The sequence below is a fragment of the Pteronotus mesoamericanus genome, unplaced genomic scaffold, assembly GCF_021234165.1.
Source record: "Pteronotus mesoamericanus isolate MK-2021 breed Mesoamerican mustached bat unplaced genomic scaffold, CSHL_Meso_final contig_48, whole genome shotgun sequence".
Lineage (NCBI taxonomy): Eukaryota > Metazoa > Chordata > Mammalia > Chiroptera > Mormoopidae > Pteronotus > Pteronotus mesoamericanus.
Window position 1 is genome coordinate 2,097,369 of NW_026555180.1, and position 288,358 is coordinate 2,385,726.

The following is a 288,358-nucleotide window of genomic DNA, read 5'->3' on the forward strand; positions in this document are numbered from 1 at the left end:
GCCACTTTTCATATCTTTTATGTGTCAGTATACTCAGAATTCTCTCCTTCAGTTCAGAATTTTTTCCTTACAAAGACTTCCTTGACTATCCATCAATTATGGTTTTATCTGCCATTATGTCTTGTGTACTTTAGATATTTATCACAATTTATAAATTCAATTATCTTTTGTTTACTTATTTGTTGCCTATATCCCTTCCTTGAATCCTAGCTTGAAGAATGAAAACAGCGTATCTGTCTTGCTTAGTAAAATATACGCAATATATAGCATCATTTGTGGCACATTTACTACTGTTGAATAAGCTTGTGAATATTTTAGATGAAGAAACTGAGCCAAGGTGAAATTAAATAACTTGTCAAGTTATAAGTTTAAAATCCAGGATTAAAATGCAGGTCTTCAGACAGATTTCTCACTTTTCCCACCATACCAGGAGATCCTCCTTAAGGTGACACAAATAAGGAGTCCAGGGGAAATCCACTTGACTTAATCTTCTGCAGGGGAATTAAATGAATGTACTAATTAAGGTATGTTGCTTTAGAAAGGAAATCTTTTATAAAACAAAATTTCTAACTATAAAAAATATGTATCATTGGCTATCAATTACTAGGTATGCATTGCTAGAAAATTCCACAAAACAGGGCCATTGTCTATGGGCATGCATAGGGTAAGACATGATCAGTCCATTGCACATGTATCACCACATATGCCCTGGATAAAAAAAAAAAAGAAAGAGAGAGGTTGTGATAGTAGTCACTGTGTCTCCTCTGTACTCAGCTCACTACTCGAAGAAGCTGCAATATCCTAAAGATGAAATGTACCTTGCTTTTCAGCAAAAGTTAAAGCTCAGGTATGCCTGAGAGAGAGTGATATTTGAATATGTGTATAATTTAAACACAGGCATTTCTTATATACATACATATATACATTATAGATGTGAAAACTATGTGTGTATATTCAGATGTGAATCCATTGATAATTACATATATATACATAGATACAGCTTTATCCAAATCTTTATGTAGATATGTATACATACCACATAGTACATACATAGGTATTTGGGTATATGTGTATACACACACACACACACAGATTAATTCAACTTTCTGTTTGACATCTCTTCAAATATTTACATACACCCATAAAATTATTAAGAAAAAAGTTTTCTTGTATTTTGGGGGGAGTAAAGACAATATATCAATATTTTTTATAGTGTCTTTGTATACACGATACCGAAATATAAGGCAGTAAACATAATTCTTTACATATCACTCTTCTATTTCTTAAAGGTTTATTTTATTTTCAGTTGAGAGAAAGGGGAAGGGAGAAAGAGAGTCAGAATGAGAGAGAGAGAAAAGAGAGATACATTGATGTGAGAAAGAAGCATAAATTGGTTGCCTCCTGCATGTGCACCCTGACCAGGCATTGAACTCACAACCTAGACATGTGCCCTGACTGGGAATCAAACATTTTGGTGCACGGGATGGTGCTCCAACCAAATGAGCCACACTGACCAGGGCCATAGCACTCATTAAAAGCTATATTGTTTAAACACCTATTTATTTAGACAGTTTTCAATGTCAATGCTATCTGCAGGCATTGGTGATTTTTTTTAACAGCAACTATTTCTTTTTAGGAGGAATGGAGAAAGAAATGCTAAGAAAAAAAGAAATTGCCACATAAAGGAGGAACCATATACATTTTCAGTGAATATGTCAGAATAATTCCTGGACTCCCAGAAGAATGAGAATATTAAAATTTTTGCTGTGTGTACTTACCCCAGTGAGTCATCCCCCAATGCTAAATTATATACATAATATTCAGGATCAGTGCAAGTTATCAATTACTCCAACCATGTTTATTTCATAAAGCCAGTTTAGACTATCACTGCCATTTATGTGAACCAGAAAAATCATCATTACTTAAAGAACTCAAAATCATTCTAATATACTTATTGACATATTATATAGATAAACTATATATATATATATATACACATGTATATGCAAAATGGAATTATTAGACATACCATGTGATTCTTCACACATTATGAAAAAGTTCAACCACCCAATTACCTCTTCAATGTTTCATTATCAGCTACACACTGGTAAGAAAAATGGCCCTTCAAAAAGCAAAATGGAATTTAGTACTTCTCTACAGTCATTTTAGGCTTGTTCTCTCTAATAATGACTGGTCCAGGAGGACTCTAATGTTCCTGAAGACACAGCTCCTAGTACTTGCCTTGATTTGCTAGTTCAGAAATGCTAAATGCTAATTGGATACTTTTCCTTCTTTCCTCTTTTCCTGCTAACCAGGTTAAATAGTCCTTTGTTTAGTTTATGCTTATTATCATATGTGTGATATATAATATTTTTTCCATGCTCTTTGGTTTTTAACATATCTCATGTACTTTCTTCCTTAGTTTTTGTTGGAATTTTTCTGCCCACACTGATCACTACTGAGAAAATGCCTCAATATATTTAATTCCTTCAAACAATCAATAAAAATTTAGTTGCTATTATCATCTCTTTTGCGTGAGGCCCCAAATTCCTGATAGAGTCCAACCAAAATAAAATTGAGGACCCATATCCTTACCCTTTAAGGTCTGTCTAGAAAGTATCCAGCCATTCACTATGTAAAATAGAGACATTTACTGAAGATGATACAAGATACAAGAAACATTCCACATAGGACAGTGATGTCTCAGTCCCCTTCAAAGTAGGCTCCTTGGGACCTCACACAGTTTCCCCAATGTCTCTTCCACTGTTCAAAACACTCTGCAAAATCCTTTGTTGGAATCACTATCAGCTGCCCTGTTATGACATTTTTCCTGAATCTCATCAAAGGACTGAAATCTCCTCCTTTTCAAAAGTGGTTTTAGTTTTGGGAAAAGCCAGAAATCACAGGGCACCAAATACGGGCTTTACGAGGGCTGAGTCAGCTGGGTCACCAATCTTTGTTGACTGCAGCCTGTACACATTCAACATTCTCAGGTGTTCTGTTTGTTGCAGGCCTTCCAGAACTTGGATCACTTTCAACAGACTCTCGACCAACCATCTTTGAAGTGCTTATGTCACACTTTTATTTGCACTGCTCCCATTATGTCATCCCTGAAAACCTTCTGAATCATCCAAATAGTTTCTGCAGAGGAATGTTCAAGTTTAACCCAAAATTTGATGCAGATTTGTTGCTGTACTCAGTCATTTTGAATGGGATGGCCACACAGTATTTATGCTCACTCAATGGCATCTACCACCTCCAGTGCCTAGTACAGTGAAGTCTTCATTGTTCACACAGGCGCATTCCAGTCCATTCTCCTTGGCTGCCAGGTTACATAGATGTTGCGTAAACAATTCTCATTATATTAACGTGGCTGGACTTTTTCCAGACAGTCCTTGTATATCTTGCCACATAATGCCAACACTGTTGGTTTTTCCCCACAATGCTAGCCACATATATGCCCAGCTTACTTTTACTAGCATCCCACTTCTGCCTAACTCTTCTGATGTTCCAAGTCTCTTATAAGCCTAATTTGGCTACTTTCATGAACATATAGAGTTTTGTGTTGTATTGAGTAGACCATCATCAGTGGAGTTAAATAGTTAAAATAGCACTCAGGGAAATACAGCTATATTACTGTTCTCCAAGAGAAGTTGATTTTTTAGAATTTGCTTATCTCAAATATATTCACTTTGATCATTCACTTTATCTCTTTCTACCCAAACTTATAATTATAGTACATGCACACACCCATGTGTTGATGACAGATGATAATTACCAAGTATTGACACCTCCTCTAACATATACCATTATAAGTGTAATTAATTTTCATATTCAATAAATACATGTCATAGATTAGTCATAAAAATGACTAAATGACCAGCAAGAGCACACGATAGTATTTTTAAGTCCTACCCTCAGCCCCCAAATTAAACGCCATCATTCAGCTTCTCTGTGTGGTTTTCCCAGCCACTGTCAATGCATATGCTTGCTACTTTCTGCCCCCAAAAATGAAATCCACTGAACAAATGTCACATGGAGGGATCACAGTTCTCACCAAAATCCAGGGGCATGACTCACTCTTTCTTTTTGAGCTTCTAAAATGGTCACAAAAATATTGTATTTGTCAATTTAAAAGTTTATGATGCAAAATCAACATGCAAGATTTCAACACTTTGGAATCTTCTGAAAATTAATTAACATAGTCAGGGGATAAATAAAAGAAAACATACTATCCCAAATCAGACATAAGACCATTACAAAAAATATACCATATACTCTGCTATTTTTAAGTATATTTTACTCATGAAAGTAAACACAACTCAATTTTCTCCCTTCTGCAGTTGCTGGTGGTAGATCAGGAAATGCATTAGAATTAATATAATTGATGCATTGCAGCCACAGAATACTTCTAAAATGTGGATCTGTGTAAAAGTGTCATGCACATCAAATATTCAGACAATTGCCTTATGATAAGTATATGGTAGCCTCATGAGTACATTAGAAAGTGAGAGTAACTGTCTGAAATTTATAAATATTCAAACCTTTACTGAAAGCAACTTGTATGTGAAATTTAAGTGACATAAAATACACCAGAAAAAGGCTCCATTCCAAAGTTCTACAAAACGGAATTGTATTTACAGATGACATGAATTAATCAAATACAGCTAACATCATCTGGAGAATTTAATGGCATGCCACAATTTAATATCACAGTCAATATGTAGAGTGAAACCCACAATTATTTTTCTAATCATCAAGCCAAAAGCAAATAACTAAATGAAACAATATAAAAATGAAACAGAAAACGACAAATGAAAGTACCACAAATTTTTTATAATACAAATGAAGTGGCTTGAGAAACCAGTTAAAAGTCCAAAAGTTTTTTTGTATTTTTATTTTGTTTCTTTGTTTTTACTATATGCAAGTCCTATCTGACCCTAAACACTAAAATGTCACTCATGATTCTGGAGATACCTCAGGCCTTTTCTCTTCTTCCAGAAATCCCTCCAGTTGAAACAAGGCTAATGGGAAATACAAGCTTTGTGGAGAAGACCGTGGCAATCTATCACCATGGGCCAGCTGGAAGGAAGCACGGTACTTTTACTCCACAGAATCTCCTAGGTGCCACTCAGTCTGTCTCTGAGTCCTGCCTCTGTATCTACCCCAGCTGTGCAGTGAAATGCTGCTCCTGGTAAAAGCTTACACCATGCTGGACTTTGTTCCTTCATGAACACAAACTCCTCCATGGTGGAGGTTACCAAAATGAGAAAATGGCCAGACGGATTTGATCTCAACCAAAGTTAGTGCCAAGCAAACATCTTTGATATGTAGAGTGTCTATACAGAATTATTCTATCCCCACCCCTTGCAAAAGGACAAGCTTTTTTTTTCCAAAGAGGTTAAAGGAAATAGAAAATTTATAAATGTTTAATTCCTGTTGTAAAGATGAAGAAATTGAGGGACAATAATTAAGGGAATCAAATCATCGAAAGAACTACTACCCATAAAATCTTGAAAAAGTTATTATTTCATAGACTTCAATAAAATGAGGCTATCAACTCTCATATGGAAGTATTTTGTGCATATTAAAAACATTTAATCAATAAATTTTCATAAGCTGAACATAGTAGCAATATAATTTTAAATGGGAAATTTAAAATATCAAATAGAATTATGCAATAAGCTAAGGTTCTTGGCTTTACATATTTTCAACCATATTAAATATATAATTAACCCACCTTAAGTTCTAAAAATCCAATCTGCATTATATGTATTTTGATGTACAGACTTGCTACTTTTAAATGTAGTTCAGTGTTATGTAAGCATGCACAATTAAGTGAATAAATTAGGTGATCAAACTACTGTTGATAAGAAAGTGGAAAAGGTTTTGTTGTGGCCCATTTTAACTGATGAATTCATATGGCTCTCACTACAAGAACAACTGCTACCTCTTTTTAAATGAATAACTTGCTCACAGAAGTCATATGTGTGGAGTCATATGAATGTGTGTGGAGAGAAAATGGAGAAAATTCCTTGACATTTTACCCATTCTTAATTATTCTACAAATATTATTTTTAAAGTAGCAACAGAAGTGAGTGCCAAGAGGGAGGCTTCAAATCAAATCTTGATTTGCCCCAGCTGATAGTAATATGCTATTATTACACCTTTATATATTTGTAACCTGTGTAAACCCTAACAAGTGCAATGCAAGGAAGCCATGTTACCTGCTCCCTAAAAAAATAGGTTCTTGATAGCACTTGAATAGATGGAAACATGTTGATGTCTGAAGAGATTCTAAAATCTTCTTATTAGAGAAAAGTCACAGGTAAAATGATTAATTCAAATAGCAACTGAAAATTTGCATCAATTAATTCTATGCTAGGATCCCTGAACAAATAAAAATAAAATATGCTCTCTTAAAATATCCCAAGAAAACCTCAGTGGCAACAGTTTGATTAGTGATGTACCTGAATATGCCGTCCAACAACGAGAAAAAGTAATCCAGAGAGCAAAGAAAAAAATATCCCTGCTGGGGCCAGAAAAAATGACCAGCCATAGAAAACAGAAGGTGTGAAATCCAAGCAGTCTTTCATTTTCATGTTTCTGTAGTTTTCCATGTCAGCCACTGCCTGGACCCAGATAACATACAGTATCACCACCAAGGAAAACAGGATGCCTGAGAAAGATGAAACAAAAGACCTTTAGCCTTTATGAAGATGTTTTCCCAAGAACACTCACCCATTTTTTTTGGCCTAATAATATATCTCTAAAAATATAATTCTAGCTAGATCGCCTACTTTGTATCAGACCCTTTATTATGTACTTTACATGCACATCATTTGGTTTAATTGCCAAAGCACTGAGATGAGGGCTATAGCAGCATAAAAACTATGACAAGGCAACTGCTGACATGTATTTATTGAGTACTTACTATGTGCCAGGTACTGTATTAGGAGCCTGTGAATGTAAGAGTTAAAGATCCGTACCTCTTGAAATTTATTTTAACATTTATCCATCTTCGCTTATGACTGGTTTGGAATACATTATTTGTAATACATTATTTTGTTCATTATGTTAAATGAACTGGTAAAATAGGTACTGTTAGCGCCCAGTTTTAAGTATGTACAAACATAGTTAGTAGTTTTCTGAGCTCATTTTCAGTTCAGGTCTTTCTGATTATTGCAATATATTATAACACAGATAACTAGTGTTACAGTTAAATATGGTCATGAAAATAGAAATCAAGTTAAATACCAGACATGAAAGCACTAAACTAATGTGATAGAATATACATGATTTTTTTAAATTAAAATATATGTGCTGAAGATTGATTATAGCATAAAGGAACACTGCCTTGAAAGAATGAGGGAGGACACTGAAAATAAAGATTCTGTGGAACAAAATAATCACAGGTCTGGGATCAAGAGCCTATTAAACAAAGAAAAGGATGAATAAAGAAGAGAGGGAGGGAGGGAGGGAGGAAGGAAGCTTAACTAAGAACTAGAAAGCAATATCACAATTTATCAACAATTTCAATGTAACTGTAACCCACCTGTTCAAAAATATTGTTGGAATTACAAAAGTAGAGAAAATATAGCGTTGGACACTTGATCTTAGCAAGAAATATGACAGAAAGGCTTCAAGAATGCTAAAATTTGAGAATATCATTAAGCATATACTTTCCCTAACTGTGTTACTGCGACTGTAATAACAGAAAGGAGAGACAGGGTTGCACTGTGCTGCAAATTTAATAGCATCAGCTAAGTTGTTTCACTAGTGAGTGCCTGATAGGTCCCATGCATAGACTACACACCCTGAGGGATTTAAATTTGTCCCAAAGCAAAACAGTTGAGGTCACTTGCTATTTGTTCAAAAGTTCAATCCAAACATGTCAAAGATATATTAACTCTTTGATTTAATGAACTAACCCATCAGGTATAAAATCTCTATATTCTAAATGCTAGTCTATCTGAAAGAGAAAGAGAAATCTGTGACTGGGTGCAGAGACTGAGTCATATTGGTAGGAAAGGGTCACTTTTAAGAGCCTAGACATCAATCATCCTGCTTGAGTTAGTTGTGCTCCCACAGTATTTAGGATGTCCCATCTCTTTTGGGTCATCAATTTCATAAACAATCTTAACAAGTAAACACAAAAGAAGAACAACTCATAAATATGTTAAGGTGTGTCTATATCAGAGCTTAAACTTTTTATAATCATGATACAAGCAACAGAGCAAATAGAAGTCAACATAGATGCTTCACTAATAAGAAACATCCTTCACACTGTGGCCTGTAATGTAAATGTAAATACTAGAGCACAAAATAGAGCAATTTAACCACTGACCAACAACCATATTACAGGGAAATAGTAAACTCATAGCCTGCAAGCAAACTCCTACAAAGTCCTACCTCAGATTTTGACAACAATATGGCAAGGCTATGGGTTGTCTAGCAACCCTGTGCATTTCAATATATTTTTTCAGCAACTATATAGACAGTGTTCTCTACTGATGTAAAGGTTTCACTTAGTGATTTGCATACTATTTGTGATGCAAACACATTACAAACCTTTGTTATTTGTAGTCGATATGGATTTTATCTTCTTTATATCATGTGAATCTCTTACACTTTATAAAAATATCTATTTTTATAAAAAAAGAAAATTGTCTTTGTGAAAAACTAATAGCCTGATACACATTTTCTCAACAGTTTCAAAACTCACTTCTGAATTTAGAATATTTTAAAAAATATATTGCAGATAATTATGTAGAAGATGGTTACTAATAATGAAGAATTAACCAATCTTTAAATATTGCTGTTATTTGAAGAGCAATTCTATCCTAAAAGCAATGAATGATAGGTGTAAATATCACTACAATATTTAGCTTGTTCACTAATTGAAGATATAGTCTATTTAATTCATTTCTGATAAGTTTATGGTTATAGCTTACCTGTGGGGTAAACCAGTGTTTCCCTGCCATTAAATTGTCAGTTTTATATTGGGTAGGCAAAAAGTACATTATATTTTTTTCCATAACATAAAATACACATTTTTCATTTTCACCAATGACTTTATTGATTTGGATATTGTGGGTATGTCAACAATCTCCTGTTACTGGCTTCTATGGGTAGAGGTTAGGGTGCTATTAAACATCTTCCAATGCATAAGACAGTCCCATAGCAAAGAATTATTTGGCCAAAATGTCAATAGTACCAACAAACTTCACAAACCACTTTTGATACATTCGATCAGCCACAACACCTTCATACACTGCGCAAATCTTTTATGCATTTCAGTTGAGTTTTTACCTGTCTTGAAAAAATAAAGCATAATACACTAAAAATGTTGCATACTTTCTTCCATCTTAAATATTAAAATGGTTGCACAAAACTCACCAATTTTTATGTTTCTTTTTAAATGCACGCCAATATGACAGCTGTCACAATACAATCTAACAAAACTGTTTCTGATAAGTTAAAGTCAACTAAGCACCACTAGAGCCATCATATGGAAAAAATCTAAAGGACAGTTTGGTCAACCCAATACATATGTGTGTACGCTCACAGAGACATAACAGATATGGAGAAGTGTTTATATCAAAGGCCAATGGTTCGTCTTATGTAGCTGCAAGAATTTAAGACAGGCTCCTGCATAAGGAATGTGGCCAGAGAGCAATCAGAAGGCTGTTAAGTATAGGTAGACTGATTAAATAAATAAATATATTGAGGTGATATGGAGCCAGGTTCTTCACGGCCTAAAAAGGGAGTTACTAATTTAAAAGAGGGAGAGCTAGAATGAATTCTATGGTGTTTGTTTAGAGCTGAACGTATCAGTCTAAATTTATGGAGATAGATAGTAGATAGGTATGTAGATAGATAGATAGATGATAGATGATAGATAGATGATATAGATAGATGATATATAGATAGATGATAGATAGATGAATATAGAAGTAAAAGTGTGTGTGTGTGTGTGTGTGTGTGTGTGTGTGAAAATACTCCCATGTGCATAAACCTAGATATATTTCCTGACTCTGTTCCCTGAGAGGGTCCTGGATCAACAAAACCCTCATAGCATGGTGCACATTAAATACCCAGAATTTGGCTTGTAAATACCAGGTACCAGAGCATCTCAAAGAAATAGTTCAATTCAGGTTGGAATAGAAAGTACAAGATGAGTCTGGGGTGTCTTGTTAAACCAAAAACTAAGATGTACTCAAAGAATGATGGGGGTGTTTCAAAAGTTAGTTAATGGGGACCCCCTTAGCCAATTCTGAGACAATTTGATTATCAGACAAATAATGATAGTGGCACACTATATATCATTGAATAAAATAAGAATCACTGTGCCTTCAGTGATATAAATTAAAAAGTGAATAAATAAGTGGGGAGAAGGGAAAGCTTTTCCTAATACAATGAGAACACAGCATCACTACTGTGATACTACAGCCAAAATGAGCAGCCTAAATCCAATCACTAGAAAATATGAGACAAACCAAATCAAGAACATTCTAGAATAGAACACCATGGGCCTGCACACCTCAAAAGAGTCAAAGTCATGAAGATCAAAAAGGGGCTTATTCTGGTTTAGTGAAGAATCAAATGACACAGCAACTAAATGCAAAGCATGTTCCCAGACTAGATCTTTTTGTTACAGAAGACATTGTTGGGACAGCTAGTGAAATGAGTCTGGGTAACAGGACTTACTACCTCTATGTAAGTTGGAAAATATTTCCAAATAACAAAAAGAACAACACAAAAGAGGGTGGTGGAAATCTGTGGCATATGTTGGGGGATGTGAACAGAGTACGTGGAGTGGATTGGCCAAAAAGTCCATTTAGTTTTCTTTAAAATAAAAAATATTTTGTTCATTTTCACCATTAACTTTACTGATTTGGATACTTTGAGTGTGTTGGCTACCTCCTGCTATTGCCTTCTAGTGGCCAGAGGCCAGGGGTGCTGCTAAACATCTTCTAATACATAAGACAGCTCTACAGCAAAGAATTATTTGGCCAAAATGTCAATAGTACCAAAAAACTTTGCAAACCACTTTTGACACATTTAATCAGCCACAGCACGTTCCCCATACACAGCACAAATCATTTTTTATGTTTCAGTTCATTTTTTCCTTGAAGTAATAAAGCATAATACACTAAAAATGTTGCATATTTTCTTCCATCTTCAATTTTAAAATGGCTGCACAAAAATTCACCAATTTTGATGTTTCTTTTTAATGCACGCTGATATGACAGCTGTCACAATCTAACAAAATTGTTTTGAATGAAGTTAAACTAAGCACTAATAGAGCCATCATATGGAAAAAAATATAAAGGACTTTTTGGCCAACACAATACCTTGATTTTCATACAGAGTTGAAAACTTTTCCCTCTTAATAACATAAATTAAATTTTGAAATCATACAGAGTTTAAAACTTTTTCCTCTTAATATCGTCAATTCAATTTGGAAATCATTTATTTCTGAAACAAAAGTAACAAAATTCAGTCACAAATTGTGTTCATTAGGAACACAATTGCTAAGGATAAACAATATAGAAACAATCACAGTATGAAAACAAAAACAAAAGAATATCTCTAATGCCAAGTCAGACTGAGAAATAAAACTGTGTGATCTCACTATTTTTATAGAAACAAGAGTGGGAAAAGAAGGCATATTATAAAGGTATTTTATACTATATTTTAAAATGACAGATTTAAAAAAATGCATTCCTGAAAATGAAAACTTTCTTCTTCAAAAAAAATAGTCAAATGTCAAACCCCTATATTCTTGCCTAGAAGTACATATACCTGTATTAAAAAATCAAAAGCCTTTTGGAGTTACTAAAAAAAAAAAAAAAAAACAATAAACTTGATCTTTAGCTGCTTAGAAATAACTCATTTGCCTATAAAACGTGCTTTAACAACTTGAATCACAGCAGTTATTGGGGAAGAATCCTAAATTTAACAGGATTCATTGGCTTCTTTTAGTCATGCTTCCACACACAAAAAAAGCCATAGAATCCTACAGTCTAAATAGTGCATTCTGAAGGAAATTAGAGTGAATAGTAAATTAGAATCTCTGTCTTCTTGGAGAACACACACTCCAAGAGCGCTATTCAACAAAGGTGTCTACAAGAACTAGAAAGTGAGATTCATAAAATTTTAGGGATAATAGCATCAGCTTACTAATTGTGTCTATTTTCAGAAGATGAAGATGAAGTCTGCAGTAGTTGTCTATCAAGATAAAAAATTTTAGACATAATTCAAACTAAAACTCTGATAGTATGTATAACACATTAGGCTGAAGACATTCAAAAACATCCTACAACGTTAGAAATATTCCAAGGAGTTGGATGGAGGCTAGCTTTATTTTCCAGGTGGAGCTCCCTGGAAGGCAGGGAGAGAGTTCATGCTAACTACAGAAATGAAGACAATGTCTTGAGCTTGGATAAGAGTGCTAAGGATGACAGCATTATTGGAATGGTAAGCCGAGATCTGAGATGCCCAGAAGAAAGAACAAGAAAGGAAAGATGGTAAACTATGTATTTACGATAATTTTCTAAAAGAAAACAGCTGTTCCTCAAGAAGTACATAACTTCTTGTTATGTGCAGATATGCACAGAATCTTTGAACAGCAAGACTGACAATGGCCCCTCAAGGGGCTTTTGCAGAAAGTACACAAATAGTCTTCATGTAACTATTTCTTATATCAGACCAGAGTAGTAATATTCGAAGGTATTAAGTTCCAATGGTTTGAAAATTGTTCTAACGTGTAGAAAGCATTCAGGTTTATTACTTCTTTTTCTCATTCCTTTAAATTAGATATAATTTACATACAGCAAATATGAATTTTAAGTGAATAGTTTGATGAATTTTGATAAAAGTAAACATCAATGCAACCAACAACCCATAAAAAATAAAAAATACTCATCTCTGTCACTCCAGAGAGGTTCTGCAGGCCTCCACACTCCCCCACCCAAAACATTTATCACTACAGCATAGTTTTACCCTTAGAACTTCAAAATGAAATCTTAACAGCATGCAGTCTTTTCTCTCTGGCTATTTTTACTCAGCATAGCTGAGAAACCATCCACATTGTTGCATATGCTAGCAGTTCACATTTTTTTCGCTGCTGAACAGTATTTCATTGTGCGAATACACCACAATCTGTTTGTCTCTTTATTTATTGCTGAACATTTGGTCTCATAGTGCTGGGCTTACTGATGCTGTGGTATTGACCTGAAACACACCTGCTCAACATAACCCACCAACACCCTAGCAGTCCTGCTAAGCCCTACTAAGAATACAGTTAATTTTTTTTAATACTGCCTTAGAATTATCTTCCTCAAAGATCAAACTGTCAACAAAACTTTTGACAGTTATTCAATATTGCCCACTGAGCAATTTAAATCTCTAAGTGCTTAGAGCACAGGGATTTTTTTAACTGGTTATTTTCAGTTCCTTAATGCTCTTTCTAAAACTTTCATTACGTACTATTTGAATCATATAAATATGACATACAAATGAATATTATGAACTCTCATTATAAAATGAACCCCCAGCCTAGGAACCAGAATACCACCGTTGAGCCACTTTTTTTCTGGGATTCCTTTTGAAAGGGAGTTGCCCCTCAGATATTCAGGAAGCATATCTAGGCTTTAAATTAGAGGACAAAAATGAGAGGCCTAAAAGAGCTAGACTCTTTCTGAGAACTGGCAAGGAATTTGACCCCTTGATATGGAATCATAGTGTCCCTGAAGGTATGGATGACATTGGAGTCCATAAAAATTATTTGACTTAAGCCCTACATTCCTATATGACTTTGGATAGTATTCTGCAAATTAAGTTATCTATAGGGCCATTGCTTTTACGCAGTATTTTAAAAGAAGAGAACATTAATGTATTATATAAATACTTAAAAATTTATATCACAATATTTGCAAACCAGGTTTGACATGTATTAACTTATAATAATACTTAAAAATGGCAGTATTTGAGGGCTTCCTTGTCCTCTCAGGAGTCCTATGTGCCTCCTGAGGGAACATGGAGGGGGCATGGACATTAGTTAGTGTAGGCTGAATTCTCAGAGGTCCATTCTGGAGACTAAAATATATACTGTTTTTCCTAAATGTTATATGATGGAGAAAGAAAAAATTGCCAATTCTATATTTTGAAAGAGCAATACTTGTGCTTCTACTATAATATACTTCCAAAGTAATCTCATATACAAGGTCTGGCAGAAGCAAGGCCTACTAGAGTGTCGTTGGTAGGGTAATATGGGTATAATGATTTATAGTCTTAATTTGAACATTTTACCTAAAATGTCATATGGTATGTTTGAATGTGATATTGTTATGTTGCAGAATTACATGCTTATGATTTTGTAATAAAAAAATGGTGTTATTTGTGCTGGACCCTGTATATTATTTTTTTCATTAAAAACATAATTTCCTTGGGAAAATAAGACAGAACTTTTTAAAAACAATTTAAATTGTTTTTTATAATAGTTCTTTCTTCTTTAAGATAATATGCTATTATTTTTATTATAATTAAATTATGCTCAGTTTTAGATATCATATTTCAGAAACCATAAAACTAATGTATAATGGTCAATGAAGCAGTCTCAGCTTTTCTCCAGTCTTCATTTACTCAGAATCAATTCCTACTAATTTTTCTGCTGCATTCTAACTGCCCCAGCTCTAAGTTTAATGTCCAGAAAACTTGACACGTCTCTATCTAAATAACCTTAGGGAAGTTTTTTAGTTCTGTCTCAATTTTTTCTTTGGAAAAATAGAGATAATGGAAATGCCTACTACAGAAAGCAATCATGAGGAACTCATGGAAGTAATGGTTAGAAAATAGTATTCCATGAAATATTTTAAAACACCGGAACTTCTCATTTGACTAGCCAACTTCAAAACTGGCCAAAAAGTAAGAGAATAAACTCAACACTCTCTTCCAGTTCTGAGATTTCATGAGAGAAGTGAGGGGGAAAATTGCTTCAGTAGCTCCTGCAGTGTCTTACTAAAATTCTCCACCAGGGAGCACCAGTTACCTCACAGTCCCATTACTCACCATTTTGCAAAGTATAACATCAGGTGAATAAAGTATATTAAGGATATTTTCTTCTTCAAGTGTCCAGTCAAGCAAACCACCTGACCCTCCCCAGTAACTCCTTAGTTACAGGAAGTAAATATTCTTTCTAGGACCCAGCATTTGTCAATCTGATCTTTCAGATGAATCTGTACCTATGTTACTACACGAGAAAGTGTAAAGAAAAAAGTTCTAGGAAAATACATAACAAAATTTAGTAAAGAAACCAATATGCTCTAGCCACTCACTAATAGTTATATTTGAGCAAAGTGAGTATTTGGGAGAAGGATGTGGAATAAAACAGAATATTTACAAAGAAATGTAATCTCCTACAATATTGAGTAAATAGTAGATGTTAATAATACTCATATTTTGGAGAAAGAGAATGAAGTTAATAAACTTATTTTGCCTTTCCATCATGACAAACCTAATCCCAAAGCAGAGATCCTATTTCTAGGATGGAAAAAATCTTGTCACCTTACACATTTGAGAATAATCCCTTTCAGGGTGGAGATTAACTATACCCCATAATAATATAGCATGTAAGTAAAAGCATTCATTTGCCAGGCCTGTTGCTCTCATCCTCAGAAGAACAGAGCAAATACACTTTTTCAAAGGGGTAAGAAACATTTATTCAAGTTGGAAGTTCAAGTTTTTTTAAATTTTATTTTAATTTATTTTTTCAAATACATTTGTCTCTGTCTACCCCCTAAAGTTCAAGTTTTTCCATAGAAGTTCCACCAAACCTGTTACTGAGCTGGCTTCTCACTCCCTAGATTTGTCCTGGCAGGAGCTAGGCCATAACCCAGAATGTCTTCAACAAAGGCACAGACACCACACCAAGAAGCAGCAGCTCTCCTCAAAGAAATATCTTTGTGTCTCTTCTGTCCTCTTCGCAATCTCCCTGCCTCCCATGGCTTTCATCTGGCTGAGATGCTGAGACTCAAAGAACAGGGGACCTGTCTTTGCATTTCAGTGTCATATATCTGCTATGTTGGTGCCCCATTCAAAACCAGTCAGCACAAGTCTGAATCTAACAACCTGTTACACACATTTCAACTGATAAACATTGTGAGGAAAAGGAACAGAAGGGACATCCAAGGTGCCATTCTACAGTTCACAAAATCAGAAACACTATATCTGCTACAAGAAGTACATCTGCTAATAAATAACTACCCTCATTTCTATTAATCACTCTTTCATTCCTAGCTTTCACCTCCAACAAGCCAGAACTCTGAATAAAATGTTCAGTCCTGGATTTAGATGAAATACTTTGTTTCTTATTGGAAAGTTATGCTTCTGATTTTCTTGGTGAAACCTACTTAACTGAACATTAAGAAAGACACAGAAACTTTAGAAAAGCTATTCTGGCAAGAATTCACTGGCCTTCCAGACTTGTTGTCCAGGGTAAGTGGCTGTTTATAGCCAGATCTTTCACTCTACAGACATGGAGACAACAGGTGCAAGCAGGGGCATGTGTGTGTCTGTAAGGTTAGACCTTCTGCCTCTGGGCTGTCAGCAGTTCTTTCCTAATCCCTGCCTGCTGTTGGTCTGTGTTTCCTCCACACACTCTTCCCTGCTCCCACTGCTGCTATCTTCTGCTGCATTTGGAGGAAGAGATGAGGAGCCAAGCAGGACCCTGAGTACCTCGTGAGAGCCACGTGCTCAGTCTCAGCCAAAAAAAAAAAAAAAAAAAAAAAAAACCGCCTGAAGTGTGTCTCTTGGCTTCTGTGAGCCTTTTTTTATATTAAGGTGGGGAAAAGCCTCTTGTGGTATGCATCCATCATATCTATCTTATCTCAAATAAATGTGGTTTACTGATGAGCTGCCACAAATCCCAGGGATCTTATTAAAGGAAAAGGCAAAGAAACCACAAATTTTATTTATTTCTGAATTACTATTACCTGCTATATATGAATATTTTATATTACTTTCATAGCCACTCACCTTTGCTACACTACTTTCTTACAAGGGTTCACGTCACTACACTTTTACAAAGCACTGTCCTTGGACCAGAAAGGAGCAGTAGCAGCCATAGAAGGATGTGTTTCAGGCTGCTGGTCCCGCATGGCAAAGGACTTACCCAATTCACCTCAATTTACTCACATTGTGTCCTTGGTGACTAAACATTAGCTGTCTGGGTGAGGAGCACACGGTGCAGTCACAGACAGCCAGGAATCAAACCACAACTGTGCCTCCACCACATTCCAAAGAATTTACTACACAACAGAGGTCTTTCCTCCCTTTAGTGCATCCTGTATCCTCTAACTTACAGAATGCCTATGCAGCCTCACCAACTTGAAGGTCTAACAAGGGATTTGGCCAAGGTTCAGGCACTTTTTCCAGATGAGATTTTGTCAAGCTCTACATGCTGCATAAATAAATATAATCCTAGTTTGCCCTTCAGGAAAAGGTGATTTCAATTGTGATAGAAAAATCTTTATCACCTGATATTCTGGCAAAATAACAATTTCTAGTGTTTGTGGCTTATCACTTAATGCTATTATCCCAAGCATCCAGATCATACCATTACTTTTCTTGTACATTTAGAAGTCTTGTTAATGAATAGCAATTCCTATATTGATGTCTCTCTATACAGGCATTAGAACTATTCAGCTTTATAGTAATTTTCTCCACATAACTCTAAAGCTTTTTCAAGCCATATCTATCCATTCTAACTTTTGTCTGCATCTTTCCTATCACTTCCAATATCGTAGGGTTAGGAGAAGATAAGAGTCATTCCCTTTGCATCTAAGAGTTCTCCAGGAGGCCACATTAAAACAAATTTCAGGGTAAAGTGGGGATAAATGGAAGTGGAAGGAGACTTGAGTTGGGGTAGTTAACACACAACATACAGATGATGTATTATAGCATTAAAAAAATTAAAAAATAAAAATGTGAAACAAAAGTCACCCATTGCTTAGTCATTGTGGAGACAGACATGTGATGAGGTGACTGAAATACAGGCTTGTATCATAACACCCTGACAATAAGCACACACTTGGTCCAGAAGTGAACTTCTCTGAGGAACACATGGCCTGGCCTGCCTGAGGAGGGATCTGCTCAAGTGCAAGGAGTGACAAGAAATGCAGCCCCAAGCCTTGCTTTGAGCATGGTGCCAGAGCAAGAGGAATACCATTGACCCTAAGCCTTACTCACACTGACCGCTGCAACACGAGCATGCCCAGCCATGTGTGGAATGCCTGAAAACAGTCTTCTTGCTGATGCTAAAGAAGCATTCTATATGTGCACACCCAGCAACTGCCATTTGGAATTTGGTTCTGCTCTGTTCTAAGGCCATCTGCCAAATAGTGTCAAATATTGATTGTGGCATTGATAAAATAGCCACAGCAACCACAGCCCAAGCTGCACCTGCTCCTAACTGCCTATCAGAGCACATTGTGCTGACACAGGGCAACATGGGAGATTCGGTCAGGCAGGGAATGACAAGGTCTAAAACAAAAGAGATATTTGAATACGAGTTGCATGGAATGAAGCCTCTTCATTTTAAACTATAAAATCTGACCCTCCAAAAAACACTATAAATTCTATTTAATTCAGTAAATGATTATAATAAGCATGATTCCATATTAAATGTGCTAAGGAAAAAGACTTGGCTGGGTGACAAACCTAGTGTTTATTTCATATTTTCCGCATCTCCGTATAGCATAGCATTTAAGTTTCCATGCTCAACTTTGAAAAAATAAGTTGCTTATTCAACTTATTCAACTGGGAATGTGAACAATAGAGAACTGAAAGATTTTTGGAATTCTGTTAATAATTACTCATGTGTAATGATGATTTATAGTCCCCAAAACTGCTTTAAAAGATTGTGTTTCATGGTAGAAATTGCTACTAGACAGTAAAATTTAGTTATTCCTGAGAATATCATTCTTTCTGCCTGAACTGATAAGATGAACATTAATATTTTATCTCATCCAACAGAATACCTCTCTCTGTGCTTAGGGGAAAGAAAGTCCTACATAAACAATACAGAACTAAGCCATGAAGGAAATTATGTCAAAATTTAAAGGAAGTGTCCTCATAATTGTCTAGTTTGGGGCTTTCAGAATGGGTTCCCAGAACGCCTTGGACATTTCTCAACTCCCAGGGTATTTTACATGAAGAACTGAGCAAGGAGAATCTCAGCCCCATACTCACATGCAACAACAGATTCACTGAAAAAATGAAATACACCTGTCACAGGCATATGAGCATATACTAAATGCTTTATCTTTCTATAGGGTTCTTGGCCCAGTGTAGTTCTTCTAAAAAAATCTATTAAAATATAATTGACATACAATATTATATTAGTTTCAGGTATATAATAGAGTGATTTGACCTTTATATATCTTATGAAGTGATCACCCCAAAAAGTCTGATTTACTACCTTTTTCTCATACAAATTATAAAATGACTATTTTTTTTCAAAATCATTAAGCATAAACAAACACACACAAAATTCCCAAGACCAAACTCAAGATCAGAACATTTCTGAGTTTAAATCAGTTGTGCTGCCCATGATGTGTGACTAAACTATTTCTATTATACCTTCCATTTACTGACAAAGATAAAAAAAAAGTCAAGGAATGAGAGGAAACAAATATTTACATATTTTAGCAAGGAACTGTTATTTCTGGGAAGACCAGGGAAAAAGATTCACCTTAACTAGAACTTTTAATGAAATAAGGGTAGAATGTGGTCTGAGGGAAGAAAAACTGTGGTAAAAGATATGCTCAGTGTTAAGTCATAAGGATTTTGGTCTTATGAAATTATGAATTAAAGACAGATGATTGATTATGAGATCTAAGTGAAAGAAGCAAGGTACAGAAGGCCACATATTGTGATTCCATTTATACAAAATGTCCAGAGAAAGCATATCTATAGACAGGAAGTAGATTAGTGGCTACTCCGGGTTGGATGGGAGCAGAGGAGAGGATGAGGTTTCTTTGTGAAGTGATAAAAATATTCCAGAATTAAATATTGGTGATACTTAACGCACTCTGTAAATGTGCTAAAAACCACTGCATTATACACTTTAAAATAGTAGATTTTGTAGTATATGAATTATTAAAATTTGGTGTGGTATTTTAAACTAAATGCACAAAAAAAACACAAAAGCAATTCATATTTGTAAACATTGCTATAATGTTTATAATGTTTTTTAAATTATGAGCTCAAATGGGTAAATCTGGGGAAAAGAATTGAAATAAGAGGAAAAAGACAGAATAGATTAAACAGGTCTCTTGTTCTCAGGGTTTTTTGTTTGTTTGTTTTGTTTTGTTTTTTAGCTCCTTGAGCAGAGGATCTATATCTGATTATTCTTTTTATTCTCTTTTCAGAATTAAGCACAGTATTATGCAAATTGTGTGCTTAAAGAAACTCTTTGTTAGCTCTCCATTGATTAAATCGTGATGGCCAACATCATGAACTATTTTTGCAATGATCATAAAGATGATAAAGCTATTCATTCTGCTCCTTCTCTTTGCTCTCACTACCATGTCATGGAGAAATTCTTTGTCCTTCTGACATGATGTTACAACATAGCATTAACATGTAAAGTTTAGTCTGAGTCACACTGAAGATTGTCTAATTTTCTAGAATTGTTATCTTTACAAATTACCTTGCACTTTGTTTTCAAATTAGTGTTCTGGCTTTTACTTCATAATTAAATGAAAAAGGCTTAAAAGTCACAAGATTCACCTATTTAGTTTTTTTTTTTTATTTGTACCATGATCATTTTAGTAGGAAATAGACTAGTTGGAAAGCTGACTAAAATAATGGTACATTTTACAATAAAGAGAATGTGTTTAGGTAATGCACAAAAACCACAATTAAGAAAACCAAATGGTAATATTGTAGAAAAACATGTCTTTTACCTATGGGGAAATACATCATGAGAGTTTTGAGCATTATCATGGCACTATCTTTTTCAGAGGACATAGAAAAATTTACCTATATCCTGATATTACAGAGAGACATTATAACCCCATTTTACAGACAGAAAATTAATAGATATGTTAAAAGGCTCTCTGAGTAGATATTTCCCTTCTATTGTCCTATCTCATATACTGTGGACACAGTGAGCAAAGACTGTTGTGCTGATTAAGTGTTACCACATGAGAAATGCAGAGTCCCTGGAGAAATGTCTGATGCATATTTAGCATTCAAGAAATATTACACATGATATAATTGTATTCCTAATGTTGAAAGCCTGACACCTGAAACTATAAATTAAAAATACAATGATATGGAGAAAATACATGGCTAAGAAGCATACTCACAGCACTACACATACCTGCAGCAAGGTACGAGCCTCCCCCGGCTTTATAGAGAAGATGGCTGGCGAAGGGGGCTGCACAGATGATCAAAAAGCTTGCAATAACCACAGCAACTACCCCCAGGAGCATCAGGACTGCCCAGAAACCACGGTAAACTGGAGATCCCAGGATAAAAGTAGAAAAAAAACACACACACACGCTTAGATTTTGAACACAACAGATTGTCACACAATGAGTTTCTTGACTCTGCATTTCTCTAATTTCAGCCTTAGCACTGCCAGGTGATATTCCAAGATATAGGCTTTGACTTATCTTTAAATGGAAACCTTATCAGAGACTTCAGACTCAGTGAAATCAACCTTCAGTCAACTCATGCTAAGGATTTGCACCACACACATGTTTAATATACTTTGAGAGCTCAGTTTATTGACCAGATTTTTCATTTTAGAAGTGGGAGCACCTAGAGATCTAGAAAGAGTTCTGTTGAGTAAGTACCCACTGGATCACATATGGATATTTCATACAAAATGTACAAAAAACATGAAAGAAATTCCTATTTATAAATACTGCTAGTTACTTCCTAATAAGATATTTATAATAAAAATAGCAAGCAATTTTTTAAAAAAGGTGTAAACACATTGAGATTTTAAATTAGATATATCTAAAGTTTACTACTTTCTATTAATATTTGCTTTTTTAAAAGATTCAAAATGAGAAGTTATAGTGATATCTTCTTTAAGGACCAGCAAGTTTGAATTAATAGATATAACTAGTGAGAAGAAGATTGTGGGTTTGGTGACATGGTCACAGTAATGAAATAAATATGATTCTTAATGATTGATTTTGAACAGTATAATACCAACCTATTAAATAAATGTATTATTTCCTGAAGGCTAAAACACTAAAATAAATTCCTTTTGGTGTAAACAAGGGGAAGCTCAGTGAAATATAATAGAATTATACTTTTATGTAAATATAAAAATTTCATAATGAAACAAAGAATTTTTTTTTCTCAACAAGCCCACCTGCGAAAGAAAAAATAAGTGAAATCTTAGAGAAGAGTGGGTGAGAAAATGGGAATTTGAGGAGTTAATGGGAGTAAATTTGAAGAGTAAGTGGGAAAGGACTTTTGTGCCTATAACTGAATCTTGAAGACAGGACTAAAATATCAGCATTTACTTCATGTATCAATGCCATTGATTTTCATTCATTTCACTTACTTCATTGTTGATTACAGGGTAGTTTTTATGGCAAGTGCTAGGGATACAAACCTTAATAAGTGGATGTCCAGGAAACAAAGAGACCATTCTGTCACTCCCATGACCACACTAAAACTATACAAATGTGACAAACAACTAGCTGAGAACTCCAGAAAGTAAACAATAGCAAATGAATTAAAGAAGGAACTCAAATCTGTTGCTGAGATCAACTGAGCTAGAAAGACTCTTCCCAGCCTTTCCTTTTTTCCTCCTCCTGGATTTGTCCTGTAGACAAGTCAAGTTGGGAACTTTGTAAAAGATGAAAGCAAACAAACAAACAAACAAACATAAAGTTAACATTCTGGTTATAAAAGCAGGATAAATGGCCTCTACAAGCCAAAATATGGGGAAAATCCCCATGTTTATTTTTATTCTCTCAGTGTTGCCTCAAGGCAAGATTCAAAAATAAATCTTCTATCCTGGCTGAGTGGCTCACTTTATTGGAGTGTGTCCCATAAACTCAAATGTTGTGGGTTCGATTCCCAGTCAGAGCACATATATCTAAGTTACAGGTTCAGTGCTCAGTCAGGGTATGTTTGGGAGGAAACTGATCAACGTTTTTCTCTCACATTGATATTTCTCTTACTATCTTTCTCCCTTCCTTCCCCTCTCTAAAATCAATAAGCATGTCCTCAGGTGAGGATAAAAAATAAATAAAAGTAGGTGTGCATTGCTACCGCAGTGGAGGCATTGACATTTATAATTTCAAATGATGATTCAATTCTTTGGATAGAAGAATTTGATTCCTAATGTGCAAAAAGTAAGTGAATCACTGTTACATGTTTCTCTCTTTCCCCTGCTGCTTTGCACTATGGTACAATTACCTGGAACTGTGCCACAGCAAGGAGGCCAAACTCTAAAAGCACCCAAACTTTCTTGCTTGCCAGAAAAAATGAGCAAAGTGGTCCTAGAAGCCAGAGGATGTAGGGTAAATGCCACAGACAAGTGAGAGTTGGATAAGAGAATCTATTTCTGTGTTTGAATCTATGCAAGTAATGAACTCACTCCTCAAATTCCTCAAGTGTAAAAAATGCCCAGAGAAGTACAACAAAAGCTTTAAGAACTGAATTGCAGCTTCTGGGTAACAAAAATCCCCCAAGAACCAGAGTAAATTTTGAATGGAGCATGCCTCATCAGACCCAAATAACATAGAAACAACTGAAAATGATATTGACATTGAAACTAGTATCACAGAAGAAAAGGACAGACAATGCAACTTGAATACCCATTCAAACAATGCATCACTATTTGCCAGAGAATTTTAGCAGTATTCAGAGTCTGACAGTGTAATCTTCAAAATGTCCAGGATACAATCCAAAATTACTTGATATACTAACAACCATGAAAATCTGACTAATGCCCAAACAAAGAAGCAATCAGCAGATGCCAACCCTAAGTTTCAGATGTGTGAATTAGTAAACAGACTTTGAAGTAGCTATTAGAATCATTCTTCATAAACTAAGGTGAATACTCTTGAAATGAGCAGAAAGAGAAATAGAGTCTATAAAGAAATAACTAAATTGAATTTTAGAGTTGAAAATTACAAAACCTGAAATTAAAAATTCATTAGACAAGCTTAATGGCAGGATGGAGATGAGAGAGGAAAGAGCAAGTGAACTTCAAGAACTAGCAATAGAAATGATCCAATCTGAACAACAGAAAGAGATTGAAAAGAAAACTGACTAGATAGAGTCTCACACACTTGTGGGACCATAACAAAAAACCTCATGTTTCTGTCATGGGAGCCCTTAAAGCAGAGGTAAAAGATGTTGGTGCAGGAAGAACATTCATAAAAATAATTCCTAAAAATGTCCCAAATTTGGTGAAAGATAAATATACAGATACAAGAAACTCAACAAACTCCAAAAAGGATAAATTAAAAAAAAAATCAGCTCAGACACGTAATAAAATTACTAAAAACCACAAAGTCTTAAAAACAGTCAGAATGGGGATGGGGATGAAATATTAAATGTATGGACCAACAGTTCCAAGGACTGAAAGTTTCCCATGAGAAATGATGGCATCCAGAAGACAGTGGAGCCCTAGCCAGATGGCTCAGTTGGTCAGAGTGTCACCCCATACACCAAAAGTTTGCAGGTTTGATTTCTGGTCATGGCACATACCTGTTTGCAGGTTTGATCCCTGGCCAGGGTGCACATGGGAAGCAACCCATCAATGTTTCTCCCTCATATCTCTTCTCTCTCTCTCTCTCTGTCTTTCCCTCTCTTCCCCTCTCTCTAAAATCAATAAACATATCCTCGGGTGAGGATTAAAAAGAAGAAAAAGATGACAGTGGACCAACCTCTTTAAGGTACCAGAAGAGAAGACCTATCAACCAAAAATTCCGCTTCTAGTAAAAGTGTCTGAGTGATAAAGGTGAAAAAAAGTCATTTCCCAGATAGGGAAATAGGATTTGTCACAGCAGACCTGCTTTACAAACACATGTAAAAAGATTTCTTTAAGCTGAAAGGAAATGACACTAGAGTTCCCTTGAAACTTCAAAAATAAAGTAAAAGTTAACAGAAAATGTGAATATCTACATCAATATAGTAAGCTATTTTCCTCATCTTAATTTATTTAAAATCTATTTGATTATTGAAATTTTAAAAATAAATTGTCAGCATGATCCAGTAAAGAAATACAGATTTGGAAATCAGAGTAATCCAAGTATTTACCATTTATACATGCATAACCTTGAACCATCTGGGTCCAAAAGAAGCATGATAAGCCAAGGTCACATGCAAGCAAGAGGGAAGGAATTATAAATTAGGCTACAGAGAATGCAGGGTAAACAGGATGAGCCTCTGCATAGAGAGAAGTAGAGGGACTATAAGAAAGAGAGAAAACACTTGGTGAAGGACGGCGAGAAACAGAGCCAGACAGGAAAGGGAATAAATATTCCCCAGAGATGCTGTTATTCTTGACAACTGTTAGTTCCTTTCTTTTTAGTTGCTCTAGCAAAATAACTACATATTTTGATTCTGAATCCCCTGTAAAAGGCAGGAGCAATAGGTATGTGTTTAAGGGAATGGATGATCTGGCTCTCTGGAGAGTTGTGATCATATAGAAATTGCTTCTAAGTGAGATTCCCTATTGCAGTCCTCAACCACATGCTTTATTTTTCTGCCTGGGCTTAAACATTCAAAATTGCATAACTTTATTTTTTTAAGTATAGCTTTCTTTATTATTATTTTTGGTATCATTTTTTAAAAATTGAGATATAATTGACATATAACATTAAATTCAAGTGTACAACATAATGATTTGTTATTTGTTTTTTATTATTATTATTTTTCTTGTCCAAATACATTTGTCTTCATTTTCCCACCACCACTTTCCCCTGCCCCGCCCACCCTCACCTCCCACCATCAATCCTTCCCCACTTTGGCTTTGTCCATGGGTCCTTTATACATGTTCCTTGACTTGACTTTTCCATTCTCTTTCCCCACCCCCCCTTCCCTCTTGTCTTTGTTGGTTTCTTTTTTCTTTCAGTATTGCTAGTTATATTTACCTTGCTTGATTGTTTTGCCGATTAGGTTCCACCTATAGGTGAAATCATATGGTATTTGTCTTTCACTGTCTGGCTTATTTCACTTAGCATAATGCTCTCTAGTTCCATCCATGTTGTCGTGAAGGGTAGTAGCTCTTTCTTTCTTTCTGCTGCATAGTATTCCATTGTGTAAATGTACCATAGTTTTTTGATCCACTCATTTACTGGTGGGCATTTAGGTTGCTTCCAGCACTTGGCTATTGTCAATTGTGCTGCTATGAACATTGGGGTGCATAGGTGCTTTTGAATTGGTATTTTGAGGTTCTTAGGATATAATCCCAGCAGTGGAATCGCTGGGTCAAAAGGCAGTTCCATTTTTAGCTCTTTGAGGAAATTCCAAACTGTTTTCCACATTGGCTGCACCAGTCTGCATTCCCATCAACAGTGTACTAGGGTTCCCTTTTCTCCACAGCCTCGCCAGCACCTGTTGTTTGTTGATCTGTTTATGATGGCCATTCTGACTGATGTGAAGTGGTATCTCATTTTGGTTTGAATTTGCATTTCTCTGATGGCTAGTGATGTTGAGGGTCCAGAGACATATGAAAGGATGCTCAACATCATTACAATTTATATTAATCAAAAGAAGGCATTATCAAAATCTGTGCAAAGCCAGATTTAGTGGATATTTTCCAATAAATGACATTCTCTTGATTCTAGATAAATTGGTGAATTCATCTAAAAAAAGTGTTCCTTGGTGAAGTGTGTGAACCCTGACAAAAAAAAGACACTTACTGAGACGAGCTCCTTGTTGTCAACTGGGCTCAAATTTTAAAAAAGAGAGCTTAGCAGCCATTTCTGCACAGGGCCTCTCACTCAAACTATTCTTCACAGAAAAGCCTCTGTGCTGAATTGCCTGCCTGCACTGTATTCCTGCCATCTGCACCAGCTCTTATAAAGGAGGTCTTAGAATCCCATTTATACCAATAAGACCAAGCCTTTCCTCATCCAATCAGAGCTGCATGGATTTGGACAATCAGAGTGGCTCTATTCTGACCAGTCAGGGCAGTAACTTTTAGATCAAGAGAATAGAAAGGATTTGGAGTCCTTATTTACTTGAAAAGAGAGCAGTCAGGGACCAAGGATGGGAATTCTGTCCATACGAACCACATCCCCTGTGGCTATGAGAGTGTACTTTCTCTTTTCACTGACTGAAGACTGTGTCCTCCTGGCTGAGCTGAAACACTGAAGATGTCTCAGCAGAGCAGAGCTCTCTAGCTAGAGAGGAGACTGATCCCAGGGCTGTGTTATAGCCCTGCTGTTTTTACAGCTGTGCTGTATGACAGTTGAGCTGTTTGGCATTTAATAAAGTTTTCTTCTTCACCACACCCCAAATTGGGGATTCCTGTTGGCATTGAATTGGTGCCGATGACCATTGATTGACAAGTGTCATAATGAGGAGGATGACTAGTAACTAGTTTAACATCAGATGCTTTAGACATGGTTCTTCCAGAGTCTTCAATTTATTTTCCTGAATAAAGTTTTACCATTACAGTATTACTTTTACTAGCAATTTGCTTAGTGACTTTATTCTAGTAGATCTAGAATCATCAGCCCAGAGTGTGCTGACATTTCATATCAATATATTCTGTGTAAATATATCATTTCATATTTTTATAATACTTTTGCTTACATGAAGTATTTTCTAGTTTTCACTTGAGGGCTATCCTGTTGTTATTTTAGTAGAGAAAAGAGACCTCAAGTCATTAGAGAGTGTCTAGTTTATTAAAAAAGAGTGTATATTAAATGCAAAACTATGTTCTTGATGTCTCAGTTTAATTCATAAAAAGTACATAACTAATTATTAATAGCACTGCAAATTCAAATTTCAGATTCAAATATATATCAAAGGAGCTCATATCTGGGGTATGTCTAAAGGGTTAAATACCAAAGTGGCATAAATAGGAAGTATAAAGAGACATCTATTAAGAATCCTTCAGGAAGGAAACATAAAAAATCATCCAAAACTTCAGGACAGAGATAGCCATGAAATAAAGTGAACTAGTAACTAGATACATTAATATGTGTGCATGTGTGTTTGTGTGTTTGTATGTTTGTGTATATGTGCAGGCCACAGATGGAAAGATAATGGCAGAACTGGCATCTGTTCTTAACTCCATGTAAAGGGTTAGAAAACTAAAACCCCACCATACTTGTTTTTCTAGTGGGAATGTAATAAACAAGCAAGTTCTAAGGCCTCATTAATTTTGACAATGAGCAAAAGCAGCCTGAAAGTTTAACGGCATTATTTGAGAATAAGTTCCACTCCAAAGCATCCATACCCAGCCAATCGCTCAAATTAGTGTCTTATAAGGGACACTGGAGAGGGGCCCTTCCAGCTTGTTTGTGAATGGGCACATTGCTGATCACCAGAAGCCACTTAATTTAGCAAACATATCTTGATAGCTCTCTTGGTGCTAAACGCTAAAAATCACTACAAGACATAAGCCTTGCCCTCAGAAGTTCAGTTCAGCGAAGTAAAAGCAAATAAGATTAGCACTGTGAACTAGGTGTCTTAGCAGAGAAATGCACAGAAGAGCATGGAGCCAAATGGGCTGCTCCGTGGAGGCCACTACTTCAGGACTGAAGGAGAGTGAGAAAAGCTGGGTGTTACTGCCTGGTTAGCAGTTCATTGGGCAGAAGGTAGGAGAAAGTTCATTGCAATCAGAGGAAGGACTCCCATAGGTAGGGGAAGAAAAAGTGGCAACTATTACCCAGGTAGAAGAGGAGAAGAGAAAATGAGGCACTTAGAAAGGTAGTCAAGCTCTCTTATGCTACGCCTTTATCTTCCAGGTCCCCCCAGTATCCTGGAGGTCAGTAATCAGAAATTAGAGCCAGAAAAACTTTTAGCCACATTTATATCAGAATATTATTCTTACAACTGTATAGAGAATCAGCTGGCAGGAACAAGGACAGAACAAGGAGATCTAGTTAGGTAGTCATTAAATCAACCTCAGTGGGTCCTAAAACTAGGCTGTCAGGATAGAAATGAAATAAGCTTCCAGTGATACCATTGTTACAAGTCTTGAGAATCCAGCAAAGCTAAAGAATTTCTTCCTGGGTTTTCATGTGTATGCTAAACAGTTTTTTCTGTTAAGATATTAACAAATCTCTTGATTTCATAATACTATAATTTACACAACAAACCCTCTTTCATACAAAATAAAGTGGAAAACTTTAGCAAGCTATGTTTACTAAATTAAGTGGCTCAGTCACTGAAAGTCAACCCAAATGATCACAATTCCAAATTCAGCTTTTCAATAAGTTATTTTGTTATGCATATACAATATAAATACTGTATTTGCAGTTTAAAGATAAATGTTATTCATTTTTCAAAACTTGCTATCTTGCCTCAGACACCTCACAAAATCAGTTCATAAAGCTAATCCTATGTTTCAACACATCCTCAAGCACACAGAGCGTGAAGTGCTATAAAATGTTTTAAGTGAAGCCAAAACAAAACATGTCACCCTTTTCACCATCCTCAGCTCTAAATGGGAGAGCCTCCAGCATAGATGCCATAGCTTTAAGTGAGAAGGTCCTGCTACAAGGCCAGCAAGCCTGCGTGCATCTCCATACAGAGCTCATCTTGGCAGTGCTGGACAGGTCTAAAAATACAGTAATACCAACCCAAAGCAGAAAGAAAGGCTGTATTGTGTGTCCATGTCAGAGCTCTATGACTGTGGACATGCTAAGCCAAGTCACATGCTCGGCACAGTCCACTGATTTTTCAGGACAAAAAGAACACGGAGGAACAGTATGGAGTGCATTTACTCCCCTATTGTAAACACTGGAAGTGAAAGAATAACTGAAAGGAGGAGGTGTCTTGGGTAGATGGATCAATTTTGCACCTGCCCTGCTGGCTGTGACCTTGGGAAAGTCCCTGAAACAGGAGGAGGTGTCTTTTCACAAGGGCAGAGAGTTCTCAAGCTTTAAGAAGAAACCCATGGTCATTATCTCATTTCTTCCCCTAAAGATGTGGGGAGCTAGGAAGGGAGATTCACAGGTGTTGAGGGGGTACCCCTGCAATACCAGAGGTAGATTAGGGGTGGCTGCAGTGACAGAAGCAATGCTTCATAACAGCAGCCACCAGCACCCTCAAAGTCACAGCAGTGAGGTAACCAAGGCTCTTAGAGTACGGGGAAGGGTGTCAGAAGATGTCATCCAAACACATACCACTTTGGCATAAGAATTACTCTAATCTGCAATAAAAATAATGAATACAAAAGTGAATCAACAAAAGCAGAAAGAAACCTTCTAGAGTTCCTTAGTTAACCAAAAGCAGAAACTTCTGAGAAATGAAAAATGCCATAAATGCCCTCATTTGGGGGAGTTTATAGCCATGATGACAGCAAGTCAGCTCCAAATGGGTCTGCAAACAAGGCGTACTAAAATAACCCTTATCATGCATTAATTTTCCTACATATTCCCTAGTCACCCTCTCACAATTTACCACCTCTACACTAAACTCCTTTCCCCTTTGTCTTGTCACATTTCCACATTTATTGTTATTTTACTTAAAAGGTGTAAAAAATCTCAGGCTTATCTGCTTCTTTGAATCTACACTTTCCTATGAAGGCCTCCATATATATATAGATATATATATATACACACACACACATATATATCATATACACACACACATATATATATGATAAAACTTTTCTATGGTAATATGTATTTTTACTGTCTAATCGTAGGATCTCAATCACTGCATCTAAGAGTACAGGGGAAAAGTCCTGTACTTTCTTACAAAGGTATTATGTACAAAGCCACTCAGGCTCAGTAAGTGTTCTTGACACATACCTGTCATTGGACCTAGCTCTGTATTGTCTTCCCTTCTTTATATATCTACATCCACTTCTTGACTATGAATTCCTTATGTCAAAGACTCAATCTTGTTCATCTGCCTAAGCCCAGGGGAAGATTTATGCCTAGCACTTAATAGATTATTTAGAAAATGCAAATGAGTGAATAATCAGCAATTTATCATCCAGTTCCACTGAAATCTCAAAGTATACAGCCAAGATTGGTGGAGTATTTAATTGCCAGAAAACAGAGTGAAGCTAACTCATTCAAAGCAGAGATGAATCCATGGTTTTGGCCTCATTACCACAATAGTTGAAAAGTCTTTATCACTTAAATCCCTGCTAGGGAAAATCAGGCATTTAGGAGAGAAGACCTGAGGAATCAGGGATGAGATATAATCCCTTAGGTACTAAATTAGAGTACTGAGGATTGTTCACATTTATGAATACCAACACATGAAAATGAATCAAGAATATCAAGAAGTTCTGTAAGTGTTCCCACCCAACCCTAAAAATGCCAAAGAACAGACAAATTTCCTCATTTACCAATTCCCTCTTTTAAAAAAAGCTTAACTATATCAGAGACTTGTTATCATTTATATCAACCAATGAAAAGAGCATTCTGAGGACCACTTTATTCATATACTTCATTAACATGAGATTTGAGTCTGTTTACCCAAAGATTTTTATATAAAATTGAAAATAATTATAGCAAAGTCTTGCTTACTCAGTTGTAAGTATTCTTTTGTAAGTATTCAAGGCCCCTGAGTCTTCATTTCTATATCATTCAAATAATTTGTCTCTAGGATTCTGACTGTAGAAGTCACATTTCTCCAGGTAATTTTATGTTTGTTTGTTTGTTTTTTAATCACAACAATACATCCAGGAGTCTTTCTCTTAGGGACAGGACCTAAAGTAGTTTCTATTATTTCTGCATCAGAACAGTTAGTTTAGGAATTCCATAGTACTAAGTGCTTTGATATTTCCCCCCTCTATTTATTATAAAATACCTAAAAAGGTAATTAACAACTAAATTAAATTTTAACTCTTTCTTCCACTCACACTCAAATTGCTGGTTGATTGGAAAAAAACTACCTTGTATCAGACACTGTGCTATGTAAGCACTTACTGGTGAAATGATATGAAAAACAAACAAGTGCCATCAAGCACTTTAACAGGAGAGAAATAAATACACAATCAGGTGACTATCAGCTACGCCAAGTACAAGGAAAAAACTCTAAGGTATATTACACAAGAACAGAGAAAGGGTACTTGATCCAATCTTGGCATACTACAAAAGGCTTCTTGGAGGAGGTGACTTTTAAAGGGAAGTGCAGAAATGCAGGAAATGGAGGCAGAAAGTAGAAAGCACAGCAAAAACTGAGGAGGAAAGCCGGAGTATGCCTGCTAGGAGCTTAGTGTGAAGGCACAGAGAAAGAGAAAGATTTAGTGTAGAGGAAGTGGCCAGAGAGAAAGTAGAAGGCAGATCATGATGGTCCTCCCAGGTGGTTTCCCACTGGAACAGTTTGCCCATGTTATATAAAACTTGCCCTATAAATCACATAGAAAATCACTGAGTACATTAACATTGGCTTTTTATCCACTTGGTGCTTTAAATCTATCAATATTCAAGCCAATGGTAAAATGTCTGTGGTCTGGTTTCATGTGGGGATTAGGTTATTTTCAGTGAGAAAGAAATATGAATAAAAAGCAGAAACACCTACATTCCCTTTTTATCTTGTAGAAATTTATATTTTACTAATACATTTTTAAAGGGGTAAAATACTATGACATAAAGCCACCAAAAAAATCTGACAGTACTTCATAGTAACTAGTCTGCTTTGTGGGGAAAATGAGATGGGCAAGGAAATCTTATCAAATAACTGGAATAAAAAAGAAACCAAGAAACTTTCTATTAAGAAAATGAAGGTATTATGATGACAGTAAGCATTGGCTACTGGGATGAGAGGGTTGTACAGGCAAGTAATGGCCTGTTCCTGAGAGCAAATGCTGTGGAAGAATCCTGGTCAGCTCAGAATAAGGACCTGCACAATTTGGGATGTGAATCACGCATGCAAGGAGAGCGAGCATAGCCAATGTAAGGCGAATGTCTTTTGGGAACAGACAGGATAGCTGGGACATAGCTGGCATCTGTCAGGGCAAATATGCCTCATTTACTCTGGAACAACATTCTCACTTTGCTTATTCACAAAGAGATTGAGAGTCATATTTTCCTACTCAGCAGGAAACATAATCTTGATATTCAAAGTTAGTATTCACGTAAGTTAAGTACAGTACCTAAATCTTTCCTGGGCATATTCCATTAACTTGGTTTTTTCTAGAGATTAGTCTGAAAAAATGTGGTAGAATGCCTGCTGACAGCCTTGAGTTCTCACTGACTGGGCCAGCTGTGTGCTGTGTATTCTTTAGAAGCAAGTCTCTTAAGTAACCTCCTCAATTGTGTTAGTTTCTTGATTAAAAAATCAAGAAAGGCAGAACCAGAAGTCTCAAAAGTTACCGCCAACTCTTCTGATTAGAGTCCTAGCAAGTAGATGGTTAATATTTCCCTTTGACAATAAACTGAATTTCCAGTCTCTACTCAAAAGGACCAGCCTTCTAAAACTGCCCATTTAAAGCAGAAAATCATTGGAAACATCAAACATAGCATTCCCATAGCTACACTGTACATGGTTTAGTGGGCTATTTGGTTTTATTTATTTATTTGCACTTTGGAAGACTTCTTTCTCTTGCAACTCAGCAAAGCAAGGTTCTACAGCAAATACCTGCATTTTGAATAACAGCTGTTGGTCTGGAAACAGGTTAACACTTTACTACCCATAAAATGTTTCACTCCCTTAATAGTACTAAACCAATACTTTATTGATGTGAACAATAGCCTTGGCACTCAAAGACTTGAAGCAATGAATTTGAATACCAAGAGAAAGACTATAAAAATAAAATAACTACATTTAAAAGTTATTTTAATTTTGTTTCTATACCCCCAAATTAATGAAAGAAAAACTGCAATTGATTCATCATACCAAAACTAAATAGTAATAAAAATCTTACCAATTCTTCCCTAATTAACAAATGGATTTTGGTTTAAAATATGCATTGCTTGTTAGGTACTTAAAACAATTCTTCCTATAGTGTTATCAAGAAGGTGATTATGGAAATGCAGACAGCTCACAGCAAAGCGTGATCTTTGTGTTGAGAAACCTAAACAATCTCAGATTCATTGGCTTTAAAATGGCAGCAATAAATCCTACTTCACAGTTCTGTCACCAAGATCCAAGGGGGCAGAGTATGTAAAGTAAGTGGACTGTCACAATAACTGCACATAATAGGAGGCCCACATATGTTCCATGAATCCATTTAATTTGTAATAAGAAATGAAGTAAGTCACTTTGTTGTGACATTAGTGATTTTGTAAGGTAAAAACAAAATCTCTTTTTTTATACATTTGCTAATAGATTAGTAGATTTCAATAAGCAGAAATAAGAAAAAAGGATATAAATGAATGGCTTTGAAGAAATTGTGATGGTCACTCTGAGCAACTTATGGCTGCAATTATTGATAAATTCACTGGTTCTCATTCCTCATGTCATTTATCAAGCAGTATTTCTGTTTATCATTTAGATATTATCATTTACAGGTGGAAAAAAGAAAAATGAGATTACACAAAACAGTGGCAGTGTGCCTGAGAAGGAAGAAATCCAGTTTGCAAAACATAAGAACAAACTGCTGTGGACAGCCTCTTAAATCCAAGGATCATATCTCAAGTCTATGCCTTATTCTACTTTTTGGCAGCATTTGACCAAGCTTATCACTCCCTTGTTTGAGAAAAACTTTCTTTATCTGGTTCCCAAGACACCAGGCTCACCTAGTTTCCTTCCTGCTTCCCTAGCTGCCATTCCTCAATCGCCTTTGTCGGTTGTTCCTCTTCTCCCTGACCTCTTATTCATGGAACATACTGGAGTTCAGTCCATAAACTTTCTCTCTACACTCACTCCCCAGATGTTCTCATTTTGTCTCATGGCTCTAAATAGACCTCCATACAAATGACTCCTGAACATACAGCTCGTGCCCACACTTCCACCTTTAACTCTAGACTCTGCAATCCAAAAAATTACATACCATATCCCCTAGGCTTATTCAACTTAACATGTCCAAATCTACCAAAGCTTTCTCTTTAAAATCAGGTATCTTGAGCTCTCATTATAGCAACTTTATCCCTCCAGTTGGTAAGAACAAAAAATGGGCCTCTTCTTTCCCTCACACTCCACCCCTAATCCATTAGCAAATCTTGTCAACTGCTCCTTCACAATATAAGCAGACACAGTGAACTTCTGCTTACAGGAAGATGAAGCAGACATATTTTCCTTAGTGTTTCTTTTATTCATAACTAAAATATCTGGAGATTATCCATGGAATAAACAGAAGATTCAAAAAGATGAAGAGACGAGTCAGACCAACAAGGGATCTTGAAACCCAAGGACTGATGCAGTGGTGAGTTACCTGAGTTTTCCTTTGGCCTCATTCATCTCATACTTGAAGCTAGAGGAGTTGATAATCAGGAAATGGCTACAGACACCAACAATAGAAGCCTGGTCCATCTAGACAAAACATCAGGAAAGAGACAGCATATCAAGACAGAAAACATTTATATAACTGCTCAACTGCAGTCAAACACCACAGAAGAAAACTTCAACAAATTCTGAGTAGAGGGTCTATATTCCACCATCATCAGACCATAAGAAACACTCCAGGTCATTCAAACAGGGGTGGTATCAGAGAAGAGATTTTTCATTACCACCAGGTGGCAACATTCAGCCCCCGTCCCATGGTGTCAGAGGAGATGAAAAAGCCAGCAACCAAGAAATGCCAACAATCACAGCCAAAAAAAAAAAAAAAAGAAGCCCCAACGAAATTATTTATCCAAAGAACCAAGTAAGGAGCCACCTAGCAAGTAAGGAAACTTTTAGAAAATAACCACTCTACACCCATCAAACATCACAGAATAAAGTGTTGGCCCTCACTGCACTCTAATCAGAAAAGAACAAGAGGGGAGACTAGACTGCAACCCTTGACAGGCTATAGCAAGTTGCTCCTATCACTCTCCCCTACAACCACAACATACACACACAAGAATATGGCAGAAAAAGCTGAATAAGGAATCAAGACTTTCATCTCTCAAAGGGTAAAGTTATCATTCAAAAAAAGAAAAAAAAGTAGAGACCATGTGGGGAGCCTAGTTTTCCACCCCTACAAAGGGGAAATGAGACATCCCTCCCCCAGAGGAGGCCTAGTGGAAAGTCAAAACTTTCACCACCACCCAGTATTAATGAGGCCACCCCTGAATACCCAACATGTCAGCAGAAGCCATGGTAGAAGCTACAATGATCCAAACCTGACCCTCCTGGCCAGAGTGGTATCCTTACCTAAGTTTCTACCATAAGAACCTAGAAAAGATAAAGCATATTAAATGCAAAGTGAACATAACCCAAGAAATTATATTACTGGAGCAATAGTAGAAAGCCAGAACTCTAATTACTTCCCAGAAGTACTAAAATAGCTCCTCTACATGACAACACAGACCAAGTAAGAAACCTGGAATTCCACTCCCTCCTGAGTTTTAGTAGGGTCAGTGCCAAAAAAGCCAACCAAAACAGAATATCCAGAGTCTCAATATAATAACCCCAGATCTCAGGTATAAATTTAAAAAAACACAAAAAAACTGAGCATTCATATGAGGAAAGTCTCAACTTAAATGAAAAAGATCATTCAACAGATGCCAACAGATAGAGTAGAAGTGTTAATGTTATTTAACCAAAACTGTAAATAAGCCATAATGAAATGCCTCAAAGGGGGAGAAATGGACATGCTTGAACCAAATTGAAGGAGAAAAAAAGAAGTCTTCGTGCATAGATAGAAGATGTAAAGAAAAACCTAAAGGAAATTTTAGAAAAGAAAAAATATAGTAACCAAAAATAAAAACTCAGTTAATGTTCTGAACAGTGGAATGGAGTGGAGGAAGGAAATACACTTAAAAACACTAGATAAATAAAAATGAAATGGAATTTTAAAATTAATCAAATAACATTATAATGAAGGGAAAAAACACAGAGAATTAAAAGCAGAACAAAGAAGAAATGAAATTAAAATGGCAGGCTTAAGTCCAAACATATCAATAATGACATTGAATGAATTTAATTATGTAATGTCATAATTAAACAACAGCTTTTGCTTTAATGCCTAACAAAAAAGTATCAAACTACATGGGGATAAAACTGATAGAACTGAAGAGAGAAAAGAGTGGATTCACTCTCATAGTTGGAGACTTCAGGAGCCTCCATTGTTGGAGACCTTACTAGCAGAAATGGACAGATCCAACAGGCAGAAAATCAATTAAGAACATAGCTTGGCTCAGTAACACCAACAATCAACTATATATAACTGACTTAACCCAAGAAGAGCAGCATGAATATTTTTCCCACACTCACAAAGAATATTCACTAAAGTAAACCATATTCTGGGCCATAAAGCACACCTTAACAAATTAAAAAGATTAGAGATCAGACAATTTCTGTTCTAAGACCCCAAAAGAGTTAAATTAGAAATCCGTTACAAAAGATAACAGGAAATTCCAAAAAATATATGGGGTTAAAAAACACACTTCTATGTAACACTTGGGTCAAAGAAGAAATATCAAGATTCATTTAAAAATATTTTCAACTGCATGAAAATTAAAACACAACTTATCAAAATGTGTGGAATGCAAGGAAAGCAGTGCTCAGAGGAGAATTTATAGCACTGAGTGTATATATTGGGAGAGAAGAAAGATCTAACATCACTAACCTAAGTTTCCACCATAAGAACCTAGAAAAAGGTAGAGCTTATTAAATGCAAAGTGAACATAACCCAAGAAATTATGTTACTAGCGCAAAAACCATTGAATTTTAAAACAGAATATAGATGGAGAAAATAAAAAAAATGTAAACATCTTTTTAAATGATCAATAAAATTTACCAGCCTTAACCAGGCTAAAAACAAAAGAGAAAGGACACAAATTACTAATATTAGATTGAGAGAGGAGGAGAGTACTAGGGCACTAAATTTATAAAAAAAATATTGAAATATGGAACATTAAAAACAAATAAATACAAAAAAGAAATGAAAAGAAGTGATATTACTACATGTGATTAAAAGGGTATTACGGAATACTATGAAATTCTCTATGCCCACATATTTGATAATGTAGGTAAAATGGACTAAATCCTTGAGAGACATATCTACCAAAACTGAAACAAGAAGAAATAGACAGTGTACATGTAGGCCTATATCTACTAAATAAACTAAATCTATTGTTAATAACCTTCCCAAACAAAAAGTACCAAGTCTAGATCAGTTGACCAGTGAATTATACTAAACATTTAAAAAAGAAATTATACCAATTCTCCATAATATTTCAGAGGATAGAAGCAGAGGAAAGAATTATACACCACAATTAAATGGGATTTGTCCTGGGTATGCAAGTGTGGTTCAACATAAAAAAATAAAATCAATTAATGTAACCATGACATCAACAGGCTAAAAAAGAAAAAATCATATGATCATATCAATACATGTAAAAAAAATTCTGACTAAGTCCAACAATACTCATTCATAATAAAAAATGCAAGCAACTAGAAATACAGGGGAAATTCCTTAAAACTGGTAATGCATATATATATATATATATATATATATATACATATATATATATATATATATATGAAAATACTACAGCTGATATCATATTAAATAGTAAGAAACTCATAGCTTTACCAATAAGATCAGGAACAAGACAAGGATGTGCTCTATCATCATTTCTTTTCAACATCACACAGAAATCCTTGCTAATGCAATTAGACAATAAAAGGAAATAAAGGCTGTATAGATTGTGAAAAAAATAAAACTTTCTTTGTTCATTTGATAACATGATAAAATCTTTAAAAATCAATACAAAAAATTCAGGAAACTATACAAAAGTCTATTGATTTGCTATACGCCAGGAATGAAAAATAGAATTTAAAATAAAATCACAGTACCTGTTACATTAGCACCCTTCATAAAATAGAAAATTTAGGTCTAAATCTAACAAAATATGTAAAGATATACATGAGTAAAACCACAAAACTCTGATGAACAAAACTAAAAGGAAATAAATAAATGGAGAGATTTTCCAAGTTAATGAGTAGAAAGGTTCAGTATTTCCAAGATGTCACTTCTTCTTTATTTGATCTATAGATTCAATATAGTCTCAATCAAACCCAAGCAAGTTGTTTTGTGGATATCAACAAACTGATTCTAAAGTCTAGAAGAAGACCCAGAATAGCCAACATAATATGAAAGGAAAAGAACCAATTAGAAGACTGATAATACCTGACTTCAAGACTTACTATAACGATGCGGTAACTAAGACAGTATGGTATTGGCAAAATAATACACATACATGAGTCAATTGAACATAATAGAGAGCCAAGAAATAGATACATATAAATATAGTCAACTAATCTTTGACAAAGGAGCAATGACAACAAAATAGAGCACAGAAAATGGTGCTGGAACAAGTGGACATCTGCTCGCAATAACTGAATCTAGATACAAACCTTATATGCTTCACAAACACTAACTCAAAGTGGATCACAGATCAAAAAGTAAAACACAAAACTAAAAATTCCTAGAAAATAGTACAGCAGAAAACCTGGATGTCTGTGGGTATGGTGATGACTTTTTAGATACAACACTAAAATTGCAGTCCATGAAAGAAATAATTGACAAGTTGGGATTTATTAAAATCAAAAACTCTGCAAAAGACAATGCTAAAGAGAATAAGAATATAAGTATCAGACAGGGATAAAATATTTGCAAAAGATACATCTGATAAAAAACTATTATTCAAAATATGTAAAGAACAATTAAAGCTCAAAAATAAGAAGACAAACAGCATAATTAAAAAATGGGTCAAATACTGAACAACACCCTAGATCACATGGACTTAACTGATATGTACAGAACCTTGTACCCCAAAGAAACAAAAAATAATTTGAATTCTTTTCAAATGTACATGGAACATTCTCAAAGATAGACCACATAATAGGGCACAAAACAAGCCTTAACAAACTCAACAAAATTGAAATCATATCAAGCATTTTCTCAGATTATAATGACTTAAAACCAGAAATAAACCTAAACGAAAAAAACTCAAAAACAGGCAAATTCATGAGACTGAGTAACATGTTATTAAACAATGAACAGGTTAACAGCAAGATCATGGAAGAAATCAAAAAAATTCTGGAAACAAATGAAAATGAACACACAGCAGTCCAAAACCTATGGGACACAGTGAAGGCAGCCCTAAGAGGGAAGTTCATGGCAGCATAGGACTACCTGAAAAAACGATACAAAAATTTCAAATAAATGACCTAACCCTACATCTACAAGAATGAGAAGAACAACAGCAAACAAAGCCCAGAGTGAATAGAAGGAAAGAAGTATTCAAGATCAGAGAAGAATTCAATGACATAGAGACTAAAATAACAATTCAAAGTATCAATAAATCCAAGAGCTGTTTCTCTGAGAAGATAAACAAAATCAACAAGAGTTAATCAGACTCATCAAGAAAAAAAGAGAAGGGGAGAATCAAGATGGCGGAGGAGTGAGTGGAAGTCACACTGACCTCCTCCCAGGACCAACCTGGAATTACTACTAAACTGGGGAGAAAATATCTGAAACAAACAACTGAACAACAGTGAGAGAGGAGCCTTGTAACCTTGGATACAGAAGAATTGGCTTTAGCGCAATCTAACTGGTAAGGAGTTTAGTACAGACCAGAGAAGGTGGGCGGGGCACCCATGGGCGACAGCACCAGAAGGATATTGAAATGGCCAGTTGGATCCCCCTGAGAAGAGTGGGGTCTAAACCAAAAGTGGGGATCTCTAGCCCATAGCACCAGGGCCCAAAAGGTACACAGAAAACAGCCATTGCAAAAAAGCGGCAGGGTTGCTCTGTGCCCCAGACAGGCGGCTGGAGATGCAAAGAACTGTTTAAAGGGCCAACACATAAATTTTTATGTGCAGCCACTTACCCTGGTCTCCAGCAAAGGCGGGGGCAGAGTGGGCTAGAGATACCTGAGGAGAGACTGGGGAAGAAGTCTTTGGGGAGAGAACTGAGAGAGTAGCTGGTGGGATCTCGGCGCTGACTCATCCCCCATGTGGCAGCAGCCATCTTGCTCAGGCAGAGACCAATCCCCCTGAGTGGCACCAGGGTCAATGACTCAACAGCCCCGCCCCCAGGTGGGATTCCACCCTGCCCTGTGCTGTCTGATCTGCTCTTGAGTGCATAGTGGCAGCCACAGACAGTAGATCCCTGGCTAAAGGGGGCACAGAGAGGTCTGGCAACACTTGAGGAGAGACTGGGAATGGAGGCTTTGAGGATAGAATGGAGAGAGTAGCTGGCGGGATCCCAGTGCGGACTCCTCCCCCATAGGGGAGCAGCGTGAGTAGACCCAATAACCGCCCCCGCAGGAGGGATTCCACCCTTCCCTGAGCTGTCTAAGGCAGCAGGCTGAGTGCAGAGTGAATAGATTAACAGCTGAAGAAGAAAGCCACAAATAGTAGATACTGGAGGTCTCAGACAGACTGTCTAAGGTCAGACAGGGTCAACATCTAACATCATCAGAGGCTGATCCAGAAAGTAAAAACAACGGTCTCCAACCATAGAAGTTCACATCACAAAGTCAGGAGATCAAGACAGATCAACTTAAGAATCAGAAGCAAAAGACAAGGGTCTCACAAATAATGGGAAGACAAAGAAGTATGCTCCACTTGAAGGGAAAGGAACAATCCTGAAAAAGAGAACTAAATGAAATAGAGGCAAAGTAAACTATCAGATATTGAGTTCGAAACAACAGTCCTAAGGAAGCTCAGTGAGCTCCAAGAGAATTACCAAAAATTACAGGGAAACTATGAGGAACTTACAGCAAACTATATCAGCATGAAAAAGGACATAGAAACTATCAATTAAAGACAAGAGGAAATGAAGAATACAATTTCTGGATTGAAGAACACAGTAGAAAGCATCAAAACCAAGCTAGATGAAGCTGAGGACTGAATCAGCGAGCTGGAGGATAAGGTAGAAAAAAGCTCCCAGAAAGAGCAAGAAAATGAAAAAAGACTCAAAGAGAATGAAGAGGCATTGAGGAAAATGCAGGACAATCTGAAACGTAATAATATCCATATAATAGGGATACCAGAAAGAGAAGAGGAGGAGGAAGGGATAGAGAACCTGTTTGAAAAAGTAATGATGGAAAACTTCCCTAATTGGAGGAGAGAAAAAGTCACACAAGTCCAGGAAACACAGAGGGTCCCATTCAAGAGGAACTCAATGAGGCCCACTGCAAGACATATCATCATGAAAATGGCAAATATCAAAGACAAACAGAGAATCCTAAAGCAAGCAAGGGAGAAAGAGGTAGTAATATATAAGGGAGCCCCAATACGGCTAATAGCTAACTTCTCAACAGAAACTCTGCAAGCCAGAAGGGAATGGCGAGAAAAATTCCAAGTCATGAAAAGCAAAGGCCTGCAACCAAGACTGCTCTACCCAGCAAGTCTCTCAATTAAAATGAAAAGCAAAATAAGGAGTTTCCCAGGCAAAAGAAGGCTAAAAGAATACACCTCCACCAAACAAGCACTGCAAAATATGCTAAAGGGACTGCTTTAAGATGAAGAAAATGTTTCCATGAACATCCAGTTCCTTTCAGAGTTGCCAATACTTGATATTACCAATATATTTTCAATACTCATTAATCTGATTGTGACAATGATATTTTAATTGTTCCTTTACGATTTGTTGAAACTAAACCTGTTTTAGTATATTTCTCACCTATTTCTATTATTTTTTAAAGAAAGCTTTAAATGGCATTTTTGGTATTCTTTATCCATTTATTGAGTAAAAGCTTGTAGAACTCCCTTCCCCCAAAATACCCTGTTAGCTATGTTTTAAATGTGTTGCAAATACTTTTCCATTCTATTCCTTGTCCTTTAATTTTTTATATGTATATTACTATATAGTTAAATGTTTAATATAGTCATATTGTTAATATTTACTTTATAACTTCTGGGGTTGAATATTTTACCTCAGGACATGAAAAATATTAGCTCTATTTTCTTCTAAACCTCCTTAGATTCTACATATTGATTTTTAACTCACCTGAATCTTTCTTGTATAATGTGTGAAACAGGGCTCTATATTTGTTTTATTTCAATAGTGGCCCATGCATCTTATTTGCTGAATAAGTCTTATTTTACCCATTGACTTGAAATATCAACTTAATCATATATTATATTGTTAGATATATATGTTTGTCTCTAGAATGCTCATAATATTTCATTGATCTACTTGATTATTTCTGTGATGGTGTCATGTTGGGTTAATTGCTGAGACTTTAAATGGTTTTAAATTTTTTTAATATTTTATAATTAACTTTGACATCTAAAAAAATAAAATCAATATGCAATTAAGAAAGAACGAGAAAGAGAGAGATATGGAACTCCTACCTTTTTCAACAACATGGATGGAACTGGAGAATATTAAGGTAAGTGAAATAAGGCATTGATGAAAGACAAATACCATATAATCTCACCTATAAGTGGACTCTATTCAACAAAATAAACTAACGAACAAAATAAACCACAGGCACGGAAACATGGAACAGACTGAAAGTGACCAGAGGGGATGAGAAAAGAGAACAATGGTGGAAAGAAGGGGAAGGGACTAGACAAAGAACATGTATGAATGACCCATGGACATGGACAACAGAGTGGGAATTGACTGTGGGAGGCGGGAATGGGGGTAGGATGGGTAGAAGGAGGTCAAGGGGTAAAAATTGAGACAACCGTAATAGAATAAACATGATTTATAAATTAAAAAAATTAAAATAAATAAATAAAATGTAAAAACAAAAAGAAAATACAAGACAAGATCCAAATAAATAAAATCAGTACTGAAAGAGGAAAAATAACAACTGATACCACAGAAATACAAAGGATTTTAAGACATTACTATGAACAACTATATGCCAAGAGATTTGAAAACCTGAGGGAAATTGACAAATTTCTAGAAACACATAATCTTCCAAAACTGTTTTAAGAAGAAGCAGAAAGCCTGAATAGACCAATAACAGCTAAGGAAATTGAAGGACTAATCAAAAAACTCCTGGCACACCAAGTCCCTGGACCAGATAGCTTTACAGGGGAATTTTACCAAACTTTTAGAGAAGTCCTAATCCCTATCCTTCTCAAACTATTAAAAAAATCCAAGAAGAGAGATGGCTCCCAAACTTTTTTTTTTATGAGGTCAGCATCATCCTAATCCCCAAAACAGAAAAAAGACACAGCAAAGAAAGAAAACTACAGGTCAATCTCCCTGATGAATATAGATGCTAAAATCCTCAACAATATATTGGGAAGCCACATCCAGAAATATATTAAAAAGATCTTACACCATGATCAAGTGGAATTCATCCCAGGGATGCAAGGATGGTGCAACATTCACAAATCAATAAACATAATGCACCTCGTAAACAAAAGGAAAGACAAAAGTCACATGATCATATCAATAGATGCTGCAAAAGCATTTGATAAAGTACAACACCCATTTATGATAAAAATGCTCAACAAAATGGAAGTAGAGTGAGCACACCTCCACATAATAAAGGTCATACACGAGAAATGTATAGCCAACATCATACTCAATGGGAAAAAACTAAAAGCTTTCCCAGTAAGATCAGGAACAAGACAAAGCTGTCTGCTTTCACTACCTCTATTCAACATAGTATTGGAAGTCCTAGCTACAATGATTAGACAAGAAAAAGAAATAAAAGGCATCCAAACAGGAAAAATGGAAGCAAACCTGTCACTGTTTGCAGATGACATGATAGTGTATATAGAAAACCCTATGGAGTCCACCAAAAAACTACTTGACCTAACAAGTGAATTTGGCAAAACAACAGGATACAAAGTCAATATTCAGAAATCGAAGGCATTTTTGTACAACAATAATGAAATATTAGAAACAGAAACTAGGAAAAAATCCCATTTATTATAGCAAAAAGAAAAATAAAGTACCTAGGAATAAACTTAACCTAGGAGGTAAAAGACCTGTACTCAGAAGACTATACAACACTGAAGAAAGAAATTAAGGAAGATACAATAAATGGAAGCATATACCATGTTCATGGATTGGAATAATTAACATCATCAAAATGTCCATACAACCCAAAGCAATTTATAGGTTCAACGCAATCCTTATTGAAATGCCAATGAGCTATTTCACAGATATAAAACAAAGATTTCAAAAATCTATATAGAACCATAAATGACCCTGAATAGCCTCAGCAATTTTAAGAAACAAGAAGAAAGTAGGAGAGATCACACTACCCGATATCAAATTATATTACAAGGTCACTGTAATCTAAACAGTCTTGTACTGATATAAGAACAGACACATAGATCAATAGAACATAATAGAGAACCCAGAAATAAACACATGTCTCTGAGGTCAATTAATATTTGACAAAAGGAATAGGAGCATAAAATGGATTAAAAATAGCCTCCTCAACAAATGGTGTTGGAAGATCTGGCCAGCTACAAATAAAAAAATTAAACTAGGTTATCAACTTTCACCATCCACCAAAATAAACTCAAGATGGATAAAAGACAAATATAAGTTGTGACACTACAAAATTCCTAAAAGAGAACACAAGCAGAAGAATTTCAGATATCCCACATAGGAGATGTATCCCACTGATACATCACCTAGGGCAAGGGCTATAAAGGAAAAAATAAACAAGTGGAACTACATCAAACTAAAAAGCTTCTGCATGGCTAAAGAAAACACCAGCAAAATGAAAAAGAAACCAATTATATGGGAAAACATATTTGCTAATGATACTTCAGACAAGGATTTGACCTCCAAAATATATAAAGAACACACATGATTCCACACCAGGAAGACAAAAAATCCAATTAAAAAATGGGCAAATTGCCTGAAGAGACACATTTCCAAGGACGGCATACAGAGGGCCCAAAGACAAATGAAAGGATGATCAACATCACTAGCCATCAGAGAGATGCAAATTAAAACCACAATGAGATACCACTTCACACCAGTCAGAATAGCCACCATAAACAAATGTACAAACAACAAGTGCTGGCGAAGATTGAAGAAAAGAGAATCCTAGTACACTGTTGGTGGGAATGCAAACTGGTGCAGCCACTATGGAAAACAGTATGAAATTTCCTCAGAAAACTAAAAGTGGAACTGCCTTTTGATTCAGTGATTCCACTGCTGGTATTATACACTAAGAATCCTGAAGCACCAGTTCAAAAGAACCTGTGCACCCTAATGTTCACAGCAGCATTATTTACAATTGCCAAGTGGTGGAAACAGCCTAAGTGCCCATCAGTAAGTGAGTGGATAAAAAACTATGGAACATTTAGACAATGGAATACTACATAGCAGAAAGAAATAAGGGAACTTCTACCCTTCACAACAGCATGGATGGAACTGGTGAGTATTATCTCACCTGTAAGTGGAATATAATCAACAAAACAATAAATGAGCAAAGTAGAACTACAGACATGAAAATAAAGTACAAACTGACAGTGAGTAGAGGTGATGGGAAGTGGAGATAATGGGGGAAAGAAGGGGAATGGTCAAGTCAAGGAACATATGTAAAGGATCCATGATCATGGACAACGGGGTGGGGACTGAGAGTGGGAGCATGGGAGGGTCAGGGAAGGTGAGAGCTATGGGGAGGAATTGGGACAACTGTAATTGAACAACAATAAAAAAATAATGGGCCAAAGATCCTAACAGCCATCTCACCAAAGAAGATGTAAATAAAGATGGTAAATAAGCATATGAAAAGGTGCTCCACATCATTTTTCATCAAGGGTGATCCTGCAATCACTCACCTTGGTATTCACCCAAAAGAGTGGCAAATTTGTGAACTTGAGTCCACACAAAATGTGCACACATATGTTTATAGCAGCTTTATTCTTGCCACAACTTGAAAACAACGGAGTTTTACTTTATTAAGTGAATGCTAAATAACCTGTGGTACAAGCAGCCAATGGAATATTATTCAGTGCCAAAAAGAAATGAGCTAACAAGCCATGAGAATACATGGAGATAACTTAAATGCATGCCTGAAAAGGCAAAATACTGTGTGATTCCCTCAGTATGACATTTTGGAAAATGCAAAACTATAGAGACAGTAAAAAGTACAGTCATTGCCAGATGTTAAGGTGGAGGGAATGTCTAAATAAGCAGAGCACAGAGGATTTTTAGGGTGGTGAAACTACTCTCTATGATATTGTAATAATGGATACATGTTATATATTTGTCCAAACCCACAATACCAACAGTGAGCCTTAAGGTAAAATATAAACTTTGGGTGATTGTAATATGTCAATGTAAGTTCATCAGTTATAACAAATAACACAAAAACAATATGTCTGGTTTGGGATTCATAGTGGAGGAGACATGCATGCATGGTAGTAGGGGATAGATGAGAAATCTTTGTACCTTCCTCTCAACTTTTCTGTGAGCCTAAAACCACTTTAAAAATTATCTTAAAATTTAAAAAAGAGAGACCTTAGTAGATTTAATTTTTTAAATAATTCATCTAACTATATACTGTCTGTAAGACACTCCAGATATAGGAACATTGAAAGTTCCTATATAAATCTTAACCCAAGAATATATTTTTATTGATTTGAGAGAGAAAGGGAGAGAGAAAAACATCAATGTGAGAGAGAAACACCAATCAGCTGCCTCCCATATGCACCCCAACTGGGGATAAAATCCACAATCTAGGTATGTGCCTTGATCAGGAATCAAACCCAGAACATTTTGGTGTGCAGAATGATGCTCCAACTGAACTGTCTGGCCAGGGTCATATATATAATATTAATGTGATATATATTAACATCAGATAAGGTAGATTTTAGAATAAAAAAAATTACTGGCAACATCACACAATGATAAAAAGTCACTGTACCAAGAAGACATAGCAAATGTATATGCATCTAACAACAGAGCTACAAAATATCTAAAGCAACAACTGATAGAACAAAACACAGAAATAGATTCACAAATATTTTGGTGACTTCAACAGATGTACAAACTATACCACCTCCAAACAATTAATAGAACAACTAGGCAGAAAATCAGCTGGGAGAGAGAAGAACTCAACAATGCCATATCCAATAGGTTCTCACTGACATTCTTAGTATATTTCATCCAACAACAGCTATATGGAACATATAGCACAACAGGCCATATCCTGGGCCACAAAACAAATCTTATTAAATTTAAAATAATTTAATCATACAGAGTATGGTCTTTGATCACAATGGAATCAAACTAAAAATTAATAACAGAAAGATTAAAGAAAAGTCTCTAAACTCTTGCAAACTAAACAATACATTTCTAAATACTCTATGAGTTATAGATCTCTGGGGAAAATTTAAAAACACATTATATTAAGTGAAAATAAAAATAAAACATTAAATTGTGGTAAACTGTTAGAACAGCGCTGAGAGTGAAATCTATGTTAGTAAATGCTTACAATAGAAAAGAGGGGAAAAAAAGGTCAGTAATCTAATTTTTTACCTTAAGAAACTATAAAAAGAAGACACACCTAAAACAAGCAAAAAGGAGGAAATATTAAATATAAAAACATCAACTGATGAAATTCAAAAAATAAAACTAATAGAAAAGAAGTAAGATCTTTGAAATGTTCAGTAAAATGAACAAGCCTGTAACAACATTGACACAGGATATATAAAAAACATTACCAATATCAGGAATGAAATAGGGTCATATCATCACAGATACTACATACATAAAAAAAGATAATAAGGGAATATTATGAACAATTCTGCAGGTATACATTTGACAACTTAGATAAAATGGATCAATTCCTAGAAAACCTCTATCACATTTCACATAATATTAAATGCATAATTTAAATAGCCCTATAACCATTGGGGACATTGAATTTATAATTTTAAGTTCCCTGAAAGTTAAATCTCTTAGCCCAGATGGTTTCATTGGTGAACTTCACCAAACAATTACATTTAAAGAAGAATAACATTTTCATCTTCCTGAAAATACAAGAGAAGTCACTTCCTAATTCACTTTATGAAACTGGTATCACTTTGACCCTAAGCCCAGAAAAAAGACAGCATAAAAATAGAAAAATACAGACCACTATCCCTCATAAATACAGATGCAAAAATCCTTAACAAAAGTTAATAGAATTCATCATGACCATGTGAGATTTATTCTAGGGATAAAAAGCTGTTTATTTGAAAAATCTATAAATGTAATACACAATATTAATATACTAAAGAAAAATAATTTTGTGATCATATATTAATTGATGCAGAAAAACATTTAACAAAAGTAAACATTCATTCACAAAACCTCACAAGAAACTAGGAATAAAAGGAAACATCCTCAATTTAATAAAGAACATCTCCAAAAAACCTACAAGAAACATCATACTTAATGCAAAAAGATTGAGTGATTTTTCAAGAGTAGGAACAGGATAAGGATGTCTGCTCTCACTGCTGCTCTTCAGGCTGGTAATGGAAGTTATAGCCAGTGGAGTAAGTCAAGAAAACAAAATAAAAGATATATAAAAAAGTAAGGAAGAAATAAAACTCTCCCTATGTGACAATGGCATGTCTATCTTTGTAGAAAATTCCATGTAATCTACAAAAACAATTTCTAAAACTACTAAGTGAATTCAGCAAGTTCTCAGAATACAAGATAAAAATCAATCATGTTTCTACTATCAATAACACATGCAAAAAGCATAAATACAATTATAGTTATAATTACTTATAAAATGAAATAGATGTAAATCTAACCAAGCAGATTAGGTCTTGTATGCTAAAAACTACAAAATGCTGATGAAAGAAAATAAATAAGATTTAAATAAATTAAGAGATGTATTAACTCTACAGATTGGAAGACTCAATATAATAAAAATATTAATTGTCCCCAAGTTAATTGATATACAGAATATTCTATCATCCAGCAAAGATTTTTATAGATATAGACAAGATTACTCTAAACTTTATACGGAAAGGCAAATGATCTAGAATAGTTAAAATAATTTCAATAAAAAAGAAGCTCGTGGAAGAGATCACTCAACCCAATTTCAAGACCTATAACTAGAGGAATCAAGATGGTGTGGAACTGGCAGAGTGAAAGACACATAAGTCAATGGAATGGAATATATAGCCCAGAAATAGCCCCACACAAGTATGACCAACTATATTTTGACATAGGTGCACAAGCAACTGAATGGAGGAGAGATCGTTTCTTCAACAAATGATGGTAAAGCAACGGAACATACATTTGAAAAATAATAAATCTCATACCTCATATTAAAATTAACTCAAAATAGATAATATATTTAAATTTAAAACATAAAACTATCAAACTTTTGGGAGAAAAATCTGTGGAGCTTGAGGCTTGGTCCTGCACATGTGACCCCAAAGGTATGATTCATAAAGGAAAACCTCCGTAAATTGAACTTCAACAAAATTCACAGCTTTTACTATGTAAAAGATCTTAAGGTGATGAAAATACAAGCTACAGAGTGGGAAAAAATATTTGAAAACCATATATCCAGAAAATAGCTCAGAATTTATAAAGAACCCTCCAACTCATAGTAATAAAAGTTATTTAGAAATATGTGGATAATAATTGAAGCTGGGTGATGACAATATATGAATTTACTACTCCTTTCTGTTTCTATAAATGTTTGGAAATGTCTGTAATAGAATAGTTTCTAGCAATAAAAATAGGAAAATTTTTATCCAGGACTGATATTGTAAGGTATTTAGTAGCCTAAACATAAGAGATTCTTGTTTTGTTGTCTTGCTTTACAGGTGTTATCTATTTTATAATCTCCTTAATGGTTGTTAAATAATTATAAAGGACAAGTCCAGAATCAGACAGATATTCCCATACTAATATCTTTATCTTAGTCATCTAAAATATAGCAACGTTCCTGGGTGCCCTGATTCTACTATTGCCTTTCTACAATCTGTAAATATTCTTATACAACATAAATCAGGTCTCCCCTCAAAGCTCCTTCTCAATCCCACGCAGAGTAAAAGCCAAGGTGGTCACACTGGCCCATCCCCTCCTAGCACCCTCTGTCTCTCTGAGCATCTCTTCTACTCTCCCCTCACTCTTCTGCTTCTTATAAATTACTTATGCAGTCTTCTTATGCAGACTTCTTTTCGGTTCTTTGCACACACATCAGGTGTCCTAGTCCCTCTAGGCCTTTGCATCTGATGTTCTGTCTGGAACACTTTTCTGGGTATCATATGCCTCACTGCCTCACTCTCAAGTCTCATTCAAATGTTACTTTTTCAGAGGTATGTTTCCTTCTAACCATATTGTAGAGTTCTTATCACCACCACTTGTGCACCCCATGCTCCTAGTCTCCAGCTTCTTTCTGTTTCATGATTTACCAAAGCACTTGTCATCTTCCAACATACTATATAATTGACTTATTTTAGGTTGTGTCTTTTTCTTCTCATTAAAATGTCAGCCCCAAAGTACAGAGATGTCCATCTGTTTTGTTCACTGCTGTTTCCCAGAATCTATAAAAGTGGCATGTAGTATGTGCTCAATAAATACTTTTAAAATAAATTTTAATCAATATTATCAGAAAAATAGTGGTAAATCTTAGCCAGTATGGATGATAATATTAACTCTCTTGTATCATAATGACAATGATCATGATAATAATAAGAAACAGTATTTCTGAAGCCCTTACTTTTTGCCAGAAACTGTGCCAAAGACTTGGTGTGACTGCATGAGTACATGCGCACACACACACACTGCAGAGAGCAGGAAGCATGTTATTAAGGAGAAGCTATGATGGATTCATGTGCCCTGATGATTTCCAGTGCACTAAATTGATATGCTGACATAAAAATAGCTGACATTTTTGAATGCCAACTACATGGCAACCACTCTGCTAAGCTTTTGTATTATTATCTCTTTTCATTTTAACAATGGTGTGAGACTGATACTATACTTACCTTCCTTTTACAATGAGTGCAGTGAATTTTGTGGAGACAGAAAGCCAGAGCCAGAATGCAGTGGCTTCAGGTGGTGAACACAGATATGTTGACTGGAAGGGCAGCTTATAACCCCAGGGAACCCTTACACTGCCCAGTCCTTGTGCTAAATAATCTTTGTACAGTCCCCAAGAGAGAAATCAGGGAACTATGAGAGCTTAGCTTAGCATACATAAACTAATTACTAAAATTCTGCAGCACAGTAAAAAATATATTTTGCTGATCTGACAAAAACTGCATATGTATAATTTTGATTAATTCACACTGGGCAGCTACTGTTGTGTTGGCTATTGTAATTTTTTATTTGACGATCTAAGGGAAAAAAGGTCAGTTCCCCTGACTAAATAGTCAAATAGTGCATAATTTAAAAATTCTTGTAGCAGAAGGGTTAAAAATTCCTGGCTTAGCTGTATGGCAAGCCCCATTCAACCCAGGGCTGGCCAACTCAAACAGAAATTATGTTCTCTGTGAGGACTCCTTACTCACCCTATTTAATGTTTTCATTCTCTCCACACATACCCTACACCCATCTATTTCTCTCCAAATATTTGACTGACTTTTTTTATTTTCTACCTGCCCTATAATGAAAACTTGAAAAGGACAAGAATTTAGGGCTGACTCTGAAGCACCCAAAATAGTTCACAGCATACAGTAGATATTCAATATTTTAATTGAATTTAATTAATACCTTCTTCTAAAAAAATCCAAAGTTTGGAGCAAATACAATAATATTTAAAGATAAGAGAAGTTTAGACCAGCTCCTCTTGGGTTTGAATATTCTGCATGAAAAAAAAAGGCAGAAGAAAATCAACCATTATTTATGTGCTTTAGGACCAAGAACTGGAGCAGGACACAGAGAGTATGAAGTATAAATATAATTTTAAAAAAGAGCTTAGGCCCTGGGTCAGAAGTGTGGGGAATAAATGTCTAGAATGCTCCAGTGGTTCTCATCAGAGGTAATTTTATGCCCACTCACCCTTGTATATTTGGCAATATTTGGAGACATTTTTAATTGTCATGACTGAGGGGTGCTACTAGTGGGTAGAGGCCAGGGATGCTGCAAAATATCCTACAATGCTTAGGACAGCCCTAAAACACATAATTATATAGACCTAAATATTAACACTGCTCAAGTTGAAAAACCCTGGTCTAGGGCACCAAGAAATGTCCTATCATTAGAGGAGATTTTCATTCTAAGTGTGGCCGACATTTTCCCAGATATCACCAAGAAGTCTCAGTAAAGATTGGAGCCTGTCTTCCTTGAACGGAAGTCAAGCCACAATATGATAAATAACCATACAGTATGGTTTATAGAAGACAATTGCCTGCTTTATTAGAAAGATGTTACATGAACTGTCCAACACTTAGGTGTCCATGAATAAATTGTAGAAAATGCAAAATAACTCCCTCTGAATATGTGATTATTAAATACAATGTTGATGTTGGTCCCTGGAACTGAGAAGCCACTGTGTCATCATGAATTGCAGCACTGGGAAGCTGAGCGAGCTGCCCTATGAGCAGTAGCTGAACCTGAATGTGAGGGCTCCTATGCTGGGGACATAGATGAAAAGCCAGCTAGAAGTCAGGAACTGCAGCCACCTTGTAAGATCCTGCTGTATCTGTGGCCATGGCTATGTGATCCAAATATTTGAATGAATAGTAAGAAATTAAGTGTATGTTAAGGTATTTCTAAATATTTAGGTACTTGACATTTATGACATCCCCCAAAAGAGACCAAGTTGTATTTTCCATTATATTTTGCAATGTATGTTGTTTATTGTTTTTTTTCCTACACATCTGTAGCTGAGTGGAGTAAAGTATTTAAAACTATTTGGTATATGTGAGACAATGTTCAGATTCCCTACATCTGAACATAAAAAAGAAAAGATAAATAAGACCCAGCTACACCAGTGTAATTGACCTGGAAGTTAGAGGCCATCCCAACAAAATTAGACATATCTCCTCATTTACTTAAATACTTAAATTAACTTTAGACTCAAATCTTAACTCATTTATTTGCTGTTTAAACAGGTCAAATAGAATTCATTTCTATATTTCATCTTATTTTGCGTTGTATAGTAAAGCAAGATGTTGTGTATGTACGTATGTGACTATTTTACGTGGACTTGGCACTCTATCATGCTGTGTTCTTTTGGTAGCTATTTCAAATTCAAAGGTTTTCTAATTAATTGCAAAGGTCTCAACTTCCTCACTGCCCACTCCCTAAGCATCCCAGTGTGAGGTTTCACCTTCCCAGCATTCTGTTGCTCTGCCCCTTTAAGATCACTGCTTTCTGATCTCCTCTCTGGCACAAGAGAAGAGGAAGCCTGGGGTAGGGCTTGGCTCTCAGAAGGATCCATAGGTAACAGAATGTACAGGAAAATGAAATGATTTCCTGGGTAGAAAGGGCATTACCTAAAAAGAAGGCAAACTCTCCACTCCAGTCCAAGGAAATTGGCGGTGAGCAGGAATAGGATACAGAGCAAAGGTCAGGAAGTTTCAGGCAACCCAGCAGAGCATGTGGGTCTAAGTACGGAAGGTGGTTCCTGGAAAGAACTGCCACTATGGATTTCTACAGCTGATCCTTTGGTGGGAAGGAGCTATCAGGGACCACCAGAACTTTTACATTGTTGGCATATTATCCAGTTCCTTTCTGTTCCCTTCTCATTTTCATTCATTCTGCATTGGTCATTGAGGACCAACATCTCCTTCCCAAGACTCTCCCCTCCATCAGCCTCTTTGACACCACACCAGCCTGCTCATCAGGTTGCTTCATAATGTTTCATTCTCTTTCTATCATATGCTCTGTCCTAATTTCTTTCTTTCTCCTGCTTAGTACTATGGATACTTTATTGCTTTTTATCCTACTATTTTTTTCTTAAAAATTATATCTCATATCAAACACCACCTCTGAAATTCTTTATCAGTATCATCTGTGCTAATTAATGTCTTTCAGGAAATTCAGTTTGTACATCAAGCTACTTCCTAAATTATTTTAAACTGCTGTTCTACCATCAACCATAATTTAATATATATAAATTCAAAATAAATCCTCATCCTCCATTTCAAAACAAGCCTCTCCTCTTGATTCTCACGATCTGCTTTTCTTGACAAATTAGCTTAGTTGAAGTCATTCATGTACCATTTGGCAAACAAATTGGTACTATGGCACAGTAACAACAACAAAAATCCACTCTTATTTTTTCATTCACCATTCACACTTCTGGAAATATATAATTCAAAGAATTAATACAAATTATGAAAAGATATTACATGCATATAATTATTTTTAGTGTTGAGGTAGATCTAGCATATTTAAAATTTAAGAAATCACTAGGTAAATACATGGAGAAATGTGTGCTATCTTAAAAATATAAAAGTTAGATATATATTTGTATTCCCAATGATTAAAACTATGTACAATATGTATATAAAATGACTGGAAAGAAATACTCTAAAATATTTATTGTTTGGAAAATGACCCTATTACCTTTTATTTTATATTATTTAAACTGAATTACACCTTCTTCGAAAGGAAATTTCTTCACTATCCAAGATTCCTCCAGCTATTTATTGTTTGGCTATTAAGTTTTATACATTAACTTTCTAAGTATCACTTATATCCATTATTTTATTTTTACCTTTGCTGTTTCACCCTCATTCAAGTCCTGATAGGGTTCTCTGAGGAGGATTCTTTAGGTTAATAGACTCAACACTCACTCCCAGACTTTCTCCCTTCTCCAGCTCTATTCTAGTGGCTAGAAAGCCAACAACTCCATGCCCAAGCTTAACAAAAGAACATGTGACACAATTCTGATGAAGAAAGCATTGACAGAAATCTGCTGAAGGATTCCTGGGACAGTTCTGCTCTTTTGTTTTTTTCATTTTTTTCTTTCTCCACTCTGCATGACCCCTGCCCCCAGCATTCCCCCCGCCTAAGTTCATGTCCATGGGTCGTACATATAAGTTCTTTGACTTCTCCATTTCTTATACTATTCTGAATCTCTCCCTGCCTATTTTGTACCTACTATTTATGCTGCTTATTCTCTGTACCTTTTCCCCCATTCTTCTCCCTCTCCTTCCCCTCTTATCTCTATTTCTGTGATTCTGTTCCTGTTCTACTTGTTTGCTTAGTTTGCTTTTGTTTTTTATTTTGTTTTTTAGGTTCAGTTGTTGATAGTGGTGAGATTGTTGTCATTTTACTGTTCATAGTTTTTGATCTTCTTTTTCTTAGATAAGTCCCTTTAACATTTCATATAAAAAGGGCTTGGTGATGATGAACTCCTTTAACTTGACCTTATCTGGGAACACTTTATCTGCCCTTCCATTCTAAATGATAGTTTTGCTGGATAGAGTAATCTTGCATGTAGGTTCTTGTCTTTCATGACTTCTTGCCAGCCCCTTCTTGCCTGCAAGGTTTCTTTTGAGAAATCAGCTCCTTTGTAGGCAACTGTCTCCTTTTCTCTTGCTGCTTTTAAGATTCTCTCCGTATCGTTAATCTTGGGTAATGTAATCATGATGTGCCTTGGTGTGTGCTTCCTTGGGTTCAACTTCTTTGGGACTCTCTGAGCTTTCTGGATCTCCTGGCAGTCTATTTCCTTGGCCAGATTAGGGAAATTCTCCTTCATTATTTTTTCAATTAAGTTTTCAATTTCTTGCTCTTCCTCTTCTCCTTCTGGCACCCCCATGATTCGCATGTTGAAATGTTTAAAGTTTCTCAGAGATTCCTAAGTCTCTCCTCCTTTTTTTGAATTCTTGTTTCCTCATTCTTCTCTGGTTGAATGTTTATCTCTTCCTTCTGCTCCCCATCATTGATTTGGGTCCTGGCTTCCTTCCCCTTACTGTTGGTTCATTGTATATTTTTCTTTGTTTCACTTTGAGTAGCCTTCACTTTTTCCTCTATTTTGCAACCATACTCAATCAATTCAGTGAACATCCAGATAACCAGTGTTTTGAACTGTGCATCTGACAGGTTGGCTATCTGTTCATCATTTAGTTTTATTTTTGGAGCTTTGATCTGTTCTTTCATTTGGGCCATAGTTCTTTGTCTCAGTGTACCTGTAAGGTTGGGAGGGGCAGAGGCTTAGGTATTCATCTGGGCAAGGCAACCCAGGACACTGAGTTGTGATGCTGTGTGTGGGGAAGGAGTCCAAGAGGGAACAATGCATCTTGCTTGGCTCTCAGCAGGCTTTCAGTCATTTCCTCCACTACCCACAAGCAAATTTGGCCTTTCTAGTGCTGATTCCCAGGTGGGTGGGCATGTGTATATTCTTGTACCCTGTAGTTCTCTCCAGTAGACTCTCCTATGAGTCTGGGAGCTTCTCCTGCTGCTGCAACCCCCACAGGTTTTTACAGCCAGAGGTTTTGAGGCTTTCTTCTCCCTCACTGGAACCCTGAATTGCGTAGTCTGTCTTGCTTTCCAGATGTACCCCATGGTTTATCCACACGCAAATGTGGGAACACCCAGTCTGCCAGCTGCTGCCTCACCTGCCCGGTCCTCCAGCCATCACCTTGCCCTGCATCCTCTCCACCCTGGCTACCCATCTCTGCCTCTCCCACCAGTCTTGATGAATGTTTCTTCTTTAGCTCCTTGGTTGTCAGACTTCCATACAGTTTGATTTTCTGGCAGTTTTGGTGGTTGGTTTGTTTGTTTGTTTGTTTGTTTCTTAATTTGTTGTTGTCCTTCTTTTGGTTGTGTGAGGAAGCAAAATATATTTACCCACACCTCTATCTTGGTTGGAAGTCTCCCAGTTCTGCTCTTCTGAAGATGGAAAAACATAATGGTGAATGTCTACCTGCCAAGGATGATGGGAAAAAAGGTTGAAAGGGCCTGGGTCCCTGAGAGGATCATTATGGCAGCTGTCTCTGAACTTCTTATTGTGGGAGAAAAATAGTCCTTATATTATAGCTTCTGTCCGTTTTATGTTACTTATAGCTAAATGTGTTGCTGACAAATACCTTGCCTAACTGGCTTTCTGATTCTAGTCTTTTATCATTCACTTTACCCTACATTTATTGTATAAGGGTGAAGGAAAAAAATACCAGAAGAGAATAATAAACAAATAAACACTGACAATATAAGCAAAGGACAGCTGACATCTAAAAACAATTTTTGAAGACCTAAAAACTAGAACACGTATAAAGAAAAATTTGAAGAGGAATCTAGGTCTATTTAGTAAGGTTTAAAAATATTCCTGCATACATCAGTAATTTCTTAAGGCATTATTATTAGTACCACAGTGATGTATAGTAATGAAGACTTACAAGAAATTGTCATTCTACAAATAATATTCAACTTAGAGTAGATATGATGGTGAACCAAACATAAAATACATAACTGTAGGAGCTTATATTTGAACTGGGAAAAAATACATGAACAAAATAATTACACAATAAATAATTAAAATTGGTGCTATGATTTATCAAAGTAAAGCATGAGTTTTATAAAAGAGAACCTGGTCTAATACAAATATTAGTGGGATATGAAGCTGCTGGCAAGGAAAGTATCCTTAGAAAACTGAGGATAAACCTGCCTTGTTAAAGAAATGGAGGGAGGAGGGGTGTGGAAGAGAGAAATAGTATTAGGGGAGCAGAAATGGAGTATACAAAGGCTTTAGGACAAGGGGACAAATATTTCTGAGGAACTCAAAGAAGGTCATGGTGGCTAGCCTGTTGCCTATGTGTTTGTTTCAACTCATCAAGAAAAGATACAATTGTGTTCGATATATTCTGCTCAAGAGAAATGTCAAGTGTGAAATTAGTTTTAAAACTGTTCTACTTTAAAAAATAAAATTAAAATAGTTAACTGCTGAAATACTCTGTAATTTTTGCATTGTCATTTTTTCAAACACTTAGGCATCTACTAAGTACCAGGCATTATACTAAGTTCTGAGAATAAAAATGTGAGTAGGTTACATTCTGTGCCTTTATGGAGTTGCAATAAATAATAAAGAAACTGAGATAAACATAGAATTACAGTTAAGTATACGGAGCACTTGCATGCAAGTGTGGTCAACGGCTAGGGGGACATCAAAAAGAAACTATTAGTTTACTCAGAGGTTGGATTATCTTGAAAATTAATCTATGTCCAGCACATCATTATCAAATTCTACCAAATAAATGTGACTGAGTTTAAGTATAAGAAAACAAGAAACCCTAAACTGACAGATATCAAAATGTAATGTAATTTTTAATGGATTTCAGAGTAAACAATCCTAGCTCAAAAAATAATACTTAGAATTAGATTATCCCCTATAGACTTGGACAAACATTCAAATAACTAGATTTGAGTGTATTTGAAATTTAGAGAATGTATTTGAGATAAAAATAAAGGAAACACTAAATTAGACCTGATTATATACATAGGTCAAAATCAGATAAAAGGGTAGGAAAAAATATGCATTTAATTAATTCTTCCATGGAGATTCAACTGAAAGAGTTACACTTAATTTTTTTTAATTTTAAGCACTAAAATTTGCCTTTTTATTCACTGTAGTTTAGAAGGTTATCAATAAACAAAATTCAGAGACTTGAAACTTTGCATTAGTTCTGGCAATGATCAGCTGTGTAAAGACAAAGTCACTTGGTTTCTCCGAGTCTCATTCTTGGTTTTCAAATTATGAAATAGAATAATTTCATCAGTAGCACCAAGTGATTTGAAAATGGTCTTTCCAGAAAATAATATACCACTCTACTACTATTAGTACCACAGTGATGTATAGTAATGAAGACTTACAAGAAATTGTCATTCTACAAATAATATTCAACTTAGAGTAGATATGATGGTGAGCCAAACATAAAAGACATAACTGTAGGAGCTTATTTTTGAACTGGGAAAAAATACATGAACAAAATAATTACACAATAAATAATTAAAATTTGTGCTATAATTTATCAAAGTGCTATGATTTCAGTATTGGCTAACTGAAATTGTGAAAACTCAGGAGAATACAATGCCATTTTACCAATAACTTGCCAGGCCAGGATATATCAAATTGTGCAAACAATACTTTGAATTTACCCAGAATAAATTGACAACTATATATGCCTGATAGAGAAACTCTGGAGTATAGTGAAGACTGTATGATCTCATTGAGTAGGAAACACAAACTTTCAGTCAGGTAGAATCCTTCTGATAAAATCTGTTCCCTTGTCTGAGATAAAGGAAATAATTAAAAATCATCCAAATATAATGTCAGATATCACTGTATGATAATATGAAGATAAATGGAATGTGTATATACTATTTCTGCTGTAGGACATACCTCTTCCTTTCTCAATCATCTTCACTAAAAGCATTTGATAAAGTTGTTTTTAAGTGAATAAGCCACAGAGGAGTTTGATGATTTTTAAAAAATGGAGTATGGTTTTGTCTCCAGGTCCAAAAAATAACACAGTAATTATATGTTGTGCTTATAGAACATAATGATTCTAGAACATGAAAATTCTCATTGTAATTGCAGTATAATTATTTTGATATGCATATATTATCCGTCTCCATCATAATTATTATGCATAGGTCATGTTATCTTGTTTCTAATTTATCCACTATGTACTGGAGGTGCAGATTTTTCAAATATGTAGATTTACTTTTAAACATATGGTGCCTACAATACTTATCATAGGACATCAACATATGAATATAAAAAAATACTAATATTCATGTAAATAAGTAATGTTCTGGAAAGCCAAGCCTATACTATTTCTTAGTTTATTTTATAAAAATAAGACTGTCATGGAAGAAATATTTTTTATAACTCTTTGTAATATAAAATAGTTTATCATACTCTTTCCCTTGCCATCTTTTCTCTTAACAACGCAAAGGTTCACATATACACGATACAAGGAATTTTGACAAATGCTAATGAAGTTCCTCACACAGGTTTTAATGGGAAAGAGCATCACACCACACACATTTGCAAGACCAGTAGTCACAATCCTTTTGCCTGTGTTGGAATAAGCAACCCTGGGGGACAGTGGTGGATCACCTCACTTCTTTTCCTCTGCAGACCTCACTCCCCTCTATACAATGTCATGTTAATGATGTGATGTAAGCAAACTCTACAACCTTTGACAAACTTAAAACAAAATTATAATGTATAGAAATACATAATTTTAGAGAAAGATGAAAAAACACATAATGGAAGTCCTGTGATGGTTAATTTTATATGTCAACTTGGTCAGATTATGATGTTCAGTTATTTGGTCAAACACTTGGTTAGATGCTGCTGTTAAGGTACTGGGTAGATGTGATTACCATTTATAATCAGTATACTACAAGTGAAGAAGATTATCTTTCATAATTAAGATTGGCCTAATTTAATCAGTTGAAGCCTTTAAGAACAAAGGTTGAATAGGAAGGAATTCTGAATAGGAAGGAATTCTCTTCAAGACTGAAACATTGAAATGTAGTAGTTTCCAGCCTTTAATCTCAAGACTACAATATTGACTCATCTGCATTTCAAGCCTGTAGACTTGCCCTACAGATTTCATACTTGCCACCATCCATAATCACATAAGCCAATTCCTTAAAGTCTCCTCTTCCATATCTTTCTTACATATGTATCCCCTATTGAGTCTATGAAGAATCCTAATACAAGTTTATTCACAACACAAAATATATTATGTATTCTCTTTGAAAAACAAACATTTTTCATTCTGTTTATGAATTGGCAAATTTTATACCAACTCTTAGTTATTTGCTGGGTTTTTTTTCTAATTTGGGAGACATTTATTTACTTTCCAACATCACCAATCATGGATATGAGTGGTTAAATCTTTTATTTCTCCAGGAAAATACAGCACTATTGAGTGACAATTACATTCTATGGAGAACTTCAATCTTTGGTCACAGTGTTAAGAGGTCCTGGTTTGGGTTCCACAAACCCTCTTTAAAATGTTCTACCAAACCTTAGTTTTAAGATTAAGATAAACACACTTTATTTAAAACTTCATGAAACTAGTTGAGAATAAAGTTGACATATTTAGCTTATGTACTTTCTATAAAACTCGACTTATGTACTCCATATTATGTAATTTCCATAGAAACTATCTATATATACTTTCTATAAAACAAACAGTGTGAAAATGGCAAAAGAAAAAATGTTAGATAATCATGACTCCCAGTGAATGATATCAGACTATTCTTTTTCTCTGAGTTATCATGCATAACCAAGTTCAGTCATTTTGTAAGAGTATGATAACAAAATCAGATTCTTATATGTAACGATTGCAAAAAATGTTCTAAAAGTAGGGTGTATACTAAAATATTTGCTATTGTAAGACTAGTTGTAGGTCAGTTAAATCCTTAGAAAGCAGCTCTTCCTAATGAACATCATTATTTTCATATCAGAAAACATACTTTTAAAAATTTATCTTTAAAAAAAGAGCTATTACTCTTCACAACAGTATGGATGGAACTGGAGAGCATTATGCTAAGTGAAATAAGCCGGGGGCGGGCGAAAGACAAATACCATATGATCTCACCTATAAGTAGAACCTAACCAACAAAACAAACAAGCAAGGAAAATATAACCAGCAACATTGAAAGAAAAAAAGAAACCCAACAGAATCAAGAGGGAAGGAAGGAGGGGGTCAGGGAAAGGGAAGGGACGGGTCAAGTCAAGGAACATGCATAAAGGACCCATGGACAAAACCAAAGTGGGAAAGGATTGAGGGAAGGAGGTGGGGGAGAGGGTCAGAGGAAAGTCGTGGCAGGAAGGTGGAGACAAATATATTTGAACAATAAAAAAATAAAAAATAAAATAAAGAAATACTGGTTTGCTATAAAAAATTTATCTTTATAAGTGGCAAGTAAATTATAATAACTTTTAGACAAAAGTTATATTCTGTTACAAAAAAAATTATAGTGTGTTAAAAATTATATTTGGTTATTTGTATATAACAGATTGATATAAAAGAAAATGTTGAAACTATACATGTTAAATTATTTTTTTAGATGTTAAACTATTTTAAATAGCCCATAAAAATTTTGTGAGTGACATCCTTCAGGAAGACATGTTTTTCTCAGAGACATATTGTGGACAGAGGTACTTACTAACTGCAGAGTCATAGGAGGTAGAATTGTGCTCGCCTCTCATGAAAGGATATGGAGACAGGTAAGCATGTGTGCAGTTCTTGGATGGTGGTTGATTGGCTAGGAAGGACATGAAACAATGGTATTTATTATCGAGCACCTGAGTGAAGACTAGTTTCTAATAGAAGAAAAATAGGGAATCTGGGATGCACAGGCTAAGTAAAACTGTAGGATAGATCAACAAATTCAAAGAATTATTGAATGAAGGGGAAAGACTTTCTACAAATATCATATTGAGAAACACAGGAATCTGGAAAGAGAATGTATCCCACACATCTTATTCATGATATAATTCAATGCAGAGAATGCCTTTTTAATATCACCTAAAAATTGAATGCACCACATTTCATTTATTTTTACAACCATATTCTTTAGTTCCTAACACAATGCTTAGCACATAGTAATTTTTCAAAAATTGTTTTGAAAATGTAATAAACTTTGAGTTACCCTTGAGCAGGTCCAATTAAGATAAAATTTCTTCTATAATTAATTTCTAGGAAAAATATGTAAATTATAGATCATACAACTTAATAATTCAAACACACTTTTAGCATTTGAAGCAACCACAAGAAAAAACTTTTCTGTTGTGTAAAATTTGAAGATTTCATTGTGTATATTTTAAACAGGAGTGAAATAATCTTCCTTTCTCTAAGTTCTTCAAAAAGATCCCCCCTTGCATTGTCTTATTTACTCCATTTTACCTAAATCTAATTAATTTTTGACACATTGCATGTTTATTTTCCTCCCTGAAATGGCTATAAGATAATCTATCAAATATCCCTCTCAAAATGACATTTCATCATTATTTTGTTTCTTTCATATACACCACCTTGCCATCAGCTTACTTAAATCTTCTAAGATCTCATATTTTTATTTTATATTCCATAAGCTTACTGTTATATAAATATCATACTTTGATTTACCACAGGAGTATTTCATAAGGAGACTAATAGTTTTAACCCACAATAAGCTTTAGAGTAATTAACAGTTCTTTTCTTCATTGGGTGTAATAAGATAAAGCTAGCTGTTTTTAATAAATTTATTTTAAAAGATTAATATAATATAAGGAATACAGTTGAAAGAATGCATCACATTTTTAAGAAGCTGTTCAACTTCAAAAATAACTTAAAGTTTCTATTAGAGAATGCAAATATAAAAAGCAAGGCATTTCTTGCTATTGCCCATAAACTTGGTTGAAGCCCAAACAAAGCAAGCTTTCATCTGCCAAAGATGGTAATTAAATTTAATTATTTTAAAAATAGGAGTTTTAACTTTGAAGTTATGAATATGAAATAATACATCTTTATTTCTTGAGTTTTTAAAATAAAACATTTATTTGCAATATAACAATAGTAGACATCCAAAAATACTATAAATAACTTTATTTCTTAGGGTTAGAGAATAAGGAAACAGTGATAATTCAGTTTTACCATAAATATCCAAATTCCTATTTATATGTTTCAATAAAATAATTATTCCTATAGCCATTTCTACTTACTGAACTGCAATCACTTCATGAACTTTTTGAAGGTACCCTCTTGAGATTGTACAACTAAGAATTCAATCTTATTTTGTAAATGACATGTACTAAATAAGAAACTGCTCATTTTTATTTTAAAGACAAAAGAGAAAATAAAGCAAAAAGTCACTTACTGTACCAGAACTTCCAGATATTTGAATTATTTTCTTCCACCATACCATTAAACCAACATCTCCAGAAGAATCCTTCATGGTGAAAAGTGACATTCTCTATCTGCACAGAACACAAATGAAGTAACTTTTCAACACAAGGAATGTAGTCTAAATTATTACATCCAGAAAAATTTTAAAACAAGGTGTTTTTCCCAATAAAAATGATCAGCAACTTTTTACATATCTCTTTTATGAAGAAATAGATAGTCCACTGCTATTCTCTGATTTCAAGAGAATACATAAAGCTATTCTCACCACTGCCAAATACATCAATAGTTTGAAAAAAAACGCACATTCTGTTCTTCTGAACACTTCCCCACTTCAGTCACAAGAAGCCAATAGTCTGATCCAAAAGCCACCAAAAAGAGTAAAACCCCTAAAGCACCAAATAGAGCCCCAAAGAAGATGGCAATATTTAATCTCATTTTCAATTCACTAGTTTCTCTTTAAATAAAATATAAAAAGTTAAAAATGGCAGGAACCCAACTTCTCAACAAGAAAAGAATAAAGAATTTTGAGTAGACAGAACCGTCTTGAGAACCCTCTCCTAGCCCATGTGTTGGTAACTGCTCACTCACAACCAGCCGTTAGATTGTATTCCTTTTGCTTACCCCTGGAGGGATTCCAACCCAGCAGCTGAGAATGGCCAGCTATTTTAAGAAACTGATTGAGGAGCTTTCTCTCTCTCATGGGAATCCAAAAATAGCTGACCTTCTCCTGACTATAGAGAGGAATATCAAGAGCTGGCTGAAGTAATCATTATTGCTGTTGGGTAATCCACAGAAGTGGAAAGAAGATGGAATGGCATAAAGTCATCGACAGTATTGGCCCAGTCCTAAGTGTCTGAATAAGCTCCTCTTTGCCTAGAGTGACCATTAAACCCCTGAAGATACTTAAGACTCTCTTTAAAGGTATTTAATTTACAGCTATAAAGAATCACAAAGACTACTCTTGAATACAATTGGAACTGTAATTATTCCTTTTGGATGTTTTAGGGACAGAAATTGTGGGTCAAATGATCTAACATAGAACTGAGTACAGTTTAGGTTTATAAGCTAGATCTTCAGATATGTATTAAAAGATCCAAGAATATGGTAACATGAACTATTTAAACTATTGAAATGTACTTTTTTGCAACACACATTATTGACATAAAAACAGCACTGTCTACAGCAGCTCCCAGATCTTGTACAAGCTCTTTCAAATAATCATCTCAAAAGTGGGCTGATAAAAAAAAAAACTTCAAAAATATATTCTTTTCTAGATTAAGAGGAAAAGACCTTGTCTACTTTTTCTTTTGTTTTCTTCATTATAAGTTTCCAATTTCTTCAAAATATCAATCATACTTGATACCCATACAATCCACCTACTAACAATGAATCTATTCTTTCTCCATGCCTTGTCTCTATGGTTTGTTGGTTTTTATGTCTGAATATGCCAGAGAATATTTTAACTATTTGCATAATATGTTAAAACTTGTACTCTCCTTATGGGTATGGGTTTATAGTCTCAGTAGTAACAAGTCACTGCATCTTCTAAGAGGCAGCTAAACTATACCACTTCTTTCATCACTTTTTTATTTGGTATCTTTAGAGTATATTTGGTAAGGACAAAAAGATGACTCCTCAGTAAGGATGTGGGGACTTGGCTGCTCCAGCTACATGCAATTGGAGGTACTCAAAGGTCATGAATAGAATTCTGAGTCATAGAATCAGTGACTGTGAAGGTTAAATGGAATTTGAGAGTTCTCTCCCCCAATTCCTCATCTAAGGTTCCAATCTCTTTTAAAAGACTCTCCATGTCTGACTTTATTCCACTGTATGCTGTTAGGAAAACTGGACTGGTACATACAAAAAAAAAAACAAAACAAACTAGACCACTATCTTATACCATAAACCAGAATAAACTCAAAATAGATAAAAGACTTAAACATGTCAAATACCATAAGAGGAAAATATAGGCATAAAATTTCAGATATCTTGCATAGCAATATTTTTGCCTATATATTTCCTAGGCCAAGAGAAATAAGGACAAAATAAACAAATGGGGCTGCATCAAATTAAAAAGCTTCTGTACAGCTAAAGAAACCATCATCAGAATAAAAAGAGTACCAATTGTATGGGAGAACATATTTACAAAAGATACATTGGATAAGGGTTTAATCTCCAAAATATAATAAAGATTTAATACAACTTAACACCAGAAAGACAAACAATGCAATTAAAAAATGGGCAAAAGACCTGAATAGACACTTCTCCAAGGATATACGGATGGCCCATAGACATATAAAAAAATGTTCAACATCACTAGCCATTAGAGAGATGCAAATTAAAACCACAGTGAAAAATCACCTCACACTTTCCAAAATGGCTATCATTAATAAATCAACAAACAAGTGCTGGCAAGGATGTGGAGAAAAGGGAACCGTAGTGCACTGTTGGTGGGAATGCAAACTGGTGCAGCCACTGTGGAAAGCAGTACTGAATTTCCTCAGAAAACTAAAAATATAATTGCCTCTTGACTCAATGATTCCTCTCCTAGGAATATACCCGAAGAACCTTGAAACACCAATTCAAAAGAATTTATTTGCCCCTATGTTCATAACAGTGCCATTTACAATAGCCGAGATTTAGAAACAACCTAAGTGCCCATCAGTAGATGAGTGGGGGGAAAAAAAACTGTGGTACTACTATGCAATGGAATACTACACATCAGAAAAAAAGGAATTCCTACCATTTGAGACAACATGTATAGAACTGAAGACTATTATGCTAAGTGAAAGAAGCCAGCTGGTGAAAGACAAATACCATATGATCTCACTTACGGGAGGAATGTAATGAAAAAAGTAAACTAATGAGCAAAATAGAACCAGAGGCATGTAATCAGGGGACAGATTGACAGTGATAAGAGGGGAGGAGGGAGGTGGAGACTGATTGAAAGAAAGTGAAGAGATTAGTCAAAGAACATGTATGCAGGACCCATGGACACGGACAACAATGTGGCCATGGAAATGGGGGAGGTAGACTGGGTGGAGGAGGACAAAGGGGGGAAAATTGGGGCAACTCTAATGTTGGGAAAGCATAAACAAATTATTTTTAAAAATAAAAGATTCTCTATGTCATCATCCATTCCATTTCCTGCCTGTTGGATTTAAGAGCACCATTAATGTCCACAAATCTCTGCTTCAATTTCTGCCAAAACCTGCTTCCCTAAAGTTAATTAATCCTATTCTGTCCCCTGCTTGCACATATGAGAGGACTTTCTGCTATTTTGAAGATGTAATCATCTTGTGTCTCCTCAAAGCACAATACCCATTACACCCCTAAATATAGGTCTTCTTTTCTTTGAAAATAAACATCCTACTCTTTTAAACATTCCCTTGATTGACAGAACTCCAAATCTTCTTGCTGTTCTTGTCCTTTGCTACAAATTTCAGGATTGAAGTGACACATAGTAAAATATTCTGGGTACAGTCTAAGAACTTAATGACATCACTTTTCTTATTTGGATGCTATGTAATAGCCTCCCAAAGATGTCCAAACTCTAAATCTACACATAATCACATGATCTGTGAATATGTTACATTACATGGAAATATGCTGAACAATACAGGTAGGCCTGTCTAATCACATGAATCCTTAAAAGAAGATAATCTTTCCAGACAATGTGGGCAGAAAAAAAAATGTAACCAGAAGAGTCAGGCAGTTTCTGGATTGAAGATGGAGGAAGAAGTCCAGAGCCAAGGAATGTGGGTGCTTCTAGGAGCTGGAAGAGGAAAGAAAACAGATTATCCCTTGAGAGCCTTCAAGAAGGAATACAGCACTACTAATACCTGGATTGGGAGATTACATACAAAAGCTGCTATCTTTGTGTTAATTTGATATAACAACAATACAGAACTAATATGGGTGCTAGTCTATAATTAAGCAATATCAAATCAAATTAAGGTCTTTTGGGGAGAAGGAAAATATATTTTCAAAAAGTGCTAATTGAGAACTTGTGACGGTCCAAGGCATTTTATCAAATATTCAGTTTAATACACAGTTCTTGACCTTGAAATCTTCATGAGCTAGTAGAAAAAATGATTCCTTAGAATGAAGTACATAGAGGTTGTAATAATGAATTTCTGGTCACTCCAAATACATTCTCCTTCTCACCACACACCTGTCTCACAGATTTAGTGTTAATGTGTTTATGGTTGTACAGTAGTGGTTGTAGGTGACAACACTGTTGTTTGAATAGAAAGAAGAATCTTTTTTAAATAGGTTTTATTTATGTTATTTATATCTCAATGGTTTGTAGTAAAAAATCTATGCATTAACATTAAATCTTTAATACACACATTCACATATATACATACAAACAAGATTTTTAAAATAAGTAGAAAAGAGTGGAAAACTTTGGAATTGTTACAATTCATTTTAATTTTGTCATTGTCCCAAAAAATATAGCATTGGCCAAAAAGCTCATTTAGTTTTTTCTGTAAAGTATAAGACATTTTTCATTTTCACCAATAACTTTATTGATTTAGATATGTTGAATATCATGTGGTATAATATTGATTTTTCTCAGTTAATGTCTTGATTTGATCACTATCAACTTCAACTGTTCTACCCAACCTTGAAGCATCATCCAGCAAGAAATCTCCAGCATAAAACTTGGCAAACCATTTTGACATGTTCACTCAGTCACAGCACCTTCTCCATGCACAAATCTTTTTTTGAATTCAGTTCCATTTTTACTTTTCTTGAAACAATAAAGCATAATATATCAAAAATGTTGTGCATTTTCTTCTATCTTCGATATTAAAATAACTACAAAAATAAGTCATCAATTTTGATAAGTTTTTTTTTTAATGCACACTGACATGACAACTGTCACAATACAATTTAACAAATTTGTTTCAAATTAAGTTCAAGAAAACTAAGTGCTACTAGAGCCATCTTATGGAAAAAAACAAACAAACTTTATGGCCAATACTATATATTCTGGACTAGGCCCATCAACTACTAAGATTTTGTCACCTTATCCAAAAATATATAAACATCATTATAAAAATGTGTTTATTAAACCAATGATTAATCTGATCTAATTTTTTCCAATCATTCAATGTGTGCATCTATTTGAGAAAAATATCATACAATACTTTGACATCATAAAACTGAAATCCTTTAGCTCAATAATCTTTAGTGATTATAGTGTATGACACAAGACAGGCACTAAAATAAAATAAAAATCAATTGGCATTAGGACTCTTGGCTGAGATGCAAATACATTACCTCCTGAGGTAGCCAAATGGTAATCCATCCCAGAAGAAATGGCCCTGAACTGACCTGGTTGGTTCTTTATGAAACTTGGAGAGATGGAATTTATCAGGGTGTGTGCTTCCTTTGCAGCTGCTCACACACCATCTTATTTTTAAAAATCTGTATTAGACCCTTATGGAGAAATGAAATGGAACTTGCAGTCCAGGAGTCAAAAAATTGTCTTTTGTCTTGAGAAAGTTATATCCTTTGCCAGTCATTTAAAACTCCTCTAATTTTCTATGATTCTAAAATACTTCTAACAGCCATTCAGTATCTCCTTCCCAAGTTATTTCAGCAGCCTAAAAATTCTATGCACCAGGAAGATTGTTAAACAACTTTGTTCTTATGATCTCTTTACAAATTTGGGCATAGATACTTTTTTCATTTTCTTCTTCTTTTCTAGTGAAAGGACAGGTGGTGAGGAGAGATAGGCATACCAAGCTCAACTCACAATAACCCTAGGGTCAAGCAACTCCATTGCTACTGTGCATACTGGGCTTTTAAGTGAATATTGAATCTATTTTTATGTTGATATGACTATTACACTGAAACTATAAATCTACAGGCGTGAGCATGGTATCTCAGGTTCAAACCTGTGGGAGAGCTTCATAATAAAAAATGTAAACAAAGAGGAATAACAGTAAATCATACTAATAAGTATCCACAGAGCAGACACCAACCCAAACATACTATATACCTTAAATACAGCTAAGTATTCAGTAGGCAGAATATGAAATGACCAGTTTCTCTGTGGCTGTCCAATCTCTTGGTCAGAAATTTTGGCATCAAATAGTCATCTTGATGGTAGGAATTAAAGATTTTCTTGGTCACATGAAGATGGCTAGAGGTTTCATTCTTTTTTATGGCCAAGTAATATTCATTTGTACATTTGTATCATCATCTTTTTCTAATCGTTTATTGAAGGACACTTAGGTTGCTTTCATATCTTTGCTATTGTAAATAATTCTACAATGAACAAAGTGATGTATACATATTTTTTAATTAGTTTTTTAGATTTCTTCAGATAAATACTGAGAAGTGGGATTGCTGGGTCATATGGTAGGTCTATTTTTTATTTTTTTATGGATCTCCATAGTGTTTTTCATCATGACTCTACCAATTTGCAATTCTACTAATAATAGATGAGAGTTCCCTTCTCTCCACACCCTCAGCAACACTTGTTGTTTGTTGATTTATTAATGATAGTCATTATGAAATCTTACCAGTTGCAACAACATAAACAGACCTAAAAGGTATTATGCTAAATGAAACAAGTCAGACAGAGAAAGATAAACACCATATAATTTCGCTTACATGTGAAATCTAAGAAACAAACAATCAAACAAAACAGAAATAAACCCTTTCATGTACTGACTAACCTGATGGTAGCAGGTGGGTACTGAAGTTATCAAGGGAATTACACTGTAAGTTATATAAATTACACTGTAAATTATATAAACATAATACTGAACATCAACTGTAATTGGAAAAGGTTTTTAGAAAAGTATTTAAAGGCCAGAGGTAAGCAAAGAGAGATCTGTATGAAGTCTTGCTACCAAATGTAACTCACAATAATTTATGCATAATGTTCCTACTTTTTTATCCTGTTACCCACAGTTTTTTCACAATTTTCACCCTTGAATTCTCTGTATCCCCAAAGCTAAATGAAAGAGGCAAAGTACTGAGTGGGGACTTGGGAGTGATCCTCCAGGTGTACTTGGGCCAGTAATAGGAACTGCAGGTACCATCTCCCCTGCCCACATTCCCTCTCACTGTCTTTAAAATAAGGATTTCATTGACTTAATAAGAGAGTTTTATTTCTATATTCGTCTTCCTGGGCAAATAGCTTAACTCTGTGAGTTTGTTTTTTACAGGGAAAAAGAGAACAATACTTCAGAGGATGACTTGGGCTATTAAGTAAGATAAAGTGTGTCAAATAAGTTGGTGTATCATACATTAGTCTTCTTTCTATCCCGCCTTTACCTGAAGATCATTCTTGATGAAAAAAATTAAAGGAATAAAATAAATAGAACTCCCTATGCTATCATGCCAGATCTGACTCAAGTTTAGTTTATTTCATTAGATTAACTTCTCACCAAGTGCCCTCAGGCCTCTCCACATCCATGTACAACATCTTTAATCCTAGACCATATGTAGTTCCCCAAATCTTTGCCTAATTCTGTCCCCTTCTGATTAGAATCTTTCCCTCTTCCATTTAACCAATGAACTTTTCATTAATCCTTTCAAAAAATATTTACCAAGTCTCTACTGTGTGCTACATGTCCTTCTAGGTGCTGAGTTATGATGAGCATTCTCCAATGAGACTGTATTAAGCAACCTACAACACTTTTCCACATTTGTTTAATTACATGTTTGCTCTCCTAGGTCAAGAAGTGTTTTGTCAATTAACAAATTACCAATGAATGAACCAATGACTCAAAGCCCCATATAAAATTTTCTCCATTATTTTTCCAGATATTACTAGGGATGTTGCTCCTTTCATTTACAGTGCTCCCTAATTAAGACCAGTAGGAAATTTCTGAATGCTAAAAAGAAGTACCCCCACAGAGCACTGCTGTCACTTTTAATCTTAAAGACACTGTAAATTTATGAAATATTTACTTGTCCATTCTAAGACAGACTGCTGTGTTCCAGAACAGAGACAATTAATAAACTGTGTTCTCCAACCTCAATGAGCTTATAATCTCAAGGCACTGTGAGTACTCCTCTTCATTTTGGTTTAGAAAGCTCAGAGGCTGACAGATAAAAGGCAATGTCCCCTCCCCAACCCTGACTCCCTTAGTTTGCTCTCATGTGCCCCTTTCTCTCATACATATCTTTTTAACCTGTTATTTTGTATGCATTTATGTATGTGCCTTTGGATGACAACATAAAAACTAAACGTGTCTTTGGAGGACAACATAAAAACTAAACAATGAAGCAAACAAACATTTTATGAAATCAGAAGTTAGAAGGCATGTGTCCTGTTAATGATGGCTTTATTTTATTTTCCATCTTGAAAGCTCCTTATATTTGTTGGTCATCCTGCCTTTTCTCCCCCTTATCCTGATTATTTCTAACTGCCACAGTTTCATTTGGAGATCCTTCTGACTTCCTGAAAACTTCATTTTGGAGTCTCCTGTCATTTAGAGAAACAGTGGCAAAATTATTTTTAATTTAATTTTTAATTAAAACAAAGTTTAAAAAGCAATCTTTTAAAAACCAGAGTATATGGCCCTAGGTGGTGTGGTTCAGTGGATTGAGCTCTGGCCTGAGAACCAAAGGGCCAACAGTTTGATTCCCAGTCAGGGCACATGCCTGGGTTGTGGGCCAGGTCCTCAGTTGGGAGCACATGAGAGGCAACCACACATTGATGCTTCTCTCCCTCTATTTCTCCCTCCCTTCCCCCATCTCAAAAATAAATAAATAAATCTTTTTTAAAAAAGCTAGAGTATATGAAGATCATTAACATTCCAATATAGTGTGGTAAATGCCCCTTCTTGTTCTTTTTTTTTTTTGCAGGTTAAATAAAACTAGACAAACAAAGCCTGAATGACTGTAAATAATGAAAAGTTTTTTCAGTTTTGATCTAATGTCCTGTTACTTAGTTAATTGTGTGTATATGTGTTTTTTTTTCTTAAGGTCATTAATTCCTGATACTGATATTGCAATAGCCTTAATTATCTAAATATCTAATGAAACTATTTAAACATCCTCAAAACAAAATTAATTCTGATGCATTTTAGCTTAAAAAATATATACGAGAACATCCAACAATGTCAAATAAATTTGTAAAGAAATGGAGATCTAAAACTCTCAAGGCTTTTAAAGAATGAGAAACATTCTACAGAAAACCAGATGGTATTTTGGAGATTTTAGGGTAGATTCTTTTTTGTCATGAAATAATATATTATAGATTCACAATAATCTTATATTTGAACATCTAAAATTTCTGAAAACCAAAAGCTTTAGGCAAAGCAGACCTGACATAAATATGAATATAAACTATGATGTTAATTTTCGCTTATTTGATTGCTTAAATATGAGTGTATTTGATTACAGCGCTCCCAAAGTTCCACTGAAATTGTTAGGCAATGTACAATATATGTATAGTGTTACTTGTCTGAAATGCCCAAAATTCTGAGTTCTAAACACATCTGTCCCTAACAGCTACAGATAAGGGGTCCTGGTCCCATAATCCTAGATGCAAGACTAGGCTGAGTAATGACCTTAAACTCAGTTGTTTCCCTGTGATCATTATTGAAACAGATTTAAATGCCCAGTGACTCATCACCATGTGTCTCTAATAAGATTTTTAGTCTCTCTCTTTTGTACTACAGTTCTTGGTTTTTGTGCATCATCCTCCCTGTTACCTTCCTCATCGATATGACAATACAACCACAATGTAAAATTTTTAGAGATTATCCACAAACTTTCTCATCTTACTCATAGTACAGGAATAATTAATAAAATCTATAAGGACAATAAACTCTAAGTGATTCTGTTGTTTATAGCTACATAACACCTAGCACAATGCTTAAGTATATGCTCAGTAAAATCTTATCTGGCCAAATATTGAATAGTATTCTTATTGAGTTGAATTGAATTGGGTTGAACACTGCCATCTTCTGGCCATAGGTAAAATTTGCATTCCATGATATACTATGATCAGTTGGGCTTTTCATATTATGCAAATACTGTAGTCAAAGATTTATTATTTTTACAGCATTTGACGCTATGTAGCTTTAATTAAGATGGTGCCATCAGGTCATAAAAAAAGGAAATCTTACCTTTTGTTACAGCATAGACCTGGGGATTTTTATGCTAAGCAAAATAAGCCAGTCAGAGAAAGACAAATACTATATGATCTCATTTACATGTGTATTGTAATGAACAATATAGAACCAGATGCATGGATACATAGAACATGCTGATGGCTGTCAGAGGGGAGGGGGAGGCAGAAACTGGATGAAAGAAGGTGAAAGAATTAACCAAAGGACATATATGTATAACCCAAGGATGTGAACAACAGTGTGGTGAGGGCCAAAGAGAAAGAGGGGATGGGGACTGGGAGGAGGTGGGAAAAGGTTGAGGGGGTAAAGAATGGGAGGGAGATTGGGAGACATCTGTAATAGTGTCAACAACAACAAAAATAAATGGTACCATCAAAGTACCCAGACCCTGACAAATAATTTACATTGAACACAAATCAAACAATATCCATAAGCTCATTCACCTCATTAATTTAATCAGTTTACAATCCATTGAACTGAGAGCTACTGAGAGTTACCTGCACAAGTAACTCACACTGAGGCAGTTATGTTACAAAAATATCCTTCACTTTGAAAAAGGTTCGTTGCCCAACTCTGGGTTCAATTCCATAAGGAGCTCTTATTAGTATATTGGTGTACCCTTCTACAGGAATGCTGGTGCTCTTCTTTGCCCTGCATGTGTGTGATGAGATGAATGTGTATGGTTTCTGGGTGACAACTAGGGCAACTGGCACCACTACTGAGAGAATAACCAGTATGCGGGCTAATTCTGAAAAACAGGCTTGCACAATATAGACTTCGAGGCCCACATCATCCACATGGTGGCCATGGCCAACAAGATCAAGGTCTACTGAGGCAACTGAGAAAAGTGTAGCTGTGACTTTATGAACTCAGCCATGAAGCTCTGGGTATAGGGCATCTCCAGGCAATACGGAGCTATGCCGGGTCATAGTCTGAACCAATCATGCTGCGGCCCAGCAAGCACCAGCTGTTCCCTGCCAATCACAATACTTGGAGGCTTGACACCAACATTCTGGCAGAGCCTATGTTTCTCTCAACCAATCATGAGACTCAACTTCCTGAGTCAACTTCCAGCTCTGGGCACTGGCTCCTCCAATCAACGTCCCTCAGAGGTGAATGGGTGATCTCTCAATCTCCCCTCCCCTATGCCTTTGGGTAAGATTTTGTTGCCTGCTTTTGAAGGAGTAGATGTGGCTTTTGGCCTCAAAGAAGTAATTTTCTGAGACTCAATCAAAGCTATCCCAGCAGCTTTTGGGCCTGATACTGCCAGAGATAATGACAAGGAAAAAGAAGATAGGGTCTTGGCCTCAGGTAATCTTTAGACCCCACATTTCTTACATCCATTAGGCTGAGATGGGTGAATGTCAACCCACCAAAGAAATGTAGTAAGAATCCAAAGGACGTGTGGCTTCCCCTCATCTTTCCTTCTCCCTCTCCCCACCTTTGGCCACCCTATGAAATGGCCTTTCTGACCAGGGCATTTAGTTTTGCACCAGAAAATCAATTGTGTTCACCCCTTGCTTGGTGGCAGAATTCACCTGAGACCTAACCCTGGAACAGAAGGATAAGGAACTGGTGAGGAGACTGGGAAGCCTCTTCACATCAAATGTAAGGTGTTTTTGACTCACTTGAATCCTTGGTCCCCACTATTCGCTATAACCTTCAGTGTCTCTCCTTAGGTCCTAGGCCTCCTCACCAGCTTACTTGCTCTTGGGGAAAAAAAAGTCAAAACTTGCCCTGGTATTAATCTTCTTCTCTACCTTCTACTACTATTACTACTAGTGCTGCTGCTGCTGCTGCTGCTGCTGCTTCTTGTTCTCCTCCTCCTCCTCCTCCTCTTCCTCCTCCTGCTCCTTCTTTTTCTCGCTCTTTCTCTCCCTGTCCCCCTCCCACTCTTACCTCTCTCTCTCTCTTTTTTTCTCACACACATCTTTGGCTGGCTTAAGGGAGAGAAGGCTGGAGATGGGGAGCCTGGGTGCTTGGTGCACACACCTTCTTTCTTCACTCTTCACCCCAAAGAAGAATAGGGGAGCTTTTGCTTGGGGGTAGAATTTGTTTTGGGCTCATGATTTAGTTAAGCTCAAGTTACCAGGTATTGATGGCTAACAAAGATTCTTTAAAATTCTAATCTGGGCATGGAAATAAACTGGGGGCCTAGCTGAAGAGGAGTAGACTTGCCCATCTGCATAACTCTTCCCACACCTATGGGTCCCCTCCTGCATGCTCATATCCTGCCTGCTTGCTCTAACTTTTCATTTCCAGCTCTGGAATGGGCAGAGGAGCTAACAAACAAGAATTAGAATTGGACGCTACTTGAATGACTGAACCCGGCTTCAGTGCTTAGAGGGAGCTGCTGATGGTGTTCTCTCCCTTCAAGCTTAGGGAAGCTTAACAGGGAAAAGGCCTTCTGTGAAGATTTCTAACTACTAAAAGGACCCCATTCCCAAGAGTGACAATACTTAATAACACCCTTTTTCTCAGGGAGATGGCACCACCAAGCAGCCTCCTGGCCATTGGTATAATTCCTGCAGCTGGTGGGGGAACAGTAACGAGAAGGCTATTACAGGAGGGTTGGGATGGGGCAGTGGGCACTCCCAAAAGTTAATATATTGATAATTTACCTTGAGTCTGTTCTTTCCTAATTCCAAAAGTAGGCAGAATGGAGGTAGATTTTGTGTTTGGGGGGTCTTTGGTGGATTGCCTCTCATGGCCCCCCACCACCATTTTAGAGAGCCAAGGCACTAGCCATTTTATCAGGTCTCATCTCAATGCTTCCTGAGAGGCCATTTTTGAATGTTTAGAAGGTAAAGAAACAATGCAATTATGCCAAACAGTATTGAACAGAATAAATTATTTCTTTTTTTCTTTCCTTTTTGTTTTGTTTAAACATTAATAAATCCTCATTCTGGAAGACGTAGCATCCAGCACCCAGTCCAGATTTCCTTTTCTGAAATAGTTATTTATTTTAATTTTTTAATTTTTTATTCAATATATTGGGTGACATTAGTTAATAAAATTATAAGGTTTCAGGTATACAATTCTTTAACACATTATCTGAATATAGTATTGTTTTATCTGAATAAAAATTGTTTAGTTATTTGAACAAAATTTTTCCTTTAATTTCCTCTTTCCAAATTAAAAAAAAAAACTAAAAAAGAATCAGAGTTAAAATATTCAATAATTGAAATAAACAAATAGGAGCAATCAGTAGCAGATTAGATGTGCAGGAGAACAGATTAGCAACCTAGAAGACAGAATAGTGCAAGTCAACCCAAACAGAACAGCAAGAAGGTAAAAGAATAATAATAATTAAAATGAGGGAAGTTTAAGGGACTACTAGGACAACATTAAGCACACTAACATTCTCATTATAGGGATTTCAGAAAGAAAAGAGAAAAATGGGCATGGGCAGAAAGTTTAACTGAAGGAAAAATGGTTGAAAACTTTCTTAACCTGGAGAAAGAAAAAAGACACCCAAATCCAGGAAGTACAGAGAGATCCAAACAAGATGAATCAAAAGAAATCCAGAGTAAGACATACTGGAATTAAAATAGCAAAAGTTAAGGGTAAAGAAACAATGCTAAAGACAGCAAAAAGAAAACATCTAGTCACACACAAGGGAAACCTCATAAGGCTTCCAACTGATTTCTTTGCAGAAGTTTCTCAGGCCAGAAGGGAGTGGCTGGTTGTATTTAAAGTGCTGAAAGAAAGGAACCTACAATCTAACATACTCCACTTGAAAAGGTTATCATTCAAAATTCAAGGAAAGATAAAGAGTTCCTCAGGTAAGCAAAAGCTCTAAGAGTTCATCACCAGTGAACTGGCTTTACAAAAATTGTTAAATGGATTTTTAAGCATAAAAGATCATAATCAGAAATGAGACAATGTTGTTTGCTTTATATCCTCCTGATAAATATCACCAGGTGGCCACAGCAGCTATTCCAGTTATTCTCTTCATGACTCTATTGATGGTGTTCTTGTCATGTGCTATTGCCCTTTGGAAACAGTGAACCCACAATTTCTCTTGCAAGTAACCTCCCCCGAGTGCTCAACATGGTGAATCTTATTATTAGCAAGGCTGGGTTTTCTCTAGACACAGCTTTTTACCAGGACTCACAGTTTCCTTACAGACTGGTAAAATCATAGGAACTGCAAGGTGCTCGGATCACTCACATCCAAACATTAATTTTTAGCTATCCAATAAATGCATTAAACATCTGCTTCAGTACTAGTAGGTTTCCTTTCAAAGTGTACCATTTTCTGCTCCTACAAACTGGGAACATGCCCTGGCCACAATGGAAACTGGCAATCTTTTTCAGTTTTTTCCAGTCTGATATCAAAAGGGTTACTTTCTGCTTATTTATATTCCTCTATTAGTGAGGTTGGACATTTTTTTCTTTATAAAATATATCCACCTCTTGCATTTATTCTTTTATGAATTGGCTGTTTATTTCTTTGAGTCATTTTTCTGTTGGGAGACTTTTTGTTGATTCATTTTTATAACAGATTGACTAAGATTTTCACTTACTGTACAAGTCAATCTTTGAAAGTATACAATTCAATGGCTTTTAGTGTATTCACAATGCTGTGCAATCATAACCATATCTAATTTCAGAATATTTTTATTATCCCCCAAAGAAACCCACCACCCGTTAGGAGTCACTCTTCATTTAGCTTTTTCTCTGTCAACCTTAGAAAACCACTTTCTGTCTTCATGGAAATGTATACTCTGAGTTATTCATATAAATGGAAACATGCAAAAAAATAGAAAATATATGAAAAGGAAAATTTCACTGGTGAAAGCAAATATATAATAAATAATGTGAATCAGGCACTTAAATACTAGAATGGAAGTTAAAAGACAAAAGTAGCAAAATCAACTATAACTACAGTAAGTAGCTAAGGGATACACAAGACAAAATGATCTAAAATATAACATTAAAAACACAAATCGTGTTCTCAACTTCTAATCCAAAAGAACTTCTTCTATGTCACATGGTGGACACATTATCCCCTTGGGATCAAAGTCTTCAAAACAAGAGAGCTCAACAATGCCAAGATGGGAAGCATATGCTTCATAAGCAAGTTATTTGGTATAACAGTGAGAGAATCCAATACTACTTCTTCCTTTGATTCCCAAACTATATTCTTTGGATATGGAGGACACTGTACCATATAGTGATCTCTAATTTGAAGAATATACCATATGCTTTAAGACAGAGCTCTATTCTTTTAAGGTATTCTCTTTCATTTAGCACTGTAACTGAGCTTACAGTAAGTAGTCTCTCCATTTAATTTGGCCAGGCCCTTCTGGATGACATGTGATGTGATAAGATCAGTTCATTGAATATGAATGATTCTATTGCTTTATTTCCTTTGCAGTGAAATGAATATGTTGCTCAGGAGGAGTACTATGTTAAAATATCATAGTGGTAGATAAGTTATTTTGTGAGGCCATTGGTGGTGTTCACAAAACCTCAGAAGTATCAGGAATAGAGAAGGCAAATGCAGAATATTTGTTTATAATACTAAATCAAACATCTGTTCCCTCCATAATAGTAGAGGTCCAGTACAATTAACCTTCCATCAGGTTGTTTTCCCAGAAAATGGCAGCATAACAGAAACTAAATGTTGGTCTCTGCTGTTGGTAGATTGCAAATTAAGCAGTGCTATTGATAAAAGTAAGGTCAGGTTTTTGATTCCATATGTAGCCTCCATCTCTACCACTACAGCTATTTTGTTCTTGGGCCCATTAAAAAATCTCTCGTGTGGGTGAAGATATCCAAAGAGCACATCATTTTGATTATTAAGGGTGTCCTCTGCAGTAGATACTCATTGGGAGACATTCACATGGGACAAAAGTATCTTCTACATCCAGTGCCTCTTTGAGACATCCAACCACATGTCTCTTCTCCAGACTTCTATGTCATTGATCTTTCAAATCTGTTTCATATAGCCTCTTAGCTATTACCAAGGAATAAGATAGTTTATTTTTGGCCACCTCTTACTTCAGACAAAGTGAACAACCAAAATGCCACTTGAAGTCCCAACTAATGGTAAGATTTTCCTTCACTACTATCCTTCAGAGTCACCCCTATGTTGTGCTGTAGTGTTACAACTGTTCACTTTCAGGTGACACCAGAATATCATGCAGATCTATTTGTATACCAGTTTCAAGTTTTTCTTCTTCAGTCAACTGGTTGTAAGGAACTTCCCAAAACGTCAAGAGATCTCCAAGGTCTCTGCTGATTATATATTAGTAGTGTGTTTCAATTATTTTGGTGTAAGCAATTTCCTCCAAGGTCACTTAGTGTCTACCTGTGCCCTGGAGCATACGGAGATTTTACCCCAGCTATTTATCTAGTAACCACAGTAAGCAGTTTTGATGAGCCTTGAGGAACATGAGCATCCCCTTTTAAGGTACCTACTCCAGATGGGAAAATCACAAAATTTTCAAGCAGAAGGAGCCTAGTCTCCTCAGATATAGAAGGACAAACTACTTCTACTGGCAAAGGAAACTAAGAATGACTTGGTTCAAGAATATCAGTCTCATCTTGGACCCAACCACTTGTCTGCTTTCTGAAGTCACGATCTCATTCTTTCCCAAAACTATTCCATGGCCTTTTAGGTACTGAATGATCTGTAGCCATGTTTACCTCTCTGATCTCTGAGTTTGTTCAGAAATTTTCAATCTCCTTTTAACTTTTCTCAGCTTACATGGCATCTCCTCCAAGCTGCCTTTCTAAAATAGCTCACTCATCAGTCTCCACATTGAGACTGTGCTGTCCTACATCATTTGTTACGATATTTATTGTTTTTAGTCTTCTATTTATTGTGCTTTATTATTTTTCTGTATTATATTTATTTAGTGTGTATTTATTATTATTACTCAGGGAAACAATACCCTCATCTCAGGCAAAGACCATGCCTGTTTTGTTCACATTTGAACAGCACCAGGAAAGTGCTCAGTAAGCATTGGTAGAATTCTCACAACTTGGTCTATGTTATTTCCTCCTGTTTTTCTCATAAGTAAACTGAAGCTTGGTGGGGCTAAATTAACTTACTCCAGGTCACTCACAGCCAGCTAGTGCCCTAAGTCTTGGTGTCTTCCAGCTGAAGCTAGTCACCACCAAGGACGATCCACCAAAGATGGAGCTTGTGATAAATGTGACAAGCTTTCAGTTGCCCACGTGGCAGGCATGACAAGCTCAGTGACCAAAAAGTAACCATACAAGATGATCTGGTTATAAATCCCTAACTGGCCTGGTAGATCAAAGAGGGTAGTTATCCCAGGCCTATAGCTTTTTTAGCAAAGGTCAATCTTTACCTTAAGTGAGCCCTGCTCACTATTCTTGTGCATCTAGGATAACATACATTTGAAATGTCAATGTAATTTTCTTTTCCAGATCCGTCTGTGGCACCAGAGCAGGAGATCACAGAACCCCTGCCCCTAATGGTTATCTTGTTCCCCGATACCAACTCCATGCGCTGTTAACTATCCTGTACCCACCAATGTAACAGAAGTGTTGTATCTCTCCATTTTACTTTCTATCCAATCCTAGAGACACTTTCCCCTCCCTTGGCTTTCTCTGGTCCCCTTAATCTACCACCTTCCTTACAGTTTCTCCTTTGGTTTTAATGTATAAAATAAGCTGCAAAACTGCCAATCTGCACAGCCTTTTCTTAGTCCATTGAGATTTTGCTTCCAGCGAAATGGGGCTTTAAATGGGGCTCAAACTCATAAAACTTTTCTACAAGTTTGGACACTCTTTTATTGATAGCTCCATTCTCTGAGGTGAAGCTCGTTGCACTTCCCTCCCGCCCTCGAAGCGCAGGGACTATAGGGTCGTTATTTCAAGAAAACAGATCACCGCTGCCATCACAAAAACTGAGACATCTTTCACTGGCCGGTGGCACAGCAGGTGGGGGCAGGGGGTGTCCACTTCTGGCTGGGGTCCCACAGCGCCTTGGGGCTGAGCCCTGCCTCTAGCCGCCAGCCACTCAGCGGCTGCCAGCAGAACTCCGCTCTGCGCCAGCGCACGTCGTAGCTTCCGCTGTGGGCGGGGCTGGCGCGGGGCTGGCGCGGGGCTGGCGCGGGGCGCTGAGCTTCCATCTCGGGCAGGTTTTGGCGGCAGTGGGCGCCCTTGGTTGTTGTCCGCATGGAGCTGGGGGTAGCCGGGGTCGCTAGGGTGACCGGGGTCTCCAGAGAGGGCCTCGGCGACATCAAAGCCTGGCGGCAGGAGCTGGGGACGGGGGCCAAGGCGGGAGCTCCGAGGCCTGATGCTGTGCAAGCCCGTCTCTTCCTGCTCTGCGTCTACCTGGTGGGATTCTTGGTGAGTGCTGGGGCTGCTTTCCGGAAGCAAACGGCTAATGTTATTAGGGGGAGTGGGTTTTCTTGTATCTGGGGGTTGGGAGGTGTTAATCGCCAGCAGCGCCAGATGTTAGACCTGGGCCCTTGAATTCTGGCTGAGAAAACAATTCAGAGCTAAGACTCAAACACAGCAAAATTTTACTTAGAGAGTCAGAGGTAGAAGAAGTGAGCCATGTCAGACGCGAGCTAGCTGGACTGCGTGGGCTCGGAAAACAACTGGCTGAAGCCAAAAGAAAAGACTTTTGGAACTTGGGGAGAAAGAAAACAAAAGTAATGCTCCCTGAGGGAAGAAAGGAGGAAAGGCGCGGGCGAGCGGGTGTGTGCACGCGCGTGTGTAGTGAGGGGAGAGAATGAAAATGAGTCCAGAACTAAACTCATACATTTTAAATAGCACGCTCTTTAAAATCACATGCTGTCACACTTCTTTAGCCCTAGACATGAATCATACCCATCCCGTTGTCCTTCCTATGTTTCCATGCTGTAGACCTGTATAGTGTACACTACCTTTCCTGTAGTCACTTGGTAGCCTTCTTGCTTGGTTATCAGATTGGCACAATGCTTGCGTTCAAGTCACCATTACAGTAGCTTAAGGACACTGTCACAATGCCTACATTATCTCCTCACTTCATCTCATCACATAAGAACTGATTCATCTTACATCATCACAAGAAGGGTGAGTACAGTACAAGATGTTTATAGAAAGACCACGTTCACATAACTTTTATTACGGTATTGTTATAATTGTCCTATTTTAATAGTTATTAGTTATTGTTGTTAATCTTTTACTTAACCTAATTTGTAAATTAAACTTTATCGTAGGAATGTATATATAGGAAAAAAATACGTTTATGTGGTTTGGTACTCTGGTTTCAGGCATCCACTTGGTATTCTTGGAATGTTTCTGCAGTGGATAAGGGAGGGCTACTATTATAATCTTAAAATCAAAATAGTAAGCTATAGTTCTGGTAGTGTAAGTTTATAAGCTATTTAAGATCACTGGATATTAAAGACATGGCCATCTAAAGATGTAACCATGGAGAATAAAACACTGAAAAGTGTATTGGGAAGTTTATGCTTCTGTAATTAGGTGAATTACAGCTACCAAGAGAAGCAGGGAGCAAAAGGTTAATTGTTGGTTGAAAAAAAAAATTTTTTTTTTCAAGTATTCCGTTTAACCAGGATTACAAGAAAATGAATTCAGGTTGACTATTTAATAAAAGGAGTCTGTGTGCTATCTGTTTTTCTTTTCCTAAAACAGTTGTAGCAAGTAACCAAGTAAACTAGTAATGAGAACAACAACACTTAAAGGAAAAATGGACAATCTCTTAATTCAGAATACCTAGCAAAAAGGATCAGTACCTATTCTCAGAGCTGAAGAGAAAATATGTTTGAGCTTCTATTGTGTGTCAGACTTTTCTCAATTGCTGTGTCTCTTAATGGACATCATATATCTACCAGGCAGGTATTATTATCCTCATTTTATTTTTTTTTTTACAGATGACAGCGCTGATGCTTGGTAACATTCAATGAACTTTTCAAGGACATATATTTATTAGTGCCCTTGGAGCTGGAATTGGGAACTATCTTTCTGATCCCAGAGTGCCTGAACTTTCTGACTTAGTTGCAAAATATGGCCTTCCATTAATATATCAGCCTTTCAATAAACCCCAGATTAGTTATCTTCCCTAACTGCAGGAGAAAATTCACATTTAAATTCAAGTATGTGCTGCTTTATCAAGAAATACACATCATCCCCACCTCCTTTTCCACTTCATTACCACAAAACTTGTTTTGTTTTCTTATTTAAGGAACTTCTGGTAGCATATCCTCCTTGAATATTAAATATGGATTACAGAGAAGCTAAAGTGAAAATGAATTGTAGCTCAGAATGGTCCAGAATGGTCAGAATAGCTACTTAGCAGCTGCAATAATTTGTTGTATTTGGATCCTTGATATCTTTAACCTGATGAGTATAGCATAACATAGAGTACAATTATGATTTCTTATTTGCTCAAAGTTTTAGGTAGTGGTTTTACTTGTAAAATCAGTTTAAAATTAGGATCACTACTTTGAAAACACCTAGACTTCTGTTTCTAATTGGAGTTAATCAGTATTTCGTTGTTTAGGATTTGTTTGGTGTTAGCATGGTTGTCCCTTTATTGAGTGTTCATATCAAGTCTCTTGGAGCAAGTCCAACAGTTGCTGGAATTGTAGGTGAGTGATTACATTAAACATTCTTAGAGCACTGAATTTTAAATCCCCTAAACTAAGTACCTGAAAACAAAAAATAGTCTTGTAGTTAACACTATCCAAAGGTAAACTGAAAATGCTGTAAGATGAATTTTCAGAATATTAAAAATATTACTGTGGAGCAAATGTGATTTATCTTTTCCTAGATTACCTGTGTTCAGAGAAGTTTTGAGATTTAGTGTTATCCCCATGCCTTATACCAGCAGTGCTGTTACAGGGGCTTATTGAGCCTCTCCAAGGAGCTGACTGTGTAATTAAAGGATAGGTACAGACTCCTGCCTACAGGAACCTATAACCTAATGTGAGAGACCAAAAGACGTAACCTATACAGAAATCACACGATGCAGGAGATCAATTTAGGGTAAGCCTTCATCAATCATTTGCAAACTTCCAGCACTGCCACCACCACACCTTAGAGGGCTCTAAGATGTTTCTATCTGTGCAGCACAAAGTCTCCATCCAGGAGTCATTCATTTACCAAAGAGGCAAGAACAAGCAGTACTTAGGACTGTGTTAATTAATGAGAAATTAAGACTTATAGCCCTTTATCATTCAGAAGCTGGATAAGCACATATTTTGGGACTGTTTTGTACATATTATTCAGTAAGGCCTGGTCCGTGCCATGGTTTGTATTTTCCCCCAAAAGTGTACTTGGAACTATACTGGACCACTCACCAACATAAAGGTTTTTATGAAGAGCAGAAGAGACATGTTTTTTATATATATATGATATAATGGAGATCAAAGCACATATAATAGTATAAAAGATAAAAAACTTTGTAAGTTTTTTGTAAAATTAAAGCATTTTGAGAAAACTGTGAAATGTTAGAGACGTGATAATGTTAAGACTTAGTGAAACTTTCCTGGGATTCGCGTTTCTACTCCCCTGAGTACTCTCTCAGCAGTCATCTCCGTTGGAATACACACTCCTCACACAGTGGAAGAACTGTCTTTCAAGGTTCCTAAAGGGCAGCCCTTACCTTTAGCCTCTCTTCTGCTTACTTTTAATTATTTTTGAAGGCCTTTTATTAACAATTATAGTACTTGTACTTATGTTATTCCAGTTGAAAAAAAGTTGTGGGGTAATTTCATTTTTAAAAAATGAGTGTTTTTCCTAATGTTTTCCTGTTACTTTCTATGTAGTTGTTACCCCATTAATCCAGTTTGATGATGTGTCTAGTCAATTTTATTGATGATGTTGGTGTTTTTTGCAGGCTCCTCCTATGGCATTCTGCAGCTCTTTTCTAGCACATTGGTGGTAAGTTATCTTCCATCTGGCAACATTTCTAGACAGCACATTTATACTCTTTGAGTGCCGTCCAGCATGGCTGTGGTAAAATCAGAGGCAGAAGATTTACCAAAAGTAGATGTGCAGATGATTGGGATATACAGTGTCATTAGATCAAGGAGGTTCCTTCAGTCATCTCTCTTCTTCCATTGATATCTGAGAAGCTATTGGCTTAGAGGAGTCAGATGGCCTCTTCTGAAAAGGGCACTTTGAGTCAGAATGAGAGCCCACTTTTTAAGCTGTACCATGTTCTTCCCATTACTCCCTGCAGACTTTGACTAAAAAAAAGAATGATTATTACCAATTTTATCATATGTGTCATTTAATTGACAATAATCAAATTTATTTGTGCTTCTAGGACTCTGAAGTTAGACATTTTGAACTACATGGCTTATTAATTATAAAACCTAAGTGTATAGAAAGAAGGAGCCATTTGAAATGGTGATTGTATATCTACAGCATGGAGTAGAAAGACCCAGAGCTGAGCTTGACATTCTCACTTCTGCCCACTCAGTTGTTTGAAATTCACAGTTCGTAACTGATCTCCTCTTCTCTTTCTTTATGAAATCCACTATGCCACTCTGGTCTTAGCCTTGGTGTCTGGTAGTTCAGGCAGATCAAACACAACAGCCACTTCAGTCCCACAGATTGATCAGCCATGACTCTGGTCTAAATAGCTGGCTGGTAGTCTCACTGTTGATGAAAACAGTGTGCGGTACTGTGCTTCCCAAGAGTGGCTTGCATGTAAAATATATTTTTAAAAAAGAAAAGAAATTCAGTCAGATTGTTTTTTATTTAAATTCTATTTTATTGATTATGCTATTATAGTTGTCCCAATTTTTCCCCCTTTTCCCCCCTCCACCCTGCTAATCCCCACTCCCTCTAGGAATCCCCACATTGTTGTCAATGTCCGTGGGTCATGCATACATGTTCTTTGGCTCCTCTATTCCCTATGCTGTACTTTACATCCCCATGACTATTCTGTATCTATCAATTTGTACTTCTTAATCCCTTTACCTTTTTCACCCATCCTCCCAACCGCCCTCCCATCTGGCAACCATCAAAACTTCCTCTGCATCTTTATTCTGTTTCTGTTCTGCTTATTTATTTTTTAGATTCAATTGTTGATAAATATGTATTTTTGCCATTTTATTGTTCATATTTTTTTGATCTTCTTAAAGAAGACCCTTTAACATTTTATATATTACTGGTTTGGTGGTGATGAACTCCTTTAGCTTTTTCTTGTCTGGGAAACTTTATCTGTCCTTTGATTCTAAATGATAGCTTTGCTGGATAGACTAATCTTGGTTGTAGGTTATCATCACTTTGCTTTTCATCACTTTGAACATTTCTTACCAATCCCTTGTTGCCTGCAGAGTTTCATTTGAAAAGTCAACATAAATAGTTAGCTTCCTGATTTATCTATTTTCGAGTCTTTTATAGATTAAATTCGTGTAACAATAATAATTTTATTCTCATTTAACCTCTACAATGACCCAGCAAGATAATTATCTCTCTTTATTATACAGGAGGAAATCAAGACTCACAAACTTTAAATAATTTGACAAAGTCACCTTATCTCAATATCCAGACTCTAAGCCATAGTTATTTTCTTCCTAAAACTCACCTCTCATTGCCTTAAAGATCTAAAAAAGGTAAATAGAATATCAAATTGTAGGAGACAGATGCATTGCTTGTAGGGCAACATATCATATTTCATTGTTCTTTGTGAAAGAAGTTTCATATGCTTAGTAAACAACTTTTCTCTTTTACTTGGAAACTCACTACCAAAAATACTTGCTGTGTGTATATATATTAGATTAGTTTGGTTAGAGTGTACTTTAATCAGACAAGTGCCTTTCTTTTACTGGACTCAACATTCCTTAGAATAAAGACCAAGTTTGCTTTTATCACTAGCACTTACCAGAGCACCTGGCACTTAGTAGAATTTTGTGAATGTACATTTTCATTGCTTGCCATGGCCCAGCCCTCTTTTATAAATAATCCTTTTCTTTATCATATTTGTGCTTACAAAGCACATTTTATGTACCTTATAGCTGTAATTTAATGAGAACCTCCTTCGAAATCCTTCAGATGAAATACCAAATAAAATTTTTCTTTCAACCAATGCTTTTAGAATACTTTAATTATATTTTATAAAAGCATTTTAATTTTTAAAAATCTTTTTGAGGAAAGATGTGCTATGTCGCATTTGACTAATAATTTTAATATATCCATTTTAATGAAAATGACTAGAGTTTATTAAGTACCTTTTATGTATCAGACCCTGTTTGGCCACTATTGTATTCAGTCCTCATAATTAATATTCTCAACCACATCTCTAGTAGTCATGTATCTTTTAATGACTGATTTTATATACAGCACATAACAGGTGTTGAGGGGACAAAGAACCTCTGTGGCAGATACTATTATTATTCCTATTTTACAGTTAGAAAAACAGGCCTAGAGATAGGCCTCCGTATGTAATTAGGTTAATTAATATGTCTGTAGTATTTGGAATGATAAGAGTTAAGAGCTGAACCCAGACAGTCTAACCAGGGCCTGGGGTGTACCTACCAGATTCTATCACTGCCCTGTGAACACAGGGAGGCCAGGGATCTCTTATCCAGGTGGAAAGAGAGTGAAGAATTTCTAAAATCCACTTAAATGAAAACTAGGGGAAAGGGTTGATGCTATTTATATAAGTCTGACGGTATTTTGGAAGATTTACCCTCAAATTTTTTATACAGGAATTTTATAACCATCTATAGCCTATGTAAAGACATCTTTTTTTGTTTTTTGTTTATTTTTTAGATTTAATTTATTTATCTTTAGAGATAGAGTAAGAGAGGGAGAGAAACACCAATGTGAGAGAGAAATACTGATGATTGCTTCTCATATACACTGCAACCAGGGATCAATCTGCAACCCAGGCATATGCCCTGACTGGAAATCAAACAGCAACATTTTGCTTTGTGGGACAATGTTCAACCAACTTTGCTATACCAGCCAGAGCATCTTTGGGGTTCTTAAAAAAAATATAAACAGGAGTTGGGAAGTTGACAGCGAGGTAGGTGAGAGCTGAACCCACTTGTTCATGCACCCAACTAAGATACCTAGCCAATCTTCCAAAGAACAGAATGAACAACCAACAGAATCCCAGCTGATAGGAAGTTTGGAAGCCAAAGCTTGCAGAAGATGCTTAAAAAGGAACAATAAGAGTATTTTGAAGACTGACAGGAAGGTCCCTGGACCTTGTGCTAGAGACTGTGCCACCGCAGGAGCATTGGAGGAGAGCTGGGTCAGTGATTGCAACTTAGTGGGTCCCTCCCCTCCCAGAATGGGAAAGTCACAGACCCATGCTAGGAGAGATTTGGATACTTAAAAGTCGCTGGAGGGGATTAAGAGGCAGTAAGAAACACACAGCCCTGCGGTGTACTCTGCTGAGGCGATGGTCGCAGGTTGGGACGGCAGCATAGACTAGAGTGGTGGTCACTGCCTGGGATAGTACCAGAGAAATTAGGGAGCTAGGTGACGCCTGGAGCTGGGTGAAGAGATGGGCTGCAACTGGCTGTGACACAGCTAGACTCTGGACTGGTCAGAGAGTTGGTCTGTGTGGAAAGCCTCTGTGGAATGGGAGGCCACACCCAAGGGGTCTTCTCAAAAAATTGTTCTCAGATGCTGTATAAGGACCTCGCATACACAGAAACCTTACTTGCAAAGATCCTAACATGTTCAGTGGCCAGGACAGCAAAGAGGGAGGAATGGGAATGCAATTTGCTCTTATTCAGGGCACCTCATGGATTGATCAAACAGGGCAGTAGGGGCTTGGAGAGGTAGCAACACCCTAACAGACTCCATTCAATAGGGGAATTGAGCTGCCTTGTAGGCACTTTGCTCGTGTCCAGCATCCAGCCAACAAAGGGACAAGGGGCGCAATTTGCTCCCACTCAGTGCACCTCACAGACTGATCAAGGGGCTGCAAAATGAGGTGGATTATTGATGCAGGCCTAGTGCATAGATACAGAGTGGACAGTACAAGCTGCACAGTGCTGTGAGGGTGTGGGCTAGAAACTGGGCACCTGTGATTATTGTAGCCCAGACCAACGGGCATCCTCATGGAACCACAGGAAAAGAAAAAAAAAAAAAAATGAGCCCAGCCCTCCTCTGTCTGCCTGCAGGATCCAGGAAAACCTGCAAAACCTGCTTGGCAGGTTTAAAGTCAGCAGGAGGCTTTTTTTTTTTTCTTCTTCAAGGGTGAGACAATAAGACCTGGAGGTGTGAGAAAATCAGAGAGTTCCAGAAAGAAAGAAGGTGAACACCAATAGCTAAGACAAATGTCACTTTGCTCTCCTTCAGAACTTCATGTTTTTCTTTTTCCCTTCTTTCCATTTAGTTAGTTTTTTTGGTCTGATTTCATTATGTGATTGATTTTCTTCTCCCTTTCATATTGCATTTTAATTTTTATTTCACTTGTATTCCAATAACACTATTCTTGGCCTTTTACCTTTTTTCTTTTTATTCAGATTATATATTTCTTATTATACTATTCTTATTCCAAATCCCACACAGCACCCGTCCTTGGTCTTAATCCATTTTGTGACCTTCCCAAGCTTTATTACTGTTGTGGTTAACTTTATTTTCTCACATGCTACACCAGTTTTCTATCCTTGATCTCATTATTTCTCCTCCATATAACCTCGCGTAAGTGCTCAGCTTTCTAACTCGGTTCACATTCTTTTTCCCTTCCAATAAAAGTCTTAGCTTTTTTTAACCTTTTATAAAAAATGACTAGTTGGGTGAAATATCATGGTTATAAAACAGAAGTATCACAGTTCTTCTCCAAAGGATCTTCTATTTGTTCACTACTTGTTAATACTTTAAATCCCATAGAATACTCTGCCACTGTCTTATTCCATTTTGCTTTCACCCTGCCCCTGATCAGTTGAATAACGAACTTTATCTCATCATTTCCTCTCTCCCTTTTTTTCCTCTTCTTTCCTCCCACCCCTTTCTTTTTTCTTTTCTCTCAACCTGGGCTTTACTCCTTATTAGTTTGCTTCCCCCATTCCTCTCAAAAATCATTTTTCTTTATTGTAGACATCTCATACTCACCTTTTACTTTTCTACAGTATTCTTATTCTCATTCCACGTTCATTAAGTTTAATTCAACTGTCATTGCTATCTACAGTGCTGTGGGTTTTCTGCAATTTTGCTCCCATTGGTCCAGTACCTTTTCAATTTCACTTCAAACCTCATAGTATACTTCCCCATTCTTAACCCCACTGTCCCCATAGCCCTTTCGTGTAATACTTACATTGTAAATTTTGTACTCTCCCTTTCTTCACTTCAGTTCTATGCCAGCTCTTAACAATGCTCCTCCCTCTTATCACTCAACATTTTCCCCTTTATAGTCATTGTCTGTTTCCTTTGGCATATTATATATTATCCACAATCCCTCTTCAAATGTATTAATCTTAGTTCTGTTGCGGTTGAGACTGCTAATGTGGTAGGGGGGTTCTTTTGGCCAGTGTAGGTTTAGTGATCTGGTAATACTGCTTTGTTAACCCACACCTGTACAACAGCATACAAGACAAGGTGGGAGTTGTGAATGTCAGTAAACCTGCTGGAGGGGAAACCCACCAACAAAGGAGCCACCAACAGATAAAGCAGAAGTAAAACAGGGGAGCCACACAAACTAAAGAAATGGCAACCCTAGAGCATCCAGACAGGGTGATCAAAGAGACAGCACCACTGAGTCCCACAGAGATCCTACTACAGAAGTTCACCCTATGAAGACAGCTGGCAAAGCAGAGCATTGGGAATCGCAGAAATGAACAGAAAGTTAGCTAAAATGGGGAGACAAAGAAAGAACCCATAATTGAAAGCAATGGAAAACTCCCCAGTAAAAAAGCTAAATGAAATGAAGGCAAACAGACTGTCAGATGCAGAATTCAAAAGAATGGTTATAAGGATGCTCAAGGAACTCACAAATTCAGTGAACTGAGTGGGAACTACAACAGTATGAAAAAGAAAACAAACTATAAACAAGAACCAGGAAGGAATGAAGAATACAGTATCTGGGGGGAAAAAAACAAAAACAAAACCAACACTAGAAAGAATCAAAAGCAGTCTGGATGAAGCAGAGGACCGAATTAGTGATCTGGAAGACAAGGAAGAAACATCCAGGTAGAGCAGATGCATGAAAAAAGACTCAAAACATATGAAGGTAGCCTAAGGGAACTGCAAGACAACATGAAACACAACAATATTGGAATCATAATAACTTCAGAAGGAAAAGAAAAGGAGCAAGGGATAGAAACCCTGTTTGAAAAAATAATGACAGAAAATTTTCCTAACCCAGAGACGGGAAAAGCCACACAAGTTCAGGAAACACAAAGGATCCCAATCAAGGTGAACCCAAAGACTAGCTCCAAGACACATCATAATTAATATGCCAAATTTAAAAGACAGATTCTTAAAGGCAGTAAGGGAGAAACAGGTAGTAACATACCAAGGAGCTCCAAAAAAGCTAGCAGCTGATTTCTTAACAAAAGCACTACAAGCCAGGAGAGAATGGCAATAAATATTCCAGGTAATGAAAAGCAAAAGCCTGCAACCAAGACTGCTCTAACCAGCAATGCTCTCAATTAAAATGGAAGGTGAAATAAGGCGTTCTCCAGAAAAGAAGGCTGAAAGAATACACCTTCACCAAACCAGTACTGCTAGAAACACTAAAGGGACTGCTTGAAGAAGAGGAGAAAAAGAGCAAGAGAGGAACACAGATAAAAAGGGGGGGAAATGAGTGAGTATGTATCAATAATAACCTTATGTGTTAGTCGATTAAGTGCTCCAATCAAAAGAAAGAGGGTGGCTGAATGGGTAAGAAAACATGACCTGTACGTATGCTGCCTGTAAGAGACCCAGCTCAGAAAAAAGACCTTCACAGACTTAAAATGAAGGGTTAGAAAAATATATTCCAAGCAAATGGACAGGAATACCAGCTGAGGTAGCAATACTTATATCAGACAAAATAGACTTCAAAATAGTCCATAAAAAAAGACACAGAAGGACACTTAATAATACTCAAGGGAAGAATCATCAAGAAGACATAAACATTGTGAACATATATGCACCCAACACAGGATCACACAAATATATCAGAAAAATCTTGGGAGACTTCAAGAAAGGTACAGACAACAACACACTTAATACTAGGGGATTTTAAGACCCCATGTTCAAAAATGAATAGATCTTGCAAATAAAATATCAACAAGGATATTGCAGCATTGAACAATGCCCTAGATCAAATGGACTTCACTGATATACATAGAACTTTTCATCCCAAAGTAGCAAAATACACATTCTTTTCAAATGCACATGGAACATTTTCAAAGATTGATAGGACACAAAACAAACCTCAACAAATTGAAGAAAATTGAAATCATAACAAGCATTTTCTCAGACAACAAGGCCCATTACTAGAAACCAACTTTAAGGAAAAAACTCAAAAGCACTCAAATTGGTGGAGACTGAATAGCATGCTGTTAAGCAATGAATGGGTTAACAAGACCAAGGAAGAAACCAAAAAGTTTCTGGAAACAAATGAAAATGAACATACAGCAGCCCAAAACCTATGGGACACAGCGAAGGCAATCCTGAGAGGGAAGTTCATTGTGATGCAGGCCTACCAAAAAAAAAGAAAAAAGAAAGGAAACATTTCAAATAAACAACCTAACCCTACATATACAGGAACTGGAGGGACAAGAACAAACAAAGCCTAGAGAGAGTGGAAGGATGGAAATAAGATCCAAGCAGAATTAAATGGCATAGAGACTAAAAGAACAATTCCAAGGATCACTAAATCCAGGAGCTGGTTCTTTGAAAAGATAAGCAAAATCGACAAACTTTTAAGCAGACTCGTGAAGAAAAAAAGAGAGGAGATCCTAAAAAATCACAAATGAAAGAGGAGAAATTACAACTGATATAACAAATTAAAAGGATTTTAAGAAATTACTACAAATAACAATATGCCAAGAATTTTGAAAACCTGGGTGCAATTGACAAATTTCTAGGAACATAAAATCTTCCAAAACTGAAATAAGAAGAAGCAGGAAGTCTGAACAGACCAATAACAGCTAATGAAATCGAAGCAGTAATCAAAAAAGTCCTGGCACACAAAAGCCCTTGACTGGATCCTTTCACAGGAGAATTTTACAAAACATTTAAAGAACTAACCCCTATCCTTCTTAAACTATTCCCAAAAAAATCCAACAAGAGGAAAGACTCTCAAACTTTTTATGAGGCCAGCATTATCCTAATTCTGAAACCTGATAAAAGACACAAGAAAGAAAGAAAACTGCAGGCCAACATCGCTGATGAATATAGACACTAAAATTTGTCAACCAGATATTGGCAAACTACATCCAGCAATACATTAAAAAGGTCATTCACGATGATCAAGTGAGATTCATTGCAGGGATGCAAGGATGGATCAATATTCACAAGTCAATAAACATAATACATCGCATAAAAGGAGAGACAAAAATATGATGAAATCAATAGATGTGGAAAAAGCATTTGATAAAGTGCAGCACACATTTATGATAAAAACATCCAGCAAAGTGGGAGTAGAGGGGACATACCTCAAGATAATAAAGACCATACATGAGAACCTACAGTCAACATCATATTTAATGGGCAAAAACAAAGCTTTCCCATTAAGATCTGGAACAAGACAAGGGTGTCAGCTTTAATCACATCTATTCAACATAGAATTGGAAGTCCTAGCCACAGCGATTAGACAAGATAAATAAATAAAAGGCATCTAAACTGGAAAAAAGGAAGCAAACTTGTCACTGTTTGCAGATGAAATGATAGTGTATGTAGAAAATCCTATAGACTCCACCAAAAAACTACTCAACCTAATCAGCAAATTTCGCACAACAGCAAGATACAAAGTCAACATTCAGAAATTGAAGGCATGTTTGTTCACTAACAATGGGCTATCACAAACAGAAACTAGGGAAAAAATCCTACGTGGCTGTAGGAACAAGAAAAATAAAGTACCTAGGAATAAACCTATCCAAGTAGGTAAAAGAACTGTACTCAGAAAACTACACAACACTGAAGAAAGAAATTAAGGAACACACAAATAAGTGGAAGCATATACCATGTTCATGGTTTGGAAGAATTATTAACGTCATTCAAATGTCCATACTACCCAAAGCAATTTATAGATTCAACACAATCCTTATTGAAATACCAATGACATATTTCACAGGTATGGAACAAACATTTAAAAAATTTATATGGAACCATCAACGACCCTGCATATCCACAGCAATTTTGAGAAAGAACAAAGTAGGAGGGATCACAATACCTGATATCAAACTATATCACAAGGCCACGACAATTAAAACAGTCTGGTACTCACATAAGAAGAGACACATAGATCAATGGAACAGAATAGAAAGGCCAGAACTAATCCCATGTCTCTATGGTCAATTAATATTCAATAAAGGGGGCAGAAGCACAAAATAAAGTAAAAATAGTGTCTTCCACAGATGGTGTTGGGAGATCTGGAAAGCTTCATCCACAAAAATGAAACGACCACCAGCTTACACAAGACACAAAAGTAAACTGAAGTTGAATTAAAGACAAACTTAAGTTGCAACACCATGAAACCCCTAGAGTAGAACATAGGCAGGAAATGCTCAGATATTCCATGCACCAATGTTTTCACCAATATGTCCCTTAGAGCAAAGGACATAAAGGGAAGAATAAACAAATGGGTCTTCATCAAAATAAGAAGCTTCTGCATGGCTAAAGAACACATCAGCAAAATGAAAAGGGCCCAACTGTATGGGAAAATATATTTGCCAATGATACCTCAGACAAGGGTTTGATCCCCAAAATATGTAAAGAACTCACTTGACTCCACACCAGGAAGACAGACAACCCAATTAAAAAATGGGCAAAGTACCCTAACAGACACTTCTCCAAGGAAAGCATACACAGGGCCCAGAGACATATAAAAGGATGCTCAACATCACTAGCCATCAGAGAAATGCAAATTAAAACTGCAGTGAGATACCAGTTCACGCCGGTCAGAATGGTCATCATAAACAAATCAATAACGCAAGGTTGTGGAGAAAAGGGAACCCTAGTACTTTGTTGTTGGGAATGCAGACTTGTACAACCACTGTGGAAAACAGTGTGGAATTTCCTCAGAAAACTAAAAATAGAACTGTCTTTTGAGCTGTTGATTCCCCTGCTGAGATTATACCCTAAGAATCCCAAAACACCAATTCAAAAGAACCTAGGCACTCCAATATTCATAGTAACACAATTTATAATAGCCAAATGTTGGAAGCGACCTAAGTGCCCATCAATAAGTGAGTGGATCAAAAAACTATGGTACATTTGCACAGTGGAATATTACGCAGCAGAAAGAAAGAACTCCTGCCCTTTGCAATAACAGGTGGATCTGAAGAGCATTGTGCTAAGTGAAATAAGGTAGGTGGTTAAAGACAAATACTGTATGATCTCACCTATAAGTGGAACCTAATAACCAAAACAAGCAAGCAATATGCAACAAGACATTGAAATAAAGAACAAACTGACAGTAACCAGATGGGAGGGGGAAGGGGATAATGTCGGACAAAAGGGGGGCGGTCATCCAGGAACATGTATAAAGGACACATGGACTTCTAAAGGGAGATAGGATCAAAGGTGAGAGATGGGGATGGGTTGGGAAGGATGGAGTGATGAGGGGAGAATGGAGACAACTGTATTTGAACAACAATTAAAAAAAGCTTAGGAAATGATAAAAAAAATATAAACACCTGTAAAAATGAGAAAGTTACATGAACAGAAGTGGCTGGCTTTTGGCAAGGCAGAGAGGCAGGGTAAGATGACATGGTTAATTAGAGAGGGTGGAGAAAGTCATTGAGCATCATTGAAGAATGAAGAAGTAGAATGCCATATTGATGACCTTCTAGCCAAACCAGGAAAATACCACAGGATATCCTGTTGTTGACTTCCTCACACTACTCTGTTTCTATGATAGTGTTTAGGGATTTTTATTTTGATAACTTTTTTCAACCAGAGCATTACCCAGAAACTCAGTAAATAAAATGGCTCCATGTTGAGGCTCTGTAGTTGGTCTGGGCATTTCCATCAGGTTTGTGTCATCTACAAAGCACTTCCAATGTGTAAAGAGGATAATGGGCAGTTGCCTGCTGAGGCTTTCCAGGAGCCTTAGGTGCTGCTAAAGACCAACCTCCTTCCTCATCCTGCTTAGCCATCCTCAGCTGGACAGCTGCTCAACTTCCTGAATCATGGGAATGTTCTCAGCAGGATACAGGAAAGGAGGAAAAGGAGAAGATTGTTTGCCAGTACCCTTCCCCACCTCTAAAAATTTTTTCAGAAGCCTCACCAGTGACTTCTGGCAGCATCTTTGAAGGCCAGAATTTTCAGCTTGCAAGGGAGGTTTTGACTGAGCTGTTGCTATGGAGTACTGAAAATTCTTAAGTAAAGAACGAGCTAGGAAGGTAGCTGTTTATTTCCTGAGATATCTGCAGTCTTCTCCACTCCACCACCTGGATTCCATGCAGCCATACCACCACCTTCCTCTGTCCTTTTGCTTAGGTCTTTCCTCCTTGCCTCCCCACTTCTGCTCCCTGTAGGCTCTCTTTCCTTTCTGTGTGCCTCACATTTACACTTCCATACAGAGGCACTGGGGTACTCAGCTAGTCACCCACCGGGCAAACTTCACCCTGGGCCATCTTTACCGTGGACCACATCTGATGTTACCAAAGCTCCTTCCTTGCCACAAAAGTGGTTCAGAAGGGAGCCCATGTTAGGCAGGCTCTGAGATTTCCCACATAGGGAAATTATAATCATGGACTTCAATGTAAGGCCAGAAACTACAAAACTAGGTAAAAAACATGAAAGAAAGACAATGACTTTTTGAGATATGATACCCAAAGCACAAATAAAAAATTAAAAATAATACTACATCAAACTAACCTCTACACAGCAAAAAAAAAAAACCAACAAAAACAAACTGTGAATGGAAAGGCAACTCTAGAACGGAGAAAAATACTTGCAGATGATATTATCTAATAAGGATTAATATGCAAAATAGAACTGAGTAGCAGAAAAAAAAATAACCCAAGTAAAAAAATTGTCAACCTGAATAAAGAGTAAATTTGCTCAATGTCACTAATCACTAGGGAAACGAAAGTCAAAATGACAATGAGATACCACCTTACACCTGTTAGAATGGCTATCACTTAAAACATGAGAGAAATGATGGCAAGGCTGTGGATAAAAGGGGACCCTTGTGGACTGTTTGTGGGAATGCAAATTGGTACAGCTGTGAGAGACAGCATGAAAGTTCCTCGAAGAATTAAAAATAGAACTAGCATATGATCCAGCAGTTTTTTTTGTGGTTATATATCCAAAGGAAATAAAATCACCGTGTCAAAACCAATCCCTGCACCCCCGTGTTCAATGCAGCATTTTTTACCATAGCCAAGAAATGGAAACAACTTGTGTCCATCAAGAGATGAATGGTTAAAGAAAATTTCATACACACACACACACACACACACACACACACACACACACACACAGATGAATCTAAGGGCATTATGCTAAGTAGAGTAAGTCAAAGGAAGACAAAGCTGCATGGTCTCACTTATAATGTGGAATTTAAAAACCAACATTCAGTCCCTGGCCAGTGTGGTTCAGTGGATTGAGTGCCAGACTGTGAACCAAAGGGTCACTGGTTCGATTCCCAGACAGGGCACATGCCTGCATTGCGGGTCATGCCCCCAGTAGTGGGTGTTTGAGAGGCAATCATACATTGATATTTCTTCCTCTCTTTAAAAATTAAATCTAAAGGACATTCATTTTTTAATGATTTTTTTTAAGAAGAAAATTATATTTGTAGTTATTAGAGGCAGGGATAAGCAAATTGAGTGAAGGTGTTCAAAATGTGTAAACGTCCAGTTACGTGATAAGAAAGTACCAGGGATGTAATATACATTGTGACTATAGGTAACACTGCCGAATGTATTTGAAAGTTGTTAAGAGTAAATTCTAAAAGTTCTTATGACAAGGAGAGGTTTTTTTTTTTTTTAATTTATATCTATATGAGATGATGGAGGTTTATTATATTTATTGTGGTAATTTTGCAGTATATTTAAGTCAGGTCATTCTGTAGACCTTAAACTTATAGAGTGCTATAAGTCACTTATATCAATAAAACGAAAAGAAAAAAATGGTGTGAGAAATGTTGCATCTCAAAAGTAATCAAAGAAATTCACATCGGAGTAATGGGAAACTTTAATCTATTGGAGTAACAAAATTAATAATAAAATCCATGGTGATCATGATTGTAAATAATAGCCACTGTTACAGAAAAAAAAAGCAAATTTTTAATGATGTGGAATGATGTTCGAAATCTGTTGGTAAGTAGAAAAACAAGTTACAAAATACATTATATTTTGTTAGAATATCATTTGTAGATTTGGGGATTATGCAGTATTTCTATATTCATTTTTTTCAGTATTTTCTAAATTTCTAAACTAAATATGGTTACTGAGGAGTTGAGATGCATAAAGTGATAATGAAGATTAAAACAAGGCTTTAACTCTGCCATGTGTGACTCAATTGGTTGGGCATTGTCCTGCAAAGCAAAAGGTCACTGGTTCAATTCCTGGTCAGGGTGCCTGCCTGGGTTGTATGCCTAGTCCCTGGTTCAGGCACATGAGAGAGAAAACACATCAATGTTTTGTCTCTCCTCTCCCTTACTCTCTCTGAGAATAAATAATTTTTTTAATGAAGCTTTAAAAATTATACTTCACCATTTCTCCAGCCATTCTTGGCTACTAGATAATCACAGATGCTTTCTTTGATATCATAGGTTTTTTTGGATAAAGCAAACCATGTTGTATTTTCCCACCCAAATTGTGGAAGACCAGAGAAAATAATTTACTCTGATGAATGGCATAATAGAATTGAGCATCTAAGGATCTTAGCCTAAATTCCCTGCTATTTTCCCCTGGCTTGCATTTGGAGGGGGCAGTGCAGTATTTCCATGGTGGTGATTTTATAAAAGTGAATCAAAGGACTCACTTTTTGTGTTCCTTGCTTCCTCAGGGCTGCTGGAGTGATGTGGTTGGAAGGCGGTTTTCCTTGCTGGTGTGCATTCTCTTCAGTGCTCTGGGTTATCTTATTCTCGGAGCATCTACCAATGTATTCTTGTTTGCTCTCGCCAGAGTCCCTGTGGGTGAGTTCTTGTCTCTCTGTGTATTTTCCTTCAAAATAAGTTTTTTATATATGTATGTATATATGTGTGTGTATATATGTGTGTATATGTATATATGTGTGTATATCTACACGTACATGTATATGTATGAGGTCTGTCTGGAAAAAGTCCAGCCATTGTTAATAAAACAAGAACAGTTTGCGCAATATCAATGGAACCTGGCAGCCAAGGAGAGTGGACTGGAATGTGCATGCATGAACAATGACAACTTCACTGTACTAGTCAGTGGGATTGGTAGATGCCGTTCAGTGAGCATGTGTACTATGTCTCCATCACATTCAAAATGAATGAGTACAGCAACGAACCTGCATCATATTTTGCGTTAAGCTTGAACATTCCTCTGCGGAAACTATTTGGATTATTCAGAAGGCTTTTGGGGACAATGCAAGGAGTACAGCACAAATAAAACTGTGGCACGAACACTTCAAAGATGGTCAAGAATCTGTTGAAAGAGATCCACCTTCTCCAACGCCTGCAACAAGCAGACCACCTGAGAATGGTATATGTGTACAGGGTGCAATAAACAAAGATCAGCGACTAACATTGTGAGAACTAGAAGCTGATCTGGATATTCAAAAAACTGCTGTGTCCAAGATTCATTCTTGCAGCTTCTGCTACCAGAGCAGAAGGAACATAGTGCTGCAATTGCTAATGACTTGATTTAAGTCACTTCCAATGTGCAGATTTGGTGCCTTGCAACTTAAAGCTTTTCCCAAAACTAGAATCACCTTTGAAAGGGAAGATATTTCAAACTATCTATGAGTTTTAGGAAAATACGAGATGGGACAGCTGATAGCAATTCCAACAAAGGATTTTGCAGAGTGTTTTGAGCAGCAGAAGAGACTGGGAGAACTGTGTGAGGTCTCAAGTTGACTACTTTGAAAGGGACTATGGCATCATTGTTCTATGTACAATGTTTCTTATATCTTGCATCTTCTTTAATAAATGTCCTGCTCTTCAATACCTCTTGATTAGAACTTATGTAAAAAGGGCACAATGACAATACAAATTAGACCTGTAACCAGCAGGCACTGTCTGTTGAGCACACAGCATCAATTAAGCTCGGCTGACTTGTCCAGAGCTTCAAACCTTGGACTTGCTAGAGCCCGGCATCCTCATATGCATAGCTCTGCTACTACAGCAGGGTCTGTCTCCTTCCTTCTGGTCTGTCTCTGCAGGAAGTCACAAAGAATTTGTTAAATGACTTTGACCAGCACTGTGGGTACTATGTGGTCCCTCAGTGAGCCTATGGTTTTGAAATTGGGATTCCTGACTTCAAATTGACACAAATTGCTGTAGCTTTCCTGTGGCCTTCTGTAAAGCTACTTGTGACTTTGTGGAGGATGCTAGGATTATGTGTTAGTGGCTTGTGGTTAAATTTTGTCTTAGACCACCCTTGAATGTTTTTACCATTTTTAAAATAGCTTTTATTTTGTCCATTCATTAGAATATTTCTCCATCTTTGAAACACTACCTGTGAATGCTGTATGGTGAGGTTGGTAGGTAGTTACTGGGGAAGCTCTTACTCCCTCTCATCTTTTCTTAGTGTCAGAGCCCTGGAGTTTATGTTCCTTTCTCACTTTATTCATTAGAGCCCTGTAAACTTTTGCTACGCTGGTGGACAAGTCTTTTGTGTTCACGCTCCAAAATCCATGCTTCTTGTTATTGTTTACTTAAAAAAATGGTTTACAAAGACCTTTGCTTTAAATGTGGTTAATCATCATAACAAGCCCCACAACCACAAAAATTCAACTGATAGCTGTTTCACATGCACTTGGTGTCCAGATCATTTTACATTCTTGGTTTGGGGAGCAGGTTGCCCTTCTGCTCTAGAATATACTCTGCCAATCAGTGGTAAGGCTATTCATAATTCAAAAGAAACAGATGAGAGATAAATAGAACTTATATTTGTTACAAAATGGGTGGAGATTTATGTGGAGGATTATAATGTTAATATAAAATAATCTGGTTGGAGTACTGATAATGCAGAGCAATGCTTCCTTTAAGGAGATCACTGGAAATGATTATGTTCCATCGTAGTTAGAAACAATGAGACAGACCTGCCAACAGCATTTATTAGTAAGGCCTACTATGCCTTCGTCAAAATAACAGGCACATATCTGACCAGAATTCAACAGTTTGAGTGTGTTTGTTTGATGCATAGAAGCCAAATTTATCAGCAGAAGTATGAGGAATATAAAGTTGTTATATACACTTTAATCTCTTCGTAAGTCATATCTCAGTTTTCAATTTGTTTAGTCAGTAATTTCACAAGCCTCTCACTAGTAGAAAATCAGCCGTATTGGTTAGATGACTACGATGTCATCATACTGAATAGTTTTATATTTGTACTTGCTCCTTGTCCTTCTTCCCTGCTCTGTTTCTTTCCATAGTAATTATCACCTTCATACAGACGTGCCAGCTCTGAGAGGACAGGGTTTTCTGTCTTTTTTCCCCTTCCTCCTTCCTTGCATTGCCCAGGGTCAAGATCTATGTTGGACCTATAGTAGGCACGCAGAAAATGTATGTTCCCTGAGTTTATGAATGATAATGATAAATTTCTGTATAGAAACCACCATGAATTGGACTTCGATAGCAGAGAAAACTGGAGACACTGGGACGTCATGATGAGATGTGGGCAAGCTGAGGATGCAGGAGCTTGATTACCAGAGACAGGGTGACCAACCAGGGTGGTAGGGCTAGACCAGGAGTCCATTCATGGTTCATGGAACCTGCTGGCCTTAGAGGTTCAAAGAAAATGGATTAGCACTCCATCAGGGATAGAGGTGAAGTGCTGGATGACAAGCAAGATGCTTTTAATCTGGAAAATGTTACTGAACGTGTTTCTTATCTCCTTGCAGGTATTTTTAAACATACACTCTCCATTTCAAGGGCTTTGCTTTCTGATCTGGTTCCAGAGAAGGAACGACCATTAGTCATTGGACAGTTAAATACAGCATCTAGTGTGGGCTTTATCTTGGGCCCCATGGTCGGTGGCTATCTTATTGAACTAGATGGTGGATTTTCTCTCACATGCTTCATCTGTTTTTCTGTCTTCGTTCTCAATGCTGGTAAGTTGCCATTTAATCATGAGAAGGTTGTTTGGTTTATTCATTCATACTGTCCAATTTACTTTTATCTCCTTATCATTTGTTTTTCTAACAATAGGCAGTCTCTTATTCAAAAATGGAAGACCACATAAGCCACTGCTGCAGCGCTCCTAGTGGGTGCCTGTCACACTAAAGCACGTGCTTGTCTCAAAGCCTGCACAGTGTTCGGCTGGCCCCTCCCCTCTCTCTGCTTTCCTTCATGTGCCTGGAAACACATTGGTTTCCTGGTCCACCTCACACTTGCCAGGCTTATTGTCACAGGAGGGCACTGTAATTTGTTCCTTCTTCTACCTGCAAAATTCTTCCCACATTTCTTTACTGGCTCTTCTTACCATTCAAGTCTCAAATGTTTGCTTCCTTAGAGGGGCCTTCTTTGATCATTCTGTCTAAAATAACTGTATTTTTCCATAGCTCTTTTGAAATTATATCATTAATGTGTTTTCTCTCTTCCCTCCAACTCACACAATTAGAGAGTAAACCTCAAAGGTTCAGATTTTCTCACTGCTATCACCCCTGCCCAAAAGAGGCCAGGCATATATAGCCAGTGTTCAATACTATTTGATAAATGAAAGAATACACTGGAACCCAGCCAGGTAGCTCAGTTGGTTAGAATTGTTCTGATATGCCAAGGTTGTGGGTTTGATCCCTGGTCAGGGTACGTAGAAGCAGCAACTGATTAATGCATAAGTAAGTGGAACAACAAATTGATGTTTTTCTTTCCCTGTCTCTTTCTTCCTCAAAAAAAAAAAAAATTCAGTAAATAAAGAATACATATAGGACTGTGAGCTCCTTGAATGAAGGGCCAGTTGCATAAAGCAAAGAGAATTGAACCTCTTTGCCCAGAGATTGGTGCATGGCGAACCCTTAGGTAAACAACTTTATTAATAGGATCTATTCTGCTCAGTTTTCCTAAATTTAATGATACTGCATTTGACTACAACTTTTTGAATCTTCATATTCAAGGCTTCTGGCTGAGTGATGAATTCCATGCTGGGGTGGGATATCAGACTCAAGGAGCAAAGTTCATGAGTCCTTGGAGTAATACTGTATGATTTTCTACCACAAGTTTAACTTTAGCCAAGAGGAGAGGTCTGATGTATCAGAGTGACTCTAGAGAAAATGGCTTCGCCCTGACTGGTGTGGCTCAGTGAGTTGGGCACTGTCCCATAGACCAAAAGGTTGCCAGTTTGATTCCCAGTTAGGGCACATGCCTGGGTTGCGGGCCAGGTCCTTGGTTGGGGGCATGAGAGAGGCAGCCAATCAATGTTTCCCTCACACATCAATGTTTCTGTCTCTCCTTCCCTTCCCCTCTCTCTAAAAATAAAATATTAAAGGAAAGAAAATGACTGGTTGATATAACCAGGTACCTTCCCATATAAAGGAAGGTACATAAATGTGATCACTTGATGTTAGACGTCAGTGTTTAAACAAAGAACATGAATATCAAGCTCTATTTTAGATTCTGCAGTAATAGTGCTTTTTAATATTTTTCCCTAACCTAAGTAAGTATATGAATGGATCTGAGTTAGGAATACACTCAGCCGCAAATATTCTCAATCCCAGTTGCTTGAAGTAATAGGGATTTATTTTTCCCACTTTAGAGCTATGGGGTTGTCAAGCTGAGGCAGATGCAGAGACTGGCAGGGGAGGAGCGGGAGAGGGATTGGGGCTGGACAGCTGGCGGAGTCTCAGAGCCGTGGGCCTGCCAGTGCAATGAGCACAGTATAAGGCTGTTTCCTCTGTCCATTTTGTCATACCTTTCTCCTCAATAACAACGGCTGTTTTCCCAACCTATCTACCCTTTCAGGTTATGTCCTTGCTTTGATCTGCCACTTTCATATCTTTTTATCACTGATTAGTCTTTTTCATGGTTAAGAACTCAAACACTAGTCTGACAGACTTGGCTTCAAATCCCTGCTCTGCCACTTCTCAGTGTGGGCTGTAGTTGAGCTGTCTCTGTTTCCTCTTCTATAAAATGGAGTAACAAAACTCATAGACTTGTTATGAGAACTATGAGAGGTTTTGCATATAAGCAGTTTATCCCACTGCTGTGCATATGGTAAACACTCAATTAATGTCAGTTGTTGTCACCATTATCATTTTTACTATTATTTTAATTCTGCTTTTTATCCATAAGCGACAGTCCTTTCACTTTTTTTTTTTTTTTTTTTTTTTGAAATACCAAGGGCCCTTTCAGGATAAGAGCAAATGTAAAGTCCAGGTCTGCTTTCTCATGTGATTAATTTTCTGTCATAAAACAGCATGAAGCAGCAATGACTGGCCAACCACAGGTCCAGGTGGAACTTCAGTGCTGGAAGACTGAAAAACCACACAGAGATGTGTCAGGAAAAATGTCCTGGGAGGGCAAGCTGTTGTTTACTTTTAAGAAAGTTTGGGACATGAATTGGCAAGAGGTCATTCTACTTGCTTGGGTGGTATGGGGTCAATAAAACAACTGAGGCAGGTATGTGCCAGTCACATGAATGCAGAGGTGGGATTATCTGAACAGGGGTATGAGCTGTTGGGTAAAGTGTATGTCATGGTTGATGAGAATGGCACCTCCAGAGGTTTCAACAGGAGACCTGTAAAAGTTCAGATGCATGCAGATGCTTCCTGACTGGTCATTGGTGTCAAGCTACCCCTAGCTACCACCACTCCCTCGCCCTTCATGCCAAGTCTGGCTGTCTTCAAAGCATCTTGTGCTTCCCTAGCATAGTGCTTACCCTGGAACCTAATTGCCTGTTTGCATGTCCTCACCCCCTCTTAGGTTTAAGTATCTTAGGGATAGGAGTTGTATAGCCCTCGTCTTAACTTGTTAATATTCTCTTATGTCTAGCACAGGATTCAGCATTTAGCATGAATATTTAATGTTTGGATGGATGATGAATGTGGATGGGTATGGGTAGACAGATAGTGGATAGTCAGAAAATTAGCAAAGTCATGAGGGGGAAATTTAAATGTAAAGTCTTAAGAATTTAGATATGAAATGATGGGATATAGGAAACTCTCATAGGCTCTTGAGCTGGGGGAGAAATAATGAGTATTATGTAGCTATAGGTTTTTTTCTTAGGTGAATTGCAGAACTCTCATACAGAAATGGAGTAGACATAGCCATGGAAATGGTTAAAAACTGGATTCAAAAATAGAGACTAGCAACTCTGCCAATACAAAAATACAGAATAAAAATCTAATACTAGTTATTTCTTATCCCCCGTGGTAGTGCTCTATGAATTCAGTGAATTTAGCTTGCTTTAACACATGGTGCCATTTTAACAGGTCTTGTTTCGCTGTTTCCATGGAGTGAAATAAAAGTCAGTAGTACAAAGAATAGTCTACGGTTGGGTAAGAACTGTGCACCTTTGGGAAAGACAGACCATGAAGTTCAGGAGGCAAGCCCTACCCTTGGGAACATGGTGAGTGAGAAGACCCCTAGGCTGCACTGGATGGAAGTCATATCTGCACTGCAGGACATGAAGAGCCTGATATTTTCTGAAATGTGGGACATATTTCTAGTACGCTTGCTAATGGCCATGGCAGTTCTGCTGTACTATAGTAATTTTGTCCTGGCGCTTGAGGAGCGTTTTGGGGTGAGGCCCAGGGTGACAGGCTACCTCATCAGTTACAGCAGCGCCCTGGGGGCCCTGTCTGGCTTGGTCCTGGGGCCCATCCTACGTCTGTACAGGCACAACTCCCACAAGGTCCTGCGGCACTCCAGTATGCTCACCTTCCTGCTCCTGTTGCTGTATTCCGTGGCCCCCACCATGGGAACTGTTGTTTTCTCCTCCACACTCCTGGCCTTCTCCACGGCCATTGGCAGGACTTGCATCACAGACCTCCAGCTAACTGTGGGTGGGGCTCAGGCCAGGGGCACCCTTATAGGCTTGGGGCAGTCAGTGACGGCAGTGGGCAGGGTCATGGCCCCCATCCTCTCTGGACTTGCCCAGGAAGTCAGCCCTTGTGGTCCCCCCAGCCTGGGAGCTGCATTAGCCTTGGTGGCTATTTTCATAATGTCACGAAACAAACTTCACTATGATGGTGATAGGACTGATAGATTAAAAAGTGAATAGAATGAATTTGGACAACACCAAGAAGCAAAATCTGAGGTGGTGAATGACGGGCAGAGGCCATGTGAGAAGGGTGTTTTGGAAAGGGTGGGTGATCTAAGTGAAAAGATGTTATTTCCACTCAAGTTCATCCAGGTCAGCCTTCAGCTCTGCATTTAGGCCTGTGGATGATCAGAAGTCAGAGCCTTGCCAAAGGGGAATGTATTAAACATATACCTAAAAGTCTTTTTTTCCCATGTGGGTCAGTGAGGTTAAATCAAGGGTAAAAGAGCTACCAGCCACAGGATAAGAAAATAGTGATGGCATACGAGAACACAGTATGTGCAACAAGTGAGGAGACTCAAGGATTTTCCTTCTAAATAAAAATAGGGTAATATTAGTGCTAATCAGCTGGGATACAGGTTTCTTTCAATCATATAAGTGAAGAGGAAGCTTTTCTACTGTCAAAGTCCTAGAGATTGAAGAAGCTGCTTTATTAAAGCTAATTTGTCACTTTCTCACGTCATAACAAGGTTATGAATATTAGTTCCACCCAGAGACCTGGTTAAAAATCAGATGCTCAGTCTCACCCCGGAGACTGATTCCATGCGCCTAGGTGAGGCCAGATATCTGTGGTATTTAGTAAGTATCCCTTGCAGTTTCTCATGGGATTAAAGAAAGAGTTTGATTAGAGCAAAACCCAGAGAGAGATTTGGTGGTTTTATTGGTAGCTAACTCAATTTGGACTGTCTGTTAAAATCATGTAATCACAATATGTTACACTTTCCCCAGCTGCTAGCATCATACCCCATAACATTTTATATAGAATAAGATTGTGTCAAGTATCATTCTTACCAGATGAACTTAATTCTAGAGTGTCTTGTGTTGAAAATCATTTTCTTTATTTTACACCTGTGCACAAAAGAGCTATGTTGTTCTACAAGGACACATTTTGGCAGATCTTTTCCTGGGTCTAAACTGAGCTGCCATTCCAAAATTAGTGCCCAAGGAGAGAGGGGCCCAGAATGAGGTTAGCACAGGCTTGCACAAGGCATTATTTATAAGGCACATCCTGACTATTGGCATAACGTCAGTTATTAATAAAAATTATTTAGAAGCTCGCTGTCTTTTCCTCCCACAAACTACCAAAGTACACATTCCTGTCAATCTTCTTAATTAGCCAAGTAGGATATTATTCCTGCTTTCACCCTAATATACATATAATTGTAAATAATATTTTAACACACTACTTTTTTATAACTTAAATACTCTTCTTAAGCAGAAAAAAATATTTCTGTAGTTTTAGAAGTTGGATATGGGGTAAACTCAAATATGAAAATGAATCAGTTGGAAATTTGAAGATTGTCCTTTATCTACAAGAAAAATATAAACTTTATTGTGTCATAATTCTGAACTTTTGAGTTGGCTAAAAAGTTAGTATGGTTTTTGTAAGATGACCCTAATAGCACTTAGTTGCATTTAACTTCATTCAAAACAATTTTGTTAGATTATATTGTAACACTATGCATTTAAAAAAAAATCAAAATTGGTAAATTTTTGTATAGCCATTTTAATACTGAAAATGGAAGAAAATAAGCAACATTTCAGCATATTATGATTTATTATTTCAAGAAAGGTAAAAACACAACTGAAATGCAAAAAAAGATTTGTATGGTGTATTGAGAAGGTGCTTTGACTGATGGACTGTGTCAAAAGTGGCTTGCAAAGTTTTGTGCTGGAGATATCTCATTGGATGATGCTCCATGGTTGGGTAGACTGGTTGAAGTTGATACCAAATTGAGACATTAATTGAGAATAATGAACGTTACACCATGTGGGGAGATAGCCAACACACTCAAAATACCCAAATCAGTAAAGGTATTGGTGAAAATGAAAAATGTGTCTTTTACTTTATGGAAAAATCTAAACAGCCTTTTTGGCCAACCCAGTACAAGTTCTTAGTAATTTGAGGAAGCCAAAGTGTACTATAAAATGGCCTTGTGCTTTAGGACTATAATAACTTGTTATGGAGGTTAGACTCAATGGACAATAAATAACAAAGACTTTTTGTAATGAAGTAGAATTTCAGAAGAATTTCTCTAAAAACTTTCTTTTCTTCACTCTCAAATATAGACAAGTTCCTGAGAAGCTCTTAAATATAGCCTAGATAAAGCATAGCACTTTATTTCTGAGGTTAAATAAAAGCCTGTAAACTTACTGAGGTTTTACAGTTAAGCAAAAATAGATCTTAGTCTAGAGAATAGAAAAACGTTTTTGTTTTTCTCCACTGGTAGGTAGTTTCAGTGTTTTGTACACATGATTTTTTTTTTTTAAGATAAATATTCTGTTATACCTCCTCTTATTAGTCTGATGTGCTGCTGTTACTCAAGGTGTGTTCTGGGGACCAGCAGGGCCAGGGTCCCTTGGAGCAGATGCCCCACCTCAGACCTGCTGGGGGACCATTTCACAAGACACAGCTGCTTTGTATGTACAGTAAAGTTTGAAAACCACTACTGTAATGGGCACTATTTGTATAATTTATGGAATATAACCTTAGAGATATTAAATCTGCTCAATTAAAATTTGTGTTGATTTTTAAATTGTTTTGAGCATCTTTTGTAATCCTTTCCAAAGCATTAGGTCGAGCCCCATGAAATTGTTATTTTTGTAAGTCAAAAATATCTGCAATTTCATGTGATTCAACTTAATTTTTATATGGAATCTTACTTTAGAGGCATTGAACTTACCTGAAAAGTTTATAAAGGAAGTGGCACTTTCAACATTATGCTAACCACAATTGGTAAGTACTGTGAAACAGCCCCAGAGCATGGGGTTCTAGAAGGCTTGGCCTTTTCCACAGAGGGGAGGGGAGGTATATTTCTGCCCTCATGTCCAGAGGTATGAACATGCAGAAAGGGAACAGGCAATATGATGAGAGTAACATGCAGGCCTCCACATACATCTCAGGCCCAATGGCATGGGTCAGGGAAGTCTGGAGTTATGCCTGGAGCAAACAGCAGGGGCTAAAATCAGTGGTTCTCTACGCTGGCTGTTCAGATCCTGCCCTAGACCTGGGGAATCAGGCTTTGAAGTGCCTGGTGTTTTTAATGCACACCTAGAGTGGAGAATCACAGGATTAGATCTGAAGGGGTTGTCGTCTGTGCCAGTGATAAGCTTTTCTGGCATGAGGGAGAGCCACTGGAAGCAGTGATGCTGGACAGTGCTCTGTGGGCCTTTGTGTTTTAGTAAGATCCTCAGGCTACAGCAAAAAGTATTAATGAGAGGCCAAGAAGGGAGCCATCTAGGCTTTGGAGCAGTAATGCAGGGGACCATGAGGGAGAGGTGGTCCTGGGCACTGAAAGAAGGAGGCAGGTAGGAGGGCAAAATCCAAAAGGCCTGGTGACTATTAGGGTGTGGCTCCAGGAAGATTCTTGGCCTTGAGTGACACTTCAGCCTGATCTAGGCAAAGCTGAGGCAAGGTTAGAAAGCCCTTTATTCCTTCCTGACCTATGTTAACTGGCAGAGAACATGTGTGGAAATTGAAGGGAATTCTCTAGAATATTGAAAATATTAAGAAGGTGTCCTTTCCTGAAGACACTTCTGTAAGACACTTAGAAATCTATTGGGAGTGGGAGGCGCTTTGAGTGGTATCAGGAATTGTAGTCCCATGCAGGCTGGGGCCTGGGAGAGGCACCATAAGTCTTGGCCGGAACACTGGTAATGTGGTTGATAGGCAGGACCCTATAATAGCTCTGAGGGCCCCTAGGGGAAATCAGGCTTGGACATAAATTATACTCCTTGAAGCACGCTTTGTTTCTCCCTCAAGCTCTGTTAATCTTATACCAGATTACGGGCTCACAGCTGGGAAGAACATTTACATAATTCCTGGACCCTGACCCAAATCCCATTTGGCGTATTATGTTTACTTACCTCAGACGCAAGCAATTCAGTGTGTTCCTGCCATTTGTCGTCTTCAAACATCACCTACTCTCTGTAAACTTAAGATACTGATGTAATTAGACTACCTATACCCCACCTGAAACCCTCTCAATAAAAGCGACTGAGCACGGGACTCATTTGCCTTGAGAGATAATCACCTTCCCCTTTCCTTCACAGGCAAATGATGTCTGGAACAACTCTTTCTTCCACCTGTGGCAAATCCAGGGACTTCACGGGCCGGAGTCCCCCATAAGTGGAAATTTCAAGCATTTGGTCAACTGCTTACAGGAAATTAGCTTTTTATTTGGAATACACAGTAAAAACTAGCATGGTGATCTCCCTAGAAGCTAACCTTGATCTTTAAGAAGTCTTGAAATAGCTTACCACAGATCCAACCAGGATGATGTATATATAATGCAGCTATTCTTGGAACTGCAGAACCGGGCTCTAAAGTACCTGGTTGTTTATAATGTATACTCAGAGTTGAAAATCACGGGGTTAGTCCTGAAAAAAAACATTTTTCAGTCCTAATTTTTTTTTCCTGAAAACTGCCAGTTACATGACAATAATTTTCTTCAATAATAAAATCCCTTTAAAATTGTAATGTTAATCTAATTAATTTTAGGAGCCATTGTTTTGTATCCTGATGTATATTTTAAAGCAGGGCAATGAAGGGCTTGAAAATTCTAAACTCTGGTACCATGCTAAAATGTATCAATAGTAAAAACAACAAGTCTTTGTCTTTTCCAACCATATACTAATATATACATAATCTGAAATGTATTCTACACTGATGGCAAGGAAATAGTTTCAAGATAGTGTTTTATTACACACTAGGGTTTATTTCTAATTAACCAGATGCACAAATACTAACTAATTTTAAGACATTATTTTACTTACAATGTTTTATTTCCCCATATTATCAAAACTCACCATTTTATAGATAGCTGTCTGTGAAAACATTAAAAAAAATTCCTGATTCACTGCATTGCAATAAATAGTGCTAATTGTTATTTTGAAAATGGATACTCTAAAACTGCTTGCGTTGTTCCTGGAGGGAAAAGACGATGATAAACACAATGGAAGGAGAGTTAATTACTAATAACTTAAAAGGCATAAAAGTGGACTGTAAGTATCATATTAGAACAAAGCACTGTATTTTGATCATTGTTGACTTAAAATACATACTGGTAAATATAAATCCATTTTCCAAATTATAGATTGTGGAGGACAAAACAGTAGTTAAAAATACCTATTAATAGTTACAGTTTATCATATGAGATAAGAGATGATCTTTCTTAAGGCTTACCAAAGTATTTCATTTTGAATAGCTGGGACTCAGGTTTTTATCCAGACTGAAAATTACTTTTTCCTGTGTTAGCTTACCTACCAGAACTCTATCCTGAGTTTGCTGAATGAAACTGAAGTCACATGAACTATCTAAAATGAACCTAATGTGATAAATGTATTCTGCCGCACACGTGACAGGTGTTTGCTCTGTGCTTGCCTTTGTCTGCACCATGTAGGCTGAAGCACAGGGCAGGGTTCTGTGAAGTCTGACATCTGACAGTGCCGGGTGGTGAGGCCACTGACCACAGTGAGCATTTTCTTCTGGTCATTTTCACAGCACCTTCATCAAGCCGCATTTAGCTGAAGGTGAGTACTTGAACCAGATGACTGAGAGGGACAGGTAAACCTCTTGTGACCTCTTGTGGTCCTGAAATAGGTTCTGAACACAAAATAGTATGTTCTATATATTGAAGATTTGTTTACAGTGCATTCGTTAACTCTACACAGAAAAACTCATTCCTTGACCATACTGGTAAAAGAAATGACCCACATTTTATTGATTATTCTTAAAAATAGTAAAATAGAATTTTATTTTAAAAATATGGAAAAAAATAGAAAACAAAACAGAAGGGATCAGAAAACCATGTGCCAATGCAACATAAAAAAAAGATTTTAGAAACTAACCATTGAGGGCATTATGTCTGCACATCTGAAGTGGTTGACCCCTTCGGAGGGTGTTAGTCACATCACATGTGAGGTAGATGGTATTGGGAAAAAAATTGAAAGGAAGCGTTATTGGCAGCAGTGACCCAAATGAAGCTCTTGCTTGTCTTATAAGTGAGCTGAAGAAGGGCCTGGTTAAAATGCAGGATATAAAGTACCACCAAACTACATGTTTTATTCCAAAATTTTTTAAAAAAAAGCTAACCCAAAACCCCAGATCACCTGACTGTTCTGAGTCAAAAAGGGCCTTTCTTTTTCAGGTTAAGAAAGGGAATCAGTATCCAGTGTTCAGGCTTCAGCAGTTCATGCCAACAGCTACTTCAACTGCACATAATCACTCCTTAGAGAATAAAGTCAAGTGAGAACCGTGAACTAAGTATTACAGTTCTCATGATTAATTTTGAAATGCCAGTTTTAAGATCAACATGATTTAGTCAGTGCACAAATGCAAAACACACTGAAACATGTAAATAACTGTGCTGCTTTAGGCTTTTTATATAAATTGACACCTGTGCCGTCCCCAGGTAGAATGGTGTACCCCTACTACAAACTTTAGCAAAAACCAAAGGTAATTTCAGTCCAGGTAATTTGGAGGTAAGTACACAAAACATGTTTTGTTTTGTTTTTTAACTATCAGATTTTATAGCCAATTTCTAGTTGGTTTCTAACTGGCATAACTATTTCTAATAGTTGACCCTTAAAATTATATATAAAGAAGTAAGCCTTGACTTTTCACTTACAGGCAATACAAATCAAAATTGTTACCACAAACACCCACGACCTATCAATATTCTATAGGCACATTGAAACTTGGGTTGAATCAAGTGTTCCACCTAAAGGAGGTCATTATCAAAGTTTGGGAATCTTTCTGTGTTACTGAAATTTAGATTATTAAATTTAGTTAAAACATTTCAACTTCATACTCTTTCCTTCATTAGTGTATAGAATTTAATAATTTCATAAAAAGTATAGAGAAAAAGCTAAATGAAGTCAAATTTATTTTTTTTAATAAGCAAAGGGGTTTTTTTGTTTGTTTTTTAGATTTTATTTTTAGAGAGAGGGAGAAGCAGGGAAAAGAGAGAAACATAAATGTGTGGCTGCCTCTCAAGCACCCCCTACAGGGCCCTCAACCCAGACATGTGCCCTGACTGGGAATTGAACTGGTGATACTTTCTTTCATTCACAGGCCAGCACTTAGTCCACTGAGCCAAAATAGCCAGAACTAGATTTATTTTTCATTGCCTTTGTCATTGAATAAGAAAAAAAATTATAGTGATTAGATAACATGACATGTTCTGTCTTCAAAATTTATACAGTTTCATGAAATTTCTTTATCTGATTTTTAATAAGTGAAAGTTGAATTTGGTCTCTCAACTTAAGAAAAAGTAGTATTTAAAAAATGTCATTTTATTCTCCTTCAGTTCCAGAGAGTTAGACTCCTTATAATATTAATTAATATAGAACACCAGGAAAAATCAGGAAACATTTTTAAAGTCATTTTCCATTTCAACCTTCCCTTTCAAATTTCATATAGTAACTTCACAAAATTTACTCTTGGCAGTCTCAAAAATACATATCACATCTCCAGATGTATCGTGTTCCTATGATAAAATTATAAATCAGTTAATTTCTTTTCAGCATCTGTAATACATATTTTATATAAATATTTTCATTTAAAATTAATATTTTTGGCACAGAATCCCAAGCTTGTAGTTTTCAAATTGTGTCTGCACTGCTTTCCACTGATGTATTAGAGCAAGTTGGGAAGGAAACTGTATTCTTTATGAGCTTATATCTTGCACGTGTATTCCCCTCTGTCTCACATCCAGCAATCTAGTAGTATTACAAGATTTTAGAACATTAAAACTAAAAGCCAGAAAATTTACTTCTCCACATCACTGGAGGAAGAAGAGGCAGGGGACACAGAACCACTGCCAAGGATTTCTAAGTACTGTGTCTTTTTAAATTTACTCATGTTTTCCATTCGTAATGATGTGGTCCGTTGTTTCCTTTGCTGTGTTTCCAGTGTGAATTCATGGAACTACGTGAGTGGCTTAATTTCATATCTAAACCAAGAAATTTAGAATCTTGTTCCAGTCAAGTTTTAAAGAAGGTTTGTTTTTGTTTTTGTTTTTTCCCCCCAGAAAAAATAACAGGCCAATAAAATCTACAGTATAAGAGACAGAGACTCAAATCATCTTTAATTATTATGTTCCACTGCTTGTCTTTCTGCTGTACTTTTAAAAAGTACTCACATGAGTAAAATCCATTTTTATATGAAGAACTTAGTTACCACTTTATGTGGGGGGAAGGATAAAAAATTTACACACTAGTGCAAAATAATAAAATGTCCATTCTCCGAAGTGCTTCTTGCCTGAAAAAATTCAAAATCTGAACTCTAACCAAGTTGTTAAACACTGGAATACTGTTTATATAAACTCTGAATCTTGTCTGCTTAGAGCCTCTGACTTGGATTCAAAGTTCTAGATTGTTCTACCAAAAAATTCTGAAGCAGGTGGTCATAGATGGGTGTGAATGGGAACCTACCTCCTCCTCCCAGTGTCATACACTATAAAACCTGCCAACACATTTTCAGCAGGTGCTGCCATATTTCCCCACATGCCACAGGAGGCCCCCACAGTAGAACTTTTATCAAAAGCTATCACCCAGTCTGTCACATCACAAACTGGTGTCATCCACACAGTCTTTCTCTTTGTACCATTTGAACATGAAAAGGTGATGGAATCTATATGTCACCCCAAAACATAGAAGAAGGAGGAACAAATTAAAAATCAGTTGATTTTCATTATTCCACAGGAGTAATGGGACCTCTGGTCTGGACCCTGGGAGCCAGACCACGTTATTGCTCTTCAGCTCAGGATCCAGGAACACCTGGACTCTAATGGCTGGCCCGCTAGCCACCAGGAGCTGCCCTCTATGCACTAGGAAGATGTTCTGAGTATTTTTAATGTCATTAACTTAAACGTTGATCACAAATAATACATATTTTTTTCATAAATAAAATTTGAGACATATGTATATATTAAAATTTTCACCAACGAAGGGTGTGTTAACAATTTCAAGGTCTGTTGTTCAAGTTCAATAAAGGCACACTTTTTTAAAATTTAGGCCTGCAAAGACTATAGCTGCTAGCAACAAGTCATAAAAGACGTTTGATGAGTCTTTTTCCTTTGATTTTTCTCTTCTTGAGGTAAGCAATCATCCCATTATCAAAGGCATGGCTCCACCACCGAAAGAGAGGATTTAGCCACATAGAAGGTTTGAAATGGATTCCCCTGTGTCAGGTTTTGAAGTAATAACCACAGCTATGCTGGGTCAGCCACGGCCTCTCCCCAGGTCTGCTTTGGCCATTTCCATTACGACCTCTCACTCCCAAAGCGGGTTTTCCGGCTTCCAGGCTCTGATGCCCTTCGGACCAGCCTGGGGGGCGGCTTGGGTCGGTCGCCTTCAGTCACACTGTCTTCCTGCACCAGGCCAAACTGGCCTTTGGAGAGAAGAGGCTGTTGGAGCACACCTGGGGTCTGGGTGGTCCCCTCTTTGCTGTGGAGAGCTGGAGGGGTGGAGGGCTCTCCTGGGCCAGAATCAATGACTACCTCATTCTTCCATTCCATTTTGTAGGGCTGGGGTGCTTTCTTTGAGAACTGATCTGGCAAGAAGCACCTGACTCTGGGCTTTAAATTGAGGACGGTGTTCCCGGCATCTGTGTCTGAGTCGCTGCTATTTTCACCTACAACAAAGCAAAAGAAGGACACCATAGGCAAGCATTTCAGAGAGAAGGTGTAACCAGTGACTGCAGTATGTTAGTGTGAGAGGTCACGAGGGCTCCCTCCTCACTGGCTGTGAGACCTGAGCATTCTGCATGATCTCCATGAGCATTGAGATCCAGAGGTGTGCATTCATACTGATTTTGAAGAGTTTTTACTATGTACCAGGCACTCTCCTTAGCACTTTTAAATACATTAACCTATTTAACTCATAAAGTCACAATTTACAGATAAAATAACAGATTCAAGAGATGTCAGTAAGTGGTGGAGCTGGCATTCTGAGACCATTGAGCAGCCAAGGTTGTGCTCTCTCCTGCACCACAGGAACTATCCCAGGGGGGCTCAGCGTAGAGCTTGCACATGGGAAGACACCAAGAATTAGCTACTATTGTAAAGATTCTTGTCCTGATCTAGAATCTCTTATTTCCTTCATATTTTTATAAAAGGGTCAAAATACCAATGTGCACTTTCCACACAAAGGTAGGAGTCAAGGTTAGAAACATCACCATCAAAATTGACGTCCTACACTACTATGGGTAGGATAGCTGATGGGATGCTTGCCCAGGAGTTGAGATTCTTGGAAACAGCATTTCTGCTGGATGCTTGGTGGTAACATGGCCATCTGCTCTGAATATCCAGCACACCCTCTCTTTTTCTCCTTCTCACTTCTTACCTCACTCTCCATTACCACAGGCCATCATTAAACTTTCCTCTTCTTGGTTAAATAAATCAACAAGAAGAAAAGGGTGGGGGTCTTATTTTTACATTTGTTTTAATATGATAATTCTAACATTTCTTTGGGGGCTTCACAGAAAATGGCTGGGAGTCTACATAGAAATGATCAAATAGATTAGACTTTATGTCAAAGCTTGAATAATTACATCCAGAAGTAAAATATAGGACTGCTCTATGAAAATATATTAGAATTACTGTAAAAAAGAATACCTCTGCACATTTACAACTTTACTGTTTACCTGTTGACTAACCGTAGGGTGATACTTGCTTTTGCTATATCAAATAGAATCATTATGAAAAATAACATTGAATTTTTTATAATGCACACAGAATGCCTTTCAAAAAGGATGTAATGCTAATAAAAAGCCACTGTATTGCTACTTTAGATTTTTGAACTCCATTGCAAGCTACTGAACTCACTGTGTTTAATAAAGAAGCAGAATAGGGACATCTTTCTATTTCATACACATTAGTAAAAAAGTTTCAAGTCTTTCTGTTCCAAATGTACTCATTACCTGCATTAGAAATATTCTTTTTCTTCTGTAGCTTTTCTGGAAGCTTTGTATTTTTTGGTAAAGATAAGTATCGGGAGGTTGAAGTGGAAGCCTGTTAATAAAAAAAATTATTGATTATATATTAGAATTTTAACTTCTTAAGACAGATCTTGTTCAAAGTTAAAATTTTAGTTTTCAATTTCAAAACTACTTTGTGAGAGGCTTTATGAATGGGGAAGAAAGTTCCAAGAAATAATTAATTTAAAATGGTTAAACCTCTTCTAAAATATAGAAGAAATCGGAGTAAAACAAAATGGAAATAAAGTGAAACCATTGGGAACAAGAAGGGAAAACCATTGGGTTTTCTTAAGGGAAAGCTACTGAAACATCTATGTATATGTATGCAGAAGAGAGCAAATTAAAAATTGCAGTATATTTTAGTTTTCTTTAATAAGTTGAAAATGATAGAACAAAAAGTATTACTATAGCTAATTTCCTGACATTTCCAATGCCATTTGTCTAATTTCTCCAATTTTTAGTCAATGCTGCTACAGTGAATACAAAGAAAAAGGCCATCTTATTCACACATAAAATTTTGATCTCTCATAAACAAACTTAGAATATTATTAAAAATAAGATGCATTCCTGCTCTGCTAAATTAAGCAATCATGGTATCATTTAAAAATGGCTATTCTAGGACCAAAACATATGTTGAGCCAACTGCCCTGTAAACTCCCACTCCCCAGTCACTGTGGCTTCTCCACTTAAGTGCACAAAGGCTTGCCCACATTTGAACAGCCACCTCTCCCTGGAAAGCTCAAATTATTTTCCAAATGAATCCTGGCCCAGCCATTCTGTTTAAAATTGAAACTTGTCTGACCCTTCCCAGTACTTGCAACTTCCTTCGTTGGCAATTTTTAATTTTTTCCATAGCACTTGCTGCCTTCTTTATAATAGATAATTTGCTTATTCTGTCTATTAGTGATCATTTCCCCCCTGACAAGAATATGAGTTCTGCAAGTGTAGGAATTTTTTAGTTTTGTTTACCAATGTATCCCAAGTGCCTAGAACTGTGGAACGTAATAGGTGTTTGAGAAACATCTAAGACTTTTAAATCAACTCTACCCTGGAATTACTGTGAATCAACCCTAAACACAGCCTCCAGAGCAGCCACTGGCTCAGCTCTTGGAAGCAGTCCATGTCCCAGCCACACACACTCCAGTTACCCGACGCTCCCTGTTCAAGCTACTGTCCTTCCTGATGCTCTCTCGCAGACTGTGCCTTCGGCGGATTAGGATCTCCTTGGCCTGCCTCTCATTCGTGTCAGCCGTCAGGTTGTGTCTGTTGTATGACAAAGTCTGAAATAAAAATAGAAGTGACATTTTTTAAAAATCCTGTTTACTGACCCAGAAATTCCAAAACTTTACTGTTTCTTTGGCTTTGCATCTCAGCAAGGTACTTATCTGATTCGCAGAGGGGAAAAAAAGGTATAAAAGTTAACATTCTTTGAAATTTTGAAAGAATTTGTCTTCTAATAAAGCCAGTGAATAAAGTTTTTTTTTTGAAAGTGTGATTTTTATATGTGAGAAAAATGATTGGATACATCAAGTGCCTTCGTCTACCTTGAAGTACCTTTTATATATTTACCCATCATTAGCAGCTGGGGAAAAAATAAAAGTAGTCTTCATCCATTCTTTGTTGAATAGCAATTACTGGTATATAAACAAATCACTTTGATCCACTTGTTGGTGCCATGTCCTTTTAAGTAAGAAACATTTTTTTTTTTTTCAGCTGGGTTTTCAAATTGAGCAAGCTGCTGCTACCACCAGCAATGATTATGACCTGGTTTTTAAAGCAGTAAAATGTCTCAAGGTAGACTGTATATAGCATACATTTTTAATTTTATAAGCTACATAGAAGTCTGTTTCCTAAAACACGTAATTTGTAAGTCGGTTCATTTTCTGATAGAATTAATGTACACTTCTTGGGAATATCCCTGTGTCTAGACTGTATTAGTCCAAGTAGAGATATGAAAAAGAAATACAGAGCAGGGCTCAATATCTGCCTTGAGATATGTACCATTTAGTTGGCATCTAAGGCTAACAAAATAATACAAAACTATGAAATTAAGTGCTAAACTTAAGTGGTACAGTACTAAAGCATGAGCTCATTTAAAGATAAGGTTAGGAATACTATGGAAGGTGTTGGGGAACATTAAAAATTCAAGGATATGGATCAACTGAACTAACAGGAAGCAGCACTAGAGAGAGGGAAGAGAGCCCCCAGGCCCAGGTACGAAGACAGAACTTGTACTCTGTGAGAGTTCAAGGTGGCTGGGTGAGGGAGGGAGGCATGGAAATTAGGGTGGATAAAGTGAAGCTTCGAGATAGCCCAGATTCTGAAAGAACAATTTAGCCTGGAAGCCACAATTATTGTTTCCTTTTATATAGGGGAATGCTGCTATTAAAAGGGCTTTTGTGCCCTTGATAGTGTGACTCACTTGTCTGGAGCATCCTCCTGTAAGTTCACAGGTTTGATTCCCAGTCAGGGCAAATACCTAGGTTGCAGGTTTGGTCCCTAGTTGGAGCATGTACAGGAGGCAATCAATCTATGTTTCTCTCCCTTTCTCTCTCTCTCTCCTTTCCACTCTCTCTAAAAATCAATAATCATGTCATCCAGTGAGGATTTTAAAAGAGGTTTTTTTTTGCTTTTTTTAAGGTGCTTTAGGGAAAAGGGAGGAGGGATGAACAGTAATGTAGGATGGAATGGGGACAACCTTTGGGGAGAACAGCTAAGAAGCTACAGAGATGACACCAACATGAGTGAAGAGGACTCCTAACAAGCAGTGTGTCCCTTGAATCACTTCGTCTCCCTGTGCCTTAATTTCTTCATCTGTAAAGTGGAAACAATAGTAACACCATTTATTAGAGGATAAAAAGAGCTAATGCATGCAATGCGCTGAAATGGGGATTGGCAAATTGTATGCCTCTGCTGAGTGTTAGCTACATTATTAGCAAACTATTAGAATAAGGAGTAAACAATGGAAATACAGTTAGAGAAATGATTAAGATGACACATTAAAGGAAGAAACTTACAGCACTTTATGAATAACAAAGTTTGCAATTTTAGAAGTTTTCTAAGCTATGAAGGCATTTCATTAAAAAAACAAAACGTGTGTGTGTGTGTGTGTGTGTGTATGTGTGTGTTTAAATCTTCAAGCCTATACTGGCAGAACTCCCATAAGGCTTCACCCATGTCTGGAGGAGAGTGGTACCCTAGCAACTGAACATTGCAAAATGGGGTCTGAGGGAAGAGAAAATGCCTGGCGTGGGACCTCAGAGGTTGGTGTAATGGTGGGACAGTATCCATTATAACTGGAAAGCACAAAATCAGAAGGCATATTTTTAGTCAAAAGCAAGTAAATATTTTGTTAAATAAGTTATTCTCACTCGCTGACGAATTTGATAGAGATTTCTTGATAATATTTCCCGAATTTCATCCATTTCACCAAGTGTGAGCTTCCTTATTTTTTCTTCACGACAGTCACTGTGAAAGTTTAGAAAAAGAATGTTTTACTATTTAATAAATATTGAAGTCATCAATATTCTTCTTAGGGACATAATATTATTTTAGAAGAATAATCTTAGTTTTTAGTATGACACTAAGAAATTATTCAACATTTTAAAGTTAATTCAAAATTCTAAATATTTTATCTCAGTATTGAAACCATTCAGGCCAAGTTTAATCATGCACATGTTTTCACAGTCTGTTCATACAATTATTTTTCACAGAGGTTAAACTACAATAGCTTATAATGCTATCACTTTATTACTTCTAACACACCATAAAAGGGTACAAGTGGGATAAATGGTAATGGAAAAAATACAATAAAAAATAATATAAATTTTTTTCCAACAGAAACTTAAGCTGTATTTTGCTATTCAGGCCTGAGCTTAAAATACTTCATTAGATATATTTGCAAAGACACCATTTATAATGTGTACATATATACAGTTGATCCTCATTATTCAGGGCTTTGCTAAATGTATTTATAAACAAATTACTTGCTAAAATACTTATAATTATCAATACTTTTATCAATACATTATCAATACTTTTGGCACTTTCCCAGTCATTCATGGACAGACATGTGCAAAGTGGAGAAAAATGTGAGTTGATTGACATGCAGTTTCCCAAATAAGCTATGCTTTATCTTCTAGTTTTAGTTCTCATACTGTTAAAAATTGTCCTCTCGCGGTCTATTTAGTGGCAAATTTTTCACAATTTTGTGTTTTTTTGTTGGTGATTTTGCTGTTTTAAGCATAGTTCTGAAGTGTGGTCTAGTGTCCCTAAGTACATATAAGGCTCTTATAGGCCTTCTGGAGAAAAGTTGTCTTAGGCTTTGTTCAAGCATGAACACTGGTGCTGTTGGTCACAAGTTCAATATTAATGAAACAACAATATATTTTAAGTAAACTGTTTTTGTAAAGATTTTATTTATTTTTAGAGACGGAGGGAGGGAGAAAGAGAAGGAGAGAAACATAGATGTGCGAGAGAAAGATCTATCAGTTAGGTGCTTCTTGCACACCTCTAACTGGAGGGAGACCTGGCCTGCAACAGAGGAATGCACCCAGACTGGGAATTGAACCAGCAACCTTTTAGTTTTCAGGTTAGCACTCAATCTGCAAGTCACACCAGCAAGGCGTTTTTAAACAAAACAAGATTATGCATTGATAGGCTGATTAAAACATTGTGACCAGAGGTTCACAGAAACCTAACCCTGTATTTTCCTACAGGAGAAATGGTTCAGTATTTGCAAATCAATGTTCATGGGCAACTTTATAAAACTTTAAGTACTTCAAACAATGAGAATTGATTATATTTATGTAGTTTTACTCTCTTTCAAAAAGGTTTTGAGTAGGCTTACAAAAATAAATAGATAAGAAAATAAAGCTAGGGTGGTTAACATACATAAGTGGCCCTGGTTAGTGTTGCTCAGTTGGTTGGAGTTTGGTCCCGTAACCAAAAAGTTGTGGGTTCGATTCTCAGTCAGGGCACATGCCGAGGTTGCATGTTCAGTGCCTTGTTGGGGCATGCACAAGAGGCAACAAAACACCAATCAATGTCTCTCTCTCATATCTAGGTTTCTCTCCTACTCTTTCTCCCTCCCTTCCCCATCTCTCTCTAAAACAATAAGCACATCCTCCAGTGAGGATTAAAAATATGTGTGTGTGTGCGCGCACACACATACAATGAGCCAACAGCACACAAAATAAAAAATATAGTTTTCTTACATTATTTTTATTTTAGTTATTTCTTAATCCTTACCTAAGGATTAAGGATTGACTTACTAGGTAAGGATTTTATTGATTTTAGAGAGAGGGGGAAGGAAAGAGAGAAAGACAGAAACATCAATGTGAGAAAGAAATATGGCTCAGTTCCCTCTTACATGAACCCTCTCCAGGGAACAAACCCACAGCCTAGGTATGTGCCCTAACCAGGAGTTGAACCTTCAACCTTTTGGTGTATTGGACTGCATTCCAACCAATGGAGCCATCCAGCCAGAGCTTTTATATTATTTTTAAATGCAAAGTTCCTGTTACCGTAAACCAACAATAATGGTAATTACTGAGATATGAATACCTATGCCCAATGGTAATAGACACAAACAAAGGAATGAACAAAGAAATTCAAGGCTTCAACAGGATAGGATTCCCTATGTTAGATGATTCATTATTGCCTCAACTTCAATTGCTCATATGATTTTTTAAGAAGTATCTTTTTAGACTGAGATGTTGTTTAGATAACTGTCTAACTTTCTAGTTAGGTTTTTTGAAGAGCAAATTTAACTCATAGGATTTTAAAGTTGAAATGAACAAATAAGGTCGATAAAATAGCAATCTTTTTTGGTGACTGATTATCTTGTACGATGTTCCCACCAAGTTTTAACAAACATGTGTTTCAAAAAGTCTAGTGATAGGTGCACAACTACTTCCCTTGTTTATATTTAAAACATCCACTATAATTATAAATTTGTGTATTTTTTAATTGCGGTTCTGTCAAGGTTTGGTTTATATATTTTGAGGTTATATTATTTGTATGCTGATAATTTAGAATTGTTATGCCTCCTGATTTGAAACTTTATAAAATATATTTCTTTATCTCTAGCAATAGCTTTCATGATGTTTATATTTTATGGTAATAATATAAATTACATAAACTTTCTTTTGTTTAGTGCTTTAATAGTATATCTTTTTCAACCTTTTATCTGTAACCTTCCTATACCCTTACATGTAAGTAGTATCTTTTATAAACAACATCTAGTGAGCTGTGTATTTTTATCCATTCTGATCATCTCTCCCTTTTAAACGGAGTAAGTGTACATTTATTGTAATTTGAATTTAAGACTATTTTCTTACTATTTGCATTCTATTTTTTCCAGTATGTTCTGTGATTGTTTTATCTATTTTGTTACTGTTTTAAAATTTGTTTTATTTCTGTTATTTTATTTCTTTTCTATGTTGGCTTACTACATTCTTTTACTGTTTTTTAGTGGTTACCTGGGATTATAACATCAGTCATTGACTTATTAAAATCCAAAATACATTTTTATTTTTACTACTTTCTGGACAATGTAAGGACCTTAGACACATTAATACAATTCACCTCCCTTTCAATTTATATGTGATTATTGTTGTTAGTTTTAAGTCATTATAGATTTAAAACACCAGAGACATTATTATTTTATGCAATTAAATTTAAATTTAACAAATATTTACCATTTCCGTTGTTTTAATTCTTTCCTTCATGCAAGCTTTTTTATGAAACTTTTATTTTTGTCTGAATCCTTTTATTATTTACTTTAATAGGATGGTTTTTAATTGTCTTAAAATGTTTTTATTCTACTTTTTTGAAGGGTATTTTAGTAGGATATGAAACTCCAGGTCATAAGTTACTTTCTTTCAGAATTTTGAAGATACCAATGATTTCTCCTGTTTTTGTTGAAAAATAATGGTCAGTTTTTTTCTTTTTTGAAGAAAATAGGTCTCCTTTTTTCCTTTGAGTATGTTTAAACTTTTTAGTGATTTTGATTTTTATCAACTTTTACTATCATATACCTACATTTGGTTTTGTTATCTAATCTTCTTGGTGTTTATCAAAGTTCATGTCTTTTATCTATTTGGATAAATTATTAGTCATTTTGTTTTAAAATATTGCTTCCACTGATTTTTCTCTCATCTCTTTTTGGAACTTTTCACTATCTTCCATATGTTCATTACTTTCTTTTCCATTTTTTCACCTTTTTTTTTCACTTTGTGCTTCATTCTGGTTATTGTTTTTTCTGTCCTATCTCCCAATTAATCAGTTATCTCTTCAGCTGTATTTAACCTGTGTTTATACCCTATCAAATGAGATCTTAAATTTAGATACTTTATTTTTAGCTCAAACATTCCACTAATATATTTTTATTCATATAATCTCCATTGACACCAAAATGTCAATGTCATTTTTTTTCCTTAAGTATATTATTTTTATTTTAAAGTCCATGTGTGATAACTCAATTATATGAATCCCCTTTTTAATTGTAACTAGTCTGTTCATATCTTTTTCTCAATGTTTTCAGTCATATTTATTTACCTATTAATATTTGATTGGTTGCTAGACATTAAATATGAAAAAGCATAAAGATAGTTTAAGTCTCTTTATAATCTTACTTTCTTCCAGAGAAGATTTAATTTACTTCTCTCAAGCAACTGGAATAGGGGTAATATTAATCTCAAATGATATAAACAATCATGGATTAAGATAATCCTAGGTTGGACTTCTTTTATTTGAGGTTTAAGGTGCAGAATCTTGAGGTGACAACTATGGCTGCATACAACCTCCTCTTTCTTTGAGGGTCCTGAAATCCAATTTTATCCTCTAAGATCAATCAATGTCCTTTGTTTTAACTTTTGGACTCTCAGACACCTCCTCTGCTATCCAGGAAGAAAAACTGCACCAATGCCAAAAAATGCCAATGCCGTCGTCTTGGAATTCCCTCTTCTATTGACTTTTAGCTAACAAAGTTCCTAAACGTGCTGGTACTTTCTGGCTTTCAAGCAGATTTATAAAATATATTTGTAGTTTTTTCCCTTGTTATTCTCAAAAGATTGTTTGGTCTCTAACAGTCATTATTAGCAGAAATATAATTACTTATTATCCCCCTTTTTGCTTCTACTTTCCCAGTCAGGGGTGTCCAACCCCTGGCCCATGGGTCACATTTGGCCCAGGAAGGCTATGAATGCAACGTGACACAAAAATGTAAATTCACTTAAAACATTATGAGATTTTTTTCTGTGTGATTAATGTCTGTGTGACATTAATGTCGCAGTGTATTTAGTGTGTGGCCCAAAACAACTGTTCTTCTTCCAGTGTGGCTCAGAGACACCAAAAGTTTGCTCATCCCGTGAGTCTAGATAAAACATTTTAGGAGATTACAATTGTCCATATGGCACTTGTTTAGCCAGTTATGCAGCTAGCCGTTAATTTTGGTCCCTAGTTCCCCAACCCTAAACATTTGCTTTTACTCTGTTTACTGCCAACTTCAAAACAAGCTGTGAACAGTGAGTAAAACTGAGAATTCATTCTTCTGTAATCACAATCACAATGGCTCTCCTTTCAGAAATTGGATAATTGAATTATCCCTTGCTTTGACTGCAAATAGAATAGTGCACAAGAAAGATCATAAAATTATAAAGCTACAAAGAAACTTAAGGATCAAGTGAGACTCTGTTTTCTACTTGAAAAAATTCAATCTCAGGGCAATAAATAGACCAACTTCAGGTCACACAGAGAGTTATATACATACTAGGACTATAGGTCAGTCATTCTGCTCAATTCACTACTGTTTATAATGCAATATAATGCCTTCACCTCCAAGCCATCCTGATCACTATTTCTTTTTATTCTGGGTTATATAAACTCCCATAATTTATATAGTATACTTAGAGTCCTAGTGAAAACCATAGTTTATATGACTGGGTGCACTTTGAAGCTTCCTCTCATTTAAACCCTCTCACAGGTAGAATTTTAATTAGGTGACATTTAGTTTAAATGAGCTTCAAGCTCATCAGTGAAAGAAGTAACCAGTGAAACCTGTAGTTTCTGTCACTTTTGCAACAGGAAAGGCATGATGCTTACATGATGATATAACATCATTTGCTAACTAAGTATTTACTGTTCTGCTATAATTTTGCTATAAAATTTTGGATAAATCACTTCACAATTCTAAATATTAATTTCCTCTCTTTTAAAATAAAGATGGCATACTATATCAGAGGATCTCAATCCTGGCTTCATATTAGAAACATCTGAAGAACTTATAAAGATTCCTATACTTAGTCCTCAGTACCAGAGATTCTGACTTTATTTGTTTGGGTGGGGCCCAGGCATCTGCATTATTTAATGTCCTCAAGCTGTTTCTAATGTGCAGCCTGGGTTGAGAAACACTGCAGCAGGTGACCACTAAACTAAGGTTCTTTCCAAGCCTTAAATTATGAGACTGTGAGTCGTCTATGGCTAAATAACTACATGGATATATATAATAGCAAATATAACACATCTTAAAATATTTTAAAATGCAGACTGGTGCAGCCACTATGGAAAGCAGTGTGGAATTTCCTCAGAAAGCTGAAAATGGAACTGCCTTTTGATCCAGCGATTCCCCTGCTGGGACTATACCCTGAGAACACCAAAACGCCAATACAAAAGAACCTATGCACCCCAATGTTCATAGCAGCACAATTTACAATAGCCAAGTGTTGGAAGCAACCTAAATGCCCATCAGTAGATGATTGGATCAAAAAATTATGGTACATATACATAATGGAATACTACGCAGCAGAAAGAAAAAAAGAAGTACTAAACTTCGCAACAGCATGGATGGAACTGGAGAGCATCATGCTAAGCGAAATAAGCCAGGGGGCGAAAGACAAATACCATATGATCTCACCTATAAGCGGAACCTAACCAACAATGCAAAGAAGCAAGGCAAGTATGACCAGCAACACTGAAAGGAAAAGAAATCAACAGAGACAAGAGGGAAGGGGGGGGGCAGGGAAAGGGAAGGGAAGGGGAAAGTCAAGGAACATATAGCAAGGACTCATGGACAAAACCAAAGGGGAAGAGCTGAGGGAGGGAAGGTGGGAGGGGGCAAGGGAAAGAGGGGGGGGAAGGCAGAGACAAATGTATTTAAAAAGTAAATAAATTAATTAAAAAATAAAAAAAAAATAAATCACACTTTGAAATCTAAAAAAAAAAATATATATATATATATATTTTAAAATGCCTGCTAAAGAGACTTCAATTTACTTTCAAAAATCACTGAACTGTCTAAAGCAAAAATAATAAAGGCATAATCATCCTACATATGACAAAATATTTTCTGATGAGTTGATTCTTTTTTTCTCTTTTCATTTTTATTTTTTGTTCAAGTACATTTGTCTCCACCTCCCCACCACCACTTTCCCCTGTGCTCCTCCGCCACCTCCCTCCCTCAATCCTTCCCCACTTTAGCTTTGTCCATGGGTCCTTTATACATGTTCCTTGACTTTACCCTTCCCTTTCCTTTCCCCTCTCCCCCTTCCCTCTTGACTCTGTTGGCTTCTTTTTTCTAAAATAACATAACAATGAGATATGACATGACAATATAAGATACACACTTCTAGACTTTGCATTTTAAACAGAATCTCATTCTTCTGTGAGGTCTTAGAGTAACTCTCTAGGACATAGGTCAAATTGGTTATTACTACTGATATGAAAACTGAAAAAAAACACATACTAAGCAATATTTTTATTTGTGAAATAATACTTACTTTAGAGATGCAAAAGAAGGAACTGCACTTATCATCCCAGTCTCTGCCATCTCAATAGCATGTTTTATTTCAAGCTTTTTATATAAGGACACGATGCTTGATTTGGGTTGGTTTTCCCGAATCAAAAGCTTCCTCAGGTATTTGTCATCAAACTTCTTAAACCTGGAAATAAAGAAGAAAATCAAAGCTTCAATTTACTAATACTACACTGAGTAAGAAAATCAGCAATAAAATATGTTCTACTATTCCCAGGAGGAAAGCGTAGTAGCAATGTTTAGTGAGTCTGATCATTGTAATTATTTTTACATGTGTACATGAATATAATTGTATATAAATATGTACACATACGTATAAAATATATATAGTACATATTGATACATTTTTATATACAGCCATGGCATACATAAATCTGTGTATTTCTACATTTTCTCTTTCCCTGCTTCTCCTTTCAGCAAAAGTATTCAAAAATATTGCCAATACTCAGTATCTACAATTCCTCTCCATTAGTCCTCTCTTGAAAATTTGCAAACCGGGCTTTTGCCTCCAATACTCCATTGTAACTACCCATATTGAAGCAATCAGTGACATCCTCTCACAATATAAATCCAACAACCAGTTATTTAGCTCTCACATTTTCTGATCTCTCCTGATTAAAACACTCCCCTGGGTCCCTGCCTACCTTTTCTCAACTTTTTTTTTTTAGATTCTTTTTCTTCCTTCTGTCCTCTTCATATAGGAGTGCCCCTGGGTTCAGTCTTTCTCCATTTCCCCTCACTCTCTTGCTAATCTTGCTGAGTCCCATGGATTTTAATAGCATCTCTATGCCAATAACTCTCAAATTTATATCTCTAGCTCCAACTTCTTTCCCAAACTCCAGAAATAAATATTTAGCTGCCTAATTAACATCTCCACTTGGATACCTAGTAGACATCTGAAAGTTAATATGCTCAAACTGAATTCATCTTCTTCTGTAATCCTCTGCATTTCTTTTAATAATAACTCCACCAGGTCAAAACCCTGATGTCAATTTTTATTCTTCTCCTTCTCACATATTCCATGTTATGGCCTGAATATGTTGAAGACGTAACTCCAGTACCTCAGAATGTGGCCATATTTGGAGATAGGGTCTTTACAGGAGTGATAAAGTGAAAATGAGATTACCTGGATGGGCCTGAATCCAATGTGACTGGCTGATGTCTGCGTAATAAGAGGAAACTTGGACAGACAGGTACAGAGGGAAGATGACAAGAAGAGGCAGGAAGAAGAAGTTCATCTATGAGCCAAGAAGAGAGCCCTAGGCCTATAAGAGACCCTTCCCTCATGGTCCTCAGAAGGAAGAAAATCTACTAATATTTTGATCTTGGGCTTTGAGCCCACAGAAATGATAAAATGTAATTGTATAAGCCACCCAACCTCTGGTGCTTTGTTATAGTACCTCTCACAAACTAATACTCTTTATCCAGTCTATCAGCAATTTCTGCTAGTACCACCCTCAAACTATATACAAAATCTCACCTTTTATCACCACTTTTACTACCATCACTCTGGTCCAAGATACATCATGTCTCAATGAACTCTTGCAATTGGCACCCAATTGGCACCATTGCATTCCTACAGCCTGTCCTCAACACAGAAGCCAGAGTGATCCTATTAAAATGTAAGTCAAATAATATGATTGCCTCTGCCTCTCACCTGAGTACACAATGACCTGAAGGCCCTATGCAACTTGAAGCTGCATTTCTTAGTACCTCATTCTCAGGCTTCGTTTAAATCTTTCCTCAATGGTCATTTTCCCAAAAGAGCCTTTCCTACACATCCCATTAGAATGCATGTTATCCCTTACTCCGACCACCAAACTTCCTATTCTGTTTCATGGATACATTTTTTGTCATAGAAGATATTTTCTAACATGCTATTGATTTATTATTTATGTTATTTTCTGTTTTCTAGCATGAGAATGACCTAGATGGGCAAAGGCTGTTTGTTATTGTTTTCCCATATCTCCAATGCATACAACAGTATTGGCACACTGGTAAGTATGTATGGTAGAATGAATTATTTGGTCCCAATTCTCCCCTGTATCCATATGCTCTTCCTTATTACTTGGCAATGTCCTTCCAACCACAGCTTAAGTGACATGCCCCATCCTACTTCCTGCCACTGGGCTCAGTAGTGTTACTTGCTTTGGTCAATGGGCTATCAGCAGATGTGATAATGGTAGCAAAGGCTTAAAATGAGCTTGCTCATTATATCATGCCTCTTGTGCTTCACCTCAGTCACAGAGAAGGCCAGCTGGGATCAGATGACAAACAGAAAAACCACTGAAGCATGAGCAAGCCCAGCCCAGATCAGTTGACTCCCAACCTCTTAACACAGGTGCTTTAATAATAAGTGACTGTTTTGAGCAGTTGGCTATTGGGGTGGGTTTTGTTATGTAACATTATTATGCCAATATATAAATAAAACAGCCTGAAGTAAATATTTGTTGAGAAAGAAAAAACTTTAATACAGTGATCACCATAAATAAACCCAAGGAGGTTTATAGACACATTTGTGCTATGAAAACAAACAAACAAACAAAACACAGAAGAAACAACATTAACCCACATTCTTATTTCCAATTACTGGAAGGATATAAATATTTAAAGAGAGCCATCCTTAAAGTGCTTTGCTCTACATATTGAAGAGCTATGAATAATAAAAGAGAGTTATCCTTAAAGTGCTTTGCTATTGACTGGCCACTGCACTAAATACTGCACCTATTTTTTTCTGTAAGTTTGAGCAGGACTCCTGGCAGCAACACATCTTTCTAAACTTTTATTATTATTATTATTATTATTATTATTATTATTATTTTAGTTTTTCACTAGGGATAAACAAAACAAAGAATAAACATTAAGGACGATGACACCTGATCTATTTAGTGTAGGAGCTGTGCACTTTCTTTTTTTGCTTTATTACCACACCTTTCATTTCTCTGCCAAGGCTACACATGGGCAGTTTCTTTCTCCATCATTAGAATCCTTTGCCAAGTTTGAGAAACTTCCCTAATGCATTCCCCTGTCATGTCTTTCTCAAAGGATCAAATGCCTTAAGAATTTTCTGGCAGGACCACCAGAAATCCACAGTCTAAGGATTTCAGAAGAAAGGGAAGATACCCAACATACTTAAAACGATCACTTCTTTTTATGTCATCTTTAGTAGCATCAACAATCATTACATGACAGAATCTGAGCAAAAATAAAGTTAAAAATGGCTTGTATCAACACCAAATCCCTCAATACCACCCCCCTAGAATATACAGTGTGCTTGACAATCCAGGAAATTATTTAAAATTTATCTGTAAAACATTGTGCATAGAAAAGCTGAAAGATTTATAAATGTATTAAATGAGCTATGTACAACAGAGAGAAAAATGTTATACATATAACAATATTACCTTTCTGACATGAATCAAAGTTGTCTCTGACATCTTTAGTATTTATAGTCTATTTAGCCTGGCGATTGTAGGTGTTTCCTGGAACAGACTCATATACCCCAGAGATAAAGTACCTCTCACTGAAAGACAGGACATAGCTAGACTTTCTCTGACATTCCCTTACTTAAGTTGCAGACAAAATCCTTTTGATGACAGGCTCCATTTCTTTCTCTTTCCAACACTGCCCCAGGGACTGCTGACTTGATTTCCATATCTACTCACATATATATTTTTCCCCTATTTGTGAGGCAGAGGAGTGATATAAACATTTAGCCTGATCTTAACTTTTGAAAAGCAAAAAACAAAAAAAAAAACAAAAAAGAAACTGCTCTCGGCTTCTACTCACCTGTCACCTCAGGCAAGAACTAATAGGATGATAGGGAAGGGAGAAAAGCGATTCCAATGAGAAAAGGTAGGTGGAAAATAAGCATGGCTAAGGAAACAATGGAGATGAGAGGCAGAGAAGTCTGTTTCACTGGCTTGGCACAAACTCAGATTGCTCTTTGTTAAGAGGTTCTCAGGTACTTGTAAAGCAGGGCAGTGTAGAAAGTGACAAGGCAGACAGAGTACTCTGGTCTGTCTCCTGCCTCCCAAAAAAGTGAATATTGCCCAAGACAGAAGGCCATTGTTTTCAATATTTTTACAATGGAGATTTTAGTTTGTATTATTTTATTACTTTATGCCCCTATGTGACAAAATATTTTCCTTTAGTGATGAAGTAAGGCTATTTCCAAGGGGCCTTTCTAAATCTGTAAACAGTCTAGCCAGGCTTGTAAAGGTTGTTCTAGCACTTGAAGTCTCCATAATTCATTTTATGACAGTGATATCATACACACACACACACACACACACACACACACACATATTTGCTCTGTGACTGTTGTTATATTATAAAATTTTAAAGGTCTGAGTTTATAGTTCATAATTCTTGTGTAGTATAATATCATGTCAGAACATGTGAGCAAACAGTAAGCACTTAAAAATTCCCTTGTGTTAAATTACATAAACTGGTAGGTTGGTTAACTGCGTGTTAATTAGCAGAAGTGGAAGGGTCTGTTAGCAAGTTAGGAAAGACAAGGTAGAAGTGCAAGAGGCAGCAACTAAACATAGCTTAGAACCTGTCCGTGTTCTGGAACCAGCTGAAATGCTGCCTCCCTCCCAAGTCTTTCCCAGCCAGAAGTTCTGCCTGCTAGTCTACCCCTTCCACTTCAACTATATGGTGCTTGAAGAGATACACTGAATCTTACTTAACCACCATAGGGCCTTAAAAGTAAAAAAGAGATAGATGGATAGAGGATAAATGACAGACATTTATATAAGTGCACATAATCTTTCAGCTAAGTATAGGTTGTAAAATATTTGTTATTTCTGTTAGTCTATTTATGTCCTCAGGTGTTCTCAACATATTTGATAGAACAAACAGCAATGAAACCCCCCTTTTTTTTTTTACCAAATAGTCTGGATTCCTCAATTTCCCTTGCAGTAAAAAATGTCCATATGACTAAGCCCTGGCTGTGAAAGGACAGGCTATGTGATATAACTGGAAGAATTGTGTGGGGATTTATATCTTTGTTTAGGAGGAGGCTAGTACATATTCTTTGTCTCTTCAAAGAATCTGTCTTCCTATGTTCAGCCTGGAATGTGTGCATAATGGCTAATGCTGGAGCAACCATTTTGGTGTAAGAGGCAACTTTGGTGACAGAAGTTGTTACTAGTATCAGTTGAACAGGAGGGTCCTGGGACCAATGAGGACCCTGTAGAGCAGAACTCATATATGAAACCTGCATTGCTTGCCTCCAGTTATTTATATCACAGGGAAATAAGCCTCTATCTTGTTAAAGCTACTATTGTTCCAGGTCTCTGTTACAGCTGAATTTTATCTTAAAGGAAACATTATGGCACAATATAGGAAACATTTACAACTCTGAAAAATAACACAAGTAAATAAGTGCTCCTTTCCAGAGTCATTCAGAGCCACTTCATAATGCAATGTCATCAGGCCTTCTTACTTGTCTCTCCAAAAGTTGTGACCCCAATGTCCGCAAACATCTTCAATTCCAGTCTTCACATGATCAAAGAACTAAAATGAAAAAAGCAGGCTCATTGATTAATCTTTACTTAAAAGAAGTAATTTCTACTCTTTTTACATCATGTCTAAACTTCAGAGACTGATAGTTTTTGTTTTGTGCGTATGTGTGTGTTTTTTTACTGAAAGCAATGAAACAATAGCTAATCTTCAAACAAATGGATGAGATGTTTGTCCCATGGGTATTAAGTCATTCTTAGATTATTTTTCTCATCTTTAACATTTTATTCATAATTTTGGAAAATATGATAATTTTCTTGTATAAACATTTTCAGGTTGAAGGAAGTAATAAGGGGGATTCCTGAGGAGCTTAGCAAGCTAACTTGGAGAAGCCACTATGAGGCTATGTTCATTCTACACCCCCAACTCATTCCTTTCTCATCCCTTTCTTTCTACCTTCTGCCATTTCCCTCTTCTTCAGGTAGTGAGCACCATGTCAAACTGTGTGAATGAATCCAACAACCTTTTCTTTTGTCATTTAAATCATTATACTATATTAAAACTTACCCGACAGTGGATTTCTTCACTGACAGCTTGTTGTTTCTTATTGGCCCTCTTAACATCAAGAAACTCCACTAACGGTCGAATGGTTATTCCCTGCATTTAAAAAAAAGTGAATTTTTTATAATTCAATTCGATAACTTTTATTTTCCTAAGCCAACAAAAATTACCTTGCTATTAAGAAAGAACATTTTGTTAATTTTTTTCTTCCTCTTCAATAGCTGGCATCTTTTCAGAGGGCTATGTCCTAACATCTGCTACTAAAAAAGAAAGAATGGACAAAATGCAAACAAGAAAATGTAATTCCAAGAAATAGAAAGAAATACTAAGAAATAACAAAGTAGTATCCAAGTCAGAAGAACCAACTTATTGTATTATCCATACAAACTTTTCAGTGATTCTTACATTCATTAATTTATTAAAGCAATTTTAATCTGTTTTATACACATCAGGAAGTTGGTCATCTGGGACACAAAAAGGAATAGTTAAGGACCTCAGCTTAGGTCTTCATAGTCTTATGGTGAGAAAAATATACCAAAAAACCGTTACAGAGTAGGCAAAGGAAGAATGAAAGAGATACACAGGAAGCAGGTAGAGAAAGGCTTGGTGTAGAGGGAACTAGATGAGAGTCTTAAACATGTTGGAAACATATCATAGCAGAGACCAAACATGAGCAAAGAATCAGCAGTGAGAAAGGACACAAAGTAGGTTTGGGCATGTTTCACATGACCTTGGGAAATGAAGGGAACCATAAGATATTTGGCAAGCAAGGAAGAAAAAAAATTATTTAACATGATAAAAAGTTCTTGCCAGAAATATAAAGTGGACAATTGACCAACAACAAAACATTAAAACGATTTCAATTAGTAGGAATGACACAAGGATATTCCCAATCTGCTATTTAACACAGTTCTGCCTGTCCCAGTCAATTAAATAAGAACACCCAGAGGTAGAAGAACAGACATTGAAAATAAAATGACAAGATATTTGTTGCTAATGGATCTCTTTTTTTTGTCCTAAAATATCTAAGACAATTCTTTGTCATTTAAAAGTACCAAGAAAGTTTAATAAAGTGACTATTAATGAAATCAAAATACACAAATCCATCCCATATACTAATTAAAAAATGAAACAATAAACATCTACACAATAGCTTGAAAACTATACTTATATCTATATCTATGTCTATATATGTAGAGAAAGAATATTTATAATAGTATGTGCCAGTATATAAATAATACAGTAGATATATAGTGGTATATTATAGATACTAAATATGTGTATGTATACTTATATTTCCTCTCCCTCTCTCTCTCTCTCCATATGTGTGTGTGTGTGCTTGCGTGTGTGTGTGCTTGCATGTGTGTGTATACTTTTTCTAAATTTTTCTGTTTTCAATTATTCTTCCAGGCTAATCTAGAACTAGTCTCTTACATTGCCCCCCCATGCTCTGTTATAAATCCTTTGGAACATATTAGATATTAATAATTAAATATTAGATATCAGAATTGTACTGCATGTACACTGAGAGGTGGCATTATCATAATGTTGTTAAGTAATCAGATCTAAGATATCTATATAACAATACTATCACAGAATACACAAAACCTTTACAAAAACAACTATAAAACTTAATTAATAGATACTAAAAAGATAAGATGCATACAGTTCCTAGATTAGATTACTTAATATTATGATGACACTGTTATCTCTCAATGTACATGCAATACAATTCCAATAACATGTTCCAAAGGATTTTTAACAGAACTTGAGGCAGTAAAGTAAGAGACTAGTTCTAAATTAGTCTGGAAGAGTAATTAGAAACAGAAAAATTTAGAAAAAACATAACAAGGAACTTACAAATAACAAAACAAATGAGTAGCTAATATATTTAAAATTATGTGATACCATCAACTGAAATAGGCCAGGTGAGGAGGAGGGGAATGAAAATCCCTGAGTTTCTTGCTTGGTAGGGAGATGGCTACCACTACTTGGCATAAAGAATATATGAATAAGAGGGGTTATTGGATTTTGGGGGGAGGGGAGTGGATATGTTGAGATATGTTCCCTATTTGATTTCCATCTCATATTTCCACACATCTTTAAGTCTTTAAGAATGCTTTTGATAAAACAAATTAACTGTCACACACACACACACACACACACACACACACACACATTTTTAAAATGAAACCATTTGTTTTATTCCATCAATCCAGCTTTGGGTATTTTTCAGCTTAACTTTAACTTCCCAAAGTGTGAAGTGATTTTGACCAAATTTGGTAAGACCCACCTTTCGCTGTATTTGTGTCACTTTCAAAGTCTGCTGCTTTGAAATAAAACAGGAGATAATAACAATTTTCTAATCAATACAAATTCTGTAATTTATAACTTATGTAAATGAAAATGGTTACAAACATGTGGTTTACAAAGATGGATTTCACTGAATTCTAGATTTCATAAAGCTACTAGTTTAATAATAACTCCAGGAAAAAAATCAACAATTTTTTTCAAATCAGTGTAATTTTTAAAACTAAATAATGTGTTCTAAAGACATGAACTGTTGTTTCATGTGCTTTATTTTTCTGTCACTATTCATGTAGAAAATAGTAAGTGAGATCTGAGTGTATGCAAATATAGCACATAAAAATAATGATAGGACACAGCATGTACCCCAATCCCTATGCTGATTCCTTCCAATAGATGGATAATCTAAAAATAAATGCACTGCCACAAATGAAAAAAAACTGACCAGCTATAGGAAGCAAGTGTGGTCTGATGCCCAGTTCAACCCAAGTTTCTAAAACTTCAATGTACCTTGTAATTAGTTTATAATCAATAAAAGTATTGATTATACATGATGGATTGCTAACACTGTCTTTATTTATATTTCTTAAATTTTTTATTGTTCAATTACAGTTGTCCTCATTTTTTCCCCATTACTCTCCCCTGCCGTATCCTCCCCCACCTCCCACACTCAATCCTCCCCGCCCCCACCTCATTGTTTTTGACACTGTCTTTTAAAAATATGTATTTGTTTAAAGAGTTCCCTTTAGTAGGCACCACTTCTCTCTTTGAATTATTTGCAGTTGTCATGCCATGCTTGGTGGAAATGATTTGATAAATTCTGTGTTACTTCCTCTCTCCCCTTCTTTCTTTCCTTCCTTCTTTCCTTACAAAATCCATCTGTTTTTTAAGTAGAGTACACAGCATATTAATGAATGTCATATTAATATCCCTAAACTGGATGTTATATTCTAGGAGCCTATGTCTCTAGTTGAGAGAAAGAGAATGGGGGAAAAAGAATACCTTTGAGATGACACACTGGAAAATTTCTAATTTAGGTCAGGAGAGCAACATGATAAGGCCTAGAAAATATTTTGTTACCATCCATGTAGATTAAAGAATTAAAAAAAAACACTTTAGATTTCCATCAAACCACTGGAAAACATATTTGCAAAGCTTAAGTAAAATTTTCAGCTATTCATTCTGCTTTAAACACGACACCTCACAGCAAGACCTGATGGAAAGGAATCATTTAACAGCAGGCGTGACAGCAATGTGAGATTTGTTTTCTACCTTGTTCCATGTCTGCTTTCCACTGCCCTGCACAATTCTGCTCTCAGTACCATTAAGACAAACAAACAGACAACAACAACAAAGAAACCTACTGTTGTATTAAGTAATGACCATTCTCCTGACCTTCCATCCTGTTTTTTTGGAAGAAACTGATTTCTTTTCTTTTTCTTTTAAAATCAACTCTTTTTTTAAAACTGAGGTGGTAGAACCTGCCTTTATTTCTCTGCTGATTTAGCAGGGAATTTTCAGGAAAATTTGAAGAAACTATTTTATTAAAAAATATACTTATCATTGCTATAATAGCCTACATAATAAGCCTTTCTCACTTTACAAATTTGATCACAAAGATCCATAAACCCAGTTGAACATACAGTATTTATTAAGTGGATGAGCACTCTAAAAGTGTTTTGTAGGTGCCCATACTCCTCACTCTAGTCTCACTGGGAAGTCCTCTGTTTCTCTTTCTTTCAGGACTTACCACAGTACACAGTAACCAGCTGTCACATGTCTGACTGTCCCCTAAACCATGCCTCCCTTTACTGTGTCATGAGTGTTTCTGAACTATACCACCAGTGTTCAGACATGCTGCCATCTCTCCTACCTTTTAAAAACAGAAACGAAAATTCTCTCAGCAAATATTCCTTCTGGTTACTACCCTTTCCTCTTCCAGACCTCCAATGAATTGCCTGTGTCTCCTGTCTTGTTTCTCTCCAACCCTTTCCCTGAAATGCAGTCAGTTAGGACTTCCTCCTCACATTCTGACTGAGTGCTCTTAAGAAGATGACCACTCAGCACCCTTTCCACTGAGTTACTGTCTCCAATTCTCTCTTCTCACCTTGGCAGATCACCCAGCTGCACATGTCGCAGTTGCTAAAACCCTCTCCTTCCTGAACACTTTCTTTGCTTGACTTCAGGATAACCCCCTCCTGAGTTATCTTCCACTTTTCTGTTTACATTTTTCAGTTTCCTAGGCTGGTTCTTCAAAACAATTTTTTGATTCCTAAACCTCAGCATGCCATCTTTTCTACATTCCTTCTGTACTCACACCGAGTAGTTTCTTCCAGAATGATGCTTTAAAAACCATCTATACACTGATGAGTCTCAAGTTTATATCTCCCACTGTAGCTTCTCTCATAAATTTTAGACCCATATACACAGTCACCTATTCAGTGTTGCTGTGGATATCTAACAGGGAAATATGCATGTCTAGAATGTAAACCAAACTCCCCTGGTATTAAATTATACATTACTTTCTTTTACCTATTAGCTCAGTCAAAAACCCTTGGTATTGTTTTTTATTGTTCCTTTTCTCACATCCTGAATTATTCACCTACATTTTTGTCTTAAAAAATCCTGATCATCTTACTCATTTTATTGTAAGACCAGAATAAATTTTTCTGAGTTCCATAGAACTTTATTTAGTAATGGTACATGTGAATGAAATATAGGAATGTGTCATTATTATATTACATACAAGGGGGGACTCCTCCCAAAACAGAATTATCTTTTGAAGGGCAGGACCCTTGTATTACAGGCTTCCCTGGCTAGGTGAGTTACCTAGAAACACATCTGTGTCAGTGTACCAGTAGGCATTGCTGTAAGAGGTTGCATTTGACTTCAGTGAATTTTTTTGAAGACCCTTTCAACACATTCTCCCATTTCATTATGGGTGATTTATGAGCACACCTGCTCACCTGTGCTCAGTGTTCAGGAGTTTTTGAGAAAAACAGCATGATCCCCATGCCACACCCTCCCTATTCACCTAATCTCACCTCAGGCAGCTTTTATTTTTGTTTTTCTGGATGAAAAAAAGTCCTCAAAGGGAAACATTTTACCAATGTGGAAGAGGTGAAACAAAAAACAGCAGAAAAGCACTGCAAGGCATCAAAATTGATGAGTTCAAAAACTGTTTTGAGCAGTGGAAAAAATGTCTTGATAGGTGTATTGCATGAAATGGAGTGTACTTTGAAGGTGACAGAGGTTTAAACATGTAAGAGTAAATACACAATCTTTTATAAATAAATTCTTGTATTTTGGGGTCCTCCCTCATATAAATATATAAAATATATGACCATTTATTAAACAAATCAAAGCTTTTTTGAAGGTTCACTTAATGTCTATAAAATAGTGAACATCATCACTTCCATTGTGAAAAGCCAGGTCAGCAAGCATGTATTTGATTGTGCAGAGGGCCACTCCACCACAGGTCATTAGTGTCCCATTCATTCCTAGGCCATTTTGAAAGCTGCATTTGCAGGAAGCTAATTTGAGAGATGAGGTAATGTTACCCTGCAGACAAAGAGTAATGGACCTCAAGCTCAGTGTCTGTCTCCTATCTGTCAGGTCACTGCATGTGCAGGAATTCACCAGGGGCCCTTGGTGTCACCCCCATGGGGACTTGGGATGTGGAAAACTGACACAAACCAACATGAAGGATTTTACCATGAGTAATAAATTCTTTTGTCTCTGACCCAGGAAGTCAGATGTCTTCAGCAAACATCCACGAAAATTTTACAGGCTAACTTGTTAACCTGCAAGTAAAGATAAATCGCAGATGCTTCACAGTTCTGGACACGAGCATAAGAGTAAATACAATGCTAATATGCAATAGAGAGAATAAGAGACTGCTGCTTCTTGAATTCCAGTCAAACTTGCTACTTGATGGACTTCTAGACAACCAATGAATAGATGTCCAGAATTCTGAAGATCTGCTAACTGATCATAGGGATTAATTAAATAATAACTATTGTGCTCTAATCATTTCTCCTTCCAAAGAAAATTACATTGAAAGATGTTCAGTTTTCTTTCATTATTATTTTTATTAATGTATTATTATTAGATTATTACTGTGTCCATCTATACATATTTCCAATTTCTATTGCCTGGGAGGAGGTACCATCATCCAGATCTCAGAACTAAGTAAACTGAGGCTCATAGAGGCTGCTAGGAGCTGGACCAGACTACCAACCTAGGGCCTTCTGTGGTAACAGTAGACTCTACTTACTCCTGATGTTGAATATAATTTTAAAACAAAATTTTATATAACATTGCCCATGTTATTTAGAAGAAAGTGAATTTACACATCCAAGGAATAAGACTTGTTCACCTTTTCAATATTCCACAACCAAGGCTCTAATCTGGTAACATATGCTTCATAAAGAACCTATTTTCTATAATTATCAATGTAATTCCAGGAATGTTAAAATTCTCATTGTAAATCTTGGTATCAAATAATAAACCACATGTTACATGTAACTCTATTTTAGAAGATAGTGCTAACTCAACACTATCTTGATGGAAGGACTCATCATATAAGAACTATTGAAGTAAGGGGGAAAGGCAATTTAAAATTTCATAATAGCTCCAGCAACATAAAGTTGTTATTTGAAGAATGCATAGCTCTTAAACAAAAGGCAGAATTTTACTATTATAATTAGTTATTTCTACCAAGTTTTTAACTCATTAAATATCTCCTTCCAGGCTCCTTTCCCTGAGTTTCTTTATAATCTATGTATTCAGGAAAAAATATCTTTTATGAAGAACACATATGTGCATGTGTGTGTTGTGCATGTGTGTGTTCCTAGTCTCTTAAAAACCAAGGGTTGGTTGGAGAATGGAAGGGAGAGAAAATGGTCAAAGTCAAGGCACCAAACAATATTCATTATTCTGTAATAGGTTCAACAGAAGAGTGGGATAGATAACAGTGCAGGGAATATAGCAGTATCTATAGAACTATAGTAATTCTTCCTCATTGGCATCAAAGAGAGCTTCGTTGGGTTTCCTTAACTTAGGGGAGAAGACTGGTCATGGGGTTATCCTTGCACTTCAAATACTGACCCCCATATATCTCCATAACTGAAGAATTCACTTGCTGTATTTACAATACCAAATGTAGCCAACATATCTAAACTTGTCTGTTTGCTACCTCTACTTTTTCATTAGTATATTAAAAACTTTGTTAATCAAGGTTAAACATCAATACAGATGATATTCATTCAAAGTGAAGTGAGTCTTTAGGCTTTGAATATGGAAAATAAAATGAATATGGAACTTCACTTATATCTTTCCATTGACTTACCATTCCCAAAAGCCAAAATATTATGTGTGCAATAATGATACTCTATATTAATCACCTACACACATTCAATGAACAATAGTATACTTTTTTGGTAATACTTCTCTCTTTTTCTTATGCTGTTTTTGTTCTTATTGCATAAATGTAATTTTATGTCTGTTGAATCTAATAACTAAAAATGGTAAGCTTGTATTTTGTATGTCCTTTCCTGAATTACATCTCTCCATTAGGTCATTTTATTGTATTTTACAAATGCACCTGCCTTGATACTGCGTGGAAGGGGCTGGTTTTTAACTGTAGATCTCTGAGAAGTGCTTGTGTAGACAGTAACAGCTGATATATTTAGCTCCAAAAAACTTGGTTTCTAGTAGCACTAGACTAACATGACTCTATTATCATATTTGGCACTAAGTTCTGAGAGCACAGAGAGGAGTCTGAGCATGACTAAATCTTGGCTGAGCTCACTGTGGGTGGTGGGACAAGGCAGCCAGCTTAGGAGAGGCAGAGCATCACTAACCCCTACCTGGCTTTCCCCTCAAGCAGGATGCCCTGTGATGCTCCTAAGAAATGAAAATGCTCAAGACAAAATGGATTTACTTCAAAATTTTGCCTCAGGCAAAGGGTGAAAGTGGCAAAATGAATGACTTACAAAGATCCTGTAAACACTACAGTAAAGAGATGAAGGCAAAGAAATTTGCTCTATTCTACACAGGCGTCTCCTTGAGTATAAGAGGGAGACTCAAACCAATATGGGATATTTGAACCAAAACTAGTATTCGTAACTGTAACTGAAAATGTTTCTAACCATAAACTGGCAAATAGTGTCTTCTCTAAATGAAGTCAATCTATCTCAATAGTCCAAAGCTTGTCTACAAAGTCAGAGTCATAGGCTCAAACTCAGCTGCCATTATTTACTAGTGTGTGTCATTGGGTCATTCTGTTTTCTGTTTTTGAGCCTCACTGGTCTCTTTCTCAAAGGTTTGTTTTGAGGGTTAAATGAGATCATGCCTACAAGAAAGTCCCTGTCTAAGTACCTCCCATAAGGAAGTGATCACTGATGGGTGGTGCTGGCATCACAAAAGTATTGTTGACAAAGACAATAACAAAAAGTGACCATTGTTTAACTTGGGAGAGGGTCTCCCCTAAGGCATTCTTTTCCAGGACTACTTGAACAGAACAACCCATTGTCCCCAGTGGGAGGTACAAATGAATGAAGGGTTGAAGTCCTTTTTGGAGAATTGACTAAAAAGATGGAGGACAAGCTCAGTGATTTGCAATATTGAGCACTTATCATATACTTTTCATTCTACTAGGACTTTAGTTAGAGTTGACACTGACCTGATTTTAGTGCCCTGCTGTACCTTTTACTGGCTATGTAAACTTGGGAAAAGTACTTAACCTCAGTTTCAGTGTCTCAGTTTCCTCATCTATAAAATGGGAATAGTAACAATGACTCCTCTTCGAGTTCTGTGCCATAGAATTGTTATGACAATTAAGTGAGTTAGTATGAAAGGTGTTTAGAGCTGAGTCAAGCACCTAGAAAGCATTGTGAGGCTAAATGGTAAACAATTTTTTTAATAAAATTAAAAAAAAACTGCCACTCTCTAGTCTCCTTGGTTGCTTTTCACTCCTCCTCAATATCTTAAGACAGGCTGCTCTAGAGTCCAGTTCTTGGCCCTCTCTTTTGGTTTCACTTGATATATATTTCCAGTCTCTTGGCAATTACTTCCAGTATCATGGCTTCAAATACCAGCTCTCTGCTGATGACTCGGCTCTTTTCTGAAGTCCAGACTCATAGTATCCTGCAATTTATTATTTCTACTTGCAGATCTAACAGCCATGTCTAATCCAGTGTGCTTATCACTCAGCTAAAAGTTACCAACATCCCACTCTTATCTCCTTGACCCACTGCATTCCCATTCTCACTGGAAGGCAAGTCTGTCTTTCTAGTTGTTTAGATCCAAAACCTAGAGTCCACCATGGTTCCTCTCTCCTTCACATCTCATCTCTAACTCATCAAGAGACCCTGTAGGTTTCAACTTCAGAATGCATTTGAGGCTCTCACCCCATCTCACCATCTGTGTGGCAACCACACTGGTCTTTCTTGATGACAGTACTGGCCTCACACTGCATTTCCCATTTCTTCCCTTCATTGAACACTCTGTTCTCACAGTGGCCAGTGCAATCTTTTTACAAACTAAGATCTCTAGAATCCAGAACAGAACAAGGATGCCCACTCTTACCACTCTTATTTAACATAGTTTTGGAAGTACTAGCCAGAGCAACCAGGCAAAAAGGAAATAAAAGGCATTCGAATTGTCAAGGAAGAAGTTTAAGTGTCACTTTTTGCAGATGACATGATTCTTTATATAGAAAACCCTAAGGAATCTACCAAGGAAACTATTAGAAACAATAAATACAGTAAAGTTTCAAGATATAAAATTAATGTACAGAAATCCACTGCTTTCTATATATTAGCAATGAAACTTAATTAAAAAAAAAAAAAACAGTTCCTTTTGCAAGTGCAACAACAAGAACCAAGTACCTAGAAGTAAACTTAACAAAGGATGTGAAGAACCTGTATGCTGAAAACTATAAAACACTATTAAAAAAGATTGAAAATGACACTATGAAATGGAAATATATTTCATGTTCATGGATTGAAAAAATCAACATAATTAAAATGGTCATATTACTCAAGATAATACACAGATTTAATGCAATCCCCATCAAAATCCCAATGCCATTTTTTAAAGAAATAGAATACAAAAATAATCAGATTTATGTGGAACTGCAAAAAGACTCCAAATAGCCAAAAAATTTCTGAGAAAAAAAGAACAAAGCTAGAGGCATCACACTACCTGACTTCAAATTATACTACAGAGCTATTACAGTCAAAACATCATGGTATTGGCAGAAAAATAGACAAGCTGACTGGTGGAACAGAACTGAGAACCCAGAAATAAGACCACAAGTATATGGGCAAATAATTTTTGACAAAGGAGCCAAAAACACACAATAGGGAAAAGAAACTTTTTTCAATAAATGGTGCTGGGAAAATTGGAAAGCCATATGCAAAAGAATGAAAGTAGACTATAGTTTGTCCCAATATACAAGAATTAATTCAAAATGGAACAAAAACTTAAATATACAATCTGAAACAATAATTTACATAGAAGAAAACATAGGTACTAAACTTATGGAATTTGGTCTTAGAGAACATTTTTATGAATTTGATCCTAAAGGCAAAGAAAGTAAAGGCAAAAATAAATGGATGGCATTATATCAAACTAAAAAGCTTCAGTACAACAAAAGAAATCAACAACAAAACAAAAGGCAAACAACCAAATGGGAAATGATATTTACAAACAACAGCTCTGACAAGGGGTTAATATCCAAAATATGTAAAGATCTTATACAATTTAATGCCAAACAAACAATCCAATTAAAAAATGGGCAGAGGACCTAAACAGGTATATTTTCCAAGAAGACATACAAAAAACCAACAGATATATGATGGTCAACTTCACTGTATATTAGGGAAATGCAAGTCAAAACTGCAATGAGATACCACCTCATATCTATTAGGATGGCTATTATCAACAAGATTGGTAATAATGAGAGTTGGGGGGAGAGGTTGTGGAGAAAAAGGAATGTACACTGGTACAGCCACTATGGAAAACAGCATGATACTTCCTCAACAAAATAATAGAGTTACCATATGACCTAACAATCCCTCTTCTGAATATCTACCAAAAAATCTAGAAAACATTTATTTGCAAAGATATATGCACCCTTATGTTTAGTGTAGCAACTTTCACAGTGGCCAATACATGGATGCAACCAAAGAGTCTTCCAAATGAGGAATGGGTAAAGAAGATGGGGTACATACACACTATGAAATAGTACTCAGCCATAAGAAAATATGAAACAGTGCCATTTGTAACAACATGGATGGACCTTGAGAATATTATGCTAACAAACATGTCAATCAGAAAAAGCTAACACATGATTTCCCTCATATGTGGAATATAAAACTGAAAGTCATAAACAACAGACAACACTTTGCTGGTTATCAGAGGGAAGGGGTCAGTGGGGATAGTAGAGGGTAAATGTGGCAAAATACATGATGAGAGAAGATGATTTGGCTTTGGATGGCGGGCACACAATACAATGTACAGGTCATATATCATAGAAATGTACACTTGAAACCTATATGAACCTATTAACCAGTATCACCCAATAAATTTAATAAAAAAACAAAGTAAGTCAAGATACATCATGCTTCTGCACAAAACCTTCTGATGGCTCCCATTTCCCTTAGAGAATAGCTAAAGCCCTGACATGACTTGGAACTTCATAATCTTCCTCACCTAACTTCATCCCACCTCCATCTAGTCAGACTGGCCAAAAGCACCATGCTTGGAGACCTCTGTCCATTAGTCCCATTTGCCTGGAATGTTCTTCAGCTCAGCTATTTCTTTCATCCCCACAAGCCTTTGCTCAAGTGTCATTTTTTTCATTGTTGTCTTCCATAATGATTCCATTTGAAATCATAATGCCTTTCCACTACACCAGTCTCGCCATACCTGAATTCTTATTATTATATAGTATCTTTCACCCCCTACCACACTCTCTAATTTACTTACTTATTATGTTTACTGTCCAGTGTTTGCCATCCTCCATGGAATGTAAGCTTTTCAGGGATAGGGCTATTTCCGTGTTAGTTCACTCCCGGATCCTAAACTACTAAAGCACTGCCTGGCATATAGCAAGAGTACAAGGCATATTTATTAAGTGAATATCCACAAAATATAATCTCCTGAGGGCTGGCTTTTTGACTTAAAGAGACTGGTGAACTTGTTAAGTCAGGATCCTGACACAGGCCCATGTTCTGCCTACCATAATTTGTTCTCCCAACAGTAAACTTGTATTGACCCATCCCATCTCTCAAAGGACATGATGTTTAGCAGTCAACTCATGTCAAAAAGCTACTGAAAGGTCATCACACAACTAGCATTTAGTGAGTACATGTACTATATGTCAGATAGTGAGACAAATGACAAAGATTAGCAAATGCAGTTTAGAAGTTTCCAGTAGTGACTTTAGGTCATTTAGGTGAGTGTCCTTGAATACTATATCCTCTATGTGTGCCAAGTGACCAAACAGCGCAATCCAGTTACAAAGAAATATCACTCCCCCTAATGTCATAGTACCAAAGCTTCAACACATCTTTGCAAAGTTACATCCTGTAAAAGAAGTTTATTATGATAGTCTGAAAGATATGGTTTCCTTCTGATGAAGGTAACTTTGTATAACTTTGCTGGGAGCAAAAACTCTACTCACCAGAATGAAGACAGTAAAGAATATGACAACAATTGCAGCCGTAATGAAGAGCTTTTTCCTTGGAAACACAGCAGCAGGAAGAAGAAACACCAGTGCAAAGCAGATGGCCCCTCGGAGCCCTCCATAGGCAATGATGAACTGATCCTTAAAAGTCAGGGGAATTGTCCGGAACCAGTTAATGGCCTGAGTTAGTACAAAGACACCTGAGAAGGAAAATGGAACCAAAGAAAACAAACTATGTGAGGGCAGAATGTGTAAACACCAGGACTAGTTTTCTGTGCTTTTCTGACAGGGGAAGGATTTAAGAATAAGGCCCAAGGAAAATTTCCCCCTTTTCCTCTGTCTTTCTCGTACTATTAGGCTCTTGCATAAAAAACAATGTGTTAAAAATGTGGACTTGGAGGAGTCAAGAAAGGCTAATCTGACTTATAACAAAGGCAGGAAGATGCTTGAGGAAGAAAAGAATAAACCAGCAAGAGGAAGAAAAGAAGAAAGAGGATAAAAAAAGAAAGAAGGGGAGATCTGGAATATGAAGTAGCAGCAACAAAGGGAGGGGTGAAAAGAAGAAAGCCCCTCTATCAGTGAGCCAATGAATGTTCATTTGAGGAAATGCACTCATTACCCAGTGCACGCCAGATCAAACAGAAGGCCAGGGTGAAACAGACAAAGGCCCAGTTCCACTCGTGGTTCTTCCCAACGGTGGACACGCCCATGAAGATGAAGATCAGGGTCTCGCTAACACTGCTCAGCATCTTCATGAAATACTTGATGGTCGTGTAAGATTTTTGAGATACATTTTCCTCCACATACTTGTTCATAGTCATTGCACAAGCAGTGATTCTGCAAGAAAAGATACAGCTTTTATTTAAACATGAAAATGATGTTAATCAGACTATTAGTCAGCATTTAAGAGCTAAATATGACCCACTTGTTTGTCAATGACCACAACATTATCAACTGATTTTTATAACTGAATGTGATTTGCATCCTTGGAAACCTTACTGTCTCTGGAGGTCTTCATCAATACCCATGGTTTGAACTACTTGGCTTCACCCTGCTTTCCCCATAGCTCTCCTTACTCCAGCTCCACATTATCAAATGCCTGTGGACACTGGCACCAAGAGCTATCCTGTCAGCATCACAAAGAAAGCAAGTCCATAATAAATACAAAACTTATTATCTTCCTACAAAACCAGTTCCATCCTCTCTATTCCTCTAGTGCCTAAAATGCTAAGCTATTGCCTAAAATACTCCACTAGAAAATAAGGTTGCAATGAACTTCTGTCCCCTGCCATACCTCCTCAGTACCACCCCAAGCCATCTAATTGGTCACCACTTGTTATCTATCCCCCATCTTGAGTATTGCTTGGCCTCTCCCTCTTTCTCTTCCCCTTTCTCTCAATGCCTTAGTTCTAGGTCTCATTTCTGCTTATCCACTATATATACTTCTGAGAAATTTTTAATGTGTCACTAGACCCTGAGAATTCTTAAAGGAAAGAAAGTCTTCAGCTTGTTTTCCCCAACTCTGGGGAAAACTCTGTAGCCACACTATATCTATTTTAATATAGCACCTTTGCACATTCTGGTAAAGGAAGGGCTCTGGGATAAGTTCTTAAGTTGGGCTTCTGAAGCTCTTCACACACTTTTATTAGTGGACAATTTCAGTTTCACCTCCTACCCTCTCTCCACCCAGCATATGCCATATACCTCAATAGTCTGTAATTTCCCAAACGTGCCCTGCTCTTTGCTGTCTTCTCACCTCATTGTACACATATGCTCCTCTCTGCCTGGAATGATACACTTGACAACTCTAATGCAAACCATAGAGGGGAATTTAGTATGAGCTGGATGATAGCTTATGCTGGGTCCCATCTGAAGGGACACAGTTACTATAAAGTACCAAAGAGACTTTATTATCAGAAGGTGCTGTAGAATGAAGCAGGAAGACAAAATGTGAGTCAATTTCCCCCACCCACTGAGTGAGGACCATTCCATAAATCAGTTGCTAGTTATGATTTATGAAATTGTCTACATTCTTACACCTTTAAAGTTATAATGATCCTACGTGCACCCACCGTCATGCCCAACTACTGCACAAAGTCCTCCTTACCCTGAGATAATTTCTGATGTTTTAGGAAATGCCTCCTCACTGTGAGCACAAGATAGGCAAAAAAAAAAAAATGAAAACTTAAGGGTTCTCTAAGTTAAGGCCTAAACAGGTAACCATGAACATATTTGACTATAAGGAACAAACCTGTTCCTTATATAAAAGACATGTAAATTTATTTTTGTGCCCCATATTAAAATAAAACAAAAATCCCACCAAACCAAGACCATATATTTAGCCACAGTTCCACTGCTCCCAGAATAAGTAGGTATTTGTTCTAGATTTATATGCACAGGGCATACGTAATTCATGTTGTTCCCAAATGAAAGAGTGCCTTATTAAATAGGCTAATGAAGTTTGGCCACCATAAACACATAGCAAAGCCTGTGAATAGCTGAGGGCTTATATAATAATAGTTGGTGTTTATAGCACCTCTACTCTGTGCCCAGAACTGTGCACAAACAGCATGAATTACATCAGTTACATCACATAAGAAGGCTCTGAGGCAAATTCCATTACAATTCTCATTTTACAGACTACAGAATAAAGGCAGTCAGAGGTCTACTTACCCAAGATTACACTGCTAATACATGGAAGTGCCTGAGTTTTAACCCAGGAGGTCTGACTAAAAGCCAACACTGTTAATTATCCCTCGCTCTTTCCAAGCTTTGAGTGGACCTGATTATCTCTGAGGTCAGAAAGGTTTTCCTCCCCTGCCAAAGCCCTTGCTCTTCCTTTCTCAATCACAGGACTATTTGAATTTGTCTTCCCTATGGTTGCTATAAAAAATTATCAAGAACTTAGTGGTCGCTACAACACAAATTTATCATCCTACAATTGCAGAGCTCAGAAGTCTAAAATCACTTTCACTTGGCTAAAATCTAGGTTCCAACAGTGCTGTACTCTTTCTGGAGGCTCCAGGAGACAATCTGCCCCTTACATTTTCTAGTTTCTGGAGGCTGCTCACAGTCCTTCATATGTAGTTGCATCACTCTAACCTCTGCTTTCTTGCTCACATCTCCTTCTCTAATTCTGACCTTCTACCTTCCTCTCATCAGGATCCTTGTGATGTCATCAAGCCCACCTGGATATTCCAGTTTCACATCCCCATCTCAAGATCCTACTTTAATCACAATTGTTGAATTGTTAGCAATTTCAAGAAAGAAGAAGAAAGTAGGAGGAATCACAATACCTGACATGAAACTACATTACAAGGCCATTATAATCAAAATAGTCTGGTACTGGCATAAGAACAGACACATAGATCAATGGAACAGAATAGAGAGCCCAGAAATAAACCCGTGTCTCTACGGTCAATTAATATTTGACAAAGTGGGCAGAAGCATAAAATGGAATGATAATAGCCTTTTCAACAAACAGTGTTGGGAGAGATGGATAGCTACATGCAAAAAAAATGAAATTCAACCACCAACTTACACCATACACAAAAATAAACTCAAGATGGATAAAAGACTTAAATATAAGTCACGATACCATAAAAGTCCTAGAGAACATAGGCAAAAAACTCTTAGATATTCCACACACCAATATTTTTACCAGTATGTCCCCTAGAGCCAGGGACATAAAAGAAAGAATAAACAAATGGGATTTCATCAAAATAAGAAGCTTCTGTACAGCTAAAGAAAACATCAGCAAAATGAAAAGGAAACCAACTATATGGAAAAATATATTTGCCAATGATGCCCCGGACAAGGGTTTGATCGCCAAAATATATAAAGAACTCACACAACTCCACTCCAGGAAGACAAACTATCCAATTAAAAAATGGGCAAAGGACCTAAATAGACACCTCTCCAAGGAGGACATCCAGAGGGCCCAGAGACATGTGAAAGGATGCTCAGCATCACTAGCCATCAGAGAAATGCAGATCAAAACCACTATGAGACACCTCTCCACACTGGTCAGAATGGCCATCATAAACAAATCAACAAACAATAAGAGCTGGAGAGGTTGTGGAGAAAAGGGAACCCTAGTACCCTTTTGGTGGGAATGCAGACTGGCACAGCCACTGTAGAAAACAGTTTGGAATTTCCTCAAAAAGCTAAAACTGGAACTGCCTTTCAACCTAGCAATTCCACTGCTGGGATTATGCCCTAAGAATCCTGAAACACCAATTCAAAAGAACCTATGCACCCCAATGTTCATAGCAGCATAATTTACAATAGCCAAATGTTGGAAGCAACCTAAGTGCCCATCAGTAAATGAGTGGATGAGAAAACTATGGTACATTTACACAATGAAATACTATGTAGCAGAAAGAAAGAAAGAGCTGCTATACCCTTCACAACAGCATGGATGGAACTAGAGAGCATTATGCTAAGTGAAATAAGCTAGGCAGTGAAAGACAAATACCATATGATCTCACCTGTAAGTGGAATGTAATCAACAAAATAAACAAGCAAGGAAAATATAACTAGCAACATTAAAATAAAAAACAAACCTCCAGTAACCAGAGGGGAGGAGGGATAGGAGTAAGGGGAGAAAAGAAGGAGAAGGGTCAGATCAAGGAACATGTATAAAGGACCCATGGACAAAGCCAAAGTGGGGAAGGATTGAAGGTGGGAGGTGGGGGTGGGTGGGATGGGGTAAAGTAGTGATGGGAAAATGGAGACAAGTGTACTTGAACATGAATAAGTAAAATAAAATAAAATAAAGATCCTAACTTAATCACAATTGTTGAAGTCCTTTTTGCCAAGTAAAATAAATATTCATAGATTTTGAAGATGAGAACCTTTGGGAGTCATTATTCAGCTGACCAGACTATTGCTGGCATTCACCTCTCTTGCAGTAGTGGCCACACCAAGTTTAGGCCCCTAGATGGATGTGGCCAGAGCTGGTCACATGCGCTTGCTGACAGAAATGAGCAGTAGCTCTGTCACACTGTCAACAGAGACTGAGTGGAAAGTGGCATCTCTCCGAGCAAGCCTGCAGCAGGCACCTTGCCAGCCCCACCAGAATATAAACCATTGACTAACTATATTATTTTGGGTTAATTTTTCTAAAACTAGACTTTAAAAAGCAAGATTTACCCAATATAAAATAATGAGGTCAAAAGCCAGAATCAATTAAGAATGTGAATCACAACATATTTTATAACAAAAAGACATACAGAACAATATAAACTAACAAGCCTTTCTGAAATGTGGCCAGGTTGAAAAATTGTAACACAAACAATTATAATGCCCATATTTCTTCTTGAAATTCCCTAATCCTATGCTAAAAATGCTTCCAAATGATTTTTAATATAAAGCATTTAAGCTTAGAGACAAAAACAGAGAATAATAAACACCAAAATACCTACTACCCAACTTTTTCCAATCACTTTTATTTTTTAAAAATAAAACATTAACTAGAGAATTGAAACTCCTACATTTCTCATACCAACCTTATTTTACTCTCTCCCTCTTAACTTTAGATTTTTTTGTTTATTCTTCAAAAAATGATTTTTAAAAGGCTGAAGAATATTGTTTTTGAATGTGCTAAACATTTCTTTCTGAGATCATGTTCCCATCAGTCACTGAGCAAAATGTGAATCAGACAAAGAGTAATCTTGAGTTCACTATCTGAGCAATTTAACAGAAGTTTCTATTCCGAAATGACTGGAAAAAAAAAACAACACAGCTTTGATATAGGAATAAAAAATGAATTTTACATGAATGTCCACAGGATCTTTCCATTGCTTTGTATCTTTAACATGACACCAGAAAAAGATTCTCATGTCTGACAGACACCTCACTGTAACTTAATTCTGCTCCCTTCCAGCACAGGTGAGATACTGGAGGGGGAACACCTTGGGTAGGTTCTAGAGACTTCAGCGCTGGGTGTGCCCTGCTCAGGAAGTGTGGGCAAGTCTATGACATGAATGCATCATGTAGGCTGGAGACAAATGTTCCAAACATCCCTGTTCTGGTCTGTCACATGCAACACATGCACATGGTTTCTCAAGAAAAGGTCAGAAGGTGCTTTCATTGCAAAGAACGGAAGTCAAACCACCTCACTTCAGTGAAATCTTAAGTGAAAATGAGGTAGCCTCCTGCCATTTAGGGAGGCAAACACAGTCCCCCAGAAATAGAGAAAAATAAAACCTTCTCTCTCTCCTTCACGGATCATCTACAGCTGATAGTCTTAAATGTCATCACAAATCTGAGTCACCTTCATTTTTCTAAAGCACAAGAAAATTACAGTGCTAGGGAGTGGTGCAGACTAGTGTCTGACTGTCCTCAACATTACTGAGTTTGAAGGATGTGGCAAAGGGTTTCCTTGGGTACAAGGTCATGTCACAGCATATCGCAGCAGCACTGCAGATGACAAAGAGGTAAACACATGAGATTTCATACCTAAAGTCCACAGCCTCTCACTTTCATTCTGAACCTCAATGTGATAGTATGAAAAACAGAGTAATAATCTAAATAGACCTACTGTATTTTAGGAACTTTTAGTTGAATTTCTTAACTCTAAAGATCCTTCACACATAAAACTATTGGCATTCAGTATTCCCAATATGCCCTTACTTTTATTAGCTTGCATCATTGAATCATCTTTCCCTTCCCCTTCCATGCATGTCTCTCTTTCCTAATCTCCATATTTAGTTAATATGATTGTGAATAACAATTTAGTATCATCTAACACTTTCTTAGCATCTACTCTGGGTCCAGCTCTGTGCTGGAGTCTAGGAAGATGTAAGGAAATAAGACGCAGCTTCCCCTTTCAAATTTTCAGTCTATGGGGAGAACCAGTCATAAGAGATCATTGCAACACAGTGCAAGTGCTACAAATGGGAAATGGCAGATGCTTTGGGACTGCAGGAAAGGAAATCAATACTTCTGCCTCAAAAAGGGGGATTTGTTTGAGCAAAATCTTCCTGGATAAGTAAAGAACTCACCAAGCAGAAAGAAGGGGGAAGTAAGTCAAAGAAAAGAAGAGGCCACATGCAAAGGCATGAAAAATTTTTTTAAAAAACCAGGCTGGTATATATGGAGAACTGTAGAATGATTGTGTTAGCTGGAGGAGAGGAGGTAAGGATAAAAAAAGTTTATGGGCCAGATAATAACAAAAGACACTGTTATATCCATATTTAGGAATTTAAACCTTATTTCATAGGCTGGAGGGAAAATGAGAAATGATATCTTTGATCATATAATTGATATATATTTTCCCAGCCCAATGAAAGGATCATGAAGAAAAATTAGATGTCATCAATGTTTAGTACAGTGTCTGGCATGTCATCAATGTGTTTTGAATCAATGACAATATGGATACATAAATTGTTAATAAGAATGATAGCATAGTATGAACAGATTTGTATTTTAGAAAAAGAATTCAGAAGGACATGTGGAAGACAGAACTGGAGGGACACGATCCCAGAGTTTGGAGTCAATTTGTTTCCCACAATGGTTTGACATTTTGTTTTCAAAATCCAATGCAGTACCTGGCCCACATAACATCCCAAGTCATGTCCATATTTTGACAGATATTAGGTTCCATTCCATGAAACCACATGTGTAAGGTACGTATAGAATTCACTGGTATATTCACTTGTTATTTTCTTGCCTCACATTATGTTTTAACATGAATGTATGGTGATTATCACCAATTTAGAGATGGAGAATCTAAAACACTATAATTAGTGGTTTTCACATTCACCAGCACTTTAGGTTTTCTTCATTGTTCTGGCTCTCTTAGAGACAAACTATTATAGTCAAACTATTATAAATGCTTGATTTTTTTATGTAGTCATGCCTGTTTCATGGACTTTCCATATTTCTGGGGACTTTTTTCCCTTTATATGCTTTCAATTCAATTAAATTAATATTTATAGGTAACTTACAGGAAACTAAAGCAGTCATGGTTTTGTGGAGATAGCACATAAAGGGTCACAGTTATTGTCAAAAGTGTAAATGAAACTCAAGGTGTCAGGAAGCCCATGGAGCCCACTGCTCTAACTGAAGGTGTGTACAAGGCCTTGAGAGGCAGGGAGACTGAACCTTTAAAGACTTTGACAGTAAATGAAAAATTTCCATCTGGAGAACTGGTGTGTGTTGAGGGATATCTGCCAATGGGACCTGAGTATGGGACATGGCATGCACAACTCTGCACCAAATAAACACACAGAATACTTTCAGGATTCAACACAAGCACTGGGAATAGCAGCAAGAGACCCTGCTTTCCAGTAGAGTAAAACTCCCACTGGTCTTGCTGTTCTCAGCAAGCATATCAGAGCAGTGTGACTAAAAGTATGGTTTGTGGATGACATAATTACTAGAAATCCTTGGAAAAATGTAAATGTCTGGGCCCCATCCCAGACCTATGGAATCAGAATCTCTGGCTGGAGCCTGGGATTCTGTATACAGAAATTTTGCAGGTGATTCCTAAATACATCAAAGTTTGAGGAAAGCAAGTGGGAGCATACACAGAAGATACAGGGGAGGAAGGATAAATAAGAAAAAGAGATGAAACTTGAATCAGTTTATTTAAAATTTTATTGAAGAGGGGAAATAGGATAGCATGAGATTTGAGAACTCTTGCGGATTTAATTATACTTTGCCAGATATATTCGCTTCTCTTAATTTTGATTACTTCTGGTTATAGGTTCCCACTTTCTGTTGCCTGGGCTGGAATACAGGCATCTTCTCATATTTCTTTCCTACTGAAATCTTTACCAAGGCACTTTTACCCTATTACCCAGACAGCGATTCCCCTGTCCTGGGGCTTCCAGTGAGCTGAGGCCATGACCTCCAGCTTTTATCCCAGAGTACTAGGGGAATGTTATCAGTTTTATGTATAATGGTATAAAAATGTTTTGGAAGCATTCCAGTCATTTACCCACTCTAGAACATGTGCACAATTCTGTCACCTCTCTGTTTGGAGCTTCCAAATACTCTTGTCTGCTACAGAACAAAACAGGTCAAGACTAGGCATCCACTTTTCATTCCCAGGCTGTGGCAGATATTTCACCTTGGAGCCTGTGGTCACACTGCTCCATCTGCCCAGATGTCCTTTCTTTAATCACTGAGACTTCAGCTTAGGCACCGCCAGTCCCACCACCACCATACTGTACTGTGAAGAACTGAGTTTTTCCTTGATAACTTGTACCAACATGTGTGAGGAGATTTGAGAGACTAAGGAGCTTTAAAAATTTATCCCTGGTCATTTTCAGCAATGGAATATAGAACCTCACTTCAGGCTTTTTGTTTTTTGCCTCCATCAGCAATCAAGGAACTTTTTGAAATAACCTAGAATGAAGCTGCTTGGAAATGATACACTGAAGAAGCAACCACAAAACTTTGATGAAAAAGACCCCGAATTATATTATTTTATCCACTCACTCTTAAAAAGAAATCTATTAAAATGAATTTCACAAAATGAAACATGCCTATGGTATCATTTACCATGGTAGCTATTTTTAATTTTTATATTACATTTTTAAGAACTATGAAATAGTCCATGTGCTATTTCCTGCATTCTTAACAAACTATAAAATATCTAACTACAAACTGTGAAGCTGAGTTATGTATGACTCATGTAATTGTGAATTCATGGGCTGTATAAATTATATTCCCCATACAAACCAGAACATATAGGCTCTATTGATCTGTTAGTCTACAGAGCAAATCTAGACCAAAAAAAAAATTAAAATAACATTTTAAAATGTTGTTTTACCTTTAAGAAGAAAACACAGGAAAATATTATTTTAAATAGTAAATATTATGTAAGTATGCAATTTTAGTTTTTGAAAAAATAAAATATCCAAACCCAGGGAATCTGTTTTAAAGGTCTCTTCTAATTCTTACAGTAGTGACAACTTTCCTACAGGGAGAGTCTCACACCTCAGCCAGGGTTTGAAGATGACTATATCAAATCCGCTAAAATGTTGATCTGGGGGTATTATCATTCCTTTTCTCATAGTGGTTTTAAATTTACTTCTTTATAGTCACAAGCCACCTCAGAAGACACCTCCACTGTTGCTCCTGTTATTTCTCCCTTGCTTTAAGACCTTCCCTGCTCTCAAATAAATATTCTTTATAAAGAACATGATTACTATCAATGAGGGAAAGAATCTCACTTGTATATAGAATCTAAAGAAACTCAAGTCATCGAAACAGAGAGTATATTGGTGGTTGCCAGTGGCAGTGGTGGGAAGACATAAGGGAAATGGGTGATAGTGGTCCAAACTACAAACTTCTAATTATAAGTTATGGGATCTAACATACGGCATGGTAGGTTAACAATACTGTATTGTACACTTTAAAGTTTCTAAGACAGTAAATCTTAAAACTGACAAGAACTATGGTAACTATGTGAGGTAATGGGTATGTTAACAACCTTATTTGTAGTAATTATTTTGATATATATGGTGCTGTGCACCCTGAACTTACATGATACTATATTTTTTATTTTATTTTGTTGTTTACACTATTACAGATGTCCCAATTTCTCCCCTTTGCCCACCTCCCTCACGCCCTTGCTCCCCTATCCCTTTGACTATCACCACACTGTTGAATGTGTCAGTGGGTTATGCATATGTGTTCTTTGGTTAATCCCTTCACCTTCTTTTGTTCAGTCCCCCCTTACCCACAACTGTCAGTCAGTTCCATGTGCCAATGCCTTGGAACTCTTCCAAGGCATTGTTGATTTATTTAGAATAGACTGGAATTCTTCCAGTCTATTCTATTTCTGTCTTGTTTATAAGTTTATTTTGTTCATTAGATTCCAATATAAGTTAGATCATATGTTATTTGTCTTTCACTAACTGGCTTATTTCATTTAGCATAATAATCACCGTGTCCATCCATGCAGTTGCAAAGGTAAGAATTCTTTCTTTTATACATCTGTGTAGTTCTCCACTGTGTAAATGTACCACAGCTTTTTTATCCACTCATCTACTGATGGTTTCTTGGAATATTTCCAATCTGGACTACTATAAATAACACTGCTATGAATTTAAGGGTTTATATATTCTTTTGAATTGGTGTTTCAGGATTCTTAGGATATATTCCCAGGATTGGAGTCACTGGGTCAAAAGGAAATTGCATTTTTCAATTTTTTGAGGAAAATATTTTCCACAGTGGCTGAACCAATCTGCATTCCTACAAATGGTGGCCAAGGGTTCCCTTTTTTCCACATCCTCTCCAGCACTTGTTGTTGATTTATTTATGGTAGCCATTCTGGCAGGTGTGAGGTGAATAATTCATTGTGATTTTTAATTTTCATCTCTCTGGTGGCTAGTGATGTTAAGCATTTTTTCATATGTCTGTTGGCCATCTGTATATCCTCTTTGGAGAAGCGTTTATTCAGATCCTTTGCCCATTTTTTAATTGGGTTTTCTTTCTGGTGTTGAATTGTGTAAATTATTTACATGTTTTATAAATTAACCCCTTACCAGATGTATCATTGGCAAATATGTTCTTCCATACATACAGTGGGTTTCATTTTCATTTTGCTGATGGTATCTTTTGTTGTGCAGAAATTTTTTTAATTTAATATAGTCCCATTTGTATACTTTCGTTGTTGTTGTTTTCCTTGGCCTACTCTAGGATATATATCAGCAAAAATATTGCTACAAGAGTTGTCTGAGATTTTATGGCCAATGTTTTCTTGTAGGATTTTTATGGATTCATGACTTACATTTAAGTCTTTTATTCATTTTGAGTTTTTTCTGGTGTATGATGTAACTTGGTGCCCTAGTTCCATGTTTTTTAATATACCTGACCAATTTCCCCAAAACCATTTATTGAAGAGTCTGTTTTACTCCATCATATGTTCTTTCCCTCTTTGTCACATATTCATTGACCATAAAGACATGGTTTTATTTCTGGGCTCTTTCTTCTGTTCCACTGATTTATATGCCTGTGCTTATGCCAGTACCAGGCTGTTTTGACTAAAGTGGCCTTGTAGTATAGTTTGATATCAGGTATGATACCTACAACTTTGTTCTTCCTTCTCAAGATTGCTGAGGTTATTTGTAGTCTTTCTGGGTTTCATATACATTTTTGGAATATTTGTTCTAGATTTGTGGAATATGCCATTGGTGTTTTAATAGGAGTTGCATTAAATCTATAGATTGTTTTAGCTAGTATGGATATTTTAATGATGTGAATTCTTCCAGTCTATGTACATAGTATATGGTTCCACTTATTTGTATCTTCCTCGGTTTCTTTCTTCAATGTCTTATAGTTTTCCAAGTACAGGTCTTCTATCTCCTTGGTTAAATTTATTCCTAGGTGCCTTATTTTTTGTTGCAATAGTAAATGAGATTGTTTTCTTAGTTTCTCTTTTTGATAGTTCATTATTGGTGTATAAGACTGCCACCATTTTCTGAATATGAATTTTGTATCCTTCTACTTTATCCAATTTATTTATTAGATCTAGTAAGTTATTTTGATGGAGTCTTCAGGGTTTTCTATGTACAATATCAGTCGTATGCAAAAAACGACGCTTTTATTTCCTCCTTTCCAATTTGGATGCATTTTATTTCTTCTTTTTGTGTGATTATTGTGGCTAGGATCCATGACTATGTTGAATAAGAGTGGTAAAAGTGGACATCTTTGTCTTGTTCCTGATCCTAAGGGAAACGCTTTTAGTTTTCTCCCATTAAGATGTTGGCTATAGGTTTTTCATATGTTCTTTATTATGTTGAAGTTTGATCCCTCTATTCCCACTTTGCTGAGAGTTTCTGATGTGAATTTTATTGAACTTTGTTAGCATCTATTGGTATGATCATGTCATTTTTATCTTTCATTTTTAATATGAAGTATTACATTTATTGATTTGTGAATATTGTACCAACCTTGCATCTCCAGGATAAATCCCACTTGATCATGGTGTATAATGTTTTTAATATACTACTGGATCTGCTAATATTGTGTTGAAGATTTTAGCATTTATGTTCTTCAGGAATATTGGCCTATAATTTACTTTCTTTGTACTATCTTTATCTGGTTTTGAAATTAGGATAATGTTGGCTTTATAAAAAAGAGCTTGGAAGTTATCCCTCCTCTTGAATTTTTCAAATAGTTTGAGAAGGAGAGGTGTTAGTTCTTCTTTGAATGTTTGGTAAAATTCACCTGTGAAGCTATTCAGTCCAAGACTTTTGTTTGTTGGGTTTTTTTTTTTTTTTTTTTTTTTTGCTGTTTTATTTTTGTTTTTTTTTTTGATTAACTGCTTTAATTTCATTAGTTGTAATGGATATATTCAGGTTTTCTGATTTTTCCTATTTTGGAACATTTTATGTTTCTAAGAATTTGTCCATTTTGCCCCAGTTGTTCAATGTGTTGGCATATATTTGTTCATATGTTCCTACAATCCTTTGTATTTCTGTGGTGTCTGTTGTTACTAGTTCTCTTTCATTTCTGATTGAATTTATTTCAGTTTCTTTTTTTTTTCTTGCTGAGTCTAGTTAAAGGTTTATCTTGTTTATCTTTGCAAAGTACCAGCTCTTGGTCTCATTCATCATTTTGTTATTGATTTCTTTTAGTCTCTGTCATTTATTTTCACTCTAATTTTTAGTATGTCCTTTCTTCGACTTACTGTGGTCTCTATTTGTTGTTCTTTTCCTACTTCCTTTAGGTGTAGGGTTAGATTGTTTACTTGAGATTTTTCTTGCTTCTTCAGGTAGGTCTGTAATGATATGAACTTTCCAATCAGGACTGCTTTTGCTGTGTCCAATAGATTTTGAGTTGTTGTGTGTCCATTTTCACTTGTTTCCAAGTAATTTTGATTTCTTCCTTGATCTCATTGTTAACCCACTCATTGTTTAATAACATGCTATTTAACCTCCATGAGTTTTAATGTTTTTTAGTTTTTTATTTTAGTTGATTTATAGTTTCATGCTATGGTTATTCAAGAAGATGGTTGATGTGATTTTTAAAATCTAGAATTTGTTAAGAATTATTTTGTATCCTAGCATGTGATCTATTTTTGAGAATGTTTTATGTACACTTGAGAAGAACGTATATTCTGCAGCTTTGGGAAGAAATGTTCTGTAAATATCAATTAAATCAATTTGATCTAGTTTATTGTTTAAGGTCACTGTGTCTTTGTTGATTTCTTTTTGTCTGGAATAGTTATCCATTGATGACAGTGGGGTGTTAAAATCCCCTACTATAAATTTATTGCTGTCAAGCTCTCCCTTCAAGTTCACCAAGATTTTCTTTATATACTTACATGCTTCTATTTGGGGTACATATATAATTACATGAATTATCTCCTCTTTTTGGATCATTCTCTTTAGTATCATGTAGTGACCTTCTTTGTCTCTCATTGTGGCCTTTGTTTTGAAGTCTATTTTGTTACATATAAGTATTGCTAACCCAGCTTTTTTTCATTTCCATTTGTATTAAGTATTTTATTCCATCCCTATAATTTTTGCCTGCATGTATGTTTTGTTCTGAGGTGGGTCTCTTGTAGACAGCATATATATGGTTCATGTTTTTTATCTATTCAGCTACCTTATGTTTTTTGAGTTAGAGCATTAATCCATTTACATTTAAGGTAATTACTGATACATATTTATTGCCATTTTTCTTTATACCTATGTTCTATTTCTTCTTCTTAAAGCAGTCCCCTTAATATTTCCTGCAATACTGTTTTGGTAATAATGAACACCTTTAGCCTCTTTTTTTTTTTTAATCTGGGAAGATCTTTATTTTGCTTTCAATTTTAAATGATAGACTTGTGAGGTAGAGTAGTCTCAGTTGTATGTCTTTGTTTTTTATCACTTTGAGAACTTTATGCCTTCTGGCCTAAAGTATTTTTGTTGAGAAATCAGCTGACAGTCTTTTGGGATCTTCCTGTAGGTAACCAATTGCCTCTCTCTTTCTGCCTTTGACATTATGCTAAGTGAAATAAGCCAGTCAGAGGAAGACAAATACCATATGATTTCACATATATGTGGTATCTAATGAACAAGCTGAACTAACAAGCAAAACAGAGACAGACTCATAGATGGAGAGTAGATGACAGCTAGTAGGGGTGGTTAGGGAGTGGATGTATTGAGCAAAAAGGTGAAAGGACTCATGGATAGGGACAACAGTGTGGTGATTACTTGGGGGAGGGGGTGTAAGGGGACTAAATGGTAATGCAAAAAATACAATAAAGATTAAACTAAAAAAAGATTCTCTCTTTGTCTTTAATCTTTGCCATTTTAATTTTGATGTGTCTTTCTGTGTGTCTCTTTTGTTTCATCTTGATTGGGGCTCTATGTACTTCCTGAACTTGCATGAGTTTTTTCTTCCTCAGATTAAGGAAGTTTTCTGCCATTATTTTTTCAAACAGGTTCTCTATCCCTTGCTCACTCTCTTCTTCCAGAGCCTTCCAAAGAAAGACTGTAGTATAAGTCCAGGCTAGCTGAGATAGGGAGAGTGGGTCCCCTATTTGGGGATCATGCAGTCATATATTTCATGAGGGGAAAGTATCCCCTGCCTCAAAGAAAAATCCCTCAGTCTCCATCAGAGTCTCCAACTCTAGTTCCTCCAAGGTGGGGCTGACTGAAGGTTCATGTTGAGTACAGCCAGCTGTCCCCTTTGCAGGAGGAAGCTCAGCTCCTCTGGGTGCAGGGGCACAGATCAAAGAGTCTCCCAATGGGTGTGATGCAGGCCCACCCTGCAGGAGGGTACTAAGCACTTTGTCCTGGTCCCAGACAATAGCCTCTAAAGGTCTCACATTTTGAATGTCCCCACTCTGAACCTCTCTCCCTTCCCCACAGTGAACTGAACCCTTCAGGGTGTAGCTGGGACTTGGCAGGGCTGATCCAAACAGTCTCCCATTGAGGATGGTGATGGTAAGCCTGTAGAAAGGGGCAAGGCACTTCTTCCCAGGGTGTCAGGGCTGATCTCACAGGGAAGCTTGGATTTGCCTCCTTGCAATGCAGACATAGAGGCCATCACTTGACCTTCTGGCTCCCAGACAGAAACCTCCCCATGAGACACAGTTTGAAAAATCCCAGCTCTGCCCAGATCTCTGGTTTCCTCGCACCCCCAAAACAAACAAGGTGGAGCTGAAGTTCAGCCCTGCACAGCACTCTGATCTCTCCACTAGGCTGGTCTCAGTAGGGTGGGGCTGAAAGTCCCAGCTCTACATGTGTTCCGAACCCAGCAGGGCAGAGGTGAAATTCTCAGCCCTGTGTGAATCCTCTGCACCTCCGAACACAGCTGGACAGGGCTGAAAGTTCCAGCTCAACACAGCTCCCCTCTGCCATGGAACTCAACAGCAAGAGGCAGGTGGAGTGGCTCAAGTGGGAGAGGAGTGCTGGCTGTGAGCTGGAGATCAGGGAGGCTTGTCCTTTTTCCTAAACCACACAGTTTAGTCACTGGGTCTCTGCTGAAAGTCTTCCCAGAAGATAGACGACCCCTTAAAGTCACTCCTATGTGTAGCCAGCAGACTTCCACAAGAATGGAGTATGGCAGTGTGGCCTTGCCAAAAGGTGGAGTCTGGACAGTGAACTTCCCAGGCTGGTGTTATAACAATAGGGAGTGCTTTTCCCTGTGTGGGTTCAGTCTGAGTATCCCATGTAGACTGACTCCCACCGATTTTCACCACCTCATGCTATGAAGGCTCCTCTTCTCATCTCTGTTGCTCTGGGTAGTGGATCCCTGCATGGATTTGAGACCCCATGTTTCTAGGGGGAGAGAGTTTTGCAGCTAGATATCCCTCTGGCTTCCCAGCTGCTGCTGCACCTGAGGCAGGGGTGTCTAACCCTTTCCATGTCTCTGCCCTTCTTACCAGTTTCCATGTGGTTTCTTCTGTAACCCTTTGTTATAATATTTTAGATCAACTAGTCTTTAATTGGTTTTTCAGATTGATTGCTCTGAAATTTAGCTGTAAATGTGGTTTGGGCCTGAGAGCAGCTTCCACCTGCTCTGCTGCAGCCGTCTTCTTCCTTATACAATGTTATATTTTCATTGTACCTTAGTAAAGCTTGAAAAAATGGTTTGTAATTTCAAATTTCCTCCTGTCATTTATCCTGCAGTTCAGGTTAGGGAAAAAAACTATATAAAGACAAATAAAAGATATATCATTTTAAAAAATAATAATAATTTTGTTTGTTTCTTTGTTTTTTACTTTTTTTCCTAAAGTTATCCAGAAAATTGAGGAAGCAATGATTTGTTTTCCAATTATTTAGTAATTTTCTTCCTTATTTTACTGACTCTCTCCCCACCACCCATTTAGAATTTGTATTTGGTTTAGGGGTAGTAATAAGATTTCTGTTCGGAGGCCAAAAGCTACTTTAGAGTGCTGGCTGGAGGACTAAGACAATTCTTATACTGCATCCTCAGTCTTTAATGGCCATTTCTTCTAAAACAAAGAAAAAAGTGTTGTGTGTGTGCAGGGGATAGCATGGATGTTGGGATGGAGGTGAATTTGAAGTTTAAAAGTTCAAACTAGAAATAAGCTGACATGGTTGCTTGTTCTCCATTTAGAGAGGCTTTAAGACCAATTGAGTTTGCACAGAGGCCAGGCCAGGGAGTGTATAAATGAGTAATTATACAAGTTGCACTATACGATTGGTTTGTTAAAGCTCCTGATCATAGTCTGACATTAAGAAAAACATGCATAAAACATGAGACTGGTCTACAAAAAATGAACTAAAGAAATCTCTCTTACTCGTGTTTGTGTGTGTGTGTGTGTGTGTACACAATGCTTTATGTATGTTTTATGAATGCCCTGCATTGCCATGTGTTCTTTTTGGAGAATACCAGTACACCTGAACATTCTGTAATAATGAACAATCTGGTACATAAAGCTATGAGTTCATGGGACTGTACCTTGAAGAGATGGTCTCCTAAATGCTACAAATGCTAGGCCCAGAAAGAGAAACCAGGATAGAAGTTTCAAAATGACAAGCAAAGACATGCTTTCCTAGTTTTCTCAAAGCTTTAAGTAGATGATAATGACTGACTCACACAAAAACAAGAAGAAGAAAGAAAATGTTCTTCACCTTTTCAGCAGTGATAAGTGACTGCCTCAGCACAGTCAGCTTAGCCTGCTCTGAGCATCATTCCTGAGCCTATCATCCCGGAAATTCTTGTTAAATTCTCATTTTAAAAATTCATTAAAATGTGCTTGTATTGATTTATGAAGTAGATACTGGGACATACCCTAGACTGGCCTGATAAGTGGAAACCCAGGCTTCAGGTATCACCTTGCAGCCTTGTTTCTGTATACCTGAGCTCAATTTAGTCATTCATAACATAAGACTAATAACTACCATTTCTTTCTTTGTAATTCTTCTAGAATAATTGAAACAGCAAATAGAATATATTTTAAGTGCCCCCAAGAGAGGAAGACTAAGGAATTATTAATCCATGAAAACAAAACTAAGTAATATCGGTGCCTACTCTTTTATCTGAAGATGTATTTAATGAGTTTTTGAAATCCCTGGAGCACATCAAAGAGAAATCAGCATTTCCTCCGTAGGCAGGCTGTGAGCTGCTGTGGAGACCAAACATTCCCCTTTTCAAAATAATGTTTTCAGTGTCCCATTGGCTTGAGCACAGGAGAATGTGTGGGGTACAAAGCAAAGACCAGAAAAAAGCCTAACTTTCCACAGGGGGAAAGAAAGTGTCACTTCAGTTCACTGTGTTGTGTATCTGAGTGTAGGAATCACCCTAAGCATCTCTTAGTATCCTTGGGTAAAGAAAGAGGACAATGTGGAATCATCAGTATTCTGTTTCTGAGTATTTTTCTGAATAAAGCCAAAAACATTAAACAGGACATAAATTCAAAAATTAATAACTATTTAGCTACCTCTATATCCCCTACTATAGTGCTGTGATATTCAAAGGTGCTCGATGCCATTAGATATGAAGTGTCTTGTGCAGGGGACTATAAAAACTTTAGCTTTAGCTTCAGTGTTGTGAAAATGTATTATGAAATACACACTTTCACAACTGCAAAATTCATTGCAGTATAGAAATGAGCAGAAGTATATTAGAAAACAGGGTATTTCCTCTACTCTCTTGGTGTTTGCTACTAAAACCACCCTGAACACACAGGGAGATATAAATAATTAATTAGCATTAAATTATTAGTAAATAATTCCTTAGCATTAAATTAGGTTTTAAATTATTAGAAGAGACCATGAAGGGGAAACCAAATCTAAGAATGCCAAGTCAGCTCTCCAAATAACTTAAAAGACAGAGGAGGAGAAGACAGCTATAATTCTACCTTGTATAATTTAAGTTACTTTTTGTCACTGAAAATCACAGCAAACCATAAGTTCATGACACAGAAAAACAAACAAACAAAAATAAAACCCAGCCACAGTGGTAGGCTTTGTGAATGCCAGAAGTACACTGTTTCTAAAACCTTTCCAAAGTAATCAATTTGCTGAAATTCTGCCAAGTATTTTCTTACCTGAAAGGCTGATTGCATTTTTAAACCCCAGACCCACTTCTTGTGCTATATAAAGGATGTTTCTTATTATCAGATTTTTATATTAACTACTTATTCATTAAATGATCTTATTTTAGAAAAGACTGCCCTAGAGTCCACCAAGACAAAGTTGAGGAACAAGGGGATCCAGAATCTGCAAGGCAATCAGAAGAAGAAGGGAGATGAAAGTGAGATGGATGGGAAAAGGTAGGGGAGTGAGAGAAGGAGGACAGCATACAAAACACAGATATAACAAGTTTCATGACCCCATATTTTATTACTAGTTTCCTAACCCCTTGGTCCATTTTCCTTTCTATGGGGCTGACCATTTCTCTCAAGCAAAAAAGAAAAAGAAAAAAAAAATTACTGAGCATGCTCAGTGCAGTACATCACATGTCTTCACTCTCATTAACCTTAAAATGTGTTTGTAAATTGAAAAAGAAAGTTCAATAAGCAATAAGTATGATAGGAATTTCTAAACCAGTACAATTTAAATGTGGAAAAATTACTAGTTCTATAAAAGAGGTGTGCATGGATATGCAATTTTAAATTTATTGTACTGGATTCCCTGGTCCAATGTCCCAAGGTAAGTAAAGTAATTACACTGAAAAATGCACACAATGTACTTTTCAAAGGGGAACAGGCACATCTGTGATTTACATCATATAGAGGTATCACACACAATTGAGTTTGGAATAGTATACTAATTACCCCGCATTAGAAAACACGGTGTGACTTCTCAGAACAAACACTGCAACATGAGCGTGCATGGAGTTCTAGATCCAAAAATGTTTCAATTTCTTGTGATGTCTTACCTTATGGTTAGTTTATTATTTTAGTGCACAGTGTACAATGATGATAGTTGTTTAAATGTAATAAAGGTCTTTTCTGTACACTAAGTTGTAAAATAAATGCTTACTTTGAAGTTGCAAACAAAAGTAATGTTTTTCATTCAACAATGAACTTCAGTAGGAATGACCTGTGCTATTTACCAGGAATATGTGGCTTTATTTTCCCTGGTTTTCCAGTTCCCAGAGTAAGTAAACCAATGAACCCATCTTCACAGGAGATCAGGACTTGCAGCACAAGCCTTTCAGCATCTGGGCCTCATGGTCATTTGTAAACAGAAATGCACCAGGACACAAACTTCATCCAACAATCCAACTGTCCCCCATATTCTGGATTGTCCCATCCCAATTCCTGCCCTCAAAAATCAAGAAAATTGACAAACACGTTTAATACCTGTCTAGGTGTTCTAGAATATTTATATATGCATATGGTGAAAATATAGTCAAGGTTCTACTCAACACAAATTGTTGCTGGGAACATCATTTTTTTAGGGACCTGGTAATGAGATGGTCATACACTTTCAGTCACACTGGTCAAAAAACAGTGAGGAAACTGGAAGTCATACAAATGATATGAATAGCAACCAGGAAGATGCTGGACATTGCATTACTGGGTCAAACAGGATTAATATGTTGCTTTATTTAGGTTCTCTGTGAAACAGAAAACCACCCAACTTTTCAGCTTATGGCTTTCATTACTATTGGATTTATCTCCTGGTTCAGAGGCACTTGACTTCCTCTACCACAAATTTCATCTCTTCTGACAAAAAAAGTGTGATAGGAGGCAAAAAACAAAATAGTCCTTAATCAAAGCATGACCTAAATCTGTAAGAGAAAACTTCCAGAAGAACTAGACTTATGTTTACAAGAGCAAAACTCTGAAAAAGTATTGCAGGCCTTTACATAGGGCTTAGCATATATTAAGCTGTAAATAAATATTTGTCAAATAAACATTTAAAGGCATTGCATTATTAAGTATTTCTCATTGACCCCATGCTGAGTGTGAAAACACTATACTAAGCTTATTTTTGGAAGCTATAAAAATATCCACACCCAATGAGTAGCCTCCTTCAAAGGCTAACACTGGATCCAAACACTACAAGTCTTCAGCCTACTTGTGAGAACATCCTTCTGAATCAGTTAGTGAATGATACACTAACTGCATCTTTAATAAAGAAATAATTTCTTGCTTTTACATTTCCTGATTTATAATTATGCCTCTTTATTTAAAAAGCTAAACTAAAATTACATGATTACATGCCTTATTCATTGAATATTACTATGAATGGCATTAATCTATTAATTAAAATAAAATATACCACCCAGAATGAAGGTTTTCCACTACTAAGGTTATTTAAATGGATTCATATATAAAAATACGAGAGCTCCAAACACAGTTTATGTGATGCAACCTTGTTGCAAAAGGTTGGAGCACTCCCCGACCTGAGCATCACTAAATGCACATCAAACTCAGAAAACTTTTGGTACCTGACAGTCAACCCCAACAGTTGCATTACCATATTTCATATAAGACCCAACAGACAACTTTTAACTAGTTTTCCATCTTAATACCAGTATAAACTTGGCTGATGTATGTTTTCATTTCTTTGAAACAGAGTAAGAAAAAGCTGTTTTTAATTGTTTTTAAAACAACATAGTTAAACTTACTTTTTATATAACTTATTTAACTTTAACATGTTTACTTGGAATACAGGAATCCAATGATATGTCATCATTACTTGCTTTTAACAAAGAATTAAATACTTACGCCATGATACCTGAGAGGTGAAACATTTCGGCTGTAATGTAGGACAGGTAACTGTACAGGAAGACAAAGAGTGGCTCGATCACCCGTATGTTATGTGTGAACCGAGTAGTAAATGCTGCTATAAATCCCAGGAAGACACCAATCAACACGCCACCAATTCCCACAACAAAGAAGTTGGCGATCCCAGCAAACACGTCAATGGTCTCAATGGTTTTCATCAGGCAGAAAGACTTGAACAAGTTGTACAGGACCTGTGGGAGGAAGAGGGTGTACTGTCAAGACCCCTGCACACTTATCATCATCACTGTGGCCACAGAACACTCCACCTAGCCTTCTAGAAAGGACATTTCTTCTGTGTACCAAAGTGGATAGTTAATAGCAATGTGTATTTATTTATTTTAACATTATAGTTAATAACTTTAAACAAAAGGCTTTAAGAACAGAGTGTTGTCAGGAAAACTTTTTCTATAAGTAACTGAGAGGAGACTTCAAAAGTATTGCAGGACTTACTCCTAAAACACCACTTTTTAGATATCATCTATAAGATAGTTTTGAATCAATTGGTTGCCATCCAACACACTCTGCTTGTATTACTGATGCCTGTAGCTGCTGTTGTGAACTTAGTTACCTTTTAAGGCCCTGTTGTGGAGCAATGCCATGGAAGGACCCACCCATCAGTACAGGTGCCCTACCTAAGGACACCTTCCTCCCATACTACCAAAGTCCTCACTTTCTAATTCCTCCTCCCCTTCCTTCCCACACATACACATTTGATGTACCATGAGACTCAAAGGAATTTTCTCAAAGAGGCTACAACCTGTGTGGTGTGTGTACACACATGTGTGCATATGTGTGTGTAATAACTTCATACGTATTTTGTGCCTCTAAAGTGATGAGACTATACTGTTGCTTGGTTTCTGAAAATTCTACAGTCTTTACATAGTTTTACTTTAATTAAAGTTTCAAAAATGCTAGGCATTTCACGTTTGCTGGGTAAAATTTTTTCGAACACATTTCTGAGGGCCGCTGAGCCAACTGAAATGAGAAGTGACAGCTTGCACCCTACCTCACTTTCTACAAAACCAGAAAGTAAAAAATAAGTCAAGAAAGTGCTCTACTTCTATTTGCAGTAATATTTACAGCCAGAATCTCCAGGAAAACTGGCTGACAAGACACTGGGCACACAGGTCTTTTAAGAGTATAGGCCCTGATAACCCCCTTACCTGTGTTGTGAGAAACTCAAAATTGAACCCATTCACTCACAGTCACACAAAATACCAGACGCAATACCAGAAGCCAGAGCTCCTGACATTTTGGGTAAGTCTTTTATGTTTCACCCATGGGAGAGTAAGTCAGAATCTCCCTGCTAATCAGAGTGTGTCCTGGAGAAAATCCACTTCATTTTTTCCTACCTCACCAATAGCTTTATAGCTACTACATTGCAAGTTTTGTGGGGGGGTTTTTCTTTACTCTTTTCTGCTAGATTATAAACTCCTTATAGTTAAGCATCACACTTATTATGATTCACTTTTTCCATGTTGCCTAGTAGATTACAATAAATGTCTGTTGGTTTTGAAAAAAAAAAAACTGGATTATCACTTAGAAAGCAATGTGTTTTTCCTTTTTCCCAATTGTTGATGTAACACTCAAGAACATTCTTGGTACTACCAAGAAATGACTCGAATAAAGGAAGAAAAAAGCAACTCACTCGCCTGAGGACTTAAATATCTTGAAGATATGTATCATCATTTGCCAGAAAAGAAACTGGCTGAAAGTAGGGACTGGTTGCTACTTGAAGCAACCAGTCCCTACTTTCAGCCAGAGGCCTTCTGCTCACATCAGATTTCATCAGCATCAACAAGCCACAATTGCTTCCTGAGAGAGGATCAGAGATGTACTATTTATACTTCTTCCCTCCAAGCAGCCAAGGCCAGGAGGTGATGGTCACTGGCTGCCTGAGGAGGAAGGCAGATATCTGGCCACTTGGACACTGAAATTCTCTACCCTCCCAGCCTCCCTCCTGCACCAGCAAATCACAGCTCTCCATTCTGTAATGGCCCTCCAGCTACCACAAGACTCACTTCCTCTAAATCCTGCTATTTCATTTTCCACTCTCAAGTTTAAATTCTTTGCCTCACTTTGGAAGGCTCAATACACATGGCACACTTTTTTTTTTAATTGCTTTCCAACATCCTTTAAGTCTGGGAGAAGGTCTCATCATCACTCCACAAAACACACCATGCTTATTCATCTCTGGCTTCCTTCCTGTAGTTTCTCTCAGTAGAAACCAGCCCTTAAATATAGGGAGCCTCTATTTGTCTTACATTGCCCAGCTGAAGCTGCTCTTCCTCTCAAGAGCCTGGATGGATTCCTACAGCCCTTGAAAATCATTCTTTTCTCTGCCCTCCATTCAGTGTCTGATGATATGGTCCTGTGTTGTCAAGGCTTCTTCTTGAGGGCCTACCTCATTTCCCAACAAAATTAGAAATTTCTTTTACACAGAACCCACATCTTCTTCTCTTCTGTTTCTCATCTCCTAACCCCACCCCATCCAGCTGATTGGTGAGACCCCCAAAAGAAGGAGCAACTGGCATATGGTCATATTCTCTCCAGAGCCATTTTCCTTGCAGCTCAACCCAACAAATATATCCAAGATATATTCTGTTTTTCATAGTCCTGTAGGTTTTGCAAAGAGCAAAGCTGAAGCACAGGCACTTCACCCTGGGGACACTGGTCAGAAGTTGCAGTTTGATCATTCTACTGCTTCAACTTCCAGGGCAATGTTACAAGGAAATACCTTAAGTAGAGACATTCCCTTGACAACCATAAAGTTTTCGAGGTCCTTCCACCTATTTGACACTGAACTCAAGACCAGTGGTTAGAACAAGACCAAGTTCTTTTTATTACAACTGGCCATAAATCCCTTTACTCCAGTTAAATCCTTTAATATTAGCACAAGGCAACCTATACAAAAAATGTTTTTAGAGTTATAATTTATATTTGTAAATTTATATGTAATATGTATGTGGGCTAGTTATGTCTCAAGCTGGTCTGTGCAAAGTGGACCTCAGCTGACTCCTGTATTTTTAGAAGACTGAAATGCCAGGAATGTCTGTTTGCTAACTTCTGTAATGGGTTCATTTGACAGCTGTGTGCTTTCAAATATTTCTACTCATTATTATATTTTTAAAACACTTATAGATACTAAAGTTAGAAGCTATCTATTTTGAATTCAGATTTAAAATGTTCAATAATTCAGCAAAACCATAACGCAAAGATGCAAACAATTCAGAGGTCTTTACCAGAATATTTCTGTTCTAGAAAAATAACTTTTGGGTCACTTTTTTTTCCTGAATGAAAAACAAAGAATAATCATTTTGGGTAAAGAATTTTGAATCTATTCAGCTAGTTGCAAAAGTAAAATAAAGTGACAAGTTGTCACTGTTTACCCTCTAACTTCCTAAAGTTAAATTACAGTGCACAGTACATGATGACTGGCTGTAAGAGTGCATTCCTAGCTTCTTTCCACAGAACCAGCTCTCCTTAACCAGGCTTATTTATGGTAGATTGAAGAAACTTTGTCTTTTTGGAAAATGTATTAGAGTATTCAATGGTTGTATTAACATGTTCTAGAAATGATGTTGGAAATTACCATGTAAGCATGTGTCATTTGATTATGAACTACTGTGGAATATCAGGAATTCTCAGATAACTGAGAACCTAAACAATCTTTGCCTAATAAAGGAAAATTTATAAATGTTTTCCTAAAATGTTCAGTATAAAGGAAAGCACAAAAATCCTTTTTAAGAAGTTCACCTTTATGACTGTTATTTCTTCAGTTAATTCTAACCTACTATTATGCTATACAATACACAAAGAGTTTGACTGAAGTCATATACTATCAATTTCTCTTTGCTTTGAGACATTTTATGGTAGATTTTCTACCCTTCAACTCTTCTAGCTCTATATTTAATTTACCATAACTTGGAAAAGGAGTTAATTGTGTTGGCCCACAATTTCACCCCCCATCTTGACTACATTAATTCTCTTTGTTAATCTCTACCCTTCCTGTTGAAACTCATAGTTACTCATCATTTTCACTGTATGAAGCATGGTCCATATTTTTTATACCTTTATCTATTACATGGGGTTCTTAACTTCCCCTCGAGATAAGGCTAGATGAATGAGTCAAAAAAATCTTCCATAAAACATGTTTACCTCTATACTTTGAAAGTACCTGTCTCAGAGGCAAAATCATAATTTTCATACCATTTTTCTAATTGTTTCTAATATCTAGTCAATTCAATCCACTATTCAGCCTGTTTAGGGAAAGAAATATCTTGTGGTTTATTCTTTAGCATTAGGTAGGCAAACTACTGGGCATGTCCTTTTATGTTGTGGGTATGGATTTAAGGGTCAGCCCAAGTTACATAACCTACCAAGGAAGGCCACACAGTCAGAGAATAAAGATGGTGGAGGAGTGAGTGAAAGTCACACTGATCTCCTCCCAGGACCAATCTGGAATTACAACTAAATTGTGGAGAAATCACCTGGAACAAACAACTGAACACTAGTGAGAGAGGAGCCTTATAACCTCAGACAGACAGAAGAATTAGCTTTAGCACAACCTAACTGGTAAGGAGTGTGGTAGAAACTTGAGAAGGTGGGCGGGGTGCCCATGGGCAGCAGCACCAGAGGGATATTGAAATAGCCAGTTGGATGCTCCTGAAGAGCAGGGTCTAAACCATAAGTGGGGATCTTCAGCCTACAGCACCAGAGCCCAAAAAGTACACACATAACAGAAAGCTGCAAAAAGCGGAAGGGTTTCTCTCTGCCAGAGACAGGTGGCTGTAGTTGCAAGAACCATTTAAAGGGCCAGTGCATAAATTTTTCTTAGCAGCCACTTATCCTAGGCTCTGCCAAAGGTGGGGGCAGAGTGGGCTGGAGATGCTTGAGGGGAGACTGAGGAAGGAGGCTTTGGGGAGAGAACTGAGAGAGTAGCCAACAGGATCCCAGTGCTGACTCATCCCCCATACCACAGCAGCCATCTTGCTCTGGCATACCACTCCCCTGAGCAGCAACAGCATGAGAGGAAAAAATAGCCCCCACTCAGGAGGGACTCGGCCCTGGCCCAGTAGTGCTAAAGCCTGATGGCTGAGTACAGAGTGGCAACCACAGATAGTAGATCCCTGACTAAAGGGGGTGCAGAGTGGTCTAGAAAGGCTTGATGAAATACTATAGATGGAGGCTTTGGGGAGAGAACTGAGAGAGTAGCTAGCAGAATCCCAGTGATTCCCCATACAGCAGCAGCCATCTGGCTCAGGCAGACCACTCCCCTGAGTGGCAGCAGTGTGAGAGGGCCCAATGACCCTGCACACAGGAGGGAATCTGCCGTGCCCTGTGGTGTCTCTAAGCAGGCCTGCTGTGTGCAGAATGACTAGATTAACAGCTGAAGGAGAGAGCCCCAAACAGTAGATTCCTGGAAGTCTCAAAAAGACTGCCTAAGGTCACACAGGGTCAATATCTGACATTATCAGAGGCAGATCCGGAAAGAAAAAAAACCCAGTAGTCTCCTACCATAGAAGGTCACACCACAAAGTAAGGAAACAAAGAAAGATGAATTTAAGAAACAGAAGGAAAAAAGAAGAGTCTCACAAATAATGGGAAGAAAAAGAAGCACCCTCAGGCGAAGAGAAAGGAGAAATTCCCACAAAAAGAATTAAATGAAATAGAGGCAAGTAAACTATCAGATATTGACTTCAAAACAATGTTATAAGGAAGCTCAATGAGCTCGGTGAGCTCAGAGAGAATTACAAAAAACTAAGAGGAACTTACTGAAAATTATATCAGCATGAAAAAGGACATAGAAACTATCAATAAGAGGCAAGAGGAAATGAAGAATACAATTTCTGAATTGAAGAGCACAGTAGAAGGAATCAAAAGCAGCTCAATGAAGCAGAGGATCAAATCAGTGAGCTGGAGGACAAGGTAGAAAAAGGCTCCCAGAAAGAGCAAGAAATTGTAAAAAGACTCCAAAAGAATGAATAAGAGTTGATGGATATACAGGGCAACCTGAAATGTAATAATATCCGTATAATAGGGATACCAGAAGGAGAAGAGGAGGAGGAAGGGATAGAGAACCTGTTTGAAAAAGTAATGATGGAAAACTTCCCTAATTGGAGAAGAGAAAATGTGACACAAGTCCAGGAAGCACAGAGGGTCCCAAAAGCGGACCCTATTGAGGCCCACTCTAAGACACATCATAATTGAAATGGCAAATATCAAAAACAAACAGAGAATCCTAAAGGCAGCAAGGGAGAAACAGGTAGTAACATATTAGGGAGCCCCGGTACGGCTAGCAGCTGACCTCTCAACAGAAACCCTGCAAGCCAGAAAGGAATGGCAGGAAATATTCCAAGTCATGAAAAGCAAAGGACTGCAGCCAAGACTGCTCTGCCCAGCAGGGCTCTCAATGAAAATGGAAGGTGAAATAAGGATTTTCCCAGACAAAAGAAAGCTAAAAGAATACACCTCCACCAAACCAGCTTTGCAAGATATGCTAAAGGGGCTGCTTTAAGAAGATGAAGAAAAAGAGCCCACGAATACTCAGTTCCATTCATAGTCACCAATACTTGATATTACTAATATTTTTAATACTTATTACTCTGTGACAATGATGTGATATTTTAATTGTTACTTTATTATTTGTTGAAACTAATCCTGTTTCTGTATATTTCTTCCCTATTTTTATTATTTTTAAAGAGCTTTAAATGACATTTTGGTATTCTTTATCCATTTATTGATTAGAAGTTTGTAGAATTTTTTTCTCTAAAATAAACAAAACATAACTATTAACCTTTTTTTAGATATGTGGTAAATACTTTCCCATTCTATTACTTGTTCTTTAACTTTTTTTATATGTATATTAGTATATAGTCTTAAATGTTTAATATAGTCATATTGTCAATATTTTACAGCTTCTGGGTTTGAATATATTACTTCAGGGTAAGAAAAATATTATTTTGTATTTTCTCCTAAAACTTTTTAGATTTTACATATTGATTTGTAACTCATCTGAATATTTTTTGTATAATGTGTGAAATAGGACTTTGTTTAATTTCAAGTAATATTGGGTCATGCACCTTATTTGTTGAATAAGCCTTATTTTCCCCATTGATTTGAAATATCAATTGAATCATATATTATATTGTTAGATATATACGTTTATTTCTAGAATGTTCATTTTATTTCATTGGTCTACTTGATTATTTCTGTGCTGGTGTCATGTTGTTTTAATTGCTGAGACTTTATAATGGATTTAAATGTTTTAATATTTTATAATGGATTTTGACATTTTAAAAAATAAATAAATAAAGCCAATCTGCAATTAAAAAAAAAAAGAAAAAAGGAACTTCTATCTTTTGTGACAACATGGATGGAACTGGAGAATATTATGCTATGTGAAATAAGCCAGTCAGTGAAGGCCAAATACTATGTGATCTCACCTATACGTGGAATGCATTCAACAAAATAAACTAAAGAACAAAATAAACCACAGGCATGGAAACATGGAGCAGACTGAAAGTGACCAGAGGAGATGCGGATGGAGGACAATGGTGGAAAGAAGGAGGAGGGACCAGACAAAGAACATGTATGAAAGATCCACGGACATGGACAACAGAGTGGGAGTTGACTGTCGGAGAGCGGGGCAGAGTGGAATGGATGGAGGAGGGCAAGCGGGGAGAAGTTGAGACAATTGTAATAGAATAAACATGGTTTAAAAATTTTTAAAAATTTAAAAATCAATAAAAATAGTGATTTTGAAAAAAAGAAAAGAAGACATAAAACCATACAGTCATTCTGACTTACAAGCATTGGCCTTATAATAAGGGCTTCCACACCTAAAGAGCAGCTGTGCCCTTTCTCTGCCCTTGCCTTCTTTCCTATATTAGAACGGCAGATTCTCAGTTTGGCCTGTGGCCCTCTCTGAGTCAGCCCTCCCTCTTTGTCCAGACAACCTCATTTGATGGCTTTGTGAGTCTTGACAGGAAGCACAGGATGTGCTTCTGGAAGGCCTGGGGCCTGCGCACACTTTAAACAGTAGCTTAGCCAGATGGTTTCCTGAGACCTGATTCTGGACAAACTTAAAGAATGGACCACCGAGGTTTTTAAATGAGAAATCTTAGAGAAGGGAAAGCTATGTAGAGGCATGGCTTATCATTCTGAAACTGACCTAACTTTGCTATGCTCTTCTAGAAGGAAGCAGCAAGGTATGATAATTTCTTTGCAAAGTTTCCATTACACTAATAGATCCAAGAATTCCATGTTGAACTTTCCACAGTCTCCCTGAACAAGGGTAAAATGTATATATCAAACATAATTCATAATATAAAACTTGATGCCTTCAGAAATTAGGAGTTATAAAATGTTTTCCTTGTTATGGTATTTTTCCAGTTAAAATTTAAGATTGGTGAGTTAATGACTAATCATTGTTAATGAATAATAAAATAAATGAGGCAGATTTTGTTATTTGAGTTAACTGTCTTAACACTATCTTAACAGCTATTCTAAAAAATGGTAATTCCTTATCAACATATTATTTTCTACAAAATAATATCCACACAGAGTTAATAGACACTCTTCAGGATGATACTATATCCAGTTCAGGAGTCTGAATACAGGCTAACAGAAGATAATGTTGGTTTCTATGTTAATTTTTAAATGAATCAGGGATAACATCTTAATAGCAGGAATTAATGGAAAGGGTAATATTAATTACCTATGGTACTTAAATTTACTTTACGTAATAAACTTTCACTCAATTTTCTCAATTTTCTTATTTGTGAAATGGAAAGAATACGTATTTCATAGGTTGTCAAAAAGACCTGAGCACAAGGCAAGCATTTCACAAAAGGTTAATGGCTATCATTACTATCACCATTACTACCATTACTATTACAGAATTGTGACTACCATAAAACAGCACCACCCATGCTCACTGACTGGATACCTAATGCAGGGGTCCCTGAGTGAGTTTAACTGGTGTGGAGCTCTTTCGAGGCCTGTGCTGAGGAGACAGGGTGGGAGTAAGTTCTGCTAACACTGGGATCATAACAGCCTCTGACTCTGATTTTGTGTCAATTAATAAGAATTAAGAAATAATTTTCAATTTTTAATAAATACACACTTATGGAAAAATGGTGAGGACTAGAAAAATGTTGGCTGAGTAGCAGCAAGAAGTAAGTTCTGTCATGAAAACTTTTCCTACAATCATAAAACAAATAAACTATCTCCAGAGAGAGAATGGCACTTAATAAGCATTATCTTTTCACTTGTATTATGCACATCACATACTAACAGCATTACTTCTCACAATGACTTCTGGGACCCAAAGTTCTTTGAATTCTTATCAAAGACTATCACTTTTGAAAATGCTAAAATGAGAAATCTCAGTGATATAAAGTCACAAGCACTGTTATGCTTCTCTGGCAGGCAGGAATCAGCAACATAGTTTGCATGACCCAGTGTAAAATGAAAATAAGGGCCCTACTTTATAATAATAAATAAATATTAAACAATAAATAAAAATTTTACTAAGAATTTCAAGACAGAGACAAAAGAGCACTAAATTCAGTGAGGGGCCCTTCTAGCACAGGGCTGGAACTGTCAGAAAGCAGATGTAGGTCAGGGGACAGTCCCCACATATTGAAGAGGTGCAGGGTGAACACATTACTCACCACTGTCACTGCATCATTCAGCAAGGACTCTCCAAAGACCAAGATGTAGAGTTGCTCATTGACGTGAATGTTCTCGAAGACCGCAAGCACAGCCACAGGGTCCACAGCTGAGATTAAACTGCCAAAGAGCAAGTTCTGGAGCAAAGTGATGTCACTGAGGCCAAAGGCTTCAATCTGGCAGATACCAAACAAAGACACCCCAATGCCAATGGAATTCCAAAGTGTCCCAACCACGGCATACCAGAAAATGGTACCAATATTCTCAAAGAAAGGCCGAGTAGGCATGAAATAGCCTGCGTCAAGTACAATGGGTGGGAGGAGATATAAGAAAAACACATCTGTCTTCATTGCAGGGGGGGACTTTTCATCAACTCCAAATATAATCCCACCTAGTAGAAGTCCAACCATTATGAGAAGGCAGCTCTCCGGCACAATTGTGGGCAACTTGTGATAGAGATGGAAACCTGTTCAGAAAAAAATAAAAACATAAAATTTGGTTTATGCAGGAATTATGGAGAAGACATATTTGTTCTCTTTGACATAACCAATGGGTCCTATTTCAAAATCTCCCAGGTCAGCATAATTGGCTCTAGACTGGATTTACAGATTATGGTACAAAAAGTCTGAGAATCCCCTTAAAACTATTCACAAAGTACATTCAAGTACAAATTTAAATTTAAATCAGAAGTACATTGCTACAGGTATGCAATATACAGTATCATTTTTGTCTAAGTTCCAATTGTGTTCTTAAATAAGACACTGCAACTTTATATTTGAAGCAATATCATTATTTCCAACACATTGTCTGGTGTAACATCTCACATAATCTTCATAAAAACCCTAAGGAGTAGACAAGGCAGGTATTTTCAACTTCTTTTTTATTTAAGTGGAAATGGAGGTTCAAAGAGATCTTGCCAAGGTACCTCGATCACATGCTGATTTTTGGATTATTGCTGTCACTTGTTATTGAGAAGAGTTTGTAACTTATTTAGTATGTTTAATTTCAGATTCTTTCATTTGGAATGTTGAATATGTTTAATTTTTCTGATGGTTGTTCCTTCAGAGACAAACAAATCAATTCATCAAAGGTATATAAGGTAACTACTATATGAAGGTTACAAACTTGCCATGATCTCCAATCTCAAAGAGTTTCCAGTCTACACAAATGAAGACATGTGTTTAGGACTTACTGTAAAAAAAGGCACCTCATTGTAAAGCACCAGTGAAGTGTTAGGGGAACAGAGCAGAAATTTGCTGAGGACATGTGGATGAAACAGCAGCTGGCAGGGCTTTATTGAGGGAGAGAGATAGGCATTGAACTCATAGAGAAGTCATGAAGTCTTCCAAGGGGTGAAGAAGTAGAGAAAGATATCTATCTCCTAATTGGTGGTGGGGCTCAAGTGTGGCTTTAATGCAGAGAGACTATGTTAGAGAAAGCCCTGTAGCAGAAAAGGAGGAGGGAAACATGGTTGCACCAGTGCACGGGCAACATGAGAAATAACTACACACAGAGGGTCACCTGGCAGGGATTAGTGAGAACAACTCTCATTAGCAAGGCAACAGCGAGTCATCCTGAAGGCTTGTCATACATTTTAGAGTTAAAGCAGCATGTGGAAATTATCTGAACTACAGAGAGATAATATGAAAACAGAGTAAGACTTTCAAAAGTTACAATCACAGAGTTTTAAGAAGTAAATTCTTAAAAGCCTACAAACTGTACTCTAAGTCAAGCATGAAATAGTTTGTGGGGGGGAAAATCATCATAATTTGAAGAGATTTAAAGAGTTAATTTCTAAATAATTAAATTAGCATATTTATTTGGATATTTAAAGCATCCCTCCAGCTTTGATTAATTTATTATTCATAATATAGAAGATTTCAGTAATTGTTGGGGAACTGGTTCAGCAAGTCTTTTCTCATGACCTCTAGCCTGTTGACCTCTCTCTTAAACAGAGAAGTTAAAGAAGTTCACGTAAAACCACATCTTTGTAATCTCTCCTCATCTGACTCTTACATCTGCAAGCAACTTTTCCTGTAGAATAAAGATGTGCCAGTAACAATCTCCCCAATCTCCTAGGGTCCATGTTCAATCAGCTCTTTTCTGGAATACAGAACCTGAAGGAAAAATCTGTGAGCTGGGGCCTTATCAGCTGCCATCAAACAACTGTTCCCGGCTTTGAGTCCAGCTCCCTGACTCTCTGTTTGTGGCTGTGGGTAAGTTATTAATGGACTGAGACCCAGTTTGCTCATCTGTAAAATGAGGACAAATGCACCCACCACATAAAGAACTGTAACAATAACTGAGCTGTGAGTTGCATGGCACTAACCACTGTGCTCCAATGTCACAAATGACCCCTCTTCTACATGAAAAATCAAGACAAACAGTTCTAAAGAAAGGCACAGAAGCTGGGAACAGGATCCTCTGCAGGCAAACTGGAAAGTAGGGAAGGCCTGTTTTTGGTAGATCCCACTTTCTCTTGCCTTTTTTTCCGTGTTTCCTGCCACCCAAACTCAGGAATCCAGTATTCTCATGTAGGGGTACCATCTGTCCCTGTGTTGAAAGGATATCCTGATTCTTTTTTTTTTTTTTATTTTAGCCTACTGTTTTTATTTTTATTTTTTTTAAATTAATTTATTTACTTTTTAAATACATTCGTCTCTGCCTTCCCCCCACCTCTTTCCCTTGCCCCCTCCCACCTTCCCTCCCTCAGCTCTTCCCCTTTGGTTTTGTCCATGAGTCCTTGCTATATGTTCCTTGACTTTCCCCTTCCCTTCCCTTTCCCTGCCCCCCGCTTCCCTCTTGTCTCTGTTGATTTCTTTTCCTTTCAGTGTTGCTGGTCATATTTTCCTTGCTTCTTTGCATAGTTGGTTAGGTTCCGCTTATAGGTGAGATCATATGGTATTTGTCTTTCGCCCCCTGGCTTATTTCGCTTAGCATGATGCTCTCCAGTTCCATCCATGCTGTCGCAAAGTTTAGTACTTCTTTTTTTCTTTCTGCTGTGTAGTATTCCATTGTGTATATGTACCATAACTTTTTGATCCAATCATCTACTGATGGGCATTTAGGTTGCTTCCAACACTTGGCTATTGTAAATTGTGCTGCTATGAACATTGGGGTGCATAGGTTCTTTTGTATTGGCGTTTTGGTGTTCTCAGGGTATAGTCCCAGCAGGGGAATCGCTGGATCAAAAGGCAGTTCCATTTTCAGCTTTCTGAGGAAATTCCACACTGCTTTCCATAGTGGCTGCACCAGTCTGCATTCCCACCAACAGTGGACTAGAGTTCCCTTTTCTCCACAGCCTCGCCAGCACCTGTTGTTTGTTGATCTGTTTATGATGGCCATTCTGACCCGTGTGAGGTGGTACCTCATGGTGGTTTTGATCTGCATTTCTCTGATGGCTAGTGATGCAGAGCATCCTTTCAAATGCCTCTGGGCCCTCTGTATCTCCTCCTTAGAAAAGCATCTGCCCAGGTCCTTTGCCCATTTTTTGATTGATATCCTGATTCTTAAGAATGGAGAGTGGGAAACCAGGGAGATGAAAGAACAGAAGAAACAGAGACTGCTTTATTGCATCATATAGGCCAACACCTGCCATGCTCAAGTGATATCACTGATTGTAACCAGGAGCCCATGCAAGCAGGGCATGGTTAAGGAAAACTGAGTGAAATGCAGCAACATAAATGAAGGACACAGTTAGAAGGGCCACTAGAAAGAGGGCTCAAGGAGACGTGGTGGAAGTGAGAGAAAGTCAGGAAATAGCAGGAAAACAAACAGCAGAAAAACAAGAACTTTTTCTTAAGAAATCATGTGTTTATATTTCAAGAATGCTGCTCTCCATTCTTTTAGGAGTGTTTAGACCACTCGCAATCGGTCTGAGTGACTCCTGCTCAAGATTGGACAGCAGTTAGAATCTGCCTGGCTGCTTCACAGGTAAAAAGAGATGAAACAAAAGGTGGTCACAGGAGATCTTAATTCAGCGCTTTGGAGGGAACATAAGCGAAGACACTCCTTACTGGCATAAAAGGTTTTGTGCATGAATATCTATACTTTTATGAATGACATATGTCACACTTAACAGAAAGATTATTCAAAACAAAGCAAAAGGCTTCTTTAATTTAATTGTTCACAGAATAAAACCAATACATTGTTTATAAATGCGTATGCATTTACGGCCCTTCCTGCTCCCACCAAGTATTTCTTGAAAAGGAAATCAACTTGAATAGACAGAATTTGCTTTCCTGGGGTAATTATCCCACTTAATATTATTGCAAAATATATCAGTTATCGGAGGAAAAAAAACAAAGTTTTTGATAATTTTTACAAGGCCGATTATGAGCTACCAAAGGTATTATCTATGGCTTAGGCAGGGCATCCGCTTACTTTCCTTTCTATAAAGGCTCAGGTAGGGTATATGCCCAGCTTGCAGGCCATACAGTATTGTGCTGTTGTACAAAAGTAGCCAGAAGTAATACCTCAATTAATAAGCTTGGCTGTGTTCTAATGAAACATTATTTACGGGTACAGACACTAGAATATAATTTTATATGTTACAAAATGTCATTCTCCTTTAGAATTTGTTTAATCACTTAAAAATAACATTTTAAAAGCTATTCTCAACCTACTGCCCATCAGAACGAGTTTGGGGCCATATCTGGCTCTCAGGCTGTGGTTTACCTACCCCTGATTTAATTTGTTCTTTGTATTTTCTGCTGACATCTATTTATAGCATTTGGAAACATTCATTTTTTACTACTAGTACATAAAAGTCTGTGAGAATGGATGTTTTAAAATTTATTTTATTTTATTTAAAATATAAATTCACTTACGGGAAAGGTGACATGATCAAAGGTCTCTTGTACAAAATACATAGTTAAGACACTCCTCTCTTGCAGTGAATCTATTTTAATTTTTCTCTGCATATATTGTTGAAATTAACTGAGCTAATCTAAAGATCTATGCATAACTAAATGCACTGCAATTCACAAAATTTTCTCATGTTACTTAAAATAAGCTCTTTGTCAAATTCTGGGAAAAAAGCAAAGTAAGAAACACAGGAAACTTCCAGAGAGCACAATCCACAAAAGAGCAACAATGTAAAAACCTGAATCAGAGAAAATCACCACTACCAACAACAAAATACACAAAAAAATAAATCTCAAAGTAAGCACAGTAGTGAGGGAAAGGGGACACTGACAGAGGTGAGTAGGGACAAAGCCCTCAAGATATTCTTAAAGGGCCTAACGTCAAAGTTGCCTTATACCACTGCCAAAAATATGGGAGAGCACTAACTCTAGGTGAAACTGAACACAAACCTTCTAGAAAATGCGCATCTTTTAAGACAGCTTTAAAAAGTAATGACATTTATTACATCAACAAATATTTGCTACATAAACCTGTGTTCAGTAGGGAATAAAGTCAATGCTGGCAGCCACTGACCATAAGTGACCCAAAACTTGCTTCCCGAGCTGGTCATTCTCAAAGCAACTCTGGGAAATACTGGATTTACAGTAAAGAATGGTCAGCCTCAGTGTCTAACCTGTGGCTGGGGGGCTGCATGCATCCCAGGATGGCTGTGAAGGCGGCCCAACACAAAATTGTAACTTTATTTAAAACATTATGAGATTTTTTTAAATTTGTGATTATGTGTCACAATGCATTTAATGTGTGGTTCAAGATGACTCTTCTTTCAGTGTGGCCCAGGGCCACCAGAAAGTTGGATGCCCGTGGAACTAACTCAAGCTTATTTGGTTGGGGAATAATGGTAAATATTTATGGAATACATTAAACTTGTTTTTACGTATTAAAAGAAATAAACAGGTTCATTCAGTCTAAAATGCTAATTTCATATATCTCATTTCACATAGCAACCAAATATACAATTAAAAAATGGAATTACAATAAGCAAGAGACAATCAGAAACATAGAGAAAATAGTAAGAAACACCATTTTGATCAGATACATCAACAGACTACTGTGTAATAGAATTTAATTCTAAAAATAAATAAAACCAAAATTGAGTAAATAATAAAAAATTAATAAATATACATAAAATAAATAGACCATGAGTCTATAAATAAAGCAGAGTTAACTGACAAATGTAAATAATTTATTAACTTGTGAATATAGACTTATCACAAGATTTAGTTCAATGCTGGAAGTGGAAAATACATTTAATATTTACCCCACCCAAAACAGTGCAACTCTGAATGTAGAGGTGTTTCAAAATGCATTAATTATGCAATTTGCAAGGGATTTTTTTTCCCAAATGACTCAAGCACTATTTTTTCCATATCACTTGGCCACTTGCAAAGAAAAAGAAAAGCATAATGAGTTTAGTCTATTCATAAAGAACTTTAAAAAGCAACAGAGTTAAACCTTTAATCAGATACTTGTTAAGTATCTCTCCTGTACACAGCTCTGAGAGATCTACAATGGGACCATGAATGGACCATGTCTTCAGTGAGCTTATATTTGGTGCAGAAGATAAAGACATGACCATGAGAATTTATAATACAGGGTCCAGCAAGAGCAAGGCCTGCTTGAGTGTGGTCAGTAGGGTAATCATATGAGTGTAATAATTTATAGTTTGAATTTGAACATTTCACCTAAAATGTCATATGGTATGCTTGAGTGTGATATTGTTATGTTACAGAATCACATGCTTATGATTTTGTAATAAAAAGAGGCATTATTTGTGCCAGGCCCTGTATAAGATAAAATGTTATAGAGCCGTTCTAGCAAATTACTGAACCCAAGGAGGGCATCACAGGAATCCCAATTTATAGCTGGGCAGTAAGAAGCACAGGTGGCAATCTGGGACTCACAACTGGCATCGGCAATGGGGCAGTCTTGTTAGACTGAGACCTTTACTAGTGGGACCTGATGTCAACTCCAACAAGATAATGTCAGAACAGAATTGAATTGTAAGATACCCAGTTAGGGTTTGCAGAGTAGTGGAGAATTGCTTGTTGTGGAAAAATTCATGTTAGGTGGCCAAAAGCATTCTGTGAGTATATAGGAACAATAATTGAATCAAAGATGAATCCAAGGTTTGGGGTTCAAACTAATGGGTGTTGAGTAGGGTTATTTACTGAGACAGAGGACAATAGAGAGGGACATTTCAGGGAAGAAAATCAAGATGGTTAATGCCAATCAGAACCTCCTTAAAAATATTGTGTAGCTTAACAAATTGAATAGTAACATTTAGCTAGAAGAAATGGCAAACAATTTCTATAGACCACTATAAAAGAGCTATCACTTCTTCAAGGGCCTAACATCAAACTTGCCCTATACCACTGCTAAAAATATGGCCATATGTTTTTATTAAGCCCATAATGGATCAGACTGATGAAACAGTCAGACCATATAATGACATATAATGGTACAACAATGTCATATAAAGATGTACAATAACAGGAAAAGAGAACCTAGTTTAATCCATCATACTGGATCAGGGAGGTAAAAAAAAAATAACATGCACACATTTATTTTTTAATTCTTCAACTGTGAAAAATTCCATATAGGTCAAAGAGTTTAACATTTAAAAACTACAGAGAATTAATAAAAATAGAAGGAAATCCTATGTTGTAATCATCTCAGTTACAAAGAAGTGATGTAATCAGTGACAAAAAAGTAAATAATATTAAAGGAGAGGTATGCTGAAATTTACCTTTTTAAAATTTGTGCAGGAAAAAAAGGTTAAAAAATTAAGATTAAAAAAAGAACCAACTTCTGCTTCTTGGAAAATGGAGTATATATTTTTCTCTATCTCTCCCACTAAGTAAAAAAAACAAAACAAAACAAAACAAAAACCTAAAAAGCCTAAAAGCTATATATAAAACAAACATAAGGGGACTCTGAACAGTGGGGAAAAAATAGCTAATACCAGCTAGGGACTTCCAGATCTGAAGAACAACATGGCAGTGAGTTTTCTAGGTTTTCATTTTGACTTTAATATCCCAGAGTTGGAGCTGAAAGAGCCAGCAACCTGGAAGTAACAATAGTGCAGACAACAAAAGCCCAAAAGAAGGCCGCTCTATCTATACAAAGGTCCAAGAAAAAGGCAGACTAGCAAGACAGAAAACTTTGAAATAATAACAACTCTACTCAAGCCAAACATCACAGAAGAAACTATGTCCCCACTCTCAGCAAAGTCTGAGTGAGGAATTTGGATTCCACCCTCACTAGACTGTAAGGAAAATCCCAGCCTCCCTTTTGGGATGGTGTCAAAAAGAAAAAGTAGGGTGGTGAAATTTTCTTCACTGTTGGATAGTAATGATCACTCTCTCTCCCTTATGATTCCATAGAACCTGTACTTCTGCCGCCCTGCAATCATGAGGCATACCACATCCCCCTCACTGAGATAGGTCAGAGGAGGCTTAGTGAAGAGTTGGGACTTTCACTGACACCCAGTGGTAATGAAGCCACCACTCTCCTGTGGTGTCAGTAGATGCCATCAGAGGCACAACAAAGAAGCACTCCTACCCCCTGTCAGCCATGGAGGTGTCAGTGGAGACCTAAAAAGGATCTAGAGCTCCCACTGCCTGCAGTAAAAATGGGAAGCATCCCCCAGGAAGTCAATGGAAGCAGTATGGGGAACTTGAAGATCTACCCCAACAGGTAATAGTGATATATCACCTCCCCCTCAACCCACTGCCAGAGTAGTATGATAAGTCAAATAAAACAGAAAGCATAAATAAGATTCAGAGTCTCATAATGCTCAAAATGTCCACATTCCAAAAGAAAATCACTCATCATTCCAGAAATCAAGAAGATATCAAACAGAATTTTAAAAAGACAATTAATAGATGTCACTATCATAACAACAGAAATGTTAGACGTATTTGACAAACATGTTAATATATTCATGATAAAAATATTTCACAAGCAATTACAAACACAATTTAAACAAGTAAAAAATAAAAAGTCTAAACAAAGGGGGAAAAAAACCTTGACAAAAATAGAAGATATAAAGAACTCAAAAATAAAATAATTGAAATAAAAATGCTGTTGTGTAGGCTCAACACTAGAATGGAGTAAACAGGAAAGAATTAGTAAACTGAAAGACAGAATGATAGAAATTCCTCAATCTGAACAATAGAGAGAAAGCAAACTTAAAACAAAGCTTGAGGGACTTGTGGAATTATAGCAAATGATCTAATGTTTATGTCACTAGAGTCCCAGAAAGAGAAAAAGTAAAAGCACTCAAAGAAATAATTACTGAAAACTTCCTAAATTTGGCATTAGATATAAATCTATACAATCAAGAACATGAGTGAGCTTCAATAAGGATTACCCAATGAAGTCAACATCAAGATATATTATAGTCAAAGGTGTAAATATATATAAACATCTTGATAGCAAAGAGAAAGGACACCTTATCTATAGGAGAGAAAACAAAATTACAGCAGATTTTTCATAAGACCATTGGGTCTATAATGAAATAACACAATATTGTTCATATACAGCCCTGGCTGGTGTGGCTCAGTGGATTGAGTGCTGGCCTGTGAATCAAAAGGTTGCCAGTTAAATTCCCAGTCAGGGCACATGACTGGGTTGCTGGCCAGGTCTGCAGTAGGGGTGCGCAAAAGACAATCACACATTGATGTTTCTCTCCCTCTCTTTGTCCCTTCTTCCCCTCTCTCTAAAAATAAATAAAATATTTTTAAAATATTATTCATGTACAGAAAAACAAGCAAACACACTGCCTACCTAGAATTCTATATCCAGTGAAAATATTTTCCCAAAATGAAGGTGGAATCAAGGCATTCTCAGTTGAAGGAAAATTAAGAAAAATTTTTACCAGTAGAACTGCCCTAAAATAATAGTTAAAGAAAATTCTCAAAACAGAAGACAATGAAATCTTAGAATATCATAAAGTAAGAAAAAGAATATAAAAAGTAAAAACATAGGCAAATTGCACATATGTACACATTTTCCTTTTTCTCTTGTGTTTTCTAAATTACGTTTGACCACAGTAGACAAAATTATACCATTGTTTGATGCTGTTCTCAATGTATATAGGGAAAATGACCAAGACAATTCTATTATAAGCAGGGGAAGGAAAAATATAGAGGGAGGTAAGGTTTTTATACTCCACTCAAACTAGTAAATGACTATACCAGTAAAATGCTATTAGTTATGTTTCTATAATATAGTACCTAAAGGAAATACTAAAGGAGGCATACAAAGAGATACCCCTAAAAACATTACCTACATATAAATGAAAATAGAGTTCTAAAAATGTTCAAATAACCTATAGAAACATAGGAAAGCATAACAGAGAGAGGAAAAACATAGAATAAAAAATAAAGTAGCAGACTTAAACCCAAATATATCAATAATTATATAAAATGTAAATGGTATAAATGCATCAATTAAAAGACAGCTAGCTATTTCCCTGGCCGATGTAGCTCAGTTGGTTGGAGCATCATCTCATTTACTGAAAAGCTGTAAATTTGATTCCTGGTCAGGGCATACACCCGGGTTGTGGGTTCAATCCCTGGTTGGGGCATATACAAGGAGGCGTGTACAATATTTGTTTCTCACATCAATGTTTCTCTCCCTCTCTCTCTGTGCCCCGCTCCCCAACCCAAAAGAAATTAAAGGAAATGTTGGGAAACACCCTGTCTGGTTTCAGGAACTGTAACCCTGCCGACAGTCAGGAGGGACTCAAGGCTGGAAATAATCAAGGAGGCCTTGGAGAAACAGGCCTGAGGTGAGAAAATGTGTCCTCTCTGCCTCTCTGCTTGGCCCTGTGGTGGTCACTTGTTGATGAAGGGTAAGTTATTTCATGCAGAGATAACAACCTAAGCCAGACATCAATCAGTATGGGGAGCAGACAATACATTTGGGAATGTGGAGAAAGGGCAAAAAGGCCTGCACCCCTCAGCATGGCTTGGACATGACCGGAGTCCTCATTCTATCTGAAAGAAGTCTCCTTGCCTCTTGGGGCGGCTCCCTCCCCAAGCCTGGCTCAGGCTCGAAACAATACCAGAAACAGTCCTAAACCAGATCTTGCGATTCCCAGGATAATCAGGCCTAAAAGTAAATTCTTTAAAGTATGCTTTGTTTTTCCCTCAGAAGCTATAGCCAGCTCATGCTTGGAAGGAAATTTACATTATTCACAGACCCTAACCCAATACCCTTAGGCACTCTTGTGTTTACTTTGCTCTCTTTTAGTTGTCTCTTTTGTTTACTAGTGTCAGACCCAAGTAAATTGGTGTGTTCATGCCATTTGTTTTCTTCAAAACATCACCTATTCTCTGTAAACCTTAACATACTGATGTAATGAGATAACCTGTGCATTCCAGTTACCTAACCCACTGATAACCCTTTCAATAAAGCCTTTGAACAAAAGGGCTCTGGGTCTTCCCAACTAGAGGGATGTGTCATGTCCCCTCTCCTGGCAAACAGAGATGTGTTTGCGACAATTCCGTGTTTATTCCTCTATCTGTGACACCCTGGGGACGGGTTCTGTGGGATTTAGAGTCCAGCTCCCATCTCAGCTGGCCCCCTAAGGTAACCCTCAGATTCTGGAGTGTCACCCTCAGATCCCCGAGTGCTGCACTCCCAACGACTCGCTCCAACCCCTGACAGCAGTTGTTGCCAGGACCTGGGAGGAGTGGTGACCTGCGGTGGCACTCCCCTGTCCTACCACGTTACAAAGAAATGTCCTCAGGTGAGGATTCAAAAAAAAAAAAAAAAAAAAAAAAAAGACAGCTGTTAGTAGAATATATTGAAAAGTATGACCCAACTAGCAAACTATGAAAATCTTACTTCAAATACAGAGATATAGGCAGGTTGAAAATAAAAGAATGGAAAAGCTACACCATTAAAACAATAATCTAAAGAACGCAGAAGTGGCTATATTAATATCCAATAAAGCAAGCTTCAGAGCAAAGAAAATTACCAAACAAGGAGGAATATTGCATAATCATAAATGGACCAATCTGCCAACACATGGTGAGTCTAAATGTGTATGCACCCAACAACTGAACTACACAATATGTGAAATAAAAATGGAAAGAATTAAAAAGATAAGTAGACAAATACACAATTACAGGTAAATACTTCAATACCCCGTCTCGATAATTGATAGAGTAAATGATAGAGTAAGTAGACAACCAACAGGATACAATTCTACCAAAGACTCCAACCAAAAACAGCAGAATATCCATTATTATCAAGAATCTACAGAACACAAACCAAAATAGAACATATCCTGGGCCCTAAAAACAAACCTGAATATACTTAAAAGAACTAAAATCACGCAGAGTATATTCTCTGATCACAATGGAGTCATACTAAAAATCAATAACATATAGAAAAACTAGAGAGTCTCTAAAGTTGGAGAATCAACAACACACATCTTAATAACCTACGGGTCTTCACACCCACTAGGAAGTCTCTAAGCAAAAAGTAAATAACAAATGTTCATGAGGAGGCGGAAAAATGGTAACCCTTATGCATTGTTTGTGAGAATGTAAATTGTACAGCCACATTGGGAAATCACTCGTCATTTCCTCAAAAAATTAAACATAGACTTATCATTTGGCCTAGAAATTTCATTCCTAGGTATATACCAAAAGGAAATGAAAACCTTTTCACACAAAAACCTCTATAGAAAGTTCATAGCCCCATTAGTTATAATAGCCAAAAGATAAAAAACCCAAATGTCCATCAACTGATGAATGAATAAACAAAAGATGGGAAAAACAAACAATGAAATATGTTTTGGTTATGGGAATGATACACCAATATGTGCTACAACATGGATGAATCTTGAGAACATTGAGCTAAATGAAAGAAGGCAGTAACAAAACCACATATTGTATGTTTCCATTTATCTAAAATATCTAAAAGAGACAAATATGCAAGAACAAAAAGTAGATTAGGAATTTCCTAGGGCTGGGGCAGGAGGGGAAAATGGCATAAATATAGCTAAAATATGTGAGATTTCTTTTGGGGGTGATGAAAATATTTTAAATTTGATCATAGAGGTGGTTGCACAACTGTGGATATATTAAGACTGTCAAACATTATACATTAAATGGATGAAAAATATAAAGTTGGCCTTGAACAATATTGGTTTGAACTGTGCAGATCCACTTACATGCAGATATTTTTCAATAAATACAATAAATAAATACTCATCCTAATTTTTTGATAACATTCTTGTTAGCTTACTTATAAAAATACAGTTTATAATATATAGAACAAACAAAATATGTGTTAAGTGACATTCATATTATCAGTAAGACTTCTGGTAAACAGTAAGCAATAGTTTTTAGGGAGTCAAAAGTTATATGTGGATTTTTGACTGTGTGGGGGTTGACACCCTGAACACTTATATTGTTCAAGGGTCAACTGCACTCTGTAAATAATATCTCAATAGTGATATTATAAAAAATAATCCATCAATCCTGAGGAAATTTCAAGGGAAATCTAAAAGTACATTGAACTGAATGAAAAGAAAATACAATGTATTAAATTATGGGACACAGATCTGACTTCAAGATGGCAGAGGAGTGAGTGGAAGTTACACTGACCTCCTCCCAGGACCAATCTGGAATTACAACTAAACTGTGGAGAAATCACCTGGAAAACAACTGAACAATAACTACAGAGGAGCCTTAAAACCTCAGACAGACAGAGGAATTGGCTTTAGCACAACCTAACTGGTAAGGAGTGTGGTAGAGGCTCAAGAAGGTGGGCTAGGCACCCAAGGGTGGCATCACCAGAGGGATATTTAAATGGCCAGTTGGACCCCCCTGAGAAGAGCAGGGTCTAAACCATAAGTGGGGATCTCCAGCGAACAGCACCAGGGCCCAAAAAGCACACAGATAACAGTCAGCTGTGAAAAGCGGCAATGTGCTCTCTAGCAGAGACAGGTGGCTTGAGATACAAAGAGCCATTTAAAGGGCCAACACAAAAACTTGTAGTGGCAAGCCACTTCCCCTGGGCTCCGACGGAGGTTGGGGCAGAGTGGGCTGGAGCCGCCTGAGTAGGAACTGGAGAAGAAGGCTTCAGGGAATGAACTGAGAAAGTGGATGAAAGGGTCCCAGTGCTGACTCACCCCCCATTCTGCAGCTACCATCTTGCTCAGGTAGGCCACTTCCCTGAACAGCAGCAGTGTGAAAGAACAGAATAGCCACGTTCCTAGTAGGCTAGGCACTGGCTCGGTGATGTGCAGGCCTGGGTGCTGAGTACAGAGCAGCAGTCACAGATAGTAGATCCCTGGCTAAGGGGGATGCAGAGTGGTCTAGAGACACTTGAGGAGAGTCTGGAGACAGAGGCATTGGGGAGAGAACTGAGGGACATGCTGGGGGTATCCCGGTGTTGACTCCTCCCCCATATGGCAGCGGACATCTTGCTCAGGCAGACCACTCCCTTGAGTGGCAGCAGTGTGAAAGAACACAATAGGCCCACCCACAGGAAGGACTCTGCCCCATCCTGACTGCTGAGGTCAGAGCAACTGGAGGAGACGGACACAGACAGTAGATTCCTGGAAGTCTCTTAAAGACTCCCTAAGTTCAGACAGAGTCAACAGCTGACATCATCAGAGGCAGATACAGAAAGAAAGACCAAAAAAAGCAGTCTCCTACCATAAAAGTTCACATCACAAAGTCAGGAAGTCAAGATAGAACAATTTAAGAAGCAGAAGCAAAAAAGAAGAGTCTCACAAATGAAGGGAAGAAAAAGAAGCATCCCCTAATCGAAGGGAAAGACAGAATCCCCAGAAAGAGAACTGAAAGAAATAGAGACAAGTGAATTATCAGATATTGAGTTCAAAACAACAGTTCTAAGGAAGCTCAGTGAGCTCTGTGAGCTCAAAAAGAATTCCTAAAAACTATGAGGAAAACTATGAGAAACTTATTGCAAACTATATCAGCATGAAAAAACACAGAAATTATCAATAAAAGGCATGAGGAAATGAAGAATACAATTTCTTAATTGAAGAACACAGTAGAAGGAATCAAAACTAGGCTCAATGAAGCAGAAGATTGAATCAGTGAGCTGTAGGATAAGATAGAAAAAAGTTCCCAGAAAGAGCAAGAAAATGAAAAAAGACTCAAAAAGAATGAAGAGGCATTTAGAGAAATGCAGGACAACCTGCCTGACAACCTGAAATGCAATAATATCTGTATAATAGGGATACCAGAAAGAGAAGAGGAACAAGGGATAGAAAAACTGTTTGAAAAACTAATGATGGAAAACGTCTCTCATTGGAGAGGAGAAAAAGTTAAACAAGTCCAGGAAGCACAGAGAGTCCCATTCAAGAGGAACCCAATGAGGCCCACTCAAGACACATCATCATTAACATGGCAAATTTCAAAGACAAAGAGAGAATCCTATAGGCAGCAAGGGAGAAACAGGTAGTAACACATTAGGGGTAGCAGCTGACTTCTCAACAGAAATACTACAGGCCAGAAGGGAATGGCAAGAAATATTCCAAGTAATGAAAAGCAAGGGCCTGCAGCCAAGACTACTGTACCCAGCAAGGCTCTCAATTAAAACTGAAAGTGATGTAAGGAGTTTCTCAGACAAAAGAGACTAAAAGAATTCACCACCACCAAACCAGTACTACAAGATATGCTAAAGAGACTGTTTAAGAAGATGAAGAAAAAGAGTAAGAGAGAAAAGATCACAGATACAAAGTGAAAAAAAATGCATAAATACCTATCGATAATAACTTTAAATGTAAATGATTAAATGCCCCAATCAAAAGATATAGAATAGGTGAATGGATAAGAAAACATGACCCATACATATGCTGCCTACAAGAGACCCACTTCAGAACTAAAGACCTACACAGACTGAAAGTAAAAGGATGGACAACAATATTGCAAGCAAATGGACAGGGAAAAAAAGCAGGGTCAGCAATACTTAGATCACGCAAAGTAGATTTCAAAACAAAGGCAAAAAAAAAAAAGAAAGAAAGAAAGAAAAAAAAGACCCAGAAGGACACTTCATAACACTCAAAGGAAGAATCTATCAAGAAGACATAAACATTGTAAACCTATATGTGCCCAACATAGGAGCACAAAAATACATAAGGAAAATCTTGGAGGACTTCAAGAAAGATATAGAGAGCAACACACTGATAGTAGGGGATTTTAACACCTCACTGTCAAAAATGGATAGATCTTCCAAACAAAACATCAACAAGGATATTGTGGAACTGAATGACACATTATCAAATGGACTTAACGGACATACATAGAACCTTTCATCCAAAAGAAGCAAAATACACATTCTTTTCAAATGCACATGAACATTTTCAAAGATAGACCACATGTCTGGACACATTTCCTCAACAAATTCAGGAAAATCGAAATCATAACAAGCATTTTCTTGGACCACAAGGGCTTCAAACTAGAAACAAACCTCATGGAAAAAACTCAAAAACATTCAAACTCCTGGAGACTGATAGTACACTATTAAACAATGAATGGGTCAATAATAAGATCAAAGAAGAAATCAAAAAGTTTCTGGAAACAAATGAAAATAAACACACAACCATCCAAAACCTATGGGACACAGCGAAGACAGTCCTGAGAGGGAATTTCATAGCAATGCAGGCCTACCTCAAAAAATATAGAAACATTTCAAATAAACTACCTAACCCTCCAGTTTCAAGAACTGTAGAAACAACAACGAACAGCCCAGAGTGAGTAGAAGAAAGGAAATAATCAAGATTAGAGCAGAATTGAATGACATAGAGACTAAAAGAAAAATTTAAAGGATTAACCAACCCAGGAGCTGGTTCTTTGAAAAAATAAACAAAATTGATCAGCTTTTAAGCAGGCTCATCAATAAGAAAAGGAAGAGGACCTAGATAAATAATATCAGAAATGAAAGAGGAGAAATAGCAACTAATACCACAGAAATACAAAGGATTGTAAGAAATTACTATGAATAACTGTATATTAAGAAATCTGAAAACCTCAAGAAATGGACAGAATTCTAGAAAAATATAACCTTCCAACAATGAATGAAGAAGTAGAAAGCCTGAACAGACTGATAACAGTTGGTGAAATTGAAGCAGTAATCAAAAAACTCCTTGCACACAAAAGCCTTGGACTGGACAGTTTCACAGGAGAATTTTACAAAATCATTTAAGGAAGAGCTAACCCCTGTCCTTCTCAGACTATTCCAAAAAATCCAGGAAAAGGGAAGACTCCCAAACTCTTTTTATGAGGCCAGCATCATCCTAATCCCAAAACCAGATAAAGACAAAACCAAGAAAGAAAATTACAGGCCCATATCGCTGATGAACATAGATGCTAAAATCCTCAACAAAATATTGGCAAATAGTATCCAGCAATACACTAAAAAGGTCATCCACCATGATCAACTAGGATTCATCCCAGAGATGCAAGAATGGTTCAATGATCGCATATCAATAAATGTAATACATCACAGAAACACAAAGAAAAAAAAACCACATGATCATGTCAACAGATGTGGAAAAAGCATTTGTTAAGCATAAAATGGAGTAAAACTAGCTTCTCCAACAAATCGTGCGTTGGGAAAGCTGGACAGCTATATGCAAAAGAATGAAATTCGACCACCTACTTACACCATCCACAAAAGTAAACTCAAGATGGATGAAAGACTTAAATATAAGTCACAACACCATAAAAGCTGTAGAGAAGAATATAGGCAGGAAACTCTCAGATATTCCATGCAGTAATATTTTCACTGATATGTCCCAATATGCCACCGATTGAGCAAGGGACATAAAGCAAAGAATAAACAAATCAAAATAAGAAGCTCCTGCACAGCTAAAGAAAACATCAACAAAATGAAAAGGGAGCCAACTGTATGGGAAAATATATTTGCCAATGACGCCTCAGGCAGGGCTTTGATCCCCCAAATATATAAAGAACTCACATGACTCCAATCCAGGAAGATGAATAATCCAATTAAAAACTGGCCAAAGGACCTGAACAGACACTTCTCCAAGGAGGACAGACACAAGGCCCAGAGACATAGAAAGGATGCTCATCATTAGCCATCAGAGAGATGCAAATTAAAACCACAATGAGATACCAAATGGCCATCATAAATAAATAAACAAACAATGGGTGCTGGAGAGGTTGTGGAGAAAAGGGAACCCTAGTACAGTGTTGGCGGGAATGCAGACTGGTGTAGCCACTGTGGAAAACAGTGTGGAATTTCCTCAAAAAGCTAAATATGGAACTACCTCTTGACCCAGTGATTCTACTGCTGGGATTATACCCTAAGAATCCCAAAACACCAATTCAAAAGAACCTACGCACCCCAATGTTCATAGCAGCACAATTTACAATAGTCAAGTGCTGGAAGCAACCTAAGTGCCCATCAGTACGTGAGGGGATCAAAATGCTACGGTACATTTGCATAATGGAATACTATGCATCAGAAAGAAAGAGCTCTACCTTTTTCTACAGCATGGATGGAACTGGAGAGCATCATGCTAAGTAAAATAAGCCAGGTGGTGAAAGACTAATACCACATGATCTCACCTATATGTGGAACTTAATCAGGAAAGCAAGCAGGCAAGGGAAATAAACTAGCAACACTGAAAGAAAGAAGAAACCAACAGGGACAGGAGGGTGGGAGGGAGGTGGGTAGCAGGGAGGGGAAGGGGAAGGGTCAGATCAAGGAGTAGGTGTGAAGGACACATAGATGAAGGCAAAGTGAGGAAGGATTGATGGGGGAAGAGGGGGGTGCATGGGGCAGGGGAAAGTGGTGGTGGGTAAATGGAGACAAATGTATTGAAAGAAAGAAAGAAAGGAAAGAAAGAAAGAAGAAAGGAAGGAAGGGAAGGAAGGAAGGGAATGAAGGAAGGAAGGAAGGAAAGAAGAAAGGAAGGAAGGAAGGAAGGAAGGAAGGAAGGAAGGAAGGAAGGAAGGAAGGAAGGAAGGAAGGAAGGAAGGAGGAAAGAAAGAAAGGAGGGAGGGAGAGAGGCAGGGAAGGAGAAAGGAAGGAAAGGAAAGGGAAGGGAAAGAGGGAGGGAGGATGGAAGGAAGGAAGGGAGGGAGGGAGGGAAAGAAAGAAGAAAGAAAGAAGGAAGAAAGGAAGAAAGGAAAGAAGGGAGGGAGAGAGGGAGGGAAGGAGGAAGGAAGGAAGGAAGGGGAAGGCAAGGGAAGGAAGGGGAGGGAAGGGAAGGGAAGGAGAGAGGGAGGAAGGGAGGGAGGGAGGGAGAGAAAGAGAAGAAAGAAAGAAGGAAGGAAGGAAGGAAGGAAGGAAGGAAGGAAGGAAGGAAGGAAAGAAAGAAAGAAAGAAAGAAAGAAAGAAAGAAAGAAAGAAAGAAAGGGAGGGAGGGAGGGAGGGAGGGAGGGAAGGAAGGGAGGAAAGACGGAGAAAGGGAAAAAAGTACAAATTGGTAGTTACAGAATAGCCATGGGGATGTACAAAAATGTATAGGAAATGGAATAGCCAAGAAATTCATACACATGATCCATGGGTATGTGGGGATTGCCTGAGGGAGCAGGGGGTGCTGAGTGGAGGGGTGCAAAGGGGGAAAAACTGTGGCAATTGTAATAGCATAATCAATAAAATAAATTTTTTTAAAAAGAAAAAAGTAAAAAAAAATGTGGGACACAGATAAAGTAGTGTCACAGAAATGTATAGCACTAAATGCATTTTTTAGAAAAGAAAAGTCTTAAATCTATAGTCTAGTCTTTTACTTCAAGACCCTTACTAAAGAAGACCAAAAGAAATCCAAAGGAAGCAGGAAGAAGGATATTATGAAGAGCAGAAATCAGTAAAATTAAAAAGAGGAAAATAGAAAAAAATCAATAAAGTTAAAAGATGGATTTTTGAAAAGATTGATAAAATTGACAAACTTCTAGCAAGACTGTCAAAAAATGAAGCACAAATTATTGATAATTTGTGAATTATACAGACCCCACCAACATCAAAAGGATGATAAAGGAATACTATGAACAACTCTGAACACATATTTGACATTTTAAATAAAATGGACCAATTCCTTGAAAAAACGCACATATCCAGAACTCACCCAATATTAAGGATTTATTTGAAAATCCCTGTAACTATAAAAAATATTGAATTTGCACACTCCTCCAAAGAAGAATCCTCAAGTTTCAGATGGTTTCACTAGTGAATTCTACAAAACAATACAAATTCTACATAATCTCTTAAGAAGTTAGTATTATTCTCTTATGAAGTTAGTATTACCCTGCTATCCAAATCAAACAAAGGCAGTACAGAAAAAGGAAACAACAGACCAATATTCTCTATGAGTATTGTAATTTATAATAAGAAATATATAGTTGGTCTGATGGGGCCCAGAGAAAGCTACCCCAAGTTATCCCACAATAGCATCTGGATTATTTTGAGTTAAAGTTACTTAAGAAACTGCCCATGAAAGAAGAAAAACCTTACCTCTCTGTCCATCTAAAAGCAAGAGATAAATCAACCATGTGATAGCTGCCCTCTCTACTCCTTAGGGCCAAGAGACAACCTTATCACAAGAGTTTTAAAAATTCAAGAGTCCAAAAGTCTATAAACAAACCTTGTTAATGTCTTTACTAAGTTATTACCCAAGCCCCAACCTTTCTAATAAGCACTTTCTTCATCCTGTCAATTTCTTACAAATTTATTGTTTCTTTGTCTAAAAAGTATAAGAAGATGTCTGGTTCAGTCATTTTCTTTGAGACTCACTTTATGATATGAGTATCATATTGTGATTCTCCCTTGAGCATGTATTAAATTGGGTTTTCTTCTGCTAATCTAGCCTTGTGTCAATTTTATTATTTGTTACTAGTCCTGCTGTAAGAACTAGAAGAGGGAGAGAATTTTTTACACTTTTCCTGGTACAGAGGCCCTAAAATGTTTATCTTTTAACAAGTGAGGAGAGTGACAATGGTGTTTTTTGTTATGTTACAGAGGATTGAAAATTTTAATTCTAACCCCTGACCTTCAGAGAGGGAAAAAGGGCTGAAGGTTGAAATGATTACCAAAGGCTAACAATTTAATCAATCATACCTACATATTAAAGCCTCCTTAAAAATCCAAAGGACTGGGTTTGGAACGCTTCCTGGTTGGTGAACACATGGAGATTTCGGGAGAGTGGTGTGACTACAATGGACATGGGAGCTCTGCACCCTTTTGCTATACCTTGCCCTATGCATCTCATTCATTTGGCTGTTCCTGAGTTATGTAGCTTTTATAATAAACTAGTAAGTTTAAGTAAAATGTTTCTTTGAGTTCTATGAGTTATTCTAGCAATTTAGTCGAACCCAAGGAGGGAAGTCATTGGAACCTACACAATATGGCCAGTCAGTCAGAAGCACTGGGGAAAATTGGACTTTCAATTGGAACTGGAAGAGTGTGTTGGGGTGAAGAATGGGGGGTAAGGCAGGAAGGACAGTTTTGTGAGACTGAGTCCTTAATCTGTGGAATTTGATGCTATCCCTGGGTAGATAATATCACAATTAAATTGAATTGTAGGACACCCAGGTGGTTTCCAAATATTTCTTGGTGATGAGGAGAGGGCAGGACTCCCTCTGCGCATTAGAATTAGGTACAGGATTAGTGTAGATGAAAAAATACTTATCAAAATATTATCAAAGAATTCATCAATATATAAAAGTAATTATACGCCATGGCCAAATTAGGTTTATTTCAGGAATGCAAGACACTCCAAACCAATCAAAGTAATCCATAATATCAACAGACTAAAGAAGAAAAATGATATGGTTATACCAACTGTTACAGAAAAAAACATTTGGCAAAAATTCAACATCCAACCAAGACAAAAACATGTTGCAAACTAGTAATAGAAGACGACTTCCTGAACTTGATAAAGATCATGTACACAAACCTATTTTGAAATACCAAGTTTTAACTATCTTGCAAAAAAAGGCCTAGATGGCAGAAAGGTGACCTGCTCACTTTTAAAACCCCAAGCTGGTGCTCAAGAAACATGTTGAAGAAATGATCAAACAGTCTGTAAATCATTAGGTGGAAATCATGTATATTATAGAAAATTATTGTAAAGAAAATATTCATCCTCCCTAGAAAACAATAACTTATTTGATTACTTATTCTTTCATGTATTTACCCACACATTTCCAAGCACTCACCACCATGAAGTGTGCAAAGCCCTAGAGACACAGCAATAACCAAGATAGACATGGTTCTCTCTCATGGAGTTTACCATCTATGGGACAAAGGATGTCAAAAAAGGCATTGAAATATCAGGTAATGTCAGACAGGGAGTTGTAAATCACCAAGGAATAATAGGTCAGGGTCCTAAATCTTGTCTGCCCAGTCAGGGAGGGGTCTTTAAGGTAACAATGTTTCACCTCAAAAGTAAGGAGGAGTAGGGATCTTCAAAGCCAAGAGATGTGGAAGGGTCTTCCAAGCAGAAGGAACAGCAAAACTCACTAGACTGAGCCCAAGGTGTGGTTTACAGGATGCACTGCAAAAATTACAGAAGAGAGGGTGAGGATGACATGCCCTGGGTTTTATCATCCACAGTTTGGATTTATCCTGTTTATAGGAAGTAACAACACCCACTATGGCCAAAGATATAAAGAAACAGGCATGCTTTTTATTTAAGATATTTATTAAGTGTTTTGAGATGACAGTGAGTAACCCATGGCTCTCTGCCCTCAGCAACACTATGCCAATGTCTTCAGCAGAGTGTTTACTACACTGGAGTTCACAAATCCACCTGGGAGTCTGGTTCACCTACTAGAACACATGTTCTCAGGGCTGTGGCAAGTTTTATGCACCTCTGCACTCCAATTGTCTCATACAGTGTATAGCAGGTGGACAGAAACAGAAATGGGGAGAAACACTCTTCATCTTTCCTTTAATCAGGCTATTTATTCTCTTTTAGAAATTCTACTCCACACCTTGGAGAGAGACACAATGACTGTGCATCAGATGTGCATGTTGTCATTGGAGTCCTAGCTCTTGAAAGCTAAAGATATTGTGCCTCACCTTTTATCACAGCCTTCATCCTCCTATTTCCAACTTTTCACTCTGTTTTCTCTAATCTTTAATTTATTCTTTTATTTCCCAGTGGAACATAGAGCCAACTTATTTATATCTGATTATGCTAAAGATTTATGCTTTTATCACTGCTAGTAATTTCCACCTTCATCTTAATTTCATTAATGTTCTAAGAATTATACAGTTCCTCCTTTATATTTTTACTTTCACCAAACACAAAAGAAATATGTTGCATGATTGTGCTTATTTGAAATATCTATAACAGTCAAATTCATAGAGACAGAAAGTAGAATTATCAGGGGCTGGGAGAGGGTGATGGGGAGTTATTGTTCAATGGGCAGAGTTTCTGTTTGGGAAGATGAAAAAATTTTGGAAATGAATAGTGGTGATGGTTGCATAACATTGTAAAAGTGCTTAATGTCACTAAATTATACACTTAAAATGGTTAAATGGCAAATTTTATGTTAGGTATATTTTACTAGAATGGAAAAAAATTTTCATTTTTATTTTTCATTTTCCTACCCATTCTTATAAACTAGTTATGGCAAAACAAAATGAAATGTTGATATAACCACATAAACACTGATAAACAAACTGGTGTGAAAAGAGTTGGCTAAACTGTTCCCTGCTGATAGGCACTGTCACCAGGCATATGACCCAAAATACTGACTAATTAGCTGATCCACAGCCTCTGAACTGGAACTTTGAAAGGGAACTTTAGAAATAATGATATAAAATGTGCAAAGCATGGGCTATTCAAACATAAGAAGCAAAAAAAAAATCAGAATTTTCTGTTATTTAAAGGGTAAAATAGGTAATTTTTACAAAAATGCTCATAGCAAAATGTCAGTGAAGAGCGGAGATGGTTGAGCAAATTAGAACATAACATGATATAACAGTCTACCGCAGCACGTATCTTAATTATAGCAATACTGCTATGGATTTATTCAAAAGAATGCTCACTGAATAAGAACACAAACACAGTTACAATATTGTTTTTATTATATTTAAAACTGTTAAATTAACTGACTTTATTAATAGATATTAATAGATATTCTAAGACCAAATATTCTTATTTACCCATAGAGTTTACCTTTCAGACACAATGACTTAAATCAGTGTCAGCGGCAGCGTGAGAAGTATGTGCTGGCCTCCTGACCTCTTGCCCACACTGTTTCCCATGTCTGCCTCCTTATTAAAGATATGAAACATGACCACCTTTCACTTACATACTCCACAATAGTCTCCCCATTTTTTCAATAGTTAAGAGTATGTCACCATTTTTTATTTATTTTCCTTTTTGGAACATGATAACATTCTGAGAATAGCATACATGTTGGTTATTATTAGCCTGACTATAAAATAAATTTTGACTGATCTTGAGTATACAAGTATCCTAAACAATAGACTCAGCTTTCTTCGACATAATCAGGTCTAAATATTGGAATAAAAATCTCATGTAACATGAAAAAATATTGACTAGAAATTGCAAACTGTCAGGTCATGGGCCAGCATGGCCTTTAAGGACTATTTTGTTTTGCTTCCCTGGTGTTTTTAAATATTTAGCTAATCTTTAGAAACTGAGAGTTCTTACATATAAATTGTCTTGTATGATTTTTCTTAAAAAAATCAGCAGACTAGGCCCTCCATCCCTTATCCATGCTAGTTCATGCAAGATGGCAATTGACTGGAGCTGGGCAAGAGTTCTTCTAGTCAGTGTTGGTTCAACAGCCACTGGCCAGGCTGCTCCACCCACCTCTGCCGCACCCCTTCCCCATATATCTTGGGGCTTGCATATGTACTCCTAGGCCCACACTGTCTGCTACCTGCCTAGACCTCAAGTCCAAATTCCAATCACCAGATGCCACAAAGATTACAGTGGAAACTGAGACAAGGGAAACTTCCATTCTATTTCTCCTCAGTGTCATTTTCAGACTCCTCACTTCAAATGTCTACCACAGCAATGAGAACACAATGTAGGCACTGAGTTTCTATGAATGACTGGTTTCCCATCCCTTTAGCAAATGAGTGAGGGTCAGATCTTCAGTAGCCAGGCATGCCTCTTAGTCCCTGTTGGGGGTTTCTGTCAATTGGATGAGTTCTCTGACAGGTCCTGAGCAGCACATGGAGTTGGTGAAGTTCACTTCAGCAGGCTGAGAGAATTTATGGGTTATGCTGCTGGCCTGTAGTATGTAGTTGGAGATAGCTAAATCCCCATTGGATCCCTGAACCAGGGCTGGGCACAGAATTTGACTTGTGACCCTGCTTCATTTCTGCCTGCATCAAACACTTTCTTCAGTCTCAGACTCATTATCTCCATTTCTGAGCCATCAGCAAGGTAAGATCAGTTCTCAGTATTATATTTTTCTCTACAAGAAGTTGGGCCTAAACATGACTAGAAATTTCATATTGAGTTATTAACTGGCAACCTTGTACTTACTACTCATGACAGACTTAAAAGTTGTGAGTGTGTGTGTATGTGGCAGTGTGCATAACACAAACAAAAAAGCATACACAGAGATACACATGCACAAGCACACACTTACACATGCACACAGACTCACATACACAGAGTTATCCATTAATCCACTGGTTCATGGTGCTCCTTGAAAGACATTGCATCCAGTGCTGACTGAGAGTGTCTTGTCATACCAAAGGGCAGAGCTACTGGAGCAAAAGGCAAAGGCGGCTTCTGATACTGCTCCCAGCATTTTGATATGAATAAAAATAAAAGCTTGTATCTCTCTGGATTTCAAGGAAAGTTGCAAATTTAAAATATTGCAAGCTATCCCTTCAAATGCCAGAGAGTTCTTTGGTCCCACACATGAAGGAGTTTAGGAGGACATACTCTGAGCAAGAATAGGGTGGCCTGGGAAGGTGCTCCTGGCCTTGAATTCCTCGGCTTCCAGGGACATGGGGAGTGAGCAACCAGGCCAAGTCTCTCCGGGGTCCTGCTGTCCATACTGGTGCAGGGCACACCAGTCACAAATGAAGCTCTCCTGGTTGTTAGTTTGAGCCATAGCAGCCAGCACACAGAACACATTGTATAATAAACAACCCCAGTGATACAGCTGCCCACCTTGCACCCTAGAGCATTTCTATAGCCCACCAATAAAATCTACTCCAATGAAGTGACAACCATGGCCCTGACTGCTAGAATGCTGGAAAGCTACTTCTGTGGCACAACTCGCTATTTTTCTAGGATTTTGAAAGACTGTCACACAAGATACTGGCTAATTAGCATATATAAAAAGTATACTTCCCATAATAATTTTGCATACTGATCCTGTAAAAAGTAATCAATATCTTTCTTTTCAAGATAAATAGTTTGAGTAAAGTCAGTGAGTAAATAGTAAATAAACATTGTACTTTTCTGCTATTCCTCTCTTTGTATTTAGAGTTATTCATGGTTTTGAATTTTATATTAGATTGTTTACCACTAACCAGCTTTCAAAAGATCAAAACAAATGATATACTTTATCATCTTGGCTCCTTCCTGCTAAAATAACCATCTTAGATTACTCTGTTACTGGGTCACATTGCTCTTTTTGAAGCTATAGGTGAGACAGGTTAGGAGAATAGATTCTAAAGATGTTCAGTTCTTACTATCAGATTCTATGGCAGTAAATGGAAGAAAAATGAGAAGTTTGTGTTATATGAGTTTTGAAAAATGCTCCATGAACACAGTTAAACCAACATGGAAAACACATAGCTGGCCATCAGACAGCCTGGAAGTTGTAACTGGCTGAGTTGCACCCTCTCTTGTCCCCAAGGCAGCAACTCTGCCCCAGGAAAAAATAATGACACTGGACAGTGTTCATAGTATTTCTGTGTGTATTATGTCTGAGTGTGTTCTGAGTTGGTCATATCTGCAGGATTAGAATTTATAGTGATGAAGCAGATTCCACAGTCTCACATGATTCTATATATATTCAAGGTTATTACTGAGCTTCACGCCCATGTGGCTCTCAGTCCCCACCTTTTTTTCTTCCTTTTTCCTCTTTTTCCATTTAGGAACACCATTTTGATGAAAGGGTTTGAGCAAGAAAAGATTAGATTTGAAGAAATTGTTCTGAGGGTAAAACTTTTCCAGTGTGTAGGCACTATCTGGGGGAAAGACAGAATCCCAAAAGTAGTTACGTTCTGGTGACTTTCTGAATAACCTTTTGCATAGTGAAGCTGTGGGAAGGACAGAGGGAGGGAGCAATTTTTTGGAGGAGTGGTGATAGGTATACTGTATACTGGTATACTGTAACCTACATTCAAAACTTTCCATGCAGTTCAACAGTTGAAAGCAATTTTTACTTTACTGTCCCAGGCTAAATGTTACATCCCAGGATTTGCCATACTTTCAACCCATGTGGCAGTAAGTAATGTATGCCAATTTTAGTTTTGTTGTTTGTCTACTGCAATTATTAAGTTGGACAAGGTTGTCCAGGGAGCCTATTCTACCTGCCTCATGACCTTGTATTGGAATTTTATTTTGTTTGGTTTTTATTCCTTTAAAGGACTTACTTCTAAACAAATTTACCACTTGCTTAAAATAAATAGATCAAAGCATAGTAAATAAAACCCTATGATGGTCAGTAACTGCTACCTAATTTTACTTTTCAATAAGTGGTTGTAAAAACTCAACTGTAGTCATTATTTACATGAAAGGGAACTACTTGCAATCTGGTTGCAGGGGCTAAACTAAGAAACAATCCTATGTGATAATTTACCCTATTTTCCAAACTTACTAGAATCATAACATTTTTGTTCACTTTGACTTCTGGCTTCATGCTACCAGGTCAGTAGTCTTTGCACATCCACGTGTCCTCCCATGTGCTTTTTGCTGCAAATACAAAAGGGGTTTCAGTGAGCATCAGGATGTGTCCATCTTAAGAATTCTTATGGTTTCATCTTCATCATAATTATTTTGTTTCATTGAAGTAATAGTCAAACCTACTAATGTATTTAGTGGAAAAAATGGAGGACAGCCGGCCTGCCAATAATAGGCATTTGTTAAGAGATTTAGGAAAAGTAACAACTCTCCTGGTTTCAGTGGCTTCAAAACACAAAATGGAAACATCAAGACCAAATGAAAAGGACAAAAAAAATTACTGAAGAGGAAATAAAGTCATTAAATACATATATTAGCTGTCATATCAGTCAAATCCCTTTTGCAAAACCATTAGCACTCATGAGTAGAATTTGGAAAGTGAGCACATGAATGAATGTCTGCAGTAAAAAAAAAAAAGACTGAGAATCAAGATAGACTATAGATGTGAAACAACTGAAAATATAACTATTATTGAGATTCGAGACATCATTAGTTTTAACTATGTGCATTGTAAGTCCCACAGAGATAAAAACAAAAGTCACAAGGCCTCACCCCAACGTCTCTACTTGAAGAGGCAGGGACAGTGAGTACCCATCTGACTAATAAATAAGTAATCACATGTCAGATGGTGATAATTGTGCTGAAGAAAGTGAGCCTGGGCAATAGAACAGAAAGAGACTGGGGCAGGAGTTTTTTTTACTCAGGCAGACACATTACCTAATTCCTTTAAAAATGTGAACTCCTTGAGCTAGAGGCAGCATCTTTACATCTTTCCAGATAGGTCACAAGAGAATGCACAAAGAATGACGCCATTCTCCTAAGAAGCCAAATGACACTAATTGAATCTCTGAAGGTCAGAAATTTCATTGTTGTTTCTCTTACCATTCCAATGTTATATACTCAACCAAATGTGTGATTGTGCTTTAGATATGAGGAAAAACAGGGCACGTTGAGAGTTTTTATAGCAATAATTACTCTCAAAGGGCTTTTGGCAGCCCTTTGCTTTAAAACTCTTTCCTACCTAGATTCAAGAAAACAAACAAACAACAACAAAAAAAACCCCTATTTATATAAAAAGTACCAGGGGATTTAGAAATCATCTTCTGAAGATGCATTTTCCCTACCTGTCATATGTCTGTGGACCCTGATGACATTAAGCAGGCCCAGCAGCTCTGTGGATGAGAGGGGGAGAGTCTAGAAGAAAGCCTGCTCCTGGAGAGAAAGTGTTACCAGACTGTGAACCTTGTACACTAACCCTGTCCTTCTGCCCTCCATCTATTATACCTGGCTGCATACCCTGCAGTTTCTAGGACAGAAATTGGGGATAAAACAAAGAGTATGTACTGCCTTCCTTTTCCATTGCAAACTAACTTACAAAAGCAGTAAGATGAATTTTTAACTATGTAACGTTGGAAACAAAAATATGTATGATTTAGAGAGAAACCCATATATAGCAGGAGACAGGAACATCTAGACAATCTAACTGGACAAAATAGTCTTTCATGGTATAATGCTGTTATGCTCTGGAGAAGAAAGCAGACACCTTTTCTCAACCAAGGTCTAACCAAATTTTCAAGGTCTATAAGATAGCACATTTACTAAGTGCATTAACTCCATCCTCACAACAACATAATGAGAAAGCTATTATTGTCATCCCATTTTACAGATAAAGTAACTGAGCTTAGAGAGGTTCATTAACTACCTGAAGTCCACAAGTAGCTAAGTGGCAGAGCTGAGATTTTAGACAACAGAGCTTAAATTACTAAAATATGTGAGTATATATTATTAGCATGCATTAAAAAGAGTGACCAAATAAATTATCATACAAACAGTATATTTGAGAGTGAAAGGGCACACTATTAATATATGTGCTAGGATAAAGAATATAAACTGTGGACAAACCAGGATATGTGGTAGACATCATGGATAAACCAGGATGTGTGGTTACCTTAATTACTACATGATTAAATTAAAATGAAACAAAAAATATCTCTAAATATTATTTAGTTATTCATTTACTCGGTAATTATTTGTTGAGTATCTACCATGTGCCACACTGTTGTAGACAGTGACTCAAACAAAGTCCTTTCCCTCATGGAGCTTCTGTCTTAATGAATGTCATTTATATGTGTCCGTGTGTCTGTATGTGCATGTGCAATTCAATAAGCATGTATGTATGTGCACCGATAAACCTGTTGGAATTGAACATTGATCTATTAAAAAATATATGGGTTGAAACTTTAACCTATAAATCCTTAACATGATAAATATGTATTACAAAAGCATTAGAATTCTGCATTCCCTAAGCTATGAATGGTGGAAAAGGTTAGATCAAGGTTCAAAAATTCTAGACTCAAGTTCTAACTCTGGTACTCCTTATGAGTCATGCCATCTTGCTGTTTCAAGGTCTCTTTCTGTCCTACCCAGTTTATGGAGTTGTGAGGTCAGACTAATCTTAACTTTGGAGCTGCAACTGTTTCTATGTATTATTTCAGTTGGCCCACAATAACTTTGTGAAGGAGGCAGGATGTTATGATCATTATTGCGTGTTTTACAATGAAAATCTAAGTTAGTCAAAATGAGGTAATAAGGGTCTGCATGAGACTCAAGTGCAGCCAGGCTTTGGGCTCTGAGTTAAGAGTATGGTGACATCAAGTACATTAAGGTGCTCTGAAGATCATTGACAGAGGTTTAGAACTTAATATTCTTCTCCATGAGAGGTAGGATGGCAGGACATGTCACAGAAGAGTGATAAAGTGCACCAGCCAAGGATCCCACCCCTATCACTAGAGAGCTGCAATATCATTGGCAAGTTACCTAAGTTCTCTAACCTGTTTCTCATCTATTTTTTAAACCTGGGGATAATAGTGGTGCCTATCCTCCAGTGAGGGTTAAATAATACAATGTGTATGAAGCACTTGGCCCAAATACCTGACAATGGGAGAATGCTCCACCATTGTTAGCTATTATTGTTTTATTAAAGAAACTATGATAAAAGGATTACTCAGTCTCATCCATCTCCACCCTCCGCTGCCACAATAGGAGACATTACTCTGTACATTACACTGTCCAGGTTTCCCAGGCTGTGGATCCCTAGGAAGCAAGTTCAGGAACAGAATATCAGAATTGGTAGTGGTGGAGACACTGAAATATGGCAATAGAAACTTTCTGCTGCTCTGTGACTCCATGAGAATTTTTTATTAGAGGATAACAAAACCTCTAAACTTTATTTTAGAGTGCTTTCACATACATCGTAGGCTTAGGTAACCTGACAAATTTTCAGGTGAAATTTCTAAATATAATTGTAAATTTGATGCTTTTCTGTCTCTTGCAAGTAAGCCTTTGTACATTTACACTAAGTACAATAATAACATGAAATTCACATTTATAATATAATTCTGTCACAGCCACATGGAGAGTCTTCAAAGGAATTCCCATGCTCCTCTGAAATTACTGAAGAGAAAGAGATACACAAGTCATATAGTCCTGAATTTTCTAAATCAGGATTAGAAAGGGCTTGTACAGTGATGAACAATGTACAGGGTTATTAAAGGAAGTATATCAATTATGATTTATTAGATTTAAAAGATGTAACTGCAAGAGAGTAATCTATAATTGTGCATATCTCATTTAGAATGATAATATGCCCATACCTATATTATTAACATAATAAACATATGTTATTCTTGGCTTGTTTCTTTTGTTATAATAGTAAAATCTTTGTTATAAATGATTTCCTCCCTACAGAGCATGTCATATTATCCCTATGAAAATAGTAAACAGATGGAGCAGATACAGATTCTTACTTCTAATTAAATAAGGGAACCAAGCAGGCAAAGACTTGCCAGGGTCACAAAACAAAATTAATGGCAGAACTGAAATTGCAACAGGGTCTTCCTCTTCTACTAGGGCTGTAATTTTGAAAACTTAGGTCCAACACATCTTCAACTGCTGAGCTATTTCTCTTCTATACAAGTGCAAAAATATATGAGATAAAACAAAGACAGAATACTCATACCTCCACACCCTGCAGATAGAAAAACTAGGAAAGTACATATTATTTTTACCCCAAAGAGAATCCATAATGATAGCTTATGAGCAGAACATACCCATAGACCTGAAACATTATAAAGAAAGCATTTCTTTAAAAGTTCCACATAAAATAGCACTGAGGTAATCAACAATGTGGACCCAGATATAGCCTCTACTCACTACAAACATACAATATTAACATCTAGCCATGTTCAACATTTTAAAGCATGAAATAAGGAGAAAAATCAAATTGGGATATGTAGGTTGAATTTCAGGCCACAAAAGCAGGAGAATTCCAGACACAGATACTACCTATTCTATAAGTAAGGACCTGGCATTTTGAACACCTACATGAGGACAAAAAGTCTGACTTCAGACCAGTAAGGGACAGACACAGGCCTAAATTCCTGAGTATTAAAGAGCTACTTCATTCTGAATAATTAAATAGTAAAAGATATCTATATTTAGGGAAAAATGAAAGGAAACATGTCAACTCTTTATGGTCTTGGGCAGAGGAAACATTCATCTCTAGGGAAAATTCACCTGTAAAGTGTAAAACTCCAGGTCTACACCACATAATGATATAAAGTCTGTATTTACAGTATTTTAATCACATAGGAAAAGCAAACTAAAAAACTAATACTAAAAATGAATCGCTGCAATGTGAGATCCCAGTAAGAACACTCAAAGAATTTTGTAAGAACCTTTCACTATTCAAGGAAAACAGAATCCTACCAAATAAACATCTCCTGCTGAAGTTAATTCACAATAATAACTATAATTTATGTTATGAAATAAATATACAAAAAGGAAAGTCAGTAGATGTGATAGACATATGAATTAGCAACCCGCAAAACTAGAAATACAAATTAAAACCATGATGAGCTATCACCTCACACCTGTCAGAATAGCTATCATCAATAAATCAACAAACAACAAGTGCTGGCAAGGATGTGGAGAAAGGGGAACCTTTTTGCACTGTTGGTGGGAATGCAAATTGGTGCAGCTGCTGTGGAAAGCAGTATTAAAAATTAACGAAATAGATTTGCCTTTTTACTGAGCAATCCCACTTCTGGGAATATATCTGAAGGAACCCAAAACACGAATTTGAAATAACATAAGCACCCCTATGTTCATTGAAGCACTATTTACAATTGCCAAGATACAGAAGGAGCCCAAGTGCTCATCAGTAGATGAGTGGATAAAACAACTATGGAATATTTACACAATTTACACAAGAATACTGCTTAGCTATAAAAACAAAGAAAATTTTACCTTTTGCAACAGTACGGATGGACCTGGAGAACATTATTCTAGGTGAAATAAGCCAGTCAGAGAAAGACAAATACCATATGATTTTATTTATATGTTGACTCTAATTAACAGCATAAACTAATAAACAAAATAGAAACAGACTCATAGATAGAGAGCAGGATGACAGCTAAGGGAGAGAGAGTAGGAGGTGTAGGGATTGAGCAAAGAGGAAAAAGGACCTATGGACACAGACAACAGTGTGTTGATTGAGTTGGAAAAGGGGTATAGAGGGACTAAATGGTAATGGGGAAAAATACAATAAATTAAAAAAGGAAAATCAGTAGATGTAATGAACATACAAATTAGCAACCCCTCAAAACTAGAAATAACAGAATAAAAATAAATAAATGTAGTTCAAATAAATAAGATAATGAAAAGAGGAATACAACCTATAATTAAATAATAAAGAGCAAGAACAAACTGCAGATGAACTTGAAAAAGGACCAACAATACTTACGTGAAAATATAATTAAAATGAAAACTCCGATCAGTAGGTTAACCGCAGATTGAAAGTAATATGGTAAGTTGGAAATAACATAAAGCAGCACTAAGAAACTTGGAAGCACAACAAATTTCAAGCAAGAAAAATGTAATAAATCCATACCAAGAAACATTGAGGAAATGGCTGAATAACCAAATGAAAAGCTGTATTAATTCCAAAGACAAATGAGAATAACATATTAATTCTCCTGAGCAACAAAAGAGGACAGAAAATAATGAAATATTTCCAACTGATCCTATAATAACACAAACTCTATACTATTATATAATAATTCAAGAGCATACTCAAAATAAAGGTATTTAATTTTTTTAAAATTCTCATCTGAAGACATGTTTATTGATTTTTAGAGGTGGGGAGGGACAAACATCAACATGAGAGAAAAACATCAATCAGTTGCCTCCTGCATGCACTCCAACAGAGGATCAAACCTGCAACCTAGGTATGTGCCCTGACTTGGAATGGAACCCACAACCTTTTGGTGTACAAGATGGTGCTCCAACCAACTGAGCCACCTGGTAAGGGCAAAATAAAGATTTTTTTGACACAGAACAAGAGAATTTATCACTCAAAGACCATCCCTGAAGGATCCTCTAAAGAACTTCGGTCAGTAAAAATAAACAACATGAAAAAAAAGGGAAGATACAAGAAGTAGCAATGAAGACAAGCTGATAAGCATGTTTGCAAATCTATGCAAATATTACTAATATAAGTTAAAAACTAATTTGGAGGAAGTTAAATACAAACCAGGTCCAAATTATAAGACAAAATTTTAGAATTCAATCATGGGTGAAAATCTATCCATATACAAACCATCAAATTCACTTGGTTTTACAGATGAGCTTTACAATCCTACAGGGAACAAACAAGTTTAATGGAGTTAAATTTTATAATATTTTATAATGGATTTTGACATTTAAAAAATAAATAAAATCAATCTGCATTTAAAAAAAAAAAAAGGAAGAGAGAAGGAACTCCTACCTTTTGCGACAACATGGATGGAACTGTAGAAAGTTATCCTAAGTGAAATAAGCCAGTCAGTGAAAGCCAAATACCATATGATTTCACCTATAAGTGGAATCTATTCAACAAAATAAACTAACAAACAAAATAAACCACAGGCATGAAAACATGGAGCAGACTGAAAGTGACCAGAGGGGATAGGGAAGGAGGATAATGGTGGAAAGAAGAAGAGACTAGAAAAAGAACATGTATAGATGACCCATGGACATGGACAACAGTGTGGGAATTAACTGTGGGAGTTGGGGAGCAGGGTGGGATGGGTGGAGGAGGGCAAAGTGGGAAAAATTGAGACAACTGTAATAGAATAAACATGATTTAAAAATAAAAATTAAAAAAAGAGCCTTTCTCTACCCCTTGGGACTTCAAGGTGTGTGAAAAAATTCTGAAAAAAAAGCATCCTATTAATGATAAATAATATTGTAATTGTTAAAGTCAATATAAAACATCACATTTAGGGTATGAAATATTATTTTATAATAATATGCTATTATTTTAAAAAATACAAAAATATTTTTGTGGTGGAGTACAGTGATGAATTCTACAAAGTGCTTGAATTGGTCCTTAGAAAGGATATGAGAAAGCTGATGGTGTCACCCTGCAGACAGAAAAGAGGAAATGTATAGTTAACCCAATGGCAAAGATGGAGGCTTTGAGACAGAAAGGAATAAGAACTCTTAGCTTTATTAGGAACAAATACATGCTATCAGGAACTCCAGGCTTTAGAATTATACTCAAAGTGAGATGTGGTTCAAATGATAGGTGAAGACCATGAGCTTCACTTGACCAACCAGGTGGTGAATATGCTTCAGGAAAACCAAATATGACACAGAGAAACAGATAAAGAGCAAGAATTGTGTTTTTTGTTGTTGTCGTTGTTTTGTTTTGTTTTGTTTTTACCAGGGATCAAGATCTGGGTAATTCAGGTATGTATTATCCAAGGAAACTCGGTTTCATATTTCAAGTTCAAGACAGCATGGAGCCGGGAGGACAAAACTTCGTGAACCAAATTGCTTTGCCATTCCCTTGAAATAGCAAGAAAAGTCATTTAATTTGAAGACAACAGGATGGAAGACAGTGGAAAATACAGCATTCTAATCCCAAGTTTAAGGGCAAAGGAAATAAAAAGGGCAGAATGAGTGCTGACACCTGGAAGAGTCAAATAGACCGGCTCCACAAGACTACCAGATAAATGAAGGGGTATCTGGGGGAAAAGAAGGGCTGATCCTTTAAATACCTAGGGAACCCAGTGCTTTGTCCCTGAACCTTGAATAGAGGTAGAATGCATGCCTAAGTTCATCCAGCTTAGGACAAATCCCACTGACCCAGTTTACAGGCAAGAAAAGCAGAGAAGACAATCTTAAAACACTCCTCGAAATTTTTCTCTTCTTAATTCCTTGGCTACTTTTTTTTTTTTTTCAGGCTATAGAACTCCATCCCTGTGTACAGGACTTACCAAGCAAAGTGTTCACTTATATTATTTAAGAAACCATTACTCAAAACATAAATATCATAAATATTCAAAATGAAGGAACATGTGTGAGGACTGAAGTGAAAAATAAATTGGGAGATTTTTCTTGCCAAACTTTTTCAAATTTTTCAAAGTTGTATTAAATTTTCAATGTTCTTTTATTTATTTAATCTATTTCATATACACATACTCATCATTATTACCATCATTTTAGGAAACTTTATTACTACAGAACTTTTTAACCAAATAATTTGAAAGTTGATTTTCCCTAATAATCAGGTAAAACAATAAAAAGTTAAGTTGACTCATTCAACAATCTGCCAAAAAATGCATTTTCTCACCTTTGATCATAATTTTTCTAAGATTACACTGTGTTGCAATCTAGAAAACTATTTGGAATTCACCAACAGCATGATTTAAAAATACTGTTGATATACAGTATTATATTAGTTTCAGGTGTAAAACATAGTGATTTGAACCTCCTACAAATGTTATTAGAAGCCTCCATTTGGGGCAATTTGTTTAATCTTGTTTAGATTAATCATTTGCAATGTTTCTCTCCAAGATCTCAGGGGCAGGTAAGTTCGGGTACACTAGTACACAGTATGAAAGTGCCCCAAATAGAAACCATGGCATTTTGTATGAGTTGATATTCCTGTTACCTCATAGCCTCATGTCCCTCTGCACAACTCAATTTATCATCTTCCCCAAATTAAGTCATACAAATCACTCCAAATAATAGCTTTCCATTGCAAAAGTTAAAATAAAATTTGAATAACTAGAAGACTACTTAATGGGTCATGAAAGTGCCCCACAGTTCCAGGACAGTCCTCCCTAAAGCAAGACAGAAAGTTTAGGGCCTGGGGGAGGCAATGAGGGAGATTTCTGAGCATTTCCAGGCTCCTCTAGAAACAGAGCTGCAGCAGAAGACAGGGCTGGACTATGTACAGTAGGTAGAATCTAGAAAAGACCCCAAGCACCAGCTGTGGGGACTCTAACAATACACTGTATGCTCTGAGAACCATCCTCTTCACTCCATCCATGGCATTCTCCACTCAGCCCCTTCTCTGCTAAGACCCTTCTGACTAGGAGATAGGAATATATGTCTTTGTTTTCAAGTCTGTGCCACCCCAGATGCAGAAGGAAAGAGGAAATAGTAGCCAGAGAAGTTTAGCATCAAGGGGAGGCCAACGGACCTGGAGAACAGCAAGTGCCAGGGAGCAGAAATAGATCTATATAGGAAAACATACACCTATATCCTCATAAAAGCATGAATGCCTTTTAATAAAATACCACACAATGTGTAAGGTCACATAAAATGAAGAGATAATGATAGAAAAAAAGTTAAAAAAAAAAAAAGGAAAGAAAAAGGAAACCCACAGAAGAAGGACCCTTGGAGTAGTCTAAGCCTGAAACAGAAGCAGAGAATGGCAGCAGGCAGCCCAGCACAGTGGACAAAGACCTGAAGTGCCAGCAACCCTCAGGGTCACTGCTGCCATTGTCACTACCCTTCTAGTGAAGATACTTCTTTGTGTTTACCACATGCCCAGCATTATTCTAAGAATGTTACACATATCTATTCTCATTGAATTTTCACAACAAAATGAGACTGTAGGGTAGACACAAAGATGAGACATCAGGCAGTCCTAGGTAGATCCTGGCTTACCCACCAGCCACTTACCTTCTCATTTCTCACTTTCCTCCAATATGAAACCAGGTAATCATACGTACCCAGGATGATTGTGAAAATTAAACATAAGGAACGTAAGTGCCTACTCACAGCTGTTACTAGTGTAATTAATCAGATTAAAGTATTCAAGAGTGAGGAACAGAAGAAATAGTTGTAATTGAATCAAAATGGCAATAGAAAAGCAGTAATGGAAACAGGGCACAAAGTACTCCTCCAGTGATGGAGAGAGTAGAGCTTGTATTCGGCTCCCCAATTTGTGTGTCCGTGGGCAACGCATATAAATGCTCTGAGTTCCAGTTTCCACTTCTAACAATTGGGAGTATTAATATCTGTCCTTTCTATATGGCTGAGTTGTTGTGAGGGCCATATCAGGTGATGGCACCTGAGTTTATTATAACAGACAAGGAGTTTGTGTAAATGTGCATATCTAGCTTGACAGACGGGGAAATTCACTTCCTCTTACTCTCTTTCTCAGATGGAATTAAAACACTGGCAATTATAGATGGCAAAATTATTAAATGGCATGTGCTCCTTTGGTCACCACTAACAGACTCTAATTTAATGTGACATGGAAGATTCCCTTCAGGCTTATTCTCACAATTTCTACCCTCCCATAAACCATACCTTTTACCTGCTTTGCACTCCTCTCCTAATTATGTCTTTGTTTATGTGTCTCTGGAATAGCGTTTCCTTTCTTCTCCAACTGCCTATATCCTGACCATCCTTGAAAACCTAGATTAAAGGCTTCCTTTGCATGAAGAAGTGATTCCTACTTCCATACACTGCCATGTTATATTTTCTGAATTTCTCACCCTACTTAGCACTTTCCTGTATTATGGTCACTGACATGTGTCCCATTTCTCCCACCAATCAATAAGCTCCTTAGGGTGAAAGTCAATGTGTCTTTTCATCCTTTATGGAAACCTGTCTCACCTTAAAGCAGAGGACCTTTCACAAAACAAAGGTATAAAACATAAGTAATAATGCATACATTTTTGACCTAATCACTTTGAGTCATTAAAACAGCAGTTGACATGTTTTAAGATAAAAAAAAAAACTATTTAAAATATTAAGTAAAAACAACGTAAAGCACCACAATCATAACAAAAGTTTGCACGGGGGTGGGGGAGAATGAAGGTGAGAAAATACATTCTGAGTCTTCTGTTTTCCAAATGAGAGTTAAAGGTAGTTTGAAAAGTGAGTTAATTAATTTTAAGCATGCATCTCACCTCATTGGCCTCAGTCACTTAAAAGAAGGCTTCCTGGAGGGTCAAAGACTCAGCCCACAGGAGGGAAGAGATAGAACATTCCTGCCCCAGCTGCAGGCACTCAGGTGTCCCCAGTTCCCTTCCATGCACATCGTCAGTCAGGTGCATGCCAGGGTCTGTGTCACAGGCCTTCTCCCTTCTGGCATCCAGGGCTTTACCCATTTTAGCCTCAGTACTCGCCTGCGCCTGTCTCCCAGTAGGTAAGGGCAATAAACTTCAGCCCGCTGACCTTCTTCCTCAGTAAACAGGTCTCAGCTTTGGCAGAGGGCTGTCACACTTGGCTAACCAGGCAGAAGTAAGCAGCAAACCTCTAAGTGTGCATGGCTAATATTTGGGGCTCTTTCAAGGCCAACGCCCACTTAAGAACCCAAACCAGGAAACTACTTCTTCCTGGATCTTTCTTTACCAGAAGCAGCAAGTCTATCTGTCGCCCCTGCCCTCAGCCATTGGGGTTCAAGACCCAGACATCAACTCTCCAACCCGATCCTCCCCTCCGGATCGCCTCAGCCCTACCCCACAGGTCCAGCTCGCTCACCGATCTTGGCCAGGGAGGCCAGTAGGATCCACAGGGTTATCTCGAAGGGGATCTGCACATGGGGGTAATCCAGGGTGAACACTGGCAATCGACTCTCCTCGAACGGTGTCGTTCCAGGAGCCACCACGCTCGCGGGGCTGGGCGGACCGGAGCTGGTGACCATTGTTCTGGACGCGTCCAGCAGTGTCTCGGCCAGGTTGCCCGCTGGCCCTGCAACCTGCAGGAGCAGCAGCAGCAGTAGCGGCGGTCGCGTCACACGCAGGCTCCGCCGGGTGCCCGCCGACTCCATGGGCTGGGCTCACAGCGCGCCAAAGAGCCACACGATCGGTCAGCAGCACTCAGCGCATCGCGCCGGACAGCGCCGCCGGACAGGGTATCTGCAGCCCACTAGCTCTGTCCTTGCCGCGAGCGGGCGCAGTGCCTGGCTCGGTTCGCACCCTCAGCCGTCCTCAGCTGTCCTCGGCCGCGAGCCGCCGGCCCATGCTTGGTCCCAGCTCGCCGACCGCAGCTGCAGGCCCTGCCCCAGGCGGACCACGGGCGGGAGCCGGAGCGGGGGCGGGGGCGGGGCGGCCGCGGCGCTCGTGCCGCGCTGAGGGGTGACAGAGCACCCGGCCGGGGCACCGCTCACCTGGCGGAGACTGGGCGACGCAGAACCCGGTGGCTGGTTGGGCGGTGGCTGCGCTCCCCTCCCGCGGACACCGCGCACTAAGGTCCACCACCCCAGTAGCCAGCGAGCTCTGGGTAGAATTGCCGCGCCTGGCACAAGGTGGCAGGAGAGGTCTCCGCCCCGGAGGAAGCGTCGGGCGTCCATCCAGTGAAGTGGCCGGCGCGACCCACGCGTGGTGCTTTTGCCAGCGAAGCCTTCTCCAAGGGGACACCCCGGTCCGTTGACGCTGGTGGAGAGGGAGTGAGCTCAGGCTCGGGGTCAGGGGAGGACACCGGGCCATGCAGGTTGGGGCTCTACCAACACAGTTCTGGCTCCGAGATCCCAAGCTAGCTCCGGAGCTCTAGGGACCGCACAGAAAGTTTAGAAAAGCCTCATTTTGTTCCCCCTCCGAGAGTTATCAGATGTTGCCCAGGGCTTTCTCAACCGTGCGCTGAAATGTCCTGTGCAGAACTCGGTGTTCCTAAACCCCTACCGAATGCGCTTCTTTTCCACCTTGTACTGCTTTCTCTCATTATTCCACTGTCAAGTCCACTTTTCTTCTTCCTGCTCCAGTCACATAAAAGAAAAAAACATCTCCCTCTGTTTTCAGGTTTAGAGGGGCACATGCCTGAGAGCAAGAGAAATATAATCATTTTGTGGAAAACCAGTGATTTGCCTAGCTTAGCTCAGATTGACTTGCTCCGCTAATTACAGGACCGGCTGTGGTGAGGAAAGGGAAGAAAAGGAAGCAGGATTGTTCTTTTGGATCTAAAAGAGCTTTATCTTCCCGTGACTATGTTCTTCAGCGGAGCCTTCTTCAAGGGCGTCTTACACACATTGGGTACAATCTTATTGTCCCAGCGTCTTTATCACCAGATACTGAAAGGAACATAAAAGCAGAACAGTTGTTACTCAAGTAACAAACACTTTTTTTCTTTTATATTTAGGAAATAAAATTTCTAATTTTTTATGTATCAAAATATGGGCCCTACTATTAAACCCCTGGCAGGTAAAATTTAAAGAGTTTTGTTATTGTTTCCAAACTTCCTACAGGGAACCAGGGAGCTGTCAGCAGAGGGTAATGGAAAGATAAATCCTCCACCTAAATAGAAGTTTGTAACAAACGGTCATCTGTGCACCAAGAAAGCAGCCAATCAGGGACAAGTCCAGGGTAACATGGGAGTAGAATTCTAGGGGAGGGCACACAACACTTCAGTTAATATTTTATAAAGCCTAAGTGTTTCCAAATACAACAGAATCGAGCCGTTATGTTCTTAAAAAGAATAGATGAGCCATCTAAAAATTTACCTCTCCTCTGTTCACTAAAAATTTTCATAAAAGGTATGTGCTTAATATTTCTTTGTAAGAAATAAAATAATTACTTTAAAAAATATTGCATATCTATGCAAGGAATTTGTCTTTTTGTTAATAACCACACACACAAAAAAAGAAAAGTAAAACAGAAATACAGGCATGCTTGCACCCATTTTATTAGTGAAGACTTATAGGTGTAGAAGTGTTTAAAAACAAATGAGCAAGCATACAGACTTACCCACATTTACAAGTCAAGTAAGGGTCCAGAAGGAATTCAAGTCCAGGCCTATGTAAAGTAACACTGCTTCCATCCCATCCTCCACTCAATGAGTAGTTGCAAAAAACAGCAGGATATTTTCTCAGGCACTTTCCACTAGAATAGTGGACAATGTCTTAGGGATTGCCCACAAAAGCCATGGTAGAATGAAGTTTTATTTAGAATAAGCAAATTAGGCCAATTCTACAAGTTTAGTGAAACTATAGTAAGGAAAAGGCAAACTCAGACAATACTATCTAGGAGTTTGAGTCACAGGACAATTTTAAAAATGATTGTGTACCACTGTGTCAAGAAGAGGTATGACAAGTCTACATTTCTGGGACTTTTCTGCCCAGAGTAGCTGTAGAGATTATAGACTCTAGCATTGTTTTAACTTTATAAATCTCTACTAGTGTAAAGTTAGCAACATTTTTAACATTTGTAAAAAATGCTCTTTTATTTATTCTTATAAATGGAAGATAAAGGACTTAGTTCAAAAAAAAAAAAAAAAAAAAAAACCTCTTCATTCTTTCCAGAAACAAATAAAAAAGAGTTAAATTATCCCTCCATGTTGACACAGATTTGGCTGAGCCATTTCTTCAAAGGGCCCTGTGTTTAGGAGCTTAGCCCCCTGACAGTAAATAAAAGCAGCACCCACTGCTCTACCCATGGAATGATAGAAGGTAAGATCCTGTCTCTATCAAGTTAAAATTCTTTAGCAGCTTCTCAGTGCCATTTGGAAAGCCTGAACTCCCACAGTGGTTCACCTGATTTGGCCTCTGCCTCTCCCTATCATTACACCTCCCCTACCCCTTCAATTGTCTACCAGTGCTGTCTGCCTGCTTCCTCCCACCTCAAAGCCTTTGCACATTCTGTTCCCTGTATAGGGAAACCTTTTTCTTCTCTGCCCTCCACCTTGTTTACTCTTTCCAGAGTCTCAACTCAGAGGTACCTGACTCAAGAAGTTTCACCTGGCACCTGCCTTTCTGGACTAATCAGAGTCCCCATCTATGCCCTTTGATATTTCCCAATATCTTTCTTTTTTAGCACTTATTCTAAAATTATTAAGTGCTTTCTCCTGACAGACTGAAAGCTTCATGGAAGTAAAAACACCTATTTGAGTTACTCTTTCATCCATAGCTCCTAGCACAATGCCTAGAGCACAGGAAGTACCCCCAAGAATGTGTTGGACAACAAAGTGTGTGATTTGGCCAGAATTGACAGCTGTCCTGCACTGGGGATATGGGCTGCACCAATTGCAGGATGGATATGAATGGTTCCATAGAAAATATTTCCCTCAGATGATCTTGGTTCATAGTTTTGGATGTCCTTTTTCCCTTTCTACTCAAATGATGTGAAAATCCAATCACATGACAGGATTTCTAAATATTTTCATACACGATAATTACCTGATTTGAGATTGGCCTTCACATAGTAGCATAAAAGTGTTTCCTAGGAATGTATGAAGCTTCTCAGAGAAACTGCAAAATCTTTTTCCCCCCCTTTAAAGTAGTCCATTAGACTATGAATATATTTAATGGAATCCTGTAATAGGAATATCTCTTCTGAATCCTAGTCACTAGGCAGGACAGTATCTCTGGCACCACAAGAATTGCAAAGGACTTGAAAATTTAGCTTATGAGGAAGTGTACCCTAAAAAATAAAAAAATGTAATTTCTGCAGAGGAAATTAGTATCATCCTCTAGAGCAAAGCTCATCTTAAATCATGCCCTAAATCCTGCCCTAGAAAGCTCTGGAGGACCCTGATTTAACTGTGTCTCTTGCCTCACAGAGCTTGGATCTTAATGAAGCTGTTTAATGTTGACCTTCCACCTTGCCCTATGTCAGGATCCTCTTTGTGAAGGAGCAGGCAGAGATCTCCAGAGGTTTAGTGGATTATCCCTAATTTTTTAAAGGTGGAGTGAAGGCTGACGGAGAGAAATCACTTTTTCAGAAGTGGCATTGGCGCCCTTGCACCACAGCAGGGCGCCAGCACTCTCTCCACAGGTAAACAGCCCCCTTAGGAGCCAATCCATGCTGTGTTTCAGAGGAGAGGGTAGTTAGATAATGGTTAGAACTGATATTTCACACTGTTTTTTACACACTTTTATAACAGTCATATTTTAACTCCTTCTTTCCTTGAAACCTACATTGTATACACACTAGTCTTTAGTTTTGTAAGGATATTTCAATTACAAATCTTTGTCTATATAAAGTATTGTTCACCTATTGATTTTGTTATTATAATTGAAAGTTCTTAAAGTCTCAACTAGCTTCACTTTAAAAAAAGAAAAGAGCAGCCCTATCAATGGTGAGAATGTTTTATTGATATGCATGGAATTACATTCTTTTAGCTAGCAATATTTTTTTCATTTCAGCAGAGAAATGTTTTGTTATTAGAGAAGCTACTTTCTGCAAATTCAAGGTACTTTTTAATATTGAAATCTCCAAGTATATTTAAATAAGATTCTATCTTCAGATAGTTAACCACTAAGCTTTTCAGAGCCTCAGTTTTCCTCCATATAAGAGACTTGGAATAAGAAATTTTGTTTCTTTGTAAAAGGCTTTACAAATATAGGATCTGAATCAAACATATCTGCATAAAAGGAACGCACATTTATATCCTGATTCCCTCTCTTCTGGCACTGTGATATCACATGTGGGAGAAGATATTTTCTGTCCTTCATAGTCTCCCCAGCACAAACTCTCCTCTGAACTCTGATCTACAATGCAGTCATAAAGCAAAAAGACAACCAACTCATAGGAACCTCTAAATACTATTCATTATTACATATAAGGCACACTCATTCCTCAATTTATCAAATATTTATAGAGCCTCTACAGTTAGTAGGCACCCTTATCTAAAAGTTTCTTTGTGCCTTTGGGAATCCAATAAATAAGAATACTGATTCAAGGGATTGTAAATGTTGGGGGATAATGTTTCTTTTACCCTTCTGAGTTTTCAGTTGAGACCTCTGTAACAAGAGAAAATCCAACAGAACTTTGTTAACCTGTATACCTCATGTATATATGGGGACTATCCAGGGGTGGCTTCGAATTCAGGATAAAATACCATCTTTGTAGGAAACAGAGAGGGGTCATGTAGCCTCTTAGGAGGGAGTAAATAATTTTTAGGAAAGACAAATGGCCCCTGGAAGAATAGATGGGAGATATGATGTTTTGTGACACAGGCTGTCTGGTATCAATTTCTAGCCTTCCCATCAATGGCAGATTAATCTTCCTTCCTGGTTGATGAAACTCTTAGGGAGAAGATTTTTGACCGTTGAGTTCCTTTTGGAGGCTCTGACTCCAGATAAATAAAATGAGTTCAGAGAAAGCCTCTCCCTGGATTTTCTATTTTTCAAAAATCTACAGCTCAAAGTAATATACCAAAGTTGTAGTTAGGGGGATGGCACATTATGCTACCCTTTAGGATCATGACAAAGATGTTTCTAAAAACAGGAGTTGAAAAATAAGAAGACCATTTGTAAATGTATGTTTCTTTTTGCATTCTAGAATTTAATTAACTGTTACCATACTGGAAATAGAAAGAAATCTGACCAAAACCAAATCTGTAAATAAAAGAAGCAAAGTTTAAAACACCAATTTTCACCCAAGCATTTCTGTTCATTTCTGTAGGGCAACTCACTGAGATGCAATATGGCTCCAGCAGCAAAGGCACCTTGGAAATATGTTGGACTCTTAACTCTGTGTAGCCTCAGGCTTGGATGACTACCCAAAACACTAGAATGCTTCCCAAAGATAAATGTCATGCCTTGTGGAAAGGGGTTAATGAAGGTATAGAGTGTGATAACTACCTGATATTATCTGTTAACTTATGAATGCATTACTCTTTCTTAAGGTCTATGTGACTATCCAGCTTTATGTGACTATATAGCTATGTGACTATATAGCTTTACTATTAACCCCCTATTAAAAAAAGAGACCCTGTCCTGGGAAGGATGTGGATTCTTCCCAGCAAGACACCACTGGAAGCAGCTGTCTTGCCCATGTATGTAAGTTTCTCCTACTAAAGTTCCTATGGATTTGAATAAGACTATGAGTCAGTTCTTTGGAATCAATCCAGAATGTTGACTTTGGGGACTCTCCCCCAACAACTTCCTACAGCTTTTTGATCTTGAGTAATTTCTTAGAGCTTTTTGATTTTCCATTTATCTGTACAAAGGTCACTCTAAAAACCATGTTAGTGCAGATCTTATTTAATGAGTTCATTCTGAGAAGATCCCATCAGCTGCTTCCAGCCTGTCCACAGAAGACTGTTTCTGTGGTTTTCTCGAACTTTCCTAAGGGATAAGAACAGAATCTAATGCAGATACCTCTGAACCTCCACTTTTCTTACTATCCTTGAACTTCTGCAGTTCTGATTATCAGCCTTAAAACTTGCAAACACATTAAAAAAAAATTAGTATAAAACTCAGTGTTGTGCTATGTTTCCATTTATCCATTCATTAATTTATTTTTACAACCAAATATTAAGTATTTATTTAGCTTTTTGAGAACCTACTCTGTGCTAAACATTCATTCCTGCAGGAAGTACATGGGTAGACCATGCAAATTTTGTCTTTGAAAACTACATAACATGTTTGAGTAGATAGAATAATAGCAATAACTTGCTGAGTGCATGCAGTGAAGTGAGACAGATTCTTTTTCAAACAGTGTATCTATCATCTCATTTAATACCCATAATACTTTAAAATTATTGATATTATTAGTGCAGACTATTTCAGAAATGAAGAAACTAAAAAAAGAAAAGTTATGTAACTTGCCCAAGGTCACGTAACTAGCCAACGTTTGAATATAGGCAACTTGACCCCAAAGCTACACTGTAAACACTATGCAAAAAAAAAAAAAATAATGATGATAATGACAGTGATCGAGATAATGGTGATGATGGTGGTGGTGATGATGGTGGTGGTGATAATGGTAATGGTGGTGGAGGTGATGGTGATATCAACATGAATTTAGAGCTTTCTGTGTGTATTTTTTACTCACTAGTACCCCATAATCCCATATGATGAGTAGTATTTCCCCCAGTTTAGATATAAGAAATATGAGACTCAGAAAAGTTAATAGATTTTATCAAAAGCTATTCAGTCGCTAAGTAACAGAGCTGAAGCTAGAAGTCTTTTTCCATTCTTGTAGGTTATGAGAGTACCTCTAATGTGATAGAAGCCACAGGCAAAATAAATGTCAAAGGCTGTGGAAATTCAGAAGTAGGAATCAGAGGCCTTAGCAGGCAGCGCTCAGGAAGCTCTTATAAGAAAATTGGCATTTACACTGCCAATGGGAAATCTTTAAAAAGTTGAGCAGAAATCAATGAGGTAGTCTGAGTTTTATATAAACAGACTCCCTTCAGTTTTGACTTGAGAATATACTCTAGGGGAACAAGGACAAAAGCAGAGATGTAAGTTAGGAAGCTTCCATAACAATCCAAACAAATGTGATGCTAGTGTGACATGGTGGCTGGAGGGGTGGTAAGAAGTGGTTGGATGCTGATGATATTTAAATTCTGGATATATTTTGAAGTTAGGGTTATCATTATTATAAAAGACCAGATTTGGGAAGTGAGAGAAAAAGAAGAATATAAGTTAATTGTAAGCTTTTTCTCTGAGCCCTGGAAGAATGGAGTTGCTTTAAGAAAGTTTTTTCTTTAACACAGGTAAGGAAGATTAAGGAGGAAATGGTTTAGAGAGATGTTTATCAGGCACTTTGGAGATGGTAGTCTTAAGGTATCTATTAGACCTCCAAGTGGAAGTGTGAAAAACAATTAAATATTCAGATTTGGGGTTTAAGAGAGAGGCTCAGAATGGACATAAAAATCTCCAAATCATCAGCAGTAATAGATTGATATATATAATTAAGGTAGTGTCCATTGCAATTACAGAAAAACACTGCTCCTAAGTGACAGAATTGAAACTTAAACCCCTAAATTTACTGGCTTAAATTAATAAAAATTTTTTATTCCTTTATTGTCCAATCCAAAGTGGGGAATGGGGAATGGAAATAGGCTTCATGGAGGAGTTCACACAATCATTCAGGGACCTAGGCTAATAGAGGTTTCCAGTTGTTATCATCACTCCACTGGTATGGAGGAAAATTAAATGATGTCAATGGGAAGTTTTTGAGGAGTACAGATCATTTCTGTTCACATTCCATTGTCAAGAAATAGACTAGTGATCACAATCGTTTGTGAGGAGAATGTGGAAATATAGTTTGCGGCTGGGAAGTTTATCCGAAGGAACAACTTTACACTAAGAAAGGGAAGCAGTACTTGGCAGTTAGTGAGGAGCACCAAAACCACCTAAAGAAGTGAGTGTAGAAGGAGAAAAGAAGAGACTCAACGACTGAGCCATAGGACATACTTGCACTTTACATTAGGGAGCTAATAAAAGATTAGTAAAAAGGATTGAGAATAAACATTGAGAAAATAAGAGGAAATTCAGATGAGTGCCTTGTCCAGGAAGTCAAGTAAAGAGAGTCTTTCATGGACTGGAGAGTGAATAACAGTATCAAGAACCAATGATGGGTCAAGTAAGTTGAGGGTTAAGGACAAAGGATTTGATTTAGAAACATGGAGGTTTGAGGACCTTGAGAAGAACAATTTTATGTAGAACTGTAGATTTAAAATCCTGACAGGTTCAAGAGAGAAGTAGAGGAGAAAATCTGGCGATGGTGAATAACAACATGTATTTCAAGGGATTTTATTATTTGGAGAAAGAAATAAATAGAGCAGTATAACCAGAGTGAAACAAGGGATCACTTAAAGAAAAATTTGCACAGATTGGAAAAATAACAGCATATTTGCATAGTGATGGGAACAATCCAATGAAAAAAGGGAAAAATGAATGGCTTAGGAGAGAAAAGTGTAAATTGCTGAAGCATTATTCTAGTTATATGAGAGAGATGGCATCTACTGTACTGGTGGAGGGATGGGGCTTGTGTAAAAGACAGTTTATCCACAGCAATAGGAGTGGAAGGACACAGAAACGGGTTGGTGAACATTTGTTATGAGGGCAGTAAAGTAAGTTCTTGTAACATTGCTTCAAATTTTCAGTGAGAGTGAAGATAGGGAAAGAAGAACTGGAGACTTGAGGGGACAAAATGAAATATTTGTCAAAAAGAATGCAAGAGAATATGACCAGGGATATAAATTATGCATCCAAACAGAATTAGAACACTTGAGGTTAACAACTACATATATAAAATGGGACAAGTCAGTTTCATTGTGTGTTTTTTACATCTATGTTTTCTTGTATAAGTGCAGGCATGCTGTGGGCAGAGAGCAGATTTATCTGCATCATAGTTCCATGCATATAGAAGAGGCAAGGCAGTTGAGCACTTGTTTGAGTTGAGTGGTATAGTGCTGGGCCATGCATTTAAGTCAGAAAGGATCAATGGATTGCATGTACCATGGGGACAAAGATTGATGCAGTTGGGGTATTAGAGTGAGTGAACTAGAAAGATAAGAAGGGGGAAGTAGAACATGGAATGTTTGAAGTTTGAATTTATTTATTAATTTTTTTATTTTAATACATACTTTGGTTTTTGAAAGGGTTGCAAAAGGTTAATGTAGGTCGTATATAAAACATATAATACATTTATTCATTCAACAAATAATTATTCAACTGAACATTTTTAGACTTTGTGATAGACATTCATAATTGTACAACACAAAGTATTTTAACTAATGAAACTTATTTTTTCATGGATTGGGATAGATCTTACATAGTAACTCAAGCTTGAAGAAAGGCCTCACTCCAGAAACAAATTAACAGCCTATAAGAGACTGGCCTTATAAACTCAAATTTATAAACTGATGTAGATCACAAGTGGTTTCTGCACAAAGACACATCTTTGGATTTCTTTGGAATTCTGTACTTAAATGTGCTATTTGTATTAAATAGTAACTTATGCTTAATAAGAGCATATATATTTTAAGAACTACAGAAATTTAGAGCAAAGTTTAAATACCATAAAGTGCTGAATTCAATAAAATATTTCCAGATAAATTTCAATGCTTAATCTGAGTTAGAATTTTCCCTGGCTGTTTTTAAAAAAATACACTGAACTTGCTCTAGGGAACTTTTTCCTTCTGGGCCATAGACATTGCTTAGAGGTAGTTCTGTCAATTCTGGGATTCTTAGGAATATTATCGGAAGTCCTTAGTTAGTTGCTTACAAGATAACTCATGACATCCTTCATGATATTAATTCCTAACACCTGCACATCACTGTCCTCCCCATGATGTGTGTGTGTGCCCCTATAATGTGAGCTTACAGAGCAGATGCCATGGGGTTTGGTAGAATTGGATATAGTTAATGCTCAGTCAGTAGTTGAATGAGTGAAAAAAAAGTTAGGGAATGGCTTGATGTGCTGTCTGGTCATTTCCCACTTAATTCTAAAAGTATTCTTTTTTATTATGTTTGCCATTTTTGCTTCTTGAACTCTCATCTAAGTTTTCTTAGTTTTTTTCATATATTTTCCTTTATCCTTAAAAAGAATCCATCACTTCTCAGCCTTTTGGCTAAGATCAAGTGCAAAAAGTACCCAGATAAAGAAAAGGAAATTAAACCATTTCATATGCAAGTCCTAGCTTAGAACTGACTTTTTTTTCTACTCAGGAGTCCTAGGGGTGTTCTCATTCCTGGCTTCCCTCTGCAGGGGTAAAATAAATAATTTTCCTTCCACCCTGTTAAGTTCTTCTGGCTGGACTAATAAACAAATTAAAACCAGAGAAATTAACAGAAGAAAATAAAATGTAGTACATATGGACACACAGGTGTTCCATAAAAATATGGGGCCTGAGAACATACTGGGCAGATAAAGCTCCTGTGCCATCTTGAGCTAAGGAAAAGGAGGTTGGGGATGTCTTTTGGTTTAAGACTTCAAAAGCAAAAAGGTAATTCACATGGAGATAGAAAAGCCAATGTTTGGTGTACAAATGTTCAGGGCCATCTTTAACAATGAGACATAGAACTTTGAATAAAAGGGCCTTGCTAAGTTTCTCCTTGTCTATCACACTTACTTCACATTAAACTATAGTTATCTGTGATGATATTTCTCTTCCTAGAGCAGGCCTTCTGTCTACATTCTTTCAGGCAGTTAAGGGGAAGGTCAAAAATTTTACTTGAGTTTTTTTTCTTGAAAATTAACTAGCTTAAAATAATCACTATCCCAAAAGCCTTATTTTGAGGTGGCAAACTCTGCTTCCCACCTCTGTAGGTGAAATTGAATGTATGGTATACCAAAAATGATTAATCCAAGTGGTCTACTTCTGGAGTTGAGGAACAGGTCTTCATCAAGCAATTGATGGGTTTTACATCAATTTCCTTTCTCATAGACTAGCAAAACAATAGAAGTTTACAACATCATCTAGGTTCTTCAAAGCACCACTTTGATGCTTAGTATGTCATTAAGTTTCCCCACTGTGCACTTCTAATGTTAGGCAAATGAACAAAGTCCTCTGCAATAAAACTGAGGGTAAGCATAGATTCAGGCAGTCACTGTCATCCTGATTCTCTGAGTATGCCTTTCTTGTCCTAGAGCCAGTGAATCAGCAGAGAGAAGTTTCCCTCTTCTTTCTTCTATTTTTGTTTTTTTAAGAAATGTAAAACTTTGCCCTGGCTGGTGTGGCTCAGTGGATTGAGCACCAGCCTGTGAAACAAAGGGTCACCAGTTCGATTCCCAGTGCAGAGCGCATGCCTGGGTTACAGGCCTAGTCTCTCATAGGGGGCTTGCAACATGCAACCGCACATTGATGTTTCTCTCCCTCTCTTTCTCCCTTCCGTCCCCTCTTTAAATATAAATAAATAAAATATTTTTTTTAAAAACTTTATTATGAGATTCATAATTTATTTTGCAAATATACAGTTTTATCTCTGGCACAAAGTGAATGCTTAATTAAAGATGATCTCTTCTTTTTTGTTCCTTTTTATTCTTATTTAATTTACACTGGAGAAAAATTTGATAATGCTAGCCTGTTCTATTATAATTAAGTAATTTCCCTCTCTACCTTGAGTCTCTTCACAAATGAAAAAAAAATCATCTCATTGATAACATTACTTCCCAATAGCTGAGAATATGGAAAGTGAATAGAAAAGATACCAGTATTTGTATCAATATAAAAATAACTTCATAAATAATGAAATGTGCTGATTTCTGCATATTTACACCATACTGAAAGTATAACTGGTTTTGACTTATCACAAGAACTATTTATTAAATATTATATTTATAAAAGGAACAATAGGCTTCCCAATAATTATAAGTAATTATAAACAGTAAAGGACTATTTTAACCTTACATAGATTATTTAACCCTATTCTTGTCCCTGGAGGGGTAACGTTAAAGTTCAGGTTTAAGATGATGGTTGACTAAATTGAAAGGAAACAGAAGGAACAATTTCTGTGCAAACCGCAATGAAAAATATAAAAGCAATTATATGCCCCAACTGAGATGAATACCAATGTCTTTTCCCCTCTTGTTATATTACACTTTCTAATGAAGTTTATTGCAAAACTTCCCCCAGAAAATGAAATTTTTTCATTCAACATGTAACCTCTACAATCCTAAAATTAAACTTCTGCAATTACCTGTCTGTGTGCTGAGTTCCAAGACTGTGCACTACTGGTCTTAGGAGCCAGGACTGTGCCTGCAGCATGGTAGGCCCTCACAAATGTTTCCTGATGTGTCAAACTCTTTTATGTTGTTTTAAATATATAACAATTATATTTCAGATTTATTATGACAATGGGAGATTAAAAAATGGATGAAACCAATATTTATAAAATCAGGACAATAGGAAACCAGGACAAAGACGTCCTACCACTCCATGGAAGGGTTTTCTTTGAAAAGAAAATTGGAAATTAATGCAGATCCATACCATACATTACTTACAATTTCATCAATTATTTTTATTTTTAATTATTTACATTTTTTATAAAGGAGTATACATTTCCTGTTTATGCCACTATGTCAGGGAGAGAATATTTTGCTCATCTGGGTTTAGGGAATTGAAGTAATTCAGATACATTGTTTGCAAAAATACCTGACAGCTTCCACAACAATTGTATTTAAAATATCAAGAAAGTTTTACTCCATAAAACTACTTTAAATGCATATTTTGTGATATATATTTATTATATTTAATGTTCTTCTATGTAAGAATAGAGATTTAATTTTATGAAAAATATTATAATTTTCTAGAGAGAACTATAATTTAGGTCACCTAACAGGTATATGGTTTCCTATATAGAATAGAAATAGTGATGATGATAGTGACAATAATACCCATTTATTGTACTGTAAAAGTATGTGTTTAATAAAATAGACAAACATGCTATAAGCATCCAAAGAAAAAGTCATTTATGAAAGGCACTATCACTTCATCAATATAAATGACTCAAAAATTACTGACACTGGACATGAAATTTGACATCACAGTGAGACTTCCTGAGATTTCAATTAGGTAAAATAATCTTTTTATATAAATATATCCTTTTCTGAAATAATTGACAATATATTAGATTTAATCATTTATCAGTGCTTATTATTATACCATTCTTTTGATGATTCAACATATATTTTATATTTATTCTTATTATATTTTTATCTTGAATTTTTCTTTATAAATGTGAATATCTTTTTTATCCTGAAATTAGTGAGAGAAAAAGTGATATACACAATCAAATGTATTCACAAATGAATGAATGACAAAGAAAACACAATAGGTATCATGAATATGCATAATAATTATGTGGGCCTTTATGTGGGCATATTTCTAGTTTCCCAAACCTCAATTTCTTTACTACTTAAAAAATTTATGAAATTGAAGTAATGTCTACACTTGAGGGCTGCTGTTAGGATTGATTGTAAAAATAAATGCTTAAGCAGCTAGTGCAGATCTGTGTGTGTGGGGGCGGGTGGCGATGCATCTCAGGGGAGTGTGGGGCATGAGCGCTCCTGGATCTGAGGGTTACTGTCCAGAGCCAGCTGAGGAGGGAGCAGGACTCTGAATCCTGTAGAGCCTGTTCCAGGGTTGTTATGGATGGGGGTGATAAAAACGAGTCATTGCAAACACTTCTCTGTTTGCCAGGAGAGAGGACATGGCTCTTCCTTCTAGTGGTAAAGACCCTGAGCCCCCATGTCCAAAAGCTTTTATTGAGAACCTTATGCACAGGGGTATACAGCAAAGCTCATCAATCTATATCAAAAGGCTATGTTTACAGAAAACAGAAAAAGATCATATATAACAATTGGAAGAACACAAGAGATCTGCCTCAGGTCAGGGTCTATGAATAATGTAAATTTCCTTCCCAGTATGAGTTGGTTATCATAACTTCTGAGGGAAGAAAAAGTATGCTTAGAAGAACTTACTTCTAGGCCTGATTATCCCTGGGGGAACTGCCTGATATAATTTACAATTTAGGGCTGTACCTGCCTTTAGTATGGTTTCAAGCTTGAGCCAGGCAGGCGGGGCAGAGCCACCAAGAGATAAGGAGACTACTTTCAGATAGAATGAAGACTCCTGCCATGTCCAAGCCAAGCCAAGGGGTGTAGGCCTCTTTGCCCTTTTTCTGTGTTCCCCAAGTCCTTCTCCCACTGCCCATACCGGCCAATATCTCTCTTAGGTTGTTTCTCCTTGTGAGAAAACTTACCCATCATCAACAACTGACCAACACAGGGCCAAGTAGGGTGAGGGGGGCAGGGGCTGTGCCCCTCCCAGGGGGACAGGTTTCGTCTCCTCAGTGGCCTGTTTTCCCAAGGCCTCCTGGATTAGTTTCACCCTTGGGGCCTTCTCACCTGTCAGCGAGGCTACAGTCCCTGAAACCAGGTGGGATGGTTCCCAACACAGATCTGCATAGAGTACACATTAGAATATTAAGTGTCCTCCCTACATGGTCCCTGGACGCCCCTACCAGTCCCAAGATGTTCTGTATTGCGTGATTCAATGCCTAATGACTATTATGTTGGTCCATAAAACTGGGATCCTGTATAAATCTCAGGGAATCAATAAAAATATATGCTTAGGTTAAGCCTTGCTCTACTTACACAAGGGGTGCAGTTGGAACTGGTGGAAATATAACTCCTTTTCAAGTGTGGTTAATTAAGTGGAATTCTTTGTCTTTATGGACCCATGGGTATTAAATAGTCAATGGGTCAAAATTAATTTGAGATCTTACTTATATTTTCTAATTACTTAGGCAATTATATAACTAATTAAAAGGAAATAAAAATAATGGGGGAAGAGATCAAAGATGGTAGCAGAGTTAGTGAAAGCTACACTCACTTCTCTCCAGGATCAAATTGGAAGTATAATCAAATTATACAAAAGTCATCCTGAATAACCAACTGAAGACTAGCTGAAGAGAAATTATATAACCAAGGATGTACAGAAGACACACTGAAACTGTTCCAAACAGGTTGACAAGTGTCATTCACAGGCAGCATACAATATTGGGCTGCATCAGAGGCCCTCCCAAGAGGCCCAGAACTAACACACCCAGTGGCCAGATTGAGACAACATCAGAGCAGGATCTAATAAGTTTCACAAGTAGCATATCCAAAGGGAGATCTTAGCAGGCACCAAAACTTGCTAAGGTAAATTCCTCTTCATGTGGTCAGCACTTACACAGAATTTTATATATCATGGTCAGAACTGAGCCTTACAGTTAGCCAGCTTAAGGGTCAATTTAATGAGCAGGTGGACCAATAGCAATCAAGATTAAATTACAATAGGAGGGTTCCATATAACCCATGGAAGGGACATTTCTGGAGCACCCTGCTCAGGTAATCAAGGAGACTACACCGCTGGGTCCTACAGGACACCTGTTATAATAAGACCATGCCACAAAGAGTGGGAGTCATAGCTAATCTAGCTAATATATAGAAATAAACACAAAGACACACCAAGGCACATCATAATTACATTATGCAAAATTAGAGATAAGGACAAAAATCTCAAAAACAGGAAGAGAAAAAGAGAGAGTTACTTACAAAGGAGTTCCCATAAGACTATCAGCTAATTTCTCAAAAAAAGAAAAAACAAAGAAACAGAAAAACCTTACATGTAAGAAGGAATTGGAAAGAAATATTCAAAGTCATGAAAGGCAAGGACCTGCAAACCAGATTTCTCTATCCAGCAAAGCTATCATTTAGAATGGAAGGGCAGATAAAGCACTTCCCAGATAAGGTAAGTTAAAGGGGTTCATCATTACCAAGCTCTTATGATATGAAATGTTAAAGGGACTCATCTAAGAAAAAAAAGAAGGTCAAAACTATGAACAGTAAAATGACAACAAACTCAACAACTATCAACAAGTGAACCTAAAAACAAAAACAAAGTAAGCAAACAACTAGACAGGAACAGAATCACAGAAATGGAGATCACATGGAAGGTTATCAGTGGGGAGAGGGAGCGGGGAGAAGGGGGAAAAAGTACAGGGAATAAGAAGCATAAATGGTAGGTACAAAATAGAGGGGGGGAGGGTAAGAATAGTATAGGAGATGTAGAAGTCAAAGAACTTGTGTGTATGACCCATGGACATGAACTAAGGTAAGGAGAATACTGGTGGGAGGGGTGGTGCAGGGGAGGGGAATAAGGGGAGAAAAAAATGGGACAACTATAATAGCATATCAATAAAATATACTTTGAAAATAAATAAAAATAAAACAAATAAAAAAGGAATAAATACAAAGAGACAGCCAAAATGGGGAGACAGAGACAAAGAAACAGGCTCAAATGAAAGAACAGAACTCTACAGAAAAAGAGCCAAATAAAATGGAGGCAAGCAAGTAATCAGATATAGAAGTCAAAGTAGTAGTTATAGGGATGCTCAAGAAAGTTAGTGAGAAATACTACAGCATGAAAAAGAACACAGAAACCATAAAAGAGAACCACTCAGAAATAAAAATACAATATCCGAAATGAAGAATACATTAGAAGGAATAAACAGTAGGTTGAATGAAGCAGAGGACAGTAATTTGGATAATGAAGTAGGAAAAACACCCCCAGAACAGCAAAAAGAAAAAAATAATTTAAAAAATGAAGATAGTTTAAGGGATCTTTGGGATAACATGAAGTGCAACAATAGCCACGTGATAGAGTTACCAGAAGGAGAAGAGAGAGAGCAAAAGATCAAGATCTTGAAGAAATATTGATCCCAAAATTCCCTAACTTCATGAATGAAAAAGAAAGCCAACTCTAGGAAGAGCAAGATGAACTCAAAGAGGCCCATACCAAAACACACATAATTCAAATGGCAAAGGCAAATCCCAAAACACTAATTCAAGAGAAACTATGCACCCTAATGTTCATAGCAACACAATTTACAATAGCCAAGTGCTGGAAGCAATCAAGGTGCCCATCAGTAAATGAGTGGATCAAAAAGCTGTGGTATATTTACATAATGGAATAGTACACAGCAGAAAGAAAGAGCTACTACCCTTCATGACAGTATGGATGGAACTGGAAGGCATTATGTTAAGTGAAGTAAGCCAGGGGATGAAGGACAAATACCATATGATATTACAAACAACTATATGTCAACAAATTGGACAATCTGGACAAAATGGATAAATTCCTAAAAATGTACAATTTTCCAAAACTAAATCAGGAATAATCAGAGAATATGAATAGACAGATTACAAAGAATGAAATTGAAGCAGTAATCAGGAAACTCCCAACAAAGTCCTAAACTGGATGGCTTCATAGGTGAATTTTACCAAACATTCAAAGAACTAACACTTATTCTTCTCAAATTATTCCTAAAAATTCAAGAGAAAGGAAGACTCCTAAGTTTATTTTATGAGGCCAGCACTATCCTAATTCCAAAACCAGAAAAAAAATATTACAAAGAGAGAAAATTATAAGCCAATATCCCTGATGAATATTGATGCTAAAAATCCTCAATAAAATATTAGCAAACCAGACCCATAATACATTCAAAACATCATACAACATGATCAAGTGGGATTTATTCTAAGGACACAAGGTTGGAACAATATCTGCAAATAAATAAACATGATACAAATAAATAAAAATGAAGTATAAAAATCACATAATCTTATCATTAGATGACGAGAAAGCATTTGATAAAACACAGCACCCACCTCTCAGCAAAATGAGAATAGAGGGTACATACCTGAACATTATAAGGGCTATATATGACAAATCCAAGCCAACATCATACTCAATAGGGAAAAACTACAAGTGCTTCGCTTAACATCAAGAACAAGATAGGTATTGCGATCTCTCCTACTTTGTTCTTCTTTCTTAAAATTGCTGCAACTATTCGGGATCATTTATGGTTCCACATAATTTAAATGTTCTATATCTGTGAAATATGCCATTGATATTTTAATAGGGATTGCATGAAATCTATAAATTGCTTTGTGTAGTATGGACATTTTGATGATGTTAATTCTTCCAATCCATGAACATGGTATATGATTCCATTTATTTGTGTCTCTCTTAATTTCTTTCTTCAGTGTTTACATCAAACTATACTGCAAGGCCACCAAAATCTAAACAGTCTCATATTAGCATAAGTACAGACACATAGATCAATGAAACAGAATAGAGAGCCCAGAAATAAACCCAGGTCTCTGTGGTCAATTAATATGTGACAAAGAGGAAAGAAGCATAAAATGGAGTAAAAATAGCCTCATCAACAATTGGTGTTGGGAGATCTGGACAGCTACATGCAAAAAAAATGAAACTCGACCACCAACTTACCATACATAAAAATAAACTCAAGATGGATAAAAGACAAATATAAGTCATGACACCATGAAAGTCCTAAAGTACAATGTAGGCAGAAACTCACAGATATTCCATGCAGCAATATTTTTACCAGTATGTCCCCTAGAGCAAGGGACAAAAAGGAAAGAATAAACAAATAGGACTTCATCAAAATAAGAAGCTTCTGCACGGCTAAAGAAAACATAAGCAAAATTAAAAGGGAACCAACCATATGGGAAAACATATTTGCCAATAATATCTTGGACAAGGGCTTGATCTCAAAAATATATAAAGAACTCACACATCTCTACTCCAGGAAGACAAACAATCCAATTAGAAAATGGGCAAAAGACCGGAACAGACACTTCTCCAAGGAGGACATACACAGGGCCCAGAGACATATGAAAGGATGCTCAGCATCACCAGCCATCAGAGAAAAGCAAATTAAATCCACAATGAGATACCACTTCACATTGGTCAGAATGGCCATCAGAAACAAATCAACAAATAACAAGGACTGGTGAGGCTGTGGAGAAAAGGGAACCATAGTATCCTGTTGGTGGGAATGCAGACTGGTGCAGCCACTGTGGAAAACAGTTTGGAATTTCCTCAAAAAGCTAGAAATGGAACTGCCTTTTGACCCAGCAATTCCACTGCTGAGATTGTACCTTAAGAATACCAAAACACCAATTCAAAAGAACCTATGCACCCCAATGTTCATAGCTGCACAATTTACAATAGCCAAGTGCTGGCAACCTAAGTGCCCATCAATAAATGAGTGGATGAGAAGACTATGGTACATTTACATAATGGAATACTTTGCAACAGAAAAAAAAGAAGGAGCGCCTACCTTTTGCAACAGCATGGATTGAACTAGAGAGCATTATGCTAAGTGAAACAAACCAGGCAGTGAAAGAATATACCATATGGTCTCACCTATAAGTGGAACCTAATGAACAAAATGAACAAGTAAGAAAAATATAACCAGCAACACTGAAAGAAAAAACAAACTGACAGTAGACAGTAACCAGAGGAGAGGAGGGAGGAGGGTAACAGGGAAAAGAAAGGGAAGAGTCAAGTCAAGGAACGTATACAAAGGACCCATGGCCAAAGCCAAAGTGGAGAAGGACTGAGGATAGGAGGTGGTGGTCAGTGGGGCAATGGCCAGTGATGGAAGGAAAATGGAGACAACTGTACTTGAATAATAATAATAATAATAATAAGAGAACAAGATAGGGATGTCTGTTTTCACCACTCTTATTCAACATAGTACTGGAAGTCTTAGCTATAGCAATCAGACAAGATGAAGAAATAAAAGACATCTGAACTGGAAAGAAAGAAGTAAAACTGTCATCATTTGCAAATGACATGGTCCTATATGTAGAGACCCTAATGATTCCAAAAAAAAACCTACTAGAACTAATAAATGAATTCTGTAAATAGCAGGATACAGAATAAATATCCAGAAATCAGTTACATTTTTATACACCAGTAGTGAACTATCAGAAAAAGAAACTAAGAAAACAATCATATTCATATTCATAATTGCTTCAAAAGAATAAAATTCCTAGGAATAAATTTAATTAAAGATGTAAAAGTCTTGAGTTCAAAAAATTTAGGACACCAAAGAAAGAAATTGAAGAAGATGCCAATAAGTGAAAGCATATACCATGTTCATGTATGGGAGGAGTTAAAGTCTTCAAAATGCCCATACTACCCACAGCAATCTAGAGAGTCAACGTAATTCCTCACAATATACCAATAATATTTCACAGAACTACAACAAATATTTTAAAAATTTATATGGAACCACAGAAGACCTTGAATAGTAACGGTGCTTATAAGAAAAAAAAGAACAAAGTTAGAAGAATCACACTGCATGATGTCAAACTATATTACAAGGATATAGTAATCAAAACCACATGGTACTGGTATAAAAACAGAAATATAGATCAATGAAATCAAATAGAGAGCCAAGAAATAAACCCCTGACTTTATGATTAATTAATATTTGACAAAGGAGGCAAGAACTTACAATGGGGTAACAGCAGTCAATTCAATAAATGGTGTTGAGAAAATTGGACCGATACATGCAAAATAATGAAACTAGACTACCTTATTATATCATACAGAAGAATAAACTCAAAATATATTAAAGATTTATAGTTTAGGCTCTAAACCATAAAAGTCCTAGATAAGCACATAAGCAGTAAAATCTAAAACAGTTCTTGTAGCTATATATTTTTTTTGGTATATCTTTTCAGGCAAAGGAACCAAAGGAAAAAATAAATAAATGGAAATACATCAAAATAAAAAAAAATTTACACAGCAAAGAAAACCATCAATAGAACTAAAAGACAACTCACTGAATGGGAGAACATATTTGCTGATACATCTGATAAGGGGTTAATATCCAAAATTTATAAAGGACTTACAAAACTCAATACCAAAAAAACAAACAATGCAATTAAGAAACAGGCAAAGTATCTGAAAAGACACTCCTCCAAAGAGGACATAGCAATAGCCAATAGGCATACAAAAAGACTCTCAAAGTCACTAATCATCAGAAAAATGCAAATTAAAACCACAATGAGATATCACCTCCCACCTGCCAAAATGGCTACCATTAATAAAACAATAAACAAACAGTGTTGGTGAGAATATATAGAAGAGAGAATCTTTGGGCCTGTTGGTGGGAATGCATACCAGTGTAGCCACTGTAGAAAACAGTAAAAAGTTTAAAATGACACCTCCTTGTGGCCCAGAAATTCCACTTCTGATAATATATCCAAAGAAATCCAGAATACTCATTTCAAAGAATATACACACTCAAATGACCATTGCAATATTATTTACAATAGGCAAGATTTGGAAGCCGCCCAAGTGCCCATCAGTAGATGATGAATGAAAAAGCTGTGGTACATTTACACAATGGAATACTACTCAGTCATAAAGAAAGAAGGAAACCTTACCTTTTGTGACTGCATGGTTGGACCTGGAGAGCATTATGTTAAATGAAATAAGCCAGTCAGAGAAAGACAAATGCCATAAGATTTCACTCATATGTGGAATCTAATGAACAAAATTAACTAACAACCAAATAGAGATAGACTCTATACAGATAGAGAGCAGGATGACAAATATTGGGGGGAGAATTGAGTGGGGGAGTGGAGAGGTTGAGCAAAAAATAAAAAAAACTCATCAGTAATTGGCCAAGTCTATACTGTGTACTAAATCCACCATTTTTCTTTGAATTTATTGGTACATTGGAAAATGAGAATGACAAATCCTATTGGATATGTAAATAAGAGACAAATTTTATTTATACTGGACTTTATTTTAGGTCTATTTAGGTTTAAATTCAGGCCTATTCAGGTTTGAATTCTAAAGTAAATTCATGCCTATGCAGATTCTTTTCAGGATACCTTAAAACTTGGACACAGTTATTAAGTTAAAGAGTTAATGGTTTAATTATCCAGGAACACTGTGTAGTCCTTGAAGTTAACGGTTAACAGAAAGGACTTCCAAGAACAATTTATTAGGAGCTTACTCTCTATTGCCATCAGAGGGGGTTGCCTCAGGAAAGTGGACCTGAAACACTGTTTTCTCACATGTTTCTGTTTAGCAGTTCATCACAGATATGCACCCGAGGATTGGGGCTTATAAACTAATTACTGCAGCCAAACAAATCACTGAAAACTCAAAGGGCTCAGGTGCCATGTTAGTAATACTTCTCATGGGTTGTGACTATCCCATAAGACTGATTAGTAGAAGAAAAAAAGAAAGTGAAATGTCCATATGCCAGCTCTAGGTATAGCACCTTCTACTCCTTTCTTTCCATCTCTCCCTGGGTGTCTGGCTGGAAAAGAGGCTGGAAAAGAAAGAGGTAGGTCTTCCTCTTATGTGGAAAAATTACAGAAAGACATACATGTATGTGCATGTATAGAATCTTTTTCATTCCAAGTTATTTAAATTTACAAGAAAATGAGGTCCTAAAAATCGCACAAACTTGCTCAAAGATCAATGCCATATCCAAGTAAAATATTCTGACCTCCTGACTCATAGATGGCTATCTTCCCCTTCAGCTTTATGACCCTAGTAGCTTGATGTCCAAACAGGTTAATTTACCTTAAACATTTCAAGTATCTATCTGGGATTCAGTAGGAATTGAATAACTCTGTGGTGTAAATAAAGATACTTATGAATAAAAACATAATCACAGGTGTTGTTTGGGTGTAATGAGATTCTGCACTACTGGATTGTCATTATGAAATATATTTTTTGAAAGCAAATGAGATTTGAGAAAAAAGGGTTAGATCAAGACTGAAGAGAAACTTAAATAGTTTTTCTAATCCCAAGGAATGTAGGAACAGCCTGGTCCATTCTCCTTGTCTACAAAAAAAGAAAGAATTGTGAAAAGTTCTCATTGATTTTCCATGAAAATACAGTCTCACTCAGAAGTTGAATCATATCTAGCTAAACATGAGAGATTTTATTTTGAAATACAGAGAGAGAGAGAGAGAGAGAGAAGCGGGGTTTGGGGGGGGGGGGGGAGAGAGAGAGAGAAAGAACTCAGCATGGCCTGGATTCTCAGCAGGGAGAAGCAGGTGGGGCCTCTGCTGACCCCAGCACCTGCTGCCTTCCATGCCCTACTTTCCAGACTCACACAAACTTGCCTGCCCCTCTTTGAGCAAACAGCTGCAGAGAGGAGGCTTCAGTGACAAAACATAACAGTTTTCACATGACAAAGCCTGGGACCAAGGTCTGCTGTGATAGCAATCTCCACAGTTGTTGATAAGAAGAAAACAAAATTAGAAAAATAATGCTAACATAATTTTCCCCCCTGGTCTCTACTTATACACTTAATGATATCATTATTTCTCAAACTTTGGTTACCTGATGACAAATAGAAATGTTTTAAAATTATCTAGATTAATAAATTAAAAGAAAAGAAATGGTTATGTCAATTATTATACTTTTTAGTAAAGTAACTGTATAATTCACTTATTTTTCCATCTAGTTTTTCTGAAGGGGATTTGACTTCCAATATAACTCCAGAATGACCAATAAAATTAGTCACTCTCTCACTCCTATATGACTCTCTAATATTATGTAAGGTCCATATTATGAGTTTTATTTAAGTACAGTATACACGTTCTCAAATTTACTTCTTCATCAATTATGCATGTTTATGTCTTTTGTCTTCCTTCTTATATTTTTTCAAAGGAAGATCAGGAAATTAAAATTATCCCTTAAGGTGAGCAGGGACTATATCATGTGCCTTTCATATGTGTTTTTTTTTTCATGGTTTGTCTACATCCTTTTCTCCTTTCTCTTCATTTCTCTTCCTCACCTCCCCCTTCTTTTTCCCTTTCATATACACACATAACCATGAACACACACACATACAAATATACAAGCAAAACTCTCTTTGAATCCATGTATAGAGAATTAAATAACTCCAAAATATATTTATATTTAGATCACTCTATTATCTACCTATCTATCTACCATCTATCTATCTATCTATCATCTATCTCTACCATCTGTCTACCTTTCTACCTACCTATCTCCATCCCCATAACTTTTCTGCCTCTAAACAGTGAAGCATGTTTCCTTTTCTTTATAATCCAATACAAGTGTAAAGTACTGCAGGCTTTTCCTATATTTTGAGCTGGTCAAAAAGTGCTCTCTGATTACTCTCAAGTCTTTTATATAATTACAATCCTTTGCTATGGTCCTAGAGAAGTGATATCATAGAATTTAGGCTTGAAACAATGACGAGGAAAATGTGGAAATAAGACTACAAGGGAAAAAAACGTACAGCCATTTACCTAAAAATAGTTGTTAAGCTGTGTTTACATGAACAAATTATTTGGCTTATATTAAATCATTTTTAACAACTGATGAGTCTTACTGCCTTGGTCTTAGTTAAATTGAGTGTGAAGGCCACCAAAACATGCAATATTTTGACTCATTGACCTTGTGTATATTTACTTGAAGGTAAGAGTTAGGTTATTTTTGAAAAACATGCTTACAGTACAATCCAGTTCTTACTATTTAAGAACCAGTTCTTACAAACCTGTTCTTAAGAACTGTTATTTAATTCAAAGACATCAAAGAAAGCTGTAGAACCAGTTCCTCTATTGGCTGTAACAAGAAGACAAGAGCCTGCTTTTATAAATGTTTTATTAGATTATCTAATTGCATCTGTAAGTAAACCTGCATTCTTCTACTAGTTCCTGAGTTCCACCTTTTATAACTATATTGCTCCTATTTAAATAGCCCACCACTTGTTGGTCACAAGATGCTTGATCAGCATTTATGAATTTAATGATACCCTCATGTTTTCTATGACATCTTACTGTGTTTCGATCCTGAGATGTGTTTCCACTCTGGGAAATGGGAAACTGCTTCATCAGGCATGTTTGTATCTTGAGCCAAAAGCCTGGGCTTGAAATGATGCCTTTTTAAAGGTGTTTCCTAATTATAGACATTAACATATAAAATGTTTATCTATACATATTTTTTTAAAAACATTTGAGGCTATCATGCTAACTTATCATATAGGATATGCATATGCATAGGATATATACCTAGGTATTTAGACATAAAGAGCAGGGGAAAAAACAAATTGTTGAAGTCCCCTGAAAACAAACAAAAAGCTATCAATAAGAGATTATACAATTAAGCATATATTAAGGGAAAACTAATTTGCATTTTTTTACCATTGAGTAAAAAGTTATTTTTGAAAGGCATCCAAAATAACTAAAGTTCTAATTTCCAATTCATTCTAGTAGGATGTTCAAATTACAAATAAGGAGTTAGTTTTGAGCAAAATAAATAAATAAATAAATAAGTAGCCTCAAACCTTTTTCTCCATTGTCCTTCTGGAAGGCACTGCACTTGGCCAAACTCTTACCTGAATCAAGACTTATGTTTGCTTTCTCTGTACATGCACCTAAACACATATGCAAAACAGCATAGCCATTGAGATTTGAGAGATGATGAATTCACTGTATCCCACCACCACTGGTGCTCCTAATGCTGTGAGAACAACAATGCTTTCTTCATTTTTTCTTCCAATTTTTGTTGGCTTTTTCAAACTTTATCTACTTTCCTCAGGCATAATACTCCACCTCCTCCCCACACCACTTTACCCTCCTTTCAAAGAAAAAGAAAGGAGACACCATCAACAAGGACTCTCTCACATACATCCAATTAACCAGTTATTTGCTTCCATACAGATTTTCTCTCTTTTTCTCCTGAAGGGGGGCCTCAATTCCTGTCCAATTTTTTTTCCTACCTCAGCTTCAAATACAGCTCTCTTGATTTTGTCAAGCATGTCACTATATTGTTTATTCTCTTGCTCTTTGTTATTCAGTCCCTCCCCTTCCAAACTGAAGTCCACACTTCTTCCATTGAGTTCCTCCCAGGGATTTGGCTACATATTCATAGTCTTCCTGGCAAGATCTCCTCACCTGTTGGTCCATACTCATCATCATTCTGCCCTCTTCTTGTACTCTTCAGGAGTCATCTTCATTGGTGTTCAGATCTGACAGTACCTGTGATATGTAAATCTTCCACTAGCCCTAAATTCGCTATTAAATTTCAGATTCATATTTACTTCTAACTATAAGACAATTCCTTCCAGGTTTTAACAAAACAAGACAAAAGGTCCAAATGGAGTTGCTTATTATATGCCTATATCACCAAATTGAGACTTAATTACTTTTGGCTCTCCCAGAAATGGGATCTTAAACCAGTCAAGTAGGAATCACCTGACTAGCACTAGTTAGGAAATTTGCCTAAAAGATGTCCTGCCATCTACTAATAAAGCAACTTTGCCCTAACTAATATACTTATTTGTCCAATATAACTTTCTTGTTCCTGTTGCCTTCTGCCTATATCTTTCATTTTGTAAACCTTTTTTGAGCTCCCTTCTATCTGCTACCCTGGGTGCTTCTGATTTGAATTTTTTTTCCTCAAATAAACTCTTAAAATATTTAACTTGCCTCAGTTTATCTTTTAACACAGCTAATTAAATATTTTTAAAATAAAATTGAGCTATTTCTCCCATCAGGCTACTGTAGCTCTTTCTTTTAATCTTTCTTTTATTAAATGCAAGACCATTTATTTAATTGATCAAGAAACTTTGGTGTTATATTTATTTCTTACTTTCCCCTGCATCCTGCATAAAACTCAACTCCAAGACTTCTCTCTGTGATTCCCAAATATCACTGGAATCCATTCGCATCTCTCCATCCCTGTTGAATCTATCACTGTTGGTTCTACCATCACCTCTCGTTTCCATGCCACAATAGTCCCCCATGCCTCCTCTTTCTTCACTTCTGCTATTTATCTCCACTTTGCAACCACAGTGATCTTTCCATTAACCCTTTATGCTCCATATTTGTCAATGATACATTGGACAAAAGTTTAGCCTCCAAAATATATAAAGAACTTATACAACTAAAAACCTATCTATAGAAAGATAAAAATCCAATTATAAAATGGGCAAAGGACCTGAAAAGACACTGCTCTAAGGAGGACATACAGAAGACCCATAGACATATGAAAAATGCTCAACATCACTAGACATCAGAGAAATGCAAATTAAACCATAATAAGATATCACCTCACACCTGCCAAAATGGCTATCATAAATAAATGAACAAACAAGAGGTGCTGGTGAGGATGTGGAGAAAAGAGAACCCTAGGGTACTGTTGGTGGGAATACAAACTGGTACAGCCACTGTGAAAAACAGTATGGAGTTTCCTCAAAAAAGTAATAATGGAACTGCCTTTTGACCTAATGATTCCACTTCTGGGGATATATCCTAAAAATCTAAAAACACCAATTCAAAAAAATACATGCAACCATATGTTCATAGCAGCATTATTTACAATAGTCAAGATTTAGAAACAGCCTAAGTGCCCATCAGTAGATGAGTGGATTAAAAAACTGTGGTATATTTATGCAATGGAATACCACACAGCAGTAAAAAAAGAAGCAATTATTACCATTTTCAACAGTGTGGATGGAAATGGAGACTATTATTTTCAGTTAAATAAGCCAGTCAGTGAAAGACAAATACCATATGATATCATTTATAAGTAGCATCTAATGAACAAAATAAACAAATGGGCAAAATAGAATCAGAGGCATAGAAACATGGAACAGACTGACAGCTCTAAGAGGGAGGGGGAGAAGGGAGGGAGGACTTGTTGAAAGATGATGAATTGATAAAACAAAGAATATATATGCATGACCCATGGTTATGAATAACAATGTGGGGATTGACCATGGGAAACGAGGGCAGGCTGGGAGAAGAGAGCAAAGGGGGAAAATTGGGACCACTCTAATAGCATAAACAATAAAATATTTTTTTAAAAAAGAGAGAACTGTTTGAAAATTTAGAAAAAGAAAAACAAAACAAAAAGCTTGTACTGGCTGTTGTGGCTCAGTGAATTGAGTGCTAGCCTGTGAATCAAAAGGTTGCTGGTTTGATTCCCAGTCAGGGCACAAGCCTGGGTTGTGGGTGTCAATGTCTCTACCACTTAATCTTCTAAGTCTCCATGCCCTCTATCATCCCTTGCACATGCTAATGCCCCCTTCTCCACTTTTGCCTTTTAAACTCACATTTATTCATTAGACTAGCTTAGATGTCATTTTCTTTGTAAAACCTTTCTTCACACCCAGTCTTGGGTAAGCTGTCCTTCCAATAGGCTCCTCTAAGATTCTACTGAATTGAAAAATTCTACTTAGTTGTCTGTATCCTCTTCTGAATTTCAGAAACTTTGCCTGTCTTGTTCACTGTCATGCTTCTAGTACCTAATACAGGTACTTGGCATATAGAAAGTATTTAAAATAATTATTAAATAAATGCATGAATTCATAAGGATTGAATTGTTTTAGGACTCACTGAAGCCCACATGGAAATAAGTGGAGTTAAAGGAGAGAAGTCAAACCCCCAGAAAGACATTAAATGAGGGTAAAATATTTTATAAATTATTTATAATGTTGTTTTATCTTAAATTCTTTAAAAATGAATTTATAAACTTATAACTTTTACATGTTTGAGATAGATTTTATTAATTCCCAGTCTTTACTCCTCTTTGTATCAATGCCATTTTTCAAGAAATTTTGCAGAGGTCTCTAACTGTGTGCAGGCATGTTTCCCACCTCTTAACTCTGCTTTCCATATTGAGACATACTTTGGTCAACAGACTGATTTGAAAGTTACACTATGTTGTTTGCATGTTTCTGCTGGTCCTTTGGTGCCCCAACCACGACCATGAAAATAGAATGGCTGTGCTAATCCACTGACTCCAGGAGGAGAATGAGAGACCCACAAAGCAGAGCTACTCTAGCCAAGATGCCTCAGCTAAACCAATCTTAGGGCACTGACCCCAACTGGACAGTACCCTTGGTTGTAAAACAAATACTTATGACTTTAAGCCAGTGAATTTTGAGGTAGTTTTTATATCAGATTTTTGTGGCAATAACTGCTTGATATGTGGGTCACTTGAATGTTTGGGTACAGTTATTTCATAGAATAGTTATGATATACAAAAGTATTTTGATTTATTTACATACATTTAAAAATAAAATCTCCTCTAGTTCTCAATGACCCCAAAAGATCTTTCCCATCAAATGTTTCAGTACTTGAGTTGGGTGAATATTTTTCTTTGATACTCAATATAACTGAATCATGACAACAATGCTTTCAGCAGATCTTGCATGCTGTCATTTATTTTGATCAGAATTATAAACATGCACAAATGCAATGATTTGCATTACTGAATGAGGCCTTTACCCAGCATTGCCAGATTTCACACATGAATATACTGGGTGCCCCATTAAATTTGAATCACAGATAAAAAATAAATAATTGTTTAGTGGGAGTATGTCTCACTTATTTATCTAACATTCAAGTTAAACTGAGCACCCTATCCAGAGTAGTAATTTAAGAAAAAGTCCTGTGAAACTTTGTATTAAGATATTTTTGAGAACTTTTTTTATTCTATCAAGTAATTTCTTTTTCAGTTTCTTTTTTCTGGTCTTAATACCAGGAAGAGTTGTTCTTCTTTTGTGAAATTCACTTGTTTTTATCTTGGAGAGTCTGTATAGGACTTGAGCAGGCTTCTCTTTTTCACCTTGATGGCTAAAAGTCTTAGAGCCACATTTGGGGTCCACACAACTGTAAAAGAGCACATAGGTGCTGTGCTTATACATGGTTTTAGGCTTTTTCTGGCTTCATTTTCTGGCCCCATCATTAATTTCCTCTTTTCTGTTGCTTTTACTTTATTACTGTTACCTTCTCAGGTTTTGTGTTATTTTCAGCACTCTTTAAACGAGGTGGACAAAGGGTATGTGAAGAACTATAAATAGATTAAATCTGCAATCTTACAAAAAAAGTTTGATATGGAGTTCTTTGTTTTGAATTCTATCTAAAATGATTTTGCAGCTGAAAGCTTATTTATTGCTGTTAGATTTACAAACACAGGCCCTCTTTTAAGGTGTTTTCACAGTGGAAGCCCCAAACATGACAATGGAGTGAAAATCGGTATGTGTTCATTTCTCATTCAGGGAAGATAATGTTTTAATTTTTCAGCAGGATTTTTGTATACTCTTTGTATTCATGTCTAAAACCATCATTTTGTTCTAATAGCATTTGTATTAATATGGCATTCCTATTCAAATAAACGCCCATCTCCTGTTTTTAACCTCTAAGTCAGTAGGTTGTAGATAATCAATTTTATATCTCATTCTTTATGAGGAAATAGGCTCACTGTCCATATGGGATGCTTTACATGTAGTGCCATCTGAAAGTCAAGTTGATTAGGCAGAAAGTTAACTGCTTCAGTCAGTGCAAGGGTTGAAACTAGAACACTTAATTTACAGCTATACTCTAAAATTAACTCTTAGCTGGCTGAACCCCAACAACACAAATGTTTATGATTTGGTGACAGTATTCTCATTTTCACTTCTTTCATAAAATTTAATTTTCTTGCATTTAATTTCTTAAATAGTTGACACCTTGACAGTGTCATCAAAGGCAGTCTCTTCCATTTCCTTTTCCCTCTGAGTTCTACACCAAGCTGCAGGAGTCTGGGAGTAGGGGAGACAGACAGAGAGGCGGCTCAGCAGCTCCATGCATCAGTACAAAAACAAAAACAACTACAAACAAAAAGTAAGCGTAGTTTTGAAGAACTACTCAAAAACACTAGCTTTTTTCCCCCTAAAATGTTGTGTGAAGGCTTTAAACTGCCTTAATTAGAATACCTTGGGTGGCTCATGAAAAATCAACACAGAAAATGGAATATTTAATTTTTTGAATGATGAAAAACTAGTAAAATCATTTAAAAGAATGAATTGAAGCTTGTGCCTCTGATAGATGGCAATGGAGAGAAGGAATCAGTTAAGCTGCTAAGAAAAATGCTAGGCCTGGCTACTCAGAGGGAGACCAACATCGTGACTCTTCCTCCATATGCCCTAAACTCTTTTCTGTTCTAGCTGAGACTGGGAATAGCTTACATTTCAAACTCAACCGGTCTGTTGGTCTGTTACTAAAAGTGCTACTTTCTGAAGTTTCTATTGTTGCACTTTCTGGTTTCATCAAGAGAGGTCACTGTGGCCCTACTACTGGCAACACCCAGTCAGAAAACAATGGAAAAATGCAGTCACTCAGACTACAACCATGTATTGGATGGTATCAAACAGCACGAATAAAGAGGTATATAAAGGAAGTGATCTCGACAGCACTGAAAAAATGGAGAAGTAGAAAAAGGGGATAGAGTTAAATGTGTTAAAACAATGAATATGAGCCAGATCATTTAAAAAAGCCTCAATGTTCTATTTACATTTGGCAAGCATTGTATTTAACAACATTTATGCAAAGTCTCCAATGTGAAAAGTTACTTTTTGAAACAGATTTGATGAACTTGCATCATTTTAATCCTTACTATATTCCAAAATACTTTGTGGACATTTTTTTATACAAGCAAATAACTAGACAAAAAGTCTTCACAAATCTCTTTCTTTGAGAAATATACTAACATATATTAATACCCATCTTTTATTAATGGAAGTCCCTACAGCAGGTAAGAGTCAAAACCTATCCATTATCCTTCCCTAGAGCGTTCAGGGGTTCTCAACATTGGTTGAGAGTCTTTAAAAATTCCCCATGCCTAGGCCTCATCCCAGACCATTTACATCAGAATCTTTGGAGAGGCAGGGGTGACAGCCTTTAGTATCTTTTAAATCTCCCAGGATAGTCCAATTTTGAGAGCCAAGATTGAGAGCCACTGCCCTAGGATATCTTCAAACTGTGTTCTCCAACACCAAAAAAAAAAAAAAAAAAAAAAAAAAAGAGAGAGAGAGAGATTTTATAAATGATTTTTTAAAAAGTCTATTTCGTGGAAATTGCTTGACAAATGGAGGGTCCTTTGGTTCTAAAAAGAAATGCAGAGCTGCCGTTGCAGTTAGTTTTGATGAAATGGTGAAGTTGAAGGTTACCAATAATTATCTGCAAGTGATATGAAATGTTTTATGTCAATATAGTAGGAGCTAGCTTTTCAGTGTGGTTAAGTACTTTTACTTGGTTAAATAAGCAAAACAAAGGTGGAATAGGGAAAAGAGCAGAGTCTGATTAGCTTTGTGTTCCCCTGATAAGTGTCCTCCCTTTCTCTAAGTTTGGTCAAGAACGGAAACTGCCTCTCCTGCTGCCTGTGCTTCCTTTGTAATTAATCACAAGTGCTGATGATTAGAGAGCCTTTAATGACCAACGTAGTCATTGGTTTTCATCAGAAAAATTAGAAGTATATGACTTGATATCACTTCTTTCTTCAGTGAAATGAATATGTATCCTTTCATTGCAATGAGTTTTAAGCTATGTGAACACTAATTGCATGGTGAGAATTGGTATTATTAAAAGATTGTTTTAAACATTTAATTTATTAAAATCTGTGGTGATTATTTTTAATTCATAAAAATTGCTAAAATAGTTCTACTATGCTATGGACAAACTATGTGAAAAGTAAATTAAAATGTGTAAGTAAATTGAAAATTGTTCAATTTTTTTTATAGTGAAAGATCTCAAACAAAAAGAATAATGAAGTTTATTTTCTCTATTAAGTTATTTTAAAAATTGGTGTGTAGTTCTAATGAAGATATAAATAGAACTGGTATTGAATTTCTCCATTGCTGGAGTCCACATAAAGTGGAAGAAAATGTTGGAAAAATAATTTGACAATATTTACAAGAGCTTTATAAAATGCAACCCCAATTAATGACAACCAGGTAATATTAATATAATGCATGTTTGTAATATTACGGCTCAATACTATGAGAGAAAAATAAATTTTAAAAATTATAGAACTATATATAAACACAGAGGAAATCCACAATAAGTAATACTTGTTCTTAAAATTAAAATCAGAAAACAGAGCAAAGGTATACATTTAAATATCCAGAAATAAAAATATTTGGAAAATAATTGAATCTAAGTGCCTAATAATACATTATGTAAGTAAATACATCTACATATAAAGTATTATTAAGATATGTTTAACATGGTAGGAGTATTAGTCTTATAATTTAAAAATTATATGTGCAGTAACATAGCAAAAGTTTGTGCTATGAATGTAATCAAGAATGAGTTCACTCAAAGCTCAGGGTACAATGATGAGTTACTTAAGATCTGAATAAGGATGAAAAAAATCAAATGGCATGCAATCTTTGTTATTTGGAGGTGATAATTATTATGGGACTTAAGATGGAGAGACAATAATTCACACTGAAGGATTTAATAGGCTTTAGATTGAAGGAGGGAGCATCCTGAATGAAATTTGAAAGGACAATATCAGCAGGCAGATATTTATGTAAAGTAGGTTCACTAACTGCAGAATGCAGGTCAGTCAATGGGAGAAATACATGTATATAGAAAGTATTTTGGGGAAGTGAAAATAAATTATTTTGTTAAGAAAAAAATATTCATACTCTCTTACCCAATCATTCACTCATTCATTTAATCAGTCAATATCTGTTGAGCAGTAACTTTGACCAGACACGTCCAGGTGCACATTATAGTGTGGGGAGGGGGAGAAAAAAGCCCTTGCATTCTTGGGGCTCATATTCCAAAGCATAAGACAGAAAAGAAGTGTTAGATTAATATAAATGCTATGCATTAATTTTGGGTGCACTAATATAGGGTTACTATACTTCCAAATATTTATTATTAGATTTAATGACAATAATAACCTTATGAAGGGGAATTTGTGTCAAGCCCCTTTAGTCTGGTGAAGGAGCAACAATCTAGACATTAACATCCAAACTATAATTGCACTCCTATAAGTAAATTTGCCACAGAAGAATTAAGAACCATCAAGATGAGGGGATTGTAACTTCTTTGAAGAGGCATATAAACCATAGTTTTTCATCTGTTATACTTGATTTCCCTCCCATTTTTGTGCATTAGGATTCTACCTGGACTTTGAGATTTGGTATAAAATCCCACCTTTCCTATTTGAGAAAAGTCATTTTATTTAATAAAGAAATATTTGTTTGTGCCCTTGCTGGTATAGCTCAGTGGGTTGTGTGTCAGCCTGAAAAACAGAGGGTCAACAGTTTGATTCCCAGTCAGGGCACATGCCTGGGTTGCGGGTCAGGTTGCCAGTTGGGTGCATGTGAGAAGCAACCACACATGTATGTTTTTCTCCCTCTCTTTCTCTCTCCTTTTCCCTCTCTCTAAAAATAAATAAATAAAATCTTTAAAAAAGGAATATTTGAGCAATATATGTTGAGCATGCTGTTAGGCCCTGGAGACACAGTCAAGTAAGTCCTGTTCTCTCTTCTCAAAGAGCGTGGAGACTAGTGAAGGGGTCCAAAGTTTAGGTAATCAATGCTGACACTAATATACTCCGAACCAACTGTGGAAATCAGGGCCAGCTTCCAGAGGGAGGTGTGGTTTGAGCAGGTTTTTGAGGGATGAGTAAGAGTTAGGTGAGTCCTTGCTGGGTAGCTCATTTGGTTAGAGCATGGTCCTGATACCCCAAGGCTGCATGTGTGATCCGCAGTCAGGGCACATACAAACAGCAACCAAAGAATACATAAATAAGTGGAACAACAGATCAATGTGGGGGTTTTTTCCCTCTCTCTTTCTTTCCTCTCTCTTTGTCTAAAAATCAATTTAAAAAAGTTTTTAAAAATGTAATTTAAAAAGTTAGCCAGGTTAAAAGAAAGTATGGAATAATGAAAAACATTCAAAATAAAAGGTACAGTGATAATAAAGATCTTATTATATACTGAGCTTTTATACTGGATGTCACACATTTTTCATGCATTGATCAAATCTTATCATAATATTATAAAGTAGATATTACATCATCATCTCTGTGTTGTAAAGAAACTAATACATAAAGCTGTTAAAAAGTATGGCTCTAGATCCTGATTTTTATCACTAGAGACTATTTAGACTATTCTTCTCACAGTATTGGGCCTCTCTCCAATGACAGAGAATTCTATTGGCTGTGCTATGCTGAGTTATTTTCCATACATGGATATGATTTCTCTTCCAACCACACTGGCCATTCCAGAAAGCTCCTCACCATGCTTCTTGTTAATATTGTGCATGCAGTGAGGCTTCATTTTACCTGTTGATTGAAGAAGAAATGTCTGGTTTTAGCAAACCAGAAATTTAAAAAACAAGTAAAGAAAAAGAAATCCCTTCTGGACGTCTCCTTCAAATGTTAGAGATTAGTCTGAGCGTACTTAAATTTCCTTAATTATTTCTTTAAATATCCAACACACATAAATGTCGCAAGAATGTTCTTAAATTCTTTTACATAATTTATTTGCAAATAACAAGTTGTCTATATGTAATCTATAAATATGGATAAAATATACATATTTGTATCTTCCAAAACTATCTCCTCCAAGCTGCGATAGGTCCTTTTCTTTAAGAGATAAAGTCAAGTGGTTTTGCCTTTATTCACATTTTTCAATGACTCTGAAGTGAGAGGCTAGCACTCTATGATCCCCATAGTACCAACTGGTTCTATTCTTCTGAGAATATGGTAATACTAGGGAATATAGTCTTATAGGGAAATTCTAGACTCTAATCTACTTACTTTGTCTGGTATGAAAGCTTCCGTACCATTTTAATCTCACGATTTCTTCCAAATCTGCTATGATTCTCTTGAAGTATAGTAGCAAGATCCACATGATGTATTTTAGGTGGGTCATTTTCTCAAAGATATAAAACTTATGCTGGGAGAACTGAAGGCACAGCAAGTAAGAACTTGTTTCAAGTGTGACCAGCACTCACCCAGAGGATTTAAGACAAAAGCATGGATACAATGTATGGTTCACCAAAGCTAGCTCCCTAGGGGGAGAAGCAGAGAAGGCAGGGGGAGAAGCAGAGATGGCAAGAGGAGAAAGAAGAACTCGGGGAGCTGAGCACAGGCAAGGCCATAAAAGAGGGTGGGCATTCAGATCAAAATGCACTAAATAGTCCTGCAGGTTAAACAAAACCTTCTGGTTTACCCAAGATCAGATTCTTTGTGTAGTTCTCAAAAGGTGGACTCTTGGGCCCAAACACAGACCTTTTGGACTATTTGGGAAGTAAAAGGAGCAAGAGTGTACTGAAAAATGCTTTGAACAAATTTTCCAAGTGACTGATATGCATAAGAAAGTTTGAGAATGAAGATAAAATGTTGGTATAGTAAGTAAGTATTATTTTACAAGTGATTATTCTTGCTCTTAAGAAAACATTTAATGTCCAGAACAATGTCCAGAAAATAGCCTTTAAATCTTCCACTTGTCCAATTTCCTCTAATGAAAGAAACCTCCCACACAGACACAAAAAAAAGACAATTTAGAATTGTGCGGCCCAAAAAAAGGTGGCACATTTTCATATTCTTTTCAACTAAGTTTAAAGACACATTCGTAAGTGTTTTCAGGGCTTTTGTTGTTTTTGTTTGTTTTTTTTTTAAGTAGAGTGTACTTAAAATGGTTCTTCAAGTCAGTTCAAGTTTAGTTAAAGCACTAGTTCAGATCAGTTAACATTTTGATTTGAATTTGAACATAGATCTGAGTACATCATATTTCTTTGTAAGAAGGGTGCCCTTCGACTGGGAGGAAGTCTCTCTTTCCCTCAAAAGGCCTTTCAACCACTTTGATGCCTGAAATTTTTCTCTAACAAGGCCTAAATGTTAGGGCTCTGAGAGATGTAGCACACCAAAATAGAACATGCTTATTCTGAACTGTCCTAAGAATATATTTTTCTTAAGGTAAGGAGAGAGGCCTTGAGGAGGGCCGAGGCCTGCACAGCAACCAGGGGCTGGATCACTTCAGAGGACCTTCCCCTGGCCATCATTTCCCAGGGACCAGTCCTGCCTTTTACCATGCCTTTATCCCCTTGGGAGGGGAACAGTCATTTGATGATAATGGCCAGTATTATCAGAAGTAGAGCTACTGGAAGTAACAGAATCATTGGCTCAAAATCTGACCTCTTGTCTAAAAGGAACAGAGGTAAGATTGTTTCATTTTACCCAGATGCTAGATTAAACCAGGGAAAACTGATTAGTCCATGAAAGCTTTCAGTCACACTATATTTGCCATACAGAAAAAAAAATAAAGGCGTTCTATTTTAGCTACTGTGTAACTCCTCCCTGAGCTGCCTTAATTAAGGGTCATTCCAGGATTTTCAGAGTTTCCTTTGGTGGCTTCAGAGGGGAAAGATAGGAGGTGGTTTTCAACAAACAGGAACCTCACCCATAAAGCCAATCTCAAATTTCACCCTCAGTTCTTTTGCCAGCTAAAGCACCCGCATAGAGAAGGGAGTGGGTCATTGTGCCAGGGAATTTGCCCTTAAGGAAAGGCAAAACCCCATCAAGCAAGGACTAACAAAAAACAATCTCAGAAACAAGCCCTCACCCTGCTTTTCAGAATGGAACACACACTATGTCTTAATTTCTTATCATTGAAGATAACAAGAGCAAACACTGGGAACTGGATCCCCATGGTGTAAGGGTACAGCATGTCCTAGGGCTAAAAGCTGGTGCTCTCCCGATTGTGGTCAGGGTTCCAAAGACTCCCAAAGGGTTCCCTGGTTCTCTTGTAGCTTACAGCCTGACAGTGCTTACCCATTTTTTGAGCCTTCACTACCTTCAGGTGTCACCTCGAGATTCTGACCTTGACCCCCCCAATTCCATCCCCAACCCTGAAGGCATTTTCTAGGAGGATTTAAAGAAAAGCCATATGGAAAGTCACACAGGCAGAAAATTTAGCAAGAGATTAGTTCTTATTAAATTAATTCACATTTTCTTGCCCCTGCAGGGCAGTATTGTACATGGAAAAGCTATTCTGAAATTTACTTTGTAACTATAGTTAGAAATTTCAAACAGTTATTTCTCTAAATTTTAAGATAAGTCCACATTTGATTAATTGAACTTATAATTATTGAGAAACTTAAATTCTCTTAAACTCTCCACTGCTATTTGTAATCTTATTAAGATGTCTTTAAAAATCATAGGACTATTTTAATTGCTTACTCATTTTATATTAAAATCATAAAGTTAATCTGTTGTCTCTAGAAGTTTAAATTCTTAAACAATATATCAATAGATACAGAAAGTATCAATTAGTCACAGATTCTTTAATTCAAATATATTAATACCATAGATTAGATCTCACAAATATTTCTATATTTAGTTTTAGTCTTCCCACCATTGAAATATATTTACCCATTAAGGAAATAATTATGACATTCCACACAATTTGGGAATTACTTTTCTATAAAATTTTAGAGGGTGTTTTCTCAACTTGGTGAGTTTCTTAATGTTCAGAGATGTCAGACAAGATTTGGCTGATTCTTGTCTCTGTCCTTAATAGGTTGTACCCGATCCTATTTGTGGTGGTTGGATTAATTTAGTAACTTCATTATTCAAAAGAGGCAATCTGGTAGTCCAAGAGATAGAATTAATTTTACAGGGACTGGTTATTAGGAAAAGACTCCTGGAAGTTGCACCAAAATGCAGAGTTAATAGATTGTATATTACTTCAACTCATAAGATATGTAATACATACTTAACACTGAAGATCTTTGAACCTAATGGAATCTTCCATTCATTTTCTTCTTCTTTTTTGTTTGTTCCTAAAGCTAAAACAGGTACCTTTTTAATTTATTTGTTAATTTTATTTTTTTCCATCACTATTTATCCTCCCTATAAATGGTGGATTTCTACCCACACCCTTCCCCCTCCATATAATCAGAAAAAAAATTATCAGAAAAAGGAGGGGAGGAAAAAGCATAAAAAAAATCTAAGGGAATAATTAGCTAAAAATTTCTTAAATAAGGTTAAAAAACATAAAAATTCAAAAATCTCAGTGAAAGTCAAGCAGTAAAAAAAGAAAAGAAAAACATACATAGTAGACACATCATAATAAAAATACTTGAAATTAACGACAAAGAAAAATTCTTAAAAGGAGATAGAGAAAAAAGACATTAAATAGAGAGGAATAACAGTAAAATTATGGATGACATCATCAGAAACCCTGGAGTCCAAAAAACAATTGAATTATATCTTCAAAGTGCTGAAAGGACAAAATGTCAACCAAGAATTCTATGGCCAATGAAAATATCCTTACAAAATGGAGGCAAATGAAGGTTTTTTTCCCAATAAAATTAAAATTTAAAAATTCAACTCCAAGGACCCTAAATACAAGAAATACTGAAAGAAATTATTCAAGCTAAAAGAAATTAATGCCAGATATAATCATCAATCTATATGAAGAAATAAAAAGGACAGAAAATAGTGTATATGGAGTAAATATAAAATACTTCTTTTACCATTCATTATTTTTTTAAAAATAAATAATTATTTAAAGAAAAAATAGTAATAATAATAAAATACTTTGTTTTCTTAAGAAGTAAAATATATGAAAATTATAGCACAAAAGATTAGAAAAGAAATTATACTGTTAAACATACACTGTGTGTGTGTCTATGCATGTAGTGTTAATTCAAGGTAGAATATGATGTTAAGGATGCATATAATAATCATCAGTGAAATCATTCTAAAAAATAACCAACTCTGACCTGGCCAAGTACCTTAGTTGATTGGAGCATTGGCCCATCCACCAAAAAGATTGCATGTTGGTTCCTATTCAGTTGTGGGTTCAATCCCCAGTTGGGGCACATATGGTAGACCATGATCGATGTTTCTCTCTCATTGTTCTCTCTCCCTCTCTTCCTCCTCTCTTTCTCAAATCAATAAATATATCCTGTAGTGAGGATTAAAATAAATAGCAAACTCCAATGAAAGAGATAATATACAATACTAAAAAAACCTACAACTACTCAAAAAGAATGCAAAGAAATAGGAAAAAAGAAAGAATACCTGGGACTTAAAAATCTTTAAACTCGTTAATTATTATATTAATAATTGACTAAACACCACAATAAAAGTCAAAGATAACTAACAGGGCAAAAAGAAAAGAACCAACTGTATGCTATTCACAAGAATTTTAAATATAAAGACACAGTTGAAAATCACAAGGATAATTAAAAAGATATACCTTTCCATCAGTAAGTATGAGAAAGCTGCTGTGGCTATATTACTATCAGAGTAAGTAGACTTCAAGACAGAATATTAATAGAAGCTAATAAGGGATATTTCATAATGACATAGAGTCAATTCTTTAAGAAAGCAGTAACTTGGAATACATATGCATTTAATAACAGTTCTGCAAAATAAGTAAAGCAAATATTGGTAGTAATCAAGAAATACAAAAATCCACATCCATAATTCAAGATTTGAACATTCATTTCAGTAAATGATAGAACACAGGGTCAAAAAAATTATAATAATATAAAAATTAAACACTATCAGACCTGGTCTAGTGGACATTTATAAAGCAAAATATCCAACAAATACAGAATATATGACACCTTTAAGTGAATACAGACATTTCATTGAGATTGATCATATGCCATACCATGAAACAGCCTCAATACATTTTAAAATATTGAAATAATTTAGAATATGTTCTATAACTTCAGTGAAATTCAGGTGAAATCAATAATAACAAACTATCTAGAAAGCTCATAAATATTTGAAAATTAAGTAATACATTTCTAAGTCACATGTGGTGTAAAGGAAAATAACAAGGAAAATCAAACAATATTTTGAAATGAACAATTTTGGAAATTTTGTGGGATTTGACTAAAGTAGTGCTTAATGGAAAAATTATAACACTAAATGCTCGCATTAAAAGACTAAATGATGTGGGCTTCTATCTCAAGAAGCCCCAGAAAGCAAACAAAACCTAAAGTAAATAGAAAGGAAATAGTGGCAGTAAGAGAAGAAATGATGTGATATAGAAAACATACCCACAATAAAGAAAACCCACAAAGCCAAAAATTGGGTCTTTGAAAAGATTTTAGAAATCTGAAAAACCTTTAGCATAATTGATCCCCCAAAGAAGGAAAACACAAATTACTAAAGACTAGAGAGTATAAAACCTGCAAAAAGCATATTGGTTATATTACATGTAGCTTCATGCTAGTAAATTTGACAATTTACATGGAATGAAAAAAATATATTGAAAAACACAAATTACTAAAATTGATTTAAGAAGAATTAGATTATTTAAATGACCCTATTACTGTTAAAGAAATCTAATTCATTATTTAAAAGCCTTACCACAAATAAATTGTAGGTTCAAATGATTTTATAGCTGAATTCTATCAAAAGTTTCAGGGGAAAAAAAACATCAAACCTACACAAATACTTTTGGAAAATAGAAGAGGAAACATACTTCATCTCATTTTATGAAGCCACTACAAACCTGATACCAAAACCTGTTAAGATCATCACAAGAAAATGACAGACCAGTATAATTCATGAACACATATGTCATATAGATGTATCAATTTTCAAAAACATATTTGCAAGTATAACCCAGAAATATATTTAAAAAATACTATGTGAACAAGTAGGATACTTTTCAGGCCTGTAAGAATGGTTCAACATTTTTAAATTAATTAATATAATTTATCAAATTAACAAAATAAAGAAGAAAACTATGGTTATTTTATTAGATGCAAATAAATCATTTTGCATAATTCAACACCTTTACATGATTAAAAACTCTTTATTTGAAATAGAAGAGACCTTATTCAACTTAATAACACATGTCTATTAAAAGACCTACATAGAACTCATACTTAATTGTTAATTAATGACCAATTTCCCCTCTCTTAACATCTTTCCAATATGGTACTGGAGGTGTTAGCAAGTGCAACATGGTACTAAAAAATAATAAAAACTATAAATATTGGATAGTAACAAACTTATCTTTATTTGAAGATAATGCAATTATGTCCATGGGAAATCTTAATATAATCTCACACACACATGCACATACAAAATCCTAGAATTAATATATTAACTTAGGAAGACCATAAGATACAAAGTCAATTTTGAATGCAATTGTATTGCACATACTGGCAACATACAATTGAAAAATAAAATAAAAATGTAATTTAAAAACATCAAAATACTAAAATACTGAGTAATAAAGTTAAAAATGTGCAAACATTCACATTAAAAGATATAAAATATTACTGAGTTAAAGAAGACCTAAGTTATGGAGAAATATACTATATTCATTAACGGCAACTCACTATTTTTAAGATTATTATTTTCCATCAAAATAAGCAATAGATTTACCATAATATTAATCAAAATTCCAGTGAAATTTTAAAATGAAAATTATAAGTGTATTCTAAAAGTTATACAGAAATGCAAAAGACCAAGGATGGCTGTGACTATCTTTAAAAATTAGAAAAAAATTTGAGAAATTACATTTTCAGATTTCAAGATTTACTACAAAAACATAGAGATTAAGACAGTTATATTGGTAACAGAGATAGACAATATTCAATGCAGCAGAAGAGAGGGTCCAGGTATGGTAGACTCACACAAATATTGTTAGTGATTTTTGATTTACATATTACAAATCAAGTAGGTCAGTTTGGAATCTGTAAGGCTGGACTTACAAATTCAAAGTTATAAAGTTATAGAAACCCAGTCAAACTGTGAGCACTGGACATTTGGGATGTGAAAATACGTTATCATGACAAGCAACAATGTCTTTACATGGATGGGTGGAAGGTAGGAGTCCAAGAAAAGACTGGTTTTCTGAGCATCCTCAACAAAAGACTCCTTCCCTGCCTAAATATACCACATATTTTTCAGTGAAAGTTGGTTGTATAATTCTCATGGACAAATGGAGTCAATTGAATTTCATTTTAGATTAAAAAATATTTTTAAAAATGACAATGTACTAGTTATCAGTATTATTGCAAGTCCAAAGGAAGTTTGAAAGAGGTTTATATTTTGTTTGGAAATAATTATAGCAATTAACATGTGTTGAGCAGTTACTATTGACAAGCAATATCTTAAATGCTTTTCAAAAAGTATAGCTCTTATTTTCCCAGCAACTCACATACCCATCATCATCATCATTTTTTGAGACAAGAAATGAAGTTCACTTGCTTAACATGATAAATGTGAAAGCTGATATAAAAACTCAAGTAGTCAAGCTCCAGAGCCCCCACTCTAAACCACTAGTCTATACCTGCCTGTCCCAAAAGAAATATTTTGACACCTCCTTTTCTTGGCATTTATTTCCCCACATTTGATTTCTAAAATAAGTCCCAGCAGCCATAAGGTATATGTATCTGAGGAAGTTTTCATAAAATTCTTTCCAAATCTGCTTCCATTTATCTATCTATAATTGGGTGTATGTAATGAGATTATTTGCAAAATACTGAGGCACATGTTCTCTAAACAGCACATTAATATAAAAAAATCATTCTCATTTTTTTCCATCCTCCTTTAACAAACACTTCCCCACCCTCTACTCAACCTATACACTTTTCTTGTTACTAACCTGGGCAGGGATGTGTTGCTCCATTTTCTGAATGTTTCCTTACTGCTCTTTCTGAGTCATTATCATTATTATTTTTGTTTCCTCCTTCTCCTTTGTATGAGATATCTTAGTTTCAGAAAAACTCATGCTTATTTCCTTATCTTACACCAAACCAAACATTCCCTCAGAACACTTACAAATTCTTATATTTAACTAACCACAGATAGAGCAATAACTTGATATATGTGACTCCTCTATCTGAGCACGTTTAAGGTAAAACTGAAAATCACTTTGCTAAATGTTTTAGATAATGTACCAGGGAAACTTGGTGGCTTCAGTGACAGATTTGTTAATAGACCTTTGTGTTTTCCATGTATTTAGAGAAATGCTAGGGAAGAAAAACCCAACCAGAGAAGCAAGGACCCTACAACATTTGGAACCACGTCTCCTATGTGATGATTGAATGACTTGGCCATTTGTAAAACTAACAAATAGCAATTGAATACCTATCATATGACAGACATAGTTTTAGGATCTTTAAGTTTAATTTCTAAAAATCACCATGATCTTATGAAGTAGGTATTATTATTGTTATTATTATTATTATTACCCCCATCTCATAGATAATAAAACTGAAGCACAGAGAAGTACAGTAACTTGCTTTAGGTGTAAATGGTAGAGGATAAAACCATACTTCATACTTTCAATACAAAAATTCTTACTGAGGAATTTACATTTGTAACACCAAAATCATGTGGGTAGTCTCAGGCAAGGTGTTTTATTAAAAGTAAAATAATATTTGTTTTACTTCAGAATAATAATACATAATAAATATATTATGGATATATAATAAATATAACATATACTTAATATATAATACTAAATACAATGTATTCCACTCTAAAAAAAATAGTAAAGCTTGTACTCATTGGTGTGCCACATGGCAGGCCATATATCAAGAAGCCCAGCTAGGTGGTGTTTATTCATTTATTTCTTAATCCATTAAAGACCTATTTACTGATTTTTTTTTTTTATGGTTTAGGCTGTCCTATATAGAGCTAGCAGATACATCCATGAACATGGTACTCCTAGGCTTCTGAAGATCACACTACAGACAGAAGAAACAAATAATAAACATACAAATAAGCAAAAAAATTAAGCCTACTTATAATGGCATAGTCTGTTTTTTTAACCACTATCACCATATTATTAATGTGACTTTCATATTGTAAAGATGTAATAGGTTATTTTAGTTTTGAATCTTTGATGGTATGCATCATCCTTTAAAGAAGACTACATTCCTGTATTATGATATCTACCTTTTACGCCAGACAATTCAATCTTGTAGCTGCAGCATGGGTAAACTAGGGCTCCCCAATCAGGTGCAGTAGTGTAGGGTCTGAGTTGGAAGGGAGAAAAGGGAGGAAGTTGGTCCTGTTTACACTCCTATTTACTGATAAGGGTGCTGGTAAGGCATCTGTTTTTAGGGATGATGAAGTCCAGTCCTTGATACAAAAGTGGCATCAATGATAATTGCATTTGAGTTCCAGTAGAGTCCTGGCACCCAGTGCCTACCATTTGTGGTGGTGACAGAGGAAAGCTACTATAGCAGGAGCAGCAGTTTGTCGTGGGGAGGAGGCGGGGCTTTAGGCATTCTTTGTGCACAGTAATCCCTAAGCCTATTTCTCCTCTCCCAACGATGCTAACAGCTATTGAACATCAAGCTAGACAGTGGATTCTGTTTCTTAGAATTGAAGTCTTTAACCTGCTCATCAGTTGTTAACAGGAGCTGCTATAGAGAACAAGCCTTTTCTGAAAGGAGAAGCTGAAATTGCTTCTCTGGTCTGGTTAAAACAGAAATAAAAAATGATTAGAATGGGCAGGTGGTATTCTGGTCATTTATTTCATGCAATGCTGGAAGAATTTATCATTAGTGCTCATTGTAGACAATGCTTTGGAAGACAGTGTGGATGTTGACTTAGGACAGTGAGAAAGGCTTAAGGAACACTGTACTGTGGTAGGCTACTCTTTCTAACAGTGCTGAGAGTATTAAAAAAGACAAGGTTAGGCTTAATATTTTTAAATCCTCTGAATACAGCACAGCGAGAGAACCAAAGAAGTTTCTATGATTGTCTTAGGAGAATGTCTTGGACCTCCGGACCTACAGAGCTAACATAGCTGAAAATCATGAACTTGTTGACTGTGTTATAAAACAAAATTCAGCTAAGAAAATTTTAAAGATCTCATTAGCTCCATTCAGTGATTTATAAATCAGGTAACATCCAGTCAAGCAGATAGAAAGGAGCTCTGAGGAGCTATACAAAATGAAAACTTTCATAGGTAGAAGGGGGCAGGAACAAGGGAGTTACACTGGGCAAAAAAAGCAGATTCATTATGGCAATATCACTTTCCTTTAGGAATTTCAGGGGTCTATTAGGCCCATTGAAGTAGGTATTGTTCATGTCTGTGGATCATGCATATAAGTTCTTTGGTTGCTCCATTTCCTATACTGTACTTTACATCCTCATGTCTATTCTGTCAATAACTATTTGTACTTCTTAATACCTTTACTTCTTCACTCGTTCCCCCATATGCACCCCCCCCAATCTGGCAACCTTCAAAATGCTCTACATGTCCATGATTCTCTGTTTTTCTTGTTTGATTAGTTTGTTTTTGAGATTCGATTGTTGATAGATATGTATTTATTGCCATTTTGTTGTCATAGTTTTGATTTTCTTCTTTTTCTTAAATAAGCCCCTTTAACATTTAAGCCATAATAATGGCTTAGTAATGATGAACTCCTTTAGTTTTCTATTGTCTGGGAAGCTCTTTATTTGCCCTTTGATTATAAATGATAGCTTTGCTAGGTAGAACAATCTTGGCTGTAGTTCCCCACTTTTCATAACTGAATATTCCTTGCCAATCCTATCCAGCCTGCAAAATTCCTTTTGAGAAATCAGCAGACAGTGTTGTGGGAATTACCATCCAGGTAACTAAATGCTTTTCCCTTGTTGTTTTTAAGATTCTCTCTTTATCCTTAAACATTGGCATTTTACTTATGATGTGTCATGGAGTGGGCCTCTTTGCATCCATCTTGTTTGGGACTCTGTGCTTCCTGGACTTTCATGTCTCCTTCACCAAATTAGGGAAATTTTCTTTCATTATTTTTTCAAATAGATTTCCAATTTCTTTCTCTTTCTCTTCTCCTTCTGGCACCCCTATGATGCAAATACTGGACTACTTGAAGTTTTCCCAGAGACTGCTTACACTATTCTCAATTTTTTTTTTATTCTTTTTTCTTCTTGTTCTGATTGGTTGCTTTTTGCTTCATTATCTTCCAAATCATTTATTTGATTCTTGGCTTCATCTACTCTACTGTTGTTTCCCTGTAGCTTGTTCTTTATTTCAATTAGTATATCCCTCATTTCTGACTGGATCTTTTTTTAATACTGTTCAGATCCTCATTAAGTTCCTTGAGCATCCTTATAATGAGTATTTTGAACTCTGCATCTGAAAGATTGCTTATCTCCATTTTGTTTAGCTCTTTTTCTGGAGTTTTGATCTGTTGTTTCATTTGGGCCATGTTTCTTTGTCCCCTTGTTTTGGCAGCCTCCCTGTATTTGTTTCTATGTTTTAGGTCAGGGGTGTCCAATCTGCAGCCCATGGGCTGCATGCAGCCTAGGATGGCTGTGAAGGTGGCCCAACACAAAATCATAAATTTGCTTAAGACATTATGAGTTCTTTTCGTGATTACGTGTCACAATGTATTTAATGTGTGGCCCAAGACAGCTCTTTTTCTTCCAATGTGGCCCAGAGATGCCAAAAGTTTGGACACCCCTGTAATTAGGTAGAGATGCTTTGCCTCTGTGTCTTGTAGTGTGGCCTACTGTAGTAGGTGCCCTGTATGGTCCTGTGGCACGGCCCCCCCGCCATCAGCCAAGTTGGGTACTCTAAGTGCACCCTTTGTGTGGGGTGAGTATACCCTCCTCCTGTAGTTGAGACTTGATTGCTGTTGGCAGGTCTTTGGAAAAGATTTACCCAGACCAGCCAGCTGCAGGGACTGGCTGTGACCACTGACCACCAACCTCCAACCTCTGTGGAGGATCACCTCTGCAGGGACAGGGTGGTGGTGCTCTGATGTGGTCTGTAGCTATCTACTGGGTGCTCAGGCTCTGGGCTTTCCCAGGAACCTCTGTTTTGCCCTGTCTGAGCTATCAAGCAATCTAGGTTGGATGCTACTTGTGCAGGACTTGGAGATTCTCAGCTGAAGCCAAGCTGTGAATCTAGGCAGGCTACTACTAGTGCTGGGATGGGGGCTCACTGAGGCCAGCTGTTGCTTGTTTGAGGGGATTTAGAAAGTTGTGTAGCAAGAGCCGAGACTAGCCATTCATATAGAAAAGAAGCTTGGGTGGACTGCTGGTAAGTTGGGTGGAGCAGAGTCTCTGGTGATCTCCAAGGCTGGTCAAACAGTGTTAGCCAAGTGATTGGAATTTCAGATATGACACGAGCCTGCTGGCTCTGTGCCTCTGTTGGGGGATGGGTTGAGAAAAGGCACGATGACCTCTGCTCACCTTGATGCCAGACACTTTAGTTCTCTTCAGCTACACTGCTGGAGCCCATATGGAGTGAGTCTGCATAAGCCTGTGTATAGGTTCTTTAAGAGAAACTGCTTGGAGCTACAGAAGTTTTCTTCCACTGACTCAATCCCCAGTGGTTTTTGCAACCAGAAGTTGTGGGGATTTATCTTCCTGGCACTGGAACCCTGGGCTAAGAGGCCTGGTATGGGCCTGGGACTCCCTTCACCTGAGATAGCCCTCCTGAATTTTTATCTACCACTCATGGGTATGGTCCCAGCCAGTTCCATGTCTGTTCCCCTCCTACCAGTCTGGATGGATGTAGTTTCCTTAATTTTGTAGTTGTCAGACTTCCATTCAAATCAGTTTCTGATAGTTCTGAGTGATGGTTCTATATTTTAGTTGTAATTTTGATGTCGTTGTACCAGGAGGCAAGCCATGTCTGCCTACACTGCCATTTTGACTAGAAGTCTGCAAAAATCAAGAATTATTGAATCAACTGCACAGAGGAAAAAAAAGGCAATCTGATATTTAAATTCTTCTTACAAGTTTTTTAATTAATAGTTTATTTTTATTATTTTTTCCATTATCATTTATCACCCATATATCCTCTTCCACCTCCACTCACTCGTCTCCCACACTGGCAATCACCACTCTGTTGTCTGTGTTCATGAGTCCTTTCTCTTTTTTGCTCTATCCTTCCACTACCCAAACTTCCGTTCCCAGAGCTGTCAGCCTGCTCTCTAGCTATAAGTCTGTCTCTATTTAGCTTGTTAGTTCAGTTTGTTCATTAGATTCCACATATGAGTGAAATAATATCCTGGCTGGCTTATTTCACGTAGTATAATGCTCTGCAGGTCCATCCATGCTATCACAAAAGGTAAAACTTTCTGCCTACAGCTGACTAGTCTTCCATTATGTAAATATATCATAGCTTTTTTAACCACTCATCAACTAATGGACACTTGGGCGACTTCCAAATTTTGGCTATTGTAAATAACACTTTAGTCAACGTAGGGGTATATACATTCTTTTCAATTAGTGTTTCAGCTTTCTTTGGATAAATCCCCAGAAGTGGAAACACTGGGTCAAAAGGGAGTTCCATTTTTCATTTTTTGAGGTAACTCCACACTGTTTTCCATAGTGGCTGTACCAATCTGTATTTCCGCCAACAGTGCAAGAGGATTCCTCTTTCTCCACATCCTCACCTTCACTTATAGTCAGCCGATTTATTGATGATAACTATTCTGACAAGTGTGAAGTGATATCTTATTGTGTTTTTAATTTGCATATCTTTGATGATTAGTGATGTTGAGCATCTTTTCATGTGTCTATTGGCCATCTGTTTGTCCTCTTTGGGGAAATGTCTATTCAGATCCTTTGTCCATTTTTTAATTGGATTGTTTGTTTTTTTGGTGTTGAGTTGTATATATTCTTCATAAATTTTAATTATTATACCCTTACCAGATGTATAAATGAATATATTCTCCCATTCGATAGCTTTCATTTTGTTGATGGTTTCCTTGGGTGTGCAAAAATTTTTAGTTTGATGTAGTCCATTTTGTTTATTTTTATTTTGTTTTCCTTGCCTGAGGAGACATATCAGAAAAAAATATTGCTACAAGCAATGTCAGACATTTTACTGCCTATGTTTTCTTCTAGGATTTTCATGGTTGCAAGTCTAATATTTAAGTCTTTAATCCATTTTGAATTTATTCTTGTGTGTGGCATAATAAGGAGATCTGGGATTTTTTTGCATGTATCTGTCCAATTTTCCCAAAACCACTTACTGAATAAATTATCTTTAGTTCATTGTATGTTCTTGCCTTCTCTGTTCAATATTAATTGACTATAGTGATGTGGGGTATTATCTGGGCTCCCTATTCTGTTCCATTGGTCTATGTGTCTGTTTTTATGCCAGAACTATGCTGTTTTGATTACTGTGGCCTTATGGTGTAGTTTCATATTCAGCAGTGTGTGATTCCTCCAACTTTGCTTTCTCTCAAGATCACTGTTGCTATTCAGGGTCTTTTGTGGTTTCATATAAATATTTGTAATATTTGTTCTAGTTCTGTGAAATACACCATTGATATCTTGATAGGAATCTATAGATTATTTTGAGTAGTATGGACAGTTTAATGATATTAATTTTTCCTATCCCATAAACACTTTATATGTTTCCATTTATTTGTATCTTCACTTTCTTTCTTCAGTGTCATGTTTTCTGAGTACAGATCTTTTATATTCTTGGTTAAATTTATTCCTAGGTATTTTATTCTTTCTAAAACAATTGTGAATGGAATTGTTTTCTCAATTTCCCTTTCTGTTAGTTCATTATTGGTATACAAAAATGCAACTGATTTCTGGATATTAATTTTGCATGCTGCTACTTTACAGAATTCATTTATAAGTTCTATTAGTTGTTTTTATGGTGGAAACTTTAAAGTTATTTATGTACAGTATCATGTCATCTGCGAATAATGATAGTTTTACTTCTCCTTTTCCAATTTGGATGCCTTTTATTTATTTTCCTTGTCTGACTGCTATGGACAGGACTTCTAGTATTATGTTGCCTCATGGAAGAGAGTGTTCTGCCTGAGAAAGATGGCTTTTGTAATATGGGGGATGACTCAATACAGAGGTTCTGGCCCTGGCTGCTGACCTTCTGGCTCTCTTCCCAGAGCCACCAACCCCAGACACTCCTCACAGAGCTCTAGTCCACTCTATCATCCCTCTGTCAGAGCTCAGGGCAAGTGGCTGCAAGGAAAATTTTGAGCATTGGCTCTTTACGATGTTATCTGCCTCTCTACCTATCTTTCCCTGGTGGACAAAAATACTGCTGCTTTTCACAGCCAAGTGTTATGTGGGTTCCTTTCACATTTCTGGTGGTCTAGGCTGGGGAGCCCAGATAAGGTTTTTATCCCACAGTTCTCAAGGGAAACCCCCTCAATGACTGAAATATCCCTCTGGAATTTCAGCTGCTTCATGTGGGACTCCAGCCAGCCTCTGTACTTCCTACTAGTCTCAATGTATTGGTGTATATTTTTCTGTAAGATTATGAGGCATCTCTCAAGTTAGTCTTTATTAGGTTATTCAGGATAATTTTTTTCTATAATTTATTTGTAATTCCAAATTTGTCATGAGAGGAATTTAATGTAGCTTTCACTTATTCCACTGCCATCTTGGAATATGGCCTTTTGGCTCTTTGTTATGCAGTTATTAACAATGTCACTGCTCATGTACTGGGATTGTATACCATTAGAAGGAGATACTTGTGTAGGTGCAACAGCTAAGGTGTTTGACAGGCTGGGGATATAGTTAATTATAAAGAATTCCAATAAGTCTACTGTGCTAATACAGGGTCCTAATTGGGAAGGAGTTGACTCTGAGACAAAAGGGTTAATGAACTGAAAATCTTGAGTAACAGATTCTCTAATTTCTTGGCCCTTTCAAATGGCCAACTATTCTTTGTCAAATGCCAGCTTCCCCTTTTGGTTGAAGGTGACGTTGAAGTCTCTGTTTTGCAATACTACATGTGCTCACTCATGTTCTCCCATCACTTTTCCTTGTGGCCACTAAACAAATAACTAGCATTACTTCTTAACATTGCCCATCTGGGGAAGAGCCAGGCCGGTGGGAGGATGGTGACCATATAAGATGAAGGACACCAACAACTTAGTCATGGAGAAGTTGGTAAACACTGTTGGGGCTAGGTCTTGAAGGCTCTATATCAAGGGGTGAGTAGTGCATAAAGTTTGACAAAACAAAATTTATAAATATAGGAGCACTATATTGTGACTCAGATTTTAACATCCTGACAAGACTTTGGGAGATGGTGCTAATATGCTAGCAGAATAGCTCTTGAAAACCTGAAGAAAGTGATGTAACATATTAAGTAAAATTAAAAATCTGAATTTCTGTGGCAGATGATAAAAGCTTCAAAGAATTGGGAATATTTAATATATTATGGAAAGACAGAAACTCCACCAGCAGCCAACTTAGTTTTACTTTAGAGTTCCTAGAAGACACTGTATTTACTAATTAGTAAAGGATGTACTGGTGAGAGGACACCAGTACCATTGAGAAGTTCAGCAGTCGTTACCCTCAATAGGTCTGGTGATAGGAGACTCTATGTTGACAATGAGAATGAAAAGATTTCAAAATAGGAGAAGCAAAATGAAAAAGTAAATGTGATGAGCATAAGGCAGTGCGTCTGACTTTCAGAGAGCTACAGAGAAGGTATGTTTAGAAGAGAATCTATTTTGCTTTGGGGTGTGATAGGTGGGCAGTCAACAAAGGAACTATTTAATATTTACAATCAAATATCTAGAATGAATGATTGGGGAGTCTCATGTATTGAATTCTTATTGCTACTATAACAAATTGCCACAAATTTAGTAAATTAAACTCAAATTTATTCTCCTATAATTCTAGAAGTCTGAAACAAGTCTGACTGGGCCAAAAGCAAGGTGTCTGCAGTGCTTATTTTCTCTTGAGGCTCTAAGGGAAATAGTTTCCTTGTCTTTTTTTTAACTTCTAGGGATTTCCTAAATTTCTTGACTCATGGCGTTTTTCTTCATCTTCAAATCTAGGAGCATTGAATTGTCAAATCTCTCTGAAGGATCTGAAGTATTATCATGACTCACCTATGAAAGTGGGTGCATATTAAACAAGATAATAAACTGATTCCATTGGTCCCAGAGACATACCCAGTGGTCATTTCTCTAGTCTCCGAATATGTAATTGAAGTGGACATGTTTGGAGTTTGGCAGGACATGGACATTTTTTCCTTTATCCATGTGATAAATCATAACATAGCTGGGACAGCCCAGTTGAATCCTCCAACACAGTGGTCCCTAACCTTTTTGCCATCAGGGACCGGTTCACTTACCTGCCCACTGCTTACCTCCGGCTGTGCAGCCCAGTTCCTAAGTCTAGCTTTCACTTACTCCACTGCCACATTGGCCAGTACTGGTCTGTGGCTGGGGAGTCAGGGACCCCTGCTCTAACACCTCTACTCTGTAGCCAAGGTATTAAATTAAAAACAATACTATACAACGCACCCAAAGAGCCAAAAGCGGGGAAAACACACAATAGAAGACCCTAAACTGACCAGTGCCGCAAAGCTCGTGTGTCAGGGAGGCCAGATGAGTATGGGAGGTCGCGAATAAGCCCCCTGGTCTGGGGCAAGCACATGCGAGCCCAGGCAGGTGGGGGACCCTGCCGCGCTGGGAACGCGCTCAAGGAGCCCGCGTGAGAGGGTAGAGAGATCCCAAAATATAGCCCAGCCCTGACCGAAGGGGTCACAGAGCTGCTCCAAGCAGGAGTCAGACACAGGCATTAGACTCCTGAAAGACTCAAACAAACAACCCAAGGCCCTATAGGGTCAACAACTGACATCATCAGAGGCAAGCCCAGAAAGAAAAGTAAAGGACAAAAATACTTAACAGACTCTCACAAAAATGGGAAGAAAAAGAAGTTCCCCTCAAATGAGTGGAAAAGGGGACTCCCCACAGAGAGAGCTAAATGAAATGGAGGCAAGGGAATTATCAGATATGGAATTCAAAACAATGGTTCTAAGGAAGCTCAATGAGCTCAGCCAGCTCAAAGAGAACTATGAGAAACTGCAGAGAAACTATCAGGATCTTACAGCAAACTACATCAGCCTGGAAAAGGACATAGAAACTATCAAGAAGGCACAAGAGGATATGAAGAATACCATTTCTGAATTGAAGAACACAGTAGAAGGAATCCAAAGCAGGCTGGATGAAGCTGAGGATCGAATCAGTGAGATGGAGGACAAGGTAGAAAAAAGCTCCCAGAAAGAACAAAAAATGGAAAAACGACTCAAAATGAATGAAGAAGCATTTAGGGAAATTCAGGACAACCTGAAACGCAATAATATCCATATAATAGGGATACCAGAAGGAGAAGAAGAGGAGCAAGGAATAGAGAACCTCCTCGAAAAAGTAATGATGGAAAATTTCCCTAATTTGAGGAGAGAAAGGCTCTCATGGATCCAGGAGGCACAGAGGACCCCACTCAAGAGGGACCCAAGGAGGTCCACTCCAAGACACATCATCATTAAAATGGCAAATGTCAAAGACAAAGAGAGAATCCTCAAGACAGCAAGGGAGAAGGAGAAAGTAACATACAAGGGGGCCCCGATATGCCTAGGAGCTGACTTCTCAACAAAAACACTACAAGCCAGAAGGGAATGGCAACAAATATTCCAAGCCATGAAAAGCAAGGGCCTACAGCCAAGGCTGCTCTACCCAGCTAGGCTCTCCATTAAAATAGAGGAGAAATACGGAGTTTCCCAGACAAAAGAAAGCTAAAAGAATACATCTCTACCAAACCAGCACTCCAAGATATGCTAAGGGGACTGGTTTAAGCAGATGAAGGAAAAGAATGAGACAGAGAGGAACACAAGTACAAAGAGAAAAGATGAGTAAGTTTCTATCAGTAATATCTCTCAATGTGAATGGACTAAATGCCCCAATCAAAAGACACAGGGTAGCTGAATGGATAAGAAAACAGGACCCACACATATGCTGCCTACAAGAGACCCACCTCAGAGCAAAAGACCTACACAGATTGAAAGTAAAGGGATGGAAAACAATATTCCAAGCAAATGGACATGAGAAAAAGGCTGGCGTTGCCATACTTGTATCAGACAAAGTAGATTTCAAAGCAAAGGCCATAAAGAGAGACCCAGAGGGGCACTTTATCATACTTAAAGGAAGAATCTATCAAGAAGACATCAACATTGTAAACTTATATGCTCCCAATATAGGAGCCCCCAAGTTTATAAGGAAATTGTTGGATGACTTCAAAAAAGATATAGACAGCAACACACTGATAGTAGGGGATTTCAACACCCCACTGTCAAAAATGGACAGATCTTCCACACAAAACATTAATAAACATATCGTGGCGCTGAATGACACACTGAATCAAAGAGACTTAACTGACATATATAGAACCTTACATCCCAAAGAAGAAAAATACACATTCTTTTCAAATGTTCATGGCAGTTTTTCAAAGATAGACCACATGATAGGACACAAAGCAAGCCTCAGCAAATTCAGGAAAATTGAAATAATACCAAACTTTTTCTCAGACCACAAGGCCTTGAAACTCGAAATCAACCTCAAAGAGAAACTTCAAAAACTTGCAAACTCATGGAGACTGAACAGTACACTATTAAACAATGAATGGGTCAATAATGAGATAAGAGAAGAAATCAAAAAATTTCTGGAAACAAATGAAAATGAACAGACAACTGTCCAAAACCTATGGGACACAGCAAAGGCGGTCCTGAGAGGGAAGTTCATAGCAATACAGGCTTACCTTAAAAAGATAGAAACATTTCAAATAAAAGACCTAACACTACAACTTCAAGAACTGGAGAAACAACAACAAATAAATCCCAGAGCAAGTAGAAGGAAGGAAATAGTCAAGATTAGAGCAGAACTGAATGACATAGAGACAAAAAGAACAATTCAGAGGATCAACCAATCCAGAAGCTGGTTCTTTGAAAAGATTAATAAAGTTGACAAGCCTTTAAGCAGACTCATCAAGAAAAAAAGGGAGAGGACCCAAATTAATAGTATCAGAAATGAAAGAGGAGAAATAACAATGGATACCACAGAAATACAAATGATCATCAGAAACTATTATGAACAATTATATGCCAGGAAATTTGAAAATCTTGATGAAATGGACAAATTTTTAAAAAAGTATAATCTTCCAACACTGAAGGAGGAAGAAACAGAATGTTTGAACAGACCGATAACAGCTGGGGAAATTGAAGCAGTCATCAAGAAACTCCCAACACACAAAAGCCCAGGGCCAGATGGTTTCCCAGGAGAATTTTACAAAACATTTAAGGAAGAGCTAACCCCTGTCCTTCTCAGACTATTCCAAAAAATCCAAGAGGAGGGAAGACTCCCAGACTCCTTCTATGAGGCCAGCATCACCCTGATCCCAAAACCAGATAAAGACCCTACAAAGCAAGAAAACTACAGGCCAATTTCGCTGATGAACATAGATGCTAAAATCCTCAACAAAATCTGGGCAAACCGCATCCAGCAATACATTCAAAAGATTATCCACCACGATCAAGTGGGATTCATCCCAGGGATGCAGGGATGGTTCAATATATGCAAATCAGTAAACGTGATACACCACATCAGTAAAAGAAAAGACAAAAACCACATGATCATCTCGATAGATGCAGAAAAAGCATTTGACAAGGTACAGCACCCATTTATGATCAAAACACTCAGCAAAATGGGAATAAATGGGGCATTCCTCAACGTCATAAAGGCCATATATGAAAAACCTACAGCTAATATACTCAACGGGCAAAAACTGAAAGCTTTCCCACTAAGATCGGGAACACGACAAGGATGTCCGCTCTCACCGCTTCTTTTCAACATCGTATTGGAAGTCCTAGCCACAGCGGTCAGACAAGAGAAAGAGATAAAAGGCATCCAAATAGGAAAGGAGGAAGTAAAAATATCATTGTTTGCAGATGACATGATAGTGTACATAGAGAACCCTGTAGACTCTACCAAAAAACTCCTCAACCTAATAAATGAATTTGGCAAAACAGCAGGATATAAAGTCAACATTCAGAAATCAAAGGCGTTTTTGTACACCAGCAATGCAATAGAAGAAGAAGAAATCAGAAAAAATATTCCATTCGATATAGCACGAAAAAAGATAAAGTACCTAGGGATAAATTTAACCAAAGACACAAAAGATCTGTATGCAGAAAACTATACAACATTGAAGAAAGAAATTAAGGAAGACACAAATAAATGGAAGCATATACCGTGCTCATGGATTGGAAGAATTAATATCCTCAAAATGTCCATACTACCCAAAGCAATTTATAGATTCAACACAATCCCTATTAAGATACCAATGATGTATTTCACAGAAATAGAACAGACATTTCAAAAATTTATATGGAACCATAAACGACCCCGAATAGCCGCAGCAATTTTGAGAAAGAAACACAAAGTAGGAGGGATCACAATACCGGACATCAAACTCTACTACAAAGCCACCATACTCAAAACAATCTGGTACTGGCACAAGAACAGACCCATAGACCAATGGAACAGAATAGAAAGCCCAGAAATAAGCCCAGGTCTCTATGGACATCTAATATTCGACAAAGGGGGCAGAAGCATAAAATGGAGCAATAACAGCCTCTTCAACAAATGGTGTTGGGAGAGCTGGACGGCTACATGCAAAAAATTGAAATTGGATCATCAGCTGACACCATACACAAAAATAAACTCAAGATGGATAAAAGACTTAAATATAAGTTGCAACACCATCAAAGTCCTCGAGGAGAACATTGGCAGGAAACTCTCAGATATCCCACACAGCAATTTTTTCACTGATATGTCTCCTAAAGGAAGGGGCATAAAGGAAAGAATAAACAAGTGGGACCTCATCAAAATAAGAAGCTTCTGCGCAGCTAAAGAAAACATCAGCAAAATGAAAAGGGAGCCAACCCTATGGGAAAATATATTTGCTAATGATACATCAGATAGAGGTTTGATCTCCAAGATATATGAAGAACTCACTCGACTCTACTCCAAGAAGACAAACCATCCAATCAAAAAATGGGCAAAGGACCTGGGCAGATGCTTTTCTAAGGAGGAGATACAGAGGGCCCAGAGGCATTTGAAAGGATGCTCAGCATCACTAGCCATCAGAGAAATGCAGATCAAAACCACCATGAGGTACCACCTCACACCGGTCAGAATGGCCATCATAAACAGATCCACAAACAACAGGTGCTGGCGAGGCTGTGGAGAAAATGGAACCCTAGTCCACTGTTGGTGGGAATGCAGACTGGTGCAGCCACTATGGAAAGCAGTGTGGAATTTCCTCAGAAAGCTGAAAATGGAACTGCCTTTTGACCCAGCGATTCGACTGCTGGGACTATACCCTGAGAACACCAAAACGCCAATACAAAAGAACCTATGCACCCCAATGTTCATAGCAGCACAATTTACAATAGCCAAGTGTTGGAAGCAACCTAAATGCCCATTAGTAGATGATTGGATCTAAAAATTATGGTACATATACACAATGGAGTACTACGCAGCAGAAAGAAAAAAGGAAGTACTAAACTTTGCGACAGCATGGATGGAACTGGAGAGCATCATGCTAAGTGAAATAAGCCAGGGGGCGAAAGACAAATACCATATGATCTCACCTATAAGCGGAACCTAACCAACAATGCAAAGAAGCAAGGAAAATATGACCAGCAACACTGAAAGGAAAAGAAATCAACAGAGACAAGAGAGGAAGGGGAGGGGCAGGGAAAGGGAAGGGAAGGGGAAAGTCAAGGAACATGTAGCAAGGACTCATGGACAAAACCAAAGGGGAAGAGCTGAGGGAGGGAAGGTGGGAGGGGGCAAGGGAAAGAGGTGGGGGGGAGGCAGAGACAAATGTATTATAAAAGTAAATAAAAAAAAAAGAAAAAAAAACAATACTGTAAAAAATGCAATGGATTTCTAGGTACTTTGTTTTTTTGTTTTTTGTTTTTACTATTTCTGTTTTTTCTATTTAATATTGTAAACATAATATACAAAATATTAAATTTCATGTTTAACATTTTTCTTTTTTTTAAATTTTATTTTAATTTATTTTTTCAAATACATTTGTCTCTGCCTCCCTCCCTCAGCTCTTCCCCTTTGGTTTTGTCCATGAGTCCTTGCTATATGTTCCTTGACTTTCCCCTTCCCTTCCTTTTCCCCATCCCCCCTCCCTCCTTCCCTCTTGTCTCTGTTGGTTTCTTTTCCTTTCAGTGTTGCTGGTCTTATTTTCCTTGCATCTTTGTATTGTGGGTACTTATTTTTTATCCTACTACTTTATTGAATTCATTTATTAGTTCTGGTAATTTTTTTGGTGGAGTCTTTAAGGTTACTTTTTCCTTTCCAAATTGGATACCCTTTATTCCTCCTTCTTGTCTGATTGCTCTGGCTGGGACTTCTAGTACTATGTTGAATAAGAGTGGTAAAAGCAAATATCCTTGTCTTGTTCTCAATTTTAAGGAAACACTTTTAGATTTTGCCCATTGAGTATGATGATGGCTGTGGGTTTGTCATATATGAATTTATTATATTGAGTTATGTTCTCTTTATTGCCACTTTGTTGAGAGTTTTTTTCATAAATGGGTGGTGGAATTTATCATATGTTTTTTCTGCATCTATTTATATGATCATGTGGTTTTTATCCTTCATTTTGTTTATGTGGTGTATCATGTTTATTAATTTGAGACTATTGTACCATCTTGGCATTTTCAGAATAAATCCCAGTTTATCATGGTATATGATCTTTTTAATGTTTTGCTGGATTCAGTTTACTAATATTTTATTGAGGGTTTTAGCATCTGTGTTAATCAAGGATCTTAGGCAGACAGCTGTGGGTTGTTTCTGGAGGATGGAGAAATTGAGTAAAAGAGAAAAGAAGTGAGAAAGAATTCATGGATATGGACAAAAGTGTGGTGATTGCAGCGATGGGGGGGGTTGGGTGAGGATGGAAGGGGTACGGGAGGAAAATGGCAATGGAAAATACATTGCAGTATTCCTTGGTAAATGTCAGAAATTAGTTCCACCTTTAAGGACTTAAATAAGCGCTAGCCACAGTGATCAGATAAGTGGAAGAAATAAAAGGCATCCAAATTAGAAAATAAGAAGTAAAACTGTCATTTTTTGGAGATGGCATAATACTATATAGAGAGAACTCTAACGACTCCACCAAAAATCTATTAGAACTGATAAATACAGTAAATTAGCAGGATACAACATAAACATCCTGAAATTGGTTTTATTTTTTATATACCAAAAATGAACAATCAGAAAGGGAAACTAAGAAAATAATCCCATTTGCAACTGCACCCCAAAAAAATATCTAGGAATAAATTTAACCAAGGAGGTAAAAGGACTATACTCAGAAGACTATAAGGCACTAAAAAAAAAAACGGAAGAGTATACAAATAAATGGAAGCATATATCATGTTCATAAATAGGAACAATTAACATTGTTAAAAAAATATCCATACTACTCTAAGCAATCCATAGAATCAATGCAATTCTTATCAAAATACCAATGCGATATGTGAGGAGACCCAAAAAGACTGGAATTATCTTCTGGAGAGCAGGCTCTTTGTAGCACAGGCTTCCACCATGAGGTGAGAGTTCTAGTAGCCCATCTGTATCAGGTACCAATGGGCATTGCAAGAAGCTATGTTCAGCTTCAGTGAATTTTTTTTTGACAACTCTTTCAAGGCATTTGTTCATTTCATGATGGGTGATTTATGACTGCACCAGCCCACACTGCTCTGAGTGTTCATCAGTTTTTGACCAAAACCAAACATGACCACCGTGCCCCATCCTCCCTACTCAAAAAAGTCCTCAAAAGAAAATGTTTTGCCTGTCTGGAAGAGATGAAACACAAATGGCAGAAGCACTAAAAGGCATCAGAATTGATGAGTTCAAAAACTGTTTAGAGCAGTGGAAATAATATCTTGATAGGTATACTTTGAAAGTGGCTGAACTTTAAACATATAAGACTATTCGAATTTTTATAAATAAATTTTGGGTTTTTTGGATCCCCCTCTATTTCATTGAGCTAGAACAAATAACCCCAAAATTTATGTGGAATTACAAAAGAGTCTGAATAGCCTCATCAATCTTGAGAAAGAACAAATTTGAAGGAATTATGCTACCTGATATCAAACTTCATTACAAGGTCAGAGTAATCAAAACAGCATTGTACTGGCATAAAAACAGACTCACAGATCAATGGAATAAAATAGAGAGCCCAGAAATAACCCCGCAACGTTATGGTCAGTTAACATATCACAAAGGAGGCAAGAACATACAGTGGGGTAAAGACAGTATTCAATAAATCATGTTGGGAAAATTGGACAGATTCATGCAAAAAAAATGAAACTAGACCACCTTATTACACTATATACAGATTAAATTCAAAATGGGTTAAAGACTTAAATGTAAGACTCAAAACCATAAAACTACTAGGAGAAAATAAGAGGAAAATCTTGCCCATTTCTCTTAGCAATATTTTTTTCTGATTTTTCTCCATAGGCAAAAGAAATAAAGGACAAAGTTAACAAATTGAAGTACATCAAACTATAAAGTTTTTGCACAGCAAAGGAAACCATCAACAAAATGAAAAAACAACCCACAGAATGGGAGAACATATTTGCCAATGATATATCTGATAATAGGTTAATATTCAAAATTTATACATAACACATACAACTGAACACCCAAAAAAGCAAACAACCTAATGAAAAATGGGCAAACAACCTGAATAGTTACTTCTCCAAAGAAGACGTACAGATGACCAGTAGACATATTGAAAAGATGCTCAATGTCACTAATCATCAGAGAAATGCAAATTAAAACCACAATGAGATATCACCTAATACCTGTCAGAATGGCTAGCACCAAACAACAAACATTAACTATTGGTAAAGATAGGGAGAAAAGGGAATCCTCATGCACTGTTGGTGGAAATGCAGATTGGTGCAGACACCATAGAAAACATTATGGGGGTTCCTCAAAAAATTAAAAAATATAACTGCCTTATGACCCAGCAAGTCCACTTCTGGGTATATATCTGAAGAAACCCAAAACACTAATTTGAAAGAATGTATACACACTTGTTTTTATTCTGGCATTATTTACAATAACCAGGCTCTGAAATCAACCCAAGTACTCATCAACAGACAAGTGGATAAAAAAAGCTGTGGTATGTATATATAATGAAGTATTGCTTGGCCATAAAGAAGAATGAAATCTTACCATTTACAATAGCACAGAGGGACTTAGAAGATATTATTCTAAGTGAAATAAGTCAGACAGAGACTAATATTACATGATTTCTCTTATATGTGGAATCTAAAGAGCAATATGAATGAATATACAAAACGGAAACAAACTCATAGATACAGATGAAAGACTAATGTTGCCAGAGAGGAGAGAGGTTGGAGAACTAGGCAAAAAAGGTGCAGAGATCGAGAAGTTAAATTGGTAGTTGCAAAATAATCATGGGGATATAAAGTACAGCATAGGAAATACAGTCATAGTGTAATAACTATGTATGGTGCAAAGTGGGTACTAGAAATATCAGGGCAAACATTTTGTAAAGTATATGATAGTCTAACCACTGTGCTGTACACCTGAAATGAATACAAAGTAATATTAAATATAAACAAACTGTAATTGAAAAAATTAAAAAGTAAAAAAAAATTCTTATATCAAGTAGAAACAGAGGAAAGTAAATAATGCACTTGTTTTGATGGGAGGCAAACAGGTAGCCTACATTAACTCATTAGGCACAGATAAGCTGAAAAATATATTCAGCTGCATTATCTCACCATTCAGACATAAGAAAACCAAAAATTATATCCAGCATATATCAACTCATTGAGACCAACAAAACCAAAATATGAAGAAAAAAGTAGACTTCTTTTCTAAAAAACATGTATCCTTTGAGAAAAATATTTTAGGCTACCTCTACTTTGTGCTTCCATTTAAAAAAAAATAAGTAAAAGAGAATTAAAAAGTAAAAGAAAGTGGCAAAATAAAAATCATAGCACAAATTAAAAATAGAAAAGAGTAAAAGCTATAAACAAAACAAAAATGTTATTGTTCTAAATGATGAATTAAATAAATGAAAACTTAGGAAGCCTGATTAATATAGAAAGGGGGTAGAGAAGAGCAGGCAATAACTATTTAAGTCTTTCCTGTATGTGTGATTAAAAATTATAAAAATGTGCTGTGAATAACTATGACATAAACTTGGAAGTCTAAAAATAAATGCTTAAGTGATATGGTAAGTGCATTTCCAATATTTCCATTTAATTCACCAATCTGGTTACTAGATAAAGCATATGGTTACTAGAGGTTAATAGTGGACTATTAAAAATTCACACAAATAGTTGCCCAATCACATCTGGTATGTTTATGTGGTATTATCTGCTAGAGCTGATAGCATGGACTCAGGTATAACATATACAGCCATATGCTGTTGAATGCACTGCTTTTTAAGTATATTTTATTGATTATGCTATTACAGTTGTCCTAATTTTCCTCCCTTTACCCACTCTGCACAGTTCCCTCATGCGATCATCCCCTTAGTTCATGCCCATGGGTTGTGCATGAAAGTTCTTTGGCTCCTCCATTGCCTATACTGTTCTTAACATCCCCCTGTCTATTCTATACCTACCTGATTATGCTTCTTAATCCCTGTATCTTTTCCCCTATTCTCTTGCGTTTTTTGGGTCCCCCCCAGCTGATAACCCTCCAATTGATCTCCATACCTATGATTCTATTCCTGTTCTAGTTATTTGCTTAGTTTTTGTTTTTGTTTTTCAGATTCTGTTGCTGGCAGTTGTGAGTTTGTTGCCATTTTAATGTTCATAGTTTTGATCTCCTTTTTCCTAAATAAATTCCTTTAACATTTCATGTAATAAGAGCTTAGTGATAATGAACTCCTTTGGCTTTACTTTGTCTGGGAAACACTTTATCTGTTCTCCATTTCTAAATGATAGCTTTGTTGGATAGAGTAATCTTAGTTGTAGGTCCTTGCTTTTCATCGCTTTGAATACTTCTTGTCAGTACCTTCTTGTGTGCAAAGTTTCTTTTGAGAAATCAACTGATAGTCTTATGGGAACTCCTTTGTAGGTAACTCTCTGCCTTTCTCTTGCTGCTTTTAAGATTCTCTCTTTATCCTTAACTTTTGACATTTTAATTATGATGTGTCTTGGTGTGGACCTCTTTGGATCTAATTTGTTTGGGACTCCCTGTGCTTCCTGGACTTGCATGTCTATTTTCTTTGCCAAATTAGGGAAGTTTTCTTTCATTATTTTTTCAAATAAAATTTCAGTTTCTTGCTCTTCCTCTTCTCCTTCTGGCATCCTTATGATTCAGATGTCGGCCCTTTTGGAGATGTCCCAGAGTCTTCTTAAACTCTCCTTGTTTTTTTAAAAATTTTTGTTTCTCCATTTTGTTCTAGTTGGATGTTTATTTTTTCCCTATGTTCTAAATCATTGATTTGAATCCTGGCTTCCTTCCCCTCTCTGTTGGTTTCCTGTGGGGTTTTTTATTACCCTTGGTAGAGCCTTCATTTTGTCCCTTATGCTTTTGCCTTATTTGATAGATTTTTGAGCATTCTGACCATCAGTATTTCGAACTCTGCATCTGGTATGTTAGCTATCTCTGCAAAGCTGCAAAGCTTAGTTTTTTTTCTGAAATTCTGTTCTGTTCCTTCATTTGGGCCTTATTTCTTTGTCTCCTGATTTTTGCAGCCTACCTGTATCTGTGTACTAGGTAGAACTACTTTGATTCTGTTTTAGTGCACCAGTTAAGTCATTTGGGGTTGGAGCCTTGGGTATTCCCCAGAGCAGGACAATGGTGGTTCTGTGTGGGGGGGAGGGGCCAACGAGGGGACAATGCTGGTGAGGGCTGATTTCTTGAGGCTTTCCTGGCCCTTGCCCTGTTTCTAGTCATTTTACCCACTTCCCATATGCAACTGGTGCCCCTCCAGCTGCTTCCTGATTGTGGTTCCCAGGATGGGTGGGTTGGCATACCTCAGAGGCTTTCTTGAGAAACTGGCCATTTCTTCTGCTACCCCAACCTCCACTGGGTTTACAGGCAGAAGTTATGATGAGCCTTTCTATTTCCTAGTGCTAGAGTCCTGCATGGTCTCGCCTGAGGCTGGGCTCTCTCACTCACAAGGTGTTTCCCTGATTTTTATCCACCACACATGAATGTGGGACCACCTGTTTTGTTAGTTGCTGCCACCTCTCCACCTCTCTGCACTGACTCAGCACCGCCACGCCAAGTCCTCTCTTCTCTGGCTCCTCCTCTCTGCCTCTCCAACCCATCTGGATGAATATTGCTTCTTTAAATCCTTGGTTTTTGGACTTTTGTATAGTTCTGGGTGATTTTCTGGCAGTCCTGGGTAATTTTCATTTTTAAGTTAGTTGTGTTCATTCTTATGTTTGTGCAGTGAGGCAAGGCGTGTCTACCTACGCCTCCATCTTGACTAGAAGCCTGAATGCACTATTTTTTATTCTTATCCAAAAGGTGAAGCTGGAAAGGTTTGCATTCTCATTGAATGAACAGCACTCTACCCATATGGCCTTGCCCCAAGGCTGGGTTAATTCTCCATCCCTCTGTCATAATCTGAAGATACCTGGGCCTTATGAACTCGATGTATAACATCATAATGAAATCATGTTAATTGACATGGTGAGCAAAAAGTGGCAAATGTTTTGGAGGCCTTGATAAGATGGTCAGAGAGTAGAAGTTGGGAGATAAGTGAATCAAATTTGTTTTGTCAGGAACCTGCCACATTAGTGAATTTTTTATGCCCTCAAATCAGGGACATACTGAGATTATCCATTCCAACATAAAGGACAAAATATGTTTTGTACCCTTCATTACTAAGAAGCAAGCACAAGGTTTGGTAGACAGGCTTCTTTTGGTTTTAGAGGTAGCATATTCAAGTTAGGAATATTTCTCGGATCCAATTGTCAAGTAATGCAGAAGGGTGCCAAATCTGAACAGGATATCAAGTGACCATGTAATGGGGCACATCTAAGGCCCCCATCAAAGGAAGTATTTATAACAGAGTGCAGAACTTGGGGTGTCTAAAAAAATATAAAATATTCTCCCACCCCCCAGGACAGGCCACCATGGGGAATGGGAGACATGGAGCAGGGCCATTGAGAGTTACTTTGTGTATCAATAACAGGCCAGCTTCATACCTGGTGGGGAGCAGTGCTGTTGAGTCATTTTTCATGTCAATAACAGCAGGATAGCTTCAAACCTCATGTGCAAAGACAGTTATTTTGCATTTCAACAAGGCTAACCAGGAAGATTTGCATAATTTAACCCAGGATGTAACTGGAAAGGAGTTACATGGTCTGGGAGAGAGACAACTGGACACAGACATGGACCAATAATGAGAAGGCCATGTGGGAAGGAAAGGGGAAAAAGGACTCTTGTTAGTGTGTCATGAGAAAATGCCACGTAGTTATGGATTAAGAAGGGGAGATCACAGCAATACAGCTGATAATGCTGGGAACTGTGAGAGGCCTGCCTAGCTTAGCTCTGCTCTTCTGTTCTTTTTCTTCTGGACAGTACCCCTGACTGGCCTGACAGGGCAACAGGGAGGAAGACAGGACTGTGTGTGTTGGTGGGTGTTTTTAAAGGGATTTTGAGATTTAATGGTGACATTTATCCATTACTTGAAACTGTGTAACTTTTAATAAATAGTTCCTTTCCTTTTCACCAAACTCTGCCATTGAGAGCCATAATTTCAAGGGCAGTGAGTGGGCAAAGAACCTAGAACAGAGGGACCCTGGGGAAGGGGAGCATTATTTCAGTAACAGTATCTGGGCCCCCGCAATGGGTCCATTATTCAGTAACAACCATGCTACCAATATGTCTGTGGTAAGCTGAGTTCCATCAGTCCTCCACTGTACGAGAAGTTTAGGTGTGCCAAGCAAACAATCAAAAATACTAAATTGGTATATCTGGAATCATGTATGACAAGGTCTAAGGGCACAAGCAAACTGCACAAGCAGGTAGCATGCACCCTGCACCACTTTGCTCTTTCAGCCTAGGGATGGAAACATCTTCCCAACTTTGCTTCCCAAGGGTACTTCACCAACCCTTGTTGATATTTCTAACTTCATCCTTACCTTTCTAAATAGATCCTTCATTAAACAATCCTTAATTACCAATATATGAGTGTTTCATGGTTTCCTGACAGAACCGTGATAAATACAAAGAAGAATAACCTGCCTCATATTAGTGACCTCTAGAAACCTCACTGACTTGGACAACCCTAAATTTTCATCAGATGGATCACCTGTTCTCTTACATATGCATGTCTTAACAAGACACCAATACTCCTTG

The 288,358-nt window shown here is 36.8% G+C and overlaps 3 protein-coding genes and 1 non-coding gene across 5 annotated transcripts; 1 reads left to right on the forward strand and 3 right to left on the reverse strand.

Moving 5' to 3' along the window:
• Window positions 1–4,285: 4,285 nt before the first annotated feature.
• TMEM182 (transmembrane protein 182) lies at window positions 4,286–65,598 on the reverse strand. The gene is made up of 5 exons (XM_054577968.1): window positions 65,293–65,598; window positions 64,961–65,060; window positions 63,269–63,367; window positions 21,392–21,529; window positions 4,286–6,679 (listed from the first exon to the last, which is right to left on the reverse strand). The coding sequence occupies exons 1-5, from the start codon at window positions 65,422–65,424 to the stop codon at window positions 6,459–6,461; spliced, it is 690 nt and encodes a 229-aa protein (XP_054433943.1). The 5' UTR covers window positions 65,425–65,598; the 3' UTR covers window positions 4,286–6,458.
• Window positions 61,988–62,114, reverse strand: LOC129074277 (small nucleolar RNA SNORA25). The gene has a single exon (XR_008529530.1). It is a non-coding gene; the product is annotated as a small nucleolar RNA SNORA25 (small nucleolar RNA).
• A 17,611-nt stretch (window positions 65,599–83,209) lies between the features above and the next one.
• On the forward strand, window positions 83,210–111,051 carry MFSD9 (major facilitator superfamily domain containing 9). 2 transcript variants are annotated; one of them, XM_054577971.1, is made up of 7 exons: window positions 83,292–83,431; window positions 84,728–84,931; window positions 85,596–85,683; window positions 86,934–86,977; window positions 101,180–101,309; window positions 104,210–104,419; window positions 107,735–111,051. In XM_054577971.1, exons 2-7 carry the CDS (start codon window positions 84,854–84,856, stop codon window positions 108,523–108,525), a joined length of 1,341 nt encoding a protein of 446 aa, XP_054433946.1. In that variant the 5' UTR covers window positions 83,292–83,431; window positions 84,728–84,853; the 3' UTR covers window positions 108,526–111,051. The 2 variants fall into 2 exon arrangements, with proteins under 2 accessions (XP_054433945.1, XP_054433946.1); XM_054577970.1 differs by lacking the exon at window positions 84,728–84,931 and having other exon boundaries at window positions 83,210–83,431.
• A 5,548-nt stretch (window positions 111,052–116,599) lies between these two features.
• SLC9A2 (solute carrier family 9 member A2) lies at window positions 116,600–221,592 on the reverse strand. The gene is made up of 12 exons (XM_054577972.1): window positions 220,872–221,592; window positions 181,240–181,703; window positions 171,503–171,753; window positions 150,011–150,228; window positions 149,389–149,591; window positions 136,395–136,484; window positions 135,811–135,881; window positions 130,324–130,485; window positions 122,917–123,013; window positions 120,694–120,825; window positions 119,489–119,579; window positions 116,600–118,201 (listed from the first exon to the last, which is right to left on the reverse strand). The coding sequence occupies exons 1-12, from the start codon at window positions 221,158–221,160 to the stop codon at window positions 117,831–117,833; spliced, it is 2,439 nt and encodes an 812-aa protein (XP_054433947.1). The 5' UTR covers window positions 221,161–221,592; the 3' UTR covers window positions 116,600–117,830.
• Between the last annotated feature and the right edge of the window lie 66,766 nt (window positions 221,593–288,358).

Excerpts from the sequence above, each read along its gene's own strand:
- SLC9A2 (XM_054577972.1), bottom strand. The coding sequence starts at position 221,160 with ATGGAGTCGGCGGGCACCCGGCGGAGCCTGCGTGTGACGCGACCGCCG. Across the intron at positions 123,014-130,323 it reads CCTTCTTTTGCATCTCTAAA|TGACTGTCGTGAAGAAAAAA; the intron begins GTAAGTATTATT and ends AAACTTTCACAG. Across the intron at positions 118,202-119,488 it reads AAAGAATATTTCTAATGCAG|GTGAAAATAGCAGCGACTCA; the intron begins GTAATGAGTACA and ends GCTTTGTTGTAG.
- MFSD9 (XM_054577970.1), top strand. The coding sequence starts at position 83,258 with ATGGAGCTGGGGGTAGCCGGGGTCGCTAGGGTGACCGGGGTCTCCAGA. Across the intron at positions 85,684-86,933 it reads AACAGTTGCTGGAATTGTAG|GCTCCTCCTATGGCATTCTG; the intron begins GTGAGTGATTAC and ends TGTTTTTTGCAG. Across the intron at positions 101,310-104,209 it reads TCTCGCCAGAGTCCCTGTGG|GTATTTTTAAACATACACTC; the intron begins GTGAGTTCTTGT and ends ATCTCCTTGCAG.
- TMEM182 (XM_054577968.1), bottom strand. The coding sequence starts at position 65,424 with ATGAGATTAAATATTGCCATCTTCTTTGGGGCTCTATTTGGTGCTTTA. Across the intron at positions 65,061-65,292 it reads AGTGTTCAGAAGAACAGAAT|ATAGAGAATGTCACTTTTCA; the intron begins GTGCGTTTTTTT and ends TGTTCTGTGCAG. Across the intron at positions 6,680-21,391 it reads AGGCTCGTACCTTGCTGCAG|GCATCCTGTTTTCCTTGGTG; the intron begins GTATGTGTAGTG and ends CATCTTTCTCAG.